This window comes from Silurus meridionalis, chromosome 5 (assembly GCF_014805685.1).
Source record: "Silurus meridionalis isolate SWU-2019-XX chromosome 5, ASM1480568v1, whole genome shotgun sequence".
Lineage (NCBI taxonomy): Eukaryota > Metazoa > Chordata > Actinopteri > Siluriformes > Siluridae > Silurus > Silurus meridionalis.
Window position 1 is genome coordinate 8,218,296 of NC_060888.1, and position 288,358 is coordinate 8,506,653.

Below are 288,358 nucleotides of genomic sequence, written 5' to 3' on the forward strand. Positions count from 1 at the left end.
TCCAGCTCCACCTCCTGTCTTTTACTCAATGCCACTGTCTCTAAACTATACAACATCGCAGGTCTCACCACAGTCCTATAAACTTTCCCTTTCACTCTTGCAGATACTCTTCTATCACACCTCAGCATGGTATACATGCTCATACACTGTAATAGCATTAATATATTGAAGTGTTATAGATACATGAATTATATTTCTTTACCATTCGACTTATTCTGTTAGATTTATTAGTTATTAGATTATTCCTTAATATGATTGAGGAATATATATGAAAAACACACAGATGCCAGGGTTACCATTCAAGTTAACTTTTTTCGTAGAACAGCATGTTCTACTTATACTATATCATTTCACCAAGTTATACTCCTTCTGTAGTTACACTTCATGGCCAACATGATCTGGACAGCTGATCATAGCATTTTAATTTCCCTTTACTGGAACTAAGTGGCCCAAACATGATTCATGCATCACAGGAGCCTGTGCGAGCAAAGCCAGCTGCACCTAGACATAGTCTGCCATGGTTGGAGTTTAAACAGGAATATTATTGGCAAGCCTCACATAAATGCCTGATCTCACTAACAGGCTGAATGATCGTAAATCCCCATATCCAAATCGAATCAAATTTTATTTGTCTCGCACACATTCATTCAGAGTACGATGTGGTGAAATGCTTATGACTGTCCTACATGTCAATAGAAAAAGAATATTAATAAATCAAAATAAAGAAGAAAAAGTATAAAGTATGGTAGGGTTCAAAAATGTGTAATTATTTATGATGTATTCTAAAGTCTAAAATAAGTTTCTAAACGAAAATGGGGTCAAAATTTGGAATCGGACGTTTAACCACCTAGGTGTTCACAGATATTTGGCCGTTGAGTGTACATTTTTCTGTATGTTTCTGCTTATAAACATATCGCCATAAACAGTTATTTTCTTACTATTGAAATTTATTTGTGAGTGAAAAAAGTAATTTTCAAGAAAGTTGTTCAGCATTCTGGCACAAAAGTTTCATAGGGGCGGGTTTAAAAGTGCTTTACTCTGATTGGTTAGTGAGCTCCTTAATCTTGAAGACACTTCTCTGTATTAGTCATAGTGTCTGTCCATAGTAGTTGAAATGAATGAATGTTAGTATATTGGTTTGAAAATAATATTTGAAGTTCGAGTAGTCTCGTACACCTTTTTACCAGCCAATGAGAGCAAAGCATACAGGAGGTCATTAAACAATAAAACCGTCTTCAACACAAGGAGCGAACAGGAAGCTTGAAAAACTTTTAAACATGCTGGTATTTTTTTTTTTTAGGTCGTGCTCCAGCTTTGTCCCCTAGTTCATTGTTTTTAGTGTCAGAATGCTTTTAGTATTTCATGTTGTGTATTTTATTAGTTTTTTCAGTATCTTGAATAGTTCCGTGCACAAAATGTAACTTTGTACTTCACCAGCCTTTCTTTTCTCTCTAAGTTAATAAGCAACACACACAAAGCAGCTTGTCGTATATTCTGACTGTTACACACACTCACAACGGAGACTCCTTTCCAAAATTAGAGCGGCCCTAATACACACCCTTCTGCAAGTCCCCTTTTTTTTTTTTTTATTATGAAATGACAATATATTAGAATAAGCTTAATGTGGTCTGATCAGAGCAGCTATTTTAAGTAAGAATCTTGACTTCAACTTCAGTTTGGCTTAAATGAAACAATTCAAATTTACTTTTCACTCCTAGTTTTACAGACGGTTACTTATATTCAACTGGCCGACTTGATTGTAAGTTTTCTAGTTCAGTAATATAATTTTGCTGGCACTTTGTTGTTTCTCGAAGCTGTTGTTTAACTTCTGGGCTGTACTCTTGTAGCTCTATCAGGAAGTAGCGAAAAAGAAATTGCACCAAATGCTTGCGTATTTGTTTGTGGAAACAAAGCTAATTACAGTTCTGATGTTTAAAAGGAGCCAATTCTGTTGCCTAAATGAGGTGAAACGAGTGACTTCGCTTTATCATCGAAAGTCCATATTGAGCTTTTAGTTCCCTCATACAAGCAACCTGCTGCGTTTGAAAGCATGAAGATTTTCTGCACCTTGGCGCTGAGAGGATTCTGTAACAGGCTTAATTAGGTGCCAGAAAAATGGCTTCACAGCTCGAAAGGCTCTTTCAAAGTCCCGGGGTACAGTCGACTTCTTCAGCGCTAACAAGCTTGTTCTCTCTTTCTTTCTTTCTTTCTTTTTTTCTTTCTTTCTTTCTTTCTTTCTTTCTTTCTTTCTTTCTTTCTCTCTCTCTCGCTGGTCTTTGTTCCGCTTTTTTTCCCCCCCTTTGCCTATTGAGTAACAGAGAGGATTCAGCAGGTGGATTATTGTTAGTAGCTTACTCCGACTGATTGTTGTCAATTACCTGAGCAAGCCAGAGCGTTTTAGCGTCCCGCGGTCAACCTTCCGTGCGCTTCATTACCATGTTATCTTCCTTTACATACCCGATTTTGCAATAGCTAACTCTCCTTTATAACGGAACAATCACGGAGGATCGTCCTGGTTATTTGCCCTGTTTACAGTGATCAGATTGTACTGTGCTGTGTTGCAGAATAGACATGTGCACAATGAAGTGCTTTTTTTTTTTTTTCTTTGCATTTATTGATTGATTGATTGATGATTGATCGAAAGCGAATAAAGTCCATCATGACATAACACTAGAGGAAGGCCCAGGTCGAATAGCATTATTCTTCTAATGGATCCACTTCTGCCACCTATAGGAAACAGTTTTGCAGTTTTCGCAATTTCTTCACTGTTAATCCGGGCATCATGTTCTACAGTTTTACTTTTGCTGTGAGATTTCTTATGCCACTACCAACGCTCTCTTCGTGCCACGTTTAAGTTTTTTTGTCGTGTTTTAAACAGTGCCTGTGAAAGTGTGAAAAGTGAAAGGATGGCTGACTGTAGGGTGCGGAGCTATATCAGCAACATGGGCATTAAATATTGGTGCAAAGCGCCATGGAATAAATTGCGAGGGTAGACAAAGGAAGCACTGCCCAGTGCTCACCGAACCGAAACGCTTCACCGCATGCATGTATGAGAATAACGTTCGGTATACGCAATTCATGGCACCTTTCACTTATTCCTAATGGCCATGCCCACTTTGCGTTTTCAGGTCAGCCCTCATTCGGAACGCCTTTTACAGATACCGTCTTCTCAGGCCACGTGCGTCGCAGAAGATGTCGAACTGAAAACTGTTTATCCGTCGTACTTTTGAAAATTCGAGTAGCGAATAATGTACATGCGCCATGTTTAGAATAAAACTTTGGTGGTTAGCTGTTTCCTGGGGTGCACGCTAGAGATGCAGAGAGCCAGTCTCAGTTCGAGGTGTGATGTTCAGGTGTCAAGTCGTGCAGAGAGCCCAGCACCGCTTCAAAGTGTCACGCTAATTTCCCTCTTCGCTGTATCCCACAATCCTTTTCAGCAGCATCACGCCAACAACAGCAGCGTCCAGACCAAGAGCGAAGCCGAGAAGAAAGAGTCAGACAAGTCCAGGGACCGCTCCAAAGAGAGGGACAAGAAGGAGGAGAGGAAGGACCGCAAACGAGTGAGTTTATAGAATTACACCAGTGGATGGAGATAAAGTGGGAGCTGTGCGTGTGCACAGCATGAGCCGAAAGTATGTGTGTCACTGTGCTTCAGGCTTCAAACCAGCCTCAGTCTATAATGTGAAGTTTGCTTGGTGTAAACAGCAGATATTGAGCTCCTGCTGTGTGAAAGTGTGGCAGGGAGGGGGCTCAGTGTTATTTGTAGTACTGACTTCATTTTGTACCCTCTTCCCCTAACCCCCCATTCTATTTCTTTCTCCCCCCATCCTAGGACTACTCGAACAGCGACCGCGAGCTGAGCCAGGAAGCCAAACGCCGCAAAGACGAGAACGGAACGAGTGAGTTTTTATTTGTGTGCGAGCCAGAAGACTCTTTCTAAGGCAGAGGCAATCAAAAACAATTCTATGCCTGTGTGTGTGTTTGTGTAATGATGGCTGGTGCCTCTTCCTCACAGGCTCCTCGAAGCACAGTAAGAGCGCCAGTCCACCCGATTCGCCCCGCTCCAATGACAAGGACAACAGCAAGCGCTCCAAATCCACCAGCAAAGACAAGAGCGACTTAACCAAAACCGACAAGCCCTCTGGAGGCAAGAAGGTAATTATAGTTGCACTTGATTAAAAGGATACAGGTGTCAACATAACTTTCTCGACATTCCCATATAAACGAGGCATTTTTGCAGGCAGTGTTTCGCGAAAAGACGTCCAGAATAATTTATTAGCTGAAGCTTTTCGAAATATTTAATGTTTAGTCGTGTATTTGTGTATACATCGAGTGCTTGGAAGCACAAACCCAATTTAAGCCAAACAGACGTTATATTTTGAAATGATCATCGTATTGCTTCCGCCCGTAATAAAACCAGCTTCTCCTTTATTTATTATTTATTTATTTTTATTTTTTTGCTGTTTTTGAACAGGATATTGCATCAGACCGCAATATTTTCGCTTTTTCACTTTCAGTTTGCCGTCATGTTGACTCAATCCCTCAGGCCTTCACAGCTCGTCTAACAAATTTCACTCGAGCTGATAAGCACTGCTCCATTTCCTACATTTTCTGAAAGTTAAATAAACAGGATTTACTGCTCTGTGAGCAGGAGTGTAGAGAATCACGCACAGGTGTAATTGTTTGAATAAACATTACACATTTCAGTCTGTTACCCGTTTAATTACTTCTACTTCTGATAGCTTTGTTTATTTGGGTCGGAGTGTTTCAGGGTGAAATAGGCTGAACTTTTTTATTCTCGTGATGAATTTTTGAGTAGGTTTCTCGTCAATTTCGATTCATTGTTATAGGAAAAAAAAAAAGTAGCTAGTTAACCTAACATGCTAATACGAATCCTAGCAAGCAGAAGAGGAAACATTAAATACCATCATTGTACAACATAATGCCGACTCAATGGACATTTCCGGCTTTGTACCCCAACATGGAACAAAATCTGATTATGAACGTAACCTATTTTAAAGAATATTAAAGGCAAAACCACACATTTAACCCTTTACTCACTTTAGTTTTTAGTTTTTGCAAAACCATCAAACTTTTTGCTTTCTTATAACTCACTCAGATTTACATCTGGTGTCTTTCCACCTGTCCACATTATTGTTTTTTTCAAAAAGTGTCATTTCCTCAGGTGTCTCTTGTATCGTTTGTATCAATAATATACCCTGCCTAGAGCAATATTTCATTTAGTAACATTGAATTGCTATTATATCGCTTTTAATTGTTAGTTTAAAAACAGTAAGGAAGGAAGAGTTGGCCAGGTGTGTAGCATCAGTGTCTTTTCGGAAATCTTTTTCCTGATGTTCCCATGGCCAACATTTTTTCTCGGTTGATCCTCTTCACTATGTTCAGCAGACCAGCAGCACAAACCCGATTCTTAATTATTTAGAAAATGTCACCACCGTCAATGTTATTTTTGTGTTCAATTTGACACTTTGTTGTGGGTCTATTTAATCTTTTGGGTCAAAATTTGAATTTTTTTTCCCTTCTATCCATCCGAAACCTTAAAGAGCTTCTATGACCAATGACTAGATGCAGTGTAGATATATAAAAAGTCCCCTAAAGAACTGAGTCATGAGTTCAAATCACAATTCCACCAAGTTGCCACTCCTGGACCTTTTTAAACAATGCTGTTAACCCTCATTTGCTCAGTTATATAAATGAGACTATATTGCCAGTATTGGGTCATCTGACTTTTCCTGCTATATGTGATTCTTTTCCTAACTGTTACCACAAAGCTTGAGGCACTCAATTCTGTAGGTCGTCTTTGGATGCGCTAAAAAATTGCGCTAAAAAATTTGCATTCACTTGAACTTAAAAACCCAAATCTGTTCCAGCATGGCAATGCCCCTGTGCACAAAGTGAGCTCCTTGAAGATCTGGTTTACATGCTTTGGAGAGGAAGATCTTGAGTGTCCTGCTATAGAGCTCTGGTCTCATCCCTACTGAAGACATATGGCACCAATGTGAATGCTGACTGCACCCCAGACCTCCTCAACTACATCAGTTTACTAACAGCCTTGTGGTTGATGAACACAAATATCCATAAGCACACTCCAAAATCTAGTGGAACACCTTTAAAGAAGAGTTATAAAGAAGTATAAAAGCGAATTGGGACTAAATGTGGAATGCAATGCTTCAGTATCACATACCGTACTTATGGCCAGGTGACCCAATACTTTTGACAATAAGAACGTTTATTTATTTATTTATTTTTTAGGGAGAAAAAAGCTTTTCAGACTTATTTCGAATGGTTAGACGAATTATGTTGTTCAGCTAGTCTGGCATTGTCAGATTACACAAGCCAAACCAGTATTTAAAAAGTGTGTCTTGTTCTGCTTGATTCATTTTAAGCTCCAGTTTTGCTTATTTAATTATTGATACATTTGTGTTTTTTTGTTCTTTTAATAAACATGCAATTGCAATATTCTGTTGCATTCTGACTGTTCGTGCAGGAACTTCTTTAAAAGCGTACTCATGTCGCTTTATTTGTTTGTGTTTTCATTAAAGGAATCCAGGCACGACAAAGAGAAATCGGAAAAAAAGCGAGACAGCACCGGTGCAAAAGAAGACAAAAAACAATATCCTTTTCTTTAGACATTAAAAGAGATTTGCTGGATGTGTTTTGCTGGTTTTGCTATAAACAAATATCCCCCCCCTTTCCATTTTTTCACCAATTCCCAAATCTTTCTCAGCGCAACCCCCTGCATGAGACCCCGTGTCTGTAGATTGTGCTGTATTGTTTTTGATGAATGCGTGCATTGTGCTGCTGAATGTTTTGTGTTCCTGCTGACGCTTTCCTTTTTTTTTTTTGTCTCTTGCATTACAACTTTGTCCTTAACATTTCTCACCCATAAATCATCAGAAAAGCACAGATAATGTAACCTGACATGGACAAGGTAAGACACAGTCCGAGCCTGTAAACTTTATACCTCAGACGCTTCTCTAGTGTTCTGCGCTAAACGAGTTTTAGCTGTGCACTAAAAAGCCATATATAAACGACTGCGTTAACCACGTGCGCCGGATATCAGCGAAGTGGCGAATATGTTTAGGCTTCACAAGCAACAAGTTCGGTTTTGACTTCACCGGAGGACGAATGTGTTGCCAAGCAACACGTCAACGGGTTCCAATCCGCAGTCTCGCTTATATCGATATTTTCACCTTTCCGCTCTGCTTTTATCAGCTGACAGCCACTAATCATTTTGCAATATAATCTTGTTAGTTTAATATACGAGTCCATAGTTCTACATATTGCTTAGTTTTTTTCATTAGCTCAAGACAATCATTTGCAGGTAACACACAATTAAGTCGCAGGAGTTACAAATAATGCTGCACGCAATAGCTGTATAAAAAAAATAGATTTAAAACAGAAACATTTTAACAGATTATTAGACTATTAAGGGTAAAAAAAAACCAAGAGGCTTCCTGTACATTCCACAAAATACCATTTTAAGCATTTTTTTCCCTTTATGATTCCACATGCATAGAATAAGATAAAGATAAGAATAAAAAAGAAAAAACACACCAATAGTTTGTGGACAGCTGCTGATTACACTCATATTTGCTTCTTTCCCAAACTGGTGCTTAGAGGATGGACGCACAAAATTGCACAGGATGCCTCTGCATGGCATAGCTGGTCAGTTTCTTCCTTCTCAAACCTGTCCCAGACGGATCGTGCCTCTGCACGCATGACCTTAGTTCCTGATTTTAGTGATGGATGAATCCACATAGCCACGCTCCAATATCTCCCAGAAAAGCGGTGGTTATAATCAGGATTGGAAGTTTCAAAAAGCACTTGGGGTCTGAGGGTCAGGTGACCAGCAGCTATTGGCCATATGGTGTTGGTGAACCTCTTCAATTGCTAATCAGTGCATCATATAACTCATGGCAGCGCTGTAGGTTTTGCCACGGCTAGATTTGTCCCAGTCACCTGCCAGAGCTATTAGTGTGAAAGCATTCAGAAGCAACAGCAGCTCAGCCACGATGCATTAAGCCCACACACACTCACAGAGCAGGGCTCTGCTGAAACGCACAGCACCCGTCTTCTGTTGCATCACCCATTACGGAATTCCAGACTGTCCCTGGAAGCCATATCAGCTCAAACACTGTGTATCTGGAGTTACATGGAATGGGTTTTGATGCAGAGCACCTGCACACAAGTCCGCTACACTCAGTACCAAGCGCCAGCTTTAGGACGTAATGCTCACTGCTGCTGGACTCTCATTTACTGAAGCCTGATTTAACCATCAACAAGGATCTACAGCAAAGACATTGTTGACTTTGGAGAAGGTTATTTGCTATCCGAGGTTGACTACGAGAAACATAGTCAAAGCATACAATATATAATTTACAGGTAGTTCCCAATTTACAACGGCGACGCCAATCGTAACTTGAAAACATCTTGCGTCAAGACATGGCCTAGCCCACCCAGGAGTCTATTAATAATTGAACAAATGACAGTACGTAGATTAGCAAAACAGAGCAATCAATGGTACGAGTGGAGGGTGCAGTATACAATGCTATGTTTGCCTACTCTATGAAACTTTTACAATCTTATCATCTGATGAAAACACTTTTCCACTCCACCAGGAATGAAGTGCAATGTCGGCATGCCGTTATAGGAAGAATTACATTCATCAAATAAAAATACCAAATCAATATACAGTATAATGAAAGCGATAAATTACGTTTTATTGTTGTAGTTACGTGCAATGTGGAAAGTTTTCTTTCAGCTGTAGTCCCGGCCAATACAAAATGCAGACACTGGAGACTCCTCTCCATGAATTCCCCGCTTTTTAGCATCATCTTTTTGCTAATACGTTTTGGTAACGTTAGACTAGGTGTGTCCAATCTTTCCCATAAAGAGGGCTTTCATTTGAACCCAGCAAGTCCACACCAAACTCGACCCGTTTCATTCAAATGATTTTTTTTTTTAATGACTAGCAGATGTAACCCTTGATCATTTGGAATGAAACTTGTGCCCACACCGGTCTAATAATTCGAGATAATTGGATAAATTGGACACCTGTGTTGGTGTGTGAGACCATCACAGTAATGTCATGTCAGAAACACTCAAATCTCACAAATCTCTGTTTATCTAACTCTACTTTTAGCTTTTCAATACGTCCATTGCAATCACTCTGTAGTATTACAACAGTGAAGTTTATTCATTCAGCGCTTTTCACTATGGCATCGTCTCAAAGCAGCTTTACAGAACTTAAGAATTAAGGTGAATGATGTGTGTTTATCCCTGATAAGGAAGCCGTGGCGAATGTAGCAGGGAAAAACTCCCTTAGATGGTATGAGGAAGAAACTTTGAGAGGAACCAGACTCAAAAAGGGAACCCATCCTCATTTGGGTGATATCAAGAGTGTGATTATAAATCTTTAATCAATACAGAACACTGGAGACTGAGAACTAACATGAGCACTGGAGTGTGTGATTGAGTAATGTCCTTTCTACAGTCTTATACACTCATTTGACGTTATGGAATTAGGAGCTACTGAGTGATTCATAAAATAGATCAACATTTGAGATCATCACAGACACAACACAAACTCCTTCATGCCAGAAGCCTTTAAACATTCGAAGAGGTCCAATGTCCAAACTCTACATGAAGTGGGATCCAGCTGGCGCTGATACGTCTTTAGATGGTTCGATATGTTTGCCGAATCGGCATCTACTACTTTGAAGGTCCATAATCTTGATGAGGTGGGACACAGCTGGAGCTGGCGCAACCTCGGGATGCCTCTGGATGGGTAGAGAAAGAGAAGGGGCACAACCCGAAAAATGTGCTGATTATTCCTTTTTCTTCTTCTTCTTTTTCAGAATTCCCTGTTGTGCACATCGAGTCAGAGCCCCATCCACCTTTCAGCCATGTCAGCATCTTTATTCTCATTTTCCCCGTCACTGTCCGAGGATTTTTTCGCACCCCTGTATTTCGGCTTGCCTAGATCATCTGAAATAGAAATGTTGTAGTGTGTATTTTAACCTGCCGTTTTTTATTGTAACATTTTCAGTATAAGGCTGAAAGTTCATTTCTGTATAAAACGAAATAAATAAATACGAAGTAAAAAAAGAAAATTAGCACAATGTGCTGCTGTATTTCAAATGGAACTGAAGTCAGAATTATGTTGTTCCTGAATTGGATTGCATTTTTATAACCAGTAGACCCTTCTTTTTTTTTTCCCTTCCCCCTCTCTTTTGAGCAAACCAAATTTCAGTTTGATTTCCAATTTTTTATTTTTTTTTGCCTTTTAATCCGTATATGATATTTAGGCATAGGTGTTTAAAGCAGTATGAACAGTCTGTTTGTATATTCTGTATACAGTGATTCAAATGAATACTTGTAATACATTTCCACAGCTTTTATTTGAAAAGCCAGTCCCTGAAACTCCTCGTTGTTTGCTCACAATAATAATTTTTTTTTTTTTTAAAGAAAAAGAATTTCTATAGAAAGGATGGCAAGCTCGATTTCTTGAATAAATGGACTGTCCAAAAAAAAAGTGTTAAACTCTTTGAGAACTACTTTTGAAGTTTTTAAAATGCTCCCACGTTGACCAGTGTATGCCTTTTTCTAAATAAAGAGTTTTCTTTTTGTTTTTTTTCCTTTTCCAATGTGTCGTATTCTGTTCTCTTTGTGCTCAGACTGTGTGTTTATAGCTGCTGGACCAGGATTTTTCAGATCTATTCAGAAAAGTCGAAGCTCGCATGCATGAAGCTTGTTCTTTATGTGGTGTAAAAGAGTAACCCAAAGATTTCAGGTTTTGGCCATTAAGACCTTTTTATTTATTTTTTTAAGAAATTAGGAGAATAATCTGCATGACGTAGACTTTCTTGTTTCCAGCCTGAAATGTACTGCTTTTCAAAATGCAGGTCATTCTGTATTGTTTTATTCCTCGTATGACACACAGGTTTCCAATTATTACATTGACATGATTGCAGTCATTTATTAATTTAAAACCTTTTTTAAAAATTTTATTGGAACATCCCCAAAAACAATTTAGTTCCTGTTCTCACATTCAGGTTGTAATTGCTCAATCACCAGCCTTTTTTCGTATTAAGTTACAGCTCTGGCTAATTCCAGATCTACAAAAGATCACACACACACACCCCCACTTCAACATATAGTGGTAGTGATGTCTGCTGTACATATTTTACAACAGAATCCTTATTCAAATAAACACATTACCTACTACTTGAGGCCAAACCTATTAGCTACTGTAAGCACTACACCATCTGACCAATCAGAATAAAGTATTTTCCAACTGCTACAATATATTTTATAACCTGCTATATGCTTGTTATAACCTGCTGGTGTTTACAAGCATTTTTAAACAACGTGTGTAATAATTTAAATTATTACTAAATTATTAACTGATACTTGAAGCCCCACCCCCTTTCTTTCATCTTTTGATTTCTTGCTTGTACCTTTACTTTCTGCTAGTATAAATGCAGAATGTTTCAAGTTCATTAATGTGCAAAAGTCTATTACAGTAACATATCTATTTTTAGGTAGTATTAAGAGTTGAATTATTTTTGCGGTAAAATTAGCATTTAAGATTTTTGGAAGAGCTGTAATGCTCTTTTTGGGTATGCAGTACATTCATTTCATTGTCATCACCTTGATCATCATTAGTACTGCACACTTAATTCATCATCATCATCATTCAAGTCGTATTTTTACTGGATTTCTTTGTTAAAATTACACAGGTTTAAAAATATTGAAAGCTTTATAAGAGTGTCAGGACTGTTTATAAAGCCTTAAGATATACAGGTATTCTGGTATACCAAGGGTGAGGGATTACTGTATTGCTATACACTATATACAGTGGTGTGAAATAGTGTTTGCCCCTTCCTGAATTATTTTATTTTTTGCATGTTTGTCACACTTTAATGTTTCAGATCATCAAACTATTTAAATATTGGTAAAAGATAACACAAGGAAACAAAACATGCATTTTTTAAATGAAGGTTCATATTATTGAGGGAAAACAAAGTACCCCCGGTAAAACCTCTTGATGATCCTCAAGACTTTTGGAAAAATAGTTGTTGAACTTTTTGGAAGGTGTCCCATTACGTCTGGCATAAAAGTAACACTGCACTGTGGGGTTGTTTTGCTGCTTCGGGTGCTGGAAGACTTGCTTTGATAAATGGAACCATAAATTCTGCTGTTTACTAAAAAATGCTGAAGGAGAACTTCTGGCCATCTGTTTGTGACCTCAAGCTGAAGTGAACTTGGGTTCTTCAGCAGGACAATGATCCAAAACACACCAGCAAGTCCACCTCTGAATGGCTAAAGAAAAACAAAATGAAGGCTTTGAAGTGGCCTAGTCAAAGTCCTGACCTGAATCCTATTGAGATGCTGTGGCATGACCTTAAAAAGCTGGTTCATGCTCGAAAACCCTCCAATGTGGCTGAATTACGACACTTCTGCATAGATGAGTGACCAAAATTCAAGTTATTGCAAACGCTTGATTGCAGTTGTTGCTGCTAAGGGTGGCCCAACCAGTTATTAGGTTTAGACTGCATGTTGTCTTCACTTGTTATCTTTTATTAATATTTAAATTAGTTTGATGATCTAAAACATTAAAGTGTGACAAACATGCAAAAAAAAAGAAATCAGGAACACAAACACTTTTTCACACCACTGTAGACAAAAGTTTGTGGAAACCAACCATACGATTCGTAAATCCACATTTAGTCTCTATTTGCTGTTATTATAACCTCCAATCATCTGGGAAGTTGTTCCACTAAATTTTAGAGTGTGCTTGAGGAGATTTGTGCTCATTCAGCCACAAGGGTGTTAAGTAAAGTCAGGTACTGATGTAGGATGAGCTGAAGAGGCCTGGGGTTCCAAATAATCCCAAAGGTATTCAACTGGGATGAGGTCAGAGCTCTATAACAGGCCACTCAAGAGCTTTCACTCCATCCCATGTACACTATATAGTAATGGAGCTGGCGTTGTGCACAGGGACATTGTCATGCAGATTTGGGTCTCCTAGTTCAGGTAAAGGGAAAATGGAGTGCTACTACATGCAAAAACCTCCTATAAAATCCTGTACCTCCAACGCTGTGGTAACAGTTTGGGGAAAAGAAACATATGGCTGGTAAAATCAGGTGTCCCAATATGTATGACTGTTGTTTCCTGTCATGTATGTTTCCTGTTCCTGTCATGATGTTTCCTGTCATGTAAAAGACCACCATTACCCACCATTTAAACAGCAGCTGATACCCATCCGGTCTTTAGTACGAAGCCCTGTATATAACCTGAGTACCACATTTCAACTTTGACACTACATGAGAATTTAACTACTGCCACTTAGACTTGCCAGTCAGTTTCAACCTGCTCTCCTACTACAGTTTGCCTACAGCTTTCCCCCTTTTCTTTCTGCTACAACAGAGGTGGAAAGTAACGGAGTACAAATACTTCGTTACTGTACTTAAGTAGATTATTTTGGTATCAGTACTTTACTCCACTATTTATTTTTCAGACAACTTTTTACTTTTACTCATTACATTTTTACACAAATATCTGTACTTTTTACTTCTTACATTTTCAAAACAGACTCGTTACTTTAGTTTTAATCCATTGATTTGGTGAAATATTATTTTTTTATTTTCACTGCGCACCGATTTCAGCCGAACAACCGATTTCCTGTTACTGCGCGTCTTTTTCAATCCACTGGTGTATAAAGTCCTGACTCTCACTCACCACAAAAGGCAGTAAGAAGTTTGGGGTTAAACATGTAAACATGACTGAGAACAGACACATTCCTGATCATCATCATCATCTTTTCTCTGCTTGTGTTCTATATGTGGATCTTCAGCCTGCACACATTCATTAGGTAACAACATTTTTTATTAGTTTTGTATTAATATATATATATATATATATATATATATATATATATATATATATATATATATATATATATATATATATTTGGCTGTCAAAATTAAAATTATTTTAAACGGCACGAAATTGTTTCCTTTCTTTACTTAGATATAATATAAATAAATTAACTCCAGATAAAAATATTTTTAATCAGTAAACTTTTGTTTTATTTCTGAGTCTCAAATCAAACACCAAAATCCGCCATGATTCTCACAATTTACCCTCTGGGTGGCGTTTTGTGGGTTTTTCCCTCATAATGGCGACACAAACTTAAATTACTGTCTTTATTGATCGTACAGATAAAAACAATACATCATTTAAATCTGTAAAATGTCTATTATATATATATATATATATATATATATATATATATATATATATATATATATATATAAGCTTCCTGACTTGACTTGAAGAGGTGCCTTTTCTCCGGTATCACCTCATTAACTGTCCGTGTGGAAACATAGCAAAGGCTCTAAATGATGTCCACACGTCACTGCACTGATATAGCCTTTATATTTAATCACTGTACATATGCTTATATATATATATATATCACATGCTGTACATATGATACATGTTTAACACCTCCAAGCTGCCAGTTTTGGGCACCTGAGCAAGCCCTTAACTCACTACTGCTCATTTAGTAAATGAGATCATTAAGAGTTGCTCGGGATTTAACACTTCCAACAGGAAGTGCCTATATCTCGCTATCTTTGTCTCTTTATTTTCTCTATCTAACTGTCTCTGTGTCTCTTTTAGTAAATGTCTCTGTCTCACTGTATATGTCTCTCTATTGCTGTCTCTCTCTTTGTTTTTCACTCTTTCTAAAACTGTGTCTGTGTCTCTTTGGCTTTGTCTCTGTCTTTCCTGCTTATTTACATGTTTAACAAAGTTTTGAGTTTTGATGTAATGCCGTTAGTGATCTATTATGAAAGACCTCCCTGGTTCGATTCTTACCTCTAGTTTCATATTGAACATTATAAGAAGTTTTTAAAAACAGAACAATAAAAGGTCATTAAAATTGGTTGCTGGTAAATCATGGTATATCAGTGGTGCAGGTGTTGGAGATGTGGTCCTTGAACCTGAGTCACTTCTCATAGACTTCGAGTTACTGAGAGAATGTACAGGAAGGAGAAGTTTTGACCCTCTACCATCATGATCTAAGAGAAGACGCTGGTCTCCTAACTATAGAAAAGCCAAGAGTCCAATAAGAAAAGGCTTGTTTGCCTCTCCTGTGTTGGTGTAATGGTCAGTGAAGTGGTCGCTGCTATCTGCCTCACCCGGTTCGATTCCTACCCCTTAGCTTTCCTTTAAATTGTTTAAAAAGTTTTTAAAAATAACCAAAAAAGGTCTGGAAGAGCTTTACCTCTGGGTTGAGAGGTTGCCGGTTCAAACCCTGGCCAGGACTCAAAGTTAAGAGTGTGAAAGGTTCTGGTGGCCGTAGTAAGGAAGGTGTCAGAAATGGCTGTGTGGAAGGTTGGGTGTGGTTTCGGAGGGCGTATCCTGAAGCAGGGGGGCAATATCTGGGCCTCTGCTGCCCCCCCCCTGTTGTCTGAGAAGCTGAAAACAGGGGGTTATGAAGCAAAAATTTTAAAAAAAGTATTGACTTAGTTTTGCATATATAGGGGAAAATTCTGCCAAAAACCTATCACCCACACTTTTTCTGAGGCTGTGAAGCAACCATTATTCACAGCCTTTGTTAACAGTCAACTACCTCATTGCTCACCAGACACTACTTTCCACACAGCTTACCCAGTGTGGGGACAAGCCAGATTCAAACCAGCAACCTCTGAGCTCAGAGGCAAAGCTTTTATCACAAAGCCATCAAGTCCCACAACACACCTTCTTTTTTTGGGGGGTTTATCGTTTGTTTCATGCTTCAAAGCAAGCAATTCAGACCAGACAGAAAAACAGAAAGCAGGATTCGAACCCTGAACCCCACCAACAGCGAAATACCACTCTTAACCCACTGAACCATCGGGAAGGACCGGCTGCAATGATTGTTTAGAGCAGGTGTATCTTTTCTTTCAAACCATCAACACAAGACTATAATGCTAAAGACAGACATAGGAAGCAAACCCATAACGTGACTAGCAGGATTCAAACCCTGATTCACACCATTAGCAAGGCACCAGCATTAACCCACTGAACCATCAGCTGGGAAGCTTGTTTAGAGCAGGTCTATCTTTCTTTTTAACCCATCAAAACAAGAATATGTAGGACTGAGGAATTTTACCTACCTCATGACTAGCAGACAGAAAGCCAGGTTTGAACCCTGAACCCCACCAAAAGCAAGAAACCTGATTTAACCCACTGAACCATCAGGGAAGACAGGCCAGGAAGGTTGTTTAGAGCAGGTCTATCTACCTTTAAACCATCAACACAAGAATATAAAGCTAAAGAAAGATTTAGGAAGCAGGAACATAACCTACACTGCAACTAGCATGCAGAAAGCAGGATTCAAACCCTGATCCTCACCATCAATTAGGCACCAGCCTTAACCCACTGAACCATGGAAGAGATCAGACTGGGAAGCATGTTTAGATGAGGCACAAGCCTGTGTGCTTTTTGGAGGGTTCATACTTTGTTTCATGCCAGCGCAGTAAGAAAGAAGGCATGTTCAGGCACAAGCCTTAACCCACTGAGCTACCACAGAAGTGCCTTTTTTTTTGGTGAAGTTATCTTTCATTAACGACCAGGAAATGAAGATCAATGCAACACAGAATGGACAGAATTGAAATGTTTTCAGAGGGGACAAGGTCCAGAAGTTTTATTTACCAACACAGCAACCAGCTCGACCAGGAATCAAACTCTCAAACTCATCCTTGTGGGGATACTGACATTAACCCACAAGGCTGAGTGGGTCGGTCGGTCGGTCGATCGATCGATCGATCGATCGATCGATCGATCGATCGATCTATCTATCTATCTATCTATCTATCTATCTATCTATCTATCTATCTATCTATCTATCTGTCTATCTGTCTGTCTGTCTGTCTGTCTGTCTGCCTGCCTGCCTGCCTGCCTGTTTGCCTGCCTGCCTGTCTGCCTGCCTGCCTGCCTGCCTACCTACCTATCCATCCATCCATTTATCCATCCATCCATCCATCCATCCATCCATCCATCCATCCATCCATCTATCTATCTATCTATCTATCTATCTATCTATCTATCTATCTATCTATCTATCTATCTATCTATCTATCTATCTATCTATCTATCTATCTATCTATCTAACTCTATGATGTGTGGTCCAGTTAACAGCTAACACAGGTAGCAGTAATAACTACTTTTTACTTAAGTACATGTCAGAGCCAAAACTTCTTTACTTTCACTTAAGTAAAAAAGTTTAATCAGTACTTCAACTTTTACCCGAGTATTTTAAACATTTAAACATGAGTATCTGTACTTCTACTTAAGTAAAGGATGTGTGTACTTTTGCCACCTCTGTGCTACAATAAACCCTGTCCTTTTTATCTGATAATGGATAGCAGTCTCTCATCGGTTCTGATGCGCTATGCTTGCCCCTGACTCATATACTGCAAGTGATTCTTGTAAAAAGGGGTTCTATTTGGAGGAAAAGTGTCACTTTAGATTTATCCATTAGGTGTTCTCCTCATGCCTGATAGGAAAAACACACCAGTCAATGCTACAGTGACAAAGTGCCTCATCGTTTATTGCCAGATTGTAGTGATGACTCTTGCACCGTTTCTAGAATGAATTTATAAAAATACGCCCTAGATATCAAAGCAGTTCATCCATCTCCAGTTAGGAAGTCTGACATTTAAGTGACATGATGACAGTCGCTCTGTGCTTATCTCCTCAGTCCTGTACTGAAGCGTAAACAGCATAAATCTATAGAGTCACAAACCAAGTAGCGGTTGGTTTTTCTCTAGTCAAAAGTCTAGTCTTCACATTACCGGCTGTAATCAGAGTCGAGTTGAGTTACCTATTTTGCAGGTGCATAGTATAAGTAAAGAAGACATACGACTAGATGTGTGTTGTAGGATTTAAATGCACAACATGGATTTGAGTAACTGTGCAGTTGCTTGGTTTGTCTTATGTTTCAATTCTATTTCAAGGTTATCTCCAGTTATTCAAACAGCTCGTATTTTTCAATCAGGAAATGGTTACTATAGCTGACTCAGTCTATATGCCACTGTGGCTGTATATGTCTTAGATTACAATTGTTTATAAGGTTTAACCTTCCAGCCAATCAGAATCGAGTATTTAGATATACAGTGGTATAATGGAATATAATCTATTTTTTTACTGATTGCCAGCTTTGATCATAATACCACAGTTATATCTGACTTATGTGCTCATAAAAGACTCAAAGCAGTTATGTAGGTAACATTCAATAAGAATACATAGCATATTTCTCTCTCACTCTGTCAATATAAATATGCTCCTGAGAGACCAGTGTACATGTCCCTTTGTTCTCTTCAGATCTGCCTGACTGATCCTGAAAGGTAGGGCACCTCTGGATGGAGTTCTCTTCAACTGGAGACACTGCAGCTGAGGACGATTTTACATCAACAGCCTAAAGATCCGTCAATGTTACTGAGCATCTCAAGAACTTTAAGGCTGTATGTATTTGGACTGTAATTAATATTTAAGTGCCTTTAACTGAACAGTACACAACATCAACATTGATGCTGATGGAACTGTAACAAACAGTTAGTGCCACCCAAATGAAGATGGTGCCTGGTTCTTCTCAAGGTTTCTTCCTCATGCCATCCCAGGGAGTTTTTCCTTGCCTCAGTCACCACTGGCTTGTTTATTACAGATAAACTTTCTTTCGGCTTCTCCCATTAGGGGTCGCCACAGCGGATCATCCGCATGTTTGATTTGGCACATGTTTTTACGGATGCCCTTCCTATAGCTACCCTCCCCATTTATCCGGGCTTGGGACCGGCACTAAGGCTTGTGCAACCCTAATGGCTGGGTTTGGTTCCCTGACCGGGGATCGAACCCGAGCCGCAGCGGTGAGAACGCCGCATCCTAACCACTAGACCCGCTTAAAATTATATCGAACAAACTTATAGGCACTAAATGTATACATTCATTTATGATCACATATAAAAATATATTGAATTTGAAGCAGTGGTATGACACGAATAAAAAAAAAAGAAGAAAATATTATTTAAAAATTCTGGGAAACAATGGTAAATGGTAAGTACCTGATGAGAACATTAGGCTCATGTATGCACAATTCAGTCAGATTTTTCACGCTGAGGAGATGAGTCACCTAAGTCTGCTTTTCAAACTTGTATAATTATATGTATTAAATACAAGAGCATTATTCCATTTTCTAGGCTATTTTTTTTAAATGAGGCAACTGAAAAACATTTTGCAAGTTCACCTTATATCTGTCTAAGAGTGTATTTTCCTCTGAGCAGGCTTTAGATACACCATGACCCTGATCAGCAAAAATGCAGAATATCTGGAAACATTATTGTAAAACAAATACTATCCACAATAATCGCTGCTCAGCTTAATACATCATAACCTCTATTATGTTCTTAATATTTCCTTAAAATTAGTAGCATGTTCTTACATAATAGTGGGATAGTTGACGTCCAAGTCTGGAGGATAGTGAGGGTGCTAAAGACCAGACTTGATAAGTCTCCTGAACACAATCTGTTTCTTCTCTTGCTGTTTGGTTTCAAATGTGACTACCGTGCATGTTCTGGAAGCCAGCGCCACACACTCCAGATTATTCAATGCGCATAACTGAGAGATGTGTGCTGACAAACCCTTCCTGCTCATTTGAATAAAGGGTGAGACGGGTAAGGTAATAACACTTCTTATGTTCAACTCATAGCATGTCATACTCTCATGAGCCGAATAATATGACGGGTGCTTGTAAAGACGCTTTTTACGTACATTTTAAAAAGAATATTGATTTTCCAGTGCACACTGAAGCAGAATATTTGGTGAAAATTTGCTCTAATACATTTTGAGTTTGTAGAATAAAACTGACATTCACCTTTATTTGTAAGCCTGCTGAAATAAACAGAAAAAGAGTTTCCATACTATATAATTATATTTTCAATTACATTACAATTATGCCTGGTAGCTTGGGAAATTTATTCGAAAAATGAACTGGCATATTACTAGAAGCTGCAGGCAAGGTGCTTGTTCCTTTGTATCTATCACATATAAAATTGTTGCATTTTAAAATCTAGTTTTCCCCAAAAGTAAAACTTTTTTTTATTAGGCTTCCTGAGTGGTACAACAGTATTGCCCCTATTGTCCCTCTATTGCGAAAAAAATACATTCATGGCTGGGAGCCAAGGCGGCAAGTGTGTTCTCTCTGTGGGAGGGTTGCCATTTTCCTCCGAGTGTGTTATGCTGCCTTGTGATGCAACGTGAGCAGCAGTTTAAAAGGGATGTGTCTGGCTGGCTTCATATGTCTTGAAGGAACCACATGTTAGCCTTCACCCCTCCCAATTGGGAGCTGTCATGTAATGAGGAATGCAGGTGGTGGGAATTGGCAGGTAAATAATACTGGGGGGCAGAGAATTGATTGGGGTAACAAATAAAATATGTTTCCATTCCACGTTTCCATGGAAACTTGTGGAAATTTTGACAGCTGGGATCTGACAGGCTTTGTTCATTTCACTGTGGCTTGTAGATACACTAGATGGAAAAAATTAATTTTTAGACACCTGACCATAAAAATCTTATGTGCTTTTTTAACATCCTATTCCACATTTAGTCTTTATTTATCGCTATAAGAAGCTCCACTGTTCTGGCAAGTGTAGGTGTGGAGATTTAACCACGAGGGGTTAGTAAATTCAGATACTGATGTAGGGTGAGGAGGCCTGGGGTGCAGTCAGGCTTCCAATTTATCTCAAAAGTGCTCAATAAGGTTGAGGTCAGAGCTCTGTAGTAGCCAATCGAGATCTTCCACTCCAATCCATGTACACTGTACCTTATGGAGCTTGATTTGTCCACAGAGGCATTGTGATGCTGGAAGAGGTTTGAAACTCCTAGTTCATGTGAAGGAAAATTAATGCTACCGTATCCGTTGAACACAATTATGTGCTTCCAACTTTGTGGTAACAGTTTGAAAAAGAACCACATATGGTGGGAAATACATAATTTTGTTAAAATAATGTATAGCCAGCAGTGTGAAATTTACTGTACTTGAACATTTTATATATTTTTTTAGAAAGACAAGTAAAGCAGGCTTGAATATAGTATATACATGGTGAAGCCCAGAGAAAAAAAGGGGGTTTAAAACCAGAAACACACACACAACCAACGGTCATTATATTTCACTTTATTTAAATTCATTGCATTTCACTATTGCATTTGAGTTGTGTCTTATTTCATGTGTACAAAGTTAGATAATGTACCAGAAAATGGAAAATGTGAAACTGTTGTTTAATATACTTACCTTTCATTTGAGTTTTGACTTTTTGAGTAATTGATAAACATGAACAAAGAACTTTTCAGAACATCTACTAAAATGATATATACAGGTAGATACAATAAATTAAAATATCATTAAAAAGTTGATTGATTTTAGTAATTCAGTGCAAAAAGAGAAACTTATATTATATAGATTCATCACAAACAGACAGATATTTCAAGTGTAAATTTTCTCTTTTAATTGTAAAGATTTTGGCTCACATTTTACAAAAACCCACCAATTCATCTAAAAAAATTCGATGACTTCATAAGACCAATCAAAAAAATATTTTTAGTGAATTGTTGGCCTTCTGAAAAGTATGTTCATTTACTATATATGTACTCAAAACTTGGTAGGGGGCTCAATTTGCTTTAATTACTGCCTCGATTTGGCGTGGCATGGAGGTGATCAGTCTGTGGCACTTCTGAGGTGGTATAGAAGCCAAGGTTTCTTTGACGGTGGCCTTCAGCTCATTTGCATTTTTTTGGTCTCTTGTTTCTCATTTTTCTCTTGGCAATAACCCACAGATTCTCTATGGGGTTTAGGTCTGGTGAGTTTGCTGGCAGTCAAGCACACCAACACCATGGTCATTTAACCAACTTTTGGTGCTTTTGGCAGTGTGGGCAGGTGACAGATCCTGCTGGAAAATGAAATCAGCATGTTTAAAAAGCTGGTTAGTAGAAGGAAGCATGAAGTGCTGTAAAACTTCCTGGTAGATGGCTGTGCTGACCTTGGATTTGATAAAACACAGTGGACCAACACCAGCAGATGACATGACTCCCCAAACAACCACTGACTATACAAACTTTACACTGGACCTCAAGCAACTGGGATTCTGTGCCTCCCCTCTTTTCTTCCAGACTCTGGGGCCTTGATTTCTACATGAAATGCAACATTTTCTTTCCTTTTATCTGAAAAGAAGACTTTGGCCCACTGAGCAACAGTCCAGTCCTTTTTGTCCTTTGCCCAGGTAAGACACCTCTGACATTGTCTCTGGTTCAGCAGTGGCTTGACACAAGGAATGCGTCAGTTGTAGCCCATGGATACGTTTGTGCGTGATGGCTCTTGTAGTCCACTCTTTGTGAATCTCCCCCAAATTCTTGAATGGGCTTCGCGTCACCTTTTTTCTACCATTCAACTTTTGTTTTCCTTCCATTCAACTTTTCATGTGCTTGGATACAGCACTTTGTGAACAGCAGCTTCTTTAGCGATGACCTTTTGTGTCTTACCCTCCATGTGCAGGGTGTCAATGATCATCTTCTGGACAACTGTCAAGTCAGCAGTCTTCCCCCATGATTGTGCAGCCTGAACCAGACTGAGACACCATTTAAATTCTCAGGAAACCTTTGCAGGTGTTTGGATTTAATTAGCTGATTAAAGTGTGACACCATGAGTCTCCAATATAATATTCTAATTTACTGAGTTACTAAATTTTTGGCTTTCATTAGCTGTAAGCCATAATCATCAAAATTAAAAGAAATAAACACTTTAAACATAACAGTCTGTGTGATGAATCTATATAGTATACGAGTTTCTCTTTTTGTATTGATTTACTAAAATAGATGCACCTGTGTGTGTATATATATATATATCCACTATTGTTCCTTTCTTTAATAATGAAGTAATATCTGTAGCACTGTTATTCACCTCTGTGTGCTCTACTAGTTACCGTGCATGAACCACGCGAGAGAGCGCTTCCGACCCTCTGCCTGTAAATCGTTTTATTTTATTTTAGCTGCCATTGTTGCTTTTGTGCAGTAGATACACACATAACCTTTTTTTTTGTTTTCATAAAAATTGTTTATTAATTTTTGTTTGCGGGACTCCCACGAATTATTTTATTCTCCCACATACACACACACAAGTATTTCACCGCCCGCACTCGCATTCACCAATCAAATCTCGTCCCGCCCCGCACTCGTATGTACAACTGTGTATTACTGCCAATATGGAAAAAAATAACTGGAGTTGGAGGAGCAGGAAATTTCCGAGTTTTAAACTCAAAAATTTCGAGAAAAAACCCTGAAAGCTTTGCGTTAAAAACAAAAAAAACTTTCTAGCAAGGAATTAAACTTACACATTGCAAGGTTGGCAGACGTCACTTGTTTTGCATTATGCCTTTCATTTTCCCTTGGATTTGGCAACAAATTTTTATTTTACCCCAGCGTCACCAGATCATTATACTGGAAATTTCCAAGTGTAAAACTTCAAGATTTCTATTTTGTTCATTTTCCTCATTTGTAGTTTTTGTTATTCTTTCCCCTGAAGAAGAAGCTGTGTTATGTTCTTGCAGGCAAAAATTCTTATCTTGAAAAATGTGCAAAAATTCAATCTGTTCAGCTTTCTTGCTTAAAGCATATGCAAAATGCAATGGCATATTGTCTCATACATCATTGAGGAGTCAAAGCCCTTAAAAAGACTCCTTAGTGAACAGTTATGTTTAGGCATAGGCATGCCTTTATAGCTGAAAGATAAAGTTGAAAGAAAGCTGGATTTCAGCCTTGTCAAACATAATCACAGATCAACCTTGTATTTCTCAGGCTGCCTCTTTATTAAACTCCATTAGCCTAGACTGCTGTGTGTCAGGATTCTCAAACCTTTATCCAGACAAACCAATTTTTTTGCCATTGCATACATCAGACATGAAAAAAGATTTTTAGATTGCTTCGGGTTGTTGTAGCAGATTTTCTTGAATGACTTCTTTACATTTGGCTCCATTCATATTTCTGTCGATTGTGACCGGCTTCCTGGCCTCTGCCACTAAGAAGCGTCCCCAGAGCAAGATTCTGCCACCACCATGTTTCGCTGTAGTGATGGTATTAACTAGTTGATGAGCAGTACCCGTTTTGTGTCTAATTAAACAATCTTTTTTCATGCTTGCAATGCCTGCAATATGCCTCTCTACCATAAAGTTTTGATTTAAGGAGAGTTTTGAAGATATTTGTCCATTGGGTTTTCCCATGTCTGTGAAGATTTGTTAGAGTGCCATTTGAGCGCTTGGACCCTTCTAGCCTGGTTACTGAGGTTGGAAGTGCTGACAAAATGATTTCATTACACAATCACGGAACCCACTGTGTTCCTGGGAGCAAATAATGGTTCAGCGCTGGTTTTATCCCCTTTCCCAGATTGGATTGTGGTTCTACCGAGAATTCTTTCCTTCATATCTAGTATTTCTGGTCTGACATGCACTGTGAATTGTGTGACCATATACACTTAGGTGTGTGCCTTTCTGAACCATGTCCATTTAGTTACATTTGCCACAGATGCACTTCAATCCAGTTTTAAATACTATAAAGGGTCTGATCTAATGGATGAATTTGAGTTTTTAGCTTTTTAATACATTTGCAAACATTACTACAAACGTTTTGCTTTTTCCACACAGGTTTTGGGTATAGGCTGATAGACTGAGTGACCTTTTAACCTCAATGAAACCTGATCAGCATAATTTGAGACCAATCAACTTTGTGCTTTCTAGGAAGAAATTTGTAGGAAAAAGTCATGATGTGGTAATAAATTAGCTACAGTCTCAGGGTTTGGAGGTAGCAGTGTATCATCCAGTAATTCATGAAAGATGCAAAGAAGCACACAAAGCTTTAATCATCTATTCAACAGTGTTTAAAAGTATTGTCCAATTCTCAATCTTAATTACTTCTTAAACTCAGTTCCAGGGCTAAACTACAGACACAAGCGTGACAGGAAACTTGTTCTCACTGGCTGACTTTATTGTGAGGTGGGGAAATTGTCTAGATTTAATATTTTGCACAAAATATTCATTTAATGTAAAACAGTCACTTCCTGGTTTTATTTTCCTCACAGGTCTATGCTAGGTAAAGGTCTCTTGAGTGATTGTGATCGAGTTAGCCGACTAAAAATAAACACTAATAGCTGATTTAAAATGGCTACATTGTATTTGTTATAGGAAAGTGTTTACTGACAGGGAAGATCAGAAAATGTAAATGCTTGAGCTCTAAACACGTTTTTGACTCTCATCCCTTCACCAAAGTGCTTCGCACGGCTTGAATTGTCAGTTGTCAGGTAACAAAATGACAGGTAGTCGCACTGACATATTTCCTCACATACTATAAACATGCAGTCAAAAAAACCCGCAGTGTTTTTTTATGGGTTTTATTTACAAAATATATTAAAATACTTTGTACAAGGCCTCACTAAAGAGGTTTCATTAGGTAAATTAGACCCATGCATGCATTTCTGTCTTCTTTTTTTTTTTTCATCACTAGGTTGCCTGCTAAGGTTCTCTGGGCTGAGGTGCAAAACAAGGTAAGGAAGAAAGGGTAAAATGTCAAATAGAAAATTGTCATACTCCTCTTGACCTTTCTAAGATGTACGTTTCAGGGCTTAATAGGCAATCACAAATTTTCCACATGCAGATTAAACAAAAAAAAAAAACAAAAAAAAAATAAAAGGAAAATAAACCGAGAGAGCGAGAGAAGAGGGAAGTTCAACGGCTGTGAATCCTGCAGGCGGCTAGAAAGTCTGTTTTTAAACAAATGTACATTTCTTCATAATTGTCTAGATCCTTTTCGAAAGCTTCTTTTCTGTATAAAACTCATCTTTCCATGGATTCAGGATTGTTCGCATTCTGAAATCCCATGGAATCACAGTTTCTTTTTTTTTCTTTTCTTACAGTAAACAGAAAGTGTAAGAGCAAAATGTAAATGTGCTAAGCTTGTAAGATTACCCCTGTTAACACCATTTATAAATCTATTTAAAATGTTGTCGTTAACGCTATTTTACTAAGTAGGTCATCCAACACTAACATGATTGGAAAAATGAAACTAAAACCCAAAGCTTTATTTTAAATGTTTTGTATATTGAGAAAATTGCAAAGGTACTCAAATACTATGTTTTTAAAAAGCCATATTCTTTTTTCTTTTTTTCTTTTTTTCTCTCCATGGATTGCAATTGATCTACATGTAGGTGGTCCAATTTTCTGTGTTGGAGCTTCAGTTTCTTGTACAATAGACACTGCATCAAAAGAAATCATTTAAATTAATCGAAATACCGCAGACACACACACACCCACACACACGTCCTTTTAAAAGGTTTTAAATAAAGTGTATGTAAAGTGAGTGTCAGGTTGTGTCCAATGCAAGTGATTGCACCTTTCTTTTTTCCATTACATATTTTTGGTTGATTCATTTTTATACAATGTGCATTTATTTTTAGTTGCTGATAACCAGGTGCTTATTTGGGGTCTGATTCATGTGTTTCCTAAATATTTGACAAATCAGCAGCTTAAAAAATTAAAACAGCAAAAGAAAAAAACTAATAAACAATGACACTACTCAAGTAACAGCATATAATCTCAGTCTCTCACATTAAGTGATTTCTATTAGAAAGAATTGAAAATTTGATAAATTAATGCTTTTATCAGTTACTGTGATTGTGAAAGCAAATTTACAGTTGATGAAGTACAAGCATTTTTTTTTTTTTTTTAAGTTTTGTTTTTTTTAAAGATTTGATCGATAACCAAGTCCAGCAGCGTATCAATACCACGAGACTTGCTGTCTCCAACACAGTTTTCAGTCTGGCTCTTCTGAATGTGCTCAGATCACAAGTGATGGCTTTGTTTTTCTCGAATTTTCATGAAGATATGTAGTTCAAGAGTTCGTTCACAGATGGCAATGGCATTCCTTCATGTGTTTCTCACTTGGTGTCGGAGCAATGGGATGTCGCCATGATGAGCTTACATTCGAGTGATTTTCAGAATGTTCCATAAGGCACTGAAGGAAACGTCCGGGTTCTTTCCAATGAAAAAGTCCACTCCCGTCTTTCTTGCAGATGATGAATGTGGATGGAGTAGGAAGGGGAAGAGGGTGAGACCTCTTAAAGATCCAGCCATCGCTTTGATTTTTTTTGTTTTTTTGTTGTTTTATTTTCATCTTAAGCTTTTTCTCGTCACAATCTTCGAGGCTGATGCAAACGCTTGTTGAACTGGCATCTGCTATGGAAACGGATACAAAGGATATGGAACATATTTTAGTCAGAACTCTTTTCAACAGGTACAGTATTGTTCTGTGTATTGCTCAAAAGGGTTTTATGTATTTTATATATGTGTAAATGTTTGTAGGTAATTAATTTAAGCCATTTATTATTAATAAATATCTGCATTTATGTCTGTGTTTATCTTTAGTAATTATCTGTGAATGTAATATTAATTATTATTATTATTATTGATTGCCCAAACTCTATTATATTTATCTATACTTTGTCTAAATTTCCTCTAATTCATAAGTGATGCCTTCCTGTACAGCAAAGATGCATTTGAATAGTAAACATTCCAAAGTGGCCAAACTCATCAGTAAAATCAAACAGCTAACAATGGTTTCATATCTGCAATATTGTAAATGCTATTTCCAGAACTGTTTTATTCATTACAATGTATATACAATACAATGTCTTATATCTATCTATCTATCTATCTATCTATCTATCTATCTATCTATCTATCTATCTATCTATCTATCTATCTATCTATCTATCTATCTATCTCTATATATATATATATATATATATATATATATTTTTTTTTTACTCCTTGAAGTTTTCTACATTCTATAACCCTATTTATCAAATCTACACAAAACTTGTTTGAGATTGTGTGTGTGTGAGTGTGTGTGTATATGGTGTAGGTTGAATCCTAAATGAAGAGTACAGTAAGAGAGTAGTGGAGGTGTAGAGAGTTTCTAATGAAGCTGAAAGTTGAAGGGGTGATGATAAATGTCGTCAGAGCCAATGGGTTGTGAGATGAAGGAGAAGGAAATTCTGGAGTGAGTTAGATGAAGTGGTGGAGAGTGTACTGTATCAAGGGAAGAAATATTGGTGATTGGGGCAGACTTCAATGGCCATGTTGGTGAAGGGAACAGAGGTGATGAGGAAGTGATTGGTAGGTATGGCCTTAAGGAGAGGAATGTGGAAGGGCAGATGGTGGTGGATTTTGCTAAAACGATAAAAGAAGAAGGAGGATCATAGGGTGACGTATAAGAGTGGAGGAAGGTGCACACAGGTGGACTATGTTCTATGTAGGAGATGAAACCTGACAGAGATTGGAGACTGTAAGGTGTTGGCAAAGGACAGTGTAGCTAGACAGCATCAGATGGTGGTCTGTAGGTTGGTTTTGGAGGTGAAGAAGAAAAGGAAAGTGAAGAAAAGAATAAGATGGTGGAAACTAAAGGAGGAAGACTGTAGTGTGAGATTTAGGAAAGAGAGAAGAGGTGACCATCTGTGAGCAACAGTATGGCTTAATGCCGAGAAAGAGCACCACGGATGCAATATTTGCTTTGAGAATGTTGCTGAAGAAGTATAAATGAGGTCAGAAGGAGTTGCATTGTGTGTTTGTGGATTTAGAGAAAGGGTACGACAGGGTGCCGAGAGAGGAGTTGTTGAATTGTATGAGGAAGTCAGGTGTGTCAGAGAAGTATGTAAGCGTGTTGCAGGACATGTATGAGGACAGTGTGACAGCAGTGAAGTGTGCAGTAGGAATGACAGACTGGTTCAAGGTGGAGGTTGGACTGCATCAAGGATCGGCTCTGAGCCCTTTCCTGTTTGCAGTAGTGATGGACAGGTTGACAGACAAGGTCAGACAGGAGTCTCCAAGGACTATGATGTTTGTGGATGTTATTGTGATTTGTGGCGAGAGTAGGGAGCAGGTGGAGAAGAGCCTGGAGAGGTGAAGGTATGTGCTGGAGAAAAGGGGAATGAAAGTCAGTAGGAGTAAGACAGAGTACATGTGTGTGAATGAGAGGGAGGGGAAGTGGAGTGCTGTGGTTGCAGGGAGAAGTGGTGGTGTGATTTGTGATAGAAGGGTATCTAAAAGAGTGAAAGGGAAAGTTTATGGGATTGTGGTGAGACCTGCTATGTTGTATAGTTTAAAGACAGTGGCATTGAATAAAAGACAGGAGGCGGAGCTGGAGGTAGCAGAGCTGAAGATGTTGAGGTTTTCTTTGGGAGTGACGAGGATAGGCAGGATTAGAAACGAGTTAATTAGAGGGACAGCGCATGTAGGGCGTTTTTGGAGACAAAGTGAGAGAGGCCCAATTGAGATGGTTTGGACTTGTGCAGAGGAGGGACATGGGGTATATTGGTAGGAGAATGCTGAGGATGGAGCTACCAAGAAGGAGGAAAAGAGGAAGGCCAAAAAAGAGGTTTATGGATGTGGTGAGGGAAGACATGCAGGTAGTTGGTTTGAAAGAGGCAGATGTAGGGGACAGTGTATTATAGAGACGGACGATCCGCTGTGGTGAGCCATATTATAAATATATATATATATATATATATATATATATATATATATATATATATATATATATATATATATATATATATATATATTCACCTTCATTGCTATAACCCCCTGAAATTAGTTCTGATGCAACCAGTTGCCATCAGGAATCAAATAATTAGTTGAGTGTGTATCTGCCTAATTAATGGAATCCACCTGTGTCTCATGAGCTCAATATAAACACATCCTGGAAATAGCATCATGAAGATCAATGAGCAATCAAAACAAGTCCATGACAAATTCTGAAAAATGATCAATCAGAGTTTCCTAACAGATTGAGGAAAAAAGGGGCATTAGTCAGAGAGGCAGGGTAACTCTGAAGCTTCTGGAGAGACACACAGCTCAGTAACGAGTAAATATTCTCACCTATTCCACACACTAGACAATGTAAAAACTGGAATTTGTGTATGATTGTTTATAGGACAGCTGTTGGTGAAAAAGTCCATATGAAATCACATGTTGGAGAATCAGCAAACATGGCAGTTTCTCTGATATGGTGATATTAAAATAGAATTTTTTGGCCTTGTCACAAAGCACAGCATTTTGTTGTAACACAATATTGCTCATCATATTGATTGAAAACACGGTCAAGGTAGCTTCACCTGGTAGCATTGAATACTTTTTATTAGGAGGGACTGGCAGACTGCTGAGAGTTGAGAGCAATTGGCAGGCAGCCAAATGCAGGACATACTGTTCTAGTTCACAAGACACTTTTAGTTCACTTTCTACCAGGACACAACTCTAGGAACCCCCAGAGCTACTCTGGAGTTTAAAACCAAAAGCATGAATGTATAGAAATGGCCCAGTCCAGATCACAATCTGAATGAGAATCTGTGGCAAGACTTAAAAACAGCTTGCTGTTTACCCATATTCTTCATCCAATCTGACAGATTTTAGACAATTTAGCCAAGAAGAAGGCAAGCACATCATGATGCATATGTGCGAAGCTGATGGAGACACGGCAAAGATGGTTCTACCAAGTATTGACCCAGGAGGTGAATTCTTATGTAACCGACAGATTTCTGATCATTGTGCTATAATAAAAAGGATACAAGGAATCTTCAAATGTGAAAAAATCCATGTTAAGCCATTTTTACTCCAGTTTGTAAGCTTCTAAATTCCCTTGAATACTTATGCACAGCAAATATATTATTACCGTTTTTCTCAGTTGCTTTGTAGCATTTGTCGAATCGCCTTCAAACCAAAAAGTGCATCCTCAAAACAATTTGTACAAACAGCACAGCACAGCACAGCACATTGGATTTCTTGCAAAAGCCTTTACTTTTCTCAAAATCCTAAGTTCATCTCCAAAATATGAGTATTTGTGTCAATTAACATCTCATTGCCATCAAAAGGCCAAAGTCCTTTTGCGTTTATGATGTGCACAAGTGACTAAATGATGTCGAGGTTGAACAAGTAGTTTTGAGAATTTCATTTCTAATCTGAGAAACGCTCCAAAGCAACTGAGAAAAACTTTAATGTCGATGTTTCTTTCGAATTGCACTTTTCTAACATTATCCTGTGTGTCCAACATGTATGTTTGTAATGATTTGTAAAGTTCAGAATACAAATGCAAAAAAAAAAAAAAAAAAAAAAATAGTATAGTGTATATATATACTATAGTATACATTTAATAGTGTCTTTTGTATTACAGGGGTTTTAAAATAATGAAAGGAAACAGGCTGTCTTTGCATTTATAAACTGAAATTGAACTAATGGCAGTTGCCATAAATGTGTAATGTAATGTCCAATGTTAAAACCAGAAAAGTTTTCTGTCTCACATACCTCTAGATCTTAACACTCTCTGTCCCATACACATTGTAGCCTTCTCGGTATGTAGCAAAGTTCTGAGTGTTGGTTGGTGGGGCAGGCTTAAAGTTTTGAGTGGTTTTTTCAAGTTTCAGCCTTTTAGCTTCGGCACGTGACTTGTAACAGAATTCTATTAAAGCCACCATCATGGCCAGCCCCAGACCACCAACCAGAATATAGAAGACTCCAGCTACATTACTCAGACTCAGAGCACTTGTCTTGTCCTATGAGAAGTGAGGAAGACAGTTAGTATAATTTGCACTGGTGACCATCTGATACAACATATTCAAACACACTGAACCTTATAGCTAAACAACCTAATCTTGAAATCATTTCTAGCTGGAACATTGACCAGGACTACTGGTATTTTTAAGAAGACATCCTGAAAGTAAAAAAATAAAGTCTCCATTGGTGCTTCTCCCAAAGAGATTGTGCACATCAATAAATGGAGGACTGGCTAAGAATTGAAATTGACTTTTTGTGTAGCTTCCCTACAACAACCAGAAGGATTGAGAACCTCTAGGATGACTGTAGGGCCAGTAGCTATCCAAAAGGAAGCAATGAAGTCAATACAATGTTAAAAAGCATAGCTGAAAATTCAAATTTATTGTTAATTTCTAACCTAACCCTGTCACTGACTTATTTATGTGTTTGAGGAAGCTGGTCAGTTACATACAGGTCCGACCTCTGGCTTCAAACCCTCTCCTTAAAAAAACATTTCTACTAATTTCTCTTTAAAGGCTTTCCTGCTCTTTTATTTAAGTCAAATTCATATTTTGACATATTTTCTACAAAATACTGGTCTTAAGAATTGGCTTGAACCATTCTGCTGCTGCTTACCTCCCAAACTTGTTCATTAAAAATTTGTTCACAAGAGTTTTACCATTTGCAATTTAACCCTATGAGCTGAACAAAAAAAAAAAAACTTTATTTCCATTTATTTCCATTTTTCGGTCACAGTGAGGATCATGGCTTTAAATTGTTCATTAAGGGGGGTCATTCGGATAAATTAATCTCAGAGGGTTAACAGAGAGGTTTATTATATTCTTTAACTTCTTGTGATGCGGAAACAAAATGTTTATTGTGACATTGTTTCAAGCGAAATTTACTAAGGCCCTCGGAGCTCTCCTCGAGGTCTGAGTAAGTTAGATTGAAACAGTTTGACAAAATAAAAGAATCTGTTCTACTTCACAGCACAAGAAGATAAACAATTTAATAGATGCATTTCATGCAAATAAGTAAGAACGCGAATAGTGTAAATCAAAATTTTAATTAAAAGTTTGGTAAATAAAAAAACAGCAGCATAATGGTTGTCATTATGAATGTTAGAAGAAAGCAGAGAATAACACTTGGTAGACTAAAAAAATATATAAATATATGTTTTACTTGCACTTTTACTAATTCCCCACATATTACTACCTGATTTATCATTACAAGTGGTCCAAGTGATAAAAATGCAATAATAGAAAATGATCTATGTACTTTGGCAAAATATTCATGTAGGGAATTGTGCAAAAAAAAACAAAAAGAAAACTAGAGGCCACTTGGATTATTTTAATAAATATGGCCAAAAGTCATTCAATATATCCTTACATATCAAATAAAAATGAGGAAAAAATGTTTTTTTTTTTTTTTTTTCTCTTTGCATATGAACAAATACGTCAAAATGCAATTTGGAATCAGTACAAAAGACCTGCAGCGACTGACCTTACTTCCAGAGTCCTTGGTCCCACATTCACCCTTATCGTACCACCATTTGTTTTTCAGCTTGGCTAAGATGCCTTGTTCACTGAGTTTCAATACTGCAAGGTTTACAGGAGTTCTTCACGTGGGAAATAACATAAATAACATTATATTATGTTATTTTATGTTATTCAAGTCTTATCTACTTTCATACTTTACAAAGCGATAAAGCAGGGCTCCTGGCCATTTTTCCACAACACACACTGGCAGGCATTTCTGACTGTTACCTTCTATCCAGCAGAAGCTACGCTAAGGTGCCAGGACCTACCCATATCGCTTTGAGTAATCGGCATACACTGTTAAGAGAAGAACACGCAGGTTTGCGGAAGATATGACCTGCTGATCTAAAGGAGCAGAGGAAAATGCATTTGTTCATTTATGATACAGACAATCTGAGAAGTCTGATCGGTTAGGAACCCTTTACTGACTGACAGACAATTAAAAATTACCAGTAATATTTTGTTCAAGCTGAGGAGAGTCAAAATAAATGATAAAAACTTGTAATGTTATCAAAATAGGCCATAAAACAGTTAATATGTAGCTATGAAAAAAATAGATCCTGTTGTTTATTATGCAATAATGGTTTAAATAAGTATTACTGCTGACCCGTAAGGACATAATTACTGCTTAGACTGACATTACGTCTCAAGTTAGGATTTCTGTTGGCTAAATCCAAATTCAGTCCTGAATGCTCTAGGTATCGAGACTGGCTTAAACATTCGTTGCCTTTGCAGTGGCAGCTCACAGATAAGCGAGCTCCCAGCCCACGCATTTCTTTTTGGCTTGAGGAGAGACATTGATTAACAGAGTAATTATCCTCTAAGTGTTTGGTGTGACTGGAGTGAGAAAACCAATCAGAAGAAAGTGATGGCAAGTGTGTGCCAGGGGCACGGAGGAGAAGGGGCTGTCGGATTCATGATGCTGCTTTGTTACAGGTGACTTAACAAGCCTTTTCTCAATTTTTTTGTACTTGTAGTTTTTTTTTCGAATTCTCTTTTTTATTTTTTGCCTTTTCACAGCTGGCTTTTGGGGCCTGGTCCAGGAGACCCACTGTCGTCTCCCAACACAAGCTCATTAGAGCTGGCTCACCGACTGTGTGTTGGCTGATGTGGGCTTCAAAATCGCTGCAGACTGGAAAAAAGAGCAACAAAAGCTGGAACAGAGGAGGTGATTAGGAAAAGTGCATGCAAACTGTCACTTTCTTCCACAGCCTGGGGCTTCTCTGTTTGTAAAAAAAATAAATGAAATGTGTTCCTGTGTGCAACAGAACCCAGGTTCTTTTGCTAGAAACAAAAAAGAAATAAATTCCATGGACTGAGAGATTTCTTGGGAGTGCAGGGTCCATTTTCAGGAGAGCTAAATGTTTGAAAAGCCCAAGCAATGACATGCACAGCTCTGAACTATTATTGTACATGCATTGGAGAAAAACATAAATAAAAGACCAAACTAAAACTAATAAACAAACATCCTTACTGACTGACTTACTGTCTACCCAACTAACTAACAACTAATTAATTAACTGGCTGATTGATAACATAACTGACTCTTTGATTAAGTAGCTATGTAACTAAGCTAAATAACTGTACGATTCAATGACTGACTGATTAGCTAAAACAGACTAAATTATTGCATCATTGATGATCGCCTGTCTGTCTGATTTACAATCTGATTGTTTCACCGACTCCATCACTAAATGGCTAACTGAATGAAAGACTTACAGTTTGTCTCAGTTGCTTTAAAGCATTTCTTGAATCAGCCTTAATATTTAAACAGTACTTTTCTCAAAATCCTTAGTTTATCTCTCAAATGTGAGTATTTATGTCAATAATCATATCAAGGCCAAAGTCCTTTTGTCACTGTTTACACACAAGATAGTCAAAATGTTTAGTCATGTTGATGGTGCACAGGTTCGGTGTTTCTTGATCAACATGATATCACCATCTGATAATGTAGGAAACATCAGACAATTGTACACAATCAAATCAACGAATGTACCAAAGCATTCGCAATTTGAACATAGCAATGAGAATTGCTTTTATGATGTGGACAAGTGACTAATTAATGTAGAGATTAAACACGTAGTTTTGCAATTTCATTTTTGATCTGCAAAAAGCTCCAAGGCAAATGAGAAAAGCTGTAATAACTGAATAAATGTTTCTCTGACCGACTCTTTAACACTCTGACCGACTGTATAACTCTCTGACCGATTCACTGACTGTTCAACTTTCTGACTGACTGACCCACTGACTGACTGCCTAAAGACTGAATGAATGACTAACTGACTGAATAACTGACTGTTTTAATAAATGAATGAGTGACTGACCAACTGTCTCATTTACTGTCTCATTTACTGACAGTCTGATTGAATGACTGCCTGAATGTTTTGCTGCCTGACTGAATGTATCGTTGCCTGACTGACTTTTTGTTCTTGACTGACTGACTGTTTCACTGACTGACTGACTGTGTCGCTTCCTGACTGAATGTTTCACTGCCTGACTGACTGTATCGTTGCCTGACTGACTTTTTCATTGACTGACTGACTGTTTCACTGACTGACTGACTGTTTCACTGACTGACTGACTGTTTCACTGACTGACTGTCTGTTTCATTTACATTTACATTTGTGGCATTTAGCAGACGCCCTTATCCAGAGCGACGTACAAAAGTGCTGTACTGACTGACTGTTTCACTGTTTCACTGACTGACTGACTGTTTTGCTGCCTGACTGACTGTTTTACTGACTGACTGACTGACTGACTGACTATTTCATTGTCGGACTATCTGACTGACTGACTGTTTCCCTGCCTGACTGACTGTTTCCCTTCCTGACTGACTGTTTCACTGACTGACTGACTGTTTCCCTTCCTGACTGACTGTTTCCCTTCCTGACTGACTGTTTCCCTTCCTGACTGACTGTTTCACTGACTGACTGACTGTTTCCCTTCCTGACTGACTGTTTCACTGACTGACTGACTGTTTCCCTTCCTGACTGACTGTTTCCCTTCCTGACTGACTGTTTCACTGACTGACTGACTGTTTCACTGACTGACTGTCTTTCACCGACCGACTGACTATTTCATTGTCGGACCGTCTGACTAACTGAATGACTGTCTGCCTAACTGATGTCTCACTGCCTGCCTGACAGACTGGCTGAATCCCTGAATGACTAACAAGAGAAAACTTTTGCTGACATGTTGACATTTCTTCTCATTTCAGACTGCAATGTTGGTTAAACAAAAATAAAACTGTCAGGTTGGGGGGGAAAGAATTGAATTATTTAATCAGATTAACATGATTCTTGAAACATTATTCCTCAACTAAAATTGTTGCTTGTGTCCTTTGCTTGGGCTAATCGTTACAAAAAAAGAAGGCCAATATGCAAGTAATCTTGATAAAAGGAGGTCTTTACCTGTGTGAATGAAGATAAAGCCATATTAACTAAAATAGGTAAATATTCATTATGAGGTAACATAACCTTTCCCATTGTGCTTGTGAAAAGGGAGAAAATATTTTTTAAATCTGTTTTATTCATTTAATCTGTTTAAGTTTTTTTTTTTTCTGCGTTATAGGGTTGTAAATGTCAGCACACATTTATATAATAGAGAGGGTGGAGCAGCAGTTATGCCTGATGGTTACTGATGTGGAAGGTGGGTCATTTTAATCAACTCAGGGTATGAGACTAATTTTTAAACATAATTTCTTGCACATTCCTATACTGCCTAACGTATCTCAGGCCTAGTGCGAGAAAAGCACTTGAGATACTGCTACAATGAACCTTTATGTTCGCTTCATGCTCACGTAATAAAGCTTTATAAATTTGTTGAGTAGGCTTATCAGCGTATTAACTGGTGCATATTGTCTAATGCATATATGATCAGTTTTCATCAAGGGGCTGTTTTGAATGCTGCCCAGCAGAGGGAAAAAGAAGGCCAACAAGCTCCCTCTCCCTTTACCAACTGCTGGGCAGGTTTATTTACCTGCGTGGTTCCTCAAACACACATATATAAATGGACACACTTAACACTTATAGCGTTGGATGATAAAACAAATGAGCCTTATCTTATAGTGTTAAACATAGAGTGGTAACAAACTATTTTCCAAACTAGTGCACGGTTCAGTCCCTGCTTACAAAAAAGCTCTCCTCAGTAGCACAAAATCGTACTGGTCCTTTTCTTCCTCCATTAGCCAAACCAGGGTTCTAAGTTGAATCTTGTTTTGAACAATCAGAATCAGGGCTGTGTTTCAGGAAAAGGGAAGAAAACAAATGAATCACGTGGCTTGCGCCACGTCTAAGGGGCATCCGTTCAGGAATAACAGCCTTGCCGATTACTCTGCACTATGGTACCCGATTTTGGTGACATTGAGGCTGACCTTGGAGTCACCTCCCCCGCTGCCGCACTCTCCCTTGTCGTACCACCATTTGTTTTTCAATTTGTCCAAGAGGCCTTGCTCATTCAGTTTTAAAACTGCCAGGTTAACAGCGTTTCTTGAAACAATAAAACATAACTTGTAAGTAAATGCACAGGTTTTTTAAGAAATCTAAGGCAATAGCATAGTAGTAGTAACGGTAGGATAGTAGTGGCATTGAATATGTTGATCGACTACTACTTAGACTTCAGTGCCATTATATAGTATCAAAGTGTTTAGAATGGGCATTGCAAGAGCACGATAGGGCAATTTGGTTAAGAATTTTCACGGAGGTGAAGGTAAGAGACGCTTAGAGCAAAGAAAGTGTTAAATATCAAAAGGTGGCATGGAGGGTTACACTGTTCAGAACTGAAGTGTGCGGGATGGGGACACTCGTCATTGAGAAGAAAAGTAACAACAACAAACACCATGCAATTAACATTCGTCACAAGTGACAGCGCAGCTTTTACAAGCTAAATTGAAAAACCATTGGACTGTTAAATTAAAACTGACAACACAACAGTCAGGAAGGACAGCACACAAGATAGGGAAAGAAAAGAGAGAGAGAGCGAGAGAGAGGAAGAGATCAAAGCATGAAGAAAAGGAAAGCAAGAGACATAAGAGAGACATAAAAGGTGAAATGGTGGTTAAACTTAGCCCCAAACAATCTAAATTGGATTTCTGATTCTATTAAGAAAGAACACAAGCACACAAAAGGAGAAAAAACACAGATAATCATCATTATCTTCTTCAGTCAAAGAACATTAAAGGAAAAAACATTATACCAATACCTCATCAGTGTTCATTGAGAAAAAAAAAATGGGAAAAGGGAGCAAAGAAATAAAAAGGGGAAGGGAAGGAGGGGCAGAGAAATGACAACACAAGACATCAGGGTAGGTGGAATACTATAACAACATGGAGAATATTGTTATATTATTCCACCCACCTTAATGCTGAGCCCTTGGGGGTCGCCACACCATAGCCTTTTGAGTCGAGATTTCCTCCGACTTTCATGGTGTCGCATGGCTTCCTCTGCTCGATGTACTCATTCATGGTGGACTCCAGCAAAAAGGCAAACTTGCCCTTCGACTTTCGCACCCGGGCCACCCCATCTGGCGTGGTCTTGGCAAAAACAGATGGCTCAGCAGATTTCATGTATGACCACATTTTTTCATACACTGCTATTTTTGAGCGCTGCAAAAGACGTATGAAAAGATAAAGGGAGAGGGAGAGAATTAGAGAGAGAACATACTTTAAATCATGAACACAAATATTGCAATTCAGTTCATATCTACAATTAAGGTGCTGCAATTTTCAGGATTCCACACATAAGAAAGTTGCGAAACTTTTAATTGATTTCAATTGATAATTTGTACATTAAATGCGCAGTGCTGTTGTAATTGTTTAATCAAATTTTTGGTTTAATTAATCAGAAGGTATTTATTTGATTTGTACAACATGAGCTTGGACTATACTGTAGGCTGTAACTGAATATTTCACAGGTTTAGAGGTTGATATTAATGTGCTTGTTCCAATATATTCTCATTTCTATAGTAATCTAATCGAACCCTATCTAAACTGAAGCCTAATTATAAAAAGATACAAAAACGGTGATATTTAAAAAGGAAAAGGTACAGTGATGATCAGAGACAACTTTTTTGAAAGGATTTTTTTTTTTTAGCACCATTAGTGCTAAATCTGCCTTTTTATATAGGAATGTTTTTGGGTTTTATGTCTTCTTTGTAACAGTGGCTGCATGCCCACCAATTCCACCTTCCCCAATTAGGTACACGATAGTGAAAAATGGAAAGAGAGATGGAAATGTATACTATGCTGCAGATTTGTATAAGTAAAAAAAAATTACAAATAAATACATAAAAATAAAAACAAAGAATGTTTTGCTTTTTGCTTACTGCTCTACTACAGTTCTATTCATGACCTTTGAATTAAAGCTGGTTGTACACACCACTGACTTCATTTATTCATTCATTCTTGTAAATATACAGAGAATAGTAACAATGTCTCTATACTGAGTATTTTGTGGCTTTTATATAATAATTCTATTAATATATTCTATTGCAAAATCTGCATAGTCAAATCACCAGTATTAAACTCCCATTGGGTTCAATTTACTCCAATGAACTGACTCCTACCAACCTGCAGCTTACATAAGATATTATTTTATACCATATGCCATCTATCATCTTTAAATAAGATACTCGGAGTTGCTCTCCAACAGAAAAATCTCTGTACTGCTGAGAAACCCAGCACCACTCGCAGCAGCGAATACAGCACTAAGTCTGTGGTCAGATGAAGATCATGCTGCTGTCTGAGCACGGGAAGCTAAATGGATAATGAGCATGCTCTGAATTATTCAGTGGGAGTGGACTTCGTTATTCATTTAATTTTTGTGGCATTTCGAGCACATCTGACATATATTTTGGGCCATGCTGCCAGGTCTCGGCCTCAGGCACGCTGCAGTTCAGTGTCATTTTGCATTTCGAGGCATAGTGGATAAAATGCATTCTGTGTTTGCAGTAATAGGGAGCTTGCCAAAATGGCCGGGCTTTGGACAAGCTGTCGAGGTTGCACTATCAATTAGTAGCAAATCCGGCAAGGTCAGGACATAATGACACATCGGGTTGGGTGGAAGAAGGCAGAGCTTGGGGATTAATGCTCCAGGAGAGAGACAATTCTTGTTTTCCTGTATCAGTAGGACATGTATAACAAGGTAGTTTGACAACAACATACAATGTAAAAACTAGTTTATTCTGTCAGACACGTGACAAATTAAAAGAAAATCCCAATGTCTCTATTAATCTGTGGGGACATTTTCAGGCATGGTATTGGTCTACTTGTGCCCTTTGAAAAACAATTCTCACTGATTATGATTTAATCAGTATCACTGTGATATACTGTAAATCATACGCTATGACTTTTACATTATTAGAGTTTTGCACTGATGTGCACTGACTATCATCCAAACTATTCATCATTTTGGTAGAACGCTATTCATCCCTAAGGAATATTTTCAGAATCTTGTGAAATCTGCTGGCCCAAGGTGGAGTTTAGGATGATACTTGTGTAGCAGTATAAATTTACTGTCCTCTAAAGAAAAACTCAACATACAGACATTATTGTTAAAACAAGTGACGACAAATGTGAACGTAAAAAACCGTGTCCAAAGTGTCAATTTGTTTGTGTGAGCACCATTGTTATCCAGCACTGTATAATCCTTCTGGGCATGGAATTCACCAGAGCTGCACAGGTTGTTGCTGGGATCCTCTTCCACGCTTCCATAATGACATCACTGAGCTGTTGGGGTTTGACAAATGGCGCTTTTCCACCTGCCGCTTGAGGATACCCCACTGGTACTGAATAAGGCAGTTGTCATCCTGGCGGTATGTTCGGGGTTGTTACTATGTTGGAAAACTGCCGTTCGGCCCAGATGCGTTCGCCACACATGCTGGACACCATCTGAGCCAAACAGTTTTATCTTTATCCACAGGACATGGTTCCAGTAATTCATGCTCTTGGACAGGGTGTCTTTAGCAAACTGTTTGTGGGCTTTCTTGTGAGACTGCTTCAGAAGCGGCTTCCCTCTGGGACGATGGGCATGCAAACAGACTTGTTGGTCTGAGCACTGATGAGCGGACCTTCCGCTTCTGCAACCTCTAAAACAATGCTGCAGCACTCATGCAACTGTTTCTTGAAGCCGACTTCTGCATCTGACTCACAGCACAAGGCCTTAACCTTTTTTGTTCCGAGTGGAACCCGCCTTGGAAAACCTCTGTATGCCAATGGCCACTGTCTTGTAACTCGGTTTCATTGTGTTACCGATCTTCTTATAGCCAAGCCGTCTTTGTGGAGAGCAACAATTCTAATTCTCAATTCCTCAGTGTTCTTTGCCATGAGGTGCATGTGTTGAACATCCAGTGGTCGGTATGAGAGAATTGTACCTCAAAGCACCAAATTTTAACTTCTCTAATAAAAGATAGAAACAATTGTATGGTCCTGTCAAGCAGACAAAAATATGAACATGATGAATAGGACATGTGCTCTCTGTTTAAAATCTGTCGTCTCGTATTCACCTTTTGATCTCAATCCCAAATTTCCTAAATATCTCCTTAATAATTCAAAAACAGAAGTATTGGCTCTGCTACATGCAACTGTAAATACAACAACATGCTCTGCTTGTGGCTTATCAGCCTAAATAAAGGCGAAACCTTCACATCACTGTGTCTGAGGTATGATGCAGCAGATATGTGTTTGCAGGACAATTTCCTGTTGACACCTGTCTTGTGCTCAAGAAAAGTGTTGCAGGAGTTGGTGTCCAAATGAGGCTGAAAGAATGGATTTTGGCATTGATTGCTACAGATGAAATGGGAGCTGTCTCACTGCTTTATGAAGTCAATTCATCAATACTGGGCTAAGGATGAAATGCCTTGATGACCTCAAATTGGCTAGTACAGGCTTGATTGTCAAGAAGGAAGAAAGTAAGTAAGAGTGGGAGAGAAAGTGAGAGAGTGAGTTAATGGGAAATCTCTGCACGATCATACTTCCATCATGTCTCAAGTCTCCATTTAAAGTAAGTCATTCCCCCACCACAACACAGCGGACATTTAAAATCCAATTAAGGTACATGAATCAAAAGGTTTGTCACTGCTAATTAAATGAACATCTCGCTGCCTGATTATGTCACCCCACAGTTACATGCATCAGCCCACTTCACTCTGTTTTTTTTTTTTTGCCTCCGAATTGTAATGAGTAGGCATAATGCAGCTTTAAGTGTTCTTTCGAGGCAACAACCTTGTCAGTGCTGCCAATTTATTTGGCTGAGAAAGAAGGCAGATGCTTTTTTCAGTCTCCATTTCCACCCTGAGCTGCGACATGTCACTTCCACTGCTATGGATGTCCTTATAACAAGGTTCAGGAGAGGAGAGGAGAGGAAAGTAGAGGAAAAGAGAGAAAAGATACAGGCCAAGGGAGATGAGAAAGGGTGCTACTGACTACATCAGATCCTGGCTGAAAGTGTCACTGGTCGGGGCAACAAATGTGGTGTCTAAAAACTCTATAAGCACTGACATCACTACAATGTCCACAGAATCTTTACCATGTTACATTAAATATACACGTAGCAAAAGTGACTCTCACCCATGCAATTTTGTAGGAATTCTAATGAACAGTCGTTTCAAAGGGGTGGGTTTAAAGATCGCAAGCTTACTTACATGGTCATTTGAAAAACAAGCTTGAATTTCTATACATTGTACAAGGGAAGACATTCACTTTCTTTTTTTACAATCTTTACCATTGCTAGTTATTTTCTAACTTAAACTTTACTTAAAACTGAAACTTTTGACATCTATGTCACACATATACCATAGACTCAAACTCAACAACTTTTAGACAGAACAGTGACTAGCATTACAGGAGAAACTCATAAAAGCTAATTCCATTCCAGTTACCTGCTGTCCAGTCACACTCTAGTAAGCTAAAGTCTATCTCCTGACTCATGAGCAGAATATATATATATATATATATATATATATATATATATATATATATATATATATATATATATATACACAGTATCAACATGCCATCAAAAACTACCTCTCCTAGTTAATAAATATGACCTCCCAGAACAACTAAGAAGAAATAGCAAGAAACAGTACTATTATAATTCTACATTAAAGTGCTACTAAAAGGCCTCATGGTGTGTCAGAACAGCCAAATAATTTTCCGTCTATCAATCAAGGGAATTAAATTAGAAAAAGTTTCTACTTTGGCTGTTGGTTTATCTTAGGAAGTACACTATATGGGCAAAACTATTGGGACACCCGACTTTTCCAGGATTCTTCCCCGATCTGTTACCACACAGTTGGAGGCACACAATTTTATAGGGTGTCCATTTTCCTTTTACTTCAACTAGTAGACCAAAACCTGCTCCAGCATGGCAGTGCCCCTTTGCACAAAGCCAACTCCATGATAATATGGTTAAAATGGGTTGGAGGGGAAGATCTTGAGTGGCTTGATAAGATTAGCAACAGTGCATTTGCAGCATCTTAAATGAGCAAATTGAGTCTTTAATAGACCAAAATGACAGATTTTCTGTGGCTCAGGTGCTGTTTATTTTTTTCTTTTGGAAAACTCGAACTGCATCTTTTTTTTATTCTCCAAAACAAGTTTTTACACTGTAAACATATCCATACATTTAATTAAAATGTACATATAAAGTGTAAAAAAATTTTTTATACATTTATTTTAATGCATTTTTTTAAAGATAAAAAAAAAAAATGGCAAGATAGAATAGAATAAAGAAAAACACCAAAAAAAAAGAAAGAATAAATTCTTTACTAAATCAGAAACTTTACACAGTTGCACCCATGTTACCTGCATTAAAAACACATGGCCAAAATTTTATTTTCCTAACTTCAAGTGCAGCTTTGAAACTTTATAGCCTGGTTCGGTAGATGTAGGTCACCTGACCCAGTTACAAACTATACACAGCTTACAGAATCACTGAACCAATATTGTTGCCGTAAATAAGACATATGGCACATAGTTATGCTCAATAAATTATACAGAATTAATATAATATCTAGCAAAAAGGCATTAAACACTAATCTTGTTTAGTAAACACTCAGAAAACACATTTGGTGTCAACCTGGTTATTTATACCTTTTGTTTTCCACCTATCAGTCTGACTGTCATTCTGTCTCTATACAGAATGTATATCTTTTGCCCTTTCTTCCTTGTTTATGGTTGGAATTGAATTTATATTTAGTCTGAATCAGTATCTTTGACAATGACATGTTTTTTTTTCTCTTATAGACAGAGGATTTCAATTTAACACTGAACTCTGACAATATTTATTTCTAGTACACAGGATTACAATATCGATAAGAAATGGTCTAATCCAATGAATCTACAAATGATTATAAAATCTAAATAAGTCGGAAAACATGATTGCCAACATTTTTTACATCTTTAATGTAAAAAAGTGATAGCTTAGTGGTTAAGATGCTTGACTTCTGATAGGAAGTTCATGAGTTGAAATCCTAGCACCACCAAACTGCTACTGCTGGGCCCTTGAGTAAGGCCCTTAAGACACAACTGCTCTCTTGCATAAATTTGATAATTGTAGGTTGCTTTTCTTAATGCCATCTGCCAAATGACAATTGTTATGTATAATAAATAAAGACACATTTATTTGTTATACTGCATACCACCTCCAAAAAAACAAGGATATGTAATAATGTAATTGTATATTTAGTTGTGCCATCTTTACAAAAACTGAAGCCATAAAAAGTGCCAGATGTTTTAGATAAGTATTATGTTATCAAGACATAGATTGTTTTTTTTAGTTGCTAATAAAAGGAAAACAGCACATATATTCAAACTGTTAAAAGGATAAGAACTTGCAGCTAAAGAATATATAATGTGCCAGAAACCTACTCAATTAAAGGAAAAGCATCCAGAAGTATCTGGCCAAAATGATATTCAAAATGATATATGTTGCTGGTAGTGGGCATGACTGATGCTACATGGAGTAGTCTGCTAATAAATGGATCAGAAGTAATATTATTATAATTACACTTAGCTATACTTTGAACAATTACATTAACTACTAGAGCTGATACTAATCTAACCTGGCTTTAACAACAAAAAAACCTATACAAATAGCCACAGAATGAATTAGTGAAACGAAATACATAACTACACACACATACTGTGTGTGTGTGTGTGTGTGTGTGTGTGTGTGTGTGTGTGTGTGTGTATCAGGCTGATTCATTCTATTAATTCTCTTTAATTCTATTACATTCTCTTTTACCTTGTAGCTGTGGCTATATTTCGGACTTCAACTGAGCTCGGTGATGCTGCAAAGTCTGTGTAAAGCTCATTTCTTAATGCTAACACCCACATAATCTGTATTGATTTTGAGTTAAGCACCATTTCTAAACGTGCAGTCCACATGGCCTCTGAAAAACCATGAGAAGTTCTTCCCTGCATTGCAGCTTTCTTTACCTTACTCTGTCCCTCTTTCTCTCCTTTGCTCTATCCAACTTTTCTCCTCCAAACACTATGCATTTTACTGCCATCTTCTAGTACATGGCATTGTCCTTGTTCCCTGTTTAACCTTTTTTTTTTTTATAATATATTTATAGCACTTACTGGAAAATGTGGGCATCAATCAAAGTAGGGTTCTGAAAACTCCACAGTTCTAGGTCATGGTGGAAATATGGCAAGCACCAACACAATAAGAAATTAAGCAGAAAAGAATTTCATGATAATGAATGCAGTATGAAAATTACATATGGGAAAGTTAACCAGCATCTACATGCCCATTACAGCATCATCAATTTAAACATACTTTTCTTGAATTTACAATGATCTATTTATTGTAATGGTGATTCCAATTTCATTTTTATTTCTCACCTGTTTTAGCTTTTACAATTATAATGCAGTTCAATTTGTATTTCTTCTTAACAATGAGAAACTCAATGAAATTGAGTTAAACTATCTCCATATAAGAAGGACTGAAGTAGGCTTGTTGTGGGAGCGTGCCAAATACCTGGAATAGCAAACAATTTTAGTCTTGGTTCTTCAGTGCTTATGTTTCAGCTGGAATTAGACTAGATTTTTCTCTGTGGAGGCAGGATTCCTGCTGAAGGTTATTGCAGCTTGTTGTTGGTGTCTTTCTTTCTACCCTCACACATTTTCCTCCCACAAAGCATTCTGGTTGTAGAGGGAGTTTGACTTATACATTTAAAAAGACCTGTTATATGAGAGCACTGGAATTTTTGTGCCATCATTTATTTTCATGCCTTGAAGTCCATAACGATTGTACCATTTTCCGTTCCAGTCTAATTTGTAGATTTTGATAAATGCATTAGATATATTTAGAGGCGTATATATGGGGTTAATTTAAAGTTTAAACCCTGATACATTGTATGACAGCAGCAAATGCTTAATTCTGTGTAACATAACACACATTTAGCACAGTTGAATATATGCTATAAGTTTAAAGGCTTTTGGACTCTTGATAAAGCAGAGTGATATGTGGTTTTTGTGTAATAATTGTGTAAAATACCTTTGTAAAGTATAACTTGAACTAAGAGGCCCGAACAATCACAGCATGACAGAAGAAAAGAGGTCCCAAGTATAAGTGGACCGAGCCTTAACACCTTAGGTGTTAACTGAAACAAAGACTACACCACAGGCCTCCTCACCCAACAACGGTGTCTGACCTCACTAATGCTCTTGTGGATAATAAACAAAAGTAAACAAAAATATGTTCCAAAATCTAGTGGAAAGCCTCTTCTACAAAAACTGGATTCTATAACAGCATATATTTCCCATTCCATCTTTGGTTCCCATTTGCTGGTTTGCTCACAGCTGTTGATAACCTCCACTCTTCTGTGAAGATGATCCTCTAGATTTTGGAGTGTGCCTGTGGAGATTTGTGCTCATTCAGCCAAAATGGTGTGAGTAAATTCAGGTAATGATGTGCATCAGTGTTCCAATTCATCCCAAAGGTGTTCAATAGGGTTAAGCCAAGGTTTTATAGCAGGCCATCCAAGATCTTCCACTCCAAACCATGTAAACGACATCTTCACAAAGTTTGTTAGGCACTGGCATGCTGGAACAGGTTTGAGTCTCCGAATTCAAGTGAAGGAAAAATGTAATGCTGCCTCATCCAAAAGCATCCTATACAATCATGTGCCTCCAACTTTGTGGTAACAGTTTGGGGAAGAAGCACATATGGCTGGAGTGTCAGGTATCCCAATACTTTTGTTCATTACCAGTACATACCTTAGTGTGTTTAATCACAATTTATCACAAGACTTCCCCTTGTTAGCATAAAATTACATGACTGTTAGAACAAAGTTGTTAAATGTTGAAACGATAACTTTATAATGCCATGGTTTGTCCAATGATCTGCTTGATTTGACTATATAAATGTTATATGTTATTTTTATTCTACACTCATTTGAATAATCTTCTATTTAAAATTCCAGCAGTGGCCAGTTAGCACTGATGTAGCTATGATTTGTGAGCACTGTGAGACAGTTGCAGTGTGTCTGTAGCAAGTGTTCACTCAGTAGGAAGGCACTCATGTGGTGTTCTGCAGGATGCACCATGGGAGTCTCCTGTTTCAGCTGGTGCACATTACTGAAGAGACAGATGTAGGCACTTTATGGAGCAATTGATCAAAGATCAAGTGTTTTTTTTTCATCCTTGCAGCATATCATCCTCTTATTTGTTTTGTGGTTCTTTCAGTGCACAAATTTTCCTTGGAAGGAGTAAATGAGATCAATTTATGCAGACTGCTGCAATTTCAATGATAAGCAGGACATACATCAGGCATTGCTGTGATTCATGATATTCATGAACAAAAAATTGCTACTTTACAGCATTAAATTGCTATCCAGATGAATACTCAGGATAAACTGGATTTACACTTAAATCGACATGCTGTATACATGATCATACTTTTAAAGATGTTAAAGAATTTCTACCCATGGTATTCAATTTCTAATTATTTTTGTATTGGGTGTATTTTTCATTAGGTGTTTTTTCATTATCTCATAGATCGAAGTATGCATACCAGTACAAAAACTCACATGCCATAGATATTTGGTGTAGTTCTAAGCAACGAAGAGAAATTTGCAGTTCATATATATATATATATATATATATATATATATATATATATATATATATATATATATATATATATATATATATTTTTTTTTTTTGCACAATTGCATTTTTTTAAATACCACTTCTAAGTACTTATTTCAATTACAATTAATTGGCAAAGTATACCTTTATGTATAAAACTAATAATAAAAGTACAAGCATAAAATATTCATTTGGTACCACAAAAATTATTATGAAGATAAAAGTTTCATCAATGGCCAGTGGTATAAAATATTTCTACATACTATACATGCTTGCTTACAGGACATTTCTTTGTACAAGCTAATATTCTATAGTGAGCTTTAAACAGGAGTGATTTAACATCAGAACTTCTAATTTGATTTGAACTACTTTATATATGAAATTAAATTTACTTAGTTAATTGTAATATTTTTTTCCTAAAGGATTAACAGTGCATCCCACACCTCTGGATAAAAGATCAAGACAGGAACTAAATAATGCATATCCCAGCAAGGCAGCACAGGTAGAAATATCAGCATGCATATCATATTGCTGTGCCTTCTCCAGAATCTTGGCACTCACCCTAAACCTCCACATCAATGAGTTTTGTGCAAAAAATCATAAGAAATGATTAGGGGGAAAAATATTAATAAGTAAACGATAGGGACTGTGTCAAAATATGACATATGTCTTGCTCAGAATGTTGTGGCTGATCTGAAACATCCAGCTGCTTTCTGTCGTCTGGGTCTAATTAAACCAGAATGTGGTTCCTGAAAACCAGATCTGAAATAGAAGTCGAATCCCATTAATCAGGATTTTTTTTTCTTTCCTGTCAGCACTCTGATAGTTTTAATTAAAAGCCCTCTGGAACAGTGGTTCACATGTCATCTTAGATTTGAAAGCCTCAGCATGTAAGTAGGACACTCATTATATAGAATGTGGAGATGCACATGTCCCTAATGGGCATCTGGTTGTCTTGCTGTAAACCTTTAATGACTTCAAATACCTGCCACCAAGCAAACATGTAACTGATGGAACTTGGCTGAGCTACTTGCTAAGCAGCAACTCGAAAAACATACGTATCCTCCTAATGGAGTTGGTTAAGTACCGTATGTTCTGTATACTTACACTCCATTTCCATTTACTCAGCAGGTACACATCCATTATAAGCCCCTTATTGTTAGAAAAAAAACCACACACTCACTATGAAGTGCTCTTTTCAGATTCATTGTACACAGCTTGTAAAACATTAAACTTTGTTAATATGTACATGGTTACTGTGATCACTTCAGGAAGTGATTAAACTGTACACTAATTTCTGTATAAAGTGGAATCTTGGTTACGATCCACTAGATTAGCATAATTTGGGCCATTCAATTGCTAGAACTCAGTCACAAACGTTCTACACAATGGCTTACTTTTGGTAGAAATGTGGCATTGTTGTGTATGATTTATTTATTTATTTTTGGCTTTGTTCTTGTGCATGTCACACTAACTAAAATTTGGCCTAATTTGGGCTGTTATTAAGTTCCAAATGTGGGTCACATCTCATAACATCCCAGTCACAAATGTGGGTCACACAAATTTGTGGGTCACAAATTTGTTGACTTGGTCTTGATCTAATCCAGTGAGCAATAAGAATTTCTAGTACACTTGCCCGGTCTTGTTTGCTTGTGTGACAACCTTATTGAATAGGTTAAAAAGTTATATGTTGTATAATAATGTATTGCCACATATGAGATATATGGTCATGCCTATATGTGCATAATAAGCATTACAATCTAGTTTGTAACCCTTTGCACCAAAATTCGGCTTTGGGGACATTCCCCACAATCCCACATAATCCCACTTCATCACTAGCAAGTAAAGAAAACTCTTAAAACTACAGCATAAAAAGACATCGTAGACACGTTTATACTTTCAACTATGTAGAGTTTTTTCTTTGTGTTTTTGTTTTTTTTATGCTTTTGGTCATATAGTGCAAGTGTCTTAAAGGCTAATCGAATGAATGATTATATGGCATCCCTCAGCAAGAATTTTTTTCTGAAAAACAACTCCTGAATTAGCAAATCCTCTTGGCATGACAAATTTGCAGCAAATCCCTCAATAATGTTTCAACTATAAACTATAACTATTGTTGGGGTTATATTTCGACTTTACGCTACACTATTTTGTTTAGATTTGCCAGTGTTTCCAGATGCAACTAACAACATACAACATATCAGTTTCTAACAAAATAATCACCGTCGAAATAATCACCCTAAGTTTAAACCTGCATTTTAGTAGCAAATATTTTTTCTTTATTCCTTTGGCAGCTAGATGAGAAGAAAAAATGCTCATGAGCTTTATAAGAAGCCTTCTTAACCTTCTTGTCCCGTGAGGCAACTATGAACAAAAGTTAAAGAGCCTGTACACATAACCTGCATTGCAATTGTTTTGTAATTTGTTCTAATAAACAGAATGATGTGATATTGTATCTTTAAAGACAAGACATGATGACTAAGGCTCTAAATTAGATCCAAAATCAGTATTGCCTTTCGTCTAAACATGGCTGGTAGTTAATTTTAGCTTTAATTGCAACATCAGTCCCTCAGCGCCCGTGGCCATATTGCTTACTTAATCTCTCCCTGTCTTTCAAGTGCACTCTTTGACCCCCGGGGGCCTTTTTTTCATCATATCCAATTTACTTGTCCAGGAAAAGCAACTAATTATATTTTGGGGATTTGACTTCATCGGATGGAAGGATGAGCTACGGGCTTTGATTAGACTGCTTTATCACCTCTGAGCCCCATTACCCTCCTGACTCTGATGAACCTATTGTACACAGTACTGCCTGTACACCTCCAATCATCTTTATCAGCCTGTAATATTGAAAATCTTGCGTAAAAAAGAGGTAATTGTTTTAACTGAACTTGACAAATTATTTATTCCAATTTTTGCAACACCTACACAATACCAGGTTACATAATTAGAAAAGATGGAAATATATTCTGGGCCAGTGTTTCTTTAGCAATCTCATATAGTGTTTTATGGCTAAAACAATGCCAAAACTCAATGACTCGATAAATAAACTTCAGAGTTACACTTACTATTGCTTGGTCTTTTCTGTAACCCAAATTGCTCAGTAAACCCTGAAGTTTAATTGGTCCCAAATTCCAGCAAATGGCTTCGAGTATCTCTAGTTAGTTGAAATTCTTCAGTATTTTTTAGTTAGATCTTTGTACAAAACACTCACCCTAAAGAACTCTTTGGTAGAACCTGAATCCAGGGTTCCATAGGCAATCTCTGTTTGTTTGGCTAGATCTTCTGCGCTCTCAATGGGCGAGACCATTCTTTCGACTGTGAGGAAGGCTGCCAGGTTAGCAGTATAGGACGAGATGATGATGAGGGTGAAGAACCACCAGACGCCTCCCACTATTCTGCCCGATAAGGACCTGAAAAACATGCGTACAAAAAATACTATTTAAAACATGACATAATAAAACAGTACAAATCAAGTTCTGTAATTATTTGTTATGTCTAATCCCATCATATCCATTTAGGCTAAAAATAACCATAAGCATTATAACTATGACACTGTGTGGTGGGTGAGGTAAGCTTAAAGCGGCCAAACAAATTAAATTGGGGAATGCAGCATTGGTTTAAATGGAACACTCATGACAAATGATTTGGGGAGAAGACATTTTGGTGTCAGGGTGATGCAAGACTGACAGCTGTGTCAAATTTCTCTTTTTAAATATTCTACTCAATCAATAATGATACTAGCTGCTCAATCCTCAGAATGCTCGAAATGGCCCTTCATGCTACAGTATGTGTAACATAGCAGTTACAACCAAACATTTGCATCACAGTTCAACTCATTTCCTATTTGTGAACAAATGAAAGGCAATTTTTATGAATACAACTTCAGTTGTTTATAAATAATTATTACATTATAAAATTTCAACAGTAATTGCCACTCCATTTGGTATTTTTTTTAGTGTTTTATATGATGAATAGATTATGACTTTGTATGTGGCATATAGAGAGTGAATGTCACTGGATCATGTCAAAGGTAATAAACAGAGTGTTTTGGTATATTTTGATAAACTTGCTCAGAGGTAGTTCATGACCATAGACCAGAGAGATGACATGAAAGTTGGGAAAGCATCAAACAATGTTATACACTACTATACGCTGACATTTTTGGCATAATAGGCAGCTGAGATTCAACAACATAAAGAGATCCTACAATGTAAAGTTGGTTTTTTGATATCAATTTGTCCAATTGTGTATAAAACAGCAGGTGTGCTAGCCAGGTTTCAAGGAAAGCAGCTCAAAAAGCACAAAAGGGCTTGAAAAAAATTTAAAAATATCTGGCACTCTGAAAATAGAGACATACATCTTATTTTTCACAGCCTTCGTGCAGGAAAAAGGTCATCATGGTGTACATGCATTTCAGATGAACAGACTCAATAACCTGCTTTTCCTCTTACAATCTTTGCATTTTATTATACAACAGAAATAGTTCTGCATATCATAAACCCACTCAGCACTTACATTTACACATGATTGTAATAACTTCACTTCTGTGCTGTGAAGGTTGTTGGTGCTACCACTAGTGCTGCTTTGGGGGTTTTCTCCAAAATGTTTCTGTCAGGAACGGCTATTGTTGTTCTTTTCTGACCTATTTAGTTGTATATACTATACCAGTGGTTTCTTTTTTTCTCTCTTTTTTTTTTTTTTTTACTACAACATTTCAAATGGTTACAGTGTATTGGTGATTTTTTATTTTTATCCGTTTTTTTTTAATTTGTAATACATTTTCAAAGATTTTAACACACTTCTTTCACATTGTCATTATGGAGTATTGTTTGTAGAATTGTGAGGAAAATAAAGAATTTAATCCATCTGGGAAAAAGTGAAGCGCTGTGAACGCTTTCCGGATGCCCTGTATCATCTCATGTTTTATCTTTGAATCTAAAACCCTTTGATGTATATGTAAAAAAGAAATGCCTTGCTGTTCTAATACTTTTGGAGAGGATTATATATTATTTTACACATTTCATACATTTATACTTTTTTGATAGTGGTGTTATTCATCTAAAAATCAGTATGATGCACAAGGGGTCAAAAAGCAAAGTTTTTGTCTTTAATTCCCCAAAGTCATTTATTTAACAGCTCATACTGATAAAGCATCTCCAGTAAGCATACTAACAAAATAGGTCCTCTTTTTAATGCATTTGATGGTTATTAGGTAGCCTTGATTGCAATTTCCTGTCAGTCAGATACTCTTAAATGTCAAAAAATGTCACTCTGCACTGCAGGATTTTATGGACTGATGCAATGCAATTAAATGGTTTTCACTGTTATTGACAATAAGCTAGAAAAGACAAAAGTGCTGCTGTGTCATCAAAGTATTAGATTATTCTGAAAAGCTATGCATCAGTTGTCATAAAACCTCACCAGCCTAAAAAAAATGAATCGAGCTTATTCCAACTATTGAAATTGATTTATTAAAAGGGTTTTCTTTATTAAATCATAATGTTGCTTTAATAGGATTAGGTGGTGGTGGTTGTTAATAATACAGTGGAACCCGGTTATGTCGCCGGCCTAGGGGACGCCAAAAAGCGTCGAGATAACAGATGATCGAGATAAACGAAAACCAATATAGCGGCAATATATTAACGTGCTTGAAATTTCTTTATGTACATGATGTGCGTTATTAAATGAGAATGTGCACGTGTTTTTGGAGGTTTTTTTCCACAACAGCGTTGCCACGATTTGTTTGATTGGTCATGCGGATCGAGATAACCTGTAATGCGGATAAGGAGGCGGAAGCCGAAGAAAACGCACACAAAGTTTATTGAGAATACTCAGCAGATAATCCACTAATACTTGTAGCGAAGCAGTAATATCCAGTGGTGCGCTCCGGGAGCTCACCACTGGATGAGCTCGCCCGCACGGGAGAAGAAGCAGGGTGCTTCGGGGAATGCCGCCGCCGAAGGGGGCGTGGCAGGGGGATTCCTGACATAACCGACGTTAAGTGACAAATTTGCCCCCCCTTGTGCTCGAGATATTAGTGTTCGGCGACATAAAAAAATCGACATAACTAAAGTGAGAATTTGGCGGTTCCACTTCAAAAACGTCGAATTAATAGGGTTGGCGAGTTAACCGAGGTCGAGATAAGTGGGTTTGACTGTAATAATAATAATAATAATAATAATAATAATAATAATATTATTATTATTATTATTATTATTATTAATATATTTTAATTATTGGGGGAGTGGTTGCTCTGTGGTTAATCTGGCGGGTTACTGATCGGAAGGTCAGGGGTTAAAGCCCCGGTATTGTCAAGCTGCCACTCTTGGGCCCTTGAGCATGGCCCTCAACCCTCTGTGCTCCAGGGGTGCCGCATCATGGCTGACCCTATGTTCTGACCCCGGCTTCTGATCAAGCTGGGATGTGCGATGAAAAGAATTTCACTGTGCTGTAATGTATATGTGACAAATAATGGCTATTATTACTATTATGTACTAAACTCATTTGTTTGCACTCAGTTCTGTTATTTGAGTAAAGCTTTGACAAGCTCCACAGGAGGAATATTTGGAGATGTGCAAAATGATCTGTGACAGACTGCAGCATGATGGAGTCATAATTAATCAGCTTCCCGCGGCTGTATTTAGGAACAGCTTGAATCCATTTCAGGTGAAGGCAAAAGTGCTGCAGAGGCCACCATTAATAAGGAATAAAGAATAATAACAAAAATGTATTAAATCAAGTCTGAAACAAAAGTTAAGTTCACGTCTCTCGAGACCACACAGTCACAAGTGCTGTATGATTGGTTATTCTAAATTTAACGATCACTAACTGTTTAAAACTCGGGTTTTAAATTAATGATAAATAAATAGAATGGTTTTGCATTTTATATATCGTCTTATACAGTATAGTTAATTACATTTTTTAGATAGTACCTACATAATCTGATAATAAAATGTATTATTATTATATAATTGCAGTAATACTTAGTTATGAGATAAAAAACATTTCCTCACATAATATTAGTTGAATTATATCTTACATTTTTTACCTTATTACTGTTCACATCTCAACTCCAGCACTAGTGTCCCACTGCATGCACCCTGCATTGTTATTAAGCTTCCCAAGCACCCAAAAAGTGCAGGTTGGGGAAGGAAACATACTTAGAAATTAGACTACAGATGGATATCGCAAATATTTATTATTCAAATGTTTAATTAGTATATTCAATAATGTTTAATAAGTATGGAATGAAGCATGATGTTAAAGTCTCTTTGTTTAAAAAGAATACATTTCTTTATTTATTAAAGAAAAATACGTCCTAATTTTAATGTTTTGGAATATGCGAGAAGCAAGTTTCTCGTCACTAACACATTATAATTGCAACGAACAGTCGCTCCCTAAAAAGCCTCTTCATAAAAAGCCTTTAAACTAGAACTACTGTCTGGGCTGCTGTTACAGAAGATGAATCACCTTCTAACTATACAGAATAGTGAATTCAAGAACGTAGAGAGAACAACTATCAATAAATAAACTATGTGTAAATAGTTTTCTATCAAACTTTGTGTTATGTTTCCATCAAGTAAGTGTTGTCATATGCATATGAAGACGGGTTGCTTTAATCTAATTTATTCTTACTGCTGTAAAATGCGAGTTCATTTACATTAGTAGAAGAAGACACCACATATGTATATGTTCATACATAAACAAAATGTTTGTGCCTTCTGAGAGGATTACAACGTTCTTTTCATACTGTCATGTACATTTTTAAATCATTGATGTTAGATTGTAGCTCATGCATTTGATTAGAATCTTGATAATGACCTTAATATTTCTATCGAAGGAAACAAACAAAAAATATAATCCAAAACAAACAAGGCTTGTGCCTTTCAGTGCATCCTACTGAGCATGCGTCTCATTATCACGGATACAGCAATCATTTAAAAAATCATGGCAAAACTTCTTCAACTGGATTGCAATCGTTCACCGTTCCCATTTCCTAAACTATTCCAAACAGCTATTACACACATACAGATGCACAGAGCCTTAAATTAAACATTTAGACCCACAGTGGGATGAAGGATGGCTTTTTTTTATCACTGCACATTGCTAAAACGATGAGAGTGGAATAGTGATGAGGCCACCAACCTTGGTGAGATATCACAGCCCTGCTGCATGAATGCCCCCAGAGAGAACCACAGGCTGTTAAAAATCCCAAAGTCATTAGGCGGGTCGGGAGGAGTCTGGGGGTCTTTGGCTTCATCTGTCTCGTCCAGATGCCACTCGTACGGACTGAAGCGGCTCACGAGGAACAGCACCACGCTCACGCCGATGTAGGCGAACACAATGCACATCCAGATCTCGTACGCCAGCGGGTCCAGGAAGGAGAACACGCCAGGCTTGGACTTCTGAGGTTTCTTGATCATTATAGAAATGCCCAAGCTCATGAAGGGTTTGGAAAAATCTATCACTTCTTCTCGAACCAGCGTTATAGTGAGTGGTGCGACGGCTATGTCCGCTCTCTGGGGGCAAAAAGGGACATGCATATGTTAGTGTCCTGCTATTCTGATCAATAGATTTACAAATCAAATGCACATCCTGAAGTTAACAAATAGCTTGTTTAAATAATATACTATAAAACAGTCACTGTTTTTAGTATTTGGTAGTCTTCATTGAGCTCATCACACAAGAGTGTTTTTTTGAATGCTGAATGATACATATTGCCTCTTGTATGTGGGCGAAATGAAATATAAGCAAGAAAGACATTCCAAATAAAAGCTTTGCCTTTGCCCTAGGGTTCAGGTCCCAAACATTGCAGAATTTTTAAAAAAGGATACTGTTAAAAAAAAATGTATGCTTCTAAAAAAAAAAAAAAAAAAAAGAGGACATCCATTGCCTCAGAGCATCTGAAAAAAGATATGCAAAGCATAACAGACTTGTCTGCTGAGCTTTCACATGCTGTTCAATGGCTTAGGCCTTATGCTGACCTCTACTGCATCAGGCCTAGAGGAGACTGAAAATCTTTCGACTAAGACTTTTCGTCCTCCTCATGCGTCACCAACTGCTGCTCTTGGATCTATGCGCTTGACATGTGACAAGCAGAATCTGTAGCAGCTTCAGCTTTGTCTCTTGAGGGCATTCGAATGTAAGGTCAGCATGAGATCCCAGATCTCAGATCTCTCCCCCGCTAGGAAGCTATTAGTTATGCAATAAGGCAAGATAAGGTCATGGAAACTTTGCAGGTGACTGGTGGGTATAAAAGCTCCCTGCAAATATTCATTTCCTTTTATCTTGCAGTCTGTAGTGAGTGGAACAACGGTGTACTGTCTCAATAAATCATAGAATAATTTGCATATAAATAGCTAATTAAGTGTCTACCAGAAGTGATTTATTGGTAAGGATGAAAAACTCCTTGGATCTCTTCCTCATGCACTGTGGATAAATAATTAGGAATGATTGTCTTTTCTAAATCCAGGGAGAAATATGCACTGAAAACATGGGTGTTATGGCAAATGGTGATCAGATAGATCAGATAATTGCAGTTTTGTATGATGAAAGTGAAGACTAAATTCAGTGATGTCAGATAATTATTGACCGATTTTAATTTCTATTTTTCATCACCATCATTATTATTGTTATGTTATTTATAATAACAACAATAATAATATTATTAATAATTATAATGATGGAAAAAAATCTGTCAATCATCTGACATCACTGAATTATTATTATTGATTTATTTTTAATAATGAAAACAATAATTTGTTTTATTTATTTATTCAATAAATTGTATTGCATCTTTGCTTAAACTGTGCTACCAACCCAAATGTTTAATTGCTCATGCTTTACCTGGCAACTCTGTAAAAAAGTCAAATATATGAGTGTTTAAACGATTCATCAAAAAAAAGCTTCTGGTACAAACTATTGATTTGCGGATGGCATTCTATTGTACTTCATTGTCCGTAAATACAATTGAACTGAATATACAGAAAATACAAACCTGAGCAAATACAATCTGAAAAAAAACAAAACCTCTTATCACAGTTGCACATCATTATTCCACATTATAACCTATTCAAACGGGTGTGAATCTCAGCATGACAATCAATACTGAGCAACAACAACAACAACAACAACAACAACAACAACAAAAACCCTCGTATAGACCAACATTTGAGGATGACCTTTAAAATGCAAGGCGAGTAAAATAAATATGCTGGTCAAAAGGTCATGCCAGTATTGTCCAGGCTGATGGGCACAACAAGCATTCGAGACCAGACTAAAAGGGATTATTTTTCTTCTTCTCCTACCAAGAGTGGACTTTTTATTTTTCTCATTTTGAGCATAATTTCAACCCACAGCACATCAAAACCAGGCAATTTCTTTGGTTGATAGTTAGGAAATTGAACAGATGAGGTAACCCAACCCTCATGCATTTTATATACAGCCCCTCCGTGTTCAGTGTAGCCCAGAAAAATCGGGAATGAATTCACTGGCTTTGCCTGCATTTACAGCACATGAGCACTTTGACAAATGCAAAAGTGGATGCTTGCCCTGGTATAAGCAGTGAAAGTGGCTTTGTGATGTAGTGATGCTGTGATGAATCAGTGGGCGGCACGCTGCGAGGCTGCAGACCACAAAACACAATTTCAACACTGGTTTTGAGTCGGCTTTAGCCATCCCTAAGAGAGATATGTAAATGGATGCCAACTGGTGTGCATACTGGCAAGAGTACCTGTATCTTTTTTTAATAGATTAAATCACTTGTGTTAATGAACTGTGTTGTTTAAATTTTTTTAATTTTATTATTAATAAAAAAAAATTGAACTCATTTTTTGTTGTCATATCAGGACAAGGTCATGTGACATGAACTCTTTAAGGTCAGAAGAACTGAATGCGCATATGACCATAGAGCAGAAATAGTGTTTTCTTTGTATTTGGTTTTATTATTTCAAAATATATGATTATAGTTTATGTATTGCATATTAGACAACATAATGTTTGAATAAATCATTTCTTTTCTTATTAAAAAAGCATCATGAGAGGAAATCTCAACTGCTCCAAATTCATTAAGCTTTTATTTTGATTTTGTAAATGTATGTACGAGGTTATGCAAAACAGGTACACCTGTAAACTTATATAAACTAAGTATAAACTAACTGGAGGTCACACACAGATTGGCATGTGACAGTTAATTTATTGGGTCTAGAAAAGTTTCAACATGTGATTAGAAATAACAATGATTATAGTTTATGCACTGTGTACTTGCACTATAGGGCCAAAACGTTTTTGGATACCTGACCATCACAGCCATATGATAATAATAATAATTTGTTGCACAGAAAGAATAGGACTGATCACCCATAAAACACTGGCATGTAGGCAGTTAAATGTTGTGGAAACTAATGAAGCACCATACCATATAGAGCCTTAGAGGTCAGCATAAGAATATTTAAATCCATCCAAAATCTAACAGGGAGCCAATGAATCTAAAACCGGAAAAATAAGCCTACCAGCTCATCTTTGTCAGAAGCTGAAATATGGACCTTTTCTACACTGGTTTTAAGCAGGAAACACACAATTGCATTTAATGTCTTGGTATGCTGCAGCTCTGCAATTATCCTTCAATAGAACTAAGAATTCTAGACTAGAATTCTAGTGTGCACAAAGTGAGCTCCATGAAGACATGGTTTGCTCGGGTTGGAGTGGAAGAATTCAAATGTCCTACACAGAGCCCTGACCTCAGCCTTACTGAACCCATCTGGAATTAAATGCAATGCTGACCTAAGATGCTCTTGTAGCTGAATAAACACAAATCCCTATTGCCATTCTCTTAAAACTCCTGAAAAGGCTTTGCAAAAAAGTGAAGATAATTATAACAGCAATAAAAGACTCGATCTGGATTGGGACGTTTCACAAGCACATATGGATGTGCTGGTCAGGTTTAGCAAACTTTTTGCCATAATAAGTGAAAATATGGCTTATTCATGTCTTTTCTCATCTAAAGACCTGTCATAATGTAGCAGTATTGCTTAGACTTTGAATAATGAAAAAAATATATATTTTGAAATATATCATGATATTAACATTCTGGCTGCAGACCCCTGCTGGTTAAAAGCATACAAAATAATTTGAACTAAAATTATAATAACTGAGGGTAGAGACAGTGTTATTCTTTAATATAAATGATTTTTCAACTTGAAAATAGATCATAAAATACCATAATTATAGTAACTTTATTTTTTATAAAGGATAATGAGAACACTTCTCTTTCATTTTAAAATATCTCAGCCTCTTCCCATGATGATGTCTGTGCACACCTTCTTTCCCAGATCCCACTTAGCATACAGGTCTGTAGTAAGTTTTCACATACATTCACATACACAGTACCTTTAGATATATAAAGGAAGAGGAATGAATTAGTGGAAAGTGGTAAGGTGATAAATAAACTGGTACTCACCCCATATACTAGTTCACCCACCATCCCGTTCCACGTTTTGGTCTCTGGGTCGCGGGCGCCATACTTGCCGTCCATGACTATAGACAGTCTGTATTTAATCCCGACGTGTTTGGCTATCTCGGAAGCTAAATCGACACAGTAGCCTTCATACTTCTCATTGCCTTCCAGATTCATATGGTTTTTCTTGTACATCACATACGGTGCTTCCTGTTAATCAAACACACGCTGGTTTATTGTCACCTGTGCGCGCCAGTCACCAGAGCCGAATGACAGCTGAACAATCAAGAGCATGCAAGGGCGTGCAGGGTAATCATATACGGACCTGCTCACTTTTCTTCCCCCTCTTTCTCTCTCTCTCTCGCTCTCTCTCCCCCACTCTTTTCACACACACAAACCCACACACACTGACCTACATTAATTTTCACTTCCTAGATCTCCATTTGCTTTCTAGAACACTTTGTACCTTAAACATACACATACACACATATACACCTGTACACAAATCAACCAGCATGACATCAAGAACAGGATGGATGAGACGGAGAGAAAATATGTCATGTGATCTTAGCGAGACCCCTTTGCTAAGCACCTAGCCCCTACCAACATTATGGTCATGAAAATGGATGATGAACAATGGGACAAACACACGGTGACCCACACACTCCCTCTGTGTTAGAGTGGGGGCTGAGATGCATTATCTAACCGCATGTTCACACTAACAAGCAACAAATTGACAGGTGACGTTCATTTTCTGTGTGCGTAAGTTAACGAAAGACAATTCAATTGAAGTGAATGAGTTTTTTCTTAATTCTATACAAATTAGGCAAAAAAGGGATAATTATGTGTACTGTATGAAATGTATTCAGTTCTTCAGTTCCCCACTTTTAGATCCTAGCTGCCGTTAGTTCCGATTTACTGTTGAAAAATGTCAACATTACAGAGGCTTGGCTTGAGCTTGTACTGTCCATAATTGTGATACATTACAGCAAAAAATTTAGCTTGGCAAGACAAAGCAAGGATAGTTTGTACCTCCAGTGAGTGTACGTAGCTAGTACATTCAGCTTGCTTTGCTAATCTAGAGCACTAAGCCTAGCATATACATGTAAATCAAACAACTCATTATTATGGAATTTGTTTTTAATTCGTTAGCTAGTTAGAAACACTGCTTCGATTTTACATCAGAAATGTAATTAAACAAATGGAAACCCTTCAACAGTGCACGCGCGCACACACACACACACACACACACACACACACAAACGACAACTGTAACGGTTGCTCTGCAGCCACAAAGAGACAAACTACCAAGGACTTGTTGCTTGCTAATGCGGACGTGAGGTAGGTGGTGACAGATAGGGTAGGTGGTCAGGGTCTTGAGAGGTGATTTCCTTTTCATAAAGTAAATGGCAGTGACTAGAGACAGACAAATCTGCTTCAAACATGTTACACCATTGTGTGGCGAAGACATACTGTGTCATTCCAGCATAAAAACAACGAAGAACACGAGCATACATACTAACAGATCAATACATCGTTAGGATTAAAAAGCTCAAATACCTGGCAACACCAGTACTAAAAACCTGCAAAAGAATTTCTTCTTTTTTTTTCTTTCCTTTAAAGACATAGAAGCAGCAGCAGCTTGCTTTTTTTTTTTTAGCACATCATTACCAAACATAGGGCTTCACACACAGAGAGAGCTTCCCTATTAGAGTCAGAGACAATTTGGATGCCAGTGGGGTAGCAATGGTTTGTTTGCTTTGTGCTGAATACATCCGCTCACCTTGTCTTTTCTGGGACAGTGCCCAGTCCCAACTAGTCAGTATGGACCTGGTGATGATCGAAGAAACGCAGGCTGTTTATTTTTTCATGCACAAGTCATTACCCACTTATGTCGTTAAGAGACTACAATATATAATATCTGATGCTTTATTCTAGACAGTGGTTCTGTGCTTGGTTTAAAAGTGTTATTTAAATTGAACCTGGCTATAAAGGAGTCCCGATAATAGCAGAATATGAAATGTTTTTTCAGTAGAGGTGCAATCCTCCACTGGTCAGTGTAAAAAAAAAAAAAACAACAACAAAAAAACAAAAACAAAGCTAGTCCGACTATTATCTCTGTCTTGCCTGTTCATTTTACTTTACTTCAAGACAAACCATTGAACCCTTTGAATTATTGTTGTAATTTTGCTGGCTGGTGGATTCTGTGTGTCATGACCATTTACTTGATGAGTGGAGACAGGTTTTACTTACGTATGCACTGTATGTCAAGTTTGATGATGGAAACGTAAAAAAAAAAAATAAATAAATAAAAAACATTACCATCGTACCAAATGCCGTTATTGTGATGTCACTGCTATGACAGGCCACTGGAATATGGGAAATCAAAATGCTTTGTCACCCACACGGATACAGTTGAAACACTCATTGTGTTTTGTTTTCGCCCCTCGACTGTTTCAACGTGTAGTGAGTGGATGGAAAGCAACACAAAAGAAATATACTTCTAGCCGCCCAGGACAGAATGTATTAATCTGTGAGTCTACACCATGACCCTGAGTGGCAGAATATGTGACACATTTAAAACATTGTGGAACGTGTACCATAATAGTAGTGACCACAATTGTTCGGTTTTCCACTGAGGACGAATCGTTGCTGTATGGCAGATCCATTATATTTACAAAGCGCTCAAACTCGTTCCAGTACCCGATCTGCAAAAGGGAAAACATTTTCGTTATTATCAAAACCACAGCCGTTTTAAGCACATTAAAGCTTTTCTGAGCCCACAGCACCCCCTCTTCCTTTAAAATAATTATTTCATGTACAGACAAGAAGCTAAAGAGGCTGCCGGAGATGTATAAAGCTATAAAGGCGTTCTCTCATAAGACTCTGTTCATTAAAATGGCATTAGGTGCCTGAGCTGCTATTGCCTCCTGTTAAATGGAAGTGGAAGTAGAAGTGTGTCTGGCAGACGGCTTTTAAATATAGAGAATTACTGTACAAGCATAAGGCAGCTCACAGAACTGCACATACACACAAAAAAATCTAAGCAGTCAGGAAAAAGAACAGGAAACTGTAAGGAGGATGCTTTGATGGCATCAAGGTCTACTTGGTTTGTTCTCCGATTCATAGATAAAGTGACTCAAATACAGCATTGATCTGCCTCCATTAACAATCTAGTTTTTTTTTTTGCAGGATATACTAGACAAGAGTTTCTCAATGCCGAACTATAGCACAATACCTAGATTGCTAATCAATATTGTTAGCTACTTAGGCGCACTAGCATCAGGCTGTGATGAGGACAGCAGTGATGTGGAAGAACCTGAGCCCTCAAATCAACTGCAAGAACAGTGTCTCATGAAGCACTAGATTGTTTCTACCAGTCAGATATTTGCAGCATGCTCACATTTAGACTGTTGCTATGCTAACTTTAGTTAGCTTCAGCTACCTTTCCTCACTTTGTAACTCTCCATACCAAACTGTCATTTCTATAGAAAAAAATACACAATTAAATGACACATGGAAATTGATGTATAAAGTGTAAAGCAGTCTTTTATCCATTCTTGGACTTCACCTGTGTTTAGGTGATTTTACACTGTGTGACTACATGAGGCTTTAAAGATTACTGCTTCATTTTAAGATCACACTCACAGTGTATGAAATGACTCCACTAAAAACCAAACTGTGTGATAATGTGTCTGTCAGGTTATACAGCAAAGTGTTGCTCACGATAGACCTGTGGTAATCCTGGGAATAAGACCATAAGCCAGAACTGGACTTGTGTAAAATAAATAGGGTAATTGAAACTTTAGTTTAAATATATTAAAAGTCTTTTTTTTTTCCTGGCTTTTAGACAGATTTGTAGGCACACCCTGAGGCTTTTATATCCGAAAATTGTAACACTTTTGTCATTGGCTAAAAATGTGTGCACTTTAATTTAGTTACATCCAATTAATTAAATAAGCTTCATTCACACTCACCTTAAATATTAATAAGAAAGAACCATAACTTTACTATCACTTTTTACACTTTATTAAACTTTTATGGTATAATAGATATCCTTTAAGACTGCATTCTATTTGAGTGATATCTACAGTTTACTTCAAAAAAAAGGAGAGAGACGTATTTAAAGGACACCTACTTGCAAATCCTCTTTGCTCGGCTTTTATGATATCTAGAAGCATTTGAATTTGTTTGTGTACCTTTCTTGGCCCGCCTGCTTTCATCTCATAAACGTCGATAGTGTAGTTTGATCTGCGGCCGAAACTGTCAAACTGGATATTGCCAGTCATCCCTTGCACTTGAACCTGCCAAGGAAAAGTAAGGATGAAACCTGATGAAATAATGGGCAGCACTCCAAGCCTCCAAGGTCAAATGGAAGGTGGCAGTGTATTGCAGTAGAGTCATGCTTGAGCAGTTCATTTTGAGGAACTTGATTGCGGCAGGGGGGAGTACATGAAAGTCAGAGCTGCGCTAAATGGCAGGGTGAATTTTACCTACCATTTTAAGAGCCCTCTCTATGTCGATGCCTTGACTCCAGGGGACTGCTGGATTGGCCAGGCAATCTCCAGCACTGCCCCGTCTTGAGACATCCACGCGCTGGCGCCGCAGGTACCGGAATGCCTCGGCTATCACCAGGATGGCATCGTAAGACAATGCAGAGGTGTACTGCAAAGAGAGATCATGAAATGAGTACTGCATTACCTACTTCCCTGCCATTAATGCCAAATGCTGAGTCTTTGGGACAGTCTGGATTACATCATCCCTTATGTCTTGTTCACTAGATGCACATATTAAGGTTTCCTTTGGTCTTCTGCACCTAGTGCAACTCAAGGACTCATTATCAAGCCCTTTGTGAGTTAACCAAGGTGTCTTAATTCAGTCACAGAAACACAGTGTGCAAAAAATACAGCTGTACAGTGAAGCCACTCGGGCTAAATTTGAGCTCAGTTAACACTTCACAAACCTTTTGCATTAAGGATAATCACACCAGGATTAAGAATAGCAACTTATCCTATGTATGTGCATGCATCTAGCTTACAGTGTTCTATACAGGATAATTGCAGTGCCTCCCCACATATAATCATAACTTGGTCTGACATTAAACAGAACGAAGATTCGTGGCATGCTGTTCTATTCATATTTACAAAAGTGCATTGTTTCTCCTTGTGGAAACGGCTCTGAATTGGGTTCTAATTACGGTGACGTGTAAAATGTTTAGCATTGTGTGGAACAGTATTTCAGTCCTATTGTTGTTGTGAGGTGACACCTGTAATTATGCTGCATCTCACAGAACAAGCTGGGAATGCACTGACATCCACTAATTTGCAGTGAGCATTCATTTTTCTTTTTCCATTTTATTTTATTTGTTTATTTATTTATTTGTTCCTATTACATCCAGAAAGCTTATATCGAAAATAATTTAAGAGAGTGTCAAAGTGGGTTGCATTGTAAAATGAGCAGGCCAATGTTTATTTTATTTACTGCTACTATGAGTTATTATGTATAAGCACTAAATTACTACTAAGTCTTTTTCATGCATAATCCTGCTCTCGAATGTTCTTTGGCCTGTTTGCCCATTTCAGTCCACACCTGCATGACTCACTGAAATACCACTTTGAATTTATCTCTTTGCTGATTTTTGTTTAATTAGATGTAAATTGAAGCTCGTGTTCTAACCCAGCTTTGGACTGGACATCAATAAATTGACTGATGGGGTGGGAAAGCAGAATAGGAAAAGGATACAAGAAAGAGGAGAAGGCAGAAAGAAGAAAGAAATGTAAGCAGTAGCAATGGCTACTGAAGAAGAGAGAGGCAAAAGGAAGAAGGGAACAGAGACAGAAATGAGAAAACAGAAGGCTGTCGATAAGACATAATGATGCTTTTTCTCCAGTACAACATGAAAGGCTTACCTTCAGAGGTGTGTTCCTCGCCTCTGGGAATTCTCTTTCATCTAACCGGTCCCAGCGCTGGAGAAACTGCTGCACGACAGGGTTTTCAGGATTGATTATTTGAAAGCCACTTATGTTCGCGCCGCCGACATACACCTTGTCCAGGCTCACGTTAGAGAAGCCCTGTAAAGAGAAAGAAAGCGATAAAGAATGAGAGAAACTGAGAGCAAGAGAGAGAGAGAAAGAGAAAGAGAGAGAGCACTCTGCATGCTAAAAATAAAAAAATATAATCTGCACGGATATGTTTTTAGGTGTTTCTTTTTTTTTATAACTGCATAGTGATTACATAAATCTTCATTTGGCATTTTGTTAAAAGACGATATACATGATATGGACACAATTTTGTGGAAACCTAATCAGATTCGTATGTGCTTTTGTGTTGTACTGTGTGTGTTGAACATCCACATTGCTGTTATAGTAACCTCCACGCTTCTGGGAAGATGTTCCACACTTTCTTTTCGAGTGTGCTTGTAGAGATTTGGGGTGCAATCAGTGTTCCAATTTATCCAAAAGGGGTTCAGTAGGGTTAAGTTCAGAGCTCTATACCAGGTCATTCAAGCTCTTTCACTCCAAACCATGTGAGCCATATATTCTATCTGGTGCTGTGCACAGTAGCATTGTCATGCTGGAACAGGTTTGGTCTTCTACATCAGTTGAAGGGAAAATGTAATTCAACTGCATCCAAAGTCATCTAATACAACAATTTGAGGAAGAACCACACATGGTGGGAAAAGTCAATTGTCCCAAAACTTTTCTCTATATAGTGTAAGTATTTCTAGAATGTAATGACAGTAACAAGAGCATTTAACCTAAAATAAACTTTTCAATTCTGAATTATAGATTGTACTATATATATTTATATATTATGCCACCATATTGGATATGATAATTGATTTAAGTAGTCTGAAACTTGATGATCCTGAGGCATCAACAAGGATGATATTATATGCACCATATGGATGGCTTAATTGAAAATTGTGTGGCATGTATGGAGCTAAGAAATTAGGCAATCTGCATGCAAATAACTTCTACTGGCATGCTTCTTAATTTGCAATATATAAACAAACAAATAACACAAAGTCTATGAACAAAAATACTGTTTTTACCTACTGTTTTACCACCCAGGGCTAAAATACTGTGAATGTTTATTATCTGTGCTGCTTCATACTTGAATTGTCGTCAATAGGGGGACGAAAGAACATCTTTAGCTTTCTGGTCATTAGAACCGTGCATCCATGGTTCATGGATATGAATGACGATCTTTATTAACAATGCGGCTACAAAAGCACTACAATGAGCAATTTATATAGTGCACATAACCGTACTTGTTATATATATATATATATATATATATATATATATATATATATATATATATATATATATATATATATATATATATATATATATATATATACTGTATAGGTTCTTCCAACATATCTTCTCCATACTAAACCATGTTCTTTTACTTTTTCAGACACTAGAGACTCACCAAATTGGCCAGGATGTAATGATAGCCTCGGCTGTTCTTGCCCAGGGTCACAACCTGAGGAAAGAGAATCAATAATGGTTAGCCATCCATGTAAGAGCCATCAGGCAGATACAAGGCACTGTGCTAAGTTCTTTCAGTGCTGTTTGCATAGCAGACTGTCTTAAACAAAGTGGCGGCCTCCTGCGAGGTGACAAAGGAGCTAAATGCTGATGGATGTCTCTTCACTCTGGGAGGGCTGCCTGAGGTGTTGTCACGCTGCGGAAAAAAGACTGGTTTTATCTTCCGTGTGTGCGTTTCTGTGTATGAAATATAGCCAGGCATGCTTATGTCCTGCATTTAGGTGTAACTTTCAAAGCACTTTCATTAGAGTAAAAAAAGCATCGGTTAAACCGAATGTTTGTCTACTATATTTGTAGAGTAGGTGCAATTACCAATTTAATAATGTGCAAATACCAATTTTAAGTTTTGCTATAGTGGGCATAGTACAGAAAACCCATTTACTCAATACTGCCTTATAATGGAAATCCGTTTAATATATGTCAGTATATAATGCACAATTGCAGCTATTGTAAAGTAACAGTTTTAAGTTGTCTGGACAAAGGAACTTATTAGCAAAGCTGATTTTCTGTGTAGTTTTGAATGCTTTGCTGCAGTTAATGAAAACGATTCGTATTACTTTTGTTTTCTTAAAGAGTCTGCAGTAGTCATGCACAATCACGTCTCCTTTTAGTACAATAACCACAAATATAGTATCTTCTAAACCGTTTTTTTACAGGATACATTATATACACATTTATACAATTTAAGTTGGCAGCTCTGCTTGATCAAATGGTTTTAATTTATTTCATATAAGTCTCCAGTGTCAGTGCCTGTCACACATAAAAAAAGAGAGACAGTGAGATTGGAATAGGAATAAAAAGTATGAGTATGATTAATTAATTCAAATGAAATTATTAGCAAATCGCTGTAGTATTGGTGAAAAAAACACACCAGGTGAAGGAAAATAATTTGCTTTAGTGTGATCAAAAAAATGCTTTGATAATTTTTTCCCAGAACATAATTCCCTTTCAAATTTAATTTCTTTATTCACCAATAGCTTTGCTGATTAAAATAAGTAATTTTTATATTAGAAGTAGAAATATCTCTTTTGTGTACAATTATTATTTATTGCATAATTAAACCGTGGAATAACCGCCATAAAATTTCCTTTCTGCGGACGTTTCGAAATAAATTGATTTTTCATCTTTTTTAAAGTCTGTAAAATATTAATGAAAAACTCTGTAAAGTGCTAAATACTTCTTGATCATCGTATTCGGTGATTTCACTGGAAACGAGTACAAATCAACGCATTTGCCTGGCTCCTTTGCTGACGCAGTGGACTGTTTACTGCCTGAAGGGAATGGCACATGAGATAGCAGAGCTTTGCTTCCACTAATCTGATCTTATCTGGTTGCTCAAGTAGGTCAGTCCATTCTGACTGTGACAGCAAGTTCAAGTCCTGCCAGGGGAGAGAAAGCGAGGTGCAGAAAGTCTGGAGGGGAAATAGTGCGGCGTGCGATGGAACAAGGATCGGGTGAGACATAAGAAATATGACAGCGTGTCGGGGGAAAAAAGGAGTCATTGATAACGGCATATTGCAGAGCAGATAAATAGGACTTTATGATCGCAAATGAATTCTAACCAACTCAGAAGACATTACACATATCTAACAAATAGTCCTCGCTCATAACGTGCGAAGAACTGTGCGAGATCAAAAATAAATTAGACGAATGGTTTCGGCGCTCTACATTTGTGTTTTCCCTAATCGAACACACGATGCGTCAGCTCATGATATAATTATGTAATGCTTCATTAGCTGTATCAGAGCCGTGCAGGCTGAGGAAGTGCATTAACAAAAGCGCAATGGATCTAATTCCAATCCAATTCCAAAGTTACTGCTACAATATCTCAGATGAAGATCTCAAGTTGCTGTGCTGCTGAGTGAGAGTGATAAACGTTGTTCAACATAATGGCCTTGACTTTTGGCTCTGGTAAAGGTCGCTGGAGCCAGTGACTGCATCAGGCCTCTCCCACACACTGATCATGCTGCGGGCCCTCATGAACCTGAGCAGGAGCTGGCTGCAGAACACTGCCTCACAACCTGCAAACCAGCAGGAACCCTCTACAACTTTAGTTCAGGCACAGCACGAGCTTAATGACATTGCTTTTTCCAGAGGCCTGAACCTGGCCTTACCTTTTGCAGATTGCAGCACTTTTGCGAAAAAAAAAAAAAAAGAAAAGCAGTGCACACACAAACTAATTAATTTGCCTTTCCAAAAGCAAGACTGGATGCCATATCAAGCTGAGCTGTAGTCTATGCATTCCAGTCTGTGCTTTAGTCTAACCTTGAGAGGTCTTTTGTCTTTCTGGTCTCCAGAAACTCCCCTATCAGTGTCTTCAGAATCTCAAGGAGCTTAGAGGGGCAAGCCTGTGTAATATTTCATAAGCACTGCATAGTACAGGAATCCTGCTAATAAATAAAAATGATGGTCTGAGGCAGGATTATTCCTGTAGGAGCAGCCTTGAGAGGCATTTAGGTGACTGGATTAGAGGAGTGGTTACAGTTAAAGTGTAGTAAATGCCACTTTCACTGTGACTGTAATCTTCTTTTTTACTGCTTCTATGTCACACATTGATTCCATATCCAGCTCCGTCTCTCTTTTGTTCCCCTGAGGCAGGAAGTGGGTTGAAGGAAGTTTCACTACCCTTTGATGGGCAAAAACGGGCTCATATGACCTTGTGCTCACCTGAAGCCCATGTCTATTCTCAGGGTCCAAAAAAGAGAGAATAATGCAAGAGGTTGTGGAATAAATGGCAAAGTGAGACATTTGCTCCGGACATTCAACAAAAGTCTAGTCTCAGAACTGCTTGGTCATATCAGCTTGTGCCTGACCTTTAACTAAAATGTGACTCAGCACAAACACTAGACCTGCACTAGATATTTGAAGTTGTCTGCAAAGGCCATAGATTGGATAAGACAAAATTAGACTTGAAATTAGTCATGGGCAAATTAGGCAAATCAGTATGCATGGCCACACTACTCTGGCTTATGTGATTGCCCTTTTATACTGGGAGACTGGATGTTTGCAGTTGAACATAAATGAAAATCAAGCTCATTGTGAGAGAAAATTCACAACCCAAATAGGCATTCTCTTAAAGTACATACGTCAAAGGGATTGTGGTGCTTCTGCATGAAAAGATATCCTTTATATGTTTGCTGAAGGGGTCTTTAGACCTGCACAGGTGTGGCATTACACTGATGATAGTAATAATATTTAAGTACAAATCTCTTCTTATTATTATTTCGGCTGCTCCCATTAGGGGGCGCCACAGCGGATCATCCGTCTCCATACTACTCTGTCCTCTACATCTGCCTCTTTCAAACCAACTACCTGCATGTCTTTCCTCACCACATCCATAAACCTTCTTCTTGGTCTTCCTCTTTTCTTCCTTCCTGGTGGCTCCATCCTCAGCATTCTCCTACCGATATACCCCATGTCCCTCCTCTGCACATGTCCAAACCATCTCAATCACTTTCATAGGCTCATTTCTAATCTTGTCCATCCTCGTCACTCCTAATGACCGTATTTCCAGGTTCACATATACAGTTGTCAAAAATGCATTCAGAGGTGAGATGTCATTTGATTTTCTTGATAAAAAAACAAACCAAAAAACCCAGGTACGCCATAAAAAAACAAATAGCCTTCAGAGCCAAGCAACAAACCCCAAAACAGTTCCACTCCCACCTTTTTCATACGAATCTCTGTACGACCTGATCTCACATGTCCAACATCTGATGCATCATCGGTTGTTCCTGATGTAACAGTTACTGCTAATTAACCAATAAACCTTTCCCATTAATCACAGGGACAAAAAAAGGAAAGGACAAAATGGCTTTGATTATCTCAATATCTGCAATAAATCATGATTTTATTCCAAGAAACAAACAGGATGAGTATTTTCTGGTGAGATGCCTTCTAATTAACTTGGAAGGAGTGCTAAGTTATCATATACAGGGTGTCCCCAAAGTTTATATACACAGGGGAAATGAACACATTTTTTTATTTTAGCAAATAGTCTTCCAAAAATTATTATATTTAGTTCACATTATAGATACAAATTCCTTTGACTAAAGAAGGCCATGGTGTAAAAGGGAAAGATGCAATGATCATTAAAAGGAACACAATCGACACCAACATGCATAACACCAAATGTGTTAACACAAGTTCAACATGCGTGGGAAAGAGGATTGTGTGTTTGAAAAAAATTTCATAAAATTAGACGTCTCAATTTTTTCCTTTTGTGAACAAATCGAGGCCCTACGCAGTGTTTGTGTTGTGTTCATAATTAAGTGCTTGATCAGTTTGTATTGTATATTTCATAGACTTTTATAACTATTTTGGTGGAATTTAGATTCATCCCAGAAAAAAAAAGATTACAAAAGGTATGACGAAAGTTAAAATTTACCCCCAAAAAGCAGTAGCATAACCTGGAATTCATTTTCAGAGATGATGAGGAAATAAAAGTACTGCATGATCTGTATATTTAAATTAATTACTGATAATATATATATATATATATATATATATATATATATATATAGAGAGAGAGAGAGAGAGAGAGAGAGAGAGAGAGAGAGAGAGAGAGAGAGAGAGAGAGAGAGAGAGAGAGAGAGAGAGAGAGAGAGAGAGAAGTTGCCAGACTGTGAGGGATCAAAATCTGGCTATTCCGCTATTATTTTGGCATTAAATACATAAACATTTCCATTGCAAATGATTGAATTGTGATATTAATAATAGAGATAAAAATGAGATAAAATCAAATTGTTTTTCTCCTATTTCAGTACAACCACCAGTACTGTACAAGCTGTCACTGTGATATCACTATGCTCAGAGTGTTATCGGAGTGTAAGAATTTACACTCTGGATATAATAATCCTGTGCATATTATATAATATATAATAATTAAATGGATATAATTCTGTACTGTATGCTCACTCACAAACTCTTAACTATGTCTTTGTAAGAAAGAGCATTAGATTCTCTGGGACATGTGGCATTTGATTCCTTCCGCCTTGTGAGGGCTGCGTCAAACCATTTTGATGCATCATTCATCCATTTTGTTATTCAACTCAAGGCCCAGTGCTAAAATGCCACTCAGACTAGATAGAACAGAGAACTACTCTTTGAAACTGAATGGAAACAGTTGGATTAATTTGGATGTCTATAGCTTAACCCTTTCATTCCAAATTCCACTGAGTTTAGACCTTAAATAGTCCCTTGAGCTACAGACTGCAGCAAAGCTTTTAAGGCCTCAGCTTTCTTGGTCTTGCTTCAAATCAAAGACAATGAGCTCAGTGCTCAATGTGCTATTCCTGACCTCTCCGGGTTGGTCCAGTTTTTCATGCTTGTGTCAGTGTGCTGAGTTGGGATCACATGCTCCTTTGATTTCTATGCAGACACAAAAACGTAGCAGGGGAAGACAGCAATCAATTAATGTGGATGTTAGAAGTCAAATCTAAGTAATCTTGAGCTTTGAATGTTCAACACATTTCTTTGTGAATGACTGGGGCTCTTTTATTAAGCTGCTTTTTTAAAAGGGGTTATATTCATTGAGCTCTGGCTGAAATGAAACTTGACTGACATTTCAAAACACAATGGAAAAAGTAAAAGCTTGGATTGCATGATAATTCAGAGATATTTCCTGAAGTGGAAATGGAGCTTTTTTCCCCCTCGCTTTCTGCAATCGAGGTCTAGAAGATACGCGTTCAAAAAAAACCTTTCCCTAAATCTAATGAGTGTTTCTGCTTCATTCAATAATTTATTTTAAAGTGGTGCAATTAGCATGCAACCAACATAAGACTAAACAAATGCAAAATCATTGATAAAAAAAAAGAATATGCTCATCTTAATGGCTAAAATGCTACAGCAATCAAATGACCGAGTTAATTAACTGTACTGTCCATTAACTTGGACTGTAGTTGGTGTCGGCGGTCTGCTGCACTGACTCGGGAGTGCAGTTTGCTTCTGATCATCATCACTGTACCCCACAACATTGTATATCTGCTTCAAATGGACATTTGGTGCAACCCAGATGAGGATGGGTTCCCTCTTGAGTCTGGTTCCTCTCAAGGTTTCTTCCTTATGCCATCTCGGGGAGTTTTTCCTTGCCACAGTTGCTCATCAGGGACAAACATACTTACAAAGAACATATTTATGTTTAATCACCACATTATCTGTGTAAAGCTGCTTTGAGACAATGTTCATTGTTAAAAGCGCTATACAAATAAAAATGAATTGAATTGAATTGAATTGAATTAAAATGAATTTGTATGGGCGGGATTTTTTTCAGGTAACTTTAAAATGAAAATAAAAGATATTGAGTCACTGGACAACTAGCAGCAAATAGGAAAAAGATCCAATGTGGCAACATTACCTATTAAAAGAAACCATCGCACTAACAGAAATTACTGAACTGAACACGAAATGAATATAAAGTAGAGAAGACCCCTATTATTTATTATTATTATTATTATTTTTAGGGAGTTGTTCTTTAAAATGTTTGAGATAATTTCGACCAGAAATTTCAGAAAATCAGCCTTGTAACATCTGACCCTAAATCATTACTCTAGAACAAAATCCCAGTGGGAGAACACTCACAACTGGTTTTCTAGGCAGTCTCTTATCTGCTCTTCCTCTCCCAGTCCTTAGTCCAAACGTCAAATGACAAGTTTTTTTAAGCATGTAAATGAGGGCCCTCTAATCCATTAGTGAGGATGCATATCATGAATATCACTGTTGCAGCAGAAAATCAAGAGCTCACCCATCTAGAGCTTCTTCTTTTTGGAGAAACAAAGCTAAAATGACCCCCTTGCACTCGACTGTACAGTATGCAGCAAATGTTGGGGTGGATTTCCTGGAGCAGGTTTCACTGCTGTTTTCTTGATTTGGCTTATTGTCTGGTGTACTCTATCTATCTGTCTGGCACTACAAACTCAATTGCAGACTTTGAACAGCTTGAAAGCCTTGGGCTTCACCCAAATGCCATTCATTCACAGGGACTCATTTTTCAGATGAACTGAACAGGCTGTTGCCTGTAAGCTGACTTCTACATCAAAAAGCCAATGAGGGCCCACAAATGATCCCAGCAAATGATATATTCAATACACATGCACCCTAAGGATACTGTACATGACACATAGCTATATTAGAGTAATCATTCAAAATGGGAACAAATAAGAGTAATTTCATTAACAATAAATACAAATGGGGGAAAAAAAGGTAAAAAATCCCATATAAATTTGTGAACATTTGCAATTAGGAGATAATCACAAATTTGTTTTTTTTTTATTAAACTTTTAAGTTAAATGGGCTCCCTGATCTGTGACCAGAAGCCAGTGGAGCAAAGTGGAGAAATGGGACACTCTATCCACTGCAACCACAGGAAACTTACCAATATTGGGTGTTTGTGAGCTCAAGTACATAAAGGGGTTAGATAGTAGTTTCCTCTGAGTGTATTACGCTGCTCTGTGACACAGCATGAGCAGCAGCTTAAAAAGGTGATGTTGGCTGCCTTCACAAGTCTTGGAAGAAGGATGTGTTAGCCCTCACCCTCTATAGTTGGTCAATGTTGGATAAAAGGTGAGAGAGTGTGAATTGGCAGGTGACCAAATTGAGGATAGCTGGCTGTAACAAGTTGCCTTAGAGTGTACAGAATACCTGTAATACATGTTACCTTTTATAGGGAATAAAGAAAGCTGCATAGATTTGTCAAAACTAAGTTTTTTTCCCAATTGAGGGCTTAGGACTCTTTCAATTTTACATGCTGGGGCAATCTCAATAGCTGATTGTATCCACAAGCGGGATAATATATTCTGCTCCATATCACAACATATCATACAATCTTAATAGAACGCCCTACATGCAGCCATATCATTCTCACATTGGCTATGCTTTCCCACACAACCTGATTGAGACAGATAGGCCCTGGACCTAGCTGTCCTCTTGAGCAAATATGAGCCTCTGGAGACCCCAGGCACCTCCACCTGAGTAGCTTTGCTTAAAAACCATAAAGGAGAGCATGCATACTTCACTGGCTGGCAATAAAAAAGCGACTCGCCTCTTTTCTGCGTGGCTTATCTCTACTCTCACTCACAGCAGCAGAGCGTCATACACTGATGGAGTCTGTGGCTGCCCATTTCTGATCCTGACATTGCAGTTCCATCCTACTGTCATTCACTGAACCAAAGTCCAGAAGCTTCTCTGAGCCTCTGCAGTGTGTGGAGATTAGTCCTATTACATTCAATTTAGTCAGAGTATGCTGAAGTGCGAGGGAAAAAAAGGGTACTGTCTGCCCTAGAGGCCAATAACTGGGACTTCCTGCTTTAATTTCCCCTAATTCTTCTCTTCTTTCTTCAGTTTATCTCTTGACTTAATCTTCTGAAATATTAAGCAGAAATGCAGTCTTAAGAAGGGGTCGAGGGTAAAACTGACTTTCATTATAAGCATGGAAAAAATTTTGATTGGAATTTTAAAGCACATAACTTGAATATATTAATGCTGAATGATATCACAGTTAAAGTTTTAAAACCAATTAAAAGAAAAAAAGATACCCGTTATTGTCACGTGAAGCCTTTCAAAATGATAATTAGTAATTCATATTTTCTCTCTTTAAGCTTACGAGGAGTTTATGTTCTCCAAGAAACCAAGAAATAAGCCATTTTTTGAAAAATGTCATTTTGGTTTGCAAAGATATACAAATTATTTATAAATATAAAATATGCCACTGTCTGTATCTGTTTAGTTCTCCAAATATGTGTATGTGCATCTGCATTTAAAACATGGATACTATTGAAAATGATTCCTGCTTATTCCTGACATAGGCAGATTCTAAGCATGACTAAATGAATAAATATATGAATAAATGTTGTAAATGAACATGGTCTTAATTTGTCATATATATATATATATATATATATATATATATATATATATATATATATATATATATGACAAATATATATGATGTGCACATCCAGCAAATAAAACCGTCCGTGTGGAAACATAGCAAAAGTAAAGTTTGATGTCCTGATGATTTACATAATTTAAAACACTATAAAAATAATTACTTTAAAACATTTACTATATATATATATATATATATATATATATATATATATATATATATATATATATATATATATATATATAATGCAAATAAACATTTGCATAAAACATCCATATTTGTCCATGCCCATGTTGATTAGAGTATTAAAAACGTACTAAAATACATATAGAACAGATAAAAATGCATGATTAACTCATGATAATCATTCGCTTAATTTTATGATCTCAAGGGACAATACCATAGAAATTAAACTTATGTATTTTAGAGTAGTCAATGTACAGCTTGTATAGCAGTACAGATTTACTGTCCTCTAAAAATAACTCGACATACAGCCATTATTGTCTAAATAACTGGCAACAAAAGTGAATACACCCTAAGTGAATATGTCAAAACTGTCCAAAGTGTCAACTTATTGTTTGAGCACCATTGTTCTCAATTAGTGCCTTAATCCTCCTTGGCATGGAATTCACCAGTGTTGCACAGGTTGTTGCTGGGATCCTCTTCCACTCCTTATTTGACATCATGGAGTGGCCTCTTTCTCACCAAGCTTCTTGCTGATGGTCTTTTAGCCCATTCCAGCCTTTTTTGGCTTTGCAGGTCTACAAACTTTGAAAGCTCTTTGGTCTTGCATTTACATTTACATTTACATTTGCGGCATTTAGCAGACGCCCTTATCCAGAGCGATGATGGTGCCCATGCCCATGGTGGTGGAGAGGTTTGAATGGAAGAGGGTGATTCTGTGACGGCTGCCTTTTATCCCCTTCTCGAATTGATATTAGGAATACTTTCCTAAAGGGCCAAGATTAATTTGGGTGTGTGGGAGTCAGGATTCTTGCTGGTTCGTAGGGGATCACATACTTATTTAACTCTTCTTAAAAAAAATTATTAATTTATAACCTTTTTATGGATTTTTTTAAATAATATACATATATTCTGTTTCTCTCTTTTAAAATAAACCTACCATAAAAATTCTAGACTTTTTAATTTTGTTCAAGGAGGGAAGCAGGAGATCAAATAATTATTTCCCCCACTGTATTTGGCCACTCCATCACCTTCACCTTCAGAAAGGCAGTTTCCATCTTTGCAATGTATTTGTGGTTGTTATGTTGGTAAACTGCCATTGCGCCCAGTTTCTAAAGGGAGGGCGTCATGTTCTGCTTCAGAATGTCACAGTACGTGGTGGAATCCATGCTCCCTCCAATGAACAGCAGCTGCCCAGTACCAGCAGCACTTATTCAGCCCCAGACCATGATTCTACCACCACCATGCTTGACTGGAGGCAAGACACAATTTTCTTGGTGCTCCTCACCAGGGAGTCGCCAAACATGTTGGACAGCATCTCAGCCAAACACGTTTATCTTGGTCTCACCAGGACACAGGACATGGTTCCAGTAATTTATGCTCTTGGACAGGTTGTCTTCAGCAAACTGTTTGCAGGCTTTTTGTGAGCCAACTTCAGAAGAGTCTTCCTTCTGGGTGGATGGCCATGCAAACCGACTTGTTGCTGTGTGAGGCGTATTGTCTAAACACTGACAAGCAGACCTTCCACTTCTACATCCTTTAAAGCAATGCTGGCAACACTCATGCATCTATTTTTTTAAGCCGGTTTCTGCACCTGGGGCACGGCACGAGGACTCAACTTCTTTGATCAACCCTAGCGAGGCCTGTTCTGAGTGGAACCTGTCTAATATAATCAGTAGCAACAATTCTAATTCTCAAATCCTCAGAGTTCTTTGCCATGAGGTGCATTTGTTAAATATCCAGTGGTCAGTATTAGAGAATTGTACACAAAGCATCAAATTTTAACTGCTCTTATACAAGATACATACATTTGTATGGACAAAAAAACAAGAACATGATTAAGTGGTTTTGCATGTTTAAACAACATAAAGCTATTTTGACAATAACTGCTGTATGTAAAGTAAATCGTTATTGCTATACAAGCTGCACATTGACTATAAAATATATCCAAGTTTCATTTCTATAGTATCCCTTGAGAAGATATACTAAAATGGTTGCTGAAATGCGTTTGGGTAACTTTTGGTTCTATTAACCTGCAAATCCATGCAGTTTGTTGGGAAAAGAGCGAGAGATCCTTTACCTGTTCTAAGATAACGTTGATCCTCTCCACTTCGCAGTCAATGAGATAGCGTTTCTCCTGCCTCCTGTCCATTTCCTCAAGGATCCGCCTGTATTCCTGTGGGTCTGTCACACTCCCCACTGATCGAGCTGTCACCTGCCAGTTGTTTGCCACTGCTGCCTCCATTATGGCTTGGAGTATCGAGAATCCTTAAGACAAAAACAGTATTGTGTTAGACCCTGTGCCCTTTAAAGTGTATTTGTGGACCCATGTAAAATGCAACATTGACATTTTGTTTATTACAAAACAGAATGTCTGGATATTAGAAACATCACAACATGGAAGGTTACCCTTTGGCATAAAGTGCACAAAAAATGTGTGTTTAATGTAGATATTTGAAAGGTTGCGACATGCACTGGAGCTTAATGAGAAATTCTATGGAAAACGTGGCTGAGGTGTAAAGCACAAAGACTTTTACAGTAAATTTTTTGTGATTCAGGTGGCATTTCTTGAGACAAAGGGTCAGATCAAAGATGGGCAAAGACAAATGTTTTCTTTCATGTCCAGGAAAAACTCATTTTGGATATTTAGAAGGAATCAACTGTGATTTGCTTCAAGGTACCCAAATTACCTCCTTCCAACTCCATAATGAATATTAAGATGATAATTTGGCAGTAATCAGCCATCGACATAATTATTTTCCTTAAAGCAATAGACTATATCAATTTTATATAATATATTGTACATGCTTATTTTGCATTAAAATACTGTATAATAAGTTCATTCCATCTAAACATTTTGGATGGCAGAGGTTCAATAAAAAAATCACCCCAAATCACAGGTCCCCAGCCACTGCATTATTACCACTGCTCTATTTTAGCACATCACAATTCCAAATTATACAATTTGTTAATAACCTTAGTCAACCTTCTTGAGTTAAGAACAGAAAATTGATAAAAATGGAAGAAGGTGGTCAAACGTGCAGGCTGCCAGCTTTCAAATAAAATTAATAATAGCTTTATTACCAAGTATGTTTACACACACAAGGAATTTGACTCGCTGACAAGAGCTTCCAGGGCAGGAGAGAGTACAGACATAGTGACATACATAGGAATTACACAGTAGAGATGCAATATTGCACCGTAATTAAAGTAGCTGTTAAGTAGGACAATGATTTTGCATACCATTGCATGAATTACTGCCTGACACATAATAATATTATTATATTTATTTACAATCAAATGATTATTCAGTTATAGACTAGTTGCTATGAATACAGGTGCCATCAATTGTCTTCTTATGAATGACATGTTTATTATTGAGTCAGTGTTGCTGAAGCAAAGTAGCCTTTCGTTACCAAACACCAAGTAACTGAATTAGGATACAATTATGAGTCATTCGCAAACTATTCAACATTAAACTGTTGGTTACTTTAAAACTAATCTTCATCTGGGAGATCACAGGGATTATGTATGTGAATATTTGATCGGTTAATTGGCTATATGTCAGATTTATTGCATGACTCGGCCAGAGAAATCAAAAATTGTTTACAACAGAATCATTGTAATGGCTGGAGAAATTGATCAAATAGCCAAATTGATGGAAGGTTTCGAAGAGATTTGGTGCCCTTGTAAAATAATTTTTTTATATTTTTAAAATAGAAAAATACAGTAGTTTATTTTTATATATGGTGTGGCTGCTGTATTTTATAATTTTTTGATACACTTAAAGTTAAGAAATTTGGTATTTCATTTTTAAATATATTTTGATCTATGTTTGCTCAACCCTGGACACACACAGGATATAATAAGGCAGGTTAATCACAAATAAAGTGTATACAATCAGTAAAAAATAAAAAAAGAAAGAGAAACGAAAGCAGGGGGCAGAGACTGAGCGGAACAGAACTACACAAGTAAAATCTGTGACATATTTCAAGGCACATAATTCATGCAAACTATATGACACTGACTTTATCATCAGTTCACACAAAAAGTTCCAAAAGACTACAATTATATATGTAGGGCTGTAACTAATCCAGTAAGATGAGGCATAGACTATTTGGCTGTTTGTTTATCTTATCAGGTAAATTATAAAAAAATGTGTCGATATTTGCTTTGCCTATTCCACAATGCACAAATGAAATACAACATTACAGTGTTACAAGGCTTTTGTCTTTCAATAAATTAAATAATCAGTATGCCACTGCCCTGGATACCTGATTAAGATCCTATTACTAATCAATGAAACAATCTAGATACTGTATGACTATAATTTAAGATGCAATGCATCAGCCATAAAATTTCCTCATAATGAAATTTTCCAGTTTAAAAAGGCAACGTTATCCAGCCCAATGTTAACGGCTACTTGTTAATTTGGGTTTATTAATTTTACTTGGATTATTTTTTCTAAGGTAACACTGAGATAATTAGATGAAACCTGCAAACCTTTTGGTACTCTGCTCTATGAGTCATCATGAGGCCATACAAAATCAGTAATTATAAACATAGTGAAAGAGGACAATTAAATACAGCCCAAGAGCAAAGCCTAAGGAACTTAAATCTTCCTTCGGATTTATCTGTGTACGTGCTTAACATGGAACTAGGCTACTTGTTTCCCCTTTGAAAAATCACGCTTTTCTGTCCATGCCTCCCAAATACAGATGGAACTGGAGTGCTGATTTTGGTTGATGATTAATACAAGTGCACAGCCTGCACCAGTCAATTCGGGATTATGCAAAATAATTCCGTGCAGTTTGAATGGAGCACAGGCTGAAAGGACATGCCAATGACAAAGCGAAGTGTCTTGTCGGCAATTCTTTATTCTGAATACGTGGGACTTCTTTTTTCCCCTGGTTTTTGCTTAGTCCCTTGCAGCTCAGTCCTTGCTGTCTCGGGCGCAGCATGGAGCTATCACAACATAGCTTTACACTCTGCGAAATGACCTTTCCAAAGAAAAGCTCGCCAACCAGACAGAACAAATGCCCCATATGCCACCCATCCACGAAACGAATCAAAACGGAACTGAAAGAAAAAAAGGGGTGCGTCATGCCCTCCCAGCTCATCTGGAAACATAAAAAAAAAATCAAATATGTGAAAAATACCAACGATCCTACTTTCACTCGTAGAATATCACGACTTTGATCATAATTTGGTTCTGCAATGGAGCTAAAGACCAGTCACAGAAGAAAACCAATATAAATGTCATCTTTTCACACCATTTCCTTTTTCAATCAAAACCACATATCATTTATTTGATTCTAATACCTTCATATCTAAATTAGAAAATATAATGACTATCGAGCCGCAAGTATAATGGTTAGGTAATAGGATCTTTCTAGTCAAATATCTTGTGGAAGGAATAAAGCTTAACACTGTTTAATAAATGCAACATCATACCTTTTTAACAGTTGTACATTTTTAACCATTTTAGGATATGCATTGAAGCAGCTACCGTATTTTTCGGACTATAAGCCGCCACTTTTTTCCCCACGTTTTGAACCCCGCGGCTTAAACAACGAAGCGGCTAATTTATGGATTTTTCCTGGGTTTTTTCCAGTTTCACAAACTTCAAGCCAAAAAACGAGCGACATAACATTAGACCAATAAAATTGCAGAACGGATACGATCAAACGCACTTCACCTGTGTTCTGAGCTGCACGGCATCGGGAGAAAAAACTTCCACCGGTGGTGATTTTTAAACGCACGATGATGCCAAAAGATAAACTCCCGAGAGTAATAGTTGTGAAAGGAAGGAGGAAGACAGTGAACAATAACTTTCTTGGTAGGCTACTGTTTAGATACAAGCCGTTGTAACATGTTGAGTCTGGGTGAAGGGATAGCTCGACTCCAGTTGCAACAGAAATCATATAAACACAGACAGGTTTCCAAAACTCGTGCTTTTTTATTTTTTTTGGCAACAGCGTTACGGGTTAGTCAAAGAAACTTAGAAATGAGCATCAGAAAATAATAAGGACATATTCCTCGGTCTTGCACACATGCAGTAATAGCGGAAAAATGCGGCGGCAGGCTATTCCCAAAATGCCGCTCTGCTCTTAAAGGAGCCACAACATATTTCACCTGTTACACCATGTAACAGTCACTGTCTTTCGTTAAAGCCTGTGTAAAGTTAATTAGTTTCAGTGTAGACACGGCTTATAGACAAGTGCGGCTTATTTATGTTCAAAATAAAAATCTTTGTAAAATTTTGTGGATGCGGCTTATATACGGGTGCGCTTAATAGTCCGGAAATTACGGTATATAAAGTTGTTTCCTTACCAACATTTGGCTTTCTGTAAATGGAGAAAAAATTTGCATATCAAAGTGAAGATTTTACTATGAAGAATTTTAGTAAGACTTGAATTTAAATTAATTTTTATTAAAGTTTTAATTTAAGTATATATATATATACTTGCTCATGCAGGTTTTGCCCCAGTCACTGATATTGTATATAATCCTTTATGAGAATCTCTGGCCCTTGAACTGTGCATCAAAGAGAAAGGCAGACATGCTTGTCAGAACGAATTCGTCTCTCGGAACAAATTAGACACATAGGCTAATATGCTCTGATACACCATTAAATGAATCAGGGTGACATTCAAATGTTTCTAGTGGCAGTGAGGCACCTCAATTTTAGCTAAAAGCTAAGCAGTGAACAGGCATAGAAAACAGACCTTCGTTTCTCTGCCCATCTCATTTTTATGCTGGGCCTGGGCTGTATGTGAGAAGGCCACACATTTGGGACACAACCCACATTATTGTGATTATCATCAAATCGGTCTTTTCATTTCGGAACAGTCGATTAATACAAGCACAATCTCGGGCACAGCGCTACAAGCCAATATGAATGGGAACAACAGAATTCATTTAAGATTCTTTAAAAGATTCAATTCCCTTTTGAATACACATTTTTATGGAAATTAGGAGATGAAATCTGGCTTGGGGTAAATATACAGTGGAATGGATGTGCTTTGTCTGTGCTTCTCCTAAGTCAGCAGAAAAGTTTTCCCAGTCATATATAAAACTCTGACGTTAACCAACTATAAAGGCAACTCTGAAGCACTCTTTCGCTTCAACTTGAACTAGACTGAGCAGATGTGCTGAAATATACAGTATAATGCTCTATTGTTTTCAATGCTAAGAAATGAAAAAGCTAATTAATTTTGAAGCTTGAACTGAGACTATAATTTGTCACTGCATATTTCGCACACTATTCAGTCTTGGTGAATAGTCATTTATAATAAGCAAACCCTCTGTTTTTGGGCCAGAGACCATAGGGAATATGATCCAAATATATATCAATTGGCCACTTTAAAAAAAAAATCTAATCAGATAGGCTACAAAAGCAGAAAACTACAATATCCTCCACTTCTGCCAGCCAAGACGTGAAGCTTTTAAACTGTACAATATCTGAGTTGCTGAATTGCACTTTTGTCACATGATTGCTTGATTTGATTTATTGTTTGAATGAGTGCAGGTATTCCTAATAAAAGTGGTTGGTGAGTGTATCTATATGTTCACCCTCTGGCAACTCTCTCTCAAACCCTGCCATATGCAATCAGCATTTTAAGTATGCAAACCCGAGCTGTGCGACAGTGCGTCGAATGTAATGCGTTGGGCCACATAAATTCAGAAGACGACGACAAGATTTCCTTATCGGGATCTATAAATTCCCCATGCTGGGGCGATGCAGCGAGACGATGGAGGCTGTTTCTGATTACACTCCTGAGAGCTCATCATTCCTTTGAGCCAGGCACTTTTTAAAATGCCATAAAGCTGCCGAGTGTGGCAGAGTCACTGGAGTTGGCTGCTTGTTAATGCAGTCACGGCCTGAACTCTGTCGTTCTTAAACCCCCCCTCCTTACCAACTGGCATATGCCTGCTTGAGCGGGTCAACATTACTTAATCCCCACACACACATATCCACCCACTGTGCAATCCCTTTTCGTCTTACCCCATCAGAGTTGATGGGAGTCTGCATTATCATCTTTGGTGCTCTTTGATGCTGTGTCGACAACTTCAGAGATAAAGAAGTGTAGCAGAGCCACTGTCGTCTTCCTTTAATCTGCAGGCCAGCTAGAAGGCTGAATCTAACCACACTATTCATTTGCTCAGTGTTTACATTGCTCATGACGTGCCAGTCCAAGCATTCTCGGCTATAATGTAAATATAGATTGGACTGTATCAGCGGTGTACTTGGCATCTTGACTCTCGGTATGATGTGCTGGCTTCCCACAGGCCAAGTCGATTCATAAGCTCACTTATCCAGATCAATATGAACATAAAAGACAAAGCAGGACCACTCAAATGTTCATTCATCGAAATAAATGCATAGTAATTCCCCAGAACATACTACATCTGATCTATAAAATCTGTGCAATTGTTAATCAAGGCCAACAAAACAATTAAAGCACACACACATATATTTCTTATATTTTTCTTTAGTAGAAATGTTTGGGTGTATGTGTATAGATCTCTCATCCAAATATCCATGTTGGACTTAAACCTGACGTGAGCATGGCCTATTTTTAAACGGTTGCTTTAAAATGTATATTGAATTAAATATAAAGTCTGCCACTATGCCCACTGAACAAAAAGAAACACAAAAAACTAGAAATGCTAGCACTGTAAACATGTTCTATGACTTTGTCACTTCAAAACATATTTGATATTATATATTTTTTTTAATCACAGAGTACTTGTTCTTGTTAGTATTGTGATATAACAAATTCGGTATAAGAAATAAACCCACTTCAATACAATAACAATATAGTAAAAACACAAATATATATATATATATATATATATATATATATATATATATATATATATATATATATATATATATATAGCATATAAATAATTTAAATCGATGTAATATATAAAAATATTATTTAAAAGCTTACAAATATTGAAAATATTGTCTTACTTACATGTTTGTTACCCATAGTTCCAGCATTCTGCCATGTGGTTCATGTCAGTTTATTCAAACTTGTTTTGGTTAAATTTGGGACTTTAATATTTGTGCTCATTCCTACTATTATAAATTGGTCTTAAAAGAGTGAAAAAGCTCATTGTATTAGCAAAATTATGGGGTTGCTTATAAGGGTTTATTCAACTTATGTCATTTTTGGATTTATGTCATGAGTCTTGAAATTAATAAACAAAGCATGGCTAGATGTTTCTCTATAAACAAACTACTATCCCCATATAAAACATGCCCAGGCAGCTACTACAGATGCAGCTATTAACTGATAGTGCAGCCTCTAGTGCAATATTTAGCATTTTCTATACACCAGTCAGTATGAAATTACATGTGATATATTGTACAATATCTACATGTGCAATACACTATCCAAGTGCAATAACTGTGCTATAATTAGATTTTGTGTATGACTGCATGCATTTGCATATTCAAATTAGTTAGTGTGTGTTATTCTTTTTATTTTTCATATTTTAAATGATTTTTTGATTTTTTTGTTACTAAACTATTGTTTATATTGAGGTTCTCACACTGGAATTTCATTATATTGTGTATGATGACAAAGAAAAATGTATTCTGTTCCACTCTACTTGAATATGTATCTGTATAAAACATGTAATCTGTTTATTTTGAATAACATACTCATATTTGGTTAAAACCTTGGCATAAATAACGGTAAACCCGAATCTATTTGGAAATATTGTCAGGTTACTGTGCTGTGGTAACATTTGTGTACCCTTGAGCTCCCGTGGCTGCCTTTTAAAGTGATGTTTAACGTCTTTGTTCTGTTAGATATGTGTTGTGTGTTTGTTGAATTCTGGGTTTATCCAGTAAGCCTGTACATGTGCTGTAAATATGAGTTGCTCCCCTAGTCAAACCCCCTTGAAACGCTGATGCTACAATATGTACGTTTCAAAATCGCCTCATTACCCCGTAAATGTATTTTCCTAAGGAAAAAAAAACTAGATTATTCTAAAAACATTTCCTTTTACTGAACAGGCACCGATGCCGCCATGTAAATGGTGCAGGCTGCTGGAAGCACACAGTATAACAGTAGCTTCAGCCTCGTCGTTCGAACCGGATCTTAACAGGATGAAGTTTGAAGTGTCACCCATGGCGGCCCAGCCGTAATTGAATTTACTTGTATCTAATCTCCTTTCCTTTTGCGGATGTTTCTCCCAGGCTGCTCATTAAAAGACCTGAGCTGGTAAGGCTTGTCACCCGCATTTCTGAGCTCTTCTCTGCGCTATTTCAGTCTCTTTACCAGGCAAGGGGAGTAAATTGTCCAATTTCCCCGGTCTCTACATGCACTCTGATCTATTCCTTTACAACTTCACTAACACCGAAGCATCTCTAACACACACTTGATTTGGCTCTTTATCCGCTATCTTATTATGCCACTGGCTAAATATACAAGGCAAGAAAATGGAAAAATGAAGCACAGATCAAAAAGAACGTGTATAACATTTTCTGTAAATGTGTACAAGTAATTTGTAAATTGTAATAAAAATCTTTTCTTTTCATATTTATTTTTTACTGCGCACAATGTGGTATCTAGATCTAACCAGTTGAGAAAGAGATGCTTAAATGCTTGGTTTTTTAGAAAGAAACGTTTGAAGGACAGAGTGGAAATAAATGGAAGATGAAAGTAGGGCCTTTGTAATTGCCCTTCCTCTCTGAGCTTAATGTTTGAATGATGGAGCCACTGTGTGAAATCAACAGCCTGCTCATGAATCTGTACTGAAAGTGAATAGAATCCATCGAGATAAGGCTCGAACGGCTGGCACAGGGGATTATGGCACAGGACTTTCGCAGAGCCCTGGGTTACCACGAAATAGAAAAAAATTCTTGAAAATCCACCTGAGACTCTTTTTTCGACTCGATAAGGTAGATAAGGGCCCACACAATTTCTGACCACACGCATCCGAATAAAAGTGCCACAGAGTCACAGTTCAACCATGAGATATAGGAAAACAGACCACACTGCCTTTGAGCTAGTGCTAAATTCATCGTTTATTATCCTTCAAATACTTAACCCCCTCCTTTTTTTATTTTTAGAATGAACATAATGAGTAGATCTTCTTTTATACTTTATCTTTATATCTTCTTTATTTTCATGACATTTGATTAAATGCATGTCTCTGTGCTGCTCTGTATGCCACTAATATTGATGTGAAGCTCAACACACTAAGGTATCTGAACCAGGAAAATAGGTTGGCGTTGTCAAATCTAGGGTTTCTGAATCACGGATTTTGGATCCTACCTGTCTCACCTCCTTTCTGCCACAAATTAAAATTAAAATTAAATTTAAATTAAATTTAAATTGAAATTAAAAAGCAATTGTGCTGGAATATTTCTGTGTGTGTTCTGCGAGTTACAGAGAGGGCAGTGAGGGAAAAAGAAAAAAAAAATTGAGCTTTTGATTTAGCATTTTCCAACTAATTAAAATGATCTCAAGCCAAGCACAGTCCTAATCACCCAGACAGCTGACGCATGAAGCTAGGAAAGCAGAGCAATGCATAAAGCATAGCTTAAAAAAAAAAAAAGACGTATCCATCACGATGGAGGGTCCCTTGCTGCTGCCTTTCATTATGACGGCCCACACTGCTGCGGCCCGAGGCTCAGCACACACACACACACACACACACACACACACACACACACACACACACACACACACAAGCACCTGTATGGATGTTCGGTGTAAAGCGCACCTCTGCAGAAACACAGCCTACACTCATGGACACGATGCAATTATCCGTTACATCAGCCAAGTGAGTCATAAACTGAACTGAAAATATAGATTTCCTTCTCACTGTGATATAAAGAAGGACATTGCATATCTTACATAGCTTTCCTCTGGATATCTTATCTACCTGAAAATTTGTTTGAAACCTCAGAATCTGAGTTGAAATCTGATCGCATTATTTATCTCACAAGCAAAGAATAGCATGAAAATAGCAAGACATCAAGGGGCAACAAATTGAAGGTAAAATATGGAACTGACAAGCAATGCAACACGAATCATACTGTTTTTCTCTCACCCCTTTGCTGCATTTGTTACCGAATTCTATACCGCCAATGAACACCTAGCATCACATACCAACAGTATCAGCTATCTCATTCTGATTAAGTCTTGTTTCTCTCGGCAATTGTATTAGCCTGAGCTTCTCATCCATACTTAGTAGTTGTGATGGAGATTCAGCAAAGAAAAGCTGCATGTTAAATAAGAACACTGTGTCGGATTTATGAACAAACCAAGGCCATGAATAAAAAAGGAACTGCCATCTACTCTTAGATTATTTTAATGCTTTTTCTAAATGCATACTTACATTTTTTTTTTTTTTTTAGCATCCGCTTCTACAGACAGGCTACAAATGATGTTTGGAATTTATCATTATGCTGATTGCTGTTGCTCTGTAGGCTATTTGTCATCTCAGTGCAGCTTGTCTTTTGCACCTTATATAAAAAACTTTCTACACAAGTTTGAAGCTTAAAAAAAATAAAAAAATCAGTCCCTCACGACTGAAAGTCAATACATCTACAATAGCCATACTCTCAGGACCTTTACTCTTTTCCCATTTACACTGACCCAAAGCAAGTGTTGGTGTCTGTGAGCTAAGGTATGATTGAGAGGATAGATAGCGCTTCCCTTTAATTATGTTACGATGCCGTGTGATTCGTAAGGTTGGTGTAAAGTTTCTATCAGGAAGCACATCAAGCCTTTGACCTCCATTGTTGGTTGCTGACAAAGGGGAAATAATGGGTGGGAATTGTCTTATTTAATCTACAATCCAAGCGATCCATATTAAGAAAAATTAGCAAATATTCATATGGCATCTGTGGACCAGTTTTGAATAGAATATATGTGATAGACTTAATTAAAACTGAAATGTCTTAAATGTTTTTAAGGTGTGATCGCAAACATTAATGCAAATATCTAATCTAAATATTTGATAGATAGAAAAGCTGGAATCATTTCCAAATCCTTGTCCAACATCTGTTAATATCTGGTTATATATCGTCGATAATGTGTACAAATTAAAATGCCACTTTCTATTTGCTAGCTGCTGGAAATAAAGGGTATTTTGTCTTTGTACAAATGGAAGAAAAAAAGAAGAAGAACAAGAATAATGCTCTCAGCTACAATTTCATGGCTGCCAGAGCCGATAGCGAGTAGGTGAGCAAAATGGCCCTTTTTATCCGGGTTCACTTAGCAGGAGAGGCTACGAGGCGATTCTTGTTTTCATTGTGTGGTTACTGCTAGATGAATCTCAACATGCTTTTGACAAAACGCACATGCATTCACTCCAGTAAGCTTCAAGAGCATTTGTACACCTCTGCAGATGTGGAGAGGAAAAACGTGTAGGTACTTCAATGGAACTCGGGAGGGCATTTAGAGCTGAGTGTATCGGATGGACATGGTACCTCCAAACTGCAAGCATTTGATAACCTGTTATTAGAGAACCACTGCTGGAGTTTTAAAACCCATCTTTATGTTGTCTGGGTTTTTTTTCTTATGTGCATAGATTTTTTTTACAGTACATCATGCATATTTTAGTGCTCACAAATGCATTTTGTGTAACAGATGACTGTTAAGAGTATGCATGGGGGTCCTGTTTATTTTTTTTATGTGTCAGATATCCGCAGGTAAGAAAGCATTTGGGCGTGAGACAAGCACTGTAGATAAGGGCATTGTAGCTGTTTTGCTTGAAATTGTTTTTGACAAAGGGAATAAGAAATCGGGAATACATCAGAGATGAATTTGGTTGCAGATTCTTCATGCATAGACACAGGCAGGATGAATGAGGGCAATATTTATAGTTTTACTAAAGGGACTCATTGTCTACACAGTGGGGCTGCAAACTGCGAGGAAGTAGTGCAGAAGGCCAGTGAAATGGAGCATTAACCATGCTGGCACATACACTCACATAACCTGCAAACACTTGACAGATGCATGTACTGAGGTATTGGCTAGTTTTGCGTTGGAACACAGACAAATCCAGGAATCCTACTCCAGGGAAAACCCTAAGCACGTACACACACTTAAGTATTCCCATCTTTATAAGAGTTTTTCAATCTGTTTCTAAATGTTCTGTAGTAGTGTAGTACATGTTTTCTCATGGGGATCTGCCAAACATCCCCCAAGAAAAAAAAAAAAGAAGAGAAATGTTTCTTCACCAAGCAAACAGCAATAAATTAGTGAGTACATCTATCTGAAAAACAGTCTACCTTAAAAAAAAACAAAAAAAAAACAACCCTCATGAGTTGTACTAAAATATTAGATTTAATACATAACCTTAAAGGTTGATAAATATGCAAAAAAAATTGCTTTTAAACACAAAGCATCCTTTTTATGCTTTGTTTTATGCTTCCTCATCTAAATACATTATCCAAGCTAGTTATTAGCAACCAAATGTCTGTTTATTGATATTATGTATATATGTTAGCTAGCAATAATGCTAGCTGGTGGCTAACTGACTCCCATTAGGTGTTGGGTATCATTATGCAATGGTTTTCCTATTTCTTTATTCACAAGCTTTTAGCATGAACATACACTATGGGAGATGAAAATAATTTTCATTGTTTTATTGAGGACATGCTTATAAGTGAAATCAAAGATGAAGGAATGGTATTGTGAAAAACTCCAGAGGGATGCCAAGCAATGGCATATGGATAAAATTAGTCATGTTGACAATGTGGATTCATGCAAACTACCAAACAGAATGGAGTAATGCTCTGCATATGCTACTTCCTCTTACATTTCTGGATATATTTTCATATCTGGTGTTCATCATGGTGATCATTCAGTTCTTGTTCTACTAAGTAGTTTTTTAATTCACTTTAAGCCTGTATAGTTTTGGAAATTAATGAGTACAGGATCTATAGGTCGACCAGATACCAAAATCTCCAGGTGATTTTATTAACGTTTATTAAACTTTAACTCTTTAACTTTTAACTACTGTAATGTGGTACTATTTAAACATAGCTGTCATGGGTAAGCTTGTGGTAGTTTACAACACACAAAACCCAATAAATTAAATCCTTAGATCTTAAAGTCATTTGTTAGAAAACACATATTCGATTTGCTTACACTCTCAAACACTGAAAGGCAAAATCCTGTATTTTGCTAAAAGGAGGGAAAAAAGTTTCCTGAAATTAGCTTAACACGATGTCTTATGACAGTGAACCCTGATGTCCTGAAAGCCAATTTTATAACAAACAGCTTTACAGATATCATGAGCAGAACAAATATCATCTTCTAACCAGAGTGATGATCTAAGCAAGCGTGGTCATCTAATTCCCTCATTCACAGGATTCTTGGCGCACTTGCCATCGAGCCCTGCCAACTATGCCAGGCTACAGTCCCCTGCCTTGTTAACCACCCGACTGCAAAATGTGCTTGTTATTGTAAATTATCAGGGATTAATAAAGAGCCAGTGCCCTATCATTAGAGCATCCCTTTCAGATTCATCAGCAAATGGGAGGTCAGGCAATACAGCCTTAACAGAGCCTCCCCTTTACTGGTGAGCTTTCCATTTGAAGTGCAAATGCTTGTCACTATGACATTGTGTCCTTTAATTCATTTTGTCTGACTGCACTGTGCTGAACATGAAATTACACTTAAAAGGCTTCAAAATGACCTGGCTTACCTCAGTGAATGTCATGAAATATTCTTTTTAGTATTGCTAGTCCCTGTAGAGGTGTTGGTGGTTGTAATAGGTTCACCAAACTCTATACTGTTGTAGGCATGAAAGTATGATCTCGGGTGGGGCAAAATATTAAGCCTTATCTGTGGAAAATTACGTCTATTTATGAACCTAAGGCATACACCTGAGCAACATCTTCCAAGGCACATAAAATTGTTTCATATAGCATAGAGTATAATTGTAAAGAATATGTTAAAACCCATGGGACGAGGTTTCCCCATTAGTACATCCTTTATGCCACATGAAATAGTCACATCACTTGCAACTGATTTGCGTTTCATTTATTTCTTACCTTGCACCTCGCATTTTGTCTCACATCTGTGACCCCAGTGTTGTCATGATACTTGTTCCACGGGTTGTGCTTTGTCTGTTTGTCTTCTGTTTGGTTTTTATTACATTTCTTTTTTTTTGCACTTACATTTGCCTTCCCTTGTATTACATGGCAGCTATAACATTGAGACATTTTAAAATACATGCTACAAATCCAATATCATTATTAGATGGTAGCTAATAACAAGCTGAAAAAAAAAACCCAATTGTCAGTGGGGCCAAGGAATAGCTTGCATATGTGTTAGCTAAGTTGTTTATTATATGACTACTACTACCACCACCACAACTATTAGTAATGTTTTAGTTGGGTGACCACACTTGCTATGTGTGGCATTGGTGCCCAAACCCCTTGAATGGCTTCTTACAATACTTTCTTTCGGCTTCTCCAGTTAGGGGTCGCCACAGCGGATCCTCCGCATGTTTGACTTGGCACATGATTTTACGCTGGATGCCTTTCCTAATGCAACACTCCCCATTTATCCGGGCTTGGGATATGGCACTGAGAGTGGCTGGGGTTGGTTCCCTGACCGGGAATCGAACCCGGGCCGCAGCAGTGAGAGCGCCGCATCCTAACCACTAGACCACCAGGGAACCTGAATGGCTTCTTACAATACAAACATTAAACAAACTATCATGTTAGATGACATGCTGTACATATTGTATATACTAGTTTTTGCTGTTGATCAGACATCAATCATTACACTCATTCAAGTGGCTTTCAAACCTAGCAAAAGATGAACATGAAGACTTTCATGTTACCCCCCAATAGCACTTCATAAAACGACGCAATTCTGAGTTCCCACTTCCAAGCTGTTTGGAATGCAGCATTAGCAAACGCTGGTAATAATTCATTGTAAGAGTGTGAAGAGCTGACAAAGTACATGCAAACTGAGGATGCCGTTCTGCTTGCTGTGAATACATTTGACATTTAATAATGCTAATCCTCATACCTTAGTGGCAAATCAAGCATTAAATGACAAAGATGGCATGTTAACTGGGATTAGAAATAATCGAAAAGTAACATCTAGCCCTCTGCAGTTTTTTTTTTATTTACATCAATCTATTAAAGAGACTGTAAAACATACCCAAAGGACAATTTATATTGAGGAGATTAGCAGCTTTATTTTTTTTCCTAATGGGAATGCAATGGTAAACAGTCAGCCATCTGATCATGATAGCATTGATTTTACCTTGTCGGTGGGCAAAACATGTGAAGGACACTTAAAGGAGGACATTTGTGTATAATAATTCATATATACACTGCACATATAAAGTATGGGATAGACTTTTGCATCTGTTAGGCCATTTGGCCACAGGGGGTGGGAGACATCATCAAGGACAAGTGCCCTGCTGTGGGATTAAAGCCTCAGTCAGATACCCATTTATCTCATGTGCAACAGTTTGCAGTAGTTCTGATAGCAGTACTTAATTTACAAGATTCAACACCTCTCTGATTTATTTACCTGTTTCACTATACAGTACTTCCAAATGTGCAATCAGCTGATTTTCGTCATGACTAACTGATAGCTAAATCTTGTACACAAGCATTATCAGTCGCATTTGGTGATTTTGTTATCATTTCTCAAAGTATGCAAAAGTACAGGGGAAGAAAAAGAAGTGGGGCGTCATTTATATTTCTAAAACATCATTTACAGAATTCAACCCTGTGCCATGTATGTTTTTTGGACAGACACAGATGAGCGAAGCAAATTTCGACTTTTGGAGAAAACTGTAAGTGATTATGAGCTGGACTATCAGGAAGCCAAGAAAGTATTTTTTTTTCAATTGATATAACTACTTGTGTCCCAGATGAGGAAGGTTGCCTGGTTCTTCGCAAGGATTTGTACTAATATCATTTCAAGAAGTTTCCCCTGAGCAGAGACACCTCTGGCCCTCTCATTAGGGATAAACCTATAAGGGTAATTTATGTATTTAAATTGTATATTCTTAATCTAATAATTTCTGTAAAGTTGCTTCGTGACATTGTCCATTGTTAAAAGTGCTATTCCAAAAAAATTAATAAAATTTATTTGACTTAATGTCATTATACAGTATGTGTCTTATATCATGTAGAATTTTAATGCCTGTTAGTAAAGTATTTCACATGCATATGCAACTTGCATTTGCATGTCATCACTGAAATACAATCCCTCGATGTGTGCTATTATCTGTCAGGTCTATGTGACACCCTCAGCGTTACTGTACCACATAAAGGGCCTTTTAAGGCTTTTTCAAGAACAACAAATAATACATTGTCTTTCTGACAGATATTTATTTTTAATCATCCATGCAGCACGGCATGATTTCCTCTAATGTGAAGCTTTTAGTTGATTAAGGAAAGATATTGCAGGATTTAAACATTGCACACATCATAAACTATCTTTGCAAAGCAAACCTACTATAAATTTTTTTTTTTCCTTAACTGAGTAGAGATCACAACACATGCATTCTAGGAATCTGGAATATACAGGCAGCGTCATGTTGAACATTTACATTTCAGCCTAAACGACTTGAAAAATATCCATTCAAAATGCAATGAGATTTTTGAATGCCAACATTACAGCTTAAATAACATTGATAACAGTTTAGAAGATATCAAAAAGGGGAATCTGTTTATCGAAATGTCTCTCGGTTGATGTCCCCACACATGTAGGCCATTTGTTTAAAGGCTAATTGAGCAGAATACTCCATTTTGTATGAGCCTGTGAAATATTGTTCTTTTCCACCTCGGTCGCCGTGAATCGAAAAAGATGAATTTGTTTTTCATCCAATGGGTCTGTTATCAACAGCGGAGGCGGCACTCATCGGGTCTGCGTGCGTGCATTATGGAGATTAGCGTGCAGCATTGCACATCATCCCCCGCATTTAGTAATGGATTGTTGTCATTACGGTGGAAGAGCACTATTGTGGGCTGCAGCTCTCGCAAGTACTCGAGCAGCCACGGAGCCCTGGTGCCGCAATACTGAATTGTTCATTCGATCGGTGATGGTGAAGACGAACTTCAATCGTCACAGACCATTGTCGAATGATCGGAACGATCAGCTTTCTTAGACGTTTGGATTGAAAGCGCTTACAGTTGAGAGCGCACGATGGTTTATGTTTTTATGGATCATTGGTTCATGCTTGTGTTGTATTCAGAGCACTGATGCTAGGAGAACGAGGCCAATAGGGAACAAAGGGTTGCATTAATTTGCTATCACCCCATTCTTGTCCCGAGAGTGCACTTACTGATGAGATAGACCGAACTTCTCCTGGACTTAAAATGCCATCATAGACCTAAAAGGCCATAGGTTCTGGGGATTCACCCTGAGAATGCCAATTGTAATGCCTTGTTCAAATTGCTGGTCAGAAATGTCAATTGAAGACAAAAGTGCTTTCAGGACCATCAAGATGGATAGACCACAGCATTTTTTTTCTTTATATATTTGTTCTTTAATCTCATTCTCTCACTCTCTCTCATGCAATCCCTTTCTGCTTAGCTGTGGGTGTGCTATGGCAGGGGGGTGGAAAGTGTGAGCGAGAGAGAAAGAATAGTTGGCGCTTGATAGAGTCTGGGTCTGCATGAGGGAGATAGAAAGGGAGTGAATGAGGGAAAGATTGCGGGCAATGAAGTGACAGCAAAAGCAAGAAAGAAAGGAAGAATGAGAGAGATAGAGAGAGAGAGAGAGAGAGAGAGAGAGAGAGAGAGAGAGAGAGAGAGAGAGGAAAAGAAAGTGAGGGACAGAACCCCATAAATCATGTGGTGGTGCAAATGCTGAATCAGGGACAAAAGGTAAGGTTGATTGTGCCTGGGAGAGACAATAAACCCCGTAATCATCCGTCTCTGCTGCACAAGCCTGGCAATTATCTGCCCAAAGCTGACCAGCGGCTTGCAAAGGGCAGAATCTATCTCACGTCTCTTTTCCGCTACTTCTCTCATTTTTATTGGTCGGCATAAACAGGAAAAAATATATTCATCACCAAATCTAAGTTGCAAACAAGCAAACCACAGTAAAAAATCCCAAGACAAAGGACCTGATGTAGTCAGCTGTTTGCAGATTTTTAGCGCAATTAGGCTTCCTTCTGCAGCAAAAGCCTGCCTGTTATGTACTGCACATTTTTGAGTGAGGATCACAGAAAATTTAACTGGAGAAATCATAAATATGAAGATTAGTGTAATAAACTTTGTATAAGGTGCAGTAAAAAAGCAGTAAAAAAAGTGCTAGATGTATTTCTTACAGCAACCTAGCTAATATTGCCAGGTGTTCTTTCTTTACAATTCTTTAGAATTTATTTTTAATAACAAAATATGAAAAATAAAGACTATTCGAACACATTAGTAGATTCATTATTTCGTAAAATTGATTTTGTTCAAGCAATTATGGGAATATTGATCTTAGAACATTTCCTCAAGTTAAATCCATAAAAATGTAATATTCGTAACAGTGGCAATTTTCGAAATGTTCCAAGACTCATAGTTTGCTGCAACACATGTTGAACACGTTCACATTTAGTTTTGAATGAAATTGCTAATTAAATTGAAATCTGTATACAGCTGTTTTTTTTTTTTTTACTTTTTTTTGTCATTACATTTTATAATAATTCTATGGTTATTTGTATCGTTTCAACTTTATATCACAATATGCAAAGCGCATTTAGTAGACAGTTTGATTAGCTGCAGCTTTAGTAAATACAGCATTGATGTAAGGCATATTGCACCTGATGATAACCCAAAGGATCTTAAAAAAAAAAAAAAGAAGAGGTCATGCTTTTGGACAGCATTCAATGTCTAAAGGTAGTTTGCCTCTGAAAGCGTAGCCACTGACCTTAAAGGACATCATATGCGATAGTTCTGCTTCTGATTAAGATAAGGCCTAATCGTAAGTACGCCTCCTACAATCTCCTCTCTCCGCTGTCCTCTTCACGCTGTGTTAGCTGCTAATTCAAGACAGAAGCTGCCTTTAATGTCTGTCAAATGGAGATTGTATGAGTCCTCAACCCTAACTGGAATTTGTGCTTATAAACACTCAGAGATGTTCTGCAATGAAAAAAAATTAAATAAATGTAGCAATATGCAGTTTCTTATCATGCAGATCCATCCTGAGCGAGGGACGGCTTTCAAGCGCATCAGAAAGTGCTGTCTTAAAAGCTATTTATATGAACCCAGTACCAAAAGATAACCAAAGTGATGGTGTGATAATTAATCAACTTTATTGACTGAGTGGTAAAGGCAAATGGACAAGAAACAGAACATTTCTGCCATTTCAATTCCAGATAAATGCTTAATTTACGTTGAAAGACGAGGTAGGGAATATAAAAGGACGCAGTTTCTTTTTTGAACTGCAGATGCTTTAAAACCTTAAACATTGTAAAACTGAACTTTTTGTAAAGAAAACAAATAGAGAAGGTAAATATTGATGTATTTATTTATTAAAAGGCAGACCGGTTTCAAAGGAAGGTGAGAATGTTGTAACAGTGCTTTTTTAGTGATCGAAATGTTCATATCTACCGTAGTTTCCGGACTATAAAGCGCATCCATATATAAGCCGCACCCACTGAATTTTACAAATATTTTTATTTTTAACATAAATAACCCACACCTGTCTATAAGCAGTGTATGTCCACACTGAAACTAATGAACTTTACACAGGCTTTAACGAAAGACACGTTACACGGGTGTAACGGGTGAAATATGTTGCGCTTCCTTTAGGAGCATAGCGGTATTTTGGGAATAGCCTGGCACTGCATTCTTCCGGTATTACTGCATGTGTGCAAGACGAGGAATATGTCCTTATTATTTTCTGATGCTTATTTCTAAGTTTCTTTGACTAACCCGTAACGCTGTTGCCAAGAAAAAAAAAAAGCACACGTTTTGGAAACCTGTCTGTGCTTATATGATTTCTGTTGCAACTGGAGTTAGTTAGTCATTGTTCACTGTCTTCCTCCTTCCTTTCACAACTATTTCTCTCGGGAGTTTATCTTTTGTCATCGTCGTGCTTTTAAAAAAAGCCGAAGCCGTGCAGCTCAGAACACAGGTGAGGTGCGTTTTTTTCATTCCGTTCGGAAATTTCATTGGTGTAATGTTTTGGGGTTCAGTTTTTTGGCTTGAAGTTTGTAAAACCGGGAAAAACCCAGGAAAATATCATAAATAAGCCGCTTCGTTGTTTAAGCCGCGGGGTTCAAAACGTGGGAAAAAAGTAGCGGCTTATAGTCCAAAAAATACGGTACATGTGTATTTTGATTTAAGACTAAAGTGTTTGTGGACATTAAATTAGGAGACCCAAACCGTGTTTCAGCATCTCTTGTGCACAAAATGAGCTTTATGAAAATATAGATTACATGGGTTTGAGTGGAAGATCTTGAGTGGTCTGTTATAGAAATCGGATCTCAACCCTTTTAAACACTTTTGGGATGAATTAGAAAGCTGACAGCACCTCAAGATTTCTCATCCTACATCAGTACCTGACTTTACTAACACCCTTGGAGATGAATGACCATAAAATTTCCTTAAGTACACTCCAAAATCTAGTGGAACAAGAGTGAAGGTTATTCTAACATAAATAGGAGACTAAAAATGGGAAGGGATGTTAAAAAAAAAAGCAAATATAGATGATCTTTTGTATGTATTTTTTCTGAAAGGGTTTATTATTAAACAATTAAACAATTAAAATAAAAATGTGCAACCCTGACCAGGCAGTTACTCAGGATTACTGCACATTCCTATGAATTAATTTTCTAAAATCTATACATTTCTGACAAGCTTTTAAACAAATGCACTTCTTATTCATATCTGTATTTGTATTCTAATGTGGAAAAAAACCCTTTCTTTAAATAATGTTCTCTTTTATTTTGTTAGGTGTCTAGAAAGCATTTGAATCGGGCTTGTTTGACTTGGAGAGATTTTTTGAATAGACTTAAATAGATTTTTCATATCCTGGTAGGTCAAAAATATATCAGAAGGTCAGGCATTGCAATTGTATAAAGAGCCAAACCCTCTTGGTGAGCATTGTAATGAGCATATTTTGGACCTGGGCGAGTCATTTAAACCCCCTCGGTGGAATTTATAAATTGACTTCTACTTTACAGTTCAACGGTTGCATACTAAGTTTAATATTTGCTTTCTCAGCATTGCATAGTGAATAGCAACCTGAAAGCATGTGCACAGTTGCTGGTCACATGGTCTCAATTTTAAGATTAATTTGTTTATGAAGATTACAGTGATGGGAAGGTTAGATTTTGTCAAACTTTATTTGTATTTGGACACTTTCACCTCAGGCAGACTTGGACAATGTTTTATCTCTTGAAATGCCTTAATAATCTACTATTTAAACTTTCCAATCTAGAAGCTTGTCCATTGCCTAGCTTTATCTTTAATTCCTGACTCTGTTTCCATTAACATCTTATATAATAAGTGTTACTGTATAATCCAAACAAAATCCATCTGTTATCCAATTTGTAAACATTTCGATTGAGATCATGTTCACTTTTCCAATGAAAAGAACAATAAAAGGTTATAAAGATTATGACATGCTGCTTTTTACCATACAGACGTTTCTTTCCCTCATCTCTCCCTGCTGAATGAATTATAAGAATATTTCAGAAATAATAAATATTAACAGGAAATAGTGCTTCTGCAGGTATCAGTGACGCACAGGCATCTGATGAAGCTTCAGTAAATAGCACACCTGCTTCATCAGTAAAATCTGCTGTGCTGTAATTTCGTGTGGAACGTTACAGGAGACCAAATTAGTGCAGGTGGGTGTGTGGCTTCTTCCCTGAGAAACCTCATAAAGTTATAAAACCTATTCCCTGCAGTTCTAATGCTCACAGTTTGAGTTGAGCAGCTTGATCTCATCTGTGTCACTCACATAAAGATAATCTTCTGGGAAACTGAATTAATATCATCTAAATAAAGTTTCAAACTTAAAATTGAAGTTAAAAGCTAAAATAAATCTTGCACCTAATTTAACAGCTGATGTGCATTAAACTTTACAAGAGTTTATGTTTGTAATAAAAGGTACTACTGAACACATTCTTTACACATGTAACACATTGTCTTATGTCTCATATCACATCGTATCAAATTCAGGGCCATATGTCATAAGTAGGAGCTTAATTTCAGCTTTTACATTTTTTAGTATTGGGAAAATACTGTTTTTACTAATACTTTTGTTTTTATTTACTTCGATACAGTATTCAAGTACATTTCCAACTATCTGTACTTTATTAGAGGATTTTCATTTGGATACATTTTTACTCCACTACATAAAAATATTTAAAAAAAACATGCTGTTCTTTGCTACTTTTAAGTGAATGCAAAAGCTAAAAGGTGAAGCTGTCTCGAGACCCATGTGAGAGTTTCCATGATGTAAGTGTTCTTTCAGTGTGTATTTGTACTCTCTGTACTTTATAATGTATTAGATGTAGAAGAATTGAACAGTGAATTGCATAAATAGTTCAAATCTAATTCTCATAGATCAGTATTTTTACTCTGACTACTTCAGTCTATTCCAAAGCCCATACTTTTACTAAGCTAGAAATGCAGAACATATTGTTTTCAGTGAAGTCATATTCAAGCATGGAATTTGAACTTTTACTTAAGTACAGCAAAGATGTACTTCATTATATGCAGCATTTAGTCCACCTAATTCATTCTCTGCTGTATTTTTTTCCCTCTTTGGTGTGTCTTATTTTGGGAGATGATTACACAATGATCACACCTGGTTGGGGGAACAAAACAAGGTGTCAAGGTGAGGTGGCCTTGGTCTACTTCCAATCAAAGCTGTACCATGATTTGTTCACAGCGAGGAAACAATTCCAGCTAGACTCAACCCACCTGCAGGAATTGACACAAGCACAGTGTGTATTTTGAGTTGTTGTTAACAATTTGGTAAGCTGTTAAACTGAGCGATTAGGCACCTGTATATTGACCTGACATGTGCTGGCTCCTTTTTTTTTACATTGTACTTGTGAAAGTTGGTGTATCTGCAAATCTGTGAGTTTTATGAGTATGCTTTTAATCGTAGACTCTGATTCAGACTTGATAAACAGTTGGATGTGAAATGACATCTTTCTTTTATTCACATAAATCTTCTGTTTCTTTGATTAGTACCGAATTTGAATCCACACGCAAAAGTATCATTCGTAAATAATAGTGTTTCTATCAGCAGATACATTATTCCATCACATTGAATAACATTTGAATTTTATAAATAACAAATACACCAAATTCTTTTCATTTTTATTAATATTGTTACAGCACATGTGTCAGATGTGTCCAGATGAAGCCAGATGTGTCATATTGCCTGGTTATAACTGGACCAGAAATGGGAGATACATGTAAATGTTTCTGAATTAATTGCATCGCAGCTGCCATCTTTTTTTTTTTTCAGTGGGACTTTGACTAATGATTTCTGTTTTTTTTTTATTTAAATCAGTAATGTATTAACTTTTAATTATTGCATTATTCTTAAATTCATTATACATTTTTCATACACTTGTGCAAATAGTGTTTTTTCTTCACTGCCCACTCCACCTCAACCCTGACCAAGATAGAATTGCTACATAAACTGAGCAAGCAGGAGTTAATTTTTTGTGTATCACATATTGAACACTGTGTGTGTGTGTGTGTGTGTGTGTGTGTGTGTGTGTGTGTGTGTGTGTGTGTGTCATTGTCAGGAACTGGGTTGGTATCAGCACCAGCTCCTGTATCAGTACCGTGTCAACAAAAAAGCCTACAAAGCACAAATCCACCAAGCAAATGCACATAAATCCCGTCAAGAATTTCTGACATATTGTGAAAACCAGGCCTGACTGCAGTGCACATCTTCAGTAACAGTCTGCTATAGTGATAGTGATAGTTGCTGGTAATTTTTCTATTTTTTGGGGGGTCTTTGTAAGCTTTGTAAGCCACTGAATACAAAGCAGAGGATATTACATAACTCATCATTCAGAAATGTTACATTAATCTTTGATTCTTTTCAAATTAGTTCTAAGCAGAAACAGGAAACAGATGAATTAATTTGGCCTCCTGAAGGAGGAAAGCAAGGTTTGTGCAAAATCTATGCTTAGAACACTAATTAGATATTCAGATAAAACAATCCTGTTTTGTCTTTTAATGTGACATACAGCATCTCTAAGTATCAATGGGATTGGAGTGTTGTTTGAAAATGTTTGCTTAACCCTTTTTATAATACAAGTAAGCATGTTCATTCTGGGTATTTTTCTGTTCGATCATTAAAAGAAAAATGAAGTAAACATGAGTAAAAGAAAATTAAATGAATTTAAACATGATATAATCGTTTTCAAACTTTAAAACAATGTGAATATCACATTAACTAACAATCCAGAAATGATCGGGATTAGGGCTGAAACGATACCTCGAGTAACTCGCGTAATCCGGATACAAAATGCAAGTTGTTTTAATTATCATTATATGCTTTGTTTAGTCCATTAAACTACACATGGAGCACTGTGTATCCCCACACACCATTATTACTTATTTTTATAAACTCTGGAGCGGTCTGGACAGCTGAACACTAAGGAGAGGCATTTTTTTGGCTTATCAAGTGCCTTATTCCGACTTCATTTCTCGCAATTCTCACTTTATTTCTCACAATTTCGACTTGATTTCTCGCAAATCAGACTTTATTTCTCGCAATTAGTTTTTTTTTCTCGCAATTCTCACTTTATTTCTCACAATTTCGACTTGATTTTTCGCCATTCCGACTTTATTTCTCGTAATTCTCACTTTATTTCTCGCAATTTCGACTTTATTTATCGCAATTCCGACTTTATTTCTCGCAATTAGTTTTTTACTTGCAATTGCAACTTTATTCCTCGCAATTCTCACTTTATTTCTCGCAATTTCGACTTCATTTCTCAGCAATTCTTACTTGATTTCGCAATTCGTTTTTTACTTGCAATTGAAACTTCAGTTTTACGCTAAGCCTCTGATCCCTGGAGGGAGAGAAAAAATTTAATCTGACCATCAGCTCTGAAGGAGTCGGAACAAGAATGATGAAGCAGAGGAGACCACGTTCATAAACCAACAGCTTCAAATTTCAGGCCGACAACATGGTTACCAATTAATGCACCAGAAATATTAGATGTTCACGTGAAATAAGTTGCAATTGTGAGAAATAAAGTCACAATTGCTAGAAAAAAAGAAGCTAGAATTGCAAGAAAAAGTCTGAATTAGGCAAACTTCCCTTTTTTATGTGGTGAAAGGGGTTCCATACAACACACAAGACGCTGCAGAATGAATATAGGAACAGGGAGAAAACAGCGAGGGGAGAGAAGAAGATTCAGATCAAAGAATTAAACAGAAAGTTTTGACATTTGGGATCATTTTAAACTAAAACATAAAGAAAAAAACAGTGCACAGTGCGTTTACCTTTTTAGTGATAAGTCACTTAAAATTGATTTTGATATTTTTACTTATAGTTTTTTATTTATATGTTTGTTTTTTGGTGTAATCTGGCAATTAAATGCACTAAATGGGTTTACTTTTCACAGATATTCTTGTATGCAATTTCAGCAATAGAAATTCAAATTTTTCTAAAAAGGAAACAAATTGCTTGTTCCTTTAAAGAGACCCGTCTTATTTTCTCTTGTATATCTTGTATTGCTCTTTAGGTCCCCTGGTGGTCTAGTGGTTAGGATGCGACGCTCTTACCACTGCGGCCCGGGTTTGATCCCTGGTCAGAGAACCAACACCAGCCATTAGGGCTGCACAAGACTTAGTGCCGGTCCCAAGCCCGGATAAATGGGGAGGGTTGCGTTAGGAAGGGCATCCAGCGTACAAACATGTGCCAAATCAAAACATGCGGATGATCCGCTGTGGCGACCCCTAATGGGAGATGCCGAAAGAAAGTTTAATCTAGCATTGCTCTTTAATAAAGAAAAGGCACTTCATAATTAATCGAAAGAATAATTATTAGAATACCCAATTACTAAAATAATCGATAGCTGCAGTGCTAGTTGAGATACAAAGCTTTTACCTAATAAAAGAATGTTTTGCTTTTAATGTTTTGTTTCTGCTTTGGTTCACATCAGTTTGCACAGTGACATTACATCTATTAGTAATGCAACAGAACCATTTAAAGCAATGCATATTTGTATAAATGTTATTCATTAATATATATTTTTATTATTTACAGATAGTAAATGTATTTATGTATTTATTTATTTGTTGGTTTATTTTTAGCATGACGACAATAAATACCTTTTTCAACTCCTAATTTTGAAAATCCGTTTTGGAAAGTTCTGAGTGCATTCTCCTCATGTAGTAAAGCAGAAGACTATTAGCAATGTTGTGTAAACAAGTGTTTTGCGTGTAAATGCCCAATGAGTCTGGATCATTTCCCCTCAGGGACGTAATCGTCAGTAAACAGCACACCTGGTTCATCAGTATGGACTGCAATGATGTAATTTAGTTGCAAGAGATCAAATTAATGCATATGGCCAATGGGTTCTTATTGAGAAATCTTTTTACAAAGAGTTTTAAAAAGCATTCCTTGCTATTTCACACTTACGGCTTGAATACTAAGTTTTTTTTTCATTATATAAAAAAGTTGCCAAGGATGCTGGAATATTAAAGGACCTGAGCACATCTTTATTATTTAAATTGGTCTGCTCTCATAAAGCAATGATTACATTGATATTTCCTGGATACATTTCCTGGTATAACAACTTGTATAACATGCCTGCCAAAATCCTTGAATCTAATTGGTCAAAAATGTTAGTTTGTTCTAAACCATCTTAACTAAGTGTGATAATAACCTGATAAAAGATATTATTTAACAATGTAAAATGCATAATTGACATGATAAATTTCTCAGTAAGGAAATGATTATTTAAAATTTATGAAGGAAGCCTCCAGTGCCAATGCTTGCTAATAGTCTGTCAGTTCCCACCCAAAAGGGACAAACTTCAGGCAAGATGACTTTGTGTGTTTCGATTTCCTTGTAACATGACATGCTCCATTATTGTTGTATTTTATGCACAATGTTAAATATATACTATATAGTTAAAAGTTTCGGGAGAACTAACTTTTTTTAGCCATATGTGCTTCTTTCGCAAACTATTAGCACAAAATCAGAGATTTTTTTGGATGTCTTCGGATGTGGCAGCATTACATTTTTCCCTTGAATTGAACTAGGAGACCCAAATTTGCATCAGCATTACAATACCCCTGTACAAAAAAAGGTTAAGTTGAATATAGTTTACATGGATTGAATGGAAGATCCTGAGTGGCCTGCTATAAAGTTCTGACCCCAAACCTATTGAACACCTTTGGGATGAACTGCACCTCAGGCCTCTCATCCTACATCAGTACCTGACTTTATTAACACACTTGTAGCTGAATGAGCACAAATCTCCATAAGCACTCTCCAAAATCTAGTATAATATCTTTAACGTATTATAACAACAAATAGGGATTTAATGTGGGATGGGATGGTCAAAAAGCACATAAGAATCTTATGAACAGGTGTCCAAACTATTTCCATGTAGTGTATCTATTAACTAAATAGGTCTTACATATGTATTGTCCAACTTAAACCTACTATAAATATATGTATTTATAAACAGAAGTCTTATAATGTGTGTGCATTCACTAAGCATAATATATTAGGATTTCAATTAATCAAATTAAGAAAGAAAAAAATTACCCAAAAAATAATCTGCTTTTAAAAGTGTACCTTCTTTGGATAACATTTTCATATACAGGTACACAGGGACACAAAGCTAATACCTGCCAATGAGCCAGTGACATTTTAACAAACTCCTTTTCATCTAAATGGATAGTGCTACTTTATAGACTTCAAACTCTCATAAGCCTTCAGAGACCTGATCCAGTTACATTAGTTCCAGTCCCATGACAGAGTCATCACTTTGAAACAGGTGCGGATTTGACTTTCCGGAGTGACAAGGTGTCAACTGGAGTGCATCAATAACTGCGTTTAATCCGCTCCCAAAGCTACAGCTTTGGCTCTAATAGGAATTAGCTTGCATTGTTAAATTTGGGGAAATGTTCTGGATTGGCATGGTGCTTAGCAAAGGATATATTATGAAAAAACATACCTGATGTGGATTAATTTCCAGATAGCTCTTCCGGATGTTACTTATTAATGAAATCATTCTAATGTGTTATCATTTATGAAGAGCTTATTCTAGGATATACATTCTACATAATCTATTTGTATTAATATGAAAATATCTTAAGAAAAATTGTAATTGTTGATGTGATGAAGCTTAGGAGTTATATATAATATAAATGTTATTATAGCTGATTTAATGTAAGTGACAACACAGTTTAACTTGTCCTGTGGACAATGATATGATAATACAGTACATATTAAATTGGTAACTGTAAATAGTTGATGAGCATCATGTGGTATTCAGTAGCAATAGGTGGCAAATTGCTGTAGTGTAAGATGAATAAGAAACTATCATCATGCTGTTAAAAGGTGAATAATCCCCTTCAACATCACACCAGTTGGGGTGGATACATTTCCTACAATATCATGTCATGTTTTATTCCTTATATACTGTACAAGCTCCTGCACTACTGCCACTTGTCAACACTTGTCATTACAACTGTCACTGCTTAAATAAACAATCTTTTTTTTTACCAATATTAATCTCAACACACCCCACTATTGCATTGCCTGCATTTAATTCCATGCATATTATATGATAAAAAAATGCATAGATTTCTTTTAACATTTTTTTTAAAATGCTGTGCTGACAGAGGTGACCTTTGAGTGAAGGCTCTACATGAAACCCAGTCGACACAGCTCTAAATGACATGCAGTGATGGTAAAGTCTCCCACCTTTTGTCTAATCTAATGAGCCGCACATTATCTCAAAGAACCCTCGTGAGCTGAAAGAGAGGTCGCAGAGGAGCTCTGAGCCGACCGAACACAGGTTCTTCACAACATTAATGGCCTCTCTTTTCCACCTGAGCTCCTGATTTTCTGAAAGCCCTTCAGAATATTTAGTAATATACTGCAATTTAGCATTGTCACCATTTGGACTGTAGGCAGAAGCACTAAATGTCTTTAAAGGTGCCATAAAAAAAATTAGTCAAAAGGGCAAATTTGCATTAACATTTTTGTTCAATATCTAATAAAGTCTCATAAAAAGCATTTTATATACTGTTTATTAACGGCATTGTCTGTACAATGAATACTAACATTCTGTCAGAAGCACTAAATGTTTTTTTTTTTTTTATGTATATCGATGCATCAAACTTTCACATTGCTACGCCTTTCATCAGTGCAATCTAACCACATCCCCACTACATAGATTATGTAATAAATACATAATTTCCATGACATTAGGCCTTTTAATACAGCAGGCCTGTTTTCTTCTTGTTTTGCTGACATTTAAAATGTTGCTAAAATAAAAATTTGGGTTTTAGCATATTTGTCTATATATCTTTATCTCTTACTGTTTTGAAAAGTAGTACAATATCTTAGTATATAGTGTATATTGAGATACAAATACAAATCCCATTGACAATATTTTTGTTTAGCTTTATAGGTTGTCACATCCAAAACATTTTTTTTCCCATTAGTCCTCAAGTGCTAGCCTTCAAGGCTACTACCATGATTTGACACTTTTTCTAAAAGCAAACATGGTTCTGTGGTGTGTTTTTGGCTGTGCGTTTTTTATACTACTCATTTTTTCTCCTTGGTTGAGAGTTAAATGTTTCTAACTATTTTAAACTATTCAATACTCTCCATATTTTACTCAGCTACAGTATGTTAATGTTCTAACAGGTTTTGTGGCACAACTTAAATGCTATTGGCTGTGTGGTAAAAACAGACACATTCAACGTGCCATCAGTCAGATTTTTCTGTTTTAATAAAACTGAAGCATATAGCTGCTTTGTGACAGAGACTATTGTTAAAGTTGTCATACAGATAAAACTGAGTTACATTAAGTTTAATTCTGGGGCCGGGAGTGAATGACAGGAGTGTGAAATTTAGTTTTTATGAGAGTATGCTATTCATTCCTCATAAGAAAATCTTTATTATTCTATTACTCGTTATTACTTATTCAAGTCTATGGGCTATCGAACGAAATCAGAACAAGACACACTTCATATTACTCTTGCATTTAATGAAACCCCAATTTCTTTTATGTGAACTACATTGAGAACTATAGAAATATAGCAGATCATTATGTTTATTCCATCACACAGTTTCTGCAGAAATTTTTCACTTATGTAGTGAACAACTCTGCCATGCTAAAGTACACAGTTTAATGCTATTGTTTGGAAGTGGGTATTCAAACATACTGTTCACAAGACCCCTATTTAGCTACGCTTGTGTGAAAATGCAAATAGATGCACATTGACTTAAAAAGTTTAGAATAAAATAGATTGTTGACCTTTTAGTGAATATTGGTCGTAGATGTTTCTGAAATTCGAATTCAATATTATATGATAGAGATCACAATTTAGTACTTTCAGAGATTAGGTTTTAAAACTGAATTTATTCATCTTTAGTAACTGCCTCATCCTGGACAAGGTTGCAGCAGATCTGAATCGGAAAACTAAGCATGATGCAGGAATACACTTAGGAGGGGACACTGGTCCATAACAGTGCAGCATGCACACATTCACACACTCATTCATAACTATGGGTATAATAGCTTAGACAATCCACCGAACAGCATGTTTCAGAAAGTGGAAAATCTGCAGGAAACCCACATGGAAATAAGGAGAACATGGCAAAATCGAACTGGAGCCTCTGGAGGCTCTGCACAATACAATGCTGTAATACTGTGCTAACCTTAACTCACTAGCATTATAACAACCATTCATTCTATCTTGACTCCAACAACAATTGTAGTTAAACTAATAAAAGTGTGGTTCATATAGAGTAATATGTACTCTTTTATGTATTCTTTTTTTTCCCTTTAATATTACTATAAAACTGCTTTGTAGCAATTTCCATTCAAAATCCTTTAAATGTTTGCAGTTATATTTGAAATGTAATTTAACATGGTGTAAATGATTTCGATTCTTAGCACCAAAAAGCTCACATTGCTGCACTAATATGTTGATACCTATTTGATTCATTTTCACTTATCATTTTATTCTGGTCAGGGTCATTGAGGTGCCAGTCACTGGGGATTATGCATGCACACCCAACCACCCATCCACCCACCCTCCCACACACACACACACACACACACACACACACACACACACACACACACTCACAGGGTTGGGCAATTTATATATATATATATATATATATATATATATATATATATATATATATATATATATATATATATATATATATATATATATATATAACTTTCATTGTATCAAAATGAACTACAAAATAATGCAGCCACTCCATATATCAAATAAACAACATTTTTGTATAAAAAAATAAATAAAAAAAACTTTTACAAGGGAGCATGACATTTATTCACAAACCTTCCATAAATTTGCCTATTTGATCTGTTTTCTCTGCCGGAGTCACACAATTAATCTGACATATGCAACCAGTAAACAAATCAAATATTCACATACATAATCCCTGTGATCTCGCAGATGAAGATTCGTTTTGAAGTAACCAACAGTTTAATGTTGAACAGTTTGCGAATGACTCATAATTGCATCCTAATTCAGTTACTTGGTGTAGGACCAATGGTATGCAAAATCATGATCTTACTAAACAGCTACTTAAATTAGAGTACAATATTTGGCAATCAAATATATATTTATTAATCATTGGACACCTATTTGGAAGCTGGCAGGCTGCACGTTTCTTACCTTCACCACCTTCTTCCATATGAATCAATTTACTGTTCTGTCAATAAGTCTGGGCAAAATACGTATTAGGCACCAATCAGAGGCTGCATTTTTATGATGTCATCATGTAGACTTCTTACAAAGTGTTTTGCAGTATTTTAAAACTGCACAAATACAAAACACTAAAGTATTTTCATACAAAATATGATGCCAAAATCCTATGGTATATTTGAAATACATATTAAATACATGTATCATAAATACTGTCCAGCCCTACACACACACACACACACATACACACACACACACTCACCTAGGGGGGATTTTTTATTTATTATAAATCTAAAAACTGTGTTATGTGAATAATAAATGTAAGGTAATCATTAGGGCATCTGTGTTTATTTTTTTCTCCCACAGATGCTTTTTATATTATGAACAAATATATTTTTTGACTTATTTTTCTAATTAAAAGGGTTCTTAAACATTCTTAGTCAACAGACGATGCAAATGTGTTATTTCAAAAGACAGTGAGCTGTGACGTTCCTGCACGAACGTTCACAACGGCATTTCCATCTGTTGTTGCAAGATAGAGTGCTGGTAAAAAAAAAAAGGAAAAAAAGGGATACACAGTAATCATATCAAAGTGATGCTTGAAGGTGTTTTAAAGTTTTGCAGTTAAAGCTGCATGAGTCATCTGTAGCCTTCGCTCCCATCCTGGCAGACAGTGTTTCTTAGCAGCGGTGGTGCATTTGCCACTGGTACCAAACCTAAGCCTAACCTACAATCCTGTGGCAAAGCAATGTCAAATCAAACAAATTCTACATGACACATGAAGGCCGCCACATCACTTACACTTGGAAAAGAGGACATTTAGTACTCCGAATGTGTATATATATTTCAAGAAGGGTATGTAAGACAATGTGTTAGATTTTTTTTGCACCCCACAAATATCATGATATCAAATATGTTTTGCACCATCACACACTACAATGCTAACATCATCAGTAAGCGTGATGTGGGCTTGGGCAGGAAAAAGGGTTGTATACATATCAAATAGATGTCCTTTATCATCATCACAAGAGATATTAAAGAAATAAGACAAAAAATAAAAAAATTTAAAAATATTTGTTGTTGCTCACTATTGGGTACTATGTGACTAAACATCCCCCCCAACCCCCACCCCTACAAAAAGTAGGTTATGTGAAATAATCACTGAAGGGAACTGCATGCGAGAGCATCTGCACGAGTTTGAAGATTAAATAAATTGCCCGAAGAGCACCAGGAGGGAGTGATGCCTTTCAAGCATGAAGAGATCACATCACACTTTATAGGCAAAGATGGCTGGAAGGAGAAGAAAAGATGTCATGGTGGCGTCTTGCCAAGTAGCAAACGAGCCTCATGTTACATTGCTGAGATGTAAATTTTGCAGTTCATTTGGACGTTCTACATGTTCTGTCTGGGATACTGAGCAACGGCGATGAATCATTAAAAGACTACAACACAACTCATGGTTACAGGTGTAAGGAACGCTATGTTTGGGCCCTGTGACTTATCCATGGAGGTAAAGGGTTTTTGTTGTTTTTTTTTTTTGCAATTCACTTGCAGGCAACTTCCAAGTGCAGACACCCAAAATCTTGGAGCCAAATGATTCCAATTTACCGACATGCTTTAACACTAATATGAACAATTTCCCACAGTTCTGCCACTGTGTTTTAAACGTTTATAGCACTTGCCATGATTTAAACACTTTCTATGAGGGTGGTGACTGTGTTTTTATTATTATCTTTTTAACCCAAAGAGCTTGAGTTTAATGAATTACTTAATTTGAATGAAGAATGATGGTGTTTTCTTTCATGGGCAAAGGACTGGTTAAACAGCATGCCATGGTTGAGCTACTACACAGACTGCAGTGTTGACACAGAAAGACAGCGCAGATGTTATAAAGACTGAGTTGTCTGTATTGCTCACTCTGCTGTCCAGAGAGACCGGAGAATTTGCTGGCCAGATCTCCCAAGGGCTAGGAGGAGTTCAAGACCTCTGAGTGATGAGGAAAACAAACATCATGCCCTATTGGCAGGTCCTGTAGACAGAAGGTGTTAAAGGGAGAGAGATTTGTTCTACTGAATACTATTGGAAGGTCTAAGGGATAAGCTACAATGTTGTGGGTATTATGGTCTCAGGTCAGATTTGCATAATCCAAATTTGTACTTAAAACTATACCTAATAACTGCTGATATAATCATTAAGACTTTTCTGTCATTCTTTCCAGATGCCTATTTTTAATATACACATTTTAACACACCTGGCATTGTTTGACTTTATAGCACTGTAGAAGAGTCATGATTTATAACCTCACTCTCACTGAGAAGCTCCACTGTTTCCTCTTAAAGATTTGAGGTCCCTCATTTATTATGTTATTTTCATTGCTACTTCCCCTGAAGGTATTTCTGACCTTATAATGCTGGTTTATGGCAATAACCTTGGTTAAAAGCACTATATAAATATTTTGATATATTGAATTGCATTGTTAGTTGTCATCTATTAATATCATGAATTAGTTACAAAATATGTTTTTTTCAACAACTAAATTGCATTTCCAAAATGATTCATAGTGTTCATAGTTTCTTATATATTACAAGTCATCATTTTTGATTACAGGTAGTTTATCATATAATTATATTTCTCACACAATTTATTCAGACAATTATGATTGTGGATTTTTAATAAATTATCTAAGAAAGACAGCTTCTTGTTGGTTTTAACTGCCTACTAGTCATGAATATTCATGAGCAGACGCACAAAGTTCATTAATATTCATTACTTGATGGGCTAGTTACAAAATGTGTGCCTGTGTGAAAACTAAAGGTAATGAGGGAAAAGGAAATATGAAATAATAATAATGAAAAAAGTTTTAGGCTTGTTAAAATATTTTTTACATTAAAAAAAATAATACTTTTTGCAGGTCAGTGAACACAGACATCTTGAAAATCAGTGTTTTGTTTGCTGTTCCAGACCTGGGCAGAAATTCTCTCTTTCATTATTTAATATAATGAAAACCTGAGCTGAATCAATTGCTTGCAATAATCCTGACATTTCGCTGATACTGTTCTGAAATGCGGTGCTCTAAGGATAAGGAGTTGAAGAGCTGTTGGAAAATCACAGCAAAATATTCCTTCCACTCTTGACAGAGAAATAAAATGGTATTGTTGGTCAGAAACCATATCCATTTAAAGTAGGCTGTGCATGTAACTGGTTCAGGCTATCATATGAATGTTAATGAGCTTGAATTCAAAGGAAACCAGGCTGCCACTGAGAGCAAACAACCAGCAAAAACCGTACTGTACTAATTTCTTATGTTTTAGCATTTCCTGGTTGTCATTATTTCAGTCTGCCTTACCTCGCTAATGCTGGTGTGTCTAACTGACAACAAATCTCCACAAGCACGTACCAAAATCTATAGAAAAGTTCTCCCAGAAGAGTAAATGCAATGGTGGGACTACATGTGGAATGGTATGTTAAAAAAGCACATGGATCTGTTAACAGGTGTCCACATACTTTTGCCATATAGTGTATTTATAGGCCAAATACTGTTTGTGTACTAGCTACAATACAGCATATGCTCGCTAACCTAAAAGGAATACCTGGTGACAAGTCGATTCACCGGTTGCAACTAGAAAGTTGACTTGTAAACACACATGCAATGCATTAATTGAGGTCAAGCCTGCTTGCCACATAACCTCTACATGATGATTTAACTGGCTTCCATTTAAAGTTAACAGACACTACATATGATGGATAAGTACTCTCTGAAATCAGCTAGAACAGGTCAAGAATTGAGATGGTGTATATTTTTATAAGCTCTCCTCATGGTCAAGTGGGTTTCCTCCAGATGTCCTAGTTTCCTTGGACTGTTCAACAACATGGAGATTAGGAGACTGGCTATGCTAATATCAATAAATGTGTGAATGTGTGTCTATGTGTGTATGGCATTCTATTTGGGTTTTATTCTTTCATCCCCAGCTCTGTCCAGGGCCTGGATAAAGCAGATTCTGAACACGAATAAATGAGTTTGTTTGTGTGTTGACTCATCAGTGATGATAAGGTAAAGCAAATAGATAAGTGAAGATAAGTATAAAGGAATATGCCAGTTCTGCCAGAATGTCTTCCTGTAACCAGACCTGTTCTAGCCTTTTCTCACCTGCCCCCTACTCTCATCGCCTCCTTTTTCCTCCCACACACAATCACTGGCAAGGAAAAGTTTGTGAACCCTTTAGAATTGCATATAATACTGCATTACTCATACTCGAGCACGGAACTGATGACACACAAACAGGACTTTTTTCTTTACAGAACACACCATTTATACATTCTAGGTCTAGGTTTTAAAAAGGGTGGGCTCACAACTTGTCAGAAGGCTAATTGGAGTCAGGCACTGTGCTATAAAAAGGCACACAAAGTCTAGGTACTGACAGAGTCTGCTCTTCATAAGACTCTGTCTTCTGAACCATGCATCCAATCATAACACACTGCGGAGGACATACAGTAAATGTAGATGGTTTGCAGTATGGACAACTCAATCATTTATATTTCTTTAAAAACATTTAAGGGAGAATGTCAAGATAGCAATCTTTTATTTGAAGAATAATGAACGAGTGATGCAACAAGGCACAGTGGGATGGTTTAAAGAGAGAAGCCGTATCTAATGTGCTAGTCAGACTTTGAGATGCTTAGGCATGAGCTCAAAAATACATTCATGCAAGAAATCCTAAAAATATTCAATTGAACTGAAATAATGTTGCAGCAAGTATAAAGTCGAAGAAAAATCCTCCTGATTATGGTGCAAATGTTGAGAGGAAACTACTGGAAACATATGGAGGAGGATATTATTAAAGAAAATGGCCGGTTTTTGGCTGTGCATGTCAGCGCATGTCACTGAGAATTTCTTTCCAACAGTCACTGTAGCAATGTTAGGCTGGCTCTGTGCCTGAACATTGAAAATCATTGAAAAATCATTGAAAGATGAAAGTGCGTCTTTGATATTGTACAGTAAATATATACATAATTATGTTTGAAACCCTTTTTTGGGGTTGCATCTTTGGTATTGTACAGTAAATATATAATTGTCTTTGGTTGGCTTGTAACATTGCAACAACACAATGAAAACAATGTATTACAACTATCATGACAAGCACAGGACATTTGTTGATTTTACAAAATTATTTAAAACATTTAGGTTCGGCTGGAATTACTTTGTAATTAAAGATACAGTTAGGTGACACAAATCTTTACTTGCTGTTACTTGCCATTGTTTGATTATACCGATTTCCGACAGATCTTTGAAAAGTTAAGAACCAAACACTCACCTCTATCTGTGTCGTACAGGTACACAAACTTCTCCCACCTATAATAGGTCAGGAGACTAAGAACAGCCCCTTTTAGGGGCGGGCGCATCTGGATGACAAATTGGACGTCAGAGTCGATTGGGTAACTGGGAGTAATGAAGGAAGTATGGAGGGCACCACAGAAGGAGGTCAGCGTGTTCATGGACTTCTTGTCGTAGAAGCCGAAGATGGCGTACACTCCTCTGGAGAACTGAGAGCAGACTGCAATCAGGGCAAGGTGAGAGAGAGAGAGAGAGAGAGAGAGAGAGAGAGGGAGAGGGAGAGAGGGAGGGGGGGTGTGGACAGAAAGCGTTAGAGTTCTTTTCATAATGAAATGCAAGTGAGCACTGGAGTCAAATGACATTTGGTCTTATAATTATCCGAATTAATCTGCCTCTTTATTGTCAATGTTACTGATTGCATGAACATGGAAGAGGAACTACTTCTAAACTACTACTAAAGCTAAGTACAAGTATTTTGCTCTCCCATGGCAAAAATGAGATTATTGTCTGATCAACTGTTTCTAATCCTTGCAAGACACTTGAAGCAAATGAATGCAATTATGCACATCTCTTTGAAATGGTACCCGATTTGACACTCCAATTCTTAATGGTTTGTTGACTGCTTTGGTTCATTGGAGTAATTTAGCCTGAAGCATTTGTTATAAAATTCAGAAATGTATTCATCTGTACTTCCAAAGCCACTATAAATAAAATGAGGCCTGGCACAATCTGACACAAAGTTCAAAGAAAGATGACAGTGTACTTGGATTGCGAAAAGAACAAAAAGAAAAGAAAAGAATAGCAAAACACCCACTCTGACCTTGCGCATGGTTCATTAGCTTATCGGAATCTTGATGAATCTACAGTTTCGAGGCCATGTTGGCAGCTCTGCTGTGTTGCTGATGACTTGCTCAGGTCCACTACACTGTTAGTTCCACCTTTGAAGCTTTGTCTCTGACAGACTGCTGCTTCCCCAGTGTGAGGTGTACACATACATGCTGATATATCACTTGCCTTTGTGTGTGCTAACAGTCCTACATTAGTGGCAGGCTGAGAGCAGCGGGTGCATGTGTGTCTGTGTGTGTCTGTGTGTGTGGGTGTGTATGTGTGCGTGCAGCAGCTCACTCCTCGAGGCGTTTCTGACAGTGCCTCAGTGCTTTTACCTCAGTTTACTCATAATTGGGGCCAGTACTGGCATAGCCTCTTTCCCAAGAGGAGGATTGTCGACTGACTCCATCCCTTCAGCTGTTCTGGACTTATTAGACTAGCCTTTGAACAAGTGCATGCTAGTCCGATAAATATGTCTCTGCTTGCTTGCTGCCTTGCTGCTCTGATTGAAAGCTCTTTTTTGTACTTGCTTGCCTTTCCCACTGACCATCTGGACACTCCCTTAAGCTTACATGCTCTTGAGGTTTCGAATGCTTCTCTCTTTTCAAATGCCTCCCTGTTCAGATTGTATTAGACCACAGACCACAGCAGTTCTGGAGGTTGACTAGACATTGATGTTTACTGTTACCATTGAGCATTGAGCAGGAAGCCATGCCAAAACAATTCCTTTGCACTTGCTGTCATTCATTTTTGTAACTCGGGGGTAGATTGAAATAAATGTCCATTGGAAAGAAAAGACAGTCAAAGGCTTATTACAAAATCCAGATTCTTGGCTTACTGTTTTTCATATTATATTATAAATTAGATTTATTATGGTGTCACGGTTAATCGGTTATGGTGTATGATCGCAGGGTTATTATAAAGAATAAAATGCATGCCACATTCCACTTCAGACAATCTTTAAGGTCCTAATGGCATGAGACCACATTTTTCAAGCTGGACAGTTTTATGCATAAAGTGTGAGTTGTAGCGTTTACACAAGCAAATTTGGTACAGTATTTAAGGAACTCTCATGGGTTGTGTAAAAAAAAGTGCATATTTAACTCCTGCTTTTGTGAAAAATATTTGTTTCATAGGAATGCCATCAAGTACAGAAAGATGATACATGACAAAAACAAGCAATAATAAATCCACAATATAATTAAGACAAAATGCAGCTCAGACCAGGACAACTCTCTGCAGACCATTCACTTAGAGGGACACCTGCCACATTCACTTCCTACTTTTCTAAATGTGCACCTAAAAGGTATGAGGGATTTGTAATCAAGACACTTTGCTACCAATAAAACACACAAAACATTTAAACACAGCAGTGTCACTATAAGTGTGTGGTGTTCACAACCTCCTGGAGGCAGAAGCTTCACATTTTTTCGTTTATTTTAATGGCAAATATTCAACTCATTTGATTCTGGTTCGCCGTTTATGTACTGTAGTTTGGCATCAGATTTTTGACTTTCAGGTGCTGATACATTGTTAAAAATGGTTTTATTGGCAAAAATGAAAGTAAAAATGACTTCTACCTTTGAGGAAACCTTTTACTTGAAATTTTATCTATAAAGTTTGCCTTTTATGGAGTTGAGTGAGTGTTGCCAATCTGTTCTATACTGTACATGTTTCTGGCAATACACAGGTGATTGACATTCATCAACACAGGTATGTGAGCATAAAGCATTTCTTTTGCATTTGTAAATAGAGCACTCGCTTGACAACACAGTTTTATAGCTTGATAAACAAATCACAATGCAAAAGATTTTATTGTAAATTTGTTCTCAAAAATATATTTTGGCCTGGACTACCTGCGGAGGTTTTTCACTTGTGGAGGTGGGGTAATAATTACCCGAGTATCTCTAAGTTTTTAGTCCTGTCCAACTCTGTGAAGCCAAAAAGTTTCTTCATGTCACCTAAAAACTTTTATATCTATAATAAGATTACACCCATTCCAATAAAATAACCAGCAGAAATGATCCTAGATATTATCCTGTATATCCTGTAAGAAAAGTGTCATGCAAATTTTTATTCATTATAAAAACACTCCAGGAACCACTCTTTTTATATCTTCTTGTGCCAAAACCAAAAGGATGCCAAATACTGACTGAGTATTTTGTGCAGAAGAATAAAATATAGAATATGTTCAAAGGGACCTGCAGAGAACGGTGTCTCCAGGGGTTTCATTTTAGCTCCTAGCAAAGGTTTAACCTACATACATGTTACGGTTATGTGATCTACTAATGATCAAACACATCTTGCATGGGCACACTCTCTTTTTTTTTGGGTGTAACAATCATTCATGCATCAAGAAGATACTCCAATCTCTATTTTTATTCAGAGATTGCTTATTATGTATGAATCAATCAAAAATAACTTTCAGAAAGAAAAACAATTATTGGGTTTGATACTGAATTTTCCTTTTGTGATGCATTTCTGCATTGTGGTGCACTTCCTGCATACAGGTTACAATGAAGGTAAAACCGCGTTGTTGAAATGATACGTCATTAGATGTAACCATGTACCATAGACAGACTTTCAGCCCGATCGAACGTAATCACAGGTCCATACACTGTCGGCGTCTCTCGTCTGCACAATCATACACGGCCCACCACAAAGGGAGCACACAGCTGGAAATGTCAGGGCTGATTACCAGGCTTTTCCAGTCTCTTATCTCCTTCCTTTCTTGCTTTCTTTTTTCATGACTCTCAGTTTATCTCCTATGTCCTGTCGCTCTTGAATTCCATCAGTAATTTTTTTTGCTCTCTCTGGAGCACTGAAACAATGTGTGAGCAAAGTCACAAGTGCTTCTGTAGAGGAAGAGAGCAGCTGGCTGGAGAATGGCATTTGCTCTCTTCATGTATAGATGTAAAAAAAAATGCTTTAAACCATTTACTTCAAATGTCAGCAACAAATCTGGCAATCCCCAATTCAACGCAGCAGATACGACCCTTTGAAAGTCATCCAAGGCATTCTCTTAAAACATTTTGAGGAAAGTTAGCTGTCCGTGATTAAAGATGTTCTTTAACACAATAGGTTGGACTATACTCATTATATGACACTGATATTGACACTGGGGGGAAATGCACATGTTGTATAGGCCAAAATAAAAATAATAAAACATATAGTAATGTAATAGAAAAAATATTTATTTTGGGTGTTTTTATTGTTTTCAACCAATAATGTCCAATTGAAATGTCAGATTAGCCAACATAGTACATTTTATAGCCTTTAACCTATATTACAAGGATGACTATTAGAATGAAATGTTTATATAAAAAAGTAGCTCTGTGCTGTTGTCAGAATCCAGAATCAAACCCAGGTTGCTAGCATTTCATAACAACTACTACACTAAACCACACGTCTCAATTGTTTTAATTTAATAATATATTTATACTTCAAGTTAGTTACATGTATAAAATAAACTGACCTGTTCGTTTTTGAATCAACTGATATTTAAAATACCGGTAAGGTTTTCTTTTCATTACATAAAAGTAGATTTGAGTGTCACAGTCACAGTCGTCATGGCTGGAAGCCAAATTGCCCATGTTGTCCATGTAGGATTGATGGCATTGATGCCTTTTCTTTGAAAACACTGTGAGAATAGCAAATCTTGGCTGTCTTTGAGCTAATGTATGCAGAAAGAAAATGGTAGACAGTGATATTTTTCCAAGGGTGTTATGCTGCCCTGTGATGCAACATGAGCATAACTGTTATATGATAGTAGGAACTGCTATTTTAATGTGTTACAGGGCAAATTCTTCTCATCTTTGACCCTTATTTCCAAATGTATGACTTGCCTATTGCAGTCCAAGTTTTAAGAGCATTGCTTAATACTTTGTAAAATTGATAGCACTGAGAAATTTGTTGTGTTATATTTTGTCAGTCTTCAGTTCATGTCTCACCCTCTGTCCTATTGGTTCTAAATCTAAAAAAACCAGTGCAGCAGTCCACAGGCAAACTCCCAAGCACAGATGCAGACACATCTCAGATCTTGTCCAGATCTCCGCTTTGACCCCTGCCTCAGCCACTGCTAGAAGGACATGCCACCTCATTGATGCTGGCTCTCCGAGAAGTCAGTGAACCAATGAACCAGCTGTCAGATTTCACACAGCCTCTCACTCAATCTTCTCAGAGACATGCTGTTCCTGTCTGCTTCAGAATCAAGCCTTTTCAATCTATTACCTGGGTTGTTTAAGGAGCTAAAATAAGGACATTCTTTTGGCTAAAGTGTGTATGTGCGTGTGTGTGTGTGTGAACAACAGGAGCTGAAAGAAAAACGGTGGAAACACTTTACATGGACAAAATGATATGGCAAACATCATTTCATTGGCACTTACTAAAAGGTGACTACTGCCAGAACTCATAATGCTTTTACTAGTGACATGATTATGTGGCCTAGAGGCAATAAATAGCTCCAAGCTGAATGTTCAGTTCTTATCAGAATGCAAGGCTAATACTGTATGTTGCATACAGTAACTATCAATTGTCTTGTTAAAGCACATTTTAGCAGTTCAAAGGGTTGTCCTCTGGCTATGATTTTGGGTATGTGCTATGCCACAATATGTGTGCTTTGCATTGTTAGTGGGACAACATCATTTACAGAGATCCTTCCTTTTATTATTTACTCTATAGCCAGTCAACTGGGCATCTGCATAGCTGCATGGTAAAGTCAGGATATTCTTTAAGGCATTGAACAAGACATGTATCCCACAGTTCACTGGTGCCCATTTTCTGTATATATATATATATATATATATATATATATATATATATATATATATATATATATATATATATATATAGTAGGCAGAAAGTGAACATTTTGTCTTCAAAGTTGATGTGTTAGAAGAAGGAAAAATTAGTATGTGTAAGGATTTGAGTGAGTTTGACCAAGTTGTGATGGCTAGACGACTGAAGACTAAAACAGCAGCTCTTGTGGGGTGTTACCAGTCTGCTGTGATCAGTATCTATTAAAAGTGGTCCAAGGAATGAACAGTGGTTAACCGGCAACAGGGTGTGTGGCCAAGGTTCACTGCAATGCAAGTGGGGAGTGAAGGCTGGCCTGTGTAATCCAAGCCAACAGACGAGCAACTGTAACTCAGATTGCTAAAGAAGATATAGGAAGGAATTTACCCTAAATGGAACCTTATGCATATTAGGGTACTGTGCACACACACGCTTAGGGGCAATTTAGAATCATCAATCCATGTGCAATCGTTTTGACCTGAGAAGCCTCATTAGGGAAAACATGTGAAACGCTACACAGATAGCAAAATGAGTTGATAGCATTTTTTTCTGACTTGCTGCTGACACCAATATAACAATACAAACAACACTGTAAGTAAGGTGAGTTATATGCTAAAAAGTATCTTTTATGTACTCAGTGCTACTAGCATTACTGGGGTATGTATATATGCTGACTTTCACTGAGTAAACCACCTGAATAAACTTTAAATTGCAAAACATAATGAAGGGAGAGACAGAAAAACAGTTCTATATAAAAGCAGTTTATCTGATAGATGGTTGTTTTGATTACCAAAACAATTACTACCTCAAGTCTCTGCCATGGTCCTAAGAGCAGAACTGGTGATAAATTTAACATTTTAATGGATCTGCAGAATAAGACATTTTTTTCATACGGGAAATGGAAGATAAAAAAAAAAATCTGCTTTGACTTTGGTACAGTAAGCAAATGTGCTCTGAGTTAATTGATACAGAACAGGACAGGTAGTGTCGCAGATGACAAAAAAAGGAAAGGCAAGCAATTAGTCTGCTGTCTTCACACTTCCAGAAGAGAAAAAAAAGTGCTGTAAAAAAGAAGATTTAACTGATAATATGTTGGTGGGAAGTGGGATAGACAAGGGGCTGTGAATTTATGCTTAAATATTGCAATGAGTGCAGTATTTCTAGCTGCATTATGGTTTGAGTGTGTGTGTGTGTGTGTGTGTGTGTGTGTGTGTGTGTGTGTGTGTGTGTGCATGTTGGTGCATGTGTTTAATGCAGTGTTTTTAAGTGAATGGCTATTTCACAGTAATTTATTCAGAAAAACTTGATATGATTTTGACTGTTGTAGTCCTACAAAAACACAGTACAATCGCCCAAACCATAATAACCCCAATCTTTTTATACCTACACTGCCTACCTGTTAAGTTTAGAATTGACTACAAACTATTGCTAAATACTTACAAAACACTAAATAGTTTAGCTCCCATGTATCTATCCAGTCTTCTAAAACGCTACAATCTGTCACGCTCCATGAGATCTCAAAACTCCAGACTTCTAGCAGTTCCTAGAATAGCAAAGTCCAGTAAAGGTGGTAAAACATTCTCACATTTAGCTCCTAAACTTTGGAATAGTCTTTCTGACAGTGTTCGGGGCTCAGACACACTCGCCCAGTTTAAGTGCAGATTAAAGACGTATCTTTTTAACAAGGCCTACACATAACACACATCACATATCATAACCTTGTGCTACAGTACATCTGATCACATGCACATTATCAACTTGTGCTACGCTAATTCCTCTCCACTGCTTCTCTTTCTCTACCCATCCTGAGGCATCCTGAGGTTGCGCCAGATCCAGTCGTGTCCCACCTCATGAAGATTATGAACCTTTACAGAAGTAGATGCCGACCCCGCTAACATCTCGAACCATCTAGAGACGTACCAGCACCATTTGGATTTCACCTCATGTAGAGTTTGGACATTGGACTTCTTTGAATGTTTAAAGGCTCTGGCATGGAGAAGCTGGTGTTGGATCTATGATGATCTCAAATGTTGATCTATTTTAATGCGTTGCTCAGCAGCTCCTGTTTCCAAAACGACTGCTAACTGTATAAGACTGTAGAAAGGACATTACTTATAATCTTACACTCTGGTGCTCATGTTAGTTCTTACATTCGGGTGTTTTGTATTGTTTTAAAGACTATAATCACACTCTTGATATCACCCAAAGGAGGACAGGGGAACCTGGGTTTGGTTCCTCTCACGGTTTCTTCCTCATAACATCTAAGGAATTTTTCCTTGCCATAGTCACCCAGGCTGCTCATCAGAGATAAATAAACATCATCATCTAAACTCAATCTTAAACTTGACTTGACTAATAATTTACAGCAGTGCTTACCAGGCAGTTGCTGTAATTAATATTTAAAACTTTCATACTTTGACATTTTTACAGCAATGGCTGATTGTACTGTAAATGTAAAATGTAAATGATGTTTTAAAGAAATCAAATAATAAAAATCAAAGAATGTGTTTTGTGTTTACAAAAAGAATGGTTCAATAGCTTTTCGCTGAATTCCCTGGTAGTTATTGGACTGGTCTGGTTTTTATTAAGATTATAATTTGTGTGTGTGTGTGTGTGTGTGTGTGTGTGTGTGTGTGTGTATATATATATATATATATATATATATATATATATATATATATATATATATATATATATATATATGTGTGTGTGTGTGTGTGTGTGTGTGTGTAACTCTCCTTAACAAGAAACATTAGTATCTGAGAAACACCCAAAGTCACCTTTTGCTGTCCTGAATTAATATGGATTTAAGGTCTAGCCTAAATTCATGGCAGGCTCTTGGGGTGAAGCCCTTTATTGAGTTGAGGCAGCACACGCATGCAAATATCGCTGTCATTCCTTCATACTCTCAGCTGAAGAACACATCTGAAGGACATTCGTACTGAGTTTTACGAAAGGGTTTGATGCATGTACGGCTTATGAAATACTGTAATTGGATTTCCAGACAGCTGTTGACAAAGTCTCCTATGAGCACCTAATCCCTAATCAGCAGTGCCGAGCTGGAGCATGTTCCTGGAGCTGAATAGAAAGCAAACCTAAACAAGTAAGAGGTGGCAGCCAGAAAATGGCAAGACATAAGCCCATGTTTATCACATTAAGTGAAAAATTTCTCATTAAAATAAGCCTGATCCAGAATCATCTGTTGTCCTTCACGACCTCAACGGTAACTAAAGCACTGTATAGACCTTGTCTATCTGGGTAAGCAGAAATGGCAAAAGTACACACATACTTAACTCAAATCAAAGTACAGATACTCATGTTTTAAAAGACTCTGGTAAAAGTTAAAGTACTGAGTACACTTTTTCACTCATTTTAAAGTAAAGAAGTATGGGCTCTGACATGTACTTAACTGTTTTAGGGTCACGCTGGTAACTGGACCTCACATCAGCAATAGATTAATACAAAAGAATAAGAAATTGTGTTGCCTTATAAATGTCCAGGCTGAACAACCACTAAATAGAACACAAGCAGAGAAAAGATGATGATCAGGAGATCAGGCTAGTCTACGTCTATGGTGCGTGAAAGCCAGGAAATGATACCCCAGTGGTAGATTGAAAAAAAAAAAAACGTGCAATGACAAGAAATAGGTTAATGGGCTAAAAGCAGCGTGCAATGAGCCGAAAAAATATTGATTAATATAACATTTATATAAAAATACATTAAGACTGAAGTAACGAGCCTAGTTTGAAGGAAAAGGAACAAATATTTGTGTAAAAACTTTCTTGAGTGAAAGTAAAAAGTAAAGTACTGATATCAGAAAAATGTACTTGAATACAGTAACAAAGTTACTTAGACTTTATTACTTCCCATTTCTGCTGGAAAGCCATTTGGAGTAAAACCTTGGTGATAATGTACTTCTATGCTTAATTAGAATAATATGCAATGTGTTTCTATTATTTTGTAATAATCCTGCTAATTCCAAAAGTATTTTAAAAGAGGTAGATATGCAATAAATATGACAATTTATGGGTGAAGGAGATACTTATGAAATGCTGAGGGGAAACATTTCTATCCCAGATTGAATTATAGAGTAAATATCACTAGCAATATTAATTGTAATGTTCACAAAAAAAGCCCCAGACATAGTAAATATTCATATTACACAAAATATACACCATTCACCATAAAGTTCATGATTTTTTTTTTCTATTCATGTAATAACCAATTTCAGCCCCTCTGCTGCAAGTCTTTGTGGGAGTCTACCTGTGGAGAAAACTATCTATATGCAGTGCAGCTAATACCATGATTACCATGATTTTCTAAGCAGTCATGGCAGTACATGCTAAGTGGTATTAATAAACATCATTGCCATTACCGATTGTAACACTTGGCCTCTATTACTTTCAGGACAAATCGGTTTACCTTGTAGAGCATAAATGTTTAGAGTACCTAACATTACTATAAACATATATGTATTAAAGCTATTTTTACCTACTAAACAGACAAATAGTGGACACCTGCCTATAAGATTTGTATGTGCCTTTTGAACATTCCATGGCACAGTTATATACCATTTGCTTTTTGAATAACTCAAACTGTTTTGGGAAGATGATCCACTAGATTATGGAGTGTGGTTAACTGAGCATTCCATTTCACATTTTGTCCCCATTTGCTTCTGGAAAGATGTTCCACTAGATTTTAGAGTGTAGTTGTAGAGAGGTCATTCAGTGTTAGTAAACTCTAAGGTTTTCGGTGTTTGGATTTCCATGTTGAATGAAGTCTTGTATGACTGCACGTGCCATTTTTGTGGACTAGAAGCTATTGAAAAACCCTAATTTTTCTACTTCATACTCAGAAAAACCTGCCATCCTTGGTGGCATAAACTATACACAGATTATATAGAAAAAATATTGCAGCAGATGCATAGACGCAGATGAAATATGTACAAGTACTGACATACCTTGTCTATAGTCCCAGTCTCTGGATGCCGTCATGATTACAAATTACTTGAGTTCCAATCCTTTATTGTTATTCTATAAGTAATTAATGTTTACATGGTTGTAAATCATTTTTACTGAACCTTGAAACGTATTGACTATTGACTTCAGTGTTAGAGTCAATGTATACTGCGTGCCAAAAATTGCTTTAGACATGAAATGTATTGTAAAGAGGCAGCAGTCAGGCATAAAGGAGGCATCTCTTGGTCACTTGGACATATGCTGTCCTTAACATAGACATTTTGGCATGTAGAGAAAGCAGCGTATGAACTTCTGCATAACACAACAGACTCCATAGAGCATGAGCTGTAAAGAACCAAGATCCCTAACAGAGCAAGATCTTAAGGGAATATTTAAGGAGGGCATTTTTAAATAGTCTATTCTCCTCCGAGTAGCCAAGTTGCAGTCTTGGAGAGGCCATTTTTTTTAAAGGGAGAGCTGCAAGCCATGGGTGGCGTGTTTCTCGGCTGGGTTCAGCACTATATAGAATGAAACAATGGCAAGCTCAGAAATAACAGCACTCAGTCTTCCCCCGCTCTCTCATGCTCTCACCCTCCCTTACTCATTCTGCATTCGGAGAGCCGGATCGCTCACATCACCCACGTAGCCATCCATTGCACCCTCCTCCACAGCACCTCAGATAACCTATTTGTGAGTAGATGGGTTTCAGCTGGCCTAAATGAAAAGCTTGTGAGCCTTCGGTGAATCGCTTCTGTCTGTGTTGAATCGAGAAAGGTTATAATTCGACATCTTTATTACCTTTGAAAAATATAACTGTTCCATGAGTAATATGTGCATTGCATAATAATGATACAGCTTACAGATTCTGAAACACAGTCTGGATGATATTTTAAGATAGCTGATAGTCCATAGATGTATTCACTGCAGCTTTGATTTAATGACATACCAGTATTCATAACTGATGGTGAAAGATATCTCTGTACAGAAATAAAGTGTATTGTTTGATTATGGGTGTAAAATTTCAAATTAACCAAGGACTGTTTTTGAGATTTTCTGCTCAGAACAACCAAATACAGTATGGGTGGGAGAGTGTGGGTGCTTTAACCCTGAAGCCAGTTTTTTTGTTTTTTTAAAACACACTCCTCCTCTCAGCTTCTTTCTCTCACACATTCTCACTATCACACATGCTCTCTCTCTCTCTCTCTCTCTCTCTCTCTCTTTTTAAAGCACAAGAAATCCACTTTCCTATTTCATCTTCCAGAAGCCCTCACCACGAATGTATAATGTGGGAGGAAAGCGGGGGAGTGCTAGCCTACTTTATCACAGACTAAGGCATGCCAGCTCTTCATCACGATGCCTGTGTATCTGAAGGCAGCTTGGCATTTCTTAGGTCTCATACTGCTGTTGGACTGGAGATACTACTTCTCGGAATGGTCCTTGGAGCCAAAACGCAACTGAATGTGTCACAATTGAGAAGCTAGACGGTTGTCCATGGGCATCTGGTCAGAGCCAAGGGGGGCTGTTCCTGTCTTATTTGGTCGCTGCCATGTGTCATCATCTGCCAAAGCTGCATGTGTGTAAATGCCTCAATGCAGATTTCTCAACCGGGAGCCTGTTTGGTCTGCTGTGGCAACTTGATCTCATTAGAACTAATCACAAGAGATCCAACAAAGCAAGAAAGATTGTGCAATAATGAGGTCATAAGAAATGTTATGCTCACAAAACCAATGAACTTGTAATAGGTTACACAAAAGACATCAGTGAAACAATACCAATGGGCTGCTGGGAAAGCAAGAAGGTGGGGGTGAGCAAAAAGCTGACACATTAAGACAAAGAAAGAGAACTGTGGGTGAAGCGAGAATAGACCGTGAGAGTAAAGATAAAACAGAGGTCAGGTAAGTAATGGAAGTAGAAACAAAAATCCCAAAGGGATGCTTCCCGGTTAAACCACTCATGGCTACCAGTGGGGAAAAATATGAAGAAAGGGCACAAGCATGTCTGCAGCTAAATTATAAATCAACATTTGAATCTATATGGAACGTTAGGAACATATACTTTTAACCTTTGCCACAAAAGTCAGTACCTACAACAAAACACCACAGATTCGTATATAAACAGAACAAATTTCAGCATATCTCTTTTCATTTTTTTGTTGCCTTGATGTCCTCTTTTTATATCACACATCCAAAAACCAAGCAGTGCAAAACAAGGCACCCAAAGGTGTATTTGCAAAAAACCCCAAACAAACAAAAAAAAAAACCAATCCAGCATAGCAGTGGTTCTACTGTACTATAATGAAAGGAAAAAATAAAAAAGAGAAAGCCACCTGATGTGAACATTTTAAAATATCCTGAGCGGTCACGTGTGTACACCCACTTGGGACCTCCCCAAAGAATCCGCCCACCGCTGTCTATGCCTGTGTATGAGCTGTCACAGACGACTGCTCAAAGCACTTCTAGAGGAACTGCCTGAGAACACATGAGAGGAGAGCAGACAGCATGCTACCTGCACAAGTGTTCATAACCACATGTCCTGTCCAGTGATAGACGTGTGCAACAATATGAAAGTCTTTATGACTGGAAGCAGCTCGACGGCTTCACAAATCCATTCATTCAATGGTGCGGAGAAAATCAATTGGATGTTGAAAGAAACAGAAGGTAGAGCTGATGTATGGGCTATACAAGAAAGGCAGTCGATAATAAGCAGCAGGATGGGGGGGTGATGCTGGATTTCACTGCAAGCTCATAAAAAATACATTTTGTTTTCTTATGGATCATGTTTAGGTGGTGCATCTTGATCAATTGTTCCGGGCTATCTGAAACTCAGTCAGCGATCAATGGCAAATTATGTTATCTACATGGAAAATACAACATTAACACATTGTGCCATACCAGTCTCAGTTATTTCAGCTAGCAGGATTGTGGTTATTTTATTTTCAAAACACTTGAATTGTTCAAATCTTCTTTGCAAATTATTTAAATTATTTAGATGAGGAAACACTTGCTCCTTTAAACAAAAAGAGGACAAAACAGTATTCGTATATATATCTCATATATACATATATGCTAACAAATTGTTGACTTCTTGTTAAGGACACAATGGGTTACATTAGAAATTTTGTATTTTTTAAATAGTCATTCCCTGTAGTCTGTATTAATGCACTGAAATAGTAGGCTAAATAAAAATTTGTCAACCCTTGTATGCATACATGGAAATAGCAGGATTGCTCCTGATTTCTACTTTTTTTAAGTGTATTAAGTATTTGTTAGCCAAAATAATAATCCATCCACATAATCATTTCAAATTGCTGTGTGTCTGATGTATAGGTGCAGTGGCTTGCGTTGTATGGAAGCACAATGCACGATATCATGTAAATACAAGCCAAGAGATTCAGTTAAAGTTTACATCAAATATTAGAATGAAGGAAGAAACGTGATCTTAGTGATACAATGTTAACCATTATAGCTGATGAATATTGGGCTGGGTTGAATATTTCAGAAATGGCAGAACTTCTTGGATTTTTCATGCACAACAGTCAATAGAGGATAGACAGTACAGTGTTAGAAACAAAAACAGCAAGAGGAAAAAAGAGTCACCCAGTGAGAGGCGGTTCTGCAGCAAAAAGACACTGTTGATGAGAGATATCAGAGGAGAATGGCCAGACTGATTCGAACTGACAGGATGTCTTGAGTAACTCAAATAACTATCCTTTGCAAACAGAAAAGGCAGAGCATTTGATGTCGATGGACTACAACTACAAAAGGCTGGACAGTAGAAGATTGAAAAAAATACTACCTGGTCTTTGTCCAGTCTTCTGCTTTCTTTTCTATTTTCATCTTTGTAAATGAATCAATTCTAGACTCGTTTTAGATTTAAAAGCAACAAGGTATAACAAACAAATATAACAAACAAAGTTTTTTTTAATTCTTTGCAGGCAGAAACATAGTCAAGGTGCCATTAATTTCTCTGGAGCTGCAATTAAAAACCATTTGTGGTGTTTTTACAATCAGACTTACAGCAAGCTATACAAGACCTAGGAATCTATTTAAAGGAAGCATGGCACTATGGCACTCTTTGTAGGCTTGTGTGATATCGAATATTCCAACAACAACAGTTCTCAAAAGCTTGACCCTGAACAATGGAGTGGTCCTTCAGCAGCAGAAAAGGTTGCTAAAAACAATAGCAGATTGTTAAATGCACTGCGAGACACTGTTCTGACCTTGCGAAGGACAATGAAGGCAGTAGAAGGAGCCAAATAACATGCTAGTGGAAGCAGAGTGGAGCTAAAAACACAGTGTGTTTCAGAAATTTTTTGGAATCAAGATATTTACCACAGGAAAGAACTGCAGTTTGTCCGGCATTGGATTGATTGAGACCAGTAAGAAATTGTGAAGGCGTTCTTCAAAAGGGAATGAGGAAAAGCAAAGTAGGTGGTAGAGGACCTTAAATGAGTAGTCTTTACACATATGCTTTTTCTAAGAGCAGTTTTTTCTAATAGGCCAATGTTCAAGAATAAATATAAGCAAGCAAAGATAAGCTGTTCCCAAGGTGCTCTTTTTTTTATTTACTGATGAATAGACATCAATAACAAGTCAGTTTATTTTGTTCGATAGCCAAACCATGCGTGCACCTCTAGATCTGAACTAAAGCAGCCGCAGCTTAGAACCAAGGTTTGTGATGCAGGGCTAAATGAGTTTATATAGGTTTGCAGAGGTACTTGGTTTGAGTTATTTTTCTGTTCAGGGACTATTTGTCTCTTTATATCATCATACTGATAGCATCTTCAATAAGGCCAAAGACTCCAGTCATTTTATGACTTAGTGATGGTTGCCTCTGATTTAAAGGAAACATGCAAGAACACAGTGTCGCAGGGAAAAAAAAAAAAAACTGACAACAAATATGCATCATTAAAAGGCTGTCAATGCATCCTGTTTTGTCTCAAAATGCCCAGTGCTGAGGAAATGGCTGCTTATCAAAACACTGCATTGGAGACAGTTTTGAAAGCAGACAGCTTTTTTTTTATCAAACAACATCTGTGGGATTGTCATCGCAAAAGCAAATAGGGCCTTTGACAGTAGACTGGTTTCTCATTTCTTAAAGAAACCTCAGAATTCTATTTAATTATTCATTTGAAGATCAGTTTCTGTTTGTTGTACAAGCTATTCCATTTCAACAGACCTTCACTACAATCCATTTTTTGGATTGGGATTATGGGGTTAGATTTTCAAAAGTCCAATACGAAGAATTAACTGGATACAATTGATCTAAAAAGCCAGATGAGTCGGGACTAATGGTATGTATATTCTATACGAACTGGAAAATCACAAGTGTTTGTGAAGTCAAGCATGCATACTGTAAGTCAGGCAGAAAGCTCTTTTTGAATGAGACGCCGCATGAGCAGCAATTTACACGTGTCTTATGATGGGAGAGCTGACTGGTGAGGTGATTTGGACAAAATCAAATTACTGAGAATATTGTTGGAGGGATGAATGTGCATTTTAATTTTTGAACAAAAATAGCATAGTTTAAAAAAAGATTTTTAGTTCTTGGAAAATAATAATAATAATAATTCAGTAGTGATTTCAGCTATGAGTGGCACAGTGGTTAGCAGATGTTTATTTCAACTGACTAGAGGTGGACAAAGTACACAAACCATCGACCAGAAAATCAGCCAATCATATCGGCCAAAAAAATGTGCATCAAATAGTAGCCCACGATTTCTAAATCAGAGAAAAACCCATATTGGCCAACCTCGGTAGTAGATACCAACAAGCAGCAATCAAAACAAACTTAGTTGAGAAAAAAGTAAGATATTTAACTTTGAAATGTAGTGAAGTTAAAGTTAAAGTCTCACCAAATGAAAATACTTCAGTAAAGTACAGATACGTGAAAAAGCTACTTAAGAACAGTAACTAATTATATTTACTTAGTTACTGTCCACCACTGCAACTGACTGTCTGTCCACAAAAACCCATGCATCTCCCATGTCTCTGTTGATTTCCTACAGGTTCTCAGGTTTCCTTTGGACTTTACCTATGCCAATAGATGGACTGTTTAAGGCAAACTGCCCCTGGAGATGTGACTGAAATACATACTAGATAAGATACCAGTCGATCACATAATCATTTACACCTAGTAGCTATTTAGTGTAGAATATCCACCCAATGCCATGTTTTTGGAAGTGGGAGGAAACCAGAGACAGAAACCTGGAATCAGGGTTGATCCAGAGACCCTGGAGTTGTGAACACACAATCCACACCAGGGGAACAAAATCTGATGTCTATTTTTTAACTATATCCTTTAGGGTGTTTTGTACAAACGGTTTAACTTTGCACAACATTATTAGCAAACACGATAATTAGAATTTTATTACTCTTCCATGATGCTGCTGTTTGGTCATTTAATGCTTCATGTTTTGGGATCGTTTTCATTATTTTGCATCATTTTTATATAAATACACACACCCAATATGGAATATGGAAGAAGTTGCTGCTGAAACACTTGCTGAATTATGAATCATGCTGTTGCTTCCTTTAATGTTTTTTTCTTCTTCTTCCAGGTTCTTCCAGTGTCATACTGCCCTTCGAGTTTATGTAAAAGCCTATTACCTCTACCCTTGACTGCTCTTGCCTTGGAAAAAAAACATGTGCATATTAAATGTGCTTGTGTTTGTGCCGTTTAAGCTCCTCCTTCATGACTACCACTTAGCGAAGGTTAGCTAGAGGTCCTTTCTCTCATTTTCAAAAGACTCTTATTGAATCACGAATACGTATGACTTAATAAAGCCACCGCTCAAACAGATTACAACTGATTACTATTAAATGCTAACAACTAAGACTTACCAATGACCGTTTATATTTGGTGTAATATGATGTGGCAGATTCATATCAGCACGCTATGACTAATGTTGTGTTTGACTTTTTTCACTGTATATAGTTTCAAAAGAAATGAAATGATTAGCAATCCACAGGCATCCTCTGTGGACGCCTAGGGAGACCTTACAGGAATTAACACCAGCAGTTAAATGAAAATTCGATTTATTTAACATGCAAACATTTTATTAGACTAAATGATTGCTCTAGTCTTGTCATAAATGTATGCTTTTAGCACTGCACAGACATAAAGAGCTATCTGTATTGTTTAAATGATTAGTGTTTGGTCATTTGGACTGCCGTTATCCTGAAAAAAATGTAACACATTACATTTGTCTTCTATATTTGTCCCGAAATTGGCCTGCCCTCATTTTCAGGGTAGCGTGTCCTGCTTCTGGGTTGCACTGTCAAATAAAATCACTGGTTTTACTTGCTTTTAGAAAGCACTACGAAGTCAAAGTATATTTTCGGCACCTTAGCCCAACACTTAAAATGGCTCTTTCTGTAGACATTAACATGAAAAATGCAAAGAAGTAAATACATATAAAAAATAACCTTCAAACTGTGTTTCAAAGCAGCCAGTGCATCAAGGCCACATACTGTAGGAGTGTAGCAGCAGGAGTGTTACATCAGTGTGTGTGTGTGTGTGTGTGTATGTATTTGTGTGTAGGCAGGGGAAGAGAAGAGGAGGGAGGGGGGGTTGGGAATATTGTGGTGTTCATCCTCTCTGCATCTGCAGCCTTGGAACAGCTGAGCCATGGTGTGACCCAATAACCACACATGTTTGCCCTGAAGGCATTCCTTCTTACTATCTCTGCCTCTGTGAAAAACCATCAAGTTACCAAAATCAAAACACTACCATTTTGTCAGGAGGCAAATCAATAAAATCAATGCATTCTGATTACCTTGGTTATATCTTCCACCCTTCCTTCACTAACCTGAAGGTGAAAAGGCCTTTCATTTAGTTGCATAATAAGGTGCTGACTGGGTCACAATCTTAAAGTGGTCTGATATTTTGCCTTTGAGGCAAGTCAGGGACTAAAATATCAATGTGGCTGGCAATCCAGTAAAAAGCTCAGTCAGACAATACATACCTCGATTTGAATTTTTGTGAGTTTTTTTTTTGCTGGTAACCTCCTTCATATTCTCAGGGTTCTGAACTATACTTTTCCTTATAACCATGGTCCAAAAATACGCTTTTGTCTAACATTTTCTTTCGTTTATCTGCACGTTTTTGAAAAGAAAGCATTTCCTGCAAAACAACACAAATATCCATATTTGTAACAATGTCTAGACTTAAACTTAAAGTGGGCATTTCCTTATACTCAGTCAAACATATGAAAAAAGTTATTTTGCATATATAACCATGATGATCAGGCAGATACTAAGGATGAATGAATGTACAGCTTGAATGTGGCATTTCTATATTTCTTCTATTTATTCTCCATGAGCATATTATCTGACCATGGACCTGGTGCATGCCTTTCCAGCAGCAAAAAATATGAATAATACAAAAATAAAGTAAACATTGTCTCTTAAATGGATCAATATATTTGCAGTCTGTTGGATCCCTATACTGTACGTTTAAAGCTTTAATTTATTAACAATTTATGATACATTTATCAAATTCAAATCAAAATCAAATTTTATTTGTCATATACATATTCATACAGAGTATGGCATATAGTGAAATGCTTTTTACGACTGTCCAAATTAAAATACAATTTAAGGTAAAATAAATAAATAAGTAAAGAATTAAAGTATAAAAAAAAATTAAGTATAATAAAATGTAATCTGTATAAGTATAAATTATATATATACTATATATACTCGCAAAAACAGTATATACTGTAGATGTATATACATATATGAATTAACAGAAGTGATGGATGGATATGTATAACATATGTATATGTTATATGACAGAAGTACAGATTAAAGTGACTCAGTGATGTAATTTATGTTCCTTAAATCGTTATAAAGGTACACTATGCCCATGTTTCAAGATTGAAGTTACATTTCAAAAGATAGAAAGGATGTACTCTCTGTGGAGGATTGTACCACCCCCAATGACAAGGAAAAGGTGAAGTAAAGTCCTGATTTATCTTCATGGTTTTAGCTTATACTTTGTTCTTTTATAAAATATGTCACACATGAAGGTTGTATGAAGTACTATGAAAAGACCATATATTTTTTAAGCGTTGACATTGCTCATGAGATCCATGTTGAAAATGTAATTTGGATGAGGAACGCTGTCTATGCTCATGATGTAATTTCTGTGAAATTTTACTTGTTAGAAGATTTTCAGGTTTCTAATAGCTCTATCCTACATTTCATAGATGTGTAGATGTGAATCACTTTACAAAATGATGCGTTGTGCTTTGCTTCCCACCCGTACATCACTTAATATATTCATGCAAAAAAGATCTTATTATCCATGCCTTTTCTTAGAGAAAGCTTCATTTCAGCCTTTTCAAACATCTTCCCTCTTCCCCAAGGCTTAAGTTAGAGAGTGGAGGTGGACAGAAGTTCTAACTGAGAAACTAAGGGTTAGACTGAGATGCATTTCCAAAAACACATCCCACAGGTAAATGAATCACAACCACCAGAAAGCATTCAGTACTCACAAGATCTATGCACAAGATAAACCTATTCCTTCTGGGCTATGAACAGAAGAACACACACACAAAAAAAACATCTATACATATTCTGTAAGCACATTAAGTGAGCTGTGGGCAAAAATGTATTTTTATTTCTCTAATCTCATCAACTTGAAATTAAATTGCTATTTTGCTATCTGTAGCAACCAGATGCCCAGAGTTATAAGAGGACAACTGAGAGAGGTAAAAAGCTGACAAAACCTTTTCTTACTAATGGTTTGTAAATGAAGAGAGCAAGGCTCAGTCAAAGGAACAAAATGTATGCAGTAGCGTACACAATAGCACATTTAACAGTAGGCAAAATAATCAAAAGAAAAGGCTTAGCTTTACACCAGACACAAATATTTTGTGATACTGTGTAATTATTTGGCATTTGTAGAATATTACCACACATTCAAAAGCCTCTCTACGTGCCTATTAAATAGTAGCTTAATACTAGAAATGAAACATTTGGTTTAAACCTAACATCTAGAAGATATGTTTGTCTTCCATTGAACCCAATGAGAGTGTGAGACTGTTATTCTGACTTTCTGACTAATATTCTCCAGGTTACCTAAAGTAGAAGAATCTACAAACTCATTACTAGCAATGTCTGTTTTTAATTTACCTATGTTTGATGATATAATTATCTCATTAGATAATTGTCATATTTAAAATGAATGTAATTGTTATATTAAACGTCCATACGTTAATCTGTAAAGACTATTTGTAAATCAAACATATAGTAGTTACATTATATTATATTAGTATTTTAATCTGAAAGAGCTGTTATCAGAACTGGCTTTCTTTTTTTTTTTTAGGAATTGATTTATTTGATAAGTCAATAAAAACTGTACTGCACTATGCCCCAAGAAATCATGTAAAACACTGAAAAAAAAATACATACGGGGAGAAATGCCAGGACTGTCAGCATGCACAGTGATTTCCAAGGTTCCTCAACCTCAGCTACATCACTCAAGGTAATAAATGATGTCAGATAGAGAGATTTATCGGTGTATAACTTGCAGATGCAGTTATTACAGTTATTAGGTTTTTTTGTACCGACCCTACATATATATATATATATATATATATATATATATATATATATATATATATATATATATATATATATATACGCGTTACTGTAACGAAGTTACTTTTGACAGTAACTAATACTGTAACGCGTTACTTTTTAAAAATAAAGTAACTCCGTTATCGTTACCGTATGGTGCGTTACCCGTTACTTTTTTAAATGAATGAATTTCGGCTGAAGTGTAGCCTACAGTCTAACCTGTTGACAGCAGAGACGCATTGTAGGATTGGTGAATGAACCACTGTAAACACGAAGAAGACGTGCTGTGGGCGTGTCTCCGTTTATTCAGGTCTGTGCGGCAGTAATGGCGAGTCGAGGCGAGAGCAAGACGAGTTTCTCAAAGTGGAAATATGCTCATTATTTCACTTTAGTTGAGCATAAAGACAAAAACGCTGTGTCTTTCTGGTTCGAAGGTCGTATCTACTGCGATAGCAACACCTCCAGAAACTCCATGCCTCGATGAAGCTAGAAGCTAGAAGCTAACCTGGTGTTCTGTTCTACATTGCTGATAGTTTTCATACTTAAGCTGTGAAAGGAAAATTTTTAAAAAGCTCAACACAACAGCTTTTATGATGCAGAAGCCACTTTAGTTTTTGATTGTGAATATATTATTCAGCTTGTTTTGTTATTTATTTCAGAAATCCTTGTGATATATTTAGTTTGTGCTGGTCTGACTTAAATAAAATAGTGTTTAAAAATTACTTTGTGTTTAAGTCAGTTTTGTGTTTGTATAGACCATAACGCATAAAAGGGCATTAAAGGGAAAATTAAAGAAGGTTTTTTAAAAAAAAATACTAAAAAGTTACTTTTAACAGTAACGCATTACTTTTTGGTGAAAGTAATTAACAAAGTAATTAAGTTACTTTTTGAATGAAGTAACGAGTAACTGTAACTAGTTACTATTTTTTAGTAAATAGCACAACACTGTATCTCTGTCTCTCTTTCTGTCTCTCTCTCTCTTTCTCTCTCTCTCTCTCTCTCTCTCTCTCTCTATATATATATATATATATATATATATATATATATATATATATATATATATATATATATATATTTGTGTGTGTGTTTGTGAGCCTGTGACTTCAGTCCTCGAATAATGATAATTATAGATAATTCTTTAAAAGTTAAAAGTTATGTCCAGAAAACACTTCAAAGTAGCCTTTTAAGTGTATTGGCCTTACTAAATACAAACAAACAAACAAACAAACAAACAAACAAAAACTCAGAAATCCTGTTTAAATATAATAATTTCACACAAAACAATGTAACATCTGAACAATATGTCGTATATATTGTATATTGTATTTTAGTATTTAGTATAATACAACAATATTATATATTTAGCATAAAACAACAATATTGCATCATGATGCTAAATTAGATCAGTGCTTGAGGCCTTGCTAGTAAGAAACATCTTACTAGCAAGTAAGTGTTTGTCTGCTTGCTGGATGTTTTTTTTACTAGCAAGGCCTCAAGCACTGATCTAATTTTGCAGCTAAATTAGATCAGTGCTTGAGGCCTTGCTAGTAAGAAACTTCTAGAAAGCAGACAAACACTGTACATGCATCTGTCGTTGTTTATCCCATGAGCTTCATATCCGCCTACTTATTCATGCTCACATGAAAGTAAAAACCTCCCTCACATATGACATTTTTGTGTCCCATAGGATCCTATTTGCAATGCACTCTCATAGTCTCAACCATATGCCCTATGAACTTTTCTGAGAAGCATTCAAAAAGAAAGAAACTAACATTTCTAATTCTTCTTTTCCAAACTGTACTCATTTAGTATAATTCAATTCAGTTCAGCTTAATTTGTATAACACTTTAAACAATGGACTTTGTCCCAAAGCATGTTTACAGAGATAAATTGGTTATAAAGTTGGAATGTATAGGTTTAGTGCCTATAACTTTCTTACATGGTAATGCCTAATGAGCAAGGCAATGTTAAAACTGTGGAAAAACTCCCTGAGACAATATAAAGAAGAAACCTTGAGAGGAACCAGGCTCAAAAGGGAACCCGTCTGTCCTTTGTATACATGCCTACAGAGTGGTAGCTCAGTGGTTAAGGCTCCGGGTTACTGATCGGAAGGTCAGGTGTTCAAGCCCTAGACTCGCCAAAATGCCACTCTTGGGCGCTTGAGCAAGACCCTTAACCCTCTGGGCTCTATACCATGGCTAGCCCTCCGTTCTGACCTCAGATTCTGAACAAGTTTGGCTATGCGAAGAAAATAATTTTACTGTAATGTATATGTGACAAATAAACATAGCAGGTAAAGACAACTATGCATTTCTACAATTAAGTGCTTTTTTTTTGTTACAGTCAGATATCCTATGCAGACCAATAAAATATGTAACATGGAGTAAATCAATGCAAATACATATTGTAAGTAGGAACATTCAAGCTCACTGTGGAATAAGAGAATGCACTGCAAGCTACTGTAACTGTCATATCAGGCGATTGTTTCTAACTATTCACTTGTCTTTTGCACAGTCAGCGGGCTGCCTTTATGAACAGTGTCTTGTTATAAGCTTATATAAAGGCAGTTGAAAGAATCTTTGTTGTAGCCTTTTGTTCTTTTTACTCAGCGTGTAAAAACAGCAGTCTGCAGAAACGGCTGCAGCCATATAACCAGCTGCTGGCTGGGTGTTTAAGAACCTGGAGGAGCCAATAAAAAAAGGGGGAAGGCACATGTAAAATCTTGGCAGAAGGGACACACGCCATTAGCTTAATGACAGAATGAAGGATGGGCAACTTTGTGCAGACGGAGCGGTGAGATTAAAGAGCCTAGAACTGCAAGTTTGCTTTTAACAGAATAATGAATAGCAAAGGAAAAAAAAGAATTTAAAAAATAAATAAAGAAAGCATCAAGCTCTCTGCTTTGTTGCTCCAAATGGGAGGGGGGAAAGGAGCGAGGAAGGACACTTGTGCCTGCTTAATTCACTTGTGACTATCAAAAAAGAATAGAACACCGTCCATACGGTCTTTTCATGTTGCCTCATCTGCTTTGAACTACTGTATTAAATGTACCTGCAACATCAGGCCTCCAATGACATAATGGGCAAAACAGAAGTAATTAATTTTTTTCCCCCTCTCCTCCTTATGTCTAGAACTCACTTCAAAGTAGCTTTTGGTTTTACAAAAAGAAAAATCCTACCTGTAGGAGTTACATAAATACACTGTTTTGGCTGCCGGTCATTAATTCAATTATTTGTATGGCTTAAAAAAATTACTCAAAGAGTATACATTTCCAGGGAAAGGTTTATGACTTGTATTGAGTATGGTGCACAAAACTAGTGCTGGAACTTAATTTCTCAACTTCATGACATAATCTGTATGATGAGTGGGTTTTGAGCTCTGCAAATACAACAATAAAAGCAGAACTGTGATTGAGTTTAATTATGCGAGGAAAAGTGTGAAGAGTGAAAGGAAGTGATAAGTATTATTGATTTTTTCTTGGCATGGCATTTGAAAAAAACAAAATCAACTATTCGTCTGACAACAGAGTTTCTGGATGCCTTTACCGTAGTCAAACTGCTTTAAGTATAATTAGTTCACACAAGCTAGTGTAACATGTTTACAATATGATGCATTAACAATGTTGCGTGCTTTAATATTATGCCAAATTTGTTAAGTGCTTCGAGACTTGCAGGACTGCCAAAGCTGATATTTCAGCAGGTAATAAACAGAAATGCATACAACAAAAATGGTATATACATTTAAATCAAAGCTCATACATAAAAGCCAGAAAATGATTAGGTGATTGACAAACAGCATATGCAGGGCAAAAAAAGGAATCAAAAACCAGAAACAAGATCACACTCAAATACAAAGGCCTGATAGCGAACAGAAAGCAAAGATACAAAACATATACTATTTATTGAGATGGCACTCATGGAAATTCGACTATGCTTGCGTACAGGTGTGCGCCACAAAAATGACGTTGACTGAGAATTTGACAGACCTCGTATTTATCGGGTGTTGTAGTTTGCAGCAGCTATGTATGTAGGTGTGAGTTCTAATGCTTGTAGTGTGATGCATGTTCTGGTGTTGATGTGGCAGTTAGGTCTGGCACTGAGATCACTGAGATTCTAGTGATAGTAGATTTGATTTATTGCAATATTAAGTAGTGATCACATTAGCCGCATAGCTAAGAACTGTACCAGTTGATACCATCAATATCATGATATGAAACAGGATGCATTGATATTTTACAGTGATGCTGTTTAAAAATGATGACTACCTCAAGGTTAACACAGAGAATATAAAAATCAATCTGCTTTTGAATAGACATGAGCTTGCTTAGCTGACAGACCCCCTTGTTACAATATCAAAGTTTCTATGACTAATGATGAATGTAAGCCATAAGTCTAAAGAAAATTCCTATCTGAAGGGATATTTGCAGGGTAATTTGATATGTAGTGATTCGGTATATTGATTTCATTTGAGAGCACGCAGTTTTACAAGCATTGGAAGGACAATTTTGTGCATGATCCAATCTAGTAGATGAATCTTTATGCACTGAATTCATATTTAATTATAAGATGAATAGTCACCCACAGTTAATCTCAGATATCTGTTCAGTTTCATATCTAAGACTATTTATATATATATATATATTTTGACCCGGTAAAGGAATGTGTCAATGGAAATAGTGTTAGATGCCTGGAAATTGCCTGAAGGAAAAAAACTGCTGAATTCAACAACATTTTTAAGGTACATTTCAAAGCTTTCTCAGCAAGTTCAAACCCCACCGCCTGCTCATGAAACAGTGTTAAATTTGACATTTTGACTATAATGGGTAAAATTTTAAAAGCTTGTTTTTCATGCAAGCCCAAGTATAAATGCAGCTGCTGATGTTGGGAAATCTGTGGTAGTTTTATATCTAAAATTGCATTTATATTGCTGCATCTCAATACCTTCTCTTTGTGAAGATACAAGAGGCAAATTCCATTGTCTGACGAAATTCTTGACCCAATTGTAAACCCTGTTTCTGTGGATGTTCATTATTAACGACATCCTATCTCAGTGAGATAAATGTATACTTTACCCAAATCTAATCTAATCGAAATACATCTGACTAAATAATTTAGCTTATTAGAAATCCTGCACACATCAAACTGTTCACATCAAACATCAAAATGAAGTAAAAAATGGATCTCTGTGACTTTAATTGTGGAATGGTTGTTGATGCCACATGGGCTGATTTGAGCATTTGAGAAACTGTTACTGCTCCTGGGAATTTCACACACAACCGTCTCTAGATACTAGATACTAGTCTCTAGTCACTTTATACAGAATGGTGTAAAAAAAAAAAAAGTGTGACAATCTGTGGGCAGAAATGCCTTGCTGATAAGAGAGATCAGAGGAAAATGGCCAGATTGGTTCAAGCTGTCAAGAAGAATATGTAACTCATATAAGCACTATTTAATCCTGAGGTGAGCATAGAAATCATCTCTGAATCCTCAGTCTTCAACTGTTCAATTTTGAGTTTGTGACCATGATAGCTTCTAGCCCACCCATGCCAATTCTGATGTATTTTGCATATGCCTTTCTGCTCACCATAATTGCACAGAGTGCATATTTTACATTACTATAGACTTCCTGTCAGCTCAGACTAATTTAGACATTCTAGTCTGATCACTCTCATCAACAATTTTGCTTCAGCCTGCAGACCTCTCAGCTCACAAAATGTTAACATTCAGAGTTTATCTATGCTGGAGTTTGAGAAACAGATACATGTCTCAATTACACTATAATCTGACCTAAGATTTAAATGCATTATTTGGGCGTGATAGGAAGTTTAGCACTACTGGCTGACAGTTTCATTAAAAAACAGAAAAAACAAAAAAACAATACATCTCACTAAATGATGTTTTATCCTCTAACACTAAATAAATACTATTCAAGAGACCACAATTAAATATATAAATCTGACACCCTTAACTACTTAATAGTGTAATTCCTATGAAATCTTATTCAGAGACAATGCTAGAAAAATTGTTTAAATAATTGAAAAATAATCGGATGTGCTGGATGAAGTACTATTGAATAAACTGCTGAGCAGGAAGGGAGGAAGCCATATTGTAATTTTGTTCCATCAAATTGTTTAAATCTATTATTCCAGGACCTACTGTGATCTTTTGTGAATTATTTATATAGCAACATACAAGATGTAGTAGTAAGTTCTTGCCATCTTTTCACTTATATTTGATCACATTAGTCTTAAAATCTTTTTCAATTAAATTAGATTTCATTACTGTACATATAACAGCAAAGAAAAATAAAATGCTATTTGATCCTATAGAAATTATTTTAGGTTTCAATGGAAGTGTACTACTTTAGATCTACTGTAGATGTCATTTAATAACATTATGAACACTTCTACTTTATAAAAATCTGCCAACCGTGCAGGCATGAAGTACATGCAGGTGATTTGCCTAATCTGATTGAGAAGCCCAGAAAATGTATTTAAGCCATTGTATAAGCTATCTCTGAATACACATGACTTTCCTATACAGTATCTCACAAAAGTGAGTACACCCCTCACATTTCAGCAACCATTTTAGAATATATTCTCAAGGGACAAAACAATAGAAATGAAACTTGGATATATTTTGGAGTAGTCAGTGTGCAGCTTGTATAGAAGTTGAGATTTACTAAAAAGCCTCTAAAAATAACTCAATATACAGCCAAATTGTCTGAATAGGTGGAAACAAAAGTGACTACACCCTAAGTAATAACAGCTGTTCGTCATGCAAAGCCACATGTCCTATTCATCATATTCATGTTTATCTCCACTTGACATACAAATTTGTGTATCTTGTATTAAAGCAGTTTGCTACTTTGAGTACAATTCTCTCATACTGACCACTAGATGTTCAACATGGCGCCTCATAACAAAGAACTCTAAGGATTTGAGAATTAGAATTGTTACTTTCCACAAAGATGGCCTTGGCCTTAAGAAGATCGGTAACACCCTGAAACTGAGTTACAATACAGTATCCAGAGTCATGCAGATGTTTACCAAAACGGGTTCCACTTGAAATAGACCTCGCAAGAGTCCATCAAAGAAGTTAAGTCTTCATACTGTGCATCAGCTGCATGAGTGCTGCCAGCATTGCTTTAGAGGATGCAGAAGCAGAAGGTCAGCTTGCCAGTGCTCAGACCATACGCAGCACACTGCAACAAGTCGATTTGCATGGCCGTCATCCCAGAAGGTAGCCTCTTTTTTGAAGGTGGCTCACAAGAAAGCCAGCAAACAGTTTGCTGAAGACAACCTGTCTAAGAGCATGAATTACTGGAACCATGTCCTGTGGTTGGATGAGACTAAGATCAACTTGTTTAGCTCAGATAGTGACCAGCATGTGTGCCAACACCCTGGTAAGGAGTAAGAAGAAAATTGTGTCTTGCCTCTAATAAAGCATGGGGGTGGTAGCATCATGGTCTGGAATGCTTCTGGTTCTGGTGGATTCTTACATGTACTGTGACATTCTTATGTATATGTATATGAATATGATGCCCTCCCTTCAGAAACTGGGCTAAACGGCAGTTTTCCAACATGAAAGCGACCACAACACCACCAAGATGACAACTACCGTGCTGAAGAAGCTGAAGGTGAAGGAGATGAAGTGGCCAAGTATGTCTCCAGACCTGAACCTGATTGAAAACATGTGAGGCATCCTCAAATGGAAGGAGGAGAAGGACCATGTGTCTAACATCCAGCAGATATGTGATGTCATTATGGAGGAGTGGAAGAGGATCCCAACAACAACCTGTGCAGCTCTGGTAAATTCCATGCCCAGGAGGATTAAGGCAGTACTGCATAACAATCATGCTCAGACAAAATATTAACATTTTGAACACAGTTTTGGCATGTTTCATTGGGGTGTACTTACTTTTGTTGCCAGTTATTTTGATGGCTGTAAGTTGAGTTACTGCTATACAAGCTGTACATTGACTACTCTCAAATATATTCAAGTTTCATTTCTATAGTGTTGTCCCTTGAAAATATATTAAAATGGTTGCTGAAATGTGGCAGGTTTACTCACTTTTGTGAGATACTGTTAATATTATCATAACTTTTAAACTTGCCCAATCTCACAAGGGAAATAAGCGATGCTGATCTAATTTGATCAGTTGTTATTTATTATGTACAGATAAGGCAGATACAAGTGCAGATTAATTCACAGTTTGTATGTATGTATGTATGTATGTATGTATGTATCCAAAAGAAACATAAAAGATAAAAAAGCTGGGTAAGCCAGGGAACAATGTAAATGTAACCTGAATTGATTTCAAACAATAAGGACAATAATGGATGGCAAATGTGAGACCAAAACTGTGCAATGAGAGAAGTACATACTGGTGCTATTCATCAGTGAATATGGATCAAGTTCAAAGATAATGTGACATACTATAGTTCAGTGGTCGATGGGAAGTAAGTGACTCTTTTAGCATAAGCCTGACACTTGGTTGGTAAGGGACCAGCTGACACCGAATGAGAATGATTCAGGGAAAATTGCGAAGAACATTGAACAAAGACAAAGGGTTGCAAAAGCACACAACTGAGCAGAAAGATCTGCTGTATCAGAACACGCTGCATTTTTTAACATGACTCTTTCAATAGCATTTGCAAAGGTGTTAGAATTTTGTTGACAGATATTTAAATGTAAATATATATTATATCTGTAACAAATTGGGTATATAATCCTGAATATTCCTGCAGAACTGATATCTCATTACAGATATTTCAGGCTGCAAAACACACTGATTCAAAACATATTAATCTAAACAAAGCATACACTAATGTGTTGATTTGGCTTTCTGATAGCACCATATTGCACATATTAGCCTCACAGCTTGAATCACAGTTGATGTTTTATGTTGGTTTACTGCCTCAACTAAAGCCACAATAAGCCTGCATGTTGTACTGTGACAAAAGACAGTCTTAGCGAGCCAGCTTTTGCTTTTAATCCAGTATATATTTTAGTCCTTTCTGCCGGAGCCGATGTCCTTACACATGAGTCTCAGGGGCATTTCACAGTTTGTTTCAGGCTGTACTGATAGTGCTACCTTAGGAATACAAGCACTCCTGCATTACTATACTGTAGCTCACCGGCCATGTCTGATATTCTCAGACAGCTTTTTGATTTGAGCCTTTTTGCTTCACCAGTGTTATAAAAAAAGAACAAATTCAGCCAGAGCTGTTTGGTTTGCCAAAGTGACTACTGCATTAGGCACATGCCTCTCTTCCTGTCACATTGAGTTGGATGTCATGGCATGCTATTATTCAAAACTGCTCGTTCGAAATAGCATCTATTGCCCTAAAAGGCCTCTGAATGTCACAGTGAAACACTGGGATATTTGCAACAAATATGCACATGACAAAAACTTGCAGACGCATAAAATACATCTGCTAAAAACCATAATAAAAACAAATGATATAAAACTGATATGGATTTGGATTTTTTTTACTGGATTAGAATGAAGTTATAAAGTAACACAAATGGGATTTTTACTGAATGACTTACATGGAAAAAACATCACTTTCATCAGTGTGAATATAAACAATACATTTTAAATAATGCATTAACAGCATTTATAGCGTAGCTTCGGAAAGACTCTGATAGTCCTTGAAGACAGGTGACTCCTGTTAGACAGTAAGGGCTCAGAGAGTTCTATCCACAAAACATTATTGATTAGTTTGGTACATTGATGTGGATTACATCTTTGAGGTATTAAGTAGGTAGAGATATATATGGGTATGGTTTGTAGGGGAGTGGATGGAATGTATCGTTGGTTGCGAGATCCGAGATATTTGATGCTCGTTAGGTTGTGTGGTCATCAGCATTCATTCATCCTTAGTAACTGCATGTTCGAGGTCATGTTTTACATTAAGCTACTAGTTGTTTTGCTATAGTTACGGAGTGGAAAAAAAAAACCTAACAAAATACATGTACAAGCAGGTACAAACAATAACAAGCAGGTACAAAGAAAAACAATTATTGTGCACATGCAATAAAAAAAAAACGGTTGCAAAATTTTAGGGGCCACACCCACTTAGGTTTAATTTCTAATCCAAAAGATATATGAGCATTTGCTAGACAGACAGCATATATATGGACCTAACATGAATCAAGTAAAGAAATAATTTTAATTAATTAAGCAGACTGAATGAGCTTGTAGTTGAGAAAATCAAAAAATCTAAATGATCAAAATAATTGCAAAAAAATACAAATAAAACATTCTGTTTATCCAGGTGCTTTTTACAAGCCAATATTTCATAGCAATCATAAAAAAGTCACTCTCAATAAGCTGTCACGTCCCTGAAGCAGGTTTCTTTTTTGCTCATTTGTCCAAGTATATCGATTTCAGGAGTGCAGGGATGCTCTCTGAGAAAATATTTGATCATTTTATCATTTATATCTTTGGCTGCGATTCGTGAAAAGAGTGATATGACCCATTCCCCAAACATACCGGTGACAAGGAAGGAACAAACAATTTCATAACAAAGCTTTGTTTTATATGTCCTGCTGTGCAAATGTGACCCGTTCTGTGCTGTTATAAATGAAAGCTTCCAGACAGACATATGACCTGTCTCAAGCGCAGCATGGAACGTCATATCCTTTAAATAGATTCACCTAACAAGACTTGGCCTCCCATGTGAAATAAAAAAGAGAAATGATTACGTGGTGACATTGCGCTGCCAATCGGAAAGAATAAAATGCTCAGTAAAACGCTATTATCGTTTTTTTAGGCTGCGGTATACATTTGAAACTCTCGATGATTTCTAATGCACACAAAGAAAAGCTCTATATTCACACTACACTGCTCCAAAACAGCACAATTATGCGAAATTCTAATTCAATTCAAATAGACTGAACCCATTTAGACACAGTCTAGGTTTTGTGTATTTTTTTTTTCAAGCCATATATTTAGAGGAATTTGGCAAAGATCCCAAAACAAATGGAGGAAATTAGAAGAACAAATAAGCCTGCATTGACGCCCCACTCAAGTATCATCAAATAGCACTTCCATGAAGTGGAGACTTGATTCTCCAGCATAGTTTTACACTGAAATCCCCCAGACGGCATGTTGTGTTTGTGAACTGATCTCCGATTTACAGCAAAGCCGTGCTACCCGGATGAGAGCAATTTGAAATCGAGCTGGATTTCGCAAAGTTTCTGACAAGCTTTTGTCAAGTCTGATTTGTGCCTGCTGTCAGTTATACGCAGTGCGAAGTCTTAAATAGTCCTGATCAGGTTGAAATGGGAAACGACAGTCACTGTTGACGAGCAAGTGAGGGTGCACTTTATTACTTGAGCCACCTTAAGAGTGAGCAAAGCAGCACAAATTTAAATTTATAGCTTGTCTTTATTATATTCAATGACATAAAATGCAACTAACCATATGGATAATAACTTACAGATTGGGCAATTCAATTATAAGCTATAATAAACGTATTATTAAAAATGTTAATACAGTAAATGTATATTCATTTTTTTGTGATGAAGAAATACATTATTCTGGAGTATCTTCCATACCAGATTAGTTTTACATCTTAACTGAGTTTATGTGAACCTAAAATAGCAATGAAGAATCCATGTACTTTAGCATTAATACACCATAAATAACATTAAGTAACTAACAGCTTTATTAACTGTTTTTCCTTTCAAAATAATAACCCCAAATTTTCTAATCCTGTTCTAATACATTGTCATGCACAAATAAAATAAACTGAATCAACATGCTTGTGGGTAAAAAAAAAAAAAAAAAGCAACTTCCAGTTTCTATACTTGGAGACAGCAATGTATTTAAATATTTAGAAACAATGATTGATTGATTTATTTATTTTATTTATTTTATTTATTTTATTTATTATCATAAACTTGGTTGCTAGTCATGGATTGAACATTAGTCAATGCTGGTAGTTTGGTAATAAACAAGTTGTTGTTATATAACAATTATTATTATTATTATTATTATTATTATTATTATTATTATTGTTATTATTATTATTATTATTATTATTATTATTATTATTATTATTATTATTATTATTATCATCATCACCACCAGGTTGTTATAATCGAAATGAAGCCAAGTGCATTGTGATCCCCATTAAACATTTTATCCACATACTAGCAAGTTAATTACTATTTAAGTAAGACAGCTAATCTTTTTTTTTTTTTTTGCTTTATTCTCATGGATGCAGTGCAGTAATGAACAGGTTTGGTAGTGCATCAAATGCAAACAAACACAATGTGGTTTTAAGTTTCAAATACATTTATAGCTAGTTTACTTTATATTTTTTCTACATCCTTAACAAAAGTTATGAAATGTGTTAATTCAAAAACATTTTATGTTTGAAGGAAAGCTATAAAATAAACTACTGGTCTATAGTAGAACAAACAACAGAGAGAAAATGAAGTTTCCTGTTCTGTAGCAGTTACAGTTACAGTTGCACCTAAGAAAATAAATTTAATTTCTACGGTTTGTGAAATTCATAAAAATATAAATGTAAAGATCTGGCTAACCGTGTTCATGTCCACTGCTAGTGTGTGCTGCATTTTCATTAGTAATATTTACAGTGTTAAAGTAATTTACCATAGTAATGAAACCATAGTAACTGCATGTATACAACATTATTCACTGCAAAGCTGAGCCACTGTTAATTGTGACACTTCAGGTTACCTAGATACATTTTCTTCATCATCTTAAAAATAATTTTATATGAGTGCATAAACAGCCCATGATGGTTCATAATAGACAAATGATTAGCTTTCAACTGCTTTACAGAATTAAATAGATTACAAATATACATTTTAGCTTCATAAATAAGTCCCTATAAGTTTATCCATAATGAGTAATCCAGTGGTGAAGCTGGCAAGGAAAAACTCACTGAGATGGAATGAGGAAAACACTTTAACTCAAAAGGGTGCCATCTTCATCTGAGTGACACAGAACATCCATTCATTATGGTTCCATCATTGTTGAGGTTATCAACTGTTTACTGGTGTACACCTGAATGCACAACTGTTCATGGAAATTGCACGGCCTGAATTAAATGGCTGTCTACACAACTGAAAATTTGCTTCTCCAACAGCTGGGCCACTTCATCAGACTCAGACAACACCAAAGTTGCTTTTCAGATCTTTACTTAGGCTCTTAGACATGAAAGTGATTTGGTTCAAAATAAGTAAAAGATGGAAGATGCAATTTTTTGACAGCAACACATCTGTTGATATGCATCCAGTACTTCAATGACACACACATTTGGAAGATAAAAAACACGACAGGTTCAGCAATCATCAGAGCACCTCATATGTTGAAGACAGTTTTTAAACCATGTTCTTGGTAAAAAAAAAAGGCAAAACAGCAAGAGAATAAAAAAATAGGGCAAAATCTCCCACATTTAATTAGAAGCCTTGAATATTTTGCCTCCTTTCCAACCAATAATCCTGTACTTCTTCAGCCAGTGTGAAATCGCACACACCGTGATCATTCACGTATTTACTCAGGTTCTTATTATATGTAATCTTATTAGGCAGAATAGCACAATAAACACCACTCCTTGGAAGCTTTTCTAGCAAGTTTTGCTTTGATCTAACTTCTTTAACACCAGCCCTTTTCACATTTATCTGATGAAGCAGAAAGAAAAAAGAATTCTGAGTTTGTCAGTGAGGAAATGCAAATGAGATCCATGTGGCAATGAGCTCACGCTGCAAAATGAGTGAGAGATCCCCATAAACCTGCAGGGAGGTGAATGTGCCTCAATGCAGAGTAACATATTTGGACAAGAAAGCATCAGGGTTCTCATTAATGCAAAGCTTTTCTCTGAATCCTAATGCGGTTCAAAGTCGAAGGACGCTAGTAAAAGCCACTCAATATAATTTAAAGATCATGTAAATTTAAGTCAACGTGGGACTTTTATTAGTACGTAGGGATCAGATATATATACAGTTTCTCCTGAAATTACTGGAGGATCAAAGTCCATTAATTTTTTGCTATGCACTGCTATAAACATTTAGATTTTAGATTTAAAGATAAATATGGAACAACAGATCAGAAATTTGCATCTAAATGTGTTAAAGAACTTAGACATATGGCACATTTAGTAGCAGACCATTTACTATAAATGAATGTAGATAACATTACATATTTGGTTGCATATTCCTTTGGTTTTATCAACTGCATTAAATGGTGATCTACTGACATCCCTGACATCAAGTGTTGCACTCTTCTTTTATACTGCTTTTACAAGCTTTTACTGCAGCTTCTGACAGTTGTGCTAGGGTTCATGCGATTATATCCCCCCTCAGTCTGTCTTCAGGAAGTAAAGTGCTTCCCAAAGTTCTGATGACTGACTTTGTCAGTTTAAAGCTGTCCACATTTCCAACTGCTTTTGAGTGTTGGCATTGTGCTTTAGATCATTGTCTTGCTGTAGTTCCTGCCGATTATAATGATATGTTTCTCTGTAACTCAACAGACAGTTTTTTACACTTCTGATATAATTTTGGAGCGATCCATTAATTTATTCTGTAATAAAGGTTAGTGAGCTTGTTCCAGAACTAACCATGCAAGCCCAAGCCATGACACTACATCCATTATGCTTAATGGACAAATGTATGCTTTGGATCATAAGCAGATCCTTTCTTTCTCCAAAGATCGGCCTTGCTATCGCCTTGGTAAAGGTCGATCTTAGTTCCAGAACTTTTGCGGTTCATCTCAATATTTCTTTGTGAATTGCAATCTGGTCTTACAATTCATACAATTACAATTCATTTTGCCTCTTTAGTTCTGCTCTTAATGTCTTCTTTCAAACAGTGAATTGTGATACTTTCACCTCTGCCCCACATAGGTTGTTGGTGATATTGTTGTTTCACTTCACAACTCTCATGTTTCGGTCATCAACTGGGTGTGTGCATACAAAAGCAGCCACATTTTAGATTCTTTGAGACATTTATAAATAACATACACATTATATATAGATAGATTACATACCTTTAGTCTGAATGTTAAAGTACATGAAAGTAAAATAGAGCCTGGTAAAAAAAAATGACTGGTTATAGCTGTTATTATGTAAGCAATAACTATCATGTATTTCCCATATGGCATCATAACTCCGTATTGGGGAATATTATCTATAAGGACACTTGTATTTTAAACCTTATTTAATAATTGTTCAACAAGAGAACTAACTAACAATCCTATTTGACCGCATACCAAATAGTTTTACTGTGATGGATCTGATTTTACTGTCATTGAACGTTACTAGAAACATTTTTTTAAACACAAGTGAAATATTGTGATATTATCTCCTTAACAGTGATTGTAAACCTTGCTTGCATAATCAGACATGTAATCTTTTTCAGCAGCTATCAGAAACCTCGGCATTGATTCAGTTATTTCGTGTTGCCAAGGGAACTTGTTTTGAATTCAAAGAGATTTTGTGTCAGAAATACCAATGCTGTGCCCACAAAACACTTTCACAGCCGACTATTCATCCTCTTACTGCAAAATACTTTCACTTGCAAATTGGAGTGGACAAGCATGGAAAATGAAAAGCACTGTTATAAAGGGATATCGTCACCATGGAATGAGAAAGGAGTAATAAAATATCTGTATTATGTGCATAATAAAAGGGAAAAATCTTTCAGGGGGAAAATTAAATTAATATATATGTCAGTTATTATACCTTTATAATGTATGTCCAGATAAAGCAAATGAAAGTCAAAAGGAGGTCAATGTTAACAGCAAATATCTGAAACTATTATACCACTACATATCAGGCAAAAAATGCATGCAAGAATGTGAATAGGCTTTGCATCACTCTTCTAACAACCGGAAATTGGATTGTATATACAAGGCTTATGGGATTACACATGAAGGAATCTCTGAGTAGCAAAATTGGGTGCTCCTCACAGGTGTTACCTGTGTTAAGTGAGAGCGTTAAGCTGAAAAGTTGGACACAATTGACTGATAGGGTAATTACTGCTCAAGATGGACAGTTATTTGCAAAAAAAAAAGCGAAAAATTTACAGTGTGAATGAAAAAATCTTTGCAACTAGAATCTATTAATATCTACAAGGTCTTCATAAAGATACTACTGGATAGAAATATCCTGCTCTTTCTGTCAGGATGCACATTTATCCCATTGATAAGTTAAATCCAGTACAATATTCATAAACATTATGTTTAAACAACATTATGGCCATTTATTATTATTCTAATATAATAACTGAAGTGATTTAATGACTGTATGGACATTTGCAGCAACGTTAGCAGTTGTAGCATTTCATATGACTTCATTTGTAAGAAAATTGTCCACAAGATTACTCCTAGAAGCTGACAAGTTATGAATGTTGTATGGGATCGAGTTATACTTGTGTGGTTTTATGGCTGAATTTCCTTGCTGTTTGTGGCTTGTGAAACTGCAGACTACTTACAAGCATGAGTGACGGAGAAGCTGTTGGAGGACTCCAGGTTATCCACGTTGTAGTTCAGATGGAAGGGCTTCTCACTCATGTTCTGGTTGGTGTTGTACAGCTGCACAGCAAATCTGAAAGCGCTGTGTTCTTGCACCGTTGAGCGCATGAAGAGCCCACCTTGAAGAACGGTGCAGGAATGTAAAACATATGCAATAGGTATAAATGCATTACTAAAGCATGATCATGGCATGGATAGTTTTTAAGCTGCCTACAACAGTGCTGCATTTAAATGTATGTGAAAAGGCTTTGCATCAGTGGGTCTGCATTTCCAGAATTACGCTTTGAATTTCTATGCAGTTGTGTTTGCATGAATGTTATCTTGCATCCCAAAAAATCAGTCTGTGTAAACAAACACTAAATGTTTTAATTAATAGCTGAAATACATTAAATGATGTTGGACGTTGTTTCCATTTCTTTCACAGCATTTTAGTCTCACATTAAAGTATTAACTGCACGCCTTGCCACATGATTCAAATACATTTAGACATTATTTCAAAATGATACCCCCCCATTTTCAAGAGTTTCATCAGTTGTGCAACATTCAGGTCAGTTTCATAAGTGCATTGCAAAAAAAAAAAATTATATAAAAAAGCTATATAGGAAAAGGGATTATTCCCACCATGCATTTAAGAAATAGTTTTATCTAAAAGAAAATGCAGCGCTTAAAGCATGATCTACCCAAAGATATAAGACTCACCTATATTTATCTGGTTTGGAAATCCGGCCAGAGATCTGCCCAAAAGCCAAAAGAAAAGCGGAACCGCACTCAATCGTGCCATTTTGTCCCTTTTTTAAATAATAATAATAAAAACACCTGAACAGTTCCAAATGTATAAAAAGGAGAAATCACATGTACGATCGAGCAAAGCGTCCAGATGAAACAACAGCAGTGCGCGCTTGCAGTGCGCGCAATCGCTTCATAAAGAAGCTGAACCAAATAAACGTGTCTACACGTGAAAAAAGAAAACGAGAGAAAGAGAGAGAACAAGAAAGAGAGAGAGTGATAAAAAGAGAGAGAGAGAGCGAGGAAGAGAGAGAGAGAGAGAGAGAAAGAGAAACTGAGCAAATTAGAGACTTATTCCGTTAAAGATGGATGGCGGATCTACTGCGGATCTTAGGTCTCCAGTCGCATTCAGGTTGCTGTGAATAAAATGACGAAGCTGAGAAGAAAAAATGAGAAGAAGAGCTTCTCTGTGCGACTACAGCAGCCTGACACCCTGCAAGGCGGATGAACAGGAGCGCGCACAAAAACCTCGAACCGCTGGATCAATGCGAAAATGACACAAGAGCCGATGTTATGGCGACCTCCAGGAATCACCAAGACGTTCTTTTACCATAATGCTCAGCGAACACACCTAAACAGCTTCATTAAAAACCTGGGCTGTAAGCCGCATCAGTGTCTTGCGCTGTGCAGACCATGTGTGTGCGCGCGCGTGCGTGCGTGAGAGTGTGTGTGTGTGTGTGTGTGAGGCTCCACTGGCGGAGGAGTAAAACTGCAGTAACAAGAAGCCTTTTTTATTGACCACCATAGGTCTCGGGTTCAGATGGAGCATATTGGTCGGCTTTGGGACAAACAATAGGTTATGAATTAATAATTACTATAGCAAAAAACATTGCAGACTACAGCAAGAAAGGAGGATATTAAATTCAACAACAGCTTGCGTCAAAACCAGCTACATTTGCGTGCGAACACATCCGAAAAATGCGTGGTTTGATTATTGTGTTTTCGTAGAAGAGGAACGCTGTCCATGGTGCTGAGGAAAGTAGCCAGTGCTGTACCATTTTCTCACTCCCTCTATTTGCTAGCAAACTCTTAATATATATATATATATATATATATATATATATATATATATATATATATATATATATATATATATATATATATGTGTGTGTGTGTGTGTGTGTGTGTGTGTGTGTGTGTGTGTGTGTGTCTGTGTAAAAAGTTGCTCTGTTTAATCTTCTGCTTTCCTCAAACATTTAGATTTTTGCATTAGATTTTTTTTTTCAATTGCACTCACAAAACACCACCAGTCACCCCACACGCTTCACCCAATAATTATCTTATTTGTCTCTTTTTTGTTCAACTTCTACCTCAATCCCCACCACTGCCTGTACCAGAACAAATCAAGCATTACTCTTCTGTCTTTTGTCTTTTTAATTGCATTTTAATTAAACAGCCAAGACTGTAGCTATTGATAAAGGAATAACCTCTGCTCTCCCTCCCCCCTTTGCTTCAGTGCAGCTTGTGGAGAGAAGAAGCTCAGTTCCTTACTGGTTCTTCTTGGGTGCAGTTCAAAGATCAGATGTAAACGTGTTCATAGTAATGAGCAACGGTGCCTGATATACAATTTTAATCTATCTGTTAGTGTCCTGCCAGGACCATATGTTTTAAAATCCTCAAAGCGGGTCTCAATTGGAGATTACATGTCTTATACAGGGGTTTATTGCAGAAAATTCTCAATGCAGAGGACTTGATTACTTATATTAGAATCTATTACCTATATTAGTACCAAAACTAATTATGATTTGTTTTGTAGTATGCGGTTAAGTGTAGTATACATAGACAAAGGGTTTTAATAACGCTACATATACAGACAGGCTTGCATAAAAAGAAAGACCGTTCATATAATTAGGTTTCCAGTAACACAATGATACAATTATAACATAGCAAAAGAAAAAGCATGCATCAACACAGCAATCCTGTAATATCTAAAAATATGGCTTCATTTGATTCCAATGTTCCTTCACTGATTGGGTTTAAATTCGATCATATGTGTTAATTGGTTTGTATGTGACAACATTAAATGAATTAAGAAAGGAATAATGGGGTCTGATAGGCTTGTAAAAAATAACAACAATAGGGGGGATGTGTAAAGAGGGTCTTCAACACCTGGCAGTTTCCTTTAATGTATAAAGTATTTTATTCCTTTTATACCACAATGATATGCCAATGCTAACAATTTTATAAAAACACTATACATTTATAAATATTTAATGATGATTAATGTAATTAAACATCTAATTGTTTACATAACTGCAGCTAACCCTTCTCTCTTCTCTCTTGTAGCCATTAAGACAAAAAAGCTCTGTTTGTTACAAAAGCTTAGAAACTGCAAAGTCCTGTGCCCAGAAGAAGTTCCCTATTGTGAAATACTTAACAGTTATACCTTAAAGTGCTAAAACTATCTGAAGTCTTTTATTTATTATAAACATTAAGCATACATTAAGCATACATCTGATTAACCCAGCCATTAGGGTTGCACAAGCCAGTGCACTCTTAGTGCCAGTCCCAAGCCCGGATAAGTGGAGAGGGTTGAGTTAGGAAGGGCATCCAGCATAAAACATGTGCCATGTGCCAGGTATTGTTAGCCAACAGGGTACAAGTGGAAATTGGGCTACGGTTGGCCAAAAGAGGAGAAGAAAAGGAAGACGTCTACAGAGATGGCAGGAAAAGGAGAAGTGGAGGAAAGTGGAGGTTCGGGTTGGTACATTGGACTGAAAGAAGAATAAGATGGTGAAAACTGAAGAAGGAAGACTGTAGTGTGAGATTCAGGGAAGAGGACAGACAGAGGCTCGGTGGTGGTAAAGAGGTACTGGATGATTGGGCAACTACTGCAGAAGTGATAAGGGAGACAGCTAGAACAGTACTTGGTGTGACATCTGAAAATAAAAAGGAAAACAAAGAGATGTGGTGGTGGAATGAGGAGGTGCAGGAAAGCATAAGGAAAAAGAGGAAAAGGCATATGAGGAAGCTGTATAGGAAGTTGGAAACTAAGGAAGGAGAAAAGGATTTATACCGATTGGCCAGGCAGAGGGACCGAGCTGGGAAGATGTGCTGCAAGTTGAAGCAATAAAGGATGGAGATGGAAATGTGTTGACTAGTAAGAAAAGTGTGTTGAGAAGATAGAGGGAGTATTTTGAGAAGCTGATGAATGAGGAAAATAAGAGAGAGAGAAGGTTGGATGGTGTATAGATGGTTAGGCAGGAAGTGTATAGGATTAGTAAGGAGGAAGTGAGAGCAGCGATTAAAAGGATGAAGAGTGGAAAGTCGGTTGGACCAGATAACACACCGGTAAAAGTATGAAGATGTTTAGGACTGTTTAACTAAAGTTTGGAAGGTGAGAGGATGCCTGAGGAATGGAGAAGGAGTGTGCTGGTACCGATCTTAAAGAATAAGGGAGATGTGCAGACCTGCAGTAACTACAAGGGAATTAAGTTGATCAGTCACACCATGAAGTTATGGGAAAGAGTAGTGGAAGCCAGGCTGAGAGAAGAGGTGACCATCTGTGAGCAACAGTATTATTTGCTTTGAGAATGTTGTTGGAGAAGTAAAGAGAAGGTCAAAAGGAGTTGCATTATGTGTTTGTCGATTTAGAAAAAGCGTACAACAGGGTGCCGAGAGAGGATTTATAGTATGAGGTATTTATTGTATGAGGAAGTCAGGTGTGTCAGAGAAGTATGTGAGGTTGGTGCAGGACATGTATGAGGACAGTGTGACAGCAGTGAAATGTGCAGTAGGAACGACAGACTGGTTCAAGGTGGAGGTTGGACTGCATCAAGGATCGGCTCTGAGCCCAGACAGGAGTCTCCCTGGACTATGGCGTTTGTGGATGACATTGTTATTTATGAGAGTAGGGAACAGGTTGAGAGGAGCCTGGAGAGGTGGAGGTACGTGCAGGAGAGAAGGGGAATGAAAGTCAGTAGTAGTAAGACAGAGTACATGTGTGTGAATGAGAGGGAGGGCAGTGGAGTGGTGCGGTTGCAGGGAGAAGAGGTGGAGAAGGTGGAGGAGTTATTGTACCTGGTGTCAACAGTGCAAAGTAATAAAGAGTTTGTTAGAGAAGTGAAGAAAAGAGTGCAGGCAGGGTTGAGTGGGTGAAGAAGAGTGGCAGGAGTGATTTGTGATAGAAGAGTATCTGCAAGAGTGAAAGGGAAGGTTTATAGGACTAGGGTGAGACCTGTTATGTTCTATTTAGTTTCAGAGACAGTGGCATTGAGTAAAAGACAGGAGGTGGAGCTGGAGGTAGCAGAGCTAAAGATGGTAAGGTTTTTGTTGGGAGTGACGAGGATCGACACAATTAAAAATGAGTTTATTAGAGGGACGGCGCATAAAGGACGTTTTGGAGACAAGGTGAGGGAGGCAAGATTGAGATGTTTTGCACATGTGCAGAGGTGGGACATGGGTCATATCGGTAGGAGAATGCTGAGGATAGAGCCACCAGAAAGGAGGAAAAGAGGAAGGCCAAGGAGAAGGTTTATAGATGTGGTGAGGGAAGACATGCAAGTAGTTGGTTTGAAAAAGGCAGATGTAGAGGAGACGGAGACAGATGATCCGCTGTGGCGAACCCTAATGGGAGAAGCCGAAAGAAAATTTATTTATCAATTTAAGTTTTATCTGACTGCATTAAAATAAAACTCATTGAGACTCATGGCTTATGTCCCAAAAAATGTGTCAGTATCAGCTACTGCTGTCACAAAAGTTATTTGTTTTTTAAATTGTGCACGTTTTGCTCGAACATGAAAGGAAACATAATACAATAGACTGCAAATCTGTGTATCCTTAAGAACCAAATTTAAAACAATTTTGAACAATATGAGGTATTACAAAAAGCAAAATTTTCCCCCTATGTAAATTTTACATACAGTTTTTGTAACTTTTGCCAATTGACCATCTGTATCCTCTGATCTTGTTTATTAAAACAATAAAAAAAAAGCTCAGAGAGTTTGTAATGGTGCCTAAACCCTTCTGATGTAACTGAATAAATGTTGCCAGGTCTGTTTCTTTTAATTTCATCAGTGACAGACTAACAAATGTCTTGGTTATTTATTTATTTATTTATTTTCTTGTTTATATTTTCTCCCCAATTTGGTCACCTGCCATTTCCAACACATATCCTAAGACAGCTACCAACTACATCAATGATGAATGCTAACCCATGCTTCCTCTGAGACACGTGAATCTACCCAGCTGCATCTGTTCGAACTTCTGCTCATGGTATTTCATCAGGCAGTGTAACACACTCCCCTTTCCCCAATTCCCCAGCACCATGGCAAATGTTTTTCTATTATGTCACTGAGAAAGCCCTGAAAAACTTTTCAACCATTTGAGTTTTGAATCAGCTTTTGATTAAGGAACAAACCATATGCACACCACATCATATTATTTTAGTATATTATAAAACAAAAATTGTAAGTTCATTAATTGATTTGGAAAATAATTACAATAAATTATATAAACCACATTTAATTTCAGCTCACAATGATTAATATGTCTAGGGTTTTTAAATGGCAAAATTAAAAACTGACACTGAAGCAAGTTCCAATATTTCTACTTAGAGATCAGATATTAGGAAATTATTTGCATTTAGTAATGTTGTTTCTTTCTTTCAGCTTCTCCCATCAGGGGTCGCCACAGTGGATCATCCGCATGTTTGATTTGGCACATGTTTTTACGCTGGATGCCCTTCCTAATGCAACCATCCATGTTTATCCGGGCTTGGGACTGGCACCAAGAGTGACTGGGGTTGGTTCCCTGACCGGGGATCAAACCCGGGCCGCAGCAGTGAGAGCACCGCATCCTAACCACTAGACCACCAGGGGACCTATTTAGTAACATGTTATAAATCTTTATTCATTTGAATGTGTATTTACATGAAGAAATCAATGCATGGGTATATATATAATACTTTATTATGAAATATATAAATATGGATATGTATACATAAGTATGTATAAGAAGTGAATCACAAAGAGCATTAATTTGCAATGTGTGTGTTTTTGTGAGTCTCTTAAATAGTGGGGAAGTTTGTCAGATTGTAACCTGTGCTCAATCAATAGAGAGGTGAACCGGAGCATGCATGTGTGAGTGAAACTTGGGATTTAAAAATTTGTGAGGTATATTTGGAGGCTGTGGTGTTTGTAGTAGCTCAGGTGACTGAAACGTGACATACAGTGTAAAAAAAATATATCTAGATATATTTAAGAAAAATTATTAGAACATTATCATAAAAATATTTTGAGTAAATTGAGCAAGATTTGTTACAAGGGCAAGGGCATATGAGTAAATGTGCAAAGACATCAGGATAAAATATCTGAAATAAATATACTGGAAATGAAATAATGCAGTGTTAGCAGCCAGGCAAGGTGCCACATTCAGATCCATATTTTCATGCTTAAGTGCATGGTTTTTTAATGTTGACTAATGCAGTCAGTACTACTGTTAATGTAAAACATTACCAGTAGATTAATATGTTTCCGATAGATTAGTATATCTTTTTTGTTATACCTAAAGGGGTTGAAAATGTTTTTGCACATGTAATAGCAGAAAATGTAAAATTCATTTTCAATAAAAGAACCATCATGTCTAAAGACCATCGGTGTCAGAACAGCCTAAAGGTTGAAGATTATGAGAGTTTGCTCAGTGAGAACTGCACATCTGAATGTCCATGTTTTGGCTAGGGAACAGAAAACGGTGGCAATATTTGAATGAGGCAGGCTGCCTGAAATTCATTCAATGACATGCCACAAACTATTTTAAACACGACTACTTCTTATAAGGCTGAAGTAACAGAAAGCTAGTGTGAGATCATAGGCTATAAAATGGATTCTAGCTTCATGGCCAAGTTGGGGAACTGCAGCATTGACATGCTACACTGACAGCCACATAACAAACCCACTCATGTGATCTGGTTTCTCAACAGAAAACGTCTTTGGAAAAAGCGTGACGGTGGCTGCTGTGTTATCATCCACACAGGCTCACAGACCATTCTCTGGGCCCCAAGGGGCTGACACAGATGTCCTTGTATGTCTTCTGCAGACAGGGCATAGAGAGAGAGGAGCAGAAGAGTCCTCTTTGGTGTGAGAGGCGCTCTGGGTAATCAACTTATCACTGAGGGCCATCAGGAATAACTCTTTTGGTCAGCATTGCTGTAGGCATTTGCCCTTAAATGCCTAGATTACCAAAAACTCCCGCTGGAGGAGATTACCTCCAACCCTCTGCTAATGATAAAAGGCAAATGTATTTATCAAGATTGCAAACTGGTGGCTCCGGGTTCATCGTGTGCGAATCAGTGGGGGTTTAGGCGCCAGTACCTTTTCAATATTTCTTTTTATTTAGAGAATTTCTCACCTAAAATATTTTACCTGAAACAATCATTATGATCATAATTATTTGAAACCTATTGCCATTATGCACCCTGATTATAAACAATGTAGGGTTCTTTTTCCTCATCCAAAGTAATTTTTTTTCGATCACAACATTTGGTCCAGTCACTTTGCCTCCTAATTAAATCAATTGGATTCATCGCATGGCTTACATGTGGAGCAAATTTGTCCCTCTAATGGAACTGTCTCTGAAGACTTAGCAGTGCCTGCCACCTTGCCACTCTGTTTCTCACACCTTTTTGCAATCAATTATGCAGTAGAGGAAGCCTTTCAGAGACAAGGGCGAATGGGATCAGCTCCCAATCACCATGGATCCTGCTCCTTGGACGCTCTTAGATTAAGCTCCTGCATCCATGACTTGCACTGATGTATTTTGGGCAACTGCTGAGGTGACATTGCTGAGGAAGCTGTTGTTCCTGAGATGAAAGTAAAAAACAAGAGGTTGCCATGACTAATGAGAGAGCTGAAGCAATATGTTATTTAAGGAGTGCTCATTTTCAATCATTGCTGAAACTAACCGACTTTTTGTTCTGTGTTGTCACCTACAAGAATGGACAGTAGTGTTACTACAGGTCCTGTGTGGTCCAGGTGTTAAATAATGTGCATTGCAGCTGGAGATATTTCAAAGTGCAGATCTTTAAATAGAGTACTAAATAGGAGGATAGATGCAGTACAATAGAACAGATTGGTAAAAAGATAACAATGTTCTCTATTAATGTCAACCTCTTATGTATTTCTAATATAAAATATTATACCAGCATAAAATATTCTTATTTGAGTTGACACATTATTATTTTGACTTCAAAACTCATAATCAGCCATTTTTTTACGCTATTGTGATACGCCCTGTGTTGTTATTTAAGAGTACATTTTAAAAAATAGTTATTTATGTACTACATTCACAGAGTACAAATTCATACATTTGTTCCCCTATTAATTATTTTAAAATTCTTATACTAAGAACCTGAAATTCATGCAAAATTTTTAAACAATTAAAGGATTTTATTTGTCATCCAAATTGCCATCAATACACATGAACACTTCTAGTGGTGTATTCAATTGAAATTCAATTTTATTTTAATATTTATTTTAAAATTATATAATATAATATTATTGATATTTATATATATATTTATATAATCAAAATAAAATCTATTTATTATATTAGGTTGCAAATATACATTTAACATTGATAAATGTATCTCTATAAGTTTACCCCTAATGATGAAGCCAGTGGAAATGGTGACAAGAAAAACTCCCTCGGATGATATGGGAAAGAAACCAGAGGAACCACACTCAAAAAGGGACCCATTCTCTTATGAGTGACACAAAATATCCATTCATTTTAGTTCCATTATTGTTGAGGTTATCAAGTGGTCACTGATGGATACTTGAGTGCAAAACCTTTGATTGCATCTGTGCTCCTAGCCATTGTAGAATACTGTTTATATTAATTAGAGTCCAAATCCATCATTATGTTTCTTGAGTTTAACCTTCCATAGTAACCTCATAGTTTAAATTAACACCAAGGATGTTTTTTAATATCCAAATGCATACAAATGAAGTCTAAAAGTGTTGAATTAACACTAAAGCTTTTGTGGTGTAATATAATTTGCAATGAAAATTGTTCTATTAACATAGTTCAGAACACAAATGCAAAATAGACACATTTCCACTAATGCTGTGAGTCTTTTGGACCCCACTGTAGGTACAACACTAGAGCATTCATCAACAGCTGCACTGCATTGAATTACTGAACAATCTGCACAAGGAATGCGTGATTTGAATGTTCCTCAAAAATCTTGAACGTTCTCCTAGGAAACAGATGTGTACTTCCAGAGGGCTCCTGCTGTTCATTACTCCATCGCATGCTGCTTAATGCCTTGCTTAGTAAATTGGAAATTATTTTCTCTTGCACCTTCAATTTGATTTTCAAAGACAAATGCCTGCCTGATTAATCCGAACAGAACACCATTTCTCAGCATTCCTGTAGAATTTAATGGTCACACAGAATAATCTTGTGTCAAGTTTTGCACATTTTGCTATGCCAATCAGTGAAATTGGATTGCTGTTTTTATGGTAAGTTAAATGAAAATATATTTGGAATACATAATACAGGGCACTGCTTTAATATGTTAAACAAAAGAGCTGATTAAATGTGCACAGTCCTGTTGGCTCTCGCATATGCAGACTCACACTCACTTAACAGAATGAAGTACACAAGCTTTAAATCCTGCATCTGTGATGATTATCATATCATATCATATCATATCATATCATATCATATCATATCATATCATATCATATCATATCATATCATATCATATCATATCATATATTGGTTTCATAGTTTTTAATTTATAATCCTATAAGTCCTTATTTGTTCATATAATAACCTCTCCACTCTTTTGGGAAGATGTTTCACTAGATTTTGGAGTGTGCTTGGGGATATTCTTTTCATTCAGGCAGAAGGGTGTTAGTAAAGTCAGGTACTAATGTAGAGGTTTGGTGTGCAGCCACTGTTCATTCCAAAGATGTTCACTAGGGTAGAGATCAGAGCTCTATAACAGGTCACTCAAGATCTTCTATTTCAACCATGTAAGCAATATCTTCATGTAGGTGGGTTTGTGCACAGGGGCATTGTTATGCTAGAACAAGTGTGGGTCTCTGGTTCAATTAAAGGGAAAATTGTAATGCTTCTGCATCCAAATACATTCTATACAGTTTGTGGGCCACTAACATTGTGTAAACTGTGTGGGAAAGAGCCACATATGGCTGAAAATGTCAGGAGTCCAAATACTGTTGCCCTTATAGTGTAGATGTGTGTTAAAATGGTGTAAAGCCCATCTAGCCTTGGAAGATCCTGCATATACTGTAGTCACTTACTAGCATTGAAGTCAAAGTTAAAGCTATCATAATTTTTTTTGCAAAGACAAATAGAATTCTATGCACTTTAAATCACAGGGATCAAGTGCCATAAGATGACATTTCTTTTAATGTATTTAAATAAATAGTTACTAAAGCAAGATCAAGAGATATTGTGCCTGTCATGCATGTGTGTAAATTGTATGTGTCTGTGCTACTTCTATACTGTTTTAATGCTATCCTCTCTTTTCATCAAATTGATCTTATAAATTTATCAATCTTGCCACACTGACCATATCAGTTAAATAACACACACAATAAACCGTTTAGCTCAGTAAGATAAATAGGAAAAGTTTTCAATTTTACATGCAACTGTTACATTCTTTACATTTGTTTATAAGGCCACAGGATTAATTTAGAATCTCATTAAACTGCAATTACCTATGCATTCAAAGGTTTGAATGCACACTCTTCCAGCCAATCAGAATCAAGTATTCAGATGGACCATGTCTGAATGTAATATAATATAACATATTCCTGATTAAGCTCTATCTCAGTTTCCCGTTTTAAATCAGGTCAACATATTATTACTCGTAATAAAAACATAGAGACAATGGAAGTGAAGTGAGGTTACTTTAGATTCTATATAATAGTTATTTAGATTTTCATCAACTGATTAAACCATTGTTTCTGGTGTCTCAGAATAGTAACTAGGATGACACCAGACCAATAAGAGAGGACTGTCCTGTTCAATTAGCCAGAAAGCTCAATTCTAAAGATTTCTGGCAAAGTGGCCTTGGTGTGAATAAACAAACCCATGAATAAATCGCTGCTTGCAAATAAAGTTGTCAGACAAGAATCACTACTTTGGAGTCATATTTGATTTGGACAATTTGTGAAACCCATGCGCAGAATGTTGGAGCCCAAAGGCAATAGTTCTTGTGTCATGTTTGGGAGGCTGCCATTACATCAGAGAGTAGTAAACATCTCCTGGAGGGCAATGTGTCAGTCCTATGATCTCCTTAAACTAAGTCTCCTTACTTTGAGAGCTCAGTAATTTGTAACATACGGAAGCCTTTGCAATTTGTAAAGTGCTTGTTGAAGTGCTACAGTATGACATTATTTTTACTCCATATCTCATCACTTAATACCTTTTTTAAAAACAGTATGCTGGTAATTTGATTGTCTAGTAACTAAGATCTAGGTACCGTAGCCCTTTCCAGCCTTGTGGAGGTGTACAATTTTGTCTCTAGTGTCTTTGGACAGCTCTTCTGGTCTTGGCCATGTTAGTAGTTGGATTCTCACTGATTGTATAGAGTGGACAGGTGTCTTTATGCAGCTAACGACCTCAAACAGGTGCATCTAATTTAGGATAATAAATGTAGTGGAGGTGGACATTTTAAAGGCAGACTAACAGGTATTTGAGGGTCAGAATTCTAACTGATAGACAGGTGTTCAAATACTTATTTGCAGCTGTATCATACAAATATATAGTTAAAAAATCATACATTGTGATTTCTGGATTTTCTTTTTAGATTATGTCTCTCACAGTGGACATGCACCTACGATGACAATTTCAGACCCCTCCATGATTTCTAAGTGGGAGAACTTGCAAAATAGCAGGGTGTTCAAAAAACCTTATAAAAAAACCCTCCTCTTTGTAAAATGCTGGCCACAGGTTTATACACAAGCCCTATACATTTATGGTATATGGGAGATGCCCTTAGCCAGAGTGAATTATCTCATTGATATATAGTATATGAGCAGTTGAGGGTTAAGGGTTTTGCTCAAGGACCCAGCAACACCCAGTGGTTCTGGAATTTGATCTCATGATCTTCTGACCTGAAATCTAACATCTAAACCAGTGCAACATAGATTTAGTATAAGTATCCAATACTAAGTTTGTATTATTTGCTTAATTCTTCTTAATTTGCTGCACAATAATTTTAATAGCTTATTCATTAAAAAATACATTAAAAGATTAATATTTTGGGTTTGGCCTATTTTTTCCCAGAGAAAAGTAATTATCAATTCAAATCAAGTCATGGCATTCAATTTCAATTGTGTATATATGTATAGTTGGTACAACACACAATTAAATGAAACTGCATTCTTCCAGGATCAAGGTGCTACATAAAAGAACAGAGTTAATTTGGATATATTGCATTGTAAATACAGTATATGTAAATATGTTAGTGACTTTTGCAGCAGTGTTTTCAGTGCAAAGTTGCAAAGAATGTGTTCATTGTGTGTGTGTCTGTGTTTTCTCTCAGAAGACTTGTGGGAAGAAACAGTTCGACAGTCTGGTCTAGGATTATATAAACATCTGAAATATTAATAAACAATAAATGATGTGCAAAATATACTTTAATATGCCTTTAACCTAAAGAAGTCTCATACAATATAACATAAAAGCTTATGTTTGAGCCAAGCCGTGTGTCGTGTAGGCTGCAGAGCAGTGTAGGCAGTATGCATTGCTTAAAATAAAGAAACCCACAGTATCAGGATCTCATGACTGTAACTAACATGTTAAAGCAGATTTTCATAGAAATATCAGATTTTCTAAGATTTTAGCATTTTTTTGTTGCTATTGGGTTTTAGTTTGGAATTTGTACCATATGCAATCCATTATGTACCATAATGCCAACTTTGTAACAATAGCACATGAAAATAAATACAAATAATGTTTGCATAAAAAGCTAATCTTGCTCTACTGGTAACATATTTAATACCTTAATTCTTGAGTGTAGCCTTTAGCTAATAAGATGCTGCAGTGCAATTTACAGATGGCAGTGTTTACTTGCAGTGCTTATAGATCCCTCAACCTCTAACAGCTTCATATAGTCTCATCCTGATTCATTACATCTGTAATGCCTGCTATCTTTCTTAATATTACACAGAGCTAAAAATGTAGATGGTTGTCTTGTTGTCAAGCTAAATAAATGTAGCATATCGATTTTATATGCAATAAAGAGGTGTCTATACAAAACACTCATGAATGTTTCATTGTAAGCACATGCATTATCAAGAGTGTAAGACAATTATGTGTTCATGCTAAACTCTAATATTACATTGGCGGAAATCGATTTATATGAACAGGCTACATATTTAATGCAAGGCTGCGTTAGAAGCAACTTAGAACTAACAAAATGCTGCAGTGAAATGTATCGGGTTGTTTTTACATTCTACTGTACACTGTGTGTTATTGCTCTCAATAGGCTGAGATATAAACTGTACTTTAAGCATTCTTAAATCCTACTATTACATCGGCTGAATGTGTGACTATCATTGGTCAGAAGCTGTTGATAAATCTTTCATGACAGTTAAATTACACCAGTGGTGGCCCGCAAGACCAGTGGTGGCCCAGCAAGACCTTCTCTGCTGGCCCAAACACTATCAGAAGCACTGACCTACATTTATAACCTAAATTCTAATATTTGTTCCATGAAATTGTATTAATTTATTCCCATCAGTCTATTCTTTTCATTTTATAGCGTTTCTCTTGGCTGCACTGCTTCCAGTACTTGTATGTGGATGTTAGATTTTTTGTCCAATCAGATTCCAGCATCTATGTGCTGCCATGTCAATCTAATCTGCCCAGGACCTTCACACTCAGTAGTGCTTTTTACCATAGTCTCCTTAAAAAATAGCTCTGTTTCTTTAACCATTTAGATTTCAACAGCTAGCTGGCCCAGAATAGCGTCATAATTTTTCCCTCTTTTGATTGGTTGGTCAGAGGGAATCTGTTACAGCCAAGTTCGACTAGCAAAACACGCCTTTAGCGATCTGCACACATTAATACATCTAAGTTAGACACAATAGCTGACGAAGAAAGAGAAATGGATTTGGTCTTAGACTTTTCCAGAAAAACTAGACATCGTGAGAAGAGGTTGGCCAACCCCCGAAACTAGCTAGCTTGTCTCATCCTAGGAAAGGGTTTGTTCGCCACTACCAGACCAGTGCCTACGAGCGGTACCACTGGCTTACAGCCTCTGATGAGCGGTGCAAATTATATCAGTATGCATCTTTGGTGAGTATGATGTATTTTATTACAATTTTTTATGTTTTTGTCATGTTATTAGACAAATATTGATTCTGAACTGCTCTAGATGATGTAGGTGACACCGTTGTGGTGGTAGTGTAGAAGTTTGGAGTCTTATATGGGTTTCTTGCTTTAGTAAAAATGGTATTCACTCTCAATATGCGAAATGCATCTGTCTCTGTAATGCCATGTGTTGTTATATTTCGTTTTTTGTATAGTATTGATGGTTTCTATAATTTTGACGTGATTGTGGTAATCAAGGCCCAGGTACCAAATGCAAGACCCAACACTAAATTACACAATACATTATTTTTTATACTTATACTGAAACTTATGGCAGATACTCCACATCACAGAATCACAAAACCATGTGAAATTGTTGATAGGGTGAATTTTTTTGTGAAAAGACATTTATTTATCATATCTGAAAGGAGTCTCCAATATTAGTACAACAGTCGGAGATTAACGTCTAACAGTGTTTTATAACATTGAAAACACTGCAGTTGATCAGTCTGAGTATCAGTAATATGACAGGCTTTATAAAAGAGAAACAAAGAAAAAGTCTGGTGAGGGAACCCTCATTGTACATTCCTGTTGTAGAACTGGCTGTGTTATGGAAAGTGCTTTCTGATGTGTACAAAATATTTATTTCTAAATGTGGAGACTTTAAAAGCTATTACATCTGTTTCCATATTGTATTTGTTTCCATAGCCTGATTTTATAAATATGCTGTGCTGCTGTATGCAAACTTAATGACTTATGGACACTGAGACACTGAGCTAATGTGCAGCCCAGAGTAGAATTCTTTTTTATTACACATAATGTTTACATTTATAATAAAATAATGAACTAGATACATGAAGATCATTAAATGCTATGGGGAAAAGCTGTACTATTAGGCATAGTTATTATTAGGAAAAAAATGTTGGAATTTTTATTAGAACCTATGCTACTGTTGGTACCTATGGTGCTGTTCTTCATTTTCTTCTTCTTCTTCTTCTTGTTCTTCTTCTTATAATACAATAGTATATTTTTTGCCATTTAGTTTAGTTTGCTCTGTACACAATGTAAAATTTACCAGGCATAAGGAAAGGCATGTGGCATGTGGCATGTGGTGATTTATGATTGAGCAGTTTAAATGTCTATAGATTTCATTCGTGGTTCATCAAATGCACATCAATTATCGAGGATATCAGAAAATAATGTGACCAAGCTGTACTTACTAATGTGGCATTAATGGTAGTTCATCTGAATGATGCATACTGCATAATTAATAGAAAAGGCACAGTGTAACCTATAGCTAATGTTTTGCTGCAATGCAATTCACTAAATATGAAATGTTTGCTGGTTTCTCAACTTCTCAAAGGTCATTTTGAACTTTCACATAATACGTGGGCATTTTACTTGCTGTGTGTGATTAGTTTGGTTTATTTTAAGCAGAAGAATTAATTTGCAAGTTAACAATTCATGTGTTTACTTCACATGTTGGGCTTTTTTCTACTTTTGGTAAATAGTCCTGTAAAAAAAAGCTGAAATTTATTTCTCATATGCATAGGATAAAGGTTTGTGGATTCCTGACCTTCACATTTACATGTAGGCCTTTCTCAAAATGTTGCCACTAAGTTTTGAGCACACAATTAATTTGAATATTTTTTATGTTGTGGCATTATGATGTTCTTTCACTCAGAGGCTCAAACCTGTTCCAAAATGACTACGTCCCTGTCCACAAAGTTGAGTCTAACATGATTAGCCATGGTTGAAACCCAGCCCTCCTTACTCTGCATCAGTACCAGACCTGACTAATGTTCATGTGGCTGAATAAACAAAAATCATTACAGCTTTGTTACAAAACTAGTGAGAAGTCTCCCTAGAACAGTGTAAATCATTATAACAGCAAAGACTAAGGAAATATGGATGTGGTTTTCAGATGTCCACAAAAATTTCTCCAACAGGAGAATAAAGTTTTAGCATGTTTTTTTTTAAATATCAACACACACAAGTGAAAATTCTTTTCAATTTATGTTTTATTTGTAATTTTTTTGGATTTATAATGTAATTTAACCAATTGAAAATATTTTTCTTGCCATCATTTGTACAGAGTGTGTCTATTTTGGAGATACACAGACACCTTAACACCAGTTATCACTGTCAGATTACAAACTGAACTGATTAGGCCTGTGGATGTTTGCTATGACATAAAGCTATTCAACAACTAGATCAAGGAAAATAATTAATTTAATAGAAAATAACACATTGCTGGCAACGTTTTACCATTTTTCTTTTTTTGCACGCCAAGAATTTATTCAAGTATAGCCTTGAGAAATCACAGAGAGTTTTTCCAGACCAAACAAAGGTTTGCGTGGTTTATGTCAAACGTCTGACCTCATAAAAAGACCTCAAAACCCAAACCATCTAAACTGTTTATTATAATTCCATTCAGTGAAGCAATATTTGAAATGGAGATTGATACAATTCTCAGAAGGAAGCTTTTAAGATTTCTTTCACACAGTTTCCTCTGACGTCGCCTTAAAGACTCTCAGAGAGTTTAAATCTCTCAGAGAGTCCTTTAAAAGGGAAAAAAAGCTTTGAATGTATTATCTATTTCATTTAATTCGATCTGACAGAGGTAATTGCTGATCTCTCTTGACTCAATGTATATATGTGCGTGTAAAAATAGCCGTCTGCGCTAAAAGAAAAAAATAATAATAAGTACAATACTGAAATCAGGAATCACAGGAGTCCAGATGAGACCAGTCTCCATGCTATTTAGAGGAGCAGTGAAGACAAGAGGAGAATATAGTAGGCAGTGTGAAACAAAGTCTGATTGACATCATTTATAAAGTCTTTTATTGAATCTGAGACTATCAGGGATGTTATTAGAGAGGTTATTGTATCTCTGCTGAGCAGTTTGTCTTCTGCTTCATCAAAATGATTTGTACAAGAAAACGAGATGGAGTTTTCCTGGACGCAGATAATACCAAGACTAGCAGTAAATTAAAATGTCAAATGATTGTATGATGAAAATGATTTTCACTGTAAGACCTTGCTTGAAGGTGTATTTTAGCCAAATTGCTCACGTTTGGAATAATACATAAAAGTCACAGGGGGCGATTATGCAAAAGATTATGCTAACATACTCCCACTAGCTTTTAGTAATGCTTTAGTAAGCCATTAAGTCTTTTATTGTCAAGGGGGATAGCAGGAAACTTTAAACTTTTTTAGGAAAGTAAACCTACAACTACCTGGTTTAGATGTTGGGAGCTGAAACAAATACTAGGTCAGCACCATTACAGGACTGAACAGAATCCCTGCCAACAATAAGATTTTGCACACTATAATAAGAACATTTAAAGTAATTTTGGGCTCTGGTCTAATTATTGAGAGTTGTTTTTAGCTAGGCTTCAAAGACACAGCTGCTACAGGCCACGATGAGATGATAAAATATTTAAAATTTCAGGAAGAAGGGAAATAGCACTGGTGCCAACTCTCAATAGTGTTTCAAAGGATAGTTCGCCGGAAAAGGTCAGAATCGTTTAACATTTTCTTCTAAGTCATTTCAAAGCACACGGATAGAAACTTTGTGTATAAATAGGCCAAGTTTATTTTTATGACTCTGGCAGCATTTTACTTGAATCCTCTGCAATTAGAATCAATTGGTTTGAGTTCACCATTGCACTAAGATCTATGATCCAACTTGGCTGGATGTCAATAACTATATGTAGGTATGCCAGAATTATCTTTATAAAGCCCCTGTATAAACAGCATAGCCATGAGGCTCTGACTTTCTAATAATGGGAAGCCAGAAGTGGCTAAGTATGTGGACATTTTCAAGCAGTGTCATTACCATGGATTAAATGTTTTATCTAAACTCACAAGCATTTACATTTGAAGTTGGAAAAATGTGATGAAAAAAAAAAAGATTATGTAATATAGTTTCACACACACCTACAAATTCTTTGTAACATACACTTGCTCAGTCAAGTGCGTTCTATATTTATTTATCTATCTTTTAAAATGAATCAGAAGATATTTTGCCTTTTAGAGGTAAAAAGCAACAAACGATTTCCAATTATAAGCATAAAAAATGTGAGAAAATCCTTTCAATCACATTTCCATTATATACATGTTGAAAATTTCATTGCAGTGCTTTTGATGAACCATGTATGAAATCTATCTTCTTCTTTGTTTTTCGGCTGCTCCCATAAGGGTTCGCCACAGTGGATCATTTGTCTTCATACTACCTTGTTCTCTACATCTGCCTCTTTTAAACCAACTACCTGCATGTCTTCCCTCACCACACTTCTAGGTCTTCCTCTTTTCCTCCTTTCTGGCAGTCCAAACCATGTCATTTGGGCCTCTCTCACTTTGTCTCCAAATGTTTTACATGCGCTGCCCCTCTAATAAACTAATTTTTAATCCTGTCCATCCTCGTTACTTCCAATGAAAATATCAGCATCTTCAGCTCTGCCACCCCAGCTCAAAATCTTGTATTTTAGTCAATGCCACTGTCTCTAACCATACAACATAGCAGGTCTCACCACAGTCCTATAAACCTTCTCCTTCACTCTTGCAGATAGCCTTTTATCACAAATCACTCCTGCTATCACTCTTCTCCACCCACTCCACCCTGCCTGCACCCTTTTCTTCACTTCTCTAACACAATGTCCATTACTTTGCACAATTGACCCCAGGTACTTAAACTCATCCACCATCACCACCTCTTCTCCCTGCAACCGCAGCACTCTACTGCCCTCCCTCTCATTCACACACATGTACACTGTCTTACTGCTACTGACTTTTATTTCATTTTTCTCCAGCACATACCTCCAGCTCTCCAGACTCTTCTCTCGCTTGCTACCTAATCTCACCACAAATTCCAATATCATCCACAAACATCATCGTCAATGGAGACTCCTTTCTGACCTCATCCGTCAACCTGTCCATCACCACTGCAAACGGGAAAGGGCTCAGAGCCGACCCTTGATGTAATCCCACATCACCCAACGACGCAATCTATAGACTTTTCAATTGCTTAAACATAAATCAAGCAGGATGTCAGAAAGCCTTTTATAGGACATATAGGCCACATGCCTTTCTTCATGCCTGGTGAATTTTACATACATACATACATACATACATACATACATACATACATACATACATACATACATTGTGTATAGAGCAAACTGAACTAAATGGCATAAATTATACTATTAAAAAAAATAAATAAATAAAAAATAAAATAATAATAATAATAATAATAATAATAATAATAATAATAATAATATATACTTCCTAAAAAGAAAGCTCAAGGATGTCAAAGTCCAGAGTATACTTCACATACAGTATACTCCTCCATACATGGACTTCTATGCAGCCTATACTCTGTATACTCTTCAACTTCGAAATCGTAAGTTTTTATAATTTGTAACTATCAGATTTAACTTCAAAACTTGTGTAGGCACTTACATAATACAGGCTGAACACCAGGGGTGAGTGCAATTTATTATCAGATGATCGCATTTGTCTCCTTTTGTTAAGCAGGTACTGTAGATATGCTGGTCTTATTTCACCCCTACTATCCACCAGGGATGCTGTATGCAAATATATGCAAATACAGGTGTAAGTAAACACTTGAATAACCCTGAATGCTGACATATGATAATGTCACATAGTGTTGTGTAACACAGTATTCGTAACATATATTTGAAACTTCATTCAACAAAACAAACTATTCCCTAATCAAATTGCTGAATGTGCAAGAACAATGGTGTTCTAACACATTCAGCAATTTGATTGAGGCATAGTTTGTTTCTTTCTCACACAACACTTTTGGGGTGGATGGGGGGCCAATTTTGTGACATGAGGTTTGATGGCTAGGTCTTCCTATATCTTTGATTTGATATTTGCACAATTAAGTTATGCTCATTTAGATTTAGAACACTTTGCATAATATGCACAACCTTTCCATTACAATCAATTCCTGGGATTTTTGCCATATCTTCAGAAAATTGAATGTTAACCTCAATAATGATATAAATATTATGGCTGCAATATGCCTGTCAGAGAACCACCAGCCACGCCTCTCTCAAATGCTCCCACTCCCACCCAGCTTCTCCCTCTTACTAATCACCCACACCTGTCCCCCATTTACCTGTCCCCTTTATAGGGTCCCTATTCCCCTTTTACTCACTGTCCGATCTACCAGATACGACCATAGATCGCCCGGACATTCTACCTCTCTTGTCCTGTGCATCCATGCGTCCATCCTTCCATGCATCCATGCTTCCATAATTCCATGCTTCCATGCTCTTGTCTATGCTTCTAAGGGAGCACTCAGTTACCATTTGCTCCAATCATGGATTAATTAGAGGTACTCTTCGCCACTGTCCAGGAGGCATTCGCACCAGCTCCTGCACACGCTAGCGCGGCCGCACCACTCGCCTTCTACAGCCCAATGGCACTTCCAGCTTCCTACTCCGGCAAAGCAGCCGAGTGCAGCGGCTTACTGCGACAATTGGTCTCTACGTTGAGATGCAACCTGCCAGATTCCCCACCGAATGCTCCAAAGTCGCGTTCCTAATCTCGCTACTAACCGGGAAGACTCTACCATGGGCCAGCACGATGTGGAAAGTCAATCAGACATCATCAGTGCATACTCCCTTTCCACCAAGCACTTCGCTGAGGTGTTTGGTGTTGCAACAGCGGACCAACACTACCACCTCCACCGCACAGGGAAGGCCCCAGACTGGACTGCAGACATCTGGGGCGCCAGAGTACCTTATACATAGGCTATCCTGGTTTTTGCCAGGAGCCCGGGTTCCAGTTTGGCTGTCCCTGTAGCCTACCAAATCCCCAGTCTTCAAGCCCCACTGAGTACATCAGTAGGTCTCCAAGCCCCACTGGTGGCATCGCCCAGCCGTTGTTCCCCGCTGAGGGTGCCGCTCAGTTCTTGAGCTCCACTGGGGGTGTTGCTCCACCTGGATCATTTCTGGGCGGGGTGCGCCGCTCCCGAGCCCCGACGAGGCAGTTACCCCACCCCCGAGCCCCGAAGAGGCAGTAGCTCCGCCCGAGCCTCATGGAGGCTGTCGCTACACCTCTGATCACCAATGAGGGTCGTTGCTCCGCCCCGGGCACCGACAAGGAGGGTGTCGCACCAGGCCCGAGCACCGCCGAGGGCACCACTGTGCTCCAGAGTTTTGCTAACGTGCGCAGAGGGCGCCGCTCCACTTCAGAGTCTCGCCGAGGGCGCCGCTTTGCCTCAGACCTTTCCTAGCCTCAAAGGTTTTTCTACCCAGTTGCAGTTCGCAGCAAGTATAGCGGTGTCTGCCGCTGGCACCCGACCTTCCTCATGCCCCAGGTTTTTATGTGCCTGTCCAAGACTTGTCCAAGACATCTTGCAGAGCGAATACCTAAAAGGCAGTGGCTGGTAATAGGACATATTACGGCAAATATTTCTGGAGTACAAACAGTTTTGTGGTTCAAGGCCTTGTTCATTTCAGACTGGAAGGTACCTTCACATTTTATTAATGTCATCTGGCAGACAACCTCATCTAGACCAACTTTCATTTATTTCATTACAGTATATGCAACTGAGCAGTTGAGGGCTGAGGGCCCTGTTCAAATGCAAATCAGTACCAGCATGGGGATGTTGAGATTCCAACTCACAACCATACAAATTGAAATAACCAATAAATCACTCAGCTCAAAAAAAGGATGAACATTTCCAATTTTTAATTTGAGACACTGACCTGGTTTCTAAAAAATAATGTCATCTAATACCCATGGTCTTAGGGGAACGGTTGCTCAGGGGTTAAGGTGTTGGGTTTCTTTTCATAAGGTCTGGGGTTCCAGCCCCATTATTGTCAAGCTGCCTCTCTTGGGCCTTTGAGCAATGCTCTTAACCCTCTTTGTTCCAGAGACAACATATCATGTATGACCCCAGCTTCTAAGCAAGAAAGAATTTCACTGTGCTGTAATGTATATGTGACAAATTAAAGCTATTCTATTCTTCTATACTTTCAATCTATGCAACCACGGCAATGAGGTTCACTTACGTTGACATATAATGCTTAGATTAATATTTGTATTGCTTCAGAGCACAGATTTATTTGAAGTTCGCATTCTTTACAATTCTTTAGGCATTTGTGAATAGTGGAATTTGTGAACTATTGCAATTCACCACTACACACTAGGGTCGCACAGTGGTATCTCAAATCCCTATACTGCCAAACTGCAAAGATCTAAACCTCAATAAGTGTATCTGCCAAATGACTTTAATGTCACCAGCGCATTACTGACTTTTCTACAAAAGAAAGTCATTTCCTGGGAGCCCAGTGTGGGACCTTCCACTTGTCTCTCTAAGCTCCTTATTATTAAATGTTTAAAGTAAGAGTCTTTACAAAATTGCCTTACTCCTAACAATCCCCTCAGCTAAGATAATTAGGAAAATCACCTAATTTTATGTAATCAATATATAGATCTTGCAATTCTTCAACAACGCTGAGTCTGTAGAATTTTCATGTCAGAGAAGGTTCATGGCTTTAATTATTATTTAAACTGGACAATAATAATTTATCTTTAGACTAGTTGTGTATTTGTTATGGAGATAAAACATGGTTCTTCTTTATTTAACAGACATAAAACCACTAGGTGTTGGATGACATCTCTTTGCTTAATAATGGTTTATGTTAAAGCCTTACTCCAAACATCTATTAAATTAATTATTTTCTGCAAAATTCTACAAATGATACCCCATAATGACAACGTGAAATAGGTATATATATATATATATATATATATATATATATATATATATATATATATATATATATATATATATATACATATATATATATATATATATATATATATACAGTGCCTCCACAATTATTGGCACCCCTGTTTAAGATGTGGTCGTGGACTTCTAAAAATTCTCCTTTTTTAAAACAACATAGAACCCAAATGCAAAAAAGAAAAATCCAACCTTTCATTTAAGTACATAACTTTGGTGGTAAAAAATCATACATTTAGAAAAAAAAAAACTTGAAATCATGTGTCCCACAATTATTGGCACCTAACAATTCCTCTGAAAAATTTAATTTTTTTTTTTTATATATATTTTCTGTAGTTGCTAAGGTTGGTCAGGGTATCTAGGGACTTTTAATTAGTAATTCATGATTTCCTGTTTCCTGGGGTATAAATATGACGTGACACAGAGGCCTAATTCTCTTACCCATTTGTCAACATGGCAAAGACAAGAGAACACACCATTCAAGTAAGGCAGATGTGTGTCGACCTTCATAAGTCAGGCAATGGCTACAAGAAAATAGCCACTCGCCTTAACTTGCCGGTATCTACAGTCAGAGGAATCATTAAGAAGTTTAAAACAACTGGAACAGTGACAAACAAGGCTGGAAGAGGTCCCAAGTTTATCTTGCCACAACGCACAGTGAGGAGGATGGTAAGAGAAGTAAAAAAATTTCCCAAGCTCACCGTCACAGAATTGCATCAAAGAGTGGCATCTTGGGGTCACAGAGTCTCCAAAACAACCATCAGACGCTCTCTACATGCCAACAAGCTGTTTGGGAGGCATGCAAGGAAAAAGCCTTTTCTCACTAACACTCACAAACGAAACGCCTGGAGTTTGCTAAGCGGTACTGGGACTTCAACTGGGATCGTGTGCTTTGGTCAGATGAGACTAAGATTGAGCTTTTGGCAACAAACACTCTAAGTGGGTCTGGCGAAACAAAAGATGAGTATGCCGAAAAGCACCTCATGCCCACCGTGAAGTATGGTGGAGGATCTGTGATGCTGTGGGCCTGTTTCTCTTCCAAAGGCCCTGGGAACCTTGTTAGGGTGCATGGCATTATGAACGCTTTGAAGTACCAGGATATTTTAAATAAAAACCTGATGGCCTCTGCCAGAAAGCTGAAGATGGGTCGTCATTGGGTCTTTCAGCAGGATAATGATCCAAAACATGTGGCAAAATCTACACAAAAGTGGTTCAGCAGTCACAAACTCAAGGTCCTCCCATGGCCATCTCAGTCCCCAGACCTCAACCCAATCGAAAACCTGTGGGGCGAGCTAAAGAGAAGAGTGCAAAGAGAGGACCCAGGACACTGGATGATCTAGAAAGATTGTGCAAAGAAGAATGGTCAAAATCCTCTCTCTGTGTTCTCCAATCTTGTGAAATGTTATAGGAGGAGATTAAGTGCTGTCTTGTTGGCAAAAGGAGGTTGTACAAAGTATTAACATCAGGGGTGCCAATAATTGTGGCACACATGATTTCAATTTTTTTTTTTTTTTTTCTAAATGTGTGATTTTTTTTACCACCAAAGTACTTAAAAAAAAGGAGAATTTTTTGAAGTCCACGACCACATCTTAAACAGGGTGTGGAGGGCACTGTATATATATATATATATATATATATATATATATATATATATATATATATATAAAGAAAACTACAAAAATCACTATAAAATCTTATATATATATATATATATATATATACATCTTAAACAGGGGTGTGGAGGGCACTGTATATATATATATATATATATATATATATATATATATATATATATATATATATATATATATATATATATAAAGAAAACTACAAAATCACATGTACATACATATATACGAATAATTATTTGATCCACTGCTGATTTATATAAAGAAATTAACGGTCTAGGTTTTTTATGGTAGGTTTATTTGAACAGAGATAGACAGAATATGCAAAAAATCTATAAAATAAAACTTTAAAGAAAAGTTATGAATTAATTTGTATTTAATGGAGTGAAAAAAGTATTTGATAAGTATTGGCAAGTCTACAATTTTGTCCCTGACACCCTTTGACAGCTATTTGGTCTTTTCCATGGTGGTGCAGAGGTTTGAATGGAAGAGGGTGATTCTGTGAGGGGTGTCTTTTATGCAAGTCACAAGTTTAAATTAGGAGTAGGTTCTTAAAAGTACAGGACTAATTTGGTTGTGTGATGGTCAGAATTCTTGTTTGTTTGTTGGTAGGGGATTAAATACTTTATCAAATACAAATTAATTTACTACCTTTTTTATTAATTATTTTATATTCCGTCTCTTTTTGTTAAAATTACTCTTTGTAAGGGGGTACATTTACTAAATCAGCAGAGAATCAAATAATTATTTACCTTACTATATTCACAGCCTTTGCTCCTTTGCACCTTTGGCACCAATTACAGCCTCAAGTCTTTATTTTTTGGGCAGTTTCTCCCATTCTTCTTTACAGAGTCTTTCAAGCTCCATCAGCTTGGATTAGGAGCACAGCTATTTTCGGATCTCTCCAGGGATATTTAATCGGGTTCAAGTCTGGTCTCTGGCTGGGTCACTCAAGGACATTCACAGACTTACCTGTAGCCACCCCTTTGTTATCTTAGCTGTGTGGTTAGGGTCAATGTCTTGTCGGAAGACAAACCGTCACCTCAGTCTGAGGTCCAGAGTGCTCTAGAGCAGGTTTTCATTAAGGATGTCTCTGTGCATTGCTGCATTCATCTTTCACTCAATCCTGTCTAGTCTCCCAGTTCCTGCTGCTGAAAAACATCCCCACAGCATAATGCTGCCACCACCATGCTTCACTGTAGAGATGGTACTGGCAGGTTGATAACCAGTGCCTGTTTGGCATGCGGACGCTTTTTGGCAAACTCCAGGTGGGGCTGTCATTTGCCTTTTACTACCATACAGACCTGATTCTGTCTGTCCGGGTTGTTCCAAACTTCTCCTATTTATGGATGATGGCAACTGTGCTCATGGGGACCTTCAAGACTGCAGAAATTTCTGCCTTGATATAATCCTGTCTCGGAGGTCTACAGACAATTCTTTTGATTTCATGGCTTGGTTTGTGCTGTGACATGCACTGTTAACTGTGGGACCTTAAATAAACAGGTGTGTGCCTTTCCAAATCTTGTCCAATCAACTACATTTACCACATATGGACTCCAATCAAGATGTAAAAGCATCTTAAAGATGATCAGTGAGAACAGGATGCACCTGAGCAAAATTTTAGGTGTCATGGCAAAGGCTGTGAATATTTATGTACATGTGATTTTTAGAAGAGATTTCAAACAAACTTATTTCATGTTGTCATGGAGTATTGTTTATAGAATTTTGAGAAAAATTATGAATTTAATCCATTTTGGAATAAGGCTGTAACATAACAAAATGTGGAAAAACTGAAGCGTAGTAAATACTTTCCGGATGTACTGTATTTCTCCTGCTCGGGCAACACCATGCACCTTCAACATATTTTACCCTCCCCTGGGTGTGTTTGGCAGTCATCTGTGAGAGTTCTGTTCATCATGACATTCAAAGCATATAATTATGCGTTATACATGACAATTACATAAGGCGTTAAACTAGCTGTATATAATGCATGTAATATATGAAAATAAACATTGAATTGAACATTGAATAATCTATACCAGTACCAGTGAGTAGGTGCTATGGAATTATCGTTGTACCATAAATCATTTTTAAGTGTAATTTACAGTGGTGGACAGTAATGAATTACATTTACTTTGCTACTATAATTAAGTATCTGTACTTTACTCAAGTATTTCTAACCCAGCCATTAGGGGGGCATAAGCCAGTGCACTCTTAGTGCCGGTCCCAAGCCCGGGTAAATGGGGAGGGTTGAGTTAGGAAGGGCATCCAGCGTAAAACGTGCCAAATCAAATATGCGGATCACAAATGAGAATTTCATACCGGATCGTTCGAGGCCCGGGTTAACAACGACCGCCACAGGTATCGTTAGCCGACAGGCTACTGTTGGCCGAAGGAGGAGAATGAGAGGAGGAAGACGTCTACATAGATGGCAGGAAAAGGAGCAGTGTAGGAGAGTAGAGGTTCGGGTTGGTACTTTAAATGTTGGTACTATGATGGGTAAAGGGAGAGAGGTAGCCGATATGATGGAGAGGAGAAAGGTAGATATGCTGTGTGTTCAGGAGACCTAGTGGAAAGGGAGTAAGGCCAGGAACATTGGAGGTGGGTTTAAACTGTTTTATCATGGTGTGGATGGGAAAAGAAATGGTGTAGGGGTGATTCTGAAGGAAGAGTACAGTAAGAGTGTAGTAGAGGTGAAGAGAGTTTCTGATAGGGTGATGATCGTGAAGGTGGAAGTTGAAGGGATGATGATAAATGTCATCAGTGCCTATGCTCCACAAGTTGGCTGTGAGATGGAGGAAAAGGAAAGATTCTGGAGTGAATTAGATGAAGTGGTAGATGGTGTACCTAGGAAAGAACGATTGGTGATTGGGGCAGACTTTAATGGGCATGTAGGTGAAGGGAACAGAGGTGATGAGGAGGTGATGGGTAGGTATGGTTTTAAGGAGAGGAATGTGGAAGGAAAGATGGTGGTAGATTTTGCTAAAAGGATGGAAATGGCAGTGGTGAACACGTATTTTAAGAAGAAGGAGGATCATAGGGTGACGATAAGAGTGGAGGAAGGTGCACACAGGTGGACTATGTGCTATGCAGGAGATGCAACCTGAAGGAGATTGAGACTGTAAGGTGTTGGCGGGGACAGTGTAGCTAGACAGCATCGGATGGTGGTCTGTAGGATGGTTTTGGAGGCGAAGAAGAAGAGGAGGAAAGTAAGGATTGAAAGAAGAATAAGATGGTGGAAACTGAAGGAGGAAGAGTGTAGTGTGAGGTTCAGGGAAGAGGTCAGACAGGGGCTTGGTGGTGGTGAAGAGGTGCCGGGTGATTGGGCATCTACTGCAGGAGTGATGAGGAGGCAGCTAGAAAAGTACTTGGTGTGACATCTGGAAATAGAAAGCAAGACAAGGAGACGTGGTGGTGGAATGAGGAAGTGCAGGAGAGCATTAGGGAAAGAGGTTGGCAAAACAGAAGTGGGATCGACAGAGTGATGAGAAAAGTAGGCAGGAGTACAAGGAGATGCGGCAGCAGGTAAAAAGGGATGTGGCGAAAGCCAAGGAAAAGGCATATGAGGAGCTGTATAAGAGGTTGGACACTAAGGAAGGAGAAAAGGATTTATACCGATTGGCCAGGCAGAGGGACCGAGCTGGGAAGGATGTACTGCAAGTTAGAGCAATAAAGGATGGAGAGGGAAATGTGTTGACTAGTGAGGAGAGTGTGTTGAGAAGGTGGAGGGAGTATTTTGAGCAGCTGATGAATGAGGAAAATCACAGAGAGAGAAGGTTGGAGGATGTGGAGTTGGTGAAGCAGGATGTAGATAGGATTAGTAAGGAGGAAGTGAGAGCAGCGATTAAGAGGATGAAGAATGGAAAGTCGGTTGGACCAGATGACATACCGGTAGAAGCGTGAGATGTTTAGGAGAGATGGCAGTGGAGTTTTTAACCAGATTGTTTAACAGGATTCTGGAAGGGGAGAGGATGCCTGAGGAATGGAGAAGGAGTGTGCTGGTACCGATCTTTAAGCATAAGGGAGATGTGCAGACCTGCAGTAACTACAGGGGAATTAAGTTGATCAGTCACACCATGAAGTTATGGGAAAGAGTAGTGGAAGCCAGGCTGAGAGAAGAGGTGACCATCTGTGAGCAACAGTATGGTTTCATGCCGAGGAAGAGCACCACAGATGCCTTATTTGCTTTGAGGATGTTGATGGAGAAGTATAGAGAAGGACAGAAGGAATTGCATTGTGTATTTGTGGATTTAGAGAAAGCGTATGACAGAGTGCCAAGAGAGGAGTTGTGGTATTGTATGAGGAAGTCAGGTGTGTCAGAGAAGTATGTGAGGGTGGTGCAGGACATGTATGAGGACAGTGTGACGGCAGTGAAGTGTGCAGTAGGTACGACAGACTGGTTCAGGGTGAAGGTTGGACTGCATCAAGGATCGGCCCTGAGCCCTTTCCTGTTTGCAGTGGTGATGGACAGGTTGACGGACGAGGTCAGACAGGAGTCTCCTGGACTATGATGTTTGCAGATGATATTGTGATTTGTGGTGAGAGTAGAGAGCAGGTTGAGAAGAGCCTGGAGAGGTGGAGATATGCGCTGGAGATAAGGGGAATGAAAGTCAGTAGGAGTAAGACAGAGTACATGTGTGTGAATGAGAGGGAGGGCAGTGGAGTGATGCGGTTGCAGGAGAAGAGGTGGAGAAGGTGGAGGAGTTCAGGTACCTGGGGTCAACAGTGCAAAGTAATGGAGAGTGTGTTAGAGAAGTAAAGAAAAGAGTGCAGGCAGGGTGGAGTGGGTGGAGAAGAGTGACAGGAGTGATTTGTGATAGTAGGGTATCTGCAAGAATGAAAGGGAAGGTTTATAGGACTGTGGTGAGACCTGCGATGTTGATGTAGAGACAGTGGCATTGAGTAAAAGACAGGAGGTGGAGCTGGAGGTAGCAGAGCTGAAGATGTTAAGGTTTTTGTTGGGAGTGACGAGGATGGACAAGATTAGAAATGAGTTTATTAGAGGGACAGCACATGTAGGATGTTTTGGTGACAAGGTGAGGGAGGCGAGATTGAGATGGTTTGGACATGTGCAGAGGAGGGACATGAATTATATTGGTAGAAGAATGCTGAAAATGGAGCCACCAGGTAGGAGGAAAAGAGGAAGGCCAAGGAGGAGGTTCATGGATGTGGTGAGGGAAGACATGCAGGTAGTTGGTGTGAAAGAGGCAGATGTGGAGGACAGGGTGGTATGGAGACGGATGATCCGCTGTGGCGACCCCTAATGGGAGCAGCCGAAAGAAGAAGGAGAAGAAGACTTTACTCAAGTATTTCTGTTTGTGTAGACTTTGACTTCAACAAATGAGTCGTTTCTTTTTATTTATGAGTGGATGAAAATTGTACTATTACTATTAATTATATAATTTTATAAATAGTGAATATGAGAAAGGACATTATAGATATAATAAATAATAGTACTTTGGATACTGAGACACATTTGATAGCAAATACTTTTGTACTATTTTTTTCTCAAGTTTACGGAGAGCACTTTTACTTTAACTCAAGTAATATTGTACCTTGTGAATCTTTTACGCAAGTACATGGTTTGAGTACTTTGTCCACCACTGGTAATTTGTAACATTTAATGCCGAATAATGCTTCAGGATGTATGTATATAACACTGTTATTCAGGTGTTATAGATGCTGGTTATATAAAGTTCATAAAATGCACAGTTACAGAACAACTGTGACTCTCGGATACAATATATCTGGTTATATTTCAAACTAGAATGGAAGGCATGGTAATCAATATGATTTGTTATTAAATCACAGATAATGTATATATAGGGTAATTTCAGTGGTGAAGAACAAAATGGAACTTTCAGGTCTTCCAAAAGATGGATTAATGATATAATATAAATGATTGATTACATTTTTTAACTACTTATTACTTGTTAATGTTATATGCACTACTCAATATTTACAAATATATATTAATCTATATGAATCTATTCAATAATTATTTTATTGTCTATTGTAAAATATTAATATTTTATATTAAATACTGTATTCAAGTATATCTTTTATATTATTGTAAATATTAAATATTAAACATTTCAATGTTTTTTTTTTTTTTTTTTTTTTACAGTAAATGTGATATAGTTTGACATTTAAAACAAATAAGTACAGAAGTTTTTGTTTTTTTCCTGGTGCCTGAGTAGATTCAGTCGAGCTAGCTTAGCCTTGGGTTAGGACTTCAGGAAATGGACAGAAGGCTGTGGGCATCCAATTAACCACCAACATAATTAGAAAGTGACAGTGGAACCAAGCAAAGATGTGTTAATCGCTTTATCAGTGTTAACAGTGCAAACTGTGAAACTCAATAAGTATGCAAACAAGCTATGTTATTGTGTGGTCATTAGAAATTCAGCAAGTACTCATGGAAAACCATAATGCCATAATGTAGTTGGTTGTGGATTTTTATTGTGGTTATTTAATGATCCAGACAATAAAAATAACAGTAGAGTGATGGATCCTTAAGTTAAACTTCTTATATATCCCACAATACAGTACATGATTATATATATATATATATATATATATATATATATATATATATATATATATATATATATATATATATATATATATATATATAATGTTAATGTTTAAAACATCTCTTAAGTAGTAGTACTAACAGTTCTGTCGTTCAAGAACTTAAGGATCCTGTGCGCACATTTACTTCTTCAGTCAGCGAATTCACACAAGCAGCTTCCATCTGCATATTCAGCACTTTTGTGATTTAATGGCTGGCATAGTTAGAACTGAGGCTGGCATTGATAAATTTCTTTGGGTAGGGCTTGGGAATCCTCTGAGTAATCAAGAAGAAAATAATAAAATGTTCTGATGCAGGTAATTATAGATTTAATTCAATTGATTGAACTGTCATAACATAATCATTCAGGCATGGTATGATAGCCATATTATGTCTTAGGCTAGTTTATTAGTAGTAGTAGCCTATGCGTTTTTAATTATCTATAATCACAATGCTTGCTAAGAAATGAATATTAAACTTATCTTGAAAAGTTTCCAAAAGTTTTTATTTTTGGCAACATAGAGCTACACACAGAACACAGAGGTAAGGACTAAAGAAAGTTGTCTCAGCCATATAAAGTGCATCATGTGCAACCGAGCGCAAACAGTGCAAGACAAAGACAATACAAGACCGTGTTGGACAGATACACAAAACACAAAATAGGGCCTACCAGTAAACCCACTGTATAATATATTATACAGTACAATGTGCAAAAAGAGATATGTAAACAAGAATGTATTTTCAACATAATTGTCAACATAAACAAAAAAATGTGCAAAGCAGCAACAGCAGCAATTCTTTTGCTATATTAGATATACTTTGGTTTATTTGCTTGAATATTGTGTTACACATTCGTATGATTTTCCATTTTCCTTAAAGAGCTTTGCTTTGGTTGACAAAGGCCAAAGCAAATGAATATATGAAGAACACTTTGAAGATTTGACTTCAGTAAAGTTTTCATTAAGCAAAATGACTGCCCATCTTAGAACTTTAAATGAAACCCAATATGCAATTATTAAAATGTACATACATTCAACAAAATAAATCAAATAAATTTGGCATGTGAACAAGGTTCACATATTATACTGTATACACCAAATACGTATTCAGATTCCAATAATTCCTGCTTCTAATGTTTTATTTCTTCCAGTGGTTGAGTGTGAGAAAGAGATTATGGAATAAAATAAAGCTGGACATTTGAAGAGCACATCTCCCCTGACAAGCTCTGAGGCATCGTTTAGTACTTGCTAGGGGAGTGACGGGTCAAGATGTTTTAGAATGTATTAAAAGCCTCTTTTAGATGGTTGAAACTCTTGTTCATTTGAGGTTTCATGCACTGCCTAAAATCCCAGTGGGAAAATACTTGCCAGCAGGTAGTAGTTGCAGAAACAAAACAAACATAAGATTGCTACAAACAGCAGCATATAGTACAGTATAAAGTTTATGTATATATATATATATATATATATATATATATATATATATATATATATATATATATATATATATATATATATAAAAATCTACAATATATATAACCCTTTAGATTTATACAAGTAAAAACACATCAATATTGAATGCAAGTAAGAAAAACTAAATGAAAAACTAACTAAAAATAATTTATTACATAATCAATATAAGGTTTTTGTCTTAGAATTGAAATGTGAAAAGTAAAGAAGAGATAATAAGTGAATTCAATGTTTTCAGTGATCGTGTTTAAATTCAGAAGTATCCAGTCAATGCTGGTGCCATGGAGGGTCTTATATAGCCATGTCTTGTTAATGTTTAAGATTGTATTCCAAATATATTTTTCCATGATGATATTTCCATGCTGGTGATAAAAGCATTTTTCTGCTGGTAATAAAAAAATAAACTTCGGGTAAGCACACATTTATAAGGGGGTGATAAGGAGGGAAAACGTGATTTGACTTCAGTAAAGTTTTCATTAAGCAAAATGACTGCCGATCTTAGAACTTTAAATGGCAATAGAGTATCTAAGAGAGATAAGCAGAGTCCAAGGACTGTGGTGTAACTGGTAATGCAGCAATAGTCTGAACTGTAGAACATGCTTATATCAAGGCAGAAATACATTACCATGGATAAGTGGCATAGATGAGTTATATCATATCTTATGTTTCTCCCTCCAGTGGTTTAAACATGCGTGGGTGATACCAGTGGTAGTGAGTTTTAAGCTAAAAGTGCAAGAGCAGATTGGAATCTAAAGTTTCATGTTTCCTGCAGCTCTTGTTTTGATGAGTAACACAACACTGTATTTGGTATCTGAATAATTCAATATTATTGAAGAAATAAAAAATGTTGGGTAGGGAAACTAGCATATTCATCACATTACTGGTTTAAACATGTGGACACAATCAAGCATGAAAAAGCGGTATCCCCTCTATCCCCCTTTTTTCCAGTTATGATTGATTGCCCAATTTTTGCCAAATAATGGAATTGACTTTCCTCCTAACTTGAAGTGAACTGAATAAGTGCAGGTTGTTGGCTGTTCAATAGAGGTAATGCAGTAAGGACATGCTGTCTCTCAGCTACAATAAGACATCTTTTCAGTGTCTCCGGCCCTGAGGCAGGTCTGCTTATTAAACTCTATTTCATACATTCTTCAAACCTTTTTGAGTGGGCCCCTTGTCAGTGTCTTTGCCTACAGAAGAGTGATTAAACACATAGCAAAAAAAATGTTATGAAACATTAATAAGACTGTTTCTGCTTACCCCATATGGCAGCAGTCCAGGGTAAAGCTTCCCCTGCAAGCAATGAAATAAACTAGGCAAGGCATTGTCCACTTTTAGTGACTGCATTTCAATAGGAGAACTTGGCACCTGACTTGGTCTCATTCATACTCATCAGGCTGAGCGATGACAGGATGGTTTCCAGGTAATTGATGTAGGCAAAGTTGCTGGAGGTGGACCTAGCATCAGTAATTGATTAGACAATTTGGCTAAAGTCTTGTGGATGTCAGCAAGCTATAACCTGCCACTGAGAAAAACTACTTGAGTGGAAATTCATTATTGCTTGCTGCATTGCTGGATATAAACTAAGAAAATTATAAAACTTGTAAACATTGCAAATGATTGAACTGAAAAAAACAAAACAAAAAAACACAATAGTACAAGGCTTAATGACATCACAGGAAATAAAGCTGGGGTGAATCTACTATAGAATCCAGAGCATATGATTGATCATCGTACAATACTAAAATTGTCACCTAATGTTGGGGAGCCAGCTTAAATGTATTTATTCTTGTTGAAATTGGGGCACTACATGCATTGAACCAAGGGCTAATGTTTTTTTTTTATTGATTTCCAGCAACAGATAGCTTTCTAATGCAAAATATCTACCTAAAAAAGAAAGACAAAACCCATAATGCACCAACTAACTATCATTGACCATATGGAGAGATACATACTAGTAACGTTTTATAATTTTGATTCTTCTGTACCATTTAAGACACAATACCTATACCTGTGTCTAGGTATATTCACAGAGCTGAAGATACTAGGGCCATATCTCAAATTGCATACTACAAGATTTAAACAGTTTGTCATCTACAAGTGGCACTTACATTTATATTTATTGAATAGATAAGTGCAGATTTGGAAGGGCAAGGAAGACATCACTCCCATGGCATCCAAGAAAACTATATAGGATGGATTTAACTTTTTATCACAAAATCATGAGCATAGCCAGCTGCCCAGATGAAATTTCAGCACCCTTTACAATCTACCAGAAATGTCCTGCCTTAAAGGAAACGTAGGATGCATGTTAACAAGCATGGTAACAAAACAAAGTAAAGAAAAGCATGCAAGTCTGCGGATCCTTCAAACTTATTGTTACATAAAAAAATCTGTCACTGGGAAAAGCAAAGCACAACTTACTATAGGAAATTGATACACATGCTTAAGCTATTCTCGCTGACATGTCTGAGTGCATTTGATGTTCAAGTGCACCTCATTATTGGGCATCGGGATATGAGGAAGATAATGCTGTTACTGGGTTCAAGAGAAGCACCGTTTCTAGGAAACCCCTACACATCATTAGGAACAAACTTTAGGTAGATACAAATCAGAATCCAAATCAGTTTTATTTGCCTTAACAAGCATGCCTTAACACACAAGGATTTTTACTCGGGCTTCCAGTAGCTGCCTTGGTCACACAAACAACATGCTCAAACACACGGCATTGTAGCAGCATATAGATTTATGATAGCAGATAAATGCGAGCATGTACTAATAATAATGATAAACTGCACAAGCTATGTACCATGTGATACACAAGTGTGTCTGGTTTTTAAAAAGCTATTCTAAAAACACTTTGTTTTGATTCAATTAAAATCCAAGTTTTTACATTTTCCAATATAAAAATAGTATTATACAACCCATTGTTATAAGCATTGTGGCATTAACATTTCCCTGCTACCTTAAATCATTACATAATTGTCCATATGTCTGCAGTGCCACATTCTGCCTTCTTCATAAACAAACATGTAAAAAAACAAAGAATGGCAAGTGCATTTAGCATGCATATCCATCAAGCTGTAACCTCTGAACTGGGTCTGTGGCTAATAATATTACACGGAAAAGCCCTTGGCTATAGGGCAAGATTAATTTTCTCTGAGTTAAGTAGCCTGCCTGCTCAGTAAATACAATGCGAAATAAAAAAGAGAGGAGATAAAACACTTTAAACACTGAAGTTAAAAATGTTAATTCATTAATGAATTAATAGAGCAATACTAACACACTACATATATCAGAATAATGCAAAACATGCATTTGTGCAGATTTTAATTGATGGTATTGTGTGACTGAATTTTATATATATATATGTATATATATATATATATATATATATATATATATGCGAAAAGGTTGAAGAGCGAATGTACACGCAATATACAATATACACGCACTAAATTGTTATATTGACCGCTAAATAACACTTTATTGTTCACAAACCGAAGTTTAATTTACGATAGATGCTCTCTCCATGAAGGCTGAGGTGAGACTGGGAAGATCCCTTTCCCTCGCTCCACGTCGATAAGCGGGCATTTGGTCGTTCAGGGGGCGCAAATTTCAGTTGAAAAACTGTTCGCTAAGCGAAAAGGTCGATGTCCGAGCCGGTTGATAAGCGGGTTACCAATGTATATATATAATTTGTATATCATGATGATATTCATAATTTATTCAAGTGATTCAAGTAATTAAAAAATAAATTTACTGGTGAAAATGATCAGATAGGTGACAGATAAGGAAATATATCCAAATATTTTTAGACAATTATTCATAATCAGTTTATAAACTTTTTTGATCTATCTGAGACACATGACAAATACACAACCTTCATGTAAAAAATGTAAATGTAAAAAATGTTAATGTAAAAAAATCTAGCAATAATTATTATTTTTTAATTAATACAAATAAATAAACAGATCAAACACCATAATGAGCACAATTACATCAATTAATAAAAACAATAGGGCATAACTGTGACTCTGCTTAAAGGAGGCTGCCCTTAATTAATTAAACAGGTAACTAAAAAGGTAATGAGAGCATTATTCAGAGAAGCAATCAATGGTAATTTTTAGAGTTGGAGGGATCCAGATCTTATTTATAGGGATGCTGTACATAGGACAAACATATTATTTCACCAAACTAGGCTGAATGAGCCATATCGAGTCATATTGGTGGTGCAGCATGTGAAAAATAGGATGTCTTATCTCATAAGAATAAAATTGCCCTTGGCACACTGCTCATCACCCTGAAATCCATCCCCAAGTTGAAATACAATAGTGGCATCATCATGATGTGGGGAAGCCCAGATCGCTATCTGATTAAGAATCTATAGCAAGACTTGAGAATTTCTGTTCACTGACAGTTTCCATCCAATTTGACAATGCTTGAGGAACTGAGCAAAAAAAAAAGGATTATGATGTGAAAAACTGATAGAGACACTTTCAGCTGTAATTGAAGTCAAAGGTGATTGTACAAAGTATTGACCCAGGATGGTGAATTCTTATGCAACCACAAAAATATAATTTTTTTGTTTGTTTGTTTAATTAGCCATTCTGTTACACAAAATAATATTTTGTGTGGCAAATTTTGTGTCAATATCAAATGGTCAAAATCCCAAATATCCCAAATGATCACAACCACAAATGCATTCAAATTTTAGGTTGTATCTTTGCAAAAATATTAACAAGCATGCAAACATACTTAGGACACTATACATTTGTTTTTAAAGTCATACCTAAGTCAATTGTGTTTCTGAAGATTAACCAGACTATAGCAGCTATATAATATGCCATCTGTTAGTACAGAAGAAATTCACCTCCATTTGCAGATAAATGTTCTTTTCATAATAAAATTAAACTCTGAGTCTTTACTTTTGCCTAAGCAGTGACCTTAATTACTTTTCTTATAAAACTTTTGTACCAGGCGTGCAAAAAAGATAATGTGTGTGTACCAAGGCACCACTCAATCAATGTTGTCTCATCTGAATATATCAAGAGGGATTAATAGCACTTGAATAAAAGCTAAATTGTTCTTGAATGTCATCACAAGTATATGGTTAAATATGCTGACTGCCACACCAGCCAAATCTGCATTCTAAGGAAATATAATCTAATGCTATGTTATTAAAGTATTTATAGATTCACTTGCCATTCATAAAACAATATTTTAATAAGATACCATGCCAGATGTCAGTCACTACACCCACCAGTCCGTCACTTAATGAAATTTAAACTTAGAAGACGAGATGAGTGACTGGTTGAATTTGATCCTTCCCCTACTGTAATCCTACACACAGAAAACACCTATGAAGATATCAACATCCTTCAGGAATCCAGATCACAGCTCGAGCGTGCGATGCAAAGCAATTTCAATTGCAGGAGATAGAAAGCAGTCGGGTTCTGAGCTCACACTAATCCAAAAGCTTGCTTTACTACAGCAATATTGGGCGGCCGACAGTACTGATTATAAATGCATTTATGTAATAGAGCTGCCAGTGCTACTTCAGCACTGCACACACATCTCTATTGTTCAATGCATGAGCGTATTCGCAGGAACCATTTAATAATCTCTAGTGACATCCTTCACACAAAAATCTAACTGCATAATCCTCATTGCTGTAGTTAACACATAGTCGATCTTTAGCCAACCCTTAGAAGGTATTTTAATTGTTATTAAAATGCATTCAAAGGTCTGTGAGGTCAGAGGTAGAGGACAAGGCAAATATACAGTGGTTGGAAACTGTTATTAAATTACATGGTGGAAAATCTGAAAGACGCATGCACTTTCTTAACATTCTGTAAGCTACCGGAAAGTGATAAAACTATCTTAACAGTGGCCTTGGAATACGTGGGTGTATCATAAGTGTAAAGAGTCTGTTTGCATTTTGAAGGCAGAGACATGCACTTGCCTAGGAGAGTCTCTCTGTATAATCGCTTGATGACAAGAGAGAGAAAAGAGATGGGTGAAGGATGAGAAAACGATAGAGATGTGCTCCAAGACATGAGTGGGTGCTTGCGATGAGCCAGTCAAAACACATTTTTGCTCTTAATTTCCCATCCTGAGGCTGCATAAAAAGAATGCACATGCATAATTCACATCTTGCATCTTTACCAAAAGATTAACTGAAGAAACTAAGTAACATACTTAGTATTTACATACTTATCACATTATGTATTGAAGAGTAAAATGTACTACATATCCTAGATTATCTTAGTTTTGATATCCAGGTATGCACAGTAGGACCTTTTAAATATTTACTTTATAATGTTGCTCAAAGAAACCCAAAATACTGTTAAATGCTCTGCAGTTAATCAATGATTAAACATTCGGTTCACAGAGTTCCTCTGATACAGGTGCCAGAGTTTGATATGCACAGGTGCTGCTGTCATTAATTGTCTTTAGTTGGTCACTGTGAGGGCCAGGGAAACAGCTGCACTGCCTTCTGATCTTTGACTCACAGTGTCTTTCCACTGAAATCTCCAGCATTACTATCATAAATATGCATGATTTCTGTCTAAATTGTGTTTAGGCGTAATGCCAGCTGGCTGACAATTTACAAACAGTGCTTGCAGCTTACACAGTCACTAATTCATAAGTCAATTAGTTGGCATGTAAACCGATAACCCATCTAGCACAATGTCAAGGAATCAGGACAATCAGCTAGTGAAAAATAAGAGCAACTACACTAAGGTGACAGATTAATATTTCAACTTAAAAATATGTAAACATTAAAAATATATTTAAATGCTGATTCCAGCTATAACACTGACATGATCAACTGCGCCTTTGGAAGCTACAATTGCCCCATCTACTCCAGGCTGAACTTTATTTCTGTCTCAGTCACCATCAAAATGATTCACGACAGCTGTTCTTCATTTTCATTCACTGAACACCAGTTAAGCACCATGCTATTTCATACCCAGCATTACATTATAGATTTATGAGCATTATTGTGTACAGTCTGTCTCTAGTTTTGACACTGTTCCAATTTATCAGCTTGCCCTGTTAACCTGTGTAGATGAAATTAGTTTGTCTACTCTTATGGATTTCTGTCAAAAGATGCTTACACTTGAATCTTAACTGTATTTTTGTTTAGAAAGCCTCAAAAAACCTGACTGTTGAAATTAACCAGAGTTAGTCCAGCCAGTCAGAGACCAATGATTACTTAAAGTTAATCGGTAAAAGTATTTTCTTCCATGGACAATAAGACCATATATGAGCAGTGCATTAGATACCTAATATGATACCAGGATTGTGCTGTAAATTTTTCAGCCCCTCTAAGGGAATGTGTGTTGTGTGCTGCTATTTGCTTTTATAGTAGCTAATATCTAATTAAGTAACTTCTTTCGGCTCCTCCCATTAGGGGTCGCCACAGCGGACCGTCTCCATACTACCCTTCCATACTACTACTTCCTCTTTCAAACCAACTACCTGCATGTCTTCCCCTTACCATATCCCTAAACTCCTCCTTGGTCTTCCTCTTTTCCTCCTTCATGGCGACTCCATCCTCAGCATTCTTCTACTGAAATGTTCCTCCTCTGCACATGTCCAAACCATCTCAATCACAATATCCTGTCTCCAAAATGTCCTACATGCACTGTCCCACTAATAAACAAATTTCTAATCCTGTCCATCCTCGTTACTCCCAATGAACACCTCAACATATTCAGCTCTGCTACCTCCAGCTACACCTCCTGTCTTTTATTCAATGCCACTGTCTCTAATCCATACAAGATAGCAGCTCTCACCACAGTCCTATAAACTTTTCCTTTCACTCTTGCAGGTACCCTTCTATTACAAATCACTCCTGCTATCACTCGTCTTCACCCACTTCACCCTGCCTGCACTCTTTTCTTCACTTCTCTAACATACTATACATTACTATGCACAGTTGACCCTAGATGTAACTTATCTCCCTTCAACCACCTCTTCTCCCTGCAACCACACCACTCCACTGCAATCCCTCTCATTCACACACATGTACTCTGTCTTACTCCTACTGACTTTCATTCCCCTTCTATCCAGCGTGTACCTCCACCTCTCCAGACTCTTCTCCACCTGCTCCCTACTCTCATCACAAATAACAATATCATCCACAAACATCATAGACCATGAAGACTCCTGTCTGACCTCGTCCATCAACCTGTCCATCACCACTGCAAACAGGAAAGGGCTCAGAGCCGATCCTTAATGCAGTCCAACCTCCACCTTGAACCAGTCTGTCATTCCTACTGCACACTTAACTGCTATCACACTGTCCTCATACATGTCCTGCACCAACCTCACATACTTCTCTGACACACCAGACTTCCTCATACAATACCACAACTCCTCTCTTGGCACCCTGTCCTACGCTTTCTCTAAATCCACAAACAAACAATGCAACTCCCAATTTTTTTCTATATTTTTTATCAACAATCTCAAAGCAAATAATGCGTCTGTGGTGCTCTTCCTTGGCATGAAACCATACTGTTGCTCACAGATGGTCACCTCTTCTCTCAGCCTGGCTTCCACTACTCTTTCTTCTTCAACTTAATTCCCCTGTAGTTACTGCAGGTCTGCACATCTCCCTTATTTTAAAAAATCAGTTTTGGCACACTCCATCTCTATTCCTCAGGCATCCTCTCACCTTCCAGAATTTTGTTGAACAATCTGGGTAAAAACTCCTCTGCCATCTCTCCTAAACATCTCCACACTTCTACCAGTATTTAGTCTGGTCCAACCGACTTTCCACACTTAATTGCTGCTCTCACTTTCTCCTTACTAATCTTATTTATTTCCTGCTTCTCCATCTCCACATCATCTAACCTTCTCTCTCTTATTTTTCCTAATTCATCATTCGCTCAAAATACTCTCTACACCTTCTCAACACACTCTCCTTACTAGTCAACACATTTCCCTCTCAATTCTTTATTGCTCTAATTTGCAGCACATCATCCCCAGCTTGGTCCCTCCGCCTGGCCTCCTTTTCTCCTTCCTTTGTAAGGACCTTCCGGTTTCACGGCAAGCACTTCCTGGATTGCTGTTTTTCCCATGCCACACGGTATTAAGGGAAAGAAACTCTGGGCAAGATTATTTTGTCAGAAATTTGATGCAAGGCCAGAGCCAAATTATTCTGTCAGAAGTGTGACTTGAAGAAGGAAACCCAAATGCAGGACGAAGGCAGATGTAAACTTAAACTTTAATAAAGGCAAGAAATTTCCCACTGTCCAAAAACTTATGAAACCTCAAAAACCGAGCAAAAAATCTGAGAACAGAATTCTTAAAACTTCTTAAAATAAATATTCACCACTGCCATTTCCATCCTTTTAGCAAAATCTACCACCACCTGCCCTTCCACATTCCTCTCCTTAAAGCCATACCTACCCTTTACCTCCTTATCACCTCTGTTCTTTTCACCAACATGGCCATTGAAGTCTGCCATAATCACCAATCTTTCTTTTCCAGGTACACCTCCTACCACTTAATCTATCACTCCAGAATTTTTCCTTCTCACAACCCACTTGTGGAGCATAGGCACTGATGACATTTATCATCACCCCTTCAACTTCCAGCTTTAGATTCATAACCCTATCAGAACGTCTCTAGGTTACGAACGTAATCCTAGTTCGCCGAGGGAACGAGACGCTGCGTCAAAACGCTATAGGAACGTTCCCATAGCGTTTCGACGCAGCTCGAGTTCCTGAAGGGGAAACTCTCTTCACCTTCACTACACTCTTACTGAGCTCTTCAGGATTCAACCTACATCATTCCATCCACACTATGATAGAAGAGTTTGATCAACAGTAGACCAATTTTCACCGGTACCCTGTTGGCTAGCAGTACCTGTGGCGGTCATTAGTAACCTGGGCATCGACTGATCCGGTATGAAATTCTGGTTCTGGTAAGTAATATTGTTATATTCTCTCAAAACCATTGTAACCTGTCTAAAATCTTGCCATATGTGAATTACAAAAACACTCTGTGTGAAACCTTCATACAGGTCGTTAAGAACTTTTGGCAATTAAGTTTGTATTATAAGAATGAATTACAATTCTACTGCCACAGGTTTGAACTTTTGATAAGGCAGGTGGTCACTCTTTATTCAGTTCATTTCCTGATGTATTAGCATTAAATATGCCAAAGCAAATGCTTTATTTCAAACTCGCAATAAATGCACCATCCGGACAGAATCTTGCATTCCAGCACCCAGCATCGTGAAACTCAAAGAGGGGATCCACTGGCAGCCAATATAGGCCTATGCTGTACTGTAGCAACTGGAGACCTACCTATCACATGTATCATACAAAAATCTTGATGAACACTTCTGAGACCTATAGTAATAAAACACTAATCAAACCATACTGCAATTAGCCAATGAAAAACACTTGTTCTACAAATGCTGAACACATTTCAACTCATCTTCATACAAAAACCTACTGTATCTTGAGTTGAATCTTTTCGATTCAATTATAGTTCAAGTATAGTGTTACACACTGTCACAAAGCATCTTTTTAGAAATGTGGATGTCGGATTCAAATCCCAAATGTTTTCCGAGGTAAAAATAGTATCAGGATATTTTAAAAAATTATAATAATCACATCTTTACTCACAGAAAAAAAAAACAAAAAAAACAAAACAAAACAACAAAAACCACTACACTTTGTTTTGTAAAATGCTCACAATGACACACGTCTGCTTTGCTTTTTACTCAATAAATTGGTTGTATATTGCCAGAAGCTATTATGCATTCCAGAGCAACACTTTGTTTGAGATGATATTCAATAAAACTAATGAACAGCTAAAAAAGCTAAACTAGAATGCTTCTCAGATACGCTGCTTTGCTTCTGACAGAAACATTAATAAGATGTATGGACTATAGAAGGGGGAAAAAATCTTTTACTTTAAAAGATTTTACTCAAACACAAAGTGGGGATGTAATCCTAGACAACCTGACTTTTCCTCCACCTGATTTCAGTGAATTGGCACTGTTTGTAAAGGGGAGTGTAATGAATGGTAATTGGAAATGTATTGACTAGGGGAAAAAAGAGAATACGACTTGAAAATTGCAAACTTGCTCTCACTGTTTGAGTAATGAACATAACAAAAGCCATGCAAAGCCCCTCTCAACCACAGGCATGTAATTCTATGTAATTCAATTCTTACTGAAGCTTAGCTAGCAAGGCAATCTCATCTGAGGCTGCCAGATAAGGCTCAAGGCTCAATCTGAAATTTTGCCACATCAGCCCCTGTTAGTTTTTGCACTGGATTAAATACGTTGATTTCATTAAAGACTTGTGTGCTTCCAGTGCTACTATTGCCTCTGCTATTAGTCCATTATCACAACTAACATGATGAAAATGCCCGATAGTTCAAGTCGGTTTCAATCTCTTTTCCCTTTTGCTCCATGTTTAGCAAAGATGGCAAAGCGTTTGCTGTTTTCTTGTTTTCTGCTTTGTAATGAGATCCATTTTGTGCAGTGGACCATGTGAAAATTCAGTTTTTATATTTAGCAGCCGCAACACCCCCCTCACCCAAGCACAGCAGGCGTGCGATGATGAATAAGACGTTCAGGCTCTCCTGCATTCTCCATTTAGCTTTAAAGTAACAAATAGAGGGATGTGATGCTGGAAAAAGAAAGGTTACCATTTCTTTTGTATAAATTATTCATATGCCAGAAAGCGCACACACACACACACACACACACACACACACACACACACACACACACACACACACACTTTGAAGCATGCATAGAATGTGGACTAATCTTGTCTAAGGGAGTTTTTCTGATTTTTCTTTTTTTCCAATATGGCCGGCATTTTTTTAAATACTTTAAAATAATTTGAATTAACCTCAAAAAAGGAAAATGTTTCCCCCACATTGACATTCCCAAACTGGTATGTGAGAGATAATTATGCTTGTTCTAATGGGTAGCTGACCAGCAGACAATAAACTATAGAATTTTAGATTATATTACCAGGTGAAAAGTTTATGTTGTGCACTTTATATTCTAGATGAATTTCTTTTCAAATATGTACATAGCCAGAAGAAGTAGAAAATAAATATTTAATATTTTGAGAAATATGATTATGCATTAATATATGATTAAATATGTATATTATACTAAGAGTATAAAAAAACAAAACAAGGCAAAACAAATGAATTGCTGGTTCACAGTCAGATGAGGTGAAAATTGGAGTCATTGTGAAAAAGTGTGCTTGGTTATAAAACTTAGATTGTGGACAGAGATATGCTTTTTTGTGGCTATATAATGAGGTTTGTGGTTCTTTTCCTTGCTGTAGATTATGAGAAATGTAGGTCGTTGTTTCAGAGGAAGCAGGTGCTGACATAGATACACAGATGACACAGATGCAGCTTATTTCTTAAAATATGTCACAGTGAAAACTTGGGCCAAACTAAAAACCCTGATTCCCCAAACAAATTAATAAAGAATGGACACTCTTGTAGCTTTGTGTAATTCCATTTACTCTCTGCGTCTTTGAAAATGGGAAATTGTAAGAGAATACATATAATAAAACTATGAGTATGGTTTACAATATGTTTTTTAGTACTCTGAATTTGCCCCACAACTCACAACGTAATACAGTTTATGCACTAAAACACACAGTAACATAGATAATTTAATAACTGAATAATCAATGTATGGAAATACTGTATTTGTACATTTATACTTTGTATTTTGTTAGAAGTAAACAAGCAAATGGTCATGCTTTGTGAAAGAAAATACACATTTTTTGCTATTCTAAAGGAGTCTGTTGTTTTGTTTCTTTGTTTCCTCACACTGTGCTCTCCTTTACCTGTGCACTGGAGGTCAAAATCTCCAGAGTACTCCATTTGCTTGACTTTGCACTTCTTGAGTTCATTCAAACTCCACTCAGAAGTAGTGAGCCTCCGAAACTTTACACACTTTACACAGACTTTCAAAATCACTGAAGACCAGTGGTGGATGAGATACTATAGTATAGCTTTATGTACACTAGAAATTACTGGGAAAATATAAATAACAACTGTTTTATTGCGTATCTGCTCTAGAACCTCTTATCCAAATAACAAATACCAAAATCTTCTCCATTTTATTCTTAGTCGCAGCTATATTTACCAGATCTAAGTCAACCTAACAAAGAAATATGACAGCTCCACTGGTAAATGACAAGCATTTCTGATGCACCGCATACTCTCTTTTAGCACTCAACGCCTACAACCATGATTAAGATATATCGCATTGCTAGCCAGAAAAGCTCCCAAATGGGCTACAGAAACAGTTTACCCTGAAGCAAGAGCTCTTAGCAGACATTCGGCAAGTGTGTCATGAAATTTTTAACCACCTTTTATTTCAGGAATGGACACAGGTCAGTCACTGTTGAATTAGCATGAACCAGCACTGAAGGATGTGTACAACTTGAATTTCACAACAAAGTGTAATGACTTAACTAGACGACAAGCATTACCATCTCACACGGTCCAGCTTTCTGTCCATCCATCTATTCATGCATCCACCCATCCATCATAATAACCTTGTATGGTTGAGGTTATTCACATCGTGGCTCACTGCTCTACCACCATATAATGATGTGAGCTGCATCATTGTTGTCAGGGAAAGACATTAACTGAAAAAGTTGGGTATGTGCCTCTACTGATTTCAGATGTTTTGTGATTTAGGAAATTCAAATTATCTGCTGAGAATTCTTGGTTTTCTAAGCTCCAGTTTATCTGTCTGGGGCATATTAAGATTTACATTTACGGCATTTTGTACAGACTATAGACTTTCACTTCAACCCTGGACTTGAACAGCACAGTGCCACTTTATATCACACCATACTGGCACATGGACACTTTAAGGACAATTACACTAAATCACTTTATGGCAGATATTGGAAGTACAAATGACTCATTCATGTATATCCATATATTTTCTTATAATCTATATAGTTTATACTTTTTATTTATCTACCTTTTTTTGTTTTATTTTTATCCTTAATTCTATTCCTTTTTATGCTTAAATGCTGCACAGTCGCACAAAGCATTTCACTGCATGTTGTACTCTGTATGTATGTGTATGTGACAAATAAAATTTGATTTGATTTGATATATATTAATTGCATGCTTGTCATGAACAAAGCCATTAGGGTTGCACAAGCCAGTGCACTCTTAGTGCCGGTCCCAAGCTCAGATAAATGGGGAGGGTTGCATTAGGAAGGGCATCCAGCATAAAACGTGCCAAATCAAATATGCGGGTCACAAATCAGCATTAATGGATTGGTTGAGGCCCGGGTTACCAACAACCGCCACAGGTATTGTTAGCCAACAGGGCACCGGTAAAAATTGGGCTACTGTTGGGTAAAGTAGGAGAAGAAGAGGAGGAAGACATCTACAGAGACAGCAGGAAAAGGAGAAGTGTAGGAGTGAAGGTTAGAGTGGGCACTTTAAATGTTGGTACTATGACTGGTAAAGGGAGAGAGTTAGCTGATATGATGGAGCAGAGAAAGGTAGATATGTTGTGTGTTTAGGAGACCAAGTGAAAAGGAAATAACGCCAGGAACATTGGAGGGGGGTTTAAACTGTTCTTTCATGGTGTGGATGGAAAGAAAAATGGCGTAGGGGTGATTCTGAAGGAAGAGTGCAGTAAGAGTTTAGTGGAGGTGAAGAGAGTTTCTGATAGGGTTATGAACGTGAAGCTGAAAGTTGTAGGGCTTGGTGATAAATGTCATCAGTGCCTATGCTCCACAAGTGGGTTGTGAGATTGAGGAAAATAAAAAATTCTGGAGTGAGTTAGATGAAGTGGTAGAAGGTGTACCTGGAAAAGAAAGATTGGTGATTGGGGCAGACTTTAATGGACATGTTGGTGAAAAGAACAGAGGTGATGGGTAGGTATGGCCTTAAGGAGGGGAATGTGGAAGGGGAAATGGTGGTAGATTTTTCTAAAAGGATGGAAATGGCAGAGGTAAATACTTATTTTAAGAAGAAGGAGTAGCATAGGGTGACATATAATAGTGGACTATGTTCTAAGTAGGAGATGCAACCTCAAGGAGATTGGAAACTGAAGGAGGAAGACTGTAGTGGGAGATTCAGGGAAGAGGTCAGACAGGGGCTTGTTGGTGGAGGTGCTGGATGATTGGGCAACTCTGCAGAAGTGATAAGAGAGAGAGCTAGAAGGGTACTTGGTGTGATATCTGGAAATAGAAAGGAAGACCATGAGACATGGTGGGTTAATGAGGAAGTGCAGAAAGAATAAGGAGAAAGAGGTTGGCAAAACAGAATTGAAATCGACAAAGTGATGAAAAAATTAGGCAGGAGTACAAAGTGATGCGGCAGCAGATAAAGAGGCATGTGGCGAAAGCTAAGGAAAAGGCATATGAGGAGCTATATGTGAAGTTGGACACTAAGGAAGGAGAAAAGGATTTGTACTGATTGGCCATTTAGAGGGACCGAGCTGAGAAGGATATGCAAGTTAGAGCAATAATGGATGGAGATGGAAATGTGTTGACTAGTGAGAAGAGTGTGTTGAGAAGATGGAGAGAGTATTTTGAGCAGCTGATGAACGAGGAAAATGAGAGAGAGATGGTTGGATGGTGTGGAGATGGTGGTGAAGCAACAAGTGGATAGATTTGTAAGGAGGAAGTGAGAGCAGCGATTAAGAGGATCAAGATTTGAAAGTCGGTAGGAACAGATGACATACCGGTAGAAGCATCGGGATGTTTAGGAGAGATGGCAGTGGAGTTTTTCGGAAGGTGAGAGGATGCCTAAGGAATGGAGAAAGAGTGTGCTGGTACCGATCTTTAAGAATAAGGGAGATGTGCAGACCTGCAGTAATTTCAGCGGAATAAAGTTTATCAGTCACACCAATAAGAAATAGGAAAGAGTAGTGGAAGCCAGGCTGAGAGAAGAGGTGACCATCTGTGAGCAGCAGTATGGTTTCATGCTGAGGAAGAGCACTACAGATGCATTATTTGCTTTGAGAATATTGATGGAGAAGTATAGAGAAGGTCAGAAGTTATTGCATTGTGTGTTTATGGATTTAGAGGAAGCATACGACAGAGTACAGAGAGAGGAGTTGTAGTATTGTATGAGAAAGTCATACAATACCAGAATGTGTCAGAGAAGTATGTGAGGGTGGTGCAGGACATGTATGAGGACAGTGTGACAGCAATGAAGTGTGCAGTAGGAACGACAGACTGGTTCAAGGTGGAGGTTGGACTGCATTAAGGATCGGCTTTGAGCCCTTTCCTGTTTGATGGACGAGGTCAGACAGGAGTCTTCATGGACTATGATGTTTGCGGATGTTATTGAGATTTGTGGTGAGAGTAGGGAGCAGGTCGAGAAGAGCCTGGAGAGGTGAAGGTATGCGCTGGAGAGAAGGGGAATAAACGTCAGTAGGAGTAAGACGGAGAACATGTGCGTGAATGAGTGGGATGGCAGTGGATTGGTGCGGTTGCACTAAGAAGAGGTGGTGAAGGTGGAGGAGCTCAGGTACCTGTGGTCAACAGTGCAAAGTAACAGAGTGTGTTAGTGACGAGCATGCAGTCAGGGTGGAGTGGGTGGAGAAGAGTGGCAGGAGTGATTTGTAATAGAAGGATATCTATAGAAGAGTATAGAAAAGTGAAAGGGAAAAGTTATAGGACTGTGGTGAGACCTGATATGTTGTATAGTTTAGAGACAGTGGCATTAACTAAAAGACAGGAGTGGCGCTGGAGGTAGCAGAACTAAAGATGTTTTTAATACTCTAATCAACATTGGCATTGACAAATATAAATGCTTTATGCAATTGTATGTTTATTGTGTATGTCTATCTATCTATCTATCTATCTATCTATCTATCTATCTATCTATCTATCTATCTATCTATCTATCTATCATCTATCTATCTATCTATCTATCTATCTATCTATCTATCTATCTATCTATCTATCTATCTATCTATCTATCTATCTATCTATCTATCTATCTAGATAGATAGATAGATAGATAGATAGATAGATAGATAGATTACTTAATTGATTACTTGATTAATTGACTGATAGATGAGTGTTGTGGCTGAATAATTTCTTATCTGTTTTAGTTTTTAAAAAAAAAAGCACAGGTACCCTATTTTTTAACCTTCCTAAGTAACTCTGGACTATGACTCTACATTCCACAAACTTTTTAAGACAGTGTACTTCAGAGTTCTTCTCACTTCTTCAATGCTGTCCAACTTAGTTCTCTTGAGGCACCATCAAACCTCGGAAAGACCAAATAGGAAGAACAAAGGGAGAATATGAAAAACTCCGGTACAATAGCCTAGTCTGGAGCCACTGTGCCACCTGCTGCCCTTATTTGCTTTTCAATAACCTGCATTGGATATATGAACTGCTGCTAACACTCTGAGTTGTTTATATATTAGAGATCACATTTGTTTAATCGGTATAATGCATTTCTTCAATGACACTGCACAGGCTTTTTAGAAATATATGGCCTCTCCAAAGAGTGCGCTGGCCATGTTTATTCTTTTTCCTTTTTAAGCTGAACTGATTTAAACTGCTGCATGTTCTTAACCCACAGCTGAGCTTTAATAAATATTAATGTAATCTTTTACTGTGTGATAAACATGTTTGAATGTTTCCACACCCAATTCATTGAATGATATTTTAACTTAGTTTTAAAAATTTGGAATAGATTTTTTATGACTTTGATGGCCATTATTTGGTATTTGCTATTTAAACCATAAGCATTCTGACAAGTGAAATGTTTTCCTCCATGGAAGACAGTCCTGTGTTTGCTGGAATTTCACCTCCACAGTGCAGATTGTGACATACTGTAGATCTGTCCAGGATGATATAGGGCTGTGGAACCTTTTACCTTACAAGATTCGAAAGTTTATTGTCATGTGTACAGGAAGCAGTCTGTTACATCATACAATGAAATTCTTTCTCTGTGAATTATCCAATCAGCCAGACGTAAATTAAGGATGTAAGAAAAACAGAAAAGAACACAGGACATACAGTACCTTCACCATAATATTGGAGGTCAAGTTGCCAGTACCTTTCCATTGACAGCAAGCCATTTTATCCACAGTGGGAGTTTCTCCCAATTATTTTCAGTGAAGAGTATTTTCTACCTCAGGGTTTGCCACAAAGGCTCAGCGGTACATAGTTGATCATATAAGAATCATGGCGCAACAACAATCAGACTCCATTCTCATACTTTTGAGGGATTTTAACAGAGCATATTGCAATTACAAAATGCATAAATGTGGGTCAGTAGATGACACAGTTAATATGGGTTTACATTACCTTTTCCAGTCCCTTGACTGCTCTGGGGCTTATGCCATACTATTTGTGGATTTTAGGTTGGCATTTAATTGAATAATTCTGGATCTACACCATACCAAATGCTCTTACTTGAGCAATGCCTCAAAATGCAGCTGTTTCACCAACTTTGTGATTAGTTAAAGGCAAGAGACGAGGCTGGAAAAACTCAGATATGAACCCCTGGAAATCATTTTAAATGCACCACTGGGAGGCTTATTCCCCTCACTGCCCTCCGCTCCGAACTGTATTGAATGTACCTAGATTACACCACAATTCATTTAAATGCCGAACATTTGCAGATGCCACAATAGTCATTGTTCTCATATGAGTCTTTCAGCCAAACAGAGTTTGGACTTCCGGCATGCAACTTACCACAGGAGCTGCCAGTTCTACACAGCCACCAAAGAAAGTCAATAAAAATCCCATTTGGCTCTGCAGCCCATAATGAGCTAAACAGACTTCAACACAGTGTTAGGTCAGCTCAAATAATTCCCTCTCTCAAAGACCTGTTCCCCTGCAGAGCTAGGAAGTGAGCATAAAAAAAATCACTGCCCACTTTCAGGCCATCACATGCATGAAGTTCTTGCCTCAAGCAGGAGTGTTGGGTCGATTGTGCAACAAAAACCATTAAAGCTTCATTCCACATGCAATCAGATGTATAAACACTGACTTGCCTCACAAATATGATGACTGTGTCTCTGACAGTTGTCTATTTTTGTGTGCAATGGAAACATTTTCGGTGCAACATTTATTTATTTTCTTGTGCAATATTCTTTTAGCTGTTTATAGCACACAAATATATCAGCTCAACAGCCTAGTCAAATTCTTTCTTATCTTTGATTTTCAGTATCTATTCAGTTCATTTTTGTTTTTTTTTTGTTCTCTACCATGGGGGCAACTTAAGAAATAATGGCTGCTCCTTCTGCCTCGACACGCATGTGAGCAGATAATTCAATAGCTAGAAACTGTGAGCACGCTATCCTGGGTTGAAACATCTTTACTTAGCAAGTCAAAGGGCAATTGATCACATTTGATGCACCTCTTTCAAACAATTTTTAAGAAGATACTGAGAGACAAAAAAACTCTTAATGGCAGCCATTTTAGATTCATGCCATTTTGTGTAATATTTCATTGCAGAAGCTCACAGATTAATTCTATATTAGCATCAGTAAGCTTTCGCATTAATTGTTGCTATATTTTCCAACACTACCTCAACACAAAAATCACCATGCTTGTGTGCATGTTTGTCCTTCCAGTTAAGTATGCGAGCCTGCTCTTTTAAACATGGCACACTTTGAGCTTATTTGCCTCCAAATCCATTATTGAATTTTTCTCTTTATTGGGTATGTTATCTGTGGTACATCTAAGACTGAAGTTCTCTTTCGATAAGAATCACAATTTAAAGTTTAAAATGAAAGAGTTGAAATAGTAAGAGTTGCTTCTTTCACTTATGGTCCAATGAATCCTTATAAACCCCTAATGACTAGCAATGAAACAGTCAGGGCCAGATTAAATTATTGTTATCTTGTGAGCATAGGAGAAAATATTACTAAGAAAAGCAAAACTTTTAAAATAAAATATGCATTTCCCCACTATTTATAATAGAACAATTACTTTCTATTCTTTTACTTCTGAGATCAAACAAACAATACAGCCACATATGGCATACTGTATGATTAGTCTAAAATCAGTCAATACCCTGTTGTTTCTTTTAATTAACTGCAAGATATATAGGTTATGTAAAGGATAAGACATCTTTGCATCATCAATCCATTGCAATATATTCAGTGCAGGTTACTAGGTACGTGTTGTTTTCTGTCTCTATTAATTTCTTTTAACAGTTTTTGACACCTTTTGTTCATTGCTCTATTATCTAAGTACAAGAATACTGTAGATGTCTGTATTTCGAAGAATGTTTTTGCCATTTTAGACCCTATTTACATTTAGTATTATTGCCAGTCTGGTTTTTATCATTGCTTCTCAGCCTGCTCCTGAGCAATAGCCTCAAATCATTGCTCTTGCTCCTGGTACATGTCTAGAAGAGCCTGATCTTGCATCTGGTTGACCCTACTGACAGATAATCTTACAAAGCAAAGAAATTTACATAACAGCATCTGGTATCTCATCCAGGTTTTTGGCACAACTGCAATTTTTAAGACCATCATTCTTTCATTTTATTTTCACTAATGCAATTGCTTTTAGCACACAATTCCTCAATTGAATTGAATTGAATTCGATTCGATTCGATTCGGCTTTATTTTTATATCACTTTTAACAATAGACATTGTCCCAATGCAGCTTTACACAGATAAAGCGGTTATAAAGTTGGAATCTAATGGAATGAAAGTTTAGTGCCTGTAAGTTTTCTTCTTATACTTTTATTACGCTTCCATATCAGCAGCAAACCAAAACAATACAAGTTCAAATGTAAGTTTCATAGAAAGTGTTTTATGTTGCTCATTCAGCTCTCTCTCTCTCTCTCTCTCTCTCTCTCTCTCTCTCTCTCTCTCTCTCTCTTATATTGTTCCTTCATGAGTTTCTTTACATATATCTTGCACATTTCAAAATCTTATAGATCTTTATATACAGCGGTATATTCTTACTGTACTTGCGCAACAGCTTCATTTACACTGCCCATAGCTTATTTATTTATTTTCTGTATGTATATTTACATATTTATCTGCACTGGTTATCTATCTATCTATCTATCTATCTATCTATCTATCTATCTATCTATCTATCTATCTATCTATCTATCTATCTATCTATCTATCTATCTATCTATCAGTCTGTCTGTCTGTCTGTCTAGAACTTTTAAGAAATAGTAGACAAATTAACAATACATTAATAAACTGCAGTAAAAAGCAGAGCTCATGTCATAAGAGAAATAATTGTATGAAAATTGGCTAATTGTCTTTCATCAGTGAGGCTGGACAGTGTAAAAACAATTACATTTGCATAAAAACTACATATATGGAAACGGTGTATTTAAATTCTTTGTTTGTGACTTATTAGGACACAATGCTGTTTACACTAGTGACCACCTGCACCCCTGACCATCTCCACTAGCCTGTGTGATGCATTACCCTTACCCTAATCCTATTAGCACAAAACACTTGTAATCTCTTTACCTGAGACAGACGGCCTTAGTGTGAGTGGATTTATACAGGTACATACTGGCCCTAAGGCTGCAAATCAGAAAGTACAGGTAACCAACTTCTGCTCACCCCTTCAGTCACTGCTCATCACCTTGAGGTGACATTGGACAATCAACTGTCCTTCTCCTAACATGTTGCTATTGTGGCTCATTCTTGTCGATTTCTTCTCTACAACAGCCGAAGGATTAGATTATTTCTGGCCACACAGGCTGCCCAGGTGCTTGTTCAGTCTCTTGTCATTTCGAGACTAGTGGTCTGGAACTCTCTGCTGGCAGGTCTACCTTTTAACGCTATTTGTCCACTGTAAATGATCCAAAACGCAGCTGCGCGACTTGTGTTCAACCTGCCCAAGTTTTCCCACACCACCAAACTGCTGCACTCCCTTTACTGGCCTCCAGTAGCTGCACATATCAGATTCAAAACCTTGACGCTTGCTAACAAAGCCAAAATTTACCATCACCCTCTTACCTAAGACACCTCATCACACCACGTACTGTACCACGCTGTCTAAAATCCTCCTGGTACCACCTTCTCTCAGGGTAAGAGGTACTGTAAGTATACTTTAAGGCTCTTCCCTGTTTTAGCTACGAGGTGGTGAAATGAATGCTCTTTCCCTAGATGCCCGAACAACGGAGTACCTGACAGGTGAAGACCTTCCTTTTCCTGAAACACTTAAACTAACACTAACACTAAACTTTCCAAGTTTGCTTTGTTAAAAAAAAATAAACCCTCAACAGAGTTGTAGGATGATTTATCTTAATATGTAATCTAGTGTAGCAGTGTAGATTTATTCATCGATAGAGACTCAAAGTACTTTTTTTTTACGTCGCTCTGGACAAGGGCGTCTGGTGAATGTCGCAAATGTAAATGTAAACAATAAATGACAATTTCAATAACTTGTAATAAGTGGAACGGTTCATTTCCATAACAGTATGTTAGTTTATTACAAGAAGACACTGACATACAATTTTTCAGTGGGAAGGGTGTATGTGAGTTGAACATTTCAGGTCTATTTTTTAATTAAGTCGGATTGTGTTTAAATATAATTATTTGCTTATTTCTAAGTCAGAAACAAGAATGACCTATTATTTGTTCCAGTAAAGGGGATTAGCCTAGACCTTAAATGCCATTGTAGAAAGATTTTGTGATTAATCCTGTCACCTGTGGTGCATAAAATATGCATTCATTTAAGACCAGAGGATTTGTCATTCTCAAAGGATAAGTAAACTCATCTGTACATGTATTCCATTGTTCATTAAATATCGTGCATGATTAAATTGTCCCTTTACTTCTGAAGTTGTTTCTAATGCCAGATGGTGAGCAGAGTTCCTAGATGGACGAATGGAGCCTGGCAACAAGGAATTGAGCAGCATTACAGAGGATCCTGTGGGTGTCAATGATTTTTTATTTACAGACTCCAGTACAAGCAAAAGTACAAGAACTAAGCTTGGAACCCACAGCTGTTCAGTGTTTCATTGTTTAGATTTCAATACCTTTTTTTTTATTTGTTTTAGTAAAAATAATTATAATTATTTTTAAATATTAAATACTAAAGTTTAATAAAGTGTAAGTGGTGTTACTGGGGCTAACATGGGTGGTGTGCTGGGACAGAACTGTGGTATTGTTAATGCACTATGGCAAAATTAAATGTATATTGTTAAATATCAGATATTGTAATACATCTTCTTTGCTCGCTCTCCCTCTCTCTCTCTCTCTCTCTTTCTCTCTCTCTCTCTCTCATTTAAGCCTGTGATCATGTCGGGGAAATATTTATTTGCAGTGATATATCTGCTACCATATCACAGACCAGTAGAAGCATGAGGGTTTGTTGCTTCCTGCAGCTCATCATAATATAGACATCCAGATTTCTGATGCATTAAAACAGATACTTGAGAAGAAACTATCTAAAGTGCTATCATGTATAAAACCTTTCTGACAAAGTACATGTTAGGCAGTGGATGTTTTAGCCTGTGGTATCAAGTAGCACTAGACTGGTAGCACCAGGGGCTCAATGTTGGATGATAGAGAGATAAATTACTGTAGAACTAGCTGGTGATGGAAAGGCTTCGTTCTTGGTTAAACAGGCGTTGCAAGGACTACCACAATGACCTACAGCTGTAAAGTTAACAGATGCTAAAGTTAGTGTAGAGGTTATCACCCTGGAGAAACAGCTGTTACAGTAAGATGATGCACTGGCATTTGATATGTGGTGTACACAGGGATCAGAACGAGCCATACTGTACTGTCACTCTATTTTCACTGGCAACAATTAGATAATTACAGAGTTAGCATTTTGAAAGTATGAGATAATAAGAGTTCAAGGAGGATATGAGTCAGCATATGGCATCATTGGGTAAGGGCATTGTTTAAGAGCCCCATAATTACTTTGAGCCATGTGGTCCTGTCTCTCCCCAGGGCCAGCAGTGGAGGTTCCTTCCTAACTTTGAGAAGACAATAGAACAGTCTGGGCTAAACAAGGTCAGCCTATTTTCAGAGATTGTGAAGAAACTGGACAGAGACACTTCTGATGAATCATGTCTTCGAAGTGTTTACACAATCTCAGCCACAGTAAAACATACAACTCAGCAGCCAGGGAGTGTTGTGCTCGAACAAAAGCCCTACCTAAAAAGGGTGGATCCTGAAGTACTGTATAAGTGGTTGTGGGGAATCAGAATTTCCTGTCCATAGTAAATCTTTGTTTTGTAAACATTTTGGCTTCCACTGAGATATAGGAACATCTTAATAGAAATATTAAAGAGTATTATAGCAATGAACTATTACATACTAAAGGGTCATACAAGCTGTAAGAAACTGTTTTAAAAATAATAAATTAAAGCTAAGATAAATAATGACGTTTCTCCTATGAAATGTCCTTAGTTTTATATGCAAATCCATAATTCATTGGGTGCAAACATCACTCATCTTGGGCTATACATGAATTGATTTAATCTGTTCCATAAAATACAATTGTTATGGAATTTTAGAAATAAAAATAGATTTTGATTACATTTATATTTAGAAATAATAAAAAAAACACTGTTACTAAAGTAAAATCACTTACATACCTTCACACTGTCATTTTTTGATTTAGGTTGCAATCTCATACAGTTGCAGTCACAGTAAAATTGTTTTTTATTTAGCAGGGCTTAAATGACAGTTGTGCATTTTTTGCCAACTTGTAAAAGCAATCAAATAACCTTGAATGGCAACAAAAAACAACAAATCACAGTATGTAGCCATTCTCCAACAAACCAACATTCAGAAATTAGATGGATAGATACAGTCTTCAGTAAAATACATTTTTTTACATTAACTACATTTAATATAACAAATGACTATTTTATTTTGCAGCTTAAACATCAACATGTATGGTCGGCCCAGAGATGTGGTGTTAATGGCGATTTTACTCTACTAAGTCTCTTGTGACCCTGATAGTGAAGATTTGTTTTTGAGACCAAAATGCAGTTCTGTAAGGCATTAACTTAACTGTCCACTAAATGGCAGAGTATTAACCATTGAAATAGCTAGTATTATTTGCAGCTCATTAAAGCCTATCTCAATGCCCCACCCTTGTAGAGTTTTATTGTTTATTGTTCTAACTCCTTTGACCAAGCATCAGAAACCGGGAGTAATACAGAACGTCTTTATTTGTCTTCCACATACAAACACAGGAGAGCTTAAGAAGAGACTGTAGCGAATAAGCACACTTAACTAAATAGCCAGGAGCATGGAAGCACAGGGAGCATGGAAGCATGGAAGCCTGGAAGCATAGGGAACCAGAGAAGTAGGATGTCCAGGTGATCTATGATTGTAACTGGTAGATCGGACCCTGAGTGAGGGGGAAGTGAGGGGGAATAGGGACCTTATAAGGGGGATAGGTAAATGGGAAACAGGTGTAGGTGATTAGTAGGAGTAGGAGTAGGACAGGTGTAGGTGATTAGTAGCAGAGAAAACCTGAGTAAGAGTCTGAACTTTGGAGGGAGGCATGGCTGGTGGTTCTCTGACATTATCCCCTCCTCCAGGGGGTGGCTCCTGATGCCCCAATTCCACCTTTGCCAGGTGGGCCAGGGCACTTTGAGGTTGGCCTCGCAACCCATCCAGGGTGGGTGGAGGAGGAGGGAAGTCTTGGACAGGCCTCCCGGAGAGCGGCAACAAATACTTTGAATGGATCTGTGATTGGAGCTGGTTGTTGATCCATCGAGGTCGATTTTTTAGGGTCCCATCTTCTGTCACGGATAAACCAGGCGTCAGAAACCAGGAGTAATACAGAATGTCTTTAGTTGTCTTCCACATACAAACACAGGAGAACTTGAGAAGAGATTGTAGCAAATAGGCACACTTAAGTGAATGCTCCTTAGAAGCGTAGCCAGGAGCATGAAACATGGAAGCACAGTGAGCATGAAAGCATAGGAAACCAGAAAGTTAGGCTGTCCAGATGATCTACGGTCGTAACTGGTAGATCAGACCCTGAGTGAGGGGGAATGGAAACTTTATAAAGGGGCTAGGCAAAAGGGGAACAGGTGTAGGTGATTAGTAGCAGGGAGAGGCTAAGTGAGAGTGTAAGCCTTGGAGGGACTCGTGGCTGGTGGTTCTCTGACAGTCAAAGTCTGCCTAGCTGAATTGTTTGCCACTTTGGAAATAGCTTTGAACTGTGTGTCTGGATCTGAGTAGGAATTTGTTTAGTCTGGATGTTTTGCTCTTTATTTAATTAAATGCGAATTGATCCTCTACTAAATAGTTACACATTACTTATAATAACATACTAATCCATACAGTGCTTTCCACTGATCACATTATTTTTTCTTAATAATACAAAACCATCTGCTTCTAAATAATGTTTCTTATTTAGTTTTATAAAGTAACTGCTTTACTTCTCTTGGGACCTTTCTGCATTGACCATATCTCAGTGGAATACCAATCTGGCCTGCTATTCTCTCTCGGGGATGTGTTCATAAGACCCTCATCTGTGCAATTAATATTACTGTTAATGCAGCATACCACCTGTATTTATTCCAACCAGCTGCTTAATGCATTTTATACAGAAATATTAGAGGTAGTTGTTAATCCATTTTTTTTTATCCTCAATGCCTCCTGGTAGACCCAGCATGATTGTCATTCTATAGCTGTAAATTAAATCCCTGGATATTACCAAGCTTAATAGAGCTCCAGAAAATGATAATAATGACTTGGATTTGGCAGGAATGCATAATTTATGATGTTATAATTTTGGAAGAAGAGTGCTGACAGTTTATTGTAAAAGACAATTGCTGGGAATCGTTTTATTTTTTAACAAGCGATGTGGTGAAAGATTTGAAATATTCAGAGTAAAATTTGCAAACAGTCATTACAGAGCAGTTAGCTTTGAGCTAACGTACAATAAATCCTACCTTATTTTTCTATTTAAATGCAAAAAAGAGACAGAATAAACAAAATAATAAATAAATAAGCAAATAAACAATCCATTTTAAGGAATAATGTTTTATTAGGTAATTCAGAATTCTTTAAAAAAACACAAAGCTACATTTCCAAGGTGATCAGATTTGATCAAATCTGAGTGACAGTGCACTGATGTGCCATAGGCTTGCCTGAAAAGAGTGCAAAATTTCCATGTCTTTGTAAATGAGATTTTAATCTGTGCCCCCCTGGAGATACACTACAGCATTTCCCTTCATGCTGAGACTCCCATCATGCTGAGATTCTCGTCTGTCATCGACAGCTTGCCCTGCTTGAAACAAATAAAAAATACAGGAGACTAGAAAATAGTAACTTCTAATAATAGTATCTTAAAATTGTTTTTAAACATATAATTTTTTCTAACCAAAAATAAGATCATCATGATTTATTTTGTTAAAAATAACCAAGGGAAGGAATTATTATTATCTTCCTTCCTTCCTTCCTTCCTTCCTTCCTTCCTTCCTTCCTTCCTTCCTTCCTTCGTAAGATTTGTTTGGGAGCCCATGTACATTGAATAAGATGGGGTGATGTGGTATTTTCTTATTTCTGGACAAATTATTTAGGCTATTCTAGTGATATCTACATGGGCTTTAAAAGAAAGACTAAAGTCAATAATGGCAAGGTCTTTTCCTGTTATTCGTTGTTAGATAGAAAGAATATCCAAAGATTACCTGTACTCAAAACCTACCTAGCTGTACTGTATTGTATCAGCTCCTACTAAAAGTAGCCTTCGGGAGATTGCAAGTTTGAATTCCAATAGTGTCACAGCCAAGACAGCAAAATTGTCCATGCTGTCAGGGTAGGTGGTGTGACATACTCTGTCTCTCCTGTCAATCAGATCAACACTAGCCAGTTATGTGTGTCTGAGCTCCTGAATGTAGAATAGGGCAGACAGGACTTCGGACGTGTTACACTTCCCTGTGACATTACATGAGTTGCAGTAAAAAAAAAGGAGGATGGGTGTGCTTGCTGCACTCTCCCCCACTGATTTTGTGTAACAAGGGAAGAGTGGTTAAAACTAGCATGACTGAATTATGGAGAATTAATCAAGTTGTAATTAAAAACAAAAATAGAATAATTTTTTACCATATACACAAAGCAGATTTACAGAAATAAATAGATTTAGAAAAAATTATTTTGAATAGATTTATTTCTCTAGACATTTATCCAGAATGAGTAAACCAGTAATATCATTATTACTGAATGTTCCACACAGTACCATTAGTAACATACATATTGATATGATGAAATGGTTGATTGTAGTGGTCTTAACTGACTCACAGCAACTTTTTAAACTAGTTTAGTCAAAGTATTCACTCACATAAATAGAGCCACTCACTTTAACAAAATGAAAGATGATTGTGACATTCTACAGTAGGTCACAGTTTGAAAAAGTTGAAAGGATTATTTTTCCATTTTGCAAAAATATTAGTTCTTACTGTGTTCTCATATTGTTTATTACACTTTAATAAAAAACATATCCTAAACAAATTAAGCAATAAAATTCTGCACATTTTCCATTGAAAGTGCTCCCACGATTCCCTTCAAAAGCATATAAGGTCTTCCAATGCATCTCTTGTAACTGTGCACCATTTAGCAGCGTTATGCCCACATGACTGTGCTGATGCCCTGTTGGTTGGAGCATCACTTAACAAAGTGCACTCAGATAAGCTCTCAAGGACCTCCGACTGCAAAAAGCAGCTGACTCCCAGCAGTTGGCATTACCTTGAAATTGCTTAGCAGTGCTTTTCAGGCTTAGCAGGTGCATTATATAGAAGAAAAACATTTCTTCCTTACCATCCAGCACAATGATTCACATTCCCGCTTGGCTGAATTACAAATGGCTAGCTTTATAATTTTACTTGGGAGATTTTTCATTAAGTCTGGCAAAGCAGTTGCATGGTTATTGCATGAAAATAAATTAGATTATTTCTAAGCATACAAACCTTCTGTAGTAGTGTATACATAATACCAGCAGTAGATTCTTTATCTCTTTTAGTTGAGATGTATGCAGGTTGAATTTAAGTGAGGACCATAAAAACTAGCAAACGGCAAATAATAATAAAAAAACCCTCACTGAGCACAAACAAAATTAAATTTCCGGACCCAGGGTTAAAAACAGTAACTCAATGTCAAAATCCCAGAAAAACAAAAACAGGGAACAGCGAAACCAAAAACAGTTTTCAAGCAAGTATTACAAACAAGTATGATCAACAGTAGCACAAAGAGGCTTAAATGTAAAAGAAAAACTAAGCTGCATGTACATTATAAACAGTCTCTCTGATACATTACAGGTGTATTCAGTTAATATGTTTGTGAGCTTTAGTAATGAGAACACATGACTTACACTGTGGAGTTGTAGACAGAATGATGTATGATTATGACTGTATACAGTAGGGGGATATGATCATCCTGCACCTCCTGTCACCCAATGACACTTTTCAGCCTCTGTTAAATGTTCAGTGCTCTTCCAAACTTGTTTACTGTGATCCAATTTCCAAATGCTGGAACATCTGTGGGAGACGAGTGTGAAGGAATAATGGCAGCTTGATAACCAACTGCCATTGAAAATGGGGTGATTAGCCAAACCATAGGGGTGCTTAGCTAAATCATAGGGCACAATAACGTATTCATAGTGGCCAGAATGAATGAAGGTGGTTTGATGAAACCATGATTTGTGACCAGGTTATAGCAATGCTACACTTTCAATAAGGCACAAATTCCATGTCCTACAATAATAAAGTAGGAAAAATATCAAGGAAAAATAAGATTTTTTTAAACTTATTTTGGAAAAAGGTTAGTGAAGACAAACATTTTTTGGTCTACTAAAAAAACAAAAAATTATGTTTTTGATTCTAAAGCACATTCCAGGGCTTTATCTCAAGAACTAGCGTTATATGGGTTATTAGAGATTTGGATGATGAAAAATGGCACTTCTTAATAATGAAATATGCCAGTGTGCAGGTAAAGTTTTGTAATGACCCAAGTTGCCACCTCATATCCTAGAATTTTTCCTCTGAAAGTTTGTGTATGTAGCTCCTAAGACAGTAATTTAATTAAATTTTTGCAGTGATTGACTATAGTAAATTTGAAAGGCAACATAATGCTTGTTTAAAATGAGGAAAGATAAAAAATTTGATAAATTGAAATTCAAATGCTTTTATTTTTTTAATATAATATTAATATAATAATAATAATAATAATAATAATAATAATAATAATAATAATTATTATTATTATTATTATTATTATTATTATTTGATTTATTTTGTTTATATACGTTTTGCCAAATGCTAGATTTCTAGATTTTCTTATACTCCAGCAGGACATGACATGCTGTGGTTTGTTAAATTTGGCTGTGGTTAGTTACTGGAGGTTTCAGTTTTGTGGAGCTCCACTGGCCTTTGTCCAGATGGTTTTGTGGATAGATTTTTTGTTGTTGTTGTTTTAAATGCATCTTTAAGAACAGTGCTATAATCTAATCCCATGAAATGTTACTTTCCAAAGAAGGTAGACTGTGAAAACCCGAGCCATAAAAAAGGATGGGTTTCATTTCATGGTTCATGCCCTCAACATGATTAACAAGTAAATGAGATGATGGGGCAACTCTGGGCAAGCACAAAAGCTGTCAAAATTTTTGACAACTTGAATTATGGACATCTTATTTTTACTTTAGATTGTCACTTGGATGGTATTGTGAAGATTTTTGATAGGTGAATTTTTCTTTTTGATTTTTTTTATCCTCACTTTTCAATTTTCTATCCTAAAACAGCACTGCATTAGCATATAAAATGATGTTTTGCAAAAGCCTTGTTATTGGCTTTCTTTCCCAAGTGGAAATGTCAAGACATTATTAATAAGTGCTGCTAGGGAGAGAACAACAGCAAATAAATTGCTAAAAGGATTAAAGATTGCATTTTGCAGATTTGTCAACAGGTTAGTCCACACATCTGCACAGATATGGATATGTTTATTTTATTAAACTTTTGTATATGTGAGTCATATAAACAATGACTGGAAAATGCTGTTTGTTAACCATAAAATAAATTAGTGGAAAAAAAAGGGGCGAATATTATGATCTCCAATGTGGAACACTGCTTCATTCCCTAATGCCTAACAACTATTAACTCAGTTCAATTTGAATTATTCTGTGTATATGGTGAATCTTTGATATTCTGGATGTGTAAATGATGAAATTATGATTTTTGCCATTAGGACTATCTGGGGATAAGGGTTTATTGATAGGAATAAAGTGTTCTGTAGGTGTTTACCAGACTGTGTAAAGACTGGTCTGGTAAACACATATAAGCCTGGAAATGTTATGAATTCTGCTGCTGCAAAAGTCGGAATAAGAAAGAACCAGATTTCAGATCTATTCAGGTGGTACCGGTGAAGTGGAAGGTGGGAAGGAAATGCATGTAGCATGGGCAGAGATAGTGCTCAGCTAGTTTAGTCAGAATATAAAGATTTACTAATCAGCATAGGAATACAGAAGCTAGACATTTCAGCAATGACAACTCCCAGGGTGAGTTTATTCATGCGAATGGAGTGTAGATAGGTTTGGTGTTGGCAGGCTAAATGAGATACACTGCTGCTGAGCAAGTCTGAAGACTACTTTGTCAAACATGTTCAAACCTAGAGATGATAAGAAACAGGCTGAGGCTACAAAAGGTGAAGAAGTATCTCCCTTCAACAATGCAGATTTGACCAAAACTTGGTACCTTTGGAGTCATGATACCCAGTATGTACCTATGCCTGTTTCACTGAATGGCTTAAATAATTCTTAATATGAATGAATAGAATTGTAAATAATTCTGCATGTGTGTGACTAAGGCCTAGTGACCTAGCTGACTATATGTGCCATCTTAATTTACAGACAGAAAATGCCATGTGCTCTCTATTTCCGCATTCCTCAACCAACCTTAATATGTTTGTTGATACCTGGAAGAGTATGCCAAGGTGGGAAAAAGGGCATTATTTACTGATGTAGCTGTACATGTTGATTCTGTGTTCCTTACAGTTTGCCCCAGGCTATGAGTAATGGTTATAAATGAAAAATGAACTCACTGCATTGCACTGGGCTGCTCACTTTCAGGGAAAAATGGTAATAAATACACATACCATGTGTAAGCAAAAAAGCAGACACTCATGAAATATAACCTGCATAAGTGAGAATCAAATCCTTGCTATTTATGAAACTTATTTTGTATCCTTGCTGTCATTCTTTCCCAAGAAAAATACAGTAGCAGTCTGTTGTATTGTTGCACTGAAATTACAACTTCATGTTTTCTACCAATGTATTCCATCATTCATAGTTTCATAGACTTTTTTATTTTGCGCCCAGTCCCCACATCCAACACAGAAATTATTGAAAGCATATTTTACATTTTTTAGCATAATCCTTTTATAAGATAGAGTGACTGTCTATTTTATATTTTATCTGTCAAAATTGCTTTAATATGTGAATGCAAAGGTTATCTGTACTTGTGTGTCTGCGGTTAATTGTGCCTTTGCTTTCTTCCAGGTAGCGTTGATTATAGGACACTGATATCGATGTAACATTGAGCAATTGTTGGGGACAAGAGTAGTAATGGAAGTTATAGTGTTTAACTTCTCTATGCCAAATGCAATACATAGAAAAAATATTCTGCTACACTACACATCAGCATTTTAAACAAGAATTGGACAAATGCCATGGTTTAAAATGTCTCTTTGTTTTAGAATTTATTTGTGTTTTTATTACATTGTTGACTAATTGATTGTTCTTTTCTATAAATACAATATATTATGTGGACTATCATATCCATATGTGAGTCTTTTTTAAAGCTGTTGGAAACAAACAATTGTAAAGTATGTATTCTGTGGTATTACATTTTTCCTTCCCTGAAAGTTGTCTTCATGCTCCAGCATGAAGACACAATTTGCCAAAGCTGAACTGGTAGTTTTCCATTTGGAAACCTGATTGGGCCCAGGCTTGATTACCTGACATCACTGTCAATCTTATTAATGCTCTTGTGGCTAAATAATTAAAAAATCTCTACAGATATGCCACTAAATGTAAGGAACAACCTTCCCAGAACAATAGAGGTTATCATAAGAGTGAAGAGGAATTCAGTCTGGCACAGGATGTTAAACATGGTGTGATGGTCAGGTGTCTACAACTGTTTGGCCTTGAAGTGTGTTCTTGTTATCACAATGTGCAAAACACATGCCAAGGTTTGATACCAGTTACAAACAAGCTCATGCCCTATTCATTTATAGGAAGTTATTTTATTTATTACATTATCACACAAGTGTCACAAGTTATTTTTTAAATCATTTTCTGAGAAGATTTGGTGGAGTGGTGAAGCTATACTGGGCATATAACAAAGCAGCAGGGACATGTCCCCCAGTGTAAGTAATGACTATCGATAAGAACATTGTTAGCATAAATTGCTAACTGTTGGAGTGACTGTTTTTGAGTAATGACCACTGAAATGCATTTTGAAGTGAATGTATAAGCAATTCCTCAGGCCGTAACACTGATATTCTCTAAGTTGTTCTCCAGGGAGACTGTTTTTTAAGAACCTGTCACTTTGATTTTATTTGTAATTTTGAAGAGTATTGAAGACTGGCACTTTAATAATTCGAGGGCTCTGTGGTCAGAATTTTGATAGCCGGTGATCTCCTATTTCCATTCAGCTCATTCACATGCAAAAGTGCAAGAAGAACTGACTTTCAGACCTTTCTCATCTCACCATACCTTGCCTCTGCCATATTCCTTGACAATTCCCCTGTGATATCCTTAAGAATGGCCTGATTTTAATGGAAAAATGCAGATTGTTATGCTCCAGGAGGCATGTTAGCACTACTGAGGTTAGTGTCCTGCCTCATTTAACACACCTGATTCATCTCATCAACCAATTACTGAGGATTTCAAGGGCTGCATTAGATGGGGAAAGGAAACAAATCTCTATAGAGCTTTTACACTCATGCTAAATAATCAAACTTATTCATAAATGCTTAATGTTTTTCATAAAATGCATCATTTCCCAAATTCAAAATTGTTTTACAGAAACACACAGAGAAGCTGAGTGAAACAGAACTGTTCAAAGTCAGATTGGAGATCTTAGTGTAAATGTCAGCATGGATTCCAGCACCTCCCAAGGAGACTAAATGGAAATGGTATTTCGACACTGCTGACCATATGGCCTGAGTAATTAATGGCAGAGATTACATTTTGGCTTTCTACCAAATTTCCTCCATTCATCTTTGTGTTTACCCAATTCACAACAAAAAATGATTGCCTCAAGCATTCTAAAAACATACTATTTATTTTTACTTTTTTAAACCAGTCCTGATACACACATTTAACACATTCCTCTACATGTATACATTTTTAACACATACAACACATATTATATAGGTAGGACTGCATTAATAAAATTATAAAGCAATTTATCCATATGAATGGACAAAATTAATCATAACACTATACCCATCTCATTTTATCTCTCTCTTTGCTTTTTTGTTTACATTTTAGGCGGAACTATTAACATTTGTTTAAATTGATTGCATTCCTGCTGACATGGTAATGAACTCTAGCCATCTTTTTTTTTAACTCCTTAGTGATGCTATTGACATCACAGAAGCACAGCTTGCATATTAAGAATGCACAGTTATGTGTATAACAATGGCTCTTGGCCAGAGATGGACCTGTGCATTTGTCACATTTACACCCCAGAGACACATTTCAACACAAAAACGCTGGAAATAGACACATCAATTAAGCCTCGTCTTAACGATATGCGCCAGATTGCAGCAGAGGACACATAAAGGTTATCTGAATTGAAGTGTGCTCTTAGTCACAATAACATTGAACAGTGTCTGATTAATTTGAGTTGAGGTGCACTATTTCACATCTAAACCTCCTAGTGTTGAATTAACATTACAAGTACATAAACTCTTTAAGAGTTTATTTAACCCCGGGGATTATGCTGTGTACACACAGCTGTCCATAGGAACAAACATGTATAATGAGTTTGATGCAAAATTTGATGCTTTTAAAAGAAATATGCTTATCAAGAATTAAATGAAGCCTTCAAGGGGACAAGAGACCTCAAGGGGAGTATGTTAACCTTGCATTATACTGTACTGCAATGATCAGGATTGTGTTGTGTTAAAACTTTCTTGCTTCATTTCCTAAGAGTAAAAGGAACCTTTGGCTCTAGTGCTCTTGGGAAGAGGCTCATACATGGAATTTAGTATCCTGACTGCTTCCAGTAGAGACTGCACATCAAATTAAAACACAAGTCACATTATATCAACTTCTATAAATCTATACACAACTTTTTTTTTACATCAGTTTCAGTCACTAGTTTTTGGTCACCTCTTACAATTAAGTTTAGGGCTGTTTTCATAAAAAGGGTTGTTATTAGAACTCTTCTCCAATCTTTATAATACTATCAGAAAATTGAGACGGTATGCCAAAATAAATGCTTAGAATTTATACTGCTGACTCACTGAGCCTTTTATTTGTTGTTTGCTGTTGTGGTTTTGTCCATTTTATGTGATTTGCACCTCACATGCACTTTGCCGGTTCTTGATTTACGACTTGGTAATCCAGATTGGATTTTTTTCTGGCCTGTGTTACATCTAATAAACTATTCCCTGCATTTGCATCTTGTCACTACGCACCTTCCACTGTCTTAGCAGTTAGTTAGATACAATTAGTGGCCCTACTAGCTTAAGTGCACTTTAACTCTGCGGGAGAAGCTGAGCAATTTTCCAAATTATCTTATCTTTTCCATGAACTACTTTTCAAGCAAGTGACAAGCCACCATTTTTTTTTTTTTACATAACCAGTTCGGTGTTATTTTTAACTCAGACAAATGGCAATGTGCAATCTATTGTATCCAACAGGAAACAAGTCAAATGCGTGTAATTAGTGTAAAATGTGTGTAGGTGCACATATCTGTTTTAAGAATACAAGCATTGTGTTGCACAGACAGAGGAGGCATTCTGATAGTGATGAAAAGATGACAATTAAATATCTATAGCCATATCTATCAATAAGAAATTCTCTTACTAAAGATGGTAATGTTTATGTCCATGAATGTTCCTTACAGCAACGGATACATGTTTGTATTTAATATATTAAAACAAGGAAAAAACAGGAACAAACCTCAGAATTCGAACAATCAAGCAGGTAACGTGCTTTGAGTTTTTTGTTGAATCAAAGTGATTGAATTAACAGTCAATTTATCAAACCAGAAAACTGATTTAGTAGAGCATTACAGCTCACCTCAGGTATTTAACCTGATATCTAGTGTCAGCCAAATAACAAGCAATGATAAAAATCATTATTGCAGCAAATGCCCAAATGTGGTGATATAATTCAGTATTTTATAAAGATGATTATGATTATTACTGTTAATTAGATAGTTCTAAAAAAAATGTTTATAGTGGGGTTTTTTTGTGTGTTTTAAAATATGATGCTATTAGTGAAAAAATGATATTGACTTAATTTCTTTAATAACAAAGGTTATTAAAACGTTATTGCGAATAAATATTTTCTAAATCTTTCTTTTGAATTGCGAAATTATTCACTGAATCAAATAAAATATTTTCCTCAGCTGACAAACTAGATTCTAGTGTAACTACAGTATATCCCTATCCACCCTTATAATACTTTCCACAGTTCTGGGAAGATGTTCCACTTCATTTTGATGTGTGGGTTTGGAAATGTGTGCACATTCAGCCACAAGGGCTTTAAAGTGGAGCAAAGTGGAAGGTAAAGTAAAGGTGAGGAGGCCTTTATCCCAAAGGTGTTTAATAATGTTGAGGTCAGAGCTCAAACCCACTGAACCCAAATCATGTGAACCATATCTTATAGGAGCTTGCTACCCCAGGTTTTTCACACATACTGTAAAAAAGACTCATAACATAATGTAATCGTAGAATTGTAATGTGTGAAATAATGATTTCCCTCATCATATGGCAACTTTTGTGAAAATTGTGAATTTATACCAGGTAGGATATATAAAATAATGTTAAAGTACGACTTGTTTTTACGTAAACACATTAAAAACCAATCTAAGAGCACTAGGTATAAAGATAAATGACAAAGAAAAATGAAATAAGGTATAAATTATTAATATGGAAATCAAACAAACCCTGAAAAACTACACAGCAAGCCAAAATCTTAATTCAGTAGGTATGAGTGGAGCTGGGGGAATTTATACAAGCATCTGCTCAGTCCCCTTTGAAGAGTCTTAATTCTTCTCATTGATAAGTTGCACAGCAACTTCATCAGGATCTTTTAATTGGAAATGTGCTGTTTTGTAATAGGCAGCCAATGTAAGTGTGTTTTGCATTGGGATTTTGATGAGATTTAACTTTGATTTAACCTAAATTCACTTTACAAAACACGATGTACAGTGCATTCATAAAAAGCTTTAGGAATGCAAAGACAAATAGGAATAGAAGCCACAGGGTCTCAACTGATGTATGTTTCTACGTGTTTGGCTCATTCAGATGCATATAAGCATCATGCTGCGACTATTGTGCCTTATGTCCCATGGTGAATCATCTTCTCCAGGGCTACAGGGTTGGAGATTTCATTTTTCATAGGAGCAAAAAGGTCAATGCTTAGAGCAAAGCAAGGCAGTAGGGAGACTTAAAGCCAATCATGTTCTGATAAAAGCCTTTTTTCCCCTGCTTCTCTGGCCTGACACTTCGAGAGTATGGCAACATGATAACAATGAAACTTGACATCAAGCTGCTATCATGCCATTTCAAACTTAGCTCACAATCAGGGGTTTAATAACACAGAAAAGACAGAGAAGACAAGTTTGGCAGAGGTGGAAGAGTTTGTGCGCTTGAGGGAGAGCTGCTTAGGCAGGCGTATTTTTGCACCTGCCCTGTTAAGATTAAATAAAAAAGCAGTCTTTTTTTGGAAATGAATCAGCACTTACTTAGAGAAACCTGTCTCCTGAAAAGCCATGAAAGTTACAGTTGAATAACCAGGAAGCTTGATTCAGGAGATTTTCATTGTAACAGACTTTTGAGAAGTGTACAGCTGTGTATCGCAGTCTTACTCAGCTCAGAATGAGCCAAATGTATCTCAAACACAAGAAATTGCTATTATCAAGTATTCATGTAATAGAAGGGTGACAAATGGAAAATCTAATAAAGTGTTTACTGTATATATGGAGAAATGTAGCTTGCTGGTTAAGATGTTGACTTCTAATTTGATGATCATGATTTAAAATCTCAGCGCCATCAGACTCCCGCTGCCAGGCCCTTGATTAAGACCCTTAATTAACCCTCAACTGCTCTGTTGTGTATATATATTTATAATAGTGAGAATAATTATAGCACTTACAGTGTGAATGATATAAATAAGTCATTATAAATTCACTTACAGCAGAGATGGCAAAAATACACATATTCTTCACTCGTTTAAAAAAGACTCTGGTAAAAGTACTGACTACACTTTTTCACTCAAGGTAAAGAAAAAAGTTTGGGCTCCGACATGTACTTAAGGTAAAAGTCATGCTGGTAACTGGACCTCACATTATATTAATAGATTAATACAAAATCATTTTTAATTTTGTTACCTAATCAGTGAATCCAGGCTGAACATCCACCATATAGAACACAAGCAGAGAAAATATGATGTTAATCAGTTGATCAGGAATGTCTCTGTTCCCAGTCATGTTTACATCGCTGACTCCCTCTGTTTCATTCACATTAACCCCATACTTTTTGTTGCCCTCTGCCTTGCTCATCGGGCTTCATAGGCTAGCCTACATCTGTGGTGTGTGATAGCTAAGAAATGATACACCAATGATAGGTAACAAGTCTGGTTTGAAAATGTAAGGACGGTACAGATATTTGTGTAAAAAGAATTAATGAGTAAAATTAAAAGATTTTCTGAAAAATAAATAGTAAAGTATTGATATGAGAAAAACCTACTTAAGTACAGTAACAAAGTATTTGTACTTCATTACTTCCCATATCTGATAACAGGCATGGAAATATATGTTAAATCATTTATTAAAAAAAAAAAAATCATCATTTATTTAATAAAAAAAAGCATTCGCCACATGCTGTGTGTGCATATATATATATATATATATATATATATATATATATATATATATATATATATATATATATATATGCTGGAAATCAGACTTAATATTTAATACAGTGCTGAAAGCTACAGCTGTCTTTTTTCTTTTTTTTATGAGGTATTTCAGTGACCATTCTTGTATTTCTGTCTGTATGCATTATAGATTGAGGATCAGGAGATGTGAAGTAAAGGAATGTCAGGGTCTTTGTGCTACTCTTTTTACTGGAGAGCCTGGCTATTGGTTTGAAGTGAAAGACGCATGTACTGTACTATGTATTTGACACGGAAAGACCAGGCGTCAGAAACCAGACGTTAAACAGATTGTCTTTTATTGGTCTAAACATGCAAACACAAGAGAGCTTAAGATGAGACTGTAGCAAATGGAAAACTTAACTATGCTTCCTTCGAAGATTAGCCAGTAGCATAAGACCACAGGGAACAAGAGTGGTAGGTAGTCCGGGTAATCTACGGTTGTAACTACTAGATCAGACTGTGAGTGAAGGGGAATAGGGACCTTATAAAGGGGACTGGTAAATGGAGGACAGGTGTAGGTGATTAGTAGAAGGGCGAGGCTGAACGAGAGTGTGAGCATTGGAGTGAGGTGTGACTGGTGGCTTCCTGACAGTATTAAGCTGTATCTGTACTTGTTTATATTCATACTTGTATCCATAGTCTAAATTAACCAGAAGTGCACAAAAACCAAACAAACAAAAAAGTACAATTTCAGAAATCTGTATGACAACTATGTTCATACTTGTCTCAGTTTACACCACACACAATTACAACAAATTGTGCTTGTAGAAGGCAATTATCACTACAGATTCCACCTATTCAGAGAGTTTAATTAAAATAATTATCTTTTTCAATAGCTTGACATGACCAGGTTTTACAGGGGAACAAATGCAACAAGGGGAGCTTTTTTACTGAGTTAATTAAGCAGAGTGGGATTGCCAAACTATTATGAAAACAGCTTTAAATCTGTCTATGCAGATGTACCTTTTTTTAAATCTGGAGTCTAAAAAGCTACACCTTGAATGTTCAGCAATACAACATTCAATTTTCTTTTGTTTTAAAATAGACGTAACTGTGTAGAACAAAGTGAAAGACTGGCTACAATCTACAGACCGTCATCCTTTAAATATTCTCAGCTTTTTTTTTCCATTGGAAGTGCTACTTTTGTACTATCAAAGAGGACTCTGTAATAATACATAAGAATAAGTCCTTATCTAGTCTCCCTTCTCCTCCACCGTTTTTTTCTCCTGTCGACAATTTGCATTTTAATTCGTTGCTTTAATCTATGTTTAACAGAATTAAATAGAGGGAATTGTTGATATGATTCACTGACCCACTGCAAGCTCTAAAAGAGCACAGAGATCGCAACTTTCTGCTTACCTGCAAAAAAAAGGAAAAAAATAAAATAAATAAATAGTACGACAGAAAGTAAACTTCCTAGTTACAGATAAGAATAAAGGACAAACATTTGTTTCATAAAATATCTCATCATAGCTGGGATTTTTTTGAAAGATAAAAGGGGTAAAAAGATTAGCCTTGGGAAACTTTAATTAATGGAGAGAAGCTTTTTATTCACATAAAAAACAGCATTTACAATCTTTCTTTCCTTCCCTATTGAACATGGCTGGCAAATAAATAAAGGGCTTTTTCCCTTCTGTTTCTAAGATTGTGGATTGTTTTGCTTTTGTAACTGGAGGGCATATATCTATGAAATTGGAAATGGCCTTGCCAAGCATTTGTTTGTTTACAACTTCTTTGAATTTTGCATTTAGGTCAATATTGGGTTAGGCTGCAAGGGAAATAGCTTGTGCAGAAGTGGTGCTATGATGCATGAAGAGTCTAGCTGTCCTACTGAGAAGAAAGAAGTTTTTCATTTGATATTTTGGAGGAAAACAGGCTGCTTTTCTTCATGTGTGGCAGTACAATGACATATCAAGCAATGCAAATTCCTATTTTTTCTCAGGGTCTCCCTCCAAATGAAAAAAAAAAAAAAAATATATATATATATATTAATGTAGCCTCTGAAAAATTTAACTGTAAATTACACTAAAGTTTGATCAAGATTTTGGGCCCTTCATAAGAAAAGGTTGGCCACCTCTGGTCTAGAGAAACACATTATATAACATAGGCTACACCTTTTTTCCTGATTAAACCAATTTTCTAATGGATTCGTTATAAGTCTGGCCCAATCAAGAGTTTCTAAACACTAGCACTATAACATTTTTATCTTAGTCTCAGTAAAGGACGTAATAAATGTCAAAGATGTAATAAATCAGTTAGAATAATTGCAAATCAATTCTGAGATACAAAAATGCCAACCGTGATATGAAGATATACACTTTCATTCTGTATTACAGATACCAAGGGCAAATAATAAAAAAATGCAAAAAATTAAAAAAAGAAAATTATGTAAATTCCTGAATCTACATTCACATTTTTTGGAAAAACACATCATGCATTTATTAATTGTTATAATTTCTATAACTTTTGCAATTTTTAAATTGAAATCTTTGAAAAAGAAATAGTTTCTATACACACAGACTTGCTCCTGCCAGTGATTATCCACCTACTGGTTTTCTACTTATATCCCTGGCTTTCACATGAAACTTTTTCCTGCTGATGATTCATAATGTGACATGGCTGGATTACAGTGTAGGATTTAATCAGAAATAACAATCTAGACAAGTCTTTTATTTTATAACCAGTGTCATGGTTGCTTTTCAGTGATAGTGTTAATAGTGATACAAAGACCGTCGGGAAGCGTATTCAGTAAAAGGTGCTGTGATCTTCTGAAATCTCACTGACAACTTGATCTTGCAAAAAAATGCCACCTTTTTACCACATTTTATTTCTCCAAGAAAGTTTCAATAATAATAATAATAGTTGGCAATGAATTTCAATATACATTAGTTGGACTGTATTATGTGTCCACTTGGCCAGCTAATATAGACTAAAAGCATATCCTCTAAGATGTTATTTAAAGTATGGGATCACTTTACATTACACTGCTCACTTGGACATGTTAAATAATAGCCAAATTAATCAATGTACCCAGCCATGTTACAAAGCATTATCTCACTCAAGTTTGGCTAAAACTTTGGTGTGTCAACCCAGCAGGCTTGAAAATGATGAATGGTTTGAAAATTAATAAATAATGATTGAAAAGAAAAATACATTTTGTGTGCAAAGTCATTAAGTCTCAAGTGCACATTTAAGTCAATCTGAAAAACCAAGTCAATTCATTGATTCTAGGCACTGACAGGGTTAGTCAAAGATATATCAAAATATATCAAAGATATATCAAATATCATAAATGTAGGTGTATCAAAATAAATTACAAAATACAGCAGCCACACCATGTATAAAAATAAACTTCTGTATATTTGTATTTTAAAAATATACTAAATAAAAAAAAAACTTTCACAAGGGAGCAAGACATTTTTTTACAAACCTTCCATCAATTTGCCTATTTGATCCATTTGACCATTACACTGATTCAGTTGATTAAGTAAACAGTGTTTGATAGCAACAGTTTTTCTCTGGCTGGGTCATGCAAAAAATCTGACATATGCAACTAGTTAACAGATTAAATATTCACATGGTTTCATCCATGTGATCTTGCAGATGAAGGTTAGTTTTAAAGTAACCAACAGTTTATTGTTGAACAGTTTGCGAAAGACTCTTAATTGTATCCTAATTCAGTTACTTGGTGTTTGGTAAAGAAGGACCTACTACACTGACTCAATGAAAAACATGTCATTCATAAGAAGACAACTGATGGCACCCATATTCATAGCAACTAGTTTCTAACTAATTAATTATTTGATTGTTAATCAGAAATATAATTACGTTATTATGTTTCAGGCAGTCATTCATGCAATGGTATGCAAAATCCTGATCCTACTAAACAGCTACTGTAATTATATATTTATTTATCAGTCATTGGATGCCCATATGAAAGCTGGCAGGCTGCACATTTCTTACCTTCACCACCTTCTTCCATATGGATAAATCTTCTGTTCTGATCTCAACAAGTCTGGGCAAACTACTAAGTAGGCACCAATCAGAGGCCACATTTTTATGATGTCATCATCTATACAAAACACAAAAAAAGTATTATGATTCGAATACGAAATACGAAGCCATTTTTATCAACTATATCAACATCTCTAGGTTACATATGTAACCCTAGTTCCCTGAGGGAACAAGACGCTGCATTGAAACGCTTTGGGAACGCCCCGCATTGTCCACGCTCTGAATCACATGTAAAATCCGGCCAAAAGGCAAGTCGTGACATCATTGGCGGGCGACGTTGTGTAACCCAGGAAGCTACAAAATGGCTGAGCGATGGTAGCGACATTAGCTTCTGAAAAAAGAGAAGGTAAACGCTGCAGGGAGTATGGCCTGATGACGCAGCGTCTCGTTTACTCAGGGAACTAGGGTTACATAAGTAACCTAGAGATGTTCCCTTTCAGGAACTTGAGCTGTGTCGAAACGCTTTGGGAACGAGTGTCCATCACACCATACTGACCAGTCCCTGCCTAGTGTGTCTGAGCACCACCAGCGTGCAGGACAGAGGAGCCAGGAGTGGCTCTGACGTCGAGGTCGTAAAACCTGACAAAGGTCAAAGGGGTGGACCAGCCCGCAGAGGTACATATGTCCTGTAGGGGAACCCCAACAGACCAGGCATAGAGGCCGCCATACTCCGGGTTGAATGAGCCTTGACTCCGAAAGGAGTGGGAAGACCAGAGGACTCATAACCAGAGGTAATAGCATCCACTATCCATCTGCTGAGAGTCTGCTTACTGACAGGAAAACCTTTTCTCCACACTTTCTCCACAGACTAGTCGGAGATTTTACACGTGATTCAGAGCGTGGACAACACGGGGCGTTCCCAAAGCGTTTTGATGCAGCTCGAGTTCCTGAAAGGGAAAGACAAATGACAAAATCCTATTTTATATTCAAAATACATATTTAAAATACGTTATAAATACTGTCCATCCCTGAGTACTGAAAACCCCAAACCGAACCCCAAGCTTTGGAATCGGTTGTAAATGTACAGATTGACATCATCTTTTATGGGTTTTAGTATCTTATTTAATTAACAACATCTGTTAATAATATTCTCATAAATAGTTGACTGAAATGCTGCAAGAAACATATATTTGAAATATATATTTTAGTGTACTTTTCATATTTTTAAAAACAACCCCATTAACTATCTGCTAAATAAAACAATCAGTATGTTAATTAATTTGTAAAATAATCGCAAAATGAACAAGTCATATCACATTCTATTCTTTATAGAAATGTCATATGGGCTTCACTTTTTTTTTTTCATATTTCTTATCTTTTCTAAAAAGTATGGGTTTGTGTTTTTAATGATTTTTTCACATAATGCATTTAATTTTTACATAAGAATTGCCTTTGCTTATTTATTTATTAATTAATTAATTTATTTATAATAATTATTATATAATTTATAAATTTTTATTCATCCTGTTTTTTTTTAACATGTAATATTGCAACTTTTTAAAATGATTTTTATTGCCATGGTAACTTGTCATGTATTTATTCATTTGTCATATATTAATCACACAAAACTTGCGTTGCATGGTTTCCCCTGTACACAGAGGTGAAATGCATTTATTTGTATGCATATATATGTTTTTTATTGTTGAAAATATGACTTTAAAATGCTGCTAATGCCTATAACTTGCATTGAAAATCTGAGAAAACAGGCAGAAGCAGTGACAAAAAAAATGGACTAAGCCCAATTATTAATGATCGGCTTTGAGCACTCCCACTCACAGAGGCCACAGTCTTAATAGTCTTTATTTGTGTGGTTTGCAGTAGGCTTCCCCTGTGTTTTTTCCTGTTGGGCTATATTCATTATCCTCTCCCCATGCACCATTTTTCTCCCCACTGTTTCGTTTCAGGAGCAGGAAAGTACAGAGCCCATACAACCATTATCTGCCACCAGTCCCAGGCTAGGCTTCTTGTTTTATTCATCAGGGGGAAAAAAAAGAGAAAGACCAGAAGAGACTGTGAATGAAGATTCACCATAAAGAAAATCAAAACTTAACAGAATCACATATTTGGTCTATGCTCGACTGACAGTTCCCCCCAGATAGTCTTGCAACATTACCTTGAATATATACAATTTTAATGTCTTGCTGAACTGGGCATATATACTGTACACATAGAGCAAAGCCTAGTAAGTTCCCTTCCACGAACTCGAGCTGCATTGCAACGCTTTGAGAATGCGACTGCGTTGCTCACGCTCTAATATAATGTTTGTAATCAGTCAAAATTGCACCGGCGGTGTGACGTCATGACCAGGAAGCTATAAAACGCACATGGAGTGAAGCCGGTGCCAGCTTCTGTTTGAAAGCACTCTCTGTGTATTTTATGTCAATTGTTTGACTATTGTTTGTCAATATGTAGGCATCAAAGAAGGTTAAGCACACTTTGCGGTCGTGTGTTTCTCCCTGCCCCCACTATATCTTGGGGGGATACACACAGCCTTTGTGTGGCTTGCCTGGGAATGGAGCACAATAAGCTGGTTCTCGATTAATTTATGTGTATGTGATTGCTCCGCTCCCGACGGGCAGTCTTTGAGGAGGATGCCCTCACTCCTCGCAGTTCTGGTCCTGCTCTTGCTGATGCAGAGGTTCGCAGATGGACCTTGCAGAGGGTTTTGAGACCGGCTTTTTCCTTTCTCAAACCTCATCTGCCCGGTCCAGCTCCCGTTTGCAGGCTTCGGAAGCACGACTTTTGGCGGTTTCTTCCCCCTTCGAAAAGAGCATGCAACTCCGCCTCTCTTTCTCCTCCAAGGAGGGGTGGGGAGCGTTTAGTGAGCCCAAAAGCCAGGAGTTCATGGATTGTGACATGGGCTGTAGAGAAGCTAGATCTAGCTTGGCCAGCCAATGAGCGGTTTCTGCTCCCGGTGACGCAACCTCCACATCGGGGTCTCCCCAGCCCCAACCCCAACCCAGCACTTCCCATTGGGAGGTGCAAAAACATAGTGTCTGTCTGTGTCTGAGGACTGTCATCTTCAATAAATAGGCTTCGACCAAAAGGTCCTGACAGGACATTCTGGGGGGTTACCGGAGGACGTGTAGCACCGCCTATATTGGTGCCCATCCGCTTCGGCCCCCTTGGGTATCTGGTTTGTTAACCCTGCCACGAAATGTGCTCGATGTCCCTCCTCTAGTTCCGCCCGGCATGATTGCGGACCAGGTAGACTTTCTTTCATCTCTCTTGAGGCCACTAGAGCTGCTTCAGGGTGTAGCCCCAGCTCTAGGCTTACCAGAGGTCAGTCTCAAGAGACTAATACCCCTACGAGACCACCTGGCAGCCTGGGAAGTTCTGGCAGATGTGTACAGAGGTTCGCTTTCAGGGTCGAAGCTTACCAATAACGGGTTTTACCGTTTGGCCTTGCCCTGTCACCCTGCACCTTCACGAAGTGTGTGGACGTGGCTCTGGCTACCCTGAAAGTGCAGGGCATCCGCATCCTCAATTATATTGATGATTGGTTGATATTAGCCTAATCAGAGCAGTTAGCGGTCTGGCATCGAGATGTCGTTCTCGCCGACATGAAGGAGAAGGAAGAGTGTGCTTTCTCCATTACGGAGAACCACTTATCTAGGTGTCATTTGGGATTCAAAAACTATGCGCATGTAGCTTTCCTCTGCCCGCATTGTGTCCATCCTTACAGCCGTCAGGAAGGTCAGTAAAGGGCAATCATTCACTGTCAAGCAGCTTGAGAGAGAAGATCGCTCCTCAGAGGGCTGAGGCCTCCGGTGTAACCCTAGAGTGCCTGTGTGGGACCTGGCCGTTGTGTTGGAGGCGCTTCCTGAGACCTCCTTTGAGCCCCTGGCCAATGCTTCATGGAGGCACCTCATAGTCAAACTGTGTTCTTGCTGGCTATCTGCTCTCTGAGGAGTGTAGGTGATTTACAGGCCCTCTCTGTGGCCCCCTCTTTTCTGGAGTTTTCTCCAGGCGTGGCCAGTGCATTCCTGCACCCTAGAGTGGGTTACATACCGAAGGTGCCCTCAGTTGTCCCAAGACCTGTCAGGCTCCAGGCCTTCTATCCTCCTCTGATTCAGACCCCAGACCAAGAGAAGCTGGACCGGCTGTGCCCGGTTTGAGCAATTGACTTTTACGTCCACATGATAAGTCCTTGTTTATTTGATATGGACCTCAGAAGAGAGGCCTTCCTGCTAACAAGCAGACACTTAGCAGGTGGACTATTGATGCTATCATGTTCCTATGAGTCCTCTGGTCTCCCCGCTCCTTTCGGGGTCAGAGCGTGCATGACCTGAATTGTGGCAGCTTTTTAGGGTTGGTCCTCTGGAGTGTCTCTCCAAGACCTCTGCAACAATACACACTAGTCAGAAAATGGTCAGTCTGGCGGTATTGGAATTTTGTTTCCAAAGCGTTGCGACGCAGCTTGAGTTCTTGAAAGGTAATGTCTCTAGGTTACATATGTAACCCTAGTTCGATGAGGGAGCAAGATGCTGCGTCCCATTGCCACACTTCTGGCATCCCTGCAAGCACTTCCTTCTCTCTTACAGAAGCTGGTGGTGGCTTCACTCCAAGTGCGGTTTATAGCTTCCTGATCATGACGTCACCCGGCCAATTTTGACTGTTTACACACATTATTTCAGAGCATAGACAACGCAGTCGCGTTCCCAAAGTGTTGCGATGCAGAGTCTCGTCCACTCAGGGAACTAGGTTTACATATGTAACCTAGAGATGATGATGCACAACAGGCTGAAAATCACTTCTTTTAATGCATTTTCTAATGTCCATATCTCTAATATTTTATTAACCTTCCCCCATACAATTTTTATTAGCTTTTGTATATCTTGCATTTTATTTTGACCGCATTGTATGTTCTATAATTCCTATTGTGTTATTAATGTGTATGAAAGAAGTTCAAAAGCAATTTCACTGTGCAGAAATATATGGTAATTGTGCTATATTGAAAAACCATTTCCCCATCCTGTTCACGCACAAATTTCATATGCATACTAATTACTAAGAGCCATTTCACAAATGCCAACCTCTTTCACTCACCCCAACCTAAAGTTCTGGTTTACTTTTTACATATAAGTCAACTACTCATGTTAATTTTTTAAGCTTGTAATGTGAGAGAGGTTGCTGAGTTATTGCCTCTGGCAATGTATATATATAGCAAAACAATTAATCTTGTATTGTAATTTTTACAAGGCTGTTTGCAGCCATGTTCAAGACCTGACTGAAATCACATTGTGCAGACATATTAATAGAAAATCAAATATTATATGTTAGACCAGGCTAACATTTTAACACAGAATAATCTTTATTTTCTTGTATTGTGCTTGTACTTAAAACGTTAAATGTTGGAAAAATGCTCAATATTTCCACATTTCCTTAATAACTAGATCCCTAGTTATTATTATAGCTTGACTCATATACAACATATACTAGGAATTTTATTTAAATTATTACATTTAATAATGTTATAATTTAAATAAGTTTCCTGGTACTCTAGTGATTTATACATTATGTACATTATCTGAAGCTGCAAAGTTATGAGTGTGATTTTTGTCCAACAATAACTTTTTTTTTTTTTTATAAAAAAGTGAAACTAAAATTGCAGGACTTTAGTTGTGCCATCTGTTATTAAACTTAAATGAAACTAAAAAAATATTAAACGTTGCAATATAACCAGTGCATCCAGTACAACTTTTTTAAACACACACTCACACACACAAACAAACACACACAATTCCTCATTTTGTTGCATTACATCCCCATCTCATCTCAGGCATTTCAGATAGATGCTACAAAAGAGGTCAACATCAGGGATGAAATTGACACTGTTCTAATCCAAATGTGCTACAAGCTAACCTTGTTCTGGTCCATATCCTGCTTAAGATAGCGTTGAGCTGTACTTATGCACTTCAGAATAGGGACAACTATATCATCATTTGTATAGGACAAGTGCAATTACTGTGGGTCAGTGCATGGACAATCACTATTAGGGCCCTTCCTTCATTGCCTGTTTGTGCATAAAGTGCCTTGCAAAAGTATATACTGCCCCTTAGCTTTTCTACTCTTTACTAGTATTGCTACATAGAACTAACATGGACTTTTATAATAGTCTTTTAACTAATATAATTTAATAAGTCAGTAAGCATAGTACAGTAATTCCCCGTTTATCATGGTGGTTACGTTCCAAAATCACAAGCGATTAACGAAAAACCGTGATAAACGGACGCCCTAAAAAATGCTATTTTATGAATAAAGTACTGCACTGTATTAACATTTTACTTCATTTTATAATGAATAATTATATTTGTATTAATCACATTTTATTATTTGAACCAAAAGACCAAAATACTTTTTTGGTCTATCGTTCTATCCGTGAGAGACCGGGAAATTCAGAGAAACAAATTATTTATGTGGCAAACCAGAGGTGCGAGATTCGAACCACGGTTAAGAAGGGGATTACTGTATATTTTAATGGGGCATCATTTTGTATGCATTATATGATATGTAAAAATCCCACAGCTTAAAAAAATCTTCTTAACAGAAATTCTAAAGATCTATAAGACTAGGCAGAGGTTTTGCCAGATCAAATGGGGTCTAGACTTTAACTGGGGACTATTTTAAAACATGGTAATATACTGTAGTTTTTATAGTTTTGTACCTTCACTACAGACTCAAGTCTTTTTGCAGACTTGGTACAGGTGTTCCTTTAAGATTGACCTGTAATTGCCTCCATCCATCTTGGCCTAAACCCCAACCAGTTTTTGTTGATGAAAAACATCCCTACAACATAATGCTTCTGCCAGCACAGTCATAAATGTACGATTTCATATAGTTTTTATTTTTTTCCCTACACAATAAATGCTTCTTTCTTCTAGCTACTCTTACATAATGCTTTACAGAGTGTCTCGTCTGTGGTTGTGTGATGTGCTTCTCTTATCTGAAATGTTCATCTCAATAGCTCTTTTATTTGCTTCTTTTGGTTGCTTCTTTCACTAAATATTTTTTATTTTTTTTAAAAAACACTGACTTTTTTTTTCCTGATGCTGTTTGTTCAGGTACAGTATATTTTTTAAAAGTCTCTGGGGCTTTCCATTAACAGGTGTATTTGTAATGAGTTTATATGACACATTAATTGCACTTCTATTCTGTTCTATTAATTTTCTGACTTACAGTGGCAGATGTTTACACCTCATCTAATTAGGCATTTTATAACAGCAGCAGGGGTGAATACTTATTGTCACAATATTTAAATTACTGATTAATTTTGCAAGTTGAAAAATGATTATGGGCCTTTGTGTAAAAAAAATTACATGACCTTGGAATCACCTTCTGTATATGCCTGTCAAGGTTCATGTGAATCCATGTAGGCATTTACGAATTACAACTGATTGAGTAAAAAATATTTGCCTCATTAGTATTGATTGACAGGTGCAAGTATATTATGCAAATCTGATTGGGCAAAGCTAAATGGTTCAATTTTCATATGTCTGTGACTTATGGTTTGTTCTGCGCAATTTATTTTAAGGAAGAAAAAAGTAATAAAAGGATAGAAAAATTTACAACTATGACAGGGTTCCAGCAGCTTTGGTGTTGGACCTCTACCCAACAATGCGATGAATGCTTTCTTGAGTTAGCTCAAAGGTAATAATGTTAAAATGTGAAGCATTTTTGTTAATGAGCATTTCAAATGCCTTGTCAAATTTAGAAAAAAAATGTTTAGACATTCCTTTTCAAATGCCTGTTCTCATGCTAGGGGTTTGTAGAAGCAAAACATTTGTGAATGGCAGACTGGTATTTTGTGAATCTTTGATTTTTTTTTCTCTCAACAACTTCAACTCCAGAGCCTCAGCTCATTCAAAGGCTGTCATTCACATGCAAAAAAATAAAAAATAAAACAGTACTGAGAACACAACATTGCTCAAGTTTTCAATCCAGAGAAGACAAAACTACATGTCTACAATATGTTTACTTTTCCATTCCTATAAATGTAAGGAAGCTTACATTCTGGTTTCATACAGCATTACATCTGCTAGTAAGTGAAGCATCTATAAAAGATTAGTCACTGTCATTGAGTTTCATAGCTGCCAAGCCACTGGCCCCTAGAGAAAGATCTAAGAGCCGTGATGCAAATCATGTTTGTCCTGAATATTTTGCACTCACTGCAGTACATGATAGCATGCATGCTGAGATCAAAATGAAACATCTGTACTGCATGAGAGGGTAGGAAAGTTGATAACGTTCAGGAAATTCTAAACAATGCTAGTTGTTTTTTTGCATAGCATTTTAGCTATGACTTAATTATGGTAATAATAATGATGTCACTTTTCGTTTTTATATATACTGTCAGTAGCAACACACTGGTAAATTATTGATTCAAGTGACCAAAAACTCTCAATAGATCACAGCTAGAGAACCGCTGAAGTCAGGTAAGAAAGTCTTCCAAACTACAATCTTATGTCAAATACATCACCACAAGTCTTATGGAAGCGTTTAAGAAAACACAGACTCTAATCTCGCTCTGGAACTTCAAATAGGATCAGGTTTTATGGTCAGATTAAACCAAAATATAGTTTTTAGCAATAAACAGATGTGGAATTGGTTCATACAACCATATAAAAAAAGTACCTAATGTCCATGGTTAAATATGGTGGTGGCACAGGATTCATAGGATCATTAACTATATGAACAGATATCGAATCCAAATTATACATCAAAATCAACACAAAAATGGTCAAATGCAAGGCCAGTCCAGAACATAGGAATAGTCTTAGATCCTTTCTCGTGTATTCTCCAACCTCATCAGACAAATGAAACTCTGTTTCTTTTATATACAATAGCGACTAAATGAGTACCAATAATAGGGCCACACATATATCTAACAAAGTTTTATTAAAGCAAATCATTTTTGTGGATCGTATTGAACAGGAGATCAAAAGGCTAAACCATAAAAAGAATTGTAACAGCCTTTTTTGATCATATTTACCAAGGGTGCCAATATTAGTGGACAGCACTGTAGATAACAAATAAGCATTTTTAATAGCCCCATTTCTGTTAACAATGGTCAGTTTGAGCCTCTTCAATTGTATGAATAAACAGGATGAAACAATTCTTTGTCTATTTTACTAGAATGATTCCACAAAGGCCAAAATTTTAATATCACCTCTATGTGTTTGTTTACTTCGCAGTGCGGTAGTTGTGAACGGAAAAGGCACGCAGTTGAGAGTCTAATTCAAGGCAAAAAATAGATTGAGACAGGGCAGAAGAGATCTATAATTGGAATCTGTTGACTCCAGACACAAATCTTTGCTAACGCTCAGCAGCACTACTTGCTTTGGCTAATGGGAAAATATCTGCAAGGACACATTCGCTCAGTAAATATCTCTCAGTGCCTTTCATGCCACATTATTTACAAAGTCAGCGATGCTCCCAAGTCTTCACAAGTTTGGTCATATACCAGAGTTTAAACTAAGATTATATGACAAAATGGAAAAATATTCTATTCAAGTTTAATGTGCAGGATTTTGATGTTTTTTGGGGTAACATTTTTATTTAAAAAGTGCTGCATTGGAAATTGGTTTCGAGTGTTTATTATAAAAGGTTAAATAATGTCCCACTATAATCAAAATTGGTTATGAAGTAATTTTGCCAGAGAAAAGAAAATCACTTTTAGTTCATTAGAGGCATAAGTGAACATGACAGATGATTTAGGAATGACTTTTCCAAGAATATAATTTTTGGCTTGAAATAAAGCTCATCAGATGGAAGTAAAATGAAGAAGTAACATCAGTTTTACCCAAAGCACACTGAACAAGTATATACAAATAAAAGAAGCTTGTTAGTGATATATCCCTTTTTCTTTTAGCAGAGCAAATACAAACTGCACATTCAAAATTAACTTCTTGTTTGTACATCTGCTGTATAAATGCAATATTGCACTCACAACTGTGTGGTTATACTAAATTTTGTTACTATCACAACAAATTTTCAGTTTAACTGCAAAAGTCTATTATTCCACTTGATGCACAATTTGATACACATGAACCAGTGTTTAACCACCAACCCAGATCTATAAAGATGTGATATACCCCATACAAAATAAGCAAGAGTGTGCACTCAGCAGTAATTATTATAATGGAAAACAGTTGCTTCACAGTTGCTTCAGACTTTAATAAAATTAATTTGAAATGTATTGCTTTCTGCTCATTTTCTGTTCAGATTTTTGCTGTCATGTACAATTTGGCATCTTGTTGTGTGAAATTTTAAATATTTACATTCCCAGAAAGTATGTAGAGTCATATAAGACTCCCATTAATACAGAGCCTGAGAGACTTTAACATTCCTTACAACAAACTAACAGGACAGCCACAGCCAATGAAATGAATAGCTGCAGAAATTCAAATTCTCTCTAAACTCAAACAATAATGGTACCTGATATTATCTATGCCTGGTATTACATATTTTTCCCCTTGAGGCTGGTGTAAATACAGACCACTGTTGGTGGAATGCAAATAGTGAGATGTGAGGAAATGAATGCAGAGTTTATCATACATCATCAGCCCTGCTGACAGAAACCACTGCTGACATTTGTATGGACCAGAGGACTGGAGAAGGGAAAAATAAAAAAATGACAAAAGAATGGAGAAGTCAGTGGAGAGTGTACAGCTTGGTAATCTGTCGGGATCTGAAGCCTTTTGGGAGATCAGAGAGATTGGTCTTGTTTAATACACTGCAGCTGATGGGAGAGAGTGAGGAAAATGGAAAAGGCAAAAAAAAGAAGAAAGATGTGCAGAGAAGAAGGATGGAACTAGAAGAGAGAGAAGTGAGCTATAGAGGTCAGTGAGTACTCCTGATGGGAGTAATGAGGTTCATATACCATCCCACACGTTCCTCCAAAAGAGAAGAACTTAAATGTCTCCCATTGCTACTACTGATAGATCGTTTGCTGCCTGGTTTGACCATAATCTCACCTTTTTTAATGCTGACGGACCTGACTCAGAGTATATGTAATGTCATGCCCTGCAGGGATGCAGGTACAAGAATATCACGTTTCTAAATAAGATGTATATTGTTTTCCAAATAAGAAGCACCCCAAAAAAATTCCACTAGTGAACCCAGTTTTATTGCCAATACAACTCACAGATGTTTGCAGTGGTTTTAAGGTCTGTAGCGTCTAGACCATGGTGTAGCACATGGTTACTGTACTCAGTAGTCACGAATGCTCAGAAAATCAGGCATTAATGACAACACCATGACTAGCTGGCATAGATTTTTAGCATGCAAAAATAAAGAACTCTAACAAACAAGCACTCTTGGCACAATAGTAAGTGACAGCTGCACACCAATTACTTATGCCTTATGAGGAAATTGTGATGCTGCTGCTGATGTTCAAGGGGAAAAAATGCGCGGGTATCTGCTTGGCCTGCACTACGTGTCTGGCTTAACAATGGCCACATGAAAAGCATTGCAATCAATATTTCTTCCACTAATTGAAGGGCTTTTTATCTGAACCAGTCTCAGAGGGCCCTGGTGTGGAAGAAGAGATGACTGAGGGGGAGATTGCTTCGAACAGCTGCTCCATATTCAGTCTGCTGGCGTACTCGTGTTCTCTTTAGAAAGTTCTGGCAGCTTCAGGAAAGTGGCAATGCACTGTTATCAGCACGGGCAGGGAAATGCCTTAAACGCTTTGGCCAGAGGCATGAAAAAGGTCTATGTTAGAAGTTTGATAATTGAAGACAACGGGCGCTATATACACTTGCATTTATCATAGCAGTTCCTATGAGACAAATCATCTAAGAGCTGGCATCGGAGTTTGTTGTTTTCGGGGAATATTAATTCTATAAATTGTAAATAAAATAAATGAATGAAACTCTTACTAATTACACCTAGGCCATGGCATTATACCATTCTTTGGAACTGAAAGATGCCACAGTATTGCATCACCCTAGAATCACAGTGGCCATAAACAAGCATCCTACAAAGCATTGATTTAAAATCCAGTGCAGCCTACATACAGATTGTGTCCTCTAAAGGCCTCTGTGTACATTGTAATGAGAACTAGCAGTAATTAGGATGTCTGGTTTTGTCCACAAGCACACTCAGCTGCAGGGTTTATCCAGAAAAAAAATTTAATCAACAAAAGGTAGGCAGCCAGCAAAGTGATTGGATGGTTCCTGGCAGTTTTAGTTCTTTTATCACAATGAGCAGCTCCATCATGTCTATTAATACAAATTAGTTCACATTAGTTCTCCTGGGCTTTTAAACTACAGCACATCTGCTGCACAAACAAAATAACTGAAAAAGTGTTACAGCTTAACTCTGTTCGGATGTTAAGTGTAAAGATAAACTAAAGGTCTGAAGCTCTTGACTCTCCTGTTTCCACTGATCATCTTTGAGATGTTTCTACAACCTAATTTATTTCCACCTGTGGTAAATTCAGTTGATTGGACATGATGTGGAACGGCACACACCTGTCGATAAAAGGTATAAAATATATTATACAGTATTTTTCGGACTATAAGCCGCTACTTTTTTCCCACGTTTTGAACCCCACGGTTTAAACAACGAAGCGGCTAATTTATGAATTTTCAAAACTTCAAGAAACTGAACCCCATAACATTAGACGATTGACATTTCCAAACGGAAACGAAAAAACGCACCTCACCTGTGTTCTGAGCTGCACGGCATCGGGATAAAAAACTTCCATCGGGTGATTTTTAAACACACGACGATGCCGAAAGATAAACTCCCGAGAGAAATAGTTCTGAAAGGAAGGAGGAAGACAGTGAACAATGACTTTCTTGGTCGGCTACTGTTTAGATACAAGCCGTTGTTACGCGTTGAGTCAGGTTGAAGGGATAGCTCGCTTCTACCATGCTATTCCCAAAATACCGCTATGCTCCTAAAGGAAGCGCAACATATTTCACCTGTTACACCCTGTTTTACGTGTCTTTCATTAAAGCCTGTGTAAAGTACATTAGTGTAAACACTTGCGGCTTATTTATGTTAAAAATAAAAATAATTGTAAAATTCAGTGGGTGCGGCTTATATATGGGTGCGCTTTATAGTCCGGAAATTACGGTAGTTGTCTGTAAACCTCAGACCATGAGAAACAAAGATTAAACTCTTTGACCTGAATGCCAATAGTGATGTCTGGAAAAATGAGGCACCGCTCATCACCTGGCCAATACCATCCCTACAGGGAAGTATTGTGGTCGCAGCATCATGCTGTGGGGATGTTTTTCATTAGCAGGAACTGGGAGACTAGTCGGGATCAAGGAAAAGATGAATGCAGCAATATACAGAGACATCCATGAAAACCTGCTCCAGAGCGCTCTGGCTAAGGTTCACCTTCCAACAGGACAACAACCTTAAGCCACAACCAAGATAACAGAGGATTGGTTACAGGACAACTGTGTTATATAATGACACTCTGATTAAAAGAATTAACTTAATCTATTTTTAAATAAGGCTGTAACATAAAATGTGGAAAATGTAAAGCTCTAAATACTTTCGGAGTGTACTGTATCATACCATCAAAATCATAAGGAACCAATTATCATTTCCATTAGAATGATGCTGCTATAAGGCAGTTGCACAAAGATAAACTCTAAAGTCATGGTTTTTAGAGCTGCTTGCGCTATAGCAAACAGATTTAAAGTATATCCTAATACGCTTATCCATAATGGCCTTCTTCTCGCCACTATCCTGATTGGATATTTTTTACTTTTAACTAGAATAAATAAGAAATCTGCTGATTCATCAATTTTCTTGATGTTGAAAGTCTTGGCTATGTAAAATACTAGGAAATAGAAGAAATAGACACTCAACATTCAACACCTGAAAACCTGCTCATTTAAGCAGTTGTTGGTGTCAGATGTACTGGATTTTAGTATTTCATAAACAGCTGATCTCCAAGTAATTTACATATAGCAGTCTCTACAGTTTTTACAGAACGGCGCAAAAAACAAAAAGCACTGAGCGAGTCACAGTTCTGTGGGTGGAAACACCTTGTGGATTAGAGAGGTCAGAGGAAAATGGCAGATTGGGTATATATGGAAGGATATAATAATTCATATAATCATATACTGTGGTGAGCAGAAAAGCATCGCGTAATGCACAAAACATTGAACCTTGAGGTAAACTTGAGCAGAAGGGCTACAACTGCCGAAGACAACCTTGGGTGGAGCCAAGAACTGGAATATGAGGCTGTGAAGGACAGAGATAGATTTTGCAGTTTGCTTTAATTACAGTATGCTTTATTCTGTGCCACATTCTGTATAATCGCAATAGGATCACATTTGTTCTCCTTTTCTGATGTTTGATGTGAGCATGACCAGAACCTCCAAATCTGTATCTGCATGAGTTTTTGTACTGTTCTCCTTTTCAGGCTTTTCAATAGATTTTGAAGCATGGCTGTGGGGATTTGCTCATTCAGCCACAAAAGAGTTAGTGAAGTCGGGCAAGGAAGCCTGGGGCACAGCCAAAATTCCAGTACATCCCAAAAATGATGAGTGGGCTTGAGGTCAGTGCTCAGTGCAGGCCACTTAAGTTTTTCCCCACTAACCATGGCACAACATTTTATTATAGAACTTGCTTTGTGCACAGGGACATTGTTATGCAACATTGGGAGGTGCTTAGGTGCAATAAAGAGAAATCTTAATGAGATAACATGCAAAGACTTTCCATGCTGTTGTGTGTTTTCAAAGTTTGTAGCAAGTTTGGCAGAGCTCATGTATGAGTGTGAAATTCAGGTGTTCAAAAATCATTGGCTTAATAGTGTATATTTATTTAGTAACACTTACTGCATTTACTATGTATTCATGTATGCTTTATTGATCGTTATTAAAGGAAATCCAAATGCAAATGTCATAGTAATTCATAATAGGTAGCTAACACTAATCTACGATGATTCATGATCGAAAGGTGGGAAATAGACAAGAGTTAAGAAACTGGAACAAACGTAGAATAGAGATAAACAAGGAAAACACTGTTCAGACTAAAAATTACACAAGCATACACAATGACACAACAGGGTATACATAAACAAACTAATCAAAGGCTTAACATGGAACACCTGGACTCAGCTGGGAAATACACCAATGACAAGTTGGGGGTGGAGGCAGGACTAAGAATCCAAACAAAGCCGTATGTTAAATTGAACCCATGCCAAACGTTTAAATAAAAACATGAATTCAGTGTTGAAAGGAAATTCTCGACAAAAGATTGTTGATGGCTAGTTATGTTTATTGTAAACTATGCATTTATGAATTATATAAATGATATGCTTTAGAAAATATCCACAGTGTAACAATAATAGAGCATCTACAATATAAAAAACCTGTAGACTTCCACATAAGCTACAGTATGAACTGACTTGATTTGCAGACAAACTCACAAATTGTATTTGAATTCTCAAATCTGATTCTTTAGAAGAAATAATGCTTTACAATAGCACGTCTGCTACAAGGCACATCCCAGATTTACATTAAAATCATCTCTTTACATTAATGTTTTCCATAGTAATTTCAGGAAATATATGATACACAAATAATTGAAGTCAAAATAGCTTTAATAATAATCATAATAATAATAATATGCTAAGCATATAGAAGTTTTGCTGATAATTAAGATAATTAGTCTGAATAACTTTGTATTGATTGGCAGTGACTCTTCCATCTAAGAGGATAGATGTACCACTTAAAGCACAGCACCAGCAGATCGTCTCACTTGAAGAGTTGATCATTCTGTCTTGTACATTCCTTTTGGTGTACACCATACATGTACTCACCCACTTGTCGAGAATACGGTGAAGGATGACTCATCTGACCATTTCATCATCTCTGCCTATGTTTTTTTTATCCACCACTGAACTCTCAAATGTGCTTTTGTCTTATGTCAAACCCTATTTAGTGAATCTACTTCCTAAAGTGACACCCACCCACCCACTCACACACACACACACACACACACACACACATACAGTCGGATGTGATTCCATCCTGCCAATAATGAAACTTCTATCAATGTCACTTAGACCTTCTCTTCTTGTAATCTTCATGCAAAATTGAGGTCAACAGCCTGCTCTGTGTTTTTTGAACATGCCACACAGCACAGAAGGATGTTAATTCCTTAGTTGTCTCATGCCGTGCATCTGCCTGTTTCTGAATGCATTTGGCAATGTTTCTTTTACTCCATTTAAAATCAAGGCCTTTTCTATGAGAATCACTGACTTATGTTTTAATATATTCTTGTATGTGAATATGTATTATTTATTTTCTTCATTTTATAGAAAAAAGTTTAGGTTTGGAGTTTCTATCCAACCAGATTTAATGTTACATCGTGTGTTTCTGGGGGCAGAGTTACTGATCTGCTATAAGGTTGGGCACAGTCAGCACCTGTGGGCTCTTTTAGCATGAGCTCCATGTTGCTTAAAGCTGTCCCTTTACCCAATCAGATTACGATTTGGACACTCCAAAGCCCTCTAGCAGGCGACCAATCATGTCATGTGTTAATTGGGTTTCTTGCTTTCATAATCTTATTCATTCTTACTGCATGAGATACCTGTCTGTGATGCAGCCCTCTGAGTAATTCTGCGTTTCTGTCTAATATTTACGTTTTTTTTTTTTTCCAGCAAAGGTGTCATGTAAATATAACATGTATATATATATATATATATATATATATATATATATATATATATATATATATATATATATATATATATATAGTATGATATTTTACGTATATATATATATATATATATATATATATATATATATATATATACACACACACACACACACACACACACACACACACACACACACACACACACACACACACACATGCACACAAATCATTCTTTGTTATTTGTATATTTATTATTTATCAAATGTGAATGTCATACCCTGCTGTTACCTGTGCTTATTTCTCTTCTGGAACAAACAGAAATATTTTCCCTGTGAGTGCTTATACAGTATTTCTTCATCTCTGAATACAATTTTCAGTGTATATTGCTATGTCTTATCAATTTCTGCTGCCTTAACCTTCTTGGACTGTGGTGCCCTGGAGCTGTTGTGCACATTTTGTGCTTTCTTTGGTATTTGCATACGGCTTCCTGCATCACATGCTTCATCGGATGTCAACATGGGATTAGATGCTGAATGCAGCCTGTCAGAGGGATTGCACGTAGTGTGAAACTAGGGAAATATCACTTTAGGACACTTTAGGTGACTTTTAAATGTAAGTGTAAAGGCAAACAACAAACAAACATAAATAAATAAGCAAAAGAAAAAAACAATAGTGAATGCGAAAACTTGTTTTTTTAAACCGCAGTGCAGCCAGTCATTAGAATTTCAGTGTAGGTCAGTGCATTAGTTGCATCTAGTTGAGTGAACGTATGAATAATTCCACCTCTCTGAACAACGTATCTCAATGGAGGATCGATCCACCATTCTAGATTGGATCATCAGCCTTTTCTTCGAGGTGGGAAGAGCTGAATAATGACACAACCTATTTTTTACAAACCTTTTATCTACCGTTTATGCCCTTGAAAAAATTAGCTTATCATCAATGTTTAATTGGAAACGAAAACATTACATTTTCCAGACTATGAGCTATGACTCATTGCTTATTCTCCCTCAATGACCTGCTCGTCGTGACTGCATTGCAATGCTGATAGATTGAGTTTATGTAACTCCCTCAGCCCTCCATTTAGACTAGCACTGGAGCGATAAAGCATGGCCTAGTAAGTGTGCCTGTCAACCAGCAGCCTTCCTTATAATCAAAGTCTTAGAAATTAAAGCAGGTCTTTTATATGGATGAGAGTCAGGAATTATACTAGAACACAGTTTTGACACATTATTTATATATAACAAGCTAGAGCAATTTTAAAGAATATGTTCACAAAAAATAAAAGACTTGAATCCTGAATCCAGATATGAGATAACTGATAAAATCAGTGCATTATGTAAAATAACAATAATAAAAATAAAAAAAACCCACAATGGGATATGGATTATTTTATTTAACATATCCTAAAGTTTTAACTACACATGCACAGAGATCTGATAAGTATTACAATTATTAGTTCATTAATAAACATGACATAGCACCCGAGGTTCAAGAACAACTACAGGTAGACCCCAATTTACGACGTAGATAGGGACCGAAAAACCACTCGTAAGTCCATCATGTCGTAAGTCAAAAAGAGTGACTAATCTATGATGCATTAGTATAGATAAAATAAATAACTAAATAAATATATATATATATATTTTAAGTTGAGTGGTCATAGGTCGTGTAAAATCTATGTGATCCATTAAAGCTTCTTCTCTAGTCATGCTGTATGTCTAGTTGTGTAATGATTATCTTATCTATTATCAAAAATTTCATCAGCCTAGAAATGCAGCTTAATTTGATGGTGGACTCGGGTGGACTGACAGTAAGGTGGATAATTATAGTTTATACTCTTGTCATTATGACTAGGGTATTGTAATGTAGCAACTCTCAAAAGAGGAGTCTTTTGATGCAAGCCTGCCTCTGTGGCAAAATTAGAGTCTTAAATTAGTCCCAGACATCACTGATGCATGAAATGATGTCCTGTGGCATGTTGCTGAGACTTAGCCATAAAGGGCAATGTGCACAGAAAGAGAAATAAAGACAAGACGTTTCTGTGCATGTGGCAAAAGAGAGAAACATACCATACAATACATATTAACATTCTGAACTATTATATGTGTTTAACTGCATGTCAGCTATGTCAAAATATTGAAGGTAAATAATAAAATGTATTATTATAACATAAAAAAAGATCCTTATGGTACCAGTTAGCCTGGGTATGATGGATTGACATTTAGTTTGACATTCATACATCAAGTTGCAAAAGGATATTGTTTGTATGTGTTAGCACTTTTGTCATGGTGGATTTAATAATTTGATGTTGAAAGTAATCATGTGTCAGTTATAATTCATAGTCTTAGTAAACACCAAACAAGCCAACTAGTTTAACTAGTTTAGGTAACGTATCCAGCAGCCTTCACACCTTCCTTACTTCAAGATGCATTTTGAACCTAATTAAAGAATTTAAGGAAACACTGAAATATTAAATCTCAAACTCCTGCATTGCCAAACTGGTGGAAGTGGTGTTAGCTCAAAGTGTAGGAAAGTCTGTGTAACTGGGTACCTGGAATAACAGTATCATGGCTGACCACAGCCTTACTTAAATATGCAAAAGAACTGTTGTATATGTGACATATGAAGCAAATCACAAACAAATTGGCAAATGACCAATCAGATTGTCTAAAAGAAAGACTTTTTTCTCATTCACTATTTTATTAGCGATGTCCAGTGTCACATTAATGAGAAACTCAACAAAGAATTTGTGTGTGTGTGTGTGTGTGTGTGTGTGTGTGTGTGTGTGTGTGTGTGTGTGAGAGAGAGAGAGAGAGAGAGAGAGAGAGAGAGAGTGAGAGAGAGGATATGAGACAGCTCGACTGACTAAAGAAAGTGTTGCAGTAAGAGATGAGGAGAAGGCTAAAGTCTACTGGGACTTCTTTCAGCAAGTAGTCGAATAGCATTGTGGGTAATTATTAATCAGAGTGGAAACAGAAAAACAAGAAGCTGAATGAAGTTTAAAGAAATGTAAAGAATTATCTTACAAAATTAGTATTGAACACTTAGATAGATAGATAGATAGATAGATAGATAGATAGATAGATAGATAGATAGATAGATAGATAGATAGATAGATAGATAGATAGATAGATCATGTAGGATAGAGGTATTTTTTTAAACAGAAGCTAGTGTTCATAAAAAATATTGGCATTTTGATGGTGTATATATTAAAACAATTAAAAGTAATTACAACATTTTACTATAAAGTGGCAGTTTCAGCACAAGAATTTGTTTCAGGTTCAACCTGAGAATGACAAGTTCTCTGCAAAGCCAGCAATGTACTGTAAGCTCCTAAAAAAACTTCACTGCATGTCCAGGTAGACTTAAGAACAATTTTCCAGACCATCGCCGGGTCTTTCATGGGAATCTAGGATGGGAATGGAGAGCTAATTGAATTTTGCAGCCATGACTATGGCAACTTCAAAGTCTAACTTGGAATAAAAGATTCAAGCCATCTAACAGTCTTATTCTCCTTCCGGCACTTTGTGTTATTCAGTAAGCATTTTTGAGAAGAAGGAGAAGAAGGAATCTCAAGATGAAATTTCTTCTTAGAAAGTATTTTTAAGAATTTCAGCTCTCCTGAATGGCTGCTAGAAAAGCCCTGAATTGAAACTCAACTGGGAAGAGAAGTGCTATGCCATTATTTCAACTGAATATCTTAAGTGCATTATGTTAATTTAAAAATCTAGATATTAGATGTTGTAACTCTTCATTTTGTCTATAGTGCCTTTCTTATCACTTAGTAACTCGTGTTTTCAAGCTATCGTCTTATTTTACCTTGTGAATCTAATTATATTAACATGCAGCTTTATCTTGTTATAATACTTAATACTTTATCCATTACTATGATAAACTTATTGAGTATAAGTTTATCATTGCATTTATTTTGTAATTTATAAACTACATCAAACTCAATTATGAAACCTATGCATTTATGTGAATTAATAATAAATAATAAATAAGCACCAATAGTTAAATAAACATTGTTGTTATATGCTGTCTTATATACTCTGCTGGAAATAGTAGGATAATTATTAGCATGAGCTACTATTTGATGAATTAGACTTATTTATAGATTAAAATGAAAAAAAAAAAACAGCATGCAAATAAGAATTATTAATTTTTTTCAGATAATAAGGCTACAATAATATCTTCAATCTATCAATGCATCCTCTTGTAATGTTCAATAAATATTTTTAAAATTGACACTAAATGTACACTATTATGTTCAATAATATGAGGACCCGGTAGTGGAAAGAGTACACTGATGAGTAAAAAACTAAGTAACTGCTATTTTTGTAATCATTAATTTGAGTAATCATGACATTGAGTAAACACACAAAAAAGATTCAAGCATTAGTAACATTGTGCAATAATTAAATAATGAGCAATGCATTATTTATAACTAATCAAATAAACTATCATGAAGTGAACACCACCTCTGTCATTGATAGTACTTACTTCACATATCATTATCAAGCCCTTTCCTCTGAAGTATTTGAAACAGATGATTTCGATAAATTGTCCCAGGGATGCTAATCTGTCTCCACTGTCTCAAACATTGCTGCTGCTAACAAAGCCTTTGGTGCCTGTGCACACTTTCAGCAAAAACAGCTTTATTGTAATTCGCTTTCAAAATTGAATTGCTTAAAATGTGCACACTGTTTTTAAGTTGGCTTACACTGTGTAGGGATTATAGACAAAAAACTAGCTTAATGCCTAAATAAAAATTAACAATTTGTTTCCAAACTCGCTAAAAAATCGAATTTATCTATGATTCACAAATACTGCGATGAGAGTACGTTACTCGTAAACCCTGGGTAGAGACGACAAACAAGTTAACAGCTCCCACATAAACATATGTTCAACACAATGTTTGGTCTGCACTCCACCCTGCTATTTATATATAAATCACATTATATGTACATATGCCTTCACAACAAACACTACTTAGAAGTGCTACTTATGCAAACGAGCAGCTGTGAATGTAAAATGAATAAACCCAGTGTAGTTTTGATTGTTTCTGCAACAATTTTTCCTTCCATAAAAAGAGAGAAAGAGAGCAGCTCTGCTTGACCTTTCCTATGGTTTCTATGACAACACAAATGGGTAAAGAGATTCAAGTGTGTTCAATACTTTTCTCCAAGCTCTAAGCATTTGAAACAGGAGCATCTTCTGAACAAGAGAGTGTTAATGAAGGCAACTACATGCTAAATCCTTAATATAGGACAGAAAAATAACAGTACAGATCGCATTTTAGTTTTCTTTCTAATTTTTGCTTGAGGCTCTGTCTTGTTCCCAAATAGACTGTGAAGTACCAACAATAAATCTAATTTATACAAGCATTGCTTTATATAGTAATTTGTTTCAGGCTATACAAACAATACACCAAACCTTATGAGAAGAATTCACAGGTAGTCCCCTTTTGATTTAATAAAGTTTTATTTTTTATTTTTTTTCGGGTGGGGGTGTGTTAGGGTTGTAGGGGTGTTTCAGCACCGAGTGAGAACAGGACCTCAGGCACTGACAGATGTTAGGATGCATAAAAATATATATATATATATATATATATATTTTTTTTAACAAATACAGCTTGATGACAGTGAATTATCTGGGAAAACAAATAAAATCCTCATAAAGCAAGAAACTGAACTGAAGCAACTTTTTTGGATTACATAATTGGATGTTTTTCATTTTTTAAGTTGATTGCATAACAATTCATTATACAACTCATTATACAATTTAACTCAAAACATTATACAATTAATTTAACAGCAAAGGAGTGATTTTTATTTTGCTCATAGAGAAAACCTTTGCATAAGGATTTATCTTTGCGAAAATGCACTATTGCATGGACACCTGACCCTCACACTAATATGTGGCTTTTGCAAATTGGGGGCTAATCCTGTCTCAGCATGACAATGTACTCACATACTCATACTCATACACATACAAAGTGAGGTCTATAAAGACTTGTGGAAGGATACACAAATGCACAAAACACTGACGTCAAACCCACTAAAACCTTTTGTGATAAAATTGACACTTACTTCACTCCAGGCCTCTATGCCAACATCAGTACCTGAAATCAGTAATACTTTTAAAGCAGAGCAATTTCTCACAGATGTAGAATGGGAAGCTTGACAAGCAGGGTGTCCACTTACTTCTGGTAATATAGTGTATATTTCCTATTGATACAGTATGCACTGAGCTGCATTAGGTTGCCACTGATACCCCTAAATATTAATTTGAAAGACCATTGATTAAATTGCTAGCATGAAAAATTTAAATATTACACAAGCAAATAAAAAATGTAAATAATAATAATTTAAGATGCAAAAGACTGGCAGCTTTTGCTGACTGCTTTTAAACAACTTTATATATATTTATTATTATTTTTTTTTCTTAAAAGGCTATCTGGTAAAAAAAAAATCAAAATTTCATTTAAATGTATAAAGTATGCAAAATGCTGAGATTCATGTGCTAAAGCTCAATCCTGTTTATGGTTTCCAGTTCCTCTTATCTCCACCAAAAAATAAAGTTTAAAATACCCTAAAATGTGCTCTAAATGTCTGTAATTTCTTTCCTGCACTAGTGTTCAGATCTACTGCAGCCCTATTCAGGATAAAGGTAATTCCTAAAATTGAATGAATGCTGTGTGGGACATTAAAAAAATCTAATCAAATTGATTTATGAATTTGTATTGGAATTAATCAAGGATAGAGTTTGGTACAGCAAACTTCAATGTATGTCTAATCCATCATGTCTAATCTAGTCAGGGTTCATTCCATTTTGAATGGATTCATGCCATTAATAACTGATCATTTTAATAATTAAATATTGTATAAGTATTATAGTAATAAATATACACTAACTGTATACAATAATGCCAATGATGTTTGAAAAAACATTGCTTGGTCTACAGCTAAGTAGTTTTGTTGAGCCCATGCCCACTGTGTACTTGGATTCATGTACTTTGTGGTCATCTGCTCTTGTAGCCCATCCATGCCAGGTTATAGTTTATTTTCTAATGAGACCAAAGCTGCAAAGTGTGATTTGAGCTGCATTTAATTTGTTGTAGACTTCTTGTGCAGTAAAATTCTAGGAGGTTCAGAATTAAAAAAAAAAAAAAAGTGCAAGTGCCTAAATGGCACTGGCAATCAATTAAAAGAGATCATGCTTTTTTCGATTATGTTGGAAGTAAACAGGAACTAAAGCTCCTGACCTGTATCTGCACGATTCAATGCATTGTGCTACTGCTACAGGATTGGCTAATTAGATAACTGCATAAATGTGAAAGTGTATAAATATTCCTATTAAAATGGCCAGTGAGTGTATGCAAAACATACTTATATGACAATATAAAAATACCAGTAATTAGAAACCTAAAATCTTAGAGGCAAAAACAACAACAATAATAATAATAATAATAATAATAATAATAATAATAATAATTATTATTATTATTATTATTATTGTTGTTGTTGTTGTATCTTACTATTTTATTGTTGGTTTTTTTTTCTTTTTTAAGGTGCGTTTTGTTATTACATAAAAGAAAAAACTGTATATATTTTTTGCTGATCTTCATAAAAAGAAAAGAATGAATTTATATTCATAGCAAAGGCAAATATAAAAAGGAAGGCATAATCAAAAATGAAGTGTTGAGGAGGGAAAAGAAAACTGAATTGGGCAATTAGGACATTATTTTCTCTCTTCCTCAGATTACAGCTGGGTCAATATCTGGACAGGTTGGCATTAGGAGAGGCAATACAAAAAAGAAGAGAAATTAATCAAATCTTAAAATAGCATTGTATTGGATAATAAAATATCCCAAAATAGCTTTCGCATTGTGACATGCCATGTATTAATATTTTTCAGTTAAAAAACAGATTTCTTATGTCTTTTTTTTTCATTTTTTTGGAAACATACCTGTTAATAAGCAGATTTCTTTATGTTAATTAAAGGTAATGATTAAATTAAGCACACAAATAAAATTTGTTATATATAATGTATTTATTTCACAAATATTATATAATTTTATTTACAAACAGAAAAATACTCTCAAATAAATTTGTATCACCAGTGACCAAACACAGCACAACTGTTTTACAACCCAAGTCTTTGTCAACGCCTTTTACACCCTTGACATTGTATATCAGAATGGAGAATGGTTTTGAAATGGCAAACCCATAAAGGTTATGCTTTCTGTCGGATCATTCAATCTAAATATTGATGCAATTTTTAAAAGTCGATGTACTGTATGGGATGTCTTAGAAGTGTAACACCAGTAAAAGATAGAAGTTATAAAAATACCAAATAACAGACAAATGCATTTGGACAAAAAAATAATGTTCTGTATCTACTAACTATAGATAGATAGATAGTAGATACACTACCCTTCTGACACAAAAAATACTACATATTTATGCGATCACATACTTTAAAAATGAACTTAGGACCAGTATTAAAATATTTTGAGCCTTTCAAAGATATCTGACTGTTATTTCCCAAACTATTACTACAAAGTTGAAGGGACACAATTGTGCATTTATGATTGTGGTAAACTAGCATAAAAGCTTTCCTTCACTTGAACTAGGAGACCCAAACCTGTTCCAGCATGACAATGCCCCTGTGCACAAAGTGAGCTCCGTGAAGATATGGCTTGGACTTAAAGATCTTGAGGACAGAAAAACCTTAACCATGACCTCAACCTTATTGAACACCTTAATGATGAATTGGAATGCTGACTGCACCCCACGCATCCTCATCCTACATCGGTACTTGACCCTTGTGGCTGAATGAGCACAAATTCATCCACAACCACTCTCCAAAACTTTGTGGAACATCTTCTTATAAATGGTCCACTAAGAGATTATTTAAAAAGGAAATAAGGACTTAATGTAGAATAAGATGTTCAAAAAGCACATATGAATCTTATGGTCACTTATCCACACATTTCTGTTCATATGGAATGTATACTGTATATATTCATGCATAAATAAAACATCAACCTTCTGGGACACATTCTGTAGAGAAAACATCTGTTATATAAGGTATGGGGCCTTAGAGAGAGAAAAAAATAATTCAGCTTCATAATAAATTTTGCCAAAAGGAGCCAGAGTCAGCTGTAAGGAAATGAATGAACATTAACTAAATTAATGACAAATATCCTCTCTATCCTGAGTTAATTTCTATATCAGCTTTGTTTTCCTCTAAGATACAACCTTCACACTAAAAATAGCAAAATGTCTTTCTTATTTTTTTAACTCTGACACGCTGTGTAAAATGAAAAAGAAAAATAAATCACTTTATGCTTTTCTTATGGCACCAATGGCTACATTGTGCAGTTACTGATGCAACGAATGTGCAATATTTTTTATTGTAAAGTGGTTTTTTGCCTGTTTGTGCACCAATGTCATTTGTAGTGCTGGTGAACTGCCATCTTATCATATCTAACATCAGTTTTATTGCAAACACAATTGCTCAGTGAAGACTATTCTATGCAAATAGAAGTCAATTTTTTATCCAGCAAAATCCCTGGCTTTGAAGTGCACATAATGTTCATTAAGATTAAGGGGAAAAAACACTATACAGTAAGTTTTGTCAGCACTGAAAACAGTTGATAGGGTGCCCCTTTACTTACAGCAAGTGAAAATTTTAATGTCTCTACTAAATTACCCCCAAAAAAATCTGTTCCCACACACCAGTGGCTATGGCACTTATTGGTTGCACAATTGCTTTACAGTTCTTTGAATACATTTAGAGGCAGAAAAGAAGACAGGCTCTGCTTAATTAAAATTCCACATAATACATGTTCTTACTTTACTGGGTGACTGCAGCAGTCTTTCTTGCTGTTGAGCTTTCTAAAGAAGAACAAAGAGCTAGTGATTTCAGGACACACCATTAACAAAATAAATGAACGTAAAATGGCACCAAACTGCCGGATTTAAAAGCAAGCGGGCAAGTGATTATCGGGCTTATTTTATATCACTGAAGAAACTCTGAGAACTTGCAGGAATAACAATTCTTTCAAAACCATGTAAGCTGTAGCCCTCTGAGACCAGTGGCCTCGTTACTGCTAATGGGTTGAAAAGAAGACAACTAAAGACATAAACTGACATTTTATCTGGTTTGGGTTAGTGTTTCGCTGTCTCTTCGTCTCTCCCTCTTGCCTCAATATTGCTGAAGGTTGCACATTAATGAGGCTTCTAAGCTCCCAAATGTGTAAGAACCAAACAGATTCATAAAGTAGTCATCTGATTTTCTGTGTGTCTGCAGTGGCAGAGGCAGCAACAATAATGTGGACAGTAGAACTGTACTACGAAAAAGTTTTCCATTTACTGACTTTTTCTGTCCAATTACACATACCCCAAATTTATTATTTCAACAAATCACACATCAAAGCATCTTAACCAAACTCAGTCAGTGCTCCACCAATAAACGCACCCGTGGCATTGTCAATTATTCATATACTCTTTAACAATTTGATATTATGTCGAGATCTTTTAATTTCTCGATGCTTGGAAAAAGAGCTGTGCCAACACCCTGGGCACATGCAGGAGACTGATAAAGTTGTTATTGGCAAATGTCCTTAAGGCTGCCTGAGTAGTGGCTTAGTAATCCTTCTGTTGTCTGAGCATACCCCTATTAGTCTCCCAGGACTCCAGGACTCCCTACAACAATCAACAGCTGCTCACAAGACGATAACAATAGATTTTGCTCTACCCTTGCATCAGCCTATTGGCAGTATTGACTGCAATTATCATGGCAATAGAGAACCAGTGCTAAATTTTTTTTTTTTTTTGCAGAAAAGGCCCCTAATGTCAAGGAAGAAGAATAGTGACTCTGTTAGTGTACTTTTTTTTGCCAGGGAACAGGATTAGAAGGAATTAGTCAGTCTGTTAACCAGTGGTTTAAGCAGTTCTTATAAATATCCAGAACCAATAAATCAAGGGCAATGAAGTGTTTAATATTAATGGCTAATTACAGTATATGCAATAACTAATGTACAAAACCAAAGCATTTTATTTCAGGTTGCAAGTCTGCTGAGTACATTTTTAATGCACATTTCTTTAATGTTGCTTCTCACTGGAGCTTTTTTGTAAAAAAATGTTTTGGTAGTTCCCCAATTTTGTCCAAACCTTCAGACCCACGCTTTAGCAGGGATTACCCTTGGCCTTAAGCTCCCGTGCATGTCCATCTGAAAAGCTATGGATAGAGTCCTGCGCCCTTTATATATTCGACATGCCTGCAACTTGAATTGATAGCAGGGAGTTTTGTGTTATCTTCTGACTGGTCTCAGGGCTGCTCAGCTATCATTGTGGGGCTCAGTGGTACCAGGTGCAGTGTTCAGGGAGGTGGTACCAGGTGCCACTGCAGCCGTGTCGAGATGTGTGGGCTGTACAGGCATAGGCATTCACTGAAACCATGAGCAGCAACAGCATTGTAACTTGATCATGCCAGGTTTTAAAAGACTCCGCTAACCAGTCTGTCTGTTTGTTTTATCATTATTTTGCGACTGTATGTATTATTGGGCTTGAGAAAAGAACTATATAAAGTAAACATTATTATTATTAGTAGTATTATTATTAGTAGTAGTAGTATTATTTTGTATTATTATTATCTTTTTTTTATGACATCTAGCTATTATAAAATAAACTATGAAAGTCTATATATAAAAGTCTATGGCCAAATGCATGCAAAGCCCCAAGTAAATAAAAATATTTATTTTTAAATCCATTTAACTCATTGTTATTCTGGAGGTGTCAAATGTTACAACTCAGGTCCTGTCTATCAAAGCAAAACCATAAGAGCTGCTGAACTTTGGTGTCAGCCATGTTGACAATCAGGAAAGAAGAGGACAAGTCTCTGGCTCATCCCTCTCTGTGCCACTGCAGAGCAGATGAAAGAGTCTATAACACCTGACCCTGTTTGTCAAGGGAAAGAGTGCCTCCAATGACAACATAGAGCACCTTCTGTCATTCCAGGAGGAGTTAGAGGCCTATGGATTGATGTTCATGAACAGAACGCGGTGCTGAGTTTAAAGTGCTGGATGAATAGCAAAGCTGTTTCTGTCCTAGGAGCAAGCTGTTAATAATAACAGTTTCTCTACTGAACAAAATAATTAGGATTTAAACAAATCTCCATGAAGCCGATGTTATGAAGGTCTGACTCATATCAGTTAAACTGCACAAGTAGTGGTTTATAAAGTACCGAATGGTCATGCGTGAGTGACAAAAAAACAGCTTTCAGTTGATAAAAAGTTGAAGAAAATGAATGTTAAAGCAAAGTAAACTATTCAAACTGTTCTCATGTAGAGCATTCATTTTGTGTACTTATCAAAAGCGTTTAAATAACAAAACCCATTGTATATCATTATTTACGAAATTTTTCAGCCATGCAGTACCTGGTAACAGTTTACCTCAAAACTTTTTCTACAAAGTTGGTGGCACACAATTGTATTGGATGTGGAAACATTCAAATTTCCCTTCACTTGAACTGGAAGACAGGACAATGCTCCTGTGCACAAAGAAGGCACAATGAAGATATGGGATGGAGTGGAAGATTTAATATCTGCTATAAATGGACATTCGGTGCAACCCAGATGAAGATGGGTTCCCTCTTGAGTCATCTCAGGGAGTTTTTCCTTGCCACAGTCGCCACCGGCTCGCTCATCAGGGACAAACTTACTTATAAAGAACATATTCACTTTTAATCACCACATTATCTGTGTAAAGCTTCTTTGAGACAATATTCATTGTTAAAAGCACTATACAAATGAAAATGAATTGAATTGAATTGAATCTTGATTGGCCTGCTATATAGCTCTGGCCTCCTCACCCTACATCAGTACTTAACTAACACCCTTGTGGCTGAATGAGCACAAATCTCTACAAACCTATGCCAAAATAACACACACACATACACACACATCATAAAATGGTACTTAACATATGTGCAATTATGAAATTTCAAGTCATATCTACCCCATGCAAATACCTCATAAAATCAACCCTATTAAATTACAGTCATGCAGACAAATGCATTAGTCAAAGCCCACACTGAGAGAAGCCTGCAGAAAACCGGTCCTTTCTGGTTATTTCTGGTTGTTCAATTGCATTTATTTAATCTGTGTGACAAAGAATATAGTTTCAATTCATTTGTAAACCCCAATAAATTATATCTTCATGGTTGCTAAACTAACATGAACTTGGTAGGTAAGGCAAATTGACATCCTTTAATAGAATAGTTTTGCAGCCTATACTTATTTATTTGTTTTTTGTTTGTTTGTTTGTTCTGTTATAAAATTAGGGAGACAATGCCTACAGACTCGGTTTTGCTTTGTAATTAGGGATCATGTGTAGCTTGATACCTTTTATTGTTCTCAGAAGGTATGTGACCATCAGTGGAAAATGTGCACTCTGCAATGAAGTGAATAAAGCAAAGACACCTTCACAGGGAACCACTTGGCTAAGCAGGAGCTCGATTGCCAGTGTAGTTGGGAAGATTGTATTGGTTTGAATGGAGGTGAATTAACAAGTTGTTGAAGGTCTAATTGAGTATTATTTGTCATTGTTTTATTTCAATTTAAAATGAAATCTCTAATATGATCAAATGTGGCAATAAAATGTGCAAAAAACAAAAGGATCTGAATACTTTCTGAACACTGTTGAGCTAATATAACTTAGTTCTTTTATTTGTTTCAGTGGTAGCTAACTGGAAATGCTTTCAAAAATACTTACAAAATATCAACAAATAAAAAAAAAAAAAAAAAAAAATTATTGCTCTACTATATGGAATGGACATGTATTATTTTTAATAGCAATTATGCTGCTGATCACTGATATACTTGTAAACTGTATTTCCTTTTGTTCTTTTGAAAAAAAAAAGATTATCTTTTAAACAAGGTCTGCATCCGAAAGCTGTAATGATGGTCTCTAATGGATGATATAACATACTTCACTTTTGTGATTCTGCCACTGGACAAGATTAGTGGGAAGTGAAAGAATGTGTAATCTATTCACAGAAATTCACCTTTTTATTTCCATTCATCATGTTGATTTTGCTTCTGTTTCTTATTACAATGATGTCAAATACAGTATGATGTTCTGTATTCTTGAATTTTGAATGAGCTGCGAATGTTCTTATGAATCTTCCATAGGCTCAGTCCAGACACATCATTCACAGTGGCAAACAGTTTGGGCCTGTTCATTAAGTCCCCCATTATTCATCTCCATTGTGTTTTGGCTTGGGGGAGGAACTGGTCATAATGCACTGACATTTCATCATTTTAAAAAGTTTGCCCCCCGAATCATGAGCTGTTAATCAAAGGCAGAAGTAATGTGCCATTTCAAATGCACAATCCCCATGGTCATACATATTGAATGTGACTTCCCTGTTCCAGGTATGCCTTGCTCATGAGTCAGCAAGAAGCCTAACCTTTGAAGACATTTTGTCTTTGATTACCTTTGCCGGAAAAATTACTCTCCTGAAAAATCCTCTTATATGGCTTGGCCGTTTCTGTTGACCTTGCTTATTTTGGTTCATGTCTGCCTTATAGTTCTGTATATTAAAATGCAATATATTTTAAAATGTTGTTCGTAATGCTTAGGTCCAGATGCACACACAAGAGGAGACTTAATGCTGGGACAAAACAAATTTGCAATGTGAATATGCAATGTATCCCATTTAGAGTATTTGTCACTCTTAAGACCAGAGTTACTAGGAAAGGCTTGAGGACTGTGAGTAAAACCTAAACAGTACTATACTGTACTAGGATAAAAGATTTATGAAAGTGAGTAAGAATTGCTGTCCAAGAATGCTGCCAACTGCTTTATTCATTTATATAAATTGTGCAGTTTAATTTTCTGTTTAATTAAATTTGTGGAGAGAGAGAGAGAAAGAGAGAGAGAAAGAGAGGAGAGAAAAAGAAAAGTTGTCCAAAAAAAAAAGACAAATAAATTAAAACAGAAAAAGTAAAGAGAGACAGGATAAGCTAGAAAGGCAAATAGAGAGATGGAAACAAAATGAAAAGAGGTTGGGACACATATAAAGAGGTATATAGAAGGAGAGAAGACAAGCGAGGTTGGGGAGGGGGTAAGAGAGAATGAAAGTTTGAAGAGGGCTTGACAGGTACATTCCGAGAAGCATGCTGAGTCAGACAAAGCTCAATTTGTAATTTATAAACAGTCTGGCCACATGAACCTGATCTGAGAGCAAATGTCCCACAATACTGCAGTGACACACCCCCACAGTTACCTCAGAAAGCCCTATGAGTCATCAAGACAGCAACACAGCCCTGATTCAAATGAGACATCTATTAGCTGTACTTTATCGTAATTAAAGTGGCAAAATTGCTGCCATTGTAACTGTGTAACATTTTCAGACCTGCAGTACGTCTTTTTTGATAGCATTTGTGACCGTGTTGGGCAAGCTTTTTTGAGAATTTAATTAGCTATGCTGTGTGTGTGGCTGTTTTTAAAACCACCTCTACTGCTCGTGCAGAAACTCTGACTCTCTTTCATGGCTGCTTTTATTTTTGCAGAAAACTGTAAAGTTTCATATATTATGCTCTGCAAATGTTCTAAGGAACTAATATGGTCTGTTTCCTACCCCTCATTTGCATTAATACTGTAAATTGCAGTTTAGTAACATACATGTTTAAGCAACATTTTTCTAGTGAAAAGTCAAAGCAAAGACAAAAATGAACATGCTGTGACATGACTCGCTTATAAACTGGGTGAGCTGGAATCCAGCTGACCTGGTTGACCAGGAATAGCACATTACTGTCCACATCTTTTCTTATCTCAGGTCAGTGTCAGAAAGAAAGGACTCACTAGCAGCCAAGCTTCTCAAGCCATTTGTGCTTTCAAGAAACTGAGGAAATACACAATTTGAAAATATACACATTTGTGCACATAGTTTTATTGTAACTTCTTACTGAAAAATATATGTAAATACAGAAATGACACAATATTTTGACATCATTTTCAAGAAGAGGAGTTCAAACCCTGGGACAAGAAGGGGAATGGTATGGATTACAGTAATAAAATTCCTTAACAAGGCAAGGGTCTAGGATGTCTGCTGGTGGTACCTAGTTCAAATCTGTCTGTCAGCTCAATAATACTTTACTGTCAAGAGTTCAGCAGGCTGTGAATGGTGTAGACAAGCATTCTGTCACAAAGGACAACAACAGGGCTTACTACCTCAGCCAGGGGACAGGGCACCACTGGTCTAAACAGAAGGCTTGATGGCTTGTAGGCTTGAAGGCTTGTGGTTTGGAAGATTTGGTTGGGTTGAATGAATGTGAAATTAGAAGTTGTTGAGGGTTTAATTGAATATTCTCTTTATTGTTGATGATCCCTATGCATGTGTCCTGGCTCCTAGCATAAGGAGTAAAATTAGCATAGCAATAGTAAAATTAGCATTTTACTAATGGTCACATACCTTTCTAGAATATACAATATACAAACTAGATTCCAAAAAAGTTGCAACACTGTACAAATTGTGAATAAAAACAGAATGCAATGATGTTTCAAATTTCAAAATTTTATTCAGAATACAACATAGATGACATATCAAATGTTTAAACTGAGAAAATGTATAATTTTAAGGGAAAAATAAGTTGATTTTAAATTTCATGGCATCAACACATCTCGAAAAAAGTTGGGACAAGGCCATGTTTACCACTGTGTGGCATCCCCTCTTCTTTATATAACAGTCTGCAAACATCTGGGGACTGAGGAGACAAGTTGCTCAAGTTTAGGAATAGGAATGTTGTCCTATTCTTGTCTAATACAGGCTTCTAGTTGCTCAACTGTTTTAGCTCTTCTTTGTTGCATCTTTCTCTTTATAATGCGCCAAATGTTTTCTATGGGTGGAAGATCTGGACTGCAGGCTGGCCATTTCAGTACCCAGATCCTTCTTCTACACAGCCATGATGTTGTAATTGATGCAGTATGTGGTCTGGCATTGTCATGTTGGAAAATGCAAGGTCTTCCCTGAAAGAGACGACGTCTGGATGGGAGCATATGTTGTTCTAGAACTTGGATATACCTTTCAGCATTGATGGTGCCTTTTCAGATGTGTAAGCTGCCCATGCCACATGCACTTATGCAACCCCAAACCATCATAGATGCAGGCTTCTGAACTGAGCGCTGATAACAACTTGGGTTGTCCTTATCCTCTTTAGTCTGGATGACATGGGACCCAGTTTTCCAAAAAGAACTTCAAATTTTGATTCGTCTGACCACAGAACAGTTTTCCACATTGCCACAGTCCATTTTAAATGAGCCTTGGCCCAGAGAAAATGCCTGCGCTTCTGGACCATCATGTTTAGATATGGATTCTTTTTTGACCTATTGAGTTTTTGCCGGCAACGGCAATGGTACGGTAGATTGTGTTCACCAACAATGTTTTCTGCAAGTATTCCTTGTGATTTCCATTACAGTAGCCTGTATGTGATGCAGTGCCGTCTAAGGGCCCGAAGATCATGGGCATCCAGTATGGTTTTCCGGCCTTGACCCTTACGCACAGAGATTGTTCCAGATTCTCTGAATCTTTGGATGATATTATACACTGTAGATGATGATAACTTCAAACTCTTTGCAATTTTTCTCTGAGAAACTCCTTTCTGATATTGCTCCACTATTTTTTGCCGCAGCATTTGGGGAATTGGTGATCCTCTGCCCATCTTGATCTCTGAGAGACACTGCCACTCTGAGAGGCTATTTTTATACCCAACCATGTTGCCAATTGACCTAATAAGTTGGTCCAAATTGGTCCTCCAGCTGTTCCTTGTATGTAAATGAAACTTTTCTGACCTCTTATTGCTACCTGTCCCAACTTTTTTGGAATATTTGGCATGACATTTCAAAATGTTTTACTTTCAACATTTGATGTTATCTATATTCTATTGTGAATAAAATATAAGTTTATGAGATTTGTCAATTATTGCATTCCTTTTTTATTCACAATTTGTACATTGTCCCAACTTTTTTGGAATCGGGTTTGTTCAATAGTAAGAGCCATCAAAGATTTAATAAAGTCTACCATGTATAAAAAAGCACACAACTTTGATAGGGTAAAAAGAAAAAAAAACAAACGACTGTACAAACCGACTTACTAATAGGGTCTAGAGTGCATTACATCTTTTCCAATCACAATAACAGTTTATGTCTGTTAATTTTATGTGATTCTTCTAAACCTGAATGTTCAATTGTGTGCATAAAATAGACAGGCTCATATTGGAAATTCACCTCACATTCACCCATCTGTTGCCAAAAGCATTTAAACAGGAGTCTTTGAAAAGGCTCAAATTCACATTCACTGTATTAGCATAAAGCATAACCTACTTGTGTCTACAATCTTTTATTCATTTATTCAAATTGTATTTAAATGATCTTTTGGTATGTTTCACTGACTTTTTTGTCATACGTTTCTTCTTTAGTTTAAAGTTAATTCTTTCTAAACTACCAGGAAAAGCTTTGGAACTTTAAAATGGAAGTTTGTTATATGTGGTTCAAACTGGCTTTAACCTGTTTGATGTTCGACCAAATTTTGCTGCTGCAGACAAATATTACACATCATATTATCATTCTTCAGCCATGGCATCAGAAGTCATAAGGTCTTAAAACACGAAATGTTATGTGCAAACTAGCTTATTATTTAATGCCAATTATAACTAAATGCAGGTGACATGATATAGTGGCACTGTGAGACATTTTTATGAGTCATTGACATTGCTAAAAGCCACCAATAGGGCAACAGCATGGAATTATGCAACATTCATAGGACAACTGCAAATGTAGTAGTGGCAATTGTATAAAACACACAAAGCACTGTAATGAAAAGGAAAAACATGAAAAACATTATTAAACCTACGTCACTTTAAAGAACATTTCTGTGTATGTAACCTGATTTTCAGCACGTCTCAATCAGACTGATTGCTGGGAAAGTAGAACCTAGTAATTTTCTATCATTAAAGGATCTTCATATAATGTAATATGGAGTATATCACAGAGCCTGTTATAGAATTTGGTCAAGATTCTCTCAGGATTTATCTTAGTCAGTGTAAGGAGTAATCATCGTAAATACTGCTGTAATCAGAAAGTATAAAAAATAGATTATATGCTATTTCTTTATGATTTGAAAGAACCACTATTGTATCTGACCACATGCAAAATCACCAATTAGGTATTGTTGTAATGTTATGTAAGGTAGTGTTATTTAATTATATCACTTAATTCTTAGTACTATTATATAGCCAGAATAAATTCATGTTTCCCGGCTAAGGATCTCCTGCTCTCAAAACTGTGTGCTGGTTTGATTCCTGGGCTGAAACCCAACCCAGCCACTGGGGGGTTGCCCAAGCCAGTGCATTCTCATTTCTGGTCCCAGGCCTGGATAAAAATGGGAGAGTTGCATCAAACCAGTATAATCCGGCGTGAAACCTGTGCCAAATCAAATATGCAGACCAATGATCTGCTGTGGCAAACCCTAAAAGGAGCAGACACAAGACAACAACAACCACACTAAAGTCAATCAAGCTATATTCCTTGTACTTGTTTGGTCACAGATAGCACACATACTGTACCACATCCTAAAGTAACATTGTTTGCTAATTAGGAAGAAGTGGTCATAATGTTATTTTTTTCATCTGCTACTTTTTAACATCTATGAGTAGAATAATGTATCTTAATTCTTAAATGTAAAGCAAAGTACATATATAGAGCATTTTCCCAGAGCACTTCCTAGCACTTGTGATAAAATCTTTAGTTAACAACTGCTCAGGAGGCCACACTTCCCATTATAGGTGAATTTTCCTGTGTAATTAGTAGTTATTGTGAGTAGATCCCATTTCTGTAGAAAATGACTCTATTCAGTGAATCAAAGGCTGCAATCACAGGGTTGTCTGATGATGATACACCCTGTGAATCAAGCAATCTCCAATTATAGTCACATCTTTTTTTTATTATGTTATTATTAGACATCCTAGGAGAAATCAAGATGAAAAAAATCACTTCCCAGAAAATATTTTCATTTTCTCAATTTCCCTCCCTAGTTTCACCTGTCAGTTTCCACCAGCCAGTTAGCTCTTCAGATCATAAAACAGCAACCAACTAAAAAGGGGTGAAGGCCAAGTCATGCTTCCTCCTAGCTTTCTAAAGCAAGTCAACCACATCTTTGAAACGGCTTCAGACACTGCAGCACAGGATAGAGCTAACACTCTTGGAAAAACAAGTTATTTAACCTCTTCTGCATATTTGCACTTACAGTCACACATGCTTTCATGATTGACAGAAGAGAAAGAATATGTCAGTCCCTCCACTCAGCAAGCACAGCAGGATATGTACAGTATGCTCCTGATCTTAAGACAAATGTTTTTTTTTACACAACTTGAGAATGCCCGGCATTGTTTTTAATACTTTTATCAGCCATCCAGCAACATTTTAGAAAAAATGCATTTTGTACTAAAAGACTATGATTAGGGATGTCTTGCTATAATTATTAGTGGTTTAAAGTTTCAGCCTCTGGGTTTCTCATAAAAAGATCTGATAGAGTTCAAGCCACAGCACTGCAAAGTTGCAGTCGTGGGCCCCTGAGCAAGGCCCCTAACCCTCTCTGCTAAGCAGGCACTGTATCATGACTTGCCCTGTGGTCTGACCCAAGATTGCTAACAGAATCAGATATGCAAAGAAATGGACATCACTATGCTTGCTGGATATGTGACAAAAAAGGCTATTTGCTGCTTTGTTATAGAATAGCATCACTTGCAAAATACACAATAAAGATAAACATGCATTCAGGAGCAGTAAGCATAACCACTCTTTAACTGTATTGCAGTAATTACTGTGTATTCTCCACACCTTTCCACATTTCACAGGCTGGGATTATATGCTATGAATCTAAAACAAATTGCCATAGAAATTGAAGTAAGAGACTCCATTGCTTATTCAGGCCTCTTTTTGTCCTTTTAGAAACAGCATTTGTTCATCAAAACCCCAACCCAATGGTCCATAAATGTAGTCTTTAAAAACAAGTCTGGATTAGCAATGTAAGAAGAAAAGGACCGTTGATTGTCCATGGATTCCCCAAGTTTGGCTGAAGAAAATTAGGGAGTTGTTTAAGAGCTCAAAAGATCTTAACATGAACATGAATCCTCTTGCATGAAAAGCTTCAGCTGATGAACTGCCAACCACTGTGAGTTCTGCCAGGCATACTGAGATCCAAGCAGAAACAAGAGAATCTGAAGGGGGAATGGAGAAAATTAGTTGAGTGTCATCTAAATAGTAATAGTATTAAAATTCATTTGAGGATATGACTTTGCCAAGAGATTGAGTATAAATTGAGAACAGAAGAGGACCAGGTACTGAACCCTGTGGGACACTAATGGAGAGACCCTATGGAACAGATATTGATCCTCACTATGCCACCTGATATGACCAACCTTCCAAGTAGGAAACAACCTATTGCCAAGCTGTGCTGCGAATTTCATAACTCCTGAGGATGGATAAAAGAGTCATGTGGTCTGCAAACAGGTCAAGGATGATGAGTGCTATTGACACCTTGGCAGATTTAGCAGCATGCAGCTTCTTAGTGATGACCAAGGGTAGTCTCTGTGGAGTGTATCTTTTTAAAGACAGAGTGGTTTGGATCTCGAAGGTTGTTCTGTGAGTTAAAGAGAAAGTAGATTATAGACAATATGTTTAAGGATTTTGAAAAGAAAAGTGAGAAGTGATACTAGACAATAGTTACTGATATCTGAGGAATGAGAATGAGAATGACCCAACCTCTCTTGAAAGTGGTAGAAGTATTACCAGAGCTATGACAACGGTTGTGACATAGAAGATTGCATTTCGTGAGATGGTCTGGAAGATTGTGGAAGCTTCTGCATTTAATGGAAAAGTGATAGTATTGCAGGGCAAGATGACTTGAAGGATATCTTCTGTTTAGAGCTAGAAAAATGAGTTGGTGTGTAAGAAGGAGAAACCTGAGAGTTTAGTGTATGTTAGGTAAGTTAAGGTTAGAGTGAGGCAGATTTTACCAAGCTTCTGCTCAGAGTTGGTGGCAAAATCTTCCAATGCTATGGAAGGCTGAAGAAGGAGAGTCAGTGGTTAAGCAGAAAAGAAATTATGTTGTGAAGTTTGCATGGATCACATGCAGATGCTTTCAACTTTTGATTGTAGAAAGCAGTCTTAGCAGAAGTCAGTTTGAATAAGAAATTGGACAGGAGCGCATTGTACAAGAACAGATCATTTTCAAGATGTAATCTTTTCAATTTCTCTTTTGCTGCTCTTAATTCTCTCTGGTTTTTGTGCAGCATGTCCGATAGCCAAGGTCAGCGCTTGATGACTTCCTAAGTTTAGAAGAGGGCAGAGGACACGGTCTAAGGATAAGGAAAGTGAGGAGAGGAAGGTATCTGTGGCTTCCTCCAGTGTTAGAGAGGAAAAAGACAAGGGTCAGGAAGGGATGTAAGGGTGGAGGAAATACCAGGAGAGAGGGAGATAGAGTTTTGGTGAGTCAGAGAGAAATATTATTAGTTAGTTGTAGGCAAGACATGTGTAAATAATAGTAATAGTAAATAATAGTTATGTAAAATGATAATAGTGATGATCTGAGATGTGGATATGGGTAGATCATCATATGCGTTACATATGATGTTAGTTGTAGATACACCAAAGTCGTGGTTCTGCTTAAGCAGTGTCACTTCAGATAAATTATGCTACTGCCAGGACTCATTTCCCAACACAAAATCACTATAGGATACCAAATAATATGCATTTAATATCATTTGTGATATACACAATGCAGGCACAACATTCTGACATTATAACATTATTAGTGGTGAAGTGAATAGCACTAATTATCTCTTCATCATGAAACCTGTTAGTGGGTGGGATATATTAAGCAGCAAGTGTACACTTTGTCTGTAAAGTTGATGTGTTAGAAACAGGAAAACTGGGCAAGTGTAAGGATTTGAGTGGGTTTGGCTTTGTCAAACTCACAGCATCTCCAGCACTGCAGCTCGTGTGGGCTGTTCCCGGTCTGCATTCTTACTTCTCTAACAAAAGTGCTCAAAGAAAGGAACAGTGGTGAACAGGAGACAGGGTCTTGGGCAGTCAAGGCTCATTGATGCATGTGGGAAGCAAAGGCTGGCCCATGATATATGATCCAACAGACGAGCAACTGAAGCTCAAATTGCTGAAGAAGTTAATGCTGTTAATGCTCAATGTGTCAGCACTATTTTGGCAGCGAAAAGGGACCAACTCAATATTAGGCAGGTGGGTATAATATTATGCCTGGTCAGTGTATATAGTTTGCTTACATAAACAACTGGAAGTTGTCATATTCTGAACAGGATTACATTTTATATCCTATAATGTGAAATATGTGCATTCTATTATATTGGTGTCTTCTGTCTTTCAATTTTTTAAGATGTAGATCAGAACATCTATATCTTAACATTCAATAATGTTAAATAATGGCGAATCAGGAAGACCCTTTGCTTCTAGGCCAAATCAATGTTCTGCTTATCTAAAAGTCATCAGATTTGTTTCTAAGACCGCAGGGGTAATTGAAAACTTGGCAACAGAGAGCCTATGCATATCTTTTATACAAATCTATTAAATTGATGCCTGACCATGACTTTCTGCAATGCCTCATTTATCAAGTTCTGGCTTAATTTAGCGGCTGCCACTATAGAGTGAATAATAATCGCTGCATCAAAACAAAAAGTAAAAAAAGAACATTGATTTTACCTGCATATGTCATCCTAAAAGGAAATGCATTTTTAAGAATCTATTTTTTCAGTCTGATGAATGTGACCTTGCTACTTTCTAAAAGGAATAAGAAAAATAAGGAAAAGTGTGTTTCAGAGTAAAAATGCAATAGGAGTATTCAACCAGAGTTGTTCTTTTGCTGTTTTATCTTGGTTTTAGGCATAATGTTTACACAAAAATTGTTTTAAATGTTTTTTGATCATATTGCATCAGTAAATAAAATGATTTTAGCTATTAGCTTTTTTACAACTATAATACAATTTTACAGAAATTTTTTTGTATTTTAGTCAAGAAGTAAAGAAAATACTGTTAAAGACCTACCTTGACTATGTCTGTTATCAAAAGACTGTGAGTACAAACAAGGGATGACAGAGGTTACCAAGAGTGAGCCTGCAGCTGGAGAGGAAGTAGAGCCCTTAGCCATCCATAAGATTCCCTAACTGCATTCACTATGCTTCCTATTACACCCTTTAGGAAGATATTCAGTTTAAAAGAGCTTTAAAGGTACCCGAGAGGCACTTAGTGCTATATATTTTTAAAACAAAAAAATATGTATTATTTGTTTCTTTTATGACATTTTTATTACTAAGAATTTTCTATAAATATATTTCTATATGTTTTTTTTAAACACCAACAATTATGAAATTTAACAAGAAAATATTTGTTTGTCAGTTAAAAATGATCATATCCCATATATACTGTATGCTGACAAAAAAGTAAAAAAAAAATAATAATGATGGGTGTCAGAAAATCACATGCAAAAGCAAGAGTCAACCAGAGAATATTTAAACCTAAAATTACCAACTTTATATTTTTTAAACACTGCAATAGAATTCAAAATCTGTTTTATCCAAGAAAAATGATCTGATCAGATGATTCCACACTCTGATTATGTCTCCTTTGAAGTGTTTCCTACATTTTCAGTAAAATGTTTCTTCGTGTTTTTTTTTTTTTTTTTTTGCATAATTAACTGTTGTTTTTTCCCTACCAAAGGGTTCTAATTAGGAGTCCTCTAAATCACATGCTACTGTATAGATTAGAAGGTAGACAACAGTAGTCTAATATTTAGTGGGACATTAGCAAAGTCCTCAAATTACATTATGTCTAAGAGAACAATGAACTTTATCCTTCCTGGTTCAGGAACAGCACCATGCAGGACAGGCGATCCCTCCAGAGTGCGGTGCGTTCAGCTAAAAGTACCATCCACACCGAGCTCTCTAACCCGCAGGACATCTATAGCACGCGGTGCCGGACCAAGGCCAGGAAGATTGTGAAGGACCTCAGCCATCCCACCAATGGACTCTTTTCTTTGTTACTTTCAGGGAAACGCTTCTGCTCCCTGAAAGCAAACGCAGAAAGAATGAACTTCTTCCCACGGGCCATTCGGAGTTTGAACCAGGAAACACACAGGATCTAAAACTGGTCCACTCTCTCCATCGTCACATTTTTTCTGCACATTTTTTTCATTTCGCACTACGACACTTTAATCACCCTAATCTCTGGACTGTCACTTTAACTCTGGACTTGCACAGCACAGTGCACTTTATACCACACCATACCGCACACAGTCACTTTAAGGACAATCACATCAACCACCTCAAATTTTTACTGTTTTACTGTTTACTGTCATAAGCATTCTTGTATATACACTTTTTTTCTCATATATATCTTCATATATTTTATACTCTTTATTTATCTGCCTTCTTTTTTCTTGGTTTATCTTTCTCCCCATCCTATTCGCTCATGCCGGATCGTCGTAAAAAGCATTTCACTGCATGTTGTACTCTGTATGTATGTGTATGTGATAAATACAATTTGATTTGATTTGATCATTATGATAAAAGAATATTTCCAAATCTTTTAATTTATTAGAACAGTAGTACATGTCAGTATAATGAAAGTGACTCATATTTTTTCACAAATTTATATTACTTAAGGCATATATTATATATTGATTATTTTATCATTTCTTATCATATTTGACATTATATGTTATACATATGTTTCCTTTCCACCTCCTATTTACAGTCAACAACTGCACACACAGCTTTAATCAGAAGAATTTTTAAACATGTGAAGTGACTTTGAAATACATAAGAACTGTTTTGTTACTAGGATACAGTATGCTAATATTTGTAATGAAAATAAGATTGCTTTGATCATGTCTCTATTTTAGGAGGAATCTTCGGGAGCGGTATGTTTAAGAAAGCTCTGTTGCAACAGTTTTTAGTTGCAATGGACATAGTCTGTCCTTGTGCTTGACCTTCTGTACCAAGTCAATTTTACCACACGGGAAGAGCGAGAATTTCACTTAAGCGTTGTCCATGGTTAAAGTCAGTCCTTGAGCTACTGCACTGCAGTATGTAACTAAAATATTTTCAGAAGCACACTATTGTATATTCTACTACATATTACACATATTGCAACATACAATTCTGAAGGTGTTTTAGTATATTAATTCTCCTATAGATTTTCTGTCTATAGAAGACACTAATCCTCGAAAAATGAACCAAATGAACCCAGTTTTGCCTTTTAGGAATAGAAGAAAAAAGAATAACTTTCGGTTAAGCTGAGTGATTTGGAGGAAAGGGGGGAAAAGGGACGGCCTTAAAGGGATATTCTAATGCCGGATGTCAAAGGATCAGACGATTTCCATATTAATTGAAGAAGACGCACATGAGCCAGAAATGAGGCAAGACTCAGACTCTCTCAGTTCCGCTGCGCTGCTCTCCATTGCGCCATCAGCCATTAATGGCTGGAGCATTTCAACCTGCCGTGACTAATAAGCCACAGGAGAATATTGGGAAATCTTAGGCCCATATATACACACGCAGGTCCTTGCCATCAATCACCTACAGGGAAAAACAAGGCAATTAGCTTGTGCTTACCTATAACATTATTTACTCTATATATACCAAGGGAAAAAAAGCTTTGACAGTAGTAGACATGCTTCGAGAAAGTACAAGTGGTTTCATTTGTTCACCAAATGAAACAAGAATAATTGTACTACTGCTACTGCTACTGTTACTACTGCTACTACCACTACTGCTAATAATAATAATAATAATAATAATAATAATAATAATAATAATAATAATATATAATTAGATTGCTCTATTTTGGTATATTTAGGCATGTATGCAGCACTGCATCAAATACATCTTATCAATGTGCATTCACATGTGTTCTTATTGCCTAATAAACTTTAATATGCATGTACATATCACTGTCTCTGTTGTCACTCAATGTCAGCGGTATGGCAAAAACCAAAAATAGAGTACAGCCGCAACACACACTATAGTCAATGGAAGGACAGGGAAATTGGTGATGAGTCACCTTATATTTGTGGAATCAATTCAAGCAAAAATGAAAGAAAGCTTCTGGAAATGAGTAGTGTCCGAATCAATTGTCCACGAAATTGATGTGCATACGTGACATGTTCATATTCAAAACAGATATTGGTCACTTGCATTTGCGAACGTTAGCTGGCAAGATAGATAGACCCAATCTGGGCAAAAAACTTCTAAATTGTGCAATGAATCTGAACATAGCCTTCAAGCCATGATAGGTCTGTAATACTGAAAATTCCTGTAATCGAAAGACTGTGAGAAACCCTAGGGATGTCAGGGGCTACTAAGACAAAGCCTACAGCTGGAGGGGAAGCAGATCCACTACCTTTCTTACTATTCTTACTATTCTAAGATTGGATCTTTAAGCAAGGCTCTGAATTCCCTAAATGGCTTCACTATGCTTCTTACTTCACCCTTCAGAAAGACCTTTAATTCACAAGTGCTCTAAATCTTCCCAAGAGGCATCAATTGTCTCATTTTTATTCAGTAGCCACCACACAATTGTTTGTTGTGATTTGTTAGAAGACATTTTAATGTGTTGTGTCTAGTTGTCAAATGAAGTGAAGCAGAATATTTTCTGCATAAGAATGTGTACCAGGATGAGTGACAGGACAACATTTTATGTGGCAAAACAATGGCTTAATACATTTTTTTAAATAAGTTGGATTTTTCAATAAATTGCTTCCAGAGCAGCTTTATCTTGGAACTGATTAGAACTGATTGGCTGATTAGGAGAGATAAGGCGGCACACATTTCAGAGTTTTAACACTTTTTTCCTCCAATTTCACAGTGCCAGTGCTCCTAGCTAGAACTCAACTTCATTTCTTCAAAGCTATCAGCTATGACTTTCAAGCTGTAGGAGACAGTTCATGACTCTCAGGCAAGCCATTAAAAGATAGAATAGATTTATTTATGCTTAGACACACAGAGGAAATAGTATCACTGACATATGGAGTTATACATAGTCAAGACTAAGGGTGTTTTTGTGTATTTGTATTTTTTTTTTTATTCTATAATATGTAAGATTTTTTTTTATGAAAAATTAAATTGAATAAAAAAATGTGTTTAGTGAATGTATATTTCTATTTTTTTCCTTTTTTTTTCTCATTTAGCTCTGATAAATAGTTGCGTATGCGTATGACAAAAGGCAGTTCCACTCATGCAGTTTCTCTGCAGCTATCTTAAAAGCTCAGATTTAATAATCAAAGCCAATGCTGCTGATCTCCTCTTCTGATAGTTAACAAAAGCTAACCAAGTCAATACAGAATAATAATGAACAGCCTCTCATTGAAGCTACACAATGCCATGGATCAATTTATATGTGCTTCACAATTTGTTTAATTTAACATGGGCCTATGTTTTTTAAATATTTAATTTAAATTTTTTATTTGGTTTATTTTATTTTATATATTTTAGGGTTGTCAATCAATTAAAATAATTAATCGCGATTAATCGCATGATTGTCAATAGCTAATTCATTGCTAATCGCAACTTAATCGCAATTTTTTATCTGTTCTCAATGTATGTAAGTTTTTAATACTCTATTTAACATGGTCATAGACAAATATGGATGCTTCATGCAAATGTATATTTATTATAAATGAAACCATCCTAAACATAGAGCATAAATAACTTAGGCATGTTTTAAAGACAATAGACATGTTTTTCAAGAACTTGTTCACGTCTATTAAACACATGCAAAGAAAGAGGCCTAAAAATCATAAGGTTCTATTATTTCTCTTTCTTTTCACTGAGCCAGTTGTTCAAGCAGACACGCCTGTTTACATTTCAGATGACAATGCAGCTCGTCAAATTACACATTTTTTAAAGTATAACGGAACTTTGCTATGTTTCCACACGGACGGTTTTAATTGCCGGATGTGGGCATCATGGAGGATTTTGGTGCTTGATTTGAGACTTGGCACATCAGTTAAACTAAAGTTTAATGTTATAAATTTATTTTTCAGTGGTTTATTTGTTTTTACATCTGAGAAAAGAAAGGATTTTGTGAATAAACGTGTATTGCATTGAAGGTTGTAATTTTGCCTCTTATTTATTTATTTATATTTTTAATTTTTTTTTTTTCTAAAAATGGTCCAACAGAAATCCGCTCTGCATTAATCTTGTGTTAATGTATATATTGTCAGGCCGGAAGAACTTGCTGGAAGCAAATAGCAGATAGAGAAACGGGGGAAAACGGCAAACAATAGAGTACATAAAGTTCCAGCAAACTCTGGTAATCCTAGAGAAGTCAGTGGAATACACAATATCCTGGGAAAGGCAGTATTCCAATCGAAAACATAGCGTGAGTAGTCCGTGAATGTTCTCCAGCCTAAACTGTAGAACGGACAGTGACATGAAGGAGAGCGTTTTATATATATATGTATATATATATATATATATATATATATATATATATATATATATATATATATATATATATATATATATAATGAATCATGCATGTATTGAACAAATAAAAGGTATGGCATATAAAGATTAGTGTATTGCACTTATTTGTTTGATGCATTTCATTATTGTTTGATTGATATTTTTCTTAATTGGTTGTCCATTTAGCTTATATTACAATACCAATACCATTTAATTAACATAGACACATAAATCCATGTAAAGCTATAGATAACATTGTAATCAATGGCCTATTAAAAGGGGGCATTTACATTGAACAGTAAGGAATGTACATTTATTTTACAATGCACTTTCATGCACATTTTACAATCCACTTCTATTTGTTTTAACATGTTCTTTGACAAAAAGGTAGCTTTTTTTTATTCCATGAAATTCATGAAATATTCATTTGGCAGAAGTGCTCCATTAAATAAAATGGCCAAGGCTACAGCACACTAAGATTTGCACTGCTATGTAGCTCACCAGTGCAATAACATGCCTTCTGTCATTAGGCAAATTTGGCATGTTTGCATTTACACATTTTTAAAAGCTAATTTTAACTTCAAAATTGATCTCCCAGCCCATGCTGCAGTATAGATGATAAACGTCTTTAAGATAAGTTAATCATTCCTCTTTGCCTTTTTCCTCTCTTTAGCAAACACTGTAATGGTGTCATAGAAAGTGTAGGCAGGCCAGCTGTCACTTACAGCAGACCGTTGCCAAATCTAATAGCACCACTATAAAACATAATCCTCATTAGCCAAGAAGACAAAGATAAGCAGAGCATGCAGGATTATAAAAGAACCAAGTGGCAGACTAATTAAACAAATAATGTGGATGTACAGTCTTCATTAAAATGACAGGAAAAAAGAAAAGGGACTGAAAGAAAATGACAGGTGATTTGCAAGGCTTGTTTTGACCAAAAGGGTTTACACCCATTTGATTAGATAATCAAATTATAGGAAGAAAATTCTACAAGCAGTGGTTCAGAAGATGCAATCAGTGAGTCCCATTTGGTGAGACTCCTGTCTCCTGTATATATTAGGGGTGATCACGAAAAGTCGAATATATGCTTTGATAGGTGAAGCCTGATTCAACTACTAATCTAACATGTGAATCTTCACAGAGGTGTTATGAAACACACAAGGGCATTGTCATGCTGGAACAGGTTTGGGTCTCCTAGTTTGAGTGAAGTGAAAATTTCATGCTATTGCATCCAAAGACACCCTGTACAATTGTGCGTTTTCAGCTTTGTGATAACAGAAGGGAAAATACTTTTGTCGATAAAGTGTATATCGGGACCAATTCAATTAATTTCAGTTCAGTTTTATTTGTGTAATACTTTTGACAATTGACAATCAGCTCCTTAACCCCTAATGAGCAAGCGAGAGGTCAATCGGCTTCCAGTTTAGGGCATCGGAATGGATCAAGCAAGGTCTGAAGAGCAGAAAGAGACAAACTCACTGGTATCTAAGGATCATATATAGCTTGACTCTTCTCTCTTGTCAAAAGGGATAAAAAACTACATGGAGAGCATGTAGTTCAATATTAGAGAAGCAAGAATGATTTTATGATATTATGCATCGCATTGCCGCACATTATAAATGAACAGGCATTATTTAATTGTTATTACAGTGGCTGGTAAAATGCACTTTGTTACCAAAAGTCACATCATCAGGTAATATATATTTTTCCAATAAATTATGATAATATTTGATAAAGCGTATATTCCAACAGATAAAACAAGAGAGTATTTAAAAAGTAACTACAGTACAATATATTTGTAATAAGTAATACAAACATTATATGGCACAATAATACACCATATTTTGAACCCCTGCCACGTTCGTATCATGGTTACTGTATAGACTATGGATTTTTTTGAAGAGAATTTTAAAGAGAATTTTTACAGACAACATGCCTTAAGCTCCCTGATGTGTGCTTCTTTATTATAGTAAATTAAATTATCAAAGCTAATAGACAGAGGTCAAATGGTAAGTTCTTTATTGTATTCATGACACCATAGCGGTGAGTGCAGTGACTCATGTCTAAAATCCGGAACAATTACTTCTTTTTGTACACTGAGGAACACATCATAGGAACATGGGCTGTTGGTTTCATAAAAACAAATTAGCTGCTCACACAGTGATTTCAACCATTTAGCCCTGAAATCCATTCTTTAATTGCCAAAGGTTTCATGAAAAACTCAAAGCATAATTTCACTGAAGAAATTGTGAAATATTTGAAAAGTATATTGTTTCTCACAACAGGATCTACCCTGTGTGCTTTTAATTAGCCTATAATACTTAAGAATGAAATGATTAATCAGTCATTTAAAGGGGTTTTTGCTTTAACCCCCTGCTCTTCTAGATCTGTGTAAATATGGCAAATGAAATATGACAAATGTTGCTGTCATGCAGTTAATGTTTCGGTCATATTTAGATATGTATGAATAAGTTGCATGAATGCATGATTACACAAATGTAGCCATTACATACATATTACCTAAAAATTAATAGAACTACTGTAATAAATATAACCAACAGTCTTGAATCTAATCATATATTCTGGTTTAGGCCATCTCTCGTGTTTCTAATCAATTTTTGCTGGTTTTGCTTCCCAAAAATACATATTAACAAATTAGTAGACTAATTTACACAATCATAACTCTGACCAGGGAGCTACTAAAGATGATTGAATGCTCTAAAGGTTAACAGGTTACCAACTCAACAAATATATATATATATATATATATATATATATATATATATATATATATATATATATATATATATATATATATATATATATATATATTATTATTATTTTTGCATCTCCAATGTCCTCCTTGCTTTTGTTGATTTCATTTACAGTGACCAAATGTGTTTTAAAATAAAATAGGTTTAAGTCACAAAAAATCATCAATTTTATAAACTACCATTTATTAGCTTCCAACCTATTAGCAAACCTATACAGTAAATTTATACCTGTTTGAAGAATAAAACAGATATTAAAGATCTATTACTCCTGAATATTGTTACTCAGAAATACTGGATTTACTCTACTTACTGACTCCAGTTTGCTGCAACTCCTGTCATTCACTGTGTAGTCTGACTTTTATCATCTGAATTTAGAGCATGATGACATATCTGAGCTGGCTTATGGTGTATGCATACAACATTCCGGAACATTCAGAGCGAACAGCCCATCATATTCGATGGCTGATGCATTATTGTGATTTGGTGCTTTGCATTTTCTGAATTGTTCTGGTGAATTCTGAGGCCAGAAATTGAACAGTTGGCGGGCCCGAGAAAAATGTGTGGGCAAGGGCTTTAAAAAATAAATCTCAAAAGCGAGCAGTCATTCAAAAGAACTTGATTGCAGAGAGTGTCCAACAAGTTGAAAGGCTATCATCCAAGACGTTTGTGCCAGTTCAGTAAGCCTGCTGGTGGTCTAATTCACTTCAGTTCTTCAGTTCACAACACAAAGTACTGTCATCACAAATTTCAGTATTTCAGTTGCTTACTGTAGCATACACACACTCTGAGACACACAGACATGTTTCTACAGCTACAACAGATAAAAAAAATACCACACATCTTGGGACATTTACCGATCTATAACCGTAAAATGAACACAGCAAAAGGGCTGTGACTGAATAGACTGAGTAGTGACTAACACATATTAACTATACCCAGCAGCTGAACACATTACCTAACAGAAAATCCTCAAATTAAACACAACCAGTTGGCATTTCAATAAGCCAACCTGAATTTAATTTCAATTAAATACCAGTTGTGCCAAGTTGCTTCAGCAAGCTTATGTGAAATTAATTCATATTTTCAGCAGCTTTCCCAATCAAAAGCCTGCAAACAAGGGATTCTTTTAGAAGCAGAGCTGAAACCATGCTAGAGCTGAGAACACACAGGTTCATCATGTTGGGATGGCATTTTATTTAAGTGAGAACTTGTAGTTTGAAATAGCTAAACTACCCAGTTTACCGCAGGGCTGGCCCCGCCATCCCTGAAGGTTGATGAGTCCGCTATTGAGGCTTATTGTACCCCACCAGCGGGACAGTCGCTGGGTAAACACCCCCTCGTGACACGTTTCCTACGCGGCACCCGGAGGCTGAGGCCCGGGACACAATTCAGAGTCCTGTGTGGGACTTGGCCTTTGTGCTGGGTGCTCTATCTGGCCCCGCGTCGAGCCTTTGGCCGACGTGGCCCTTAGGTATCTTTCTCCTGGCAATATACTCCCTTAAGAGGATCAGAGACCTTCTTTGGCCCCGTCTCTCTTGGAGTTTGCCCCAGGCATGGCCAGTGCTATCCTGTACCCCAAACCGGGGTATGTGCCTAAAGTCCCTGCTGCTCGCTCACAACCTGCCGTTTGGAGGTATCTGCCTTCCTCCTTACCTAGCCCCTAACCAGAAAAAGCTAAATCGACAAGTTCGTGGAGGAAGTCGGAGCAGCTGTTCGTCTCAGGAGTAGATGGATTGACAGACACACTAGGCAGGTATGACTGGTCAGTATGGCATGATTGGACACTCATTCCCAAAGGATTACAACGCAGCTCAAGTTCCTAAAAGAGAGCGTCACTAGGGTATGTATGTAACCCTAGTTCCCTGAGGGAACAAGAGCTGCATCAACATGCCATACTCCCTGCATCACTGCAGCGCTTACCTTCTCCTTTCCAGAAGCTGATGTTGCTCCCATCGTTTCCATTTTGTAGCTTCCTGGTTTGCGTGACGTCGCCCGCCAATGACGTCACTTCTGCCTATTGGCCAGATTTTACACGTGATTCAGAGCATTAACAACGCGAGGTGTTCCTAAAGCATTTCGACGCAGCTCTCATTCCCTCAGGAAACTAGGGTTACATATGTAACCTAGTGATGTTTTTATTCATGTTTTGTATATATAATTCTCAGCTATTTTAGCTAAATCTTTGCTTCCATTTTTATTTGCTGAAGAACTGTCTTATTGAGCCTTGAGTTCTATTTTTTATTTTTTTATTTTCTTATACACATTTTAGTTTTGTCTTATTTGAGTTGTTTGTTCCTCACCTGATCTATGCATGTAGTACATTTAAATTTTGAAATCAAGATTTGTTTTTTTTTTGCTTATTAATAAAACACATTTTACTGTATTTACATGCATCTAAACTCTCCTTAAAAAATTGACATTCTGTGTTTTTTTTTTTGTTGTTGTATAGATTTAGCTGAGATGAGGTAGAGCACCTCTTATATTTTAAACATAAAAATATAATGGAGACTTGATTTGTTTTGACTAGACTGTTAGACATCAGCATATTACAAGATCGTTACACCAGTTGCTGAGCATGTCAATCAATCTGGCTTCTTCAAGTGTCAGCTGCAAACAAGCAAGAACAGTCCCATGTTAATAAGAACACATAGTAACTCCAAGCTCCAAGAGTGGGTGTGACCGGCATACAAACGAGTAGGCCAAGTCCACCTAAGCCTCTATAGTTTTGCCTTTTTTTCATATTTATTTATGTTTGTTGAAGAACCCAGCTATTAGGGTTGCAAAAGCCAGTGCACTCTTAGTGCCGGTCCCAACCCTGGATAAATGGGGAGGGTTGCATTAGGAAGGGCATCCAGCATTAAACATGTGCCAAATCAAATATGCGGATCACAAAAGAGAAATTCATACCGGATTGGTTGAGGCCCGGGTTACCAACAACCGCCACGGGTATTGTTAGCCAACAGGGTACTGGTGGAATTGTTGGCGGAAGGAGGAAAAGGAGAGGAGGAAGACGTCGACAAAGACAGCAGGGAAAGGAGAAGTGTGGGAGAGTGGATGTTCGGGTTGGTACTTTAAGTGTTGGTTCTATGACTGGTAAAGGGAAAGAGATAGCTGATATAATGGAGAGGAGAAATGTAGATATGATGTGTGTTCAGGAGACCAAGTGGAAAGGGAGTAAAGCCAGGAACATTGGAGGTGGGTTTAAACTTTTCTTTCATGATGTGGATGGAAAGAAAAATGGTGTAAGGGTAATTCTGAAGGAAGAGTACAGTAAAAGTGTAGTGGAGGTGAAGAGAGTTTCTGATAGGTTGATGAACGTGAAGCTGGAAGTTGAAGGGGCAATGATAAATGTCATCAGTGCTTATGCTCCACAAGTTGGCTGTGAGATGAAGGAAAAGGAAAAATTCTGGAGTAAGTTAGATGAAGTGGTAGAAGGTGTATCTAGAAATTAATGATTGGTGATTGGGGAAGATTTAAATGGGCATGTAGGTGAATGGAACAGAGGTGATGAGGAGGTGATGGGTAGGTATGGCCTTAAGGAAAGAAATGTAGGAGGGCAGATGGTGGTAGATTTTGCAAAACGGATGGAAATGGCAGTGGTGAACACATTTTAAGACACAAAAAAAGCAAAGGGTGACGTATAAGAGTGGAGGAAGGTGCACAGAGGTGGACTATGTTCTATGTAGGAGATGCAACCTGAAGGAGATTGGAGACTGTAAGGTGTTGGCAGGGGACAATGTAGCTAGACAGCATCAGATGGTGGTCTGTAGGATGGTTTTGAAGATGAAGAAGAAGAGAAGGAGTGTGAGGACCGAAAGAAGAATAAAATGGTGGAAACTGAAGGAGGAAGACTGTAGTATGAGATTCAGAGAAAAGGAGAGACAGGGGCTCGGTGATGGTGAGGAGGTGCTGGATGATTGGGAAACTACTGCAGATGTAATAGGGAGGCAGCTAGAAAGGTACTTGGTGTGACAGCTGGAAATAGAAAGGAAGACAAAGAGACGTGGTGGTCGAATGAATAAGTGCAGGAGAGCATAAGGGGAAGAGGTTGGCAAAATAGAATTGGGATTGACAGAGTGATGAGAAAAGTAGGCAGGAGTACAAGGAAATGCGGCAGCAGGTAAAGAGGGATGTGGCAAAAGCCAAGGAAAATGCAGAGTACATGTGTGTGAATGAGCGGGAGGGCAGTGGAGGGGTGCGGTTGCAGGGAGAAGAAGTGGAGAAGGTGGAGAAGTTCAGGTACCTGGGGGTCAACAGTGCAAAGTAATGTAGAGTGTGTAAGAGAATAGAGTAGAGAATAGAGAAGAGAGTGCAGGTAGGGTGGAGTGGGTGGAGAAGAGTGGCAGGAGTGATTTGTGATAGAAGTGTATCTGCGAGTGAAATGAAAGTTAGTAGGACTGTGGCGAGACCTGTGATGTTGTATGGTTTAGAGACAGTGGCATTGAGTAAAAGACAGGAGGTGGAGCTGGAGGTAGCAGAGCTGAAGATGTTGAGGTTTTCGTTGGGAGTGACGAGGATGAACAGGATTAGAAATTAGTTTATTTGAGGGACAGCTCATGTAGGACGTTTTGGAGACAAGGTGAGAGAGGCGAGATTGAGATTGTTTGGACATGTGCAGAGGAGGGACATGGGGTAAATTGGTAGGAGAATGCTGAGGATGGAGCCACCAGGAAGGAGGAAAAGAGGAAGACCAAGGAGGTGGTTTATGGATGTGGTGAAGGAAGACATGCAGGTAGTTGGGTTGAAAGAGGCAAATGTAGAGGACAGGGGATATGGAAACGGATGATTTGCTGTGGCACCCCCTAATGGGAGAAGCCAATAGAAGAAGAAGAAGAAGAAGAAGAAGAAGAAGAAGAAGATTTATATTTGTTGATGAGTTTTACATTTGTTGTCTTTAGGAGATGTGGCAGGGAAATAATATAAAAGTAAATAAAGAACAGAACAAGACAGTTAGATACAGGAATTCACATTTGAATGCCCTCTAATGTGATGACACCTAAGAGCTGCAATAATCTATAGTCCCCCAAATGTTTGAAATTTTGACAAGCTTTTGCTTTTTTTTTCAAAGTTTGAACAAAATCATTTTCTGCATGATTTATTGTTTTAGACAGGATACTTTATGCACTCAGCACTCTGAATTGCAAGTCTTTTGACAGATACTGTTTACGAATAAGAGAGAGAGAGAGAGAGAGAGAGAGAGAGAGAGAGAGAGAGAGAGATTGAAAAATTGAGATTTGAAGGCAAAGCAAATTAAGTGACCTGGAGGCTTGCTTGCAATAAACAATAAATCCATCACCCCATATGACTTGAAGTTTACACTCAACCACAAATCTGCAATTAAACTTTTGCATATTACATATTCACAATAGTCCCTTGACAAAGATGAACACTTTTAGATTAGACAACTAGGATAGCGCTGGAAGATTCCTGTTCATATTCGTTTTGCAGTCTGTTTTCATAGAAGAATCTTTCAAGACTCCACCTAATTTTTTTTTTTTCTGTGATTGACTAAGACCAATACAAGAGTGGAGAAAATTGGAACTGCTGAAAATGATAATGACAATTGATATTAGTCGGTTGTGTGCATGATTGTTTGAATGTGTGAAAAAATAGTCCCAGGTTAATAATTTGCCAGACAAGTGTATATTCCACAAGAGCATGCACCCCTTGGCCAATGATGAAGTTAAAGAAAAATTTTCAATAGCTACAATATGTATCTTGAGCATGAGGTCATGTTTCCTTAAATGACCACAGCAGTGGAAGCATCAGACATCTTTATCACAATAGGCAGCCCAACAAAGAGAAAAAGAGACAGAGAGAGCAGATTATCAGGTATACTCCTATTAAATACTGGTTTATATTGTTATCACATTGCAAGTGTTGGATGTTACTAGCTACAGTACTGCAGCAGCATAACTGAAGACGAGAGCTATGAGGGCATTCTAGATTACAAAGCAGTACACTACGCCACCATTAACAAACTAGATAGAGTTTTTTCCCAGTTCACTGTAAATATCTGTATAATATACTTACTGACCAAACCTGCACCTATTGCATTAAAGAAAAGCTATTTCACAAATGCCTGACTAAACAAATATACTTATATATTAATTGAATGATTCTTCTATAGTTGGTGTATTTGTAGCTAAAAACTCTACTCCCTGCTGTAGTTTTCATTATTTTAGATACTAATAAAAGATCTCTATCTGCTGAATGAGGCAGGATTATTTATTTATTTTTTGCCTTTTTGTAGTAATGAAGGCTCTCCTTTAATGGTATTTGGGGACGACTTAATAGCCTAATAGACAACTTTCAGACAGAATTTATTTTCAAATTTAGAAAGAGCTTATCTCTCCTGCTTACTTAAACTTACTTTTACTAACCATTCTATCCTGGTCATGGTTATAATGAGGTCTGACTTAGGAACACAGGACACACCCTGAATGTGTTGTCATTCATGCACACAATAACATTCAAATTCACAAAAATATTTTTATCGTATGTCCACCTACAGACATGTTTAGGGCAAATAGAGTGAAGTGGAAGAAACCCATATCAACAGAGGGAGATTATGCTAAGAAACTCGACATGAAATCAAATTCAGGATTGAAGTGGGAATAATGCAGATGTGAGGTGTCAAAATTACCCACTTCAAAACATGGGTGGGAACATTATCTATTTTAAATCAGTTTTTGAGATCTGTGGGTTCAGAATTAAACTATTAAGAGTATCTATGAGAGATTCTATAAAGCTGAGTACATTAATAATAATATAAAGAAAAACAGAAAAATAAAACACTTTTACGAACCACTTTTACAACTATCGCAAATGAGAAAACGAAATACTAAAATAAAGGTAATTGAGTTTTTTTATCAATGCATAATTTGAATTAAAATGTTTAGACACAGATATTTATCATCTAATCAATACTTCAGATAAACAATAGTTGCATTTATGTGCAAGAGTCACCATCAAGCACTGTCCAGGAAGTGGTTTTATTTATTTTGTTAGTCTGATATTCAGTGTTTAATCGATTTCTTTCAGCTGCTTTCTGGCAGATCTGCTTCTATAAAATATGGATCTGTTTATTTGTTCACAACAAAACTTGGCTTGTCTATATTCATAAATAAATCTGGCCTATTCTTGTTCTAAAATAAATAAAACAGTTATAAATAGAACACACATTGACTGTCGGTTAGGTTGTTTGTGCAAATCATTTTGTTTTCTACTAATTATAGTCTTTCACAGGTTTATACTTATTTTTTATTCAAAAAGCACAACTGCATGCCTTTCTGTTTGCATTTAACGCAGACAAAAGCACCTCTGACTGATTTTTTTTGTCCTCGTTCCAACTCTTTCTTTCCTCAAATATTGGATAACTGTTGCCTGCAAAATCCTTTCCTTGTATTGTCTTATTGTTGCAGGGCACACTTTGTGTCATTTTAAAGTACAAGAAAGTAAAATTGGATGTGTTGCATGGATCTTACCTGTATGTAAAGGACTGGTAGGTCTGAGCTTTCATTATTTTGATTCAACTTTGTAGGTGATGTATGGGAATTTTATTTCACAAGTTTCACTTTGTATATAATCTATGTTCAAATGAACCCTTGTCTCCTTATTCTTTAAAAGCAATGGTTTTTAAAGATACATTTGACCAAATCTCAGATCTTTCAAACCACAAATACAGGATATTGGTCAGTTAAAACATCAATTACAAAAAACAACCCTATTTTGTGCTTAAGCATGACTTTTGTGCTGTTCGGTAAACAATTTTTAATTTTTCAGTGTAAAACACAAAAAGAATCCTGAGCTGGGATTGTATGCTGCCAGGCAGCATGGCAGCATTTTGATGTGTTTCCTGTCAGATGGATGAATGGATTGCATTTGGCATCTTTCCCAGATGCATGTGGCCACCAGAGTGCTGTTGAGGTGAGCAATGAAGGGTGATTTATCGATGGCAGCCATACGCTCACTAACCCTGAACAGTGTGGGAGTGAAAGGTAAAAGAGTGCGCAAGATCCTCACCATGAGGCCATTTTACAGCAATTAAACAGCACGCTTATCTTCTCTCCTTTGTGCCGATTTTTAAAGAAAAGTGGCACTGCTCTGCATCGAAGAATTAATTTTAGACTAAAGGAAAAAGGTTTACTTTCTCAGAAAGCTGGACTGCTGGCTAAATGCACTCCTGTTTGGGGATGGTGGCAACTCAGCTATTAAACGTGTGCACTTATTACTTGAAAGGTGTCAGAACAAAAGTCACAAGATTGAAAATGTGTCAGAATCCATCAGTTTCAAAAGCACAAAGTGGGGGGATGGACAATGAGGAGTGGGTGTAAGGGTGATGTGTCCTCCAGAATGTTTGGAAGGGATGGAATTGTCTAATACAATTATACTTAATGCTTAATAGA

At 36.9% G+C, this 288,358-nt stretch overlaps 2 protein-coding genes and 1 long non-coding RNA gene across 8 annotated transcripts in view; 2 read left to right on the forward strand and 1 right to left on the reverse strand.

Annotated features, from left to right (window-relative positions):
• Positions 1–10,657, forward strand: part of thoc2 (THO complex 2) — an 82,445-nt gene extending 71,788 nt beyond the window's left edge. Inside the window, exons 34-39 of the mRNA XM_046849794.1 lie at positions 3,438–3,560; positions 3,833–3,899; positions 4,016–4,155; positions 6,564–6,634; positions 6,905–6,952; positions 9,882–10,657. Coding sequence (XP_046705750.1) covers positions 3,438–3,560; positions 3,833–3,899; positions 4,016–4,155; positions 6,564–6,634; positions 6,905–6,932 — 429 coding nt within the window. The 3' untranslated portion in view covers positions 6,933–6,952; positions 9,882–10,657. The remainder of the gene's footprint in view (positions 1–3,437; positions 3,561–3,832; positions 3,900–4,015; positions 4,156–6,563; positions 6,635–6,904; positions 6,953–9,881) is intronic.
• A 14,828-nt stretch (positions 10,658–25,485) lies between these two features.
• Positions 25,486–156,015, reverse strand: gria3b (glutamate receptor, ionotropic, AMPA 3b). 6 transcript variants are annotated; one of them, XM_046849229.1, is made up of 16 exons: positions 155,008–156,011; positions 154,269–154,427; positions 116,611–116,850; positions 79,490–79,677; positions 68,224–68,277; positions 66,693–66,854; positions 65,281–65,448; positions 64,983–65,087; positions 63,384–63,491; positions 60,787–60,993; positions 56,475–56,848; positions 51,541–51,739; positions 38,584–38,831; positions 37,602–37,716; positions 31,464–31,711; positions 25,486–27,338 (listed from the first exon to the last, which is right to left on the reverse strand). In XM_046849229.1, exons 1-15 carry the CDS (start codon positions 155,087–155,089, stop codon positions 31,466–31,468), a joined length of 2,655 nt encoding a protein of 884 aa, XP_046705185.1. In that variant the 5' UTR covers positions 155,090–156,011; the 3' UTR covers positions 25,486–27,338; positions 31,464–31,465. The 6 variants fall into 6 exon arrangements, 5 of the variants coding, with proteins under 5 accessions (XP_046705185.1, XP_046705182.1, XP_046705184.1 ...); XM_046849226.1 differs by having other exon boundaries at positions 25,486–27,341; XM_046849228.1 differs by lacking the exon at positions 37,602–37,716 and adding an exon at positions 33,195–33,309 and having other exon boundaries at positions 25,486–27,341; positions 155,008–156,010.
• A 3,605-nt stretch (positions 156,016–159,620) lies between these two features.
• On the forward strand, positions 159,621–160,763 carry LOC124386462. The gene is made up of 3 exons (XR_006925929.1): positions 159,621–160,086; positions 160,218–160,308; positions 160,704–160,763. It is a non-coding gene; the product is annotated as an uncharacterized LOC124386462 (long non-coding RNA).
• The last annotated feature ends 127,595 nt before the right edge of the window (positions 160,764–288,358 follow it).

Excerpts from the sequence above, each read along its gene's own strand:
- gria3b (XM_046849229.1), bottom strand. The coding sequence starts at position 155,089 with ATGGCACGATTGAGTGCGGTTCCGCTTTTCTTTTGGCTTTTGGGCAGA. Across the intron at positions 63,492-64,982 it reads AAGCAGGCGGGCCAAGAAAG|ATCGGGTACTGGAACGAGTT; the intron begins GTACACAAACAA and ends TCCCTTTTGCAG. Across the intron at positions 51,740-56,474 it reads GGCTGTGATATCTCACCAAG|GTCCTTATCGGGCAGAATAG; the intron begins GTTGGTGGCCTC and ends CATGTTTTTCAG.